This window comes from Corvus moneduloides, chromosome 2 (assembly GCF_009650955.1).
Source record: "Corvus moneduloides isolate bCorMon1 chromosome 2, bCorMon1.pri, whole genome shotgun sequence".
NCBI lineage: Eukaryota > Metazoa > Chordata > Aves > Passeriformes > Corvidae > Corvus > Corvus moneduloides.
This window is the reverse complement of record NC_045477.1, coordinates 30672742-30903965: the sequence shown is the minus strand read 5'-3', so window position 1 is coordinate 30903965 and position 231224 is coordinate 30672742. Positions and strand designations below refer to the sequence as shown.

Below are 231224 nucleotides of genomic sequence, written 5' to 3'. Positions count from 1 at the left end.
TGCACTGTGATGGGCAATGTTATACCACAAAGGGAAATGGGGTTTTTAGAACACTTGGTCTGCAGCAGGAGGATCAATAGCTCTGGTAATTATTACCCTTGCAAGTGGCAGTAGAATATCTTACTTATAGCTCTAATGCAAACTCCAAAGCATGGAGATCTATGTTAGAGGATGTAAATCATAGTCTTCAGATTAAAAAGTGTGCAGGATAACATGATTTTCTGTCTGTCCTACCCTTCTCCTACTATAATCATCAAAACTTTGGTAAGCTCAGGAACTCCAGAGTTAAGATATCCAAGTGCAGTGCAATAATAAACCTTCATTACAGACCTCATTCTGCCCTGCAGTGACCTGCATAGGAAAAAGGAGGATAGTAGTGCATGTGCAATTTCCTTGGGGACTGCACAAAAGACAGCCCAGATTCGTGCTCTTCCTTCTGCATCTGATACCTAAAGATGGCTTTGCTTGCCCAGAAGTGTAACCCAGGAAAGTCTGCCTCACACACAGAGAAGAAAATTTGTACAGGAGCTGGTCATAGCCCTTTTGAAGGTGACAATTTACAATTTGCATAGATGGTAAAGGTCAGGAGCTGGACTGATGGAACACAAACCCAACAGGAACAAGATGCAGAACTGTACATGGCAGTTCTAGATCTACCCTTTTTGTCAAATAGCCAAACAGCTCCCAAGCCAGCTCCTGATCATTAGGACCTTGGTCAAAAATGTGCTCTGTAGCCAAAAACTGAAGAGAAATGGTTTTAATCCATTCAGGCAAGGTAAACTAGGTAAGCTCAGAGACATGCTCATCTCACCTACCTATCATGATAATATGACAAGCTGTTTCTTCAGTGGTATCCTCTGGTAAGGTATCTGGTAAGTTCCCCTCTACACATGCTACCACCATTTTGACAAAGCAAGCAAAGTGTCCAGCGTTATTTCATAGTGTCTGGCAACTTTCTAGGAGTCAGGAACAACCATCTTTTGATAGCTGAATGGACTCTGGCACAGATAAAATGACTCACCCAAAGTAACCCAGACAATCCAAGATGAAAACTCAAAGTTTTGACCTCCTACTATACTGCAATTTCCCCAGGTCTGCCTGTTGCAGGCATGGTTATAGGAAAGCAGACCCACCCTTACTGTAAAACATTCTCGCCTGAGACCCTCATCTCAGTGAACTCTGTATGAGGCTCAGCAGACATCCACTTAACTAAGTATGCTAAGATCTGGGATTTTGTCTTTATCTGCCTTGACACCTTCGTGTGTAGCATCCTTTTAAGCAGATGGAAGATAATGCCACTGGCAGCTGGCAAGGATTTCCTGCAATTATAATAAAAATATGAAGCAAATATATGTAGTCTGAATTGAAATGCTAAAGTTGGTTATTGTGCTTCTATGATTGCAGGAATAAGATCTCTCTTCAGCCTTCTCTGTTTTAAACCATCCCAGCTGTCTCAGTCTCTCCTCATAGGGGAGATGTTCCTTTCATCATCTTTGTGGCCCTGTGTTGGACTCCCCAGTATGCCCATGCCTCTCTTGTATTAAGAAGCCCAGACCTAAACACAGTGCTCCCAAATATTCACTTTGTTATTCATACTGTGTTTTTATGGTGTTCAAACTCTGAGACTGTCTCTGCTCTACTTGAGCTGAAAGATCATTGTATTAAGGGTTTGTCCACTGCTTCCTCTATCTGCAGTATAAAAAAGCAGAGGTAGGGAGGAAGACAGGATCTTGGTGGATTAAATAATTACACAGAATTAGCTGTATTCCTTTGACACCTGAAGTCCAGTCTCTTGACTAGCTTGGTTAAACCTGCCTAATTCCTCCAACAGAGAGAAGAAAGAGCACAGGTACACACTTTTGGTCCAGTGCAGTCCTGGAGATTTATTTTCACTGCTGGATTTACAGAAGCTATAGTTTCATTTCACCCTCTTCTCTCCCACTCATACCCCCGAGATGCAAAAGCAGAGGCTGCCACTGGGAGCAGCCATATCTATTTATATGTTTCTGTCAGTGAACAGCAGGCTTCATTTTCCCAGTCCTTCTGATACCAGACAATGGAAATGCAGGGAATGGAAATGAAATCTGATGCTCAAAATTCAAGGAAAATTACTAGGTCCCCCTCAGAGATCTGAAGACACCCCTTGTGACAAAGCTTTTGTTTGCCCTTATAGGACAAATAAGGGAAAGACTAGGCCAGGGAATATGTCCCAGGTCTCGTCTGGTCCCAAACAGCAGTAATCCAACACTTGTGGACTGAGAATAGATCTACTGCTGAGTGTAATTCACCCTCATGGGAACAAACCTGTCCTTGTAAAACACTTTGCTCTTGTGTGAAGCTTCAGTTTGCAGGATAATGATCAACTCATACCACTGATGAGGTCGTTGTGAGATGAAAAAGCACATGGGATTTATCTAAGCAATTTCTCACAGATCCATGGAGTAGGAACTTCACAGCTGGAGGCATGAAACTGATCTTTCATCAGGACAGCACAGTTTTGCACAGGGCTGTTAGAGAGGACCCTGTAAGAGACATGGAACAGCAGTGAGAATGAAAGAAAATACTGATGTTGTCTCCTGGAGACAAGAAATTAAAAACATCTGATTTTGAAGGGTGTAGCCCAGAGGAAGAGAAACAACCTGACCTCCAAAAGACAGCTGTTAGAAAATAAAATGTATACCAAAGAACCTATCTACCTGCTACAACTAAATAATTTTGCCATCATAGAACCCAAATCAGAACCAAACATAGACACAATACCCTGCAGTGGCAGTGATATCCACCAGCATGTAAGTGGCAGTGGTGAAAGTTTCATGGAATGATCATTGCCTTCAAGGAGTTTGTAAGAACAGAAAGCTGGATTTATTCAGGGAATTAAGCCAAGTGTACTGACCTGTTGACAGTGAGATCTTGGGCAAGTTTTCCTTGCTGGAGAGGCTTTAGAAACTAACTCATTGCCTTAACTGCCATAAAAAGAAAAGGGCCAGGCAAAGTCACTGGATAAAAACATGTTTTCCCTCTTGCAAAACACTGAGTTTTGTCCAAGTAAAGACTGAGATGAAATTAAGGTTCTGACTTAGGTTGGCACTAGTAGGGCAGCAAAGGGCTGGGTCCTTGCACCCGTGACACCAGCATTCAACAGAGTGGGTGCAAGGTGGCTAAACCCAGTAAAGCCATATGCCTTTCTGACCAAGCATCTGTGCTGGTGCAGGTAAATAAAGTCCTTGGTCTGAGCAGCTGGAGGGAAGTAGAGAGAGAGAGATACTAACACTTGACCTGCTTTTCACAGGTATATGCCCTTACAAGTTGCAGGGCAGTAAAAAGTAAACTGTGCTGAGCTTAGTGCAGTACAGGTGACAGGAAGAAGAAAATCTGCCCAGAAAGAAAGCTCCTGACATCTGGAGGAGGAACTCTGGGTGTTCTGGAACACCAGGCAATCTGAATAAGCAGTATTGTTTTTAAAACAGAATGAAACTCACTTGACACTGAACATAGAGCCATCCTCCCAAATCCATCCAGTGCCTGTACTGTTCCTCAGTCCAACCCAGAAACATTCTGCTTGAATACGCTTGAACAGATCCTAGAAATGATGATGAATTACAAAGTGACTAATGAAAGCAAGCCTGAAAATGGAAGTAAGGATAAGTAAAGAAAACAGAGGGCAAGATACACCCCCTCACCTCACTGTTCTTTAAGTGACTGTCAATACTACTTCCCCACACCTTGTAATGACAAAGCCAGGAGTTGGACTCGATGATCCTGATGGGTCCCTTCCAATTCTGCATATTCTATGATTTTATGATTCTATGACTGATTCTATGATTCTATGAACTGCATCCCAGTCTCCTGGAGTTTCCTGCATAGAGCTTTCTTTAGGAAGATATGCTATTAATATTAATATTAACACTCTACTAATACAGCTAACTAGCAAGCTAATATGAAGTATTAACAATTAAAGGTAAAATCAGGGAAGGGAAGGGCAGGACAGGGTAGGGTAGGGCAGGAAGTGCAGGCACTGACAGATCTGTGTAACAAACACAGTATGAAGGCTCTTTAAATTGTATACACATTTTCCTCCTATATGCTTTTAATGTTCATTTCCTTTTAGCTAACTTTTAACTTCTGAGTATTATTAAAAGGTGAAGCCTGCAACAGAAACTCGGTCCTGAAGTAAATTCCCCATCCCCAACCCTCCTCCCCACAAAAAAGACAAAGCCAGGAGAGGTAAGTTTGTCCACCTTTGCAACCAAAGAACAGCAAGCTTTCAGGAGTATGGCTGTGCTCCATCCTTATCTCCTGCTGCCATAAACAAAGCTTCAGAGAAGACATCTTCACAGAGAAATACTAACAAAGCTGGCTTGGTAGAGTTGTGGGAATAGGAGCAGCTTGAGGAATCACTGGAGTGTTGCTGGTGGTTTGAAGGTGACTGGGCTTCTCTGGCACTTGGAAGTCGAGCAATCACAGCCTTTGCAGTACAAGGCATGGATAGCTAGGAAAGTCTTGTTTAGATGGGTGAGTCTGAGCAGGGATAATGGGTAACACTCTAGTAGCAGAGATGATAGTAAGAAAGCAGCAGGAGCAGGAAGGCTTTTGTCATGCAGAGAAACAGGTAATCTGGGGAAGATGCCTATTTCTTAAGGAGTCAGGATTTGTCAAAACAAATGTGAGAGCCTGGTACATACTCCCAATCAAGCAGAGACCTGGCTTTGTAATCCCCCAGAGAACATCATACAATGCAACTTCTGTCCAGGGACTGGAAGCTGTCCACGTTCATTGGACCTGAGCTAATAAGCCCTGGCTTGAGCAAAACCGGATCAAGGTTTCTGCTCTACTTAAGCAGATGTGCCTCAGCGCCCCAGTAACCAGCACTGCCCATTTCTCTAGTGACCATACATGCCCCTGCCCCCAGAGAGCACCTGCGGTGGAACACATGGTTCCTTATTTCACCAGCACAGCTGAGGTACTTTGACAGACAGAGGAAGTAAGCATTGAAAAGAGACTGAGAATGAAATACCTAAGCATGAACACAGGGAATGGCATGGGTCACTGAGCAGGAGGAGCAGGAGGAGCTGGAGCAGTCACAGGGAGGAGAAGCATCGCTTTTGCAAAGAAAGAATTCCTTGAGAGTAGGGAGGTATCGGTTTGCAGGCAATGAGTACAATGACTGCTCAGTGGCACGGTCGTTTCCTGTAATCATTCATATCAGCCTTATTGGGAATAGGAGGGGAGGTGGAGAGGAGCAGTGGAGAAGGCTGTCTCCTACCACCCTTCACAGGATGATTCTGAGTACCTGACAGTGACCCTCATCTCTCCCTTCTCCCCTTTGCTTCTCTGCTTCCTGCAAACTTTGTGATGTATAACATCACAGTTGTAAATCCTTCCTCTCCTTTAAAACCAAAATATTGCTGAAGGGACAGCACTGCTTGTATGTCAGTCACTTAGCTATCTGCAAGGAAATGGGAGATCCTCAAAGCCAAAGAAAACCATTACCATTTCCCAGGTATCACTGATCACCAGGAGGTGAGCTCCTTGTGCCCTGCAGGATTCCTGGCTGGAATTCCAGTCCTTCTTCGCAGTGGAGAAGGAGTAGCAGCTCCCTCTGTAGGCCACCCACTGTTGAGGGCAGTGTGGGTGGCAGTCACCTGTAAAGAAGTCAAAGTACTCGTACTCTTCACTACCATTAACCAACAGAAACACTTGTCAGCAAGGACTTCCTGAGAACCAACTCTTTTGGACAGCTAAAATGCAGGAAGCTCAAGTCAGGACAAGATTCTGAAAAAAACCAGTGTAATTTCGAAATCTTACAATAGTCACGTGCACTCTGATGCTGGTGCAAGCATGCACACACCTACCCTGCCCCCCAGGTTTCCACTGAACCACTCAGATACCCAATAACTAAAACTGTCTATCTGAAAACAGATCACACTCTGTGGGTATGGTGTGATCACATCCCACCTTAGGTGAATGGATTTTAAGCAGCTAACAGTAAGCTCCTCCACATGGTCTTAGCACCTTCTGCATGCATGCAAATATATTACAGACCTGTTTGTTCTACAGTTTACCACAATCTTTACCAGGCAAGTCTAAAAAGGCTTTTCAATGTGTTTAACTGTTCTTTGCTACAGGATCTGAAATGGGTTGCCTGGAGCCTGCATGAGGAATATATTCTTCAAAATATTCTGGATAGGCAGTGGGTACATAAGGCTGGTAGAAACCTAGAATAGCTTCTGGTTTTAACTCCATGTAATGGAGTTCCTGGGGTTAGATGTGTCGCTAGTCCTTTGCTGTTGGTTGCTCATTCTCAGCAGCCCTTTGTGCACTTACTCATCTTCCAAATCAAAGCAATCGCCAGGGAGATGCTCAGTGTCCCAAAGCCTATGGCCAAGCCCTTCAGAACTGCTGACCACAGATGGGGAGCTGTAAAAGAGAAAAGAAACCATAGTGAACAGAAGGCACATGAAAACTGACTGTGGTTTTACGTGGTTTGCTTGTGTCCTTGGCATTTCCACAAGGAACTGCACTAGTTAGAATATCGTGTCTGTCTATACTCTGCACGTGGCTGACATCACTGTCCCTGCCCAGCCAAACTGGGGCCTCCCCATGCCCCTGCCCTTTAGCCCAGGGCCCCATTTCAGCTGGGTTTGGGGCCATCGGTCCCTGCCTGAGCTTCCCAGGGGGTACCTGTCTTCACATCAGCCACAGCTCTGCCCCTGCCTGGCCACAGAGCCTGCTGGTCCAGCCTCTGTGGTGGCTGACCCCAGCAGAGGAAGCACCTGCCACAGGTCAGCTGGAGCCACCTAGGCACCATGTGGCACCTTGTGCTGGCAGGAGCCTCCCAACAAATCCACTCCTGCCTCAGCACTGAAGCTTGGGGTGGAAATTCAGAGCTGCATTGCTACAGCCACCATGTTCCAGCTTACATGTAAAAATAAATCCAAAGCTTTTCCCCTAGCTCTCCCAGCAACAACAATAGGTTTAATCTCAGCATCCTGTTCACAGGCTGTTCAGGTTCACATGACCTGTTCACACATGGTCATGCTACATCTTCCCAGGATAATCCCAAATCAGTCCTACATCTTCATCTTTCATGGTCTGGTGGCAGGATGGGAAAGCCAGCCTTGAAGACCTTGGGACATCTGTCCCTTCACACTTTCACCACCATTGTTTGCTGTTCACTGGCTGCCAGTGGCAGAGGGTTAGTCCTTGGGGCAACTTCCACTGTAGCCCAGCACAGCTCCCTTTCAAAGGGCTGGTCAGGACTGGCCTGTAGAGATCTGCTTATGTACAGCACAACATGTTAACCTCCAGGTTACATGTTGCTTTTCAATTGTCATCTCCTGGAGCTGTGTTTCACCTGAGAGGCATTCACTTTGCATAAAACATTTGAAATCTCAGCACTAAAATCTCCTCTTTCACAGACAGAGGAGAGAATGACACTTACTGGCACGGATGAGCTCCAGGGGAGTTTGGTTTTCTTGTTTTATTAATCTCAGTACAATAGCTGCACAGACAACAGCACTTTCTAAGAAGCAGTAAATGTGCAGCTAACTTATGTACCACATCCTGCTCTTGTGATGTTCCAGAGCCTTCTACCCAAATCTAGCAGCAAAGTCCCCATGGACCTCATGAAATTTGAGGTGCTTCTCTCTTGATCATGTCACGGGACCCAAAGAAACACATTTAATCTCTTGGTGGAGGTTGAAAGCAAATCATATATGAAGAATATTGTGAGAAAGACAAAGAAAGCCAGTGCTAAAACAGAAGGGGAAGGGACTTAAAAACAAGAATGCATCCTTTAAACAATAGAAGCTTTGTCCAAACGCAGAAAGTAGACCAGATCAGTAAATTAATAAAAATTAATTTCTTTTTACCTTGAGCAGTTTGCAGGCTCACTAATGTTAAGGTCATTTTCTCATTTATAGCAACACATTTAGGCCTGCAGTTTTAGCTAGAAGTTTCTAAGGTAACAAGGGAGATCATGAGTGAGCTTTGTTGTAAGCATCATTCTTCTGGTACAAAGATCTTTTCTAAGATAGAGGTTTTCTCACGTTTCCTGAGGCTTGTAGGATCTTCTAGCTGTCCCAAACATAGTTTAAAAAGTAACATTTCTTATTTTTTTTAATCATTACTCAATAACAAAACCCCATCATTTTTCAGAGACAAAATACAGAAAGACTTTTCAGTTACAACCTACTCCTTAGCTTCACACAAAGGGGCAACAGGAGAACTGAAGGACTTGGACTGGGTCTGGAACTTAAACTTGACTCTGCTCTCTATTCCTCTTGTTTGTATCCCTGGCAGCTTGGGTTTTGTCATCAGATTAGGCCTCAAGAGAATGAAGTCAGCCCGAGGTTAAGGAGTAGGGTGGAGATTTTTCTCTTCAGATTACAACTGAAAACTTGGCAAAAGGGGATAAACATCTGATGGAACATAAATCCTGGTTTGAGATCGCATTTATGCTTTTGTTTTCCTTCCTCTCTTGACTCTCTGAAGAAGCTGTCTCCTGCATCCTTCAGATCAGCGTTACATTTTAGGAAAAACTACTGCCAGGACAAGGCAACCGGGATGGCAGTCTGTGAAACAGTTAATCCTTAAATGTCAGCACCGGGCACGGAGCTGGTCCCCCCTGGCAATGAATAGAGCAGTTCACTCTCTATTGTTTCAAACCAACTGCAGAAAAAAGGGAGTGACTCATCATCAAAACAAAATCCAGGGCACCTCCACAACCCCAGCAGTGGGAGAGTCACTGAAGTTCGTAAAAATGAAAAAAATATGGTATTAGATAATTTTGGAAGGAAAAAAATAACAAAGTGAAGTGGGAAAACAGAGAAGTGGAATAAAGTATTTCACAAATCAGGAGTTTTACCTGCTGCAAAAGGAGTCCCTGCAGTTCACACTTTTTAAAACAGGCTCAACAGCCCCCGAACTACACGTGAAGCTCTTGTAGGAGTGGATGGGAGAAGTATCTAAGTTGAGTTTGAAACAGGAGGAAAATCTGACTGGAGCATCCAGAAATATTTCCATGTAGTTGTCTGAGGAACTGTGGAAGAGTCTATCCAAGGGGGGAAGAGGACTGGTGGACATTTAATGTAAATATCCAGTGTTACCACTTGCTGTGTACAAAACACCCATTAGGTCTCTCAGTGCTCTGGGGAAATTACTCTGATACTCTCCATTCATTTGCAAGCAACAAGACCAAATATTTTTAGGTTTGTGAATCCATATTCAGTTCAAAAACTGAAAGCTGTTAGCATTTTACAATTCAACTCATCTAGGACAATCTGAAGAATGTCATGGCACTGTCCCAAATAGCTCCCCTCAGCTCCTGCCTACCTCAGTGTGGAAGCAGCACGACTACCTAGAGCCAAGGAGGAGAATTTGAGAAACAAGGATTCTGTTCTTGGCTGTGGCACAGACCTGGTTATTGCTGTTACTCTAAGCACACTACACAGGCTAACACTGTCTTAAAGTTACTGCTGTACTGGCATTCTGGTAGTGCAGCACATCTAAGGCTCTCTGGAAGCCAAACAGAAGAAACAACCAGGGCAACTCTGTTTTCAAGGAGTCCATAAGCACCAAAACCTGTTGGTTTGACCAGAGGACTGATCTACACACCCATGATACTGTGCCTACAAAGTCAGCAAGTGTCGCGATAGAGGGGAAACCCAGACGCTCAGTATGAGTGATCAACAGGAATCCGATTTATTGATTGCACCAGAACTCCTTATATACTAACAATAATAGGCTTTGTGCATATTCGTAACGGTGCATTCTAAGTGGTTCACGTCGACTAAGCTGATTCTAAACCCCTCCTTAGACCCCCTTTCGTGGTCAGCAGTTCTGCCTTTTTCCCTGGCCTTCTAACCACAGATGTCTATTGTTTATACTGCCAAAACCTAACCTTGCTGGCTCTGCAAATAAACCCATAGTTCAGCAGTAAGACTCAATGGTGGTTCAGTTACTGAGCAAGATACATGTAATATTCTGTAACTTCAGTTGTTACACAGGATGTGTGGTGCATTGTCTTATGAGACCTTGCTCAGCTAGCTGCAAGGGTCTATGTGCCTGTTCTCACGTAGCCAGCTTCTCAGATCAGTAAGCTGCAAAGAATCTGTATATCCCAAATCTATATGTCCCTTTTCACGTAACCAATCTCTCACAAGCAAGGGTGTGCATTTGAACAGAGGAGAAATACCTGAGAGCACATTTCTCAGAAGTGATGGAGGAAGGGAGAGAGTTGAACATAAAGATCTTCAAAAGACCAAAAGAACTGAGAAATAAATAATATGCACAAAAAGTGTGTTCAAATTTCAGCTTCCTTATTTTAGGCTCTCTGACCATAGCTCAAAAAGATGAGGGTCCATAAAAGAATGTGGAGAGATGTTAAAAAGAAAAATGCAAACATCTTAAGAGGGCATAGGGTAATCCCCTTTCAATAGGATGGGGGTGAACAGGAATGGCAGGAATGAAAGGATGTCACTGTGTTTTCTGATGTGACAGAAAACATAATTTCTGATGAAAATATGTGCAAAAGCAAGACTGCCATCCAAACAGATTGAGTGTAAGTACCAGATAGGAACTTGGGGGTTTCTGTGCTGGCTTTGTTTCCATAGTGAAGCAAGTGACCAGGCAGCAGGAAACACCACAGGTATAAGAAATTATTCTGATCAGGGCATAGAAATCTCATATCCCACAATGAGAGTCCCCTTTTCTGTAACAGCTCAGAAAATTTAAGGGCAACCATTAGTGTTGCAGCCAATGCAACACAACTCATCTAAAGCACACTGACATTTCATAGAATCATAGAATCATAGAATGGTTTGGGTTGGAAAGGACCCTAAGATCATCTAGTTCCAACCCCTCCACCATTTTGCATGAAGGAAATATTTACAAAGATTGATCACCAATGCAAAGTTTTACTCTTTGAAGGTGGTGTTTCTCAACTAAGCAGCCAGAGGAATTGTTCCATGTGACATTTGCAGGCCTAATCAAGGGTAACGAAGATGAAATAAGGAAAGAAAAAAATTAAGGAAAGCACTAATAAAATCTTCCTGATACTAAAGTGCTCTGAAGAACTGTTTCGCAGCAAAAGCTGAAAATTTGCTCACTGGGAGGTATGTAACACTAGAACACAGAAAACAGGAAAAAATGTATCACAAAAGAATCCTGCATAGCCCCATGGGAGAAAGGCTGGATGATCTCATATGCTTTCTCTGTCTCTGATCTCTGATTAGCATACGCCTCTAATTTATCTGTATTCGCATCTTGCGTGCCCTTCAAAGAACTATTGCTCACAACTTCTTACTGCTGACAAGCAGACAACTTTAAATCTGTTTTGAAGAAAAGGATGCCTGGGTTGAGTGCCCAGGAGTAGACACTGAAGGAGGTCGGTGAGACGGAGGGGAAAAATGCTGGGTCTCTAACTCATCAGCTTTCATCACATTAAAATATTCACGATAATTTTAGAACCAAAGCAACAGCTCTCAAAGCTGGCACTCAGAATCAGTGGCCAGTTCAGAGTGTTTCTGTTAGATCTTGCTTCCACTCAAAGTAAAAATTTCTGTTGACCTACCTCATCCATCTTTGCTCACCTCTTTTTCCCTGTGCAGCTTTGGCCCTTGGCGGAGGCGTCTGAGAGAATTTGACAGAAGTATATGTTACTTCCTCGCTCTCATCAGCTGCAGAAACTTCTGATCTGCTTCCCTCCATGCCAAAGCAAGGAGTGTGCACCACAAGATGTTTCGATCAGGCTGTTGAACAACAGGGCTCAACGCCTGTGAAACAGGAAACCTGACGCTATATTCAGAAGACAAGAAATGTGAAGCTGCAACCTCTATCTCCAGCTGCTGAAGATAACCAAATTCACAACAGAATGGAGCAGTGGAACTGCAGCAGCTTTCATTTTCTAACCTGATGGAGGATGTCTGAAGAACTGGTGCTAACGGAAAAGGTGATTAATAACAAAATTCAGGGGTATTCTAATTGTTGCCAATGCAAGAGGGTGTGGTTAGACTGATGCAGTAACTTGCAGGATTCATGATGCTCTGAGGAGCTCCCTTCAGGGCAGAAGCAGTGGGACAGTGACAGCACAAGGTAGAAAAGGTGAATAGTGAGAGTACAAGGTGAAACATGGGACAAGCAATGGCTACAGCAAACTGGCAGCCCAACTGCTGTCAAAATGGAAGTAGAGGTGGACAGCACAGGTTTGAAAAGGAAATCTTGTGAGCTTCGGACACTTCCACTTTGGACTGGGAACTCTGTCTACACCCAATACTGGTGTGAATGTGCTTAAGACACAAGGCAGGCATGGAGAGCTGGCATGCCTCGAGTCCCTCTGACTCAACATCTCAACAGCATCAAGAGGGCAAGGGAGACATGGACATACTGAGGAGAATCTACCAAAGGGGTACAAAGAGGATAAAGGGACCAGACCTTCTGTCCTGGGGGGAAAGATTGAGAGATCTGGGACTGTTTGGCCTGGAGAAAAGACTTGTGGGTTAGGATCCAATTAATGTATATAAATACCTGAAGGGATGGTACAAGAAGAGTCAAACACTTCAGTGGTGCCCCAGTGACAGGACAAGAGGCCATGGGCACAAACTGAAAGACAGAAGGTGTTGCCTCTGAACATCAGGAAACACCTTTTTACTGTGGGAGTGACTGAACACTGACAGAGGTTGGCCAGAGAGGTTGTGGGGTGTCCCTCAATGGAGAGTTGCCTGGACACAGTCCATGGCTGTAGGTGGGCCAGGCTATAGGTAGCCTGGTATCCCTGGCTTGAGCAGGGGATTGGACCAGATGACCTTGAAAGGTCCCTCCCCAACTCAATCATTTAGTGATTCCATGGTCAGCAACAGCAGGAAAGACTACTTTTCTTTTGAAGTACTGACCATTGATAAGAATAGTTCAAGTTGTACCAGGGGAGGTTTAGATTGGAAATTGGCAAAAATTTCTTCACCAAAAGGGTTATCAAGCACTGGGACAGGTTGCACAGGGAAGTGGTTGAGTCACCATCCCTGAAAGTATTTTAAAAATATGCAGATGTGGAGCTTAGGGATGTGGCTCAGTGCTGGGCTTGGCAGGGTCAGGTTAATAATTGAACTCAAGGATCTTAAGGATCTTTTACAATTTAAAAGATTCTGTGACTTTATGGTGGGGAGTACTGATGCTTCCAGCACCCCAAGAAACCTCTTAGCTGCATGGTTGGCTGGTTTTTGTTTTAATCCACATTCTGATCCCTTCCATTTTATGGGGATGTTTGTCAGGCTCAGGTTGACACCTGACCATACAGTACAGTTAATTTCCAGTAATTGTTTGGGCATGCTGGACAAAGGAGTTAGGATGATTGCTACCTCCAACACGGATGATTGTTCCCCCTTCTGGTAACGTGTTCTAAATTTGAGAAATGATTGCATGGGAGGATGCTTATCTGACACAGAGTGGCCAATTTGTTACAGTGCACATGTCTGGGAAGGGATTGGGTATTTCTGCAAATTTCTTCATTTGCCTTTAAGTGCAGCATATTGCATCCACAAGATTCCTTCCAGTCCTGGGTAGGGCCTGGTAGGACAGCAACATAGGGAGTATGTGCTTGAAAGGAAGGGGAAGGCAGAAAACAGCAGAGCAAGACAAGAGGAAGAAAACCTCTCCTAAATGCTTTGAATGAATAATAGAGAAGCCTAAAGAGCAGTCTCAAACTCAGAGAGAGAGAATTGCTACACTCACAAGGAGAGTTTAGCTGGGAATATAATCTGTATAGCTGAAAAGTAATTTAACAGGATTCAGACACAGCGTAAGTGTCCAGATCTTATTTTGTCCCCACTTTGCACCTCTTTGGTAGATTCTCTCCAGTATGTCCTGTCATATTTTGGAATAAAGGTGTCTTTCCCATCTCCTGCCAATTTTACCACTTTTTAAGTGCCCAGGCTGCCTGCCGGCCCAGAGTGACCACAAAGACAGCACTGTTTGCGAGGAACTGGAGAAGTGAAAGCAAGTGAGAAAGAATGAAGAGCTCTGTTTTAATGGGGTTTACCACTTCTTTTTTTCTAATACCGGCAATAATTTGAGTTCTTTGGACAGTAAGTAGAGAGGGAGGGATCTCACTGTAGAAGGTGTGAGGGCAACTCTCAGTTATTAGCTAAGTGTGAATAAATAAATTTGACTTCTGCAGCTGTGCCATACTGTCAGTATGGAATCACAGCAGGACTAAACTAATCAGTTTTCCAGGAGCCAGCAGCACTTTTTCCCCAGTTCTTCACTACTGAAGCAGCGTACCATGAGGAAACCTCCCAGATTTCTCTCAAACAACTGCCTTCTCCAGCATGTTGGTAAACTCACTAAATACAACATTTCTTTCTTAACTAGAGGATGCAAAAGCCTCAGAACTCTGGCAAACAACATCTGTCCCTTCCAGTAACAGACCTCTGGAAAGTGGACTCTCTGGGAGCACATCATAAGGAGAGAGATGTCCTTTGAACAGGCCACTCAAATAATTTACAGCTTTATTAATGACATCCAAGATGCTGAAGCACACCAACCTGTATGCTGGACCTGAAATTCCTCAAGTGGCAAAACTTGCAGGAGCTGGTGGAGGCACCTTTATTTCAAAGCATAACAAAACACGGGGAAAATCCACTAAAGAGACACAAAGTGGGGACAAAATCCGAAGGATCAAGGCCACAAAGCAGTTTTGTGAAGTGCTCGAGACCCCTTGCTCGTTCAACACAAGCCACTCTGGAGGCACCTGGTGGGGACGGCAAAGCCCAACGACACTGAGGGGCTGCTACCGCCTCTGGCAGCGGGAGCGAGGGGAAGGGCGATACCGGGAAGCTTCTCGTTCCTGCTGATGCGGCCACCTGCCCACGGCTGCTCCGAACTTGTGCGGGGCACAGGAGAGGGGAGAGCGCGACTTCAGAGGGCGAAAATCACAGAGCTCGTGGGTGAGTTGATTTCCAGCCGGCAGCGCGGGGATCCCCACCCCGCGGGGCTCCTTCCCACCGTGTCCCACTGCCTCCCGCCGCCGCCATTGCAGGTGCGGCTCCCTCGGGCACCGCGCCCCGCGGCGCCCCCGCGCTCTGAGGGTTCCGCCTCCCTGCCCGCCCTCGTCGTTCATTGGCAGGAATGCCCGTGGGGGCGGGGCCTCCGCGCAGAGTTTCACCGCCCATTGGCTGGCGGAGAGGAAGTGGGCGTGGCCCGCGGCTCCCCCGGCCCGGCCCGCCTTTCCTCGCCGCCTGTCATTGGCTGCCGAAGCGCTCCTGGGCGGGCGATCCCGGCTGCTCCCGCGTTCCCATTGGCGCCGGGCGCCAGTTCCGCCACGCTCTTCCCGGCTTCCGGCTTGCGGGGCGGGTGAGAGAGCCGGTCGGGACGCGGAGGAGGCCGGTGCTGCCCGTGCCTGTGGTTCTCCGAGCCGCCCAGCATGGGATGCGCGTGAGCCGCGGGTCTCTCTTCCTATGGGCGGCGGCGCCTGTGCCCGGGGCGGCCGCAGGTGCGTGCGCGGGGCTGGGGAGGGGTGGAACTGGGCACAGCGAGGCCGCGGCGTGAAGCCGCGCTCCCTCCCGGGCGGGTCTGGGGCAGCGGCCGCCGGCTGGGCAGCTCCCAGCGCCACGCGGCAAGTTCCCGGGAGAAGCCGTGTCTAGGGCTGAGGGCAGGTCCTGCTTTTGGCCTCGGGAGAGAGGAGTCACGAGCCCTCGTGTCACGGGCTTCCTCATTTCTGTGACCGCGCACTGGAACAGATTGCCGGGGGAGGTTGTCGAGTCTCCCTCACTGGAGCTATTCCAGAACCGTCTGGACACAACCCTGTGCCGTGTGCTCTAGGATGACCCTGCTTGGGCAGGGAAGCTGGACCAGGTGACCCACTGTGGTCCCATTCAGCCTTACCCATTCTGTGATTTCTGCGTTTCTAACCTTGTTTTGGTGCCCCGTGGCGAGCAGAGCCCCAGCTTAGCAGCTGTGAGCTGTCGGGGTGGACTCTGCAGGGCTGTGGGGAAATCATTAGGTTGAGTCAAATGGGCTCTGTGTCCGCTCTGCAGGCAGGTGCTTATTTAATGGAGGGTCTGCCTTCCACCGGCGTCTGGAGCTTTACAAAATCTGCAGCGCAAGAAGGCAGAGGGAAATTGTTGCACTGCTCTATTTGGCTAGTTTCATATGTGATTTTAGCATGAACCTGAAAGCCAGATCTTATAGATTATTATTGTTGTTGTTATTATTATCATCTTCATTACTGCCTCGTTGGTTGGATCTTACATAGGATGCCTCACTTTCCTCCTTCCCTCATGTAAAGGAAAGGAAGAAAGAAACTGTTCTCTGAAGTTGTGGTTTAGCATTATTAATGTCTTTCAGATTTTCAGCTAAAGGAGTACTGGAAAGATTATTATTAAGATTAAGGCGCTTGAACAAAGAGAGCCTGACTAATCACAGTGCCTCTTTCCTGCGAGCTCTTTGCACGAGAGCTGCAAAGATGATTGATTAGAGGCCTGATAAATAATTTTCTGCTGACTGGCTTCTCAGTGCAATGCAATAACAAACAGTGGATTATGTCTGAAGTTTACTCCAGCATTCAGCTCTCGCAACTAATTAATGTGCTCAGCAGCAAAACTTTTTGTGGTCTCAAGGTAAATTCAAAAAAGAGCCCCAAATTGGCCCAGTGAATGGTCTTTGGCTGTGCAAGAAATTCAGATTTAGTGTGTCTCTTGTGAACTGTGAGTTGTTTCTAGATTTCGACTTCTCCTTTTTGCAGTCAGGACTGAGGAAGTGGCTAATCATTGACTCCATGACCCTGAAGTTAGTTTGCAGGGGGCTGAAACAGTTAATCCTCCATGTTCTCTGTGGCATGTGTCCAGGATGTCACCACCTTGCCATACATCTGCCTTGCTGCTGGTCTTTATGGCCCTGGCTGTATCGGGAGCTGAGCAGTCAGAAGAGAGGAGCTGTGATGTGATTGGTGATGAGAGCACTGAGTCACAGATGGAGAGAGCCCTGCTGAAGAAACTGGAGCCCCTGAGCCACATGAGGTACAGCACAACACCCTGCAGGCCTCGGGGCTGCACAGTGGGCCAAGGGGAGGGAAGGATTTGGGTCAGACTGCAGAATGGGCTCCCCTTTTAGTATTGTCTCTGACTGGCTTCCAGGTCTGAAGTGCTCACTGCTCTGGGTGTTCTTTGTAATCCACTGGGCTGTCTCTTCTGTCCTCTCCCTGCTGCAGGTTTAACGTGACTGTGGAGAAAGGCAAAACGGAAAACTACATCTACCATTTCAGGGTGTGCAGGGAGGTCAACAGCACCTCGCACGATTTTGGTGGCCTGGTGCAAACAGATAGACAGAATGGAAAGACCACAGTGATAGGAAGAATCAATGAAACCCAAGTCTTCAATGGAAGTATGATTCCACTCAATACTTTGCTTACTCAGTAGCTGCCTTTCGCCTCCTGATCTGGATTTGTAGCCTATATTGCTTCTCTCCTGGCAGGTGACTGGATCATGCTGATTTATAAAGGAGGTGATTCATATGGCAGGCACTGCAGTGGTGAGAAGAGGCGAGCTGTGATAATGATTTCTTGCAAGCGGGGAGTTACAGCGGTGAGTGACACCTGGGGTGAGAGAGCGTCATCAGGAGGCTGCCAGACCGATGGTTGGTTGTGAGCAGTTTGAGGGGGCAGCAAGCTGGCTTCCAGTGTCTGGTGCCCAGCTGCACCAACAGTGATAAAGCTGTCTCCTGGTCAAGTTCAGTGCATGTGGGCATGTTTTCACATGACTTCACTTTTCCAAAATTGCAGAGTTCATTCAGCATTATTTCTGAAGAGCGGGAAAAGGAGCAGGAGTGTTTCTACCTCTTTGAAATGGACAGTAGTGTGGCTTGTCCAGCTGAGAATTCCCACCTCAGTGTTGGCTCCATTCTACTGATCACGTGAGTCATTGGAAGAGCTGTTTGTGCCTGAGTCATAATCTCCAGTGCTATTTAGAAACATAGCAAATGCTATAGTAAGACTAAATAACCGCAGTATACTTTCCCATAGCCACCATTAGATGTTACTGTGCCTCTGAGCTTTTTGGACAAAAGCTCTTGCTCAAGGCATGATGCAGGGCTGGTCTGTTCCCAGAAAACGTTTTCCTTCATAGCTTACAGACAAGTGCACTGAAACATGGGGGATTTGACTTCCTAAAATTGTGTGATGGCTCTTTGCCAGAGCTGGGAACTCAGACCAGGAGTCTTGACTCATTTTCTGTGTTTGTGCTTAGAGGCACTACTTCACATAATGCTGCTAAAAGATTTATACAAGCAGATTGATAACTTGGGGACCTTTTATGGTCTGGTTTCTGTTTATAGCTCTGTTCTTGAGTGGTGTTCAGCTACTTGTTCCGATGCTAATATGAGGCAGGTAGCTGGCTCAGAAAAGACTAGCTATAGGATTTCCTCAGCTTTGATTTTCCTTTTTGTTTTTTTTTTTTTTAAATTCTGCCTTCTAGGTTTGTGTCACTGATTGCAGTCTACATCATTGGTGGGTTCCTCTACCAGCGCCTTGTCGTGGGAGCAAAGGGCATGGAGCAGATTCCTCACTTTGCCTTCTGGCAAGATCTGGGCAATTTGGTGGCAGTGAGTGAAAATCCTTATATATTCTCAGCCTGGCCCATGTTAGGAGAAAATGGCATTGACTCTGTGTTTTGGGTAGACCTACCACCAGGGTGGAGTACCTTGAAGCAGAAGAAGAGGGTATCTGTTTCATTTTTCTTGAGTATTCCATTTTTGAATCCTTGCTGAGACCAATTCCCGACCTCTGTCCTGCAACTGCTACATAACAAACTAGAACATGTGCTCCTCAGGAGTTAGCACTTTCCAGGTAGAAATGTTCACCTGGGGACTGTGAAATGCTTATGTCTGACTCTGAAATCTTTCCTTGGTCAGTGCAGGCAATGCTATTTATCCTTCATACTTGCCTTGGCCTGATGTTGCTCCATACTGTTAATCAGTATGCCCAGAGCTTTCAGGACTGAGTAGGATGTTTTTATGCCAAGTTTTGGGGAGATGTTTCAGGTAGCACAGGGATAGGCATAATCCCTTAGCAAAAGAGAAATCGCAGGAGCTGCTTTGCTTTGGATGCTGAGTCAACTGCAAACTGTTTGATGCTGGTGCCTGTGTCCTGTGCTCGTAGGATGGCTGTGACTTTGTGTGCCGATCCAAGCCTCGGAACGCACCAGCCGCGTACCGCGGCGTGGGGGATGACCAGCTGGGAGAAGAGTCAGAAGAACGGGATGACCACTTGCTGCCCATGTGATAGGCTTTCCACACCGAGATCTTTTCTCCCCGTCTCCCCAGTGCTTCTTTAGCCGGGTGCCTCCCAGCCAGTTCTCCTTCTCTCACTTCTGATTTTCTTTACACTGTTTGCTTCCGCTGTCTCCGGTGTGTCAAGTCCCATGGATGCCTCTGGATGTGAACAGCACTGGTTCCTAATGGCATGTCTTAGAAATATAATGCTGGCTTAGGTTTTAAAACTGCAGCAGAGCTGAGGGGAGAAGTGTTGACAGTTGAGCAGAAAACAGCAATATGAATGTTCAGCACTGAGCAGGAATTGGAGATGAATCACTAAGAGGAAAAAAGGGGCATGGATGGGTGCAGAAAGGGAAAAAGGCTATGGGTTAAAACATCTGACACTGTAAAAGGGATATTTTGTGTCTTTTTTTTTTTTTTTTCCTAGGGTTTACAGAATCTGTAAGACACTGGAATATTTTTTCTTTGAATACATTTTCAGCTTTTCTAGTTTCTGCACTGCTATACAATTTCTGCCAGCATAACTGGCACAGAATGCTCTATGCCAGACTCTGGTGGTGAAGAGGCATTAGCACCTTTGCAGCCTTTTGTTTCCCTAATGGCAGGGCGGTGTGTATTTCTCAACAGTTTCCTTCAACAGCTGTAAAGGGATGCATGCCATCCTCTCAGACTGGAGAGGGGCAATGCTAAAAATCTATAGGAGTTAAATGGAGTCTCATGATTTCAGTCAAAATATTGACTCAGTCTTCTCAATCAGTGAGAAGCAAAAGGAAACTATTTTGCTGCTAAGGAAAAGGAACATTTGCTGAAACTGAAAGTGACATCAAGACAAAATGAGACAGGTAGCTGCCACTTGAGTTCTGACACAAGCTTCCAGCGGTGACTGCCCACACACCTCAGTCACTGTCAGCATTGTGATTTCATGCTCCAGAAGTTCCTTGTTTTGCAGAGGGTTTTCCTATGAAGTCGTCAGAATTTATTTTTGTATCAAAGGAACCATGGAAGCCCGGGTTAAGAATGCTAACACATTAAGAACTGCATAAGGGACTCTTCCATGGTCAGCTTTCATAGATAACTGTCCCCTTAAGCATGGTGCAGGCCAGTCTTAAAGACACTTGCCCTGTGCAGATGGTACTTAACATACTGCCACTGGCTGGGAGTGAGAAAGACCTTCTCTTTGGGCCCTGGTGAAAAGCAGGTACAGTTGAGTTGTAGACTTAATGGGAACCTTCAGGAACTTGGCACCGTGATTCTAAATTGCTTATTTGAGAGGCTAGACTGAGCAATCCCATTCTACCCTACTGTAAACCGGCAGAGAACTGCCCTCAGCCTGGGGGGCAGAGACTGTGAATAAGCAAGCCACTACTGTGTTAACAGCAGAGTACAGACAAGGTTCATGTATTCTTAAAACAGTGAGAGAAAAGGGGTGGCCCTGCTTTCTTTCTGGGTTTGGAGTGGGCAAGCAATTCCTGCTTTCTTTGACTTTTGTTACAGTCTCAAGCTTTCTCATAACATGGGAAAAGTAGGAAGTAAGTCTGTTTTTCATGGTGGTGTCTAAGGTAATTTTTTTTTGTACAAAATACAACTTTCAAAAATAAAGTGACCAAAAAAACTGGTGAAGTGTTGTGCTGATGTAACAAGAGCTTGCTTTGGAACCAGAGCATCTTTCTTACCCAAAAGTAAAACGTTCTTAATGTGTGGTGCCTTGTGCCTGAACTCTTGCCAGTGATGAACATGCTATTATTAGTTTATGGGTTTTGCTGCTACCTTGTTTCACTCCAGGTCCTCTAGGGCGTACAAGGGAAGGCTATCCACATCTTTCAAAACTGAAACTTCAGAAGCTCAGGTAGTTAGGGATGGATGGATTATACTCTAATTTTTGGAGCAGTGACAGTCAAAAGTAGCTTCGTGGTGAAGTTTGTACTTTCCAAACACTTGGTTGAAGTTTGGGTTCAGGACAGGGGTTAAAAAGCAGCCAGACCTGCAAAGCCTGATCAAGCATTTTTTTATTAAGAACACTGAACATGAAACGAAGAAGTGAAACCTTCCAATTTGACTGAAATAAAATCCAGTCCTCAGGAGTAACTGGTAACAGTGGCAGGCTACCTGCCTGCCTACCCTGCCAAGGGTCAAACTAAACAGGAGTTTTATCACACCCAGCCTGCTAAGGATAAAATGGTTTAAGGGCAGCCTTCCTCTGCTCATTTTTGATTCTAACCTCCTCCTTCCCTGCCCCCAGATTACATCAGACCAAACCGTGGTACCAGGGTACAAACGAGCATGGGCAGCTTCCTTTGGGCCTATTTGCATTCACAAAGCCTCAGAAGTCTTCTCACATGAACAAGGATGTCACAAAAGTGAGATTCAACAGTGCCCTTAAGACTAGGAAGCTGCTGCCGCATTTTATCCATCAACTAAGCACTTTCCTTCCTCTTTTTCTAACATGGGTCAATAAAGAGCCCATTTCAAAGATCTCTAATGTTTTCCTACCTATGCTATTAGGCTTTCTCCCATGCCACTACAGCTTTTCTGCAACAGTATGTGCTTAACACACAGAACCGTCTTATGTTTCACTCAAATATTCATGTGAAACTTCTGAAAACAGAAAAGCTGAGATACATGGTTTATAACACCATCTTGCTTTCAGGTATTTGGCTCTACAGGGCACTTACCTCTTCACAGTTTGTGTAACTCCTTCAGGTATTTTGCCTGTTTGTTTGAAGCAGAGCTGCTTCTGGAAGAGAATAATTCTGCCCAGGTTTTCACCTTTGGCAATTTGGCTACAAAACTTCAGAATACCACATTTGGTCCTTAAAATAAAAAAAAACAAAAACCAACCAAAGAACCCCCAACCAAACCTGGAGGGGCTGAGTAGGAGAAACTCAGCCTGTAACATAAATTCTACGCTTTAGAAATGAGAAGTCACATTAAAAGATCAGTATTGAGTTGTTCTAGGGTGTGTGTTTGGTTCCTTGTAACTGAGAAAGAGAAATACTCGTTTTACAACACAACACAAAAAAAAAGCCTGAGGCAAGCAGTACAATCCTGCCAGCCTAAATTTTGTCCCATAAGCTCTCCTGAGGATAATGAAGACAGACACAAAAAGAAAATACAAACTGGTAAGAAAACACACAAAACAAAACCCCAGCCCCTTTCATGAAGAGCCTTGGTGCTTCTGGAGACTGCTTTGGATCTGTAAATTATGCTCTAGCACAATGGGAAGACAAACCTAGTGCTGCAAGGTTCCCTAATGTAAGACAATCCCCCTCCCCTTTGAGTTTCCCATCACTTTGTCATAAGTACTCAGGAAAAATCCTCTGACTGGTTCTGAGAGGAGCACCTGGAGTGAATAGCTGCCACAACACTTTAGCTTTGCTGTCTCCTGTAGACATGCAGAGTGAAGACAAGACAGCTCCTATTGCCACAGGCCTTCAAGTTTGGTATGCATGCTGGAATGGCTATTAAACCAAGTTCATGAGCAGCCTAGGTACTTTTAAAAGTGGAAAAGCAGCAGCCCCTTTTGCTCAAATTCTTGTTTGTCACCTCTGTCACTTGTAATTTGCTAGTTCCCCTTCATAAATGCCCCAAGCACAGGTGCTCCCAATGTCTACGTGGGGCCAGCTCTTCCTATGCCTTGAATTCTGGCAATGATATTCAAAGCTAAGATCTAGCAGACCTGCTGTGGCAAAAAGGGGTGAGGGCAGTTCCCTTTCAGCAGTCTTTTAAGACAGAAAGAGATCCCCTTAATATCTTTATGTGGTATATAGGGGAGGCATATTCAAAATCAGGAAGAAGGAAAGTTGTTTAAAGGCCCCAGGTGGCAGTTTTCCTCAACCTTACTGTAGCACCATTAAGAGACCAAGAGATGGGCTTGTGCGTGGCAGTTTCAATCAGTTAAATTCCTTCTCATTCTTCTTGAATGCAAGACCACAGGGGACTGTCCCATTCTTCCCTACCCCAACAGGATGCTCCAAAACTGGCAGCTGCCCTGGGGTCAGAGCAAAAGTGAGACCTCTGGCTTCAGAGTTCTTAGGTCTCCTTGAGAACATTGATCTTGGCACAGATCTTGAGAGCTGGTCCCAGCTTGATGTTCATGGCACTCATGAGATGTTCCTCCTTCAGAAGCAACAGGGCCTGACCATCAATTTCCTGTGACCGAAATTCCTCAGCAATTTCCTGGCACCCTGTGAAGAAAACAAAAAAAAAAGCAGTGAGAAACACATATGCATTGGGCACTCCCCTCATTCCTAATCTTTGCACCTCTGGCAGGTACAGAAAAGCAAGCTAGGACTCTAACCAACCCCTTTCCCCACTCTGGTCCACAGTCTCCTTGAGCACACAGGCTACTTGAGAATCCATCTCTATGATCTACCCCAATTCAGAAACATGTTCAAAAGCAGTAGGCACCACTGACACCATTTTCTTCCCAGTCTCCCCATGCTACTGGATCACAGGAGTGCAGGAGAGGATCTTAACTTCACCTTGCAATGATGCAATGAACTCATACACTTCCTCCACACTCCAACGACTAGGATTGCTGGACAGGAAGACTGGGTTGATGCCATGTAGATCAGGGGTAGGTGGGGCCATATTAGAGTTAGCCAGGTCCCTCTCTCCATGACTGGCCCTTACTGACAGGGGTCCGGGAGATGTAGGGGACAAAGCTTCATCATAGCTGGAGTTATCAGAGCCTCGACTTGAGTCTTCCTGGCCCTACAAGCCCAAAAGAAAGAAAGAAAACAAAAGGGGTTTTGTCAGAAAGTCACAATTACAAGCTGCAAAACAAGACACTGGGAGCAGCAGAAGTTGTCCCAACAGTCTGAAACAACTGTCTTGGCTGTTGGTTCAGGGGCAGCTGACACAAGAGCTCCCTCTCTTCCTCACATCAGAACCACAGCTCATTCAGTTCTTCCATAACCCAATTCAAGTCATTCCTGTGGAAGACTGCTAATCAAATGGGAAAAGTGGATTGTTTCCTGCCAAGGCTGTCAGTTGATCTCACTCACTGAGACCTTCAGGATGCACACAGGAGCGAACACAGAGTGCACAGAACAAGTACAAACGTGAATACACTTCCTGCACTCCAGGAGCGATGAGAACAGCTCCCTGTGCCTTGCGTATCAAGTGTGTCAGTGCGCACTTGGCACATCCTGCACGACTGCATCCACTGTGACAAAGTGGTACAGCCAGCAGGGACAAATTCTGCACAGACCTGCCTTGACAGGTCTGTGTCCTTACCCTGTGGCGCTTGCCCTGGATCTTTGTTCGAGCGATTTCGGAGCTGCTGCGCCGTGGTCCCCGCCGGCGCACACGGGCGTAGTTGGCTTCCTGGAATTCCTTCATCTTCTTTCTCTGCAGCCGAAACTGATGGCTGCAGCTGACATTGTACCTCAAGTAAGCAGAAGCAGAGCAGCAGTTAGAAAGTGGCAACTATCTAAACCTACTACTTCTCCTTGCTCTAGATGGGGGTAAGACTCCTTTTTACCATCAGGTTCTGTTCCTCCTCCTTCTAAGACTTCCCCTTGGAAGGAACCAGTCCAGACTTCTGACACAAGCAATATTTGGACATCAGAGTCTTGATCTAACATCTGAAGGGTCAATTAAGTCATTCCCCTGAGGGAAAAGAGACCCATAACAAGCACTCTGCTATCAACAGGAGGCAGCAATGACTAGCCTAACTTCTCCCCAGTTTTTTCCCCAATGCTCCCATGTGTCTTTGTCTAGTATGAATGCATCAGACAGCTACCAGTATGCATTTATTTAGTCAGTCAAATGTACATTTCTCTGAAGAGAGGTTCTTTACAGCCCCAGAATTTCCCCCTCCACACTTCATTTTCTGAGCAAGCCAGAAATCCTGTTTATACTCAGCATCACATCCACCTCTCCAGACCTAGAAGCATTTACAGATCATTTAGAGTGCTAAAGGATCTTTGTGGCCAGTACATGCCACAGAGGGAGGATCAGATGCACTGAAGTGTGGTACACTACTTGGAAAAGGGGCACATGCCCAGTTCCAGCAAATGTGTAGTCAGAGATAAGGAATATTACATCTTGCTGTTATTACCTTTTAGCACAGGTCATGGAACAAAACCTCTTGGAGCCACGGAACTGGGTTGCCGGGGCGTACTTCCCACAATATTCACACTTCAACAAGTTTGCCTTCTTGTCAAGCTCTAGTGAGATACAGAGACACACACCATTTGATGATCTGAACTGAAGCAGATCACACACCCCGTGATTCCCCATTGCACTGCTCTTCCTCTGAGCAGACAGATTCCAAGCACTATTTTCTACTGAATCTAGTAAGTAGTTAGCTTGGGGAAGAAACTGGGAAAAGCAAAGCACAAGCTCTGCTAATTAGGACCCCAGGATATTAAACAGAGCAGGTTTTTTTCCTGGTCAGTACCACTTCATGGAACAAGCAAAACATAGTGTATTCCTCACATTCTACAAGGCTGTGGGGGAAACCTCCACCACTGCACTCTCTGCTCTGTCCACACAGCCTTCGCAGCCTTCAGTCATTACAGACAGGTACAGTTCAGAATCTCCTGCTTACTACTGATACAGGATGTGTTAGATGACATTTACAACAACAAAAAAAGCATTGTCGGTCTGCTGGCGCTCAAAAAAAGCCAGACCCTCGTTCCGCAGCTTGAGTCTCCAAGGAATTAGCAGGAAGAGATACAAGTCCATAATGTATAAAGTAAGTAATACAGAGCAGAAACTTTCAGTAACACTAGCTAGTCCTCCTGGTGCTGAAACTCACCCACGGAAGCACTATCCTCTCCCAGAGAATTGCTAGACAGGTTTTCATTCTGGCCAGAAGGAGCCTCTCCCTGCAGTGGTTTTTCAGATTCTTTCAGCAGCTGAGAACAACCCACCTGGATAGAGAGAGAATGAGTTGGACCCACTAGTAAAGGATTCCCTGCGTCCACCACCCTCTGCCAAGGAATGTGCAGCTCAAAATACAGCTCAGAAGAATCTTTCTGCCTAATAGGGAAGGAGAGATACTGAAAAAAGTCATTACAGCTTCCTGACTCACAGGCTTGGTGGTTCATTTAAAGATCCCCAAGCAGTATCTGCCCTGAATAACATCCAATTCCATGTGACTCCATTTCCCCTTATTTACTTCAACTTCACTTGCTGCCTGTTCAAAATGCATCTTTCCCTCAGAGAGAGGAGAGCCTCCTTACAATTCCTGCATTAATTATTGCTTTGGTGACTACTGGAGTAAGCAGTTGCTGCAACACTTGTTTTACTCCTTCAAACCCCTTCTCTTTAATGACACCTCTTAATGTCTTGCTTCATTCATGACACCTCCCTCCCCTCCCTTCCTCTTCACTGTCTGTGTCTCAGGCTAAAAATGCTGAATTGGAATATGGGGAAAGATACTCCTATGCAAAGATGGAAGTACACCACCCTCCCAAGAAAGTGCTACACCACCTTCCCCAACAACAAAAAAATCCCTACTGGAAAGGGCTCTGCTCCCTCCTGGATGACAAAGCCTTCAATGATGTGTGTGAGGATCTGGGGCTTGACAATGGCTTGAGGAGGTTTGGAGTCTCCCATCTGACGTGACACCATTGCCAGGTTTGGGGTGGAAGCAGAGGTGGGGGTGACTGAGGCTCCTTCATTTGATGAGGCATTGGGAGTTGCAACGGCAGCAGTATCAGAATTATCTGGAAAGTTAACAGCACAGGAGTCAGTTACCTTTGCTCTGCCTACTCCAAATGAAATTCAAGATCAGGTCAATAGCACACACAATCAGAGCTCTCCTTTGTACCTCACCTCCAAGGCCACTCTTCTCCTCCATGTTTTTGGGGCTGTCTGTTACGGGAGAGGACCTGGCAGGCAGGAGTGCAGTGACACTGGGCGACTCCTCCTTCTCCTCCTCTGACTCTGCCTTGCGCTTTACTGCCAACGTCTGAGATTTGCCCTGCATGAATAAAGAGTAACACGTAAGCAGATAGAAAGCTCCAAAGCAAAGAACAAGCCAGATCAAAAACAAAAAAAAAAAAGATGCATCCTGCTCCATCATACTTGATTTCCAGCCTGGTTTCTTCTGGAGATGCCTCTAGCTCCTTCAGTACATACCTCAACTTGGGAGCATTTGCCTAGCAAGGAACAAAGCTTGAGAAGACTCACTACCACGCCACGGACTAGGATCTGGTGTCCCAAGCCATGTTGATACATTGGCATAATATAAGGACACCGTGTAAACCTCAATGGATTATTGCAGGAAGAAATGGAATAGCATTCACCCAGCAGTTTCCAGGCTTTTGGATAAATCAGATCAGTTTCAATGGAGAGTTGATAGAGTAGGGCACACACATTCACCAAGAGCAGAATTGTCCTCCCGCTCTAAAAATCAGACAAATCCTGTGACACCTTCCTGAAGAAGCAGAGAGAATTTAGAAAGAGTCTCAGCAGCTGGCTAAGGAGGTGTTCAAGGCAAGGCTGGATGGTGCAACCCAGTCTACTGAAAAGGTGTTCCTGCCCATGGCAGGCATGTTGGAATTATATGATCTTTAAGGTTCTTTTTAATTCCAATTATTTATGACTCCATGATCTGAGCTGGCGAAGTGCTCTCCTCCCAGGGATTTAGGCCCTAGCTGGACAATTCATAACAGCATGGACAAGGCCTATAGAACATGAATTTCCTCTGCATAGCCTGTTGCTAGGGGATCCTCTGAGGCCTAGAGTCAGTGGCTGGTACAACACACCAAGGGATCTGTAACCCAGAAGTACCCACACTGCAGCAGTTCATGAAAAACTGCAGCCTGTGGGAAAGACCCACACTGAAGAAAGACTTTATGAAGGACTGTATTCTTTGTGAAGGACTGTATCCCATGGGAGGGATTCCCCCATGCTAAAGCAAGGGAAATGCATGAGAGAGACACAAACCCTTATGAGCTGACCACAAATCCCATTTCCTGTCCTCCTGAACCATTCAGAGGGAGGAGGCAGAAGAGTCAGAAGTGAAACTGAGCCTGTGAAAAAGGGGGGAGGTGTTTTTTGGATTTGTTCTTATTTCCAATTATCCTACACTAAATTGGCAGCAAATTAAATTAATTTCCATAACTGAGTTTGTTTTGCCCATGATGGTAATTGGCAAGCAATCACCACATCTTTATCTCAACCCACAAGCTTTTCACTGTATTTTTCTCCTCCTGTTGTGTTGTAAAGGGGGAGTAATAGAGCAGCAACTTGGTGGTCACCCAGCAGCCAGCCAAGGTCAACCCAACCCCACTGTTAAATGTGATACTCATGAGTATGTGATGTGGACACCTACTCCATTTGGGGCAGGCTCTGAGTCTCACCTATTAACTTCATGCAAGCCTTTGAATGATAATGTGTAAAAGAAATGCTTGTAGTCAGTAACCCCAGGGGTTGGACTGGAATTAGTGGTTTTGAGAGTAAAAAAGTCTCCACATCCCTTTCCCCAAACCCCTTACCCATCCCATCCCACTGACCTGGGCCTGGACTGCGATTGGTGTCCTAGGAATGAACAAAGAGAATCCATATGCTATTCTCCTTCTCAATGGTATCACTTACTGGCAACTGGACAGACTGCATGTAGAATGCTGCTGGCATCTGAGCCACAACTGGAGAGGAAGCTGGGCTCTTCACCATGTGGGCTGTGCCTTGAACTTGTGCCAAATTCACCCCTGTGGTGAGAGGGGGAGCTTCCTGTGAGGATGCTGGAGCTGAAGATGATGATGGGGAAGCAGCATGGGTTTGGGAAACAGGCTGGACTACAGCCGGCATTCCACGGGATGTGGGCACTGCTGCAGCGATCTGAGCCAAGCCCAGTGCTTGGGCCTGGCCTGAGCCCTGCTGCCGAGTGCCCACTACCTGCACAGGGATGTGTGGCGGAGGCTGCTGTGCTGCTGACATTTTGGCAGGCCCAAGCTGAGGGGGTTTGATGGGGGTGACCAGAGATTTTGACTGAATAGGAACAGGTGACTTGGTGGCTGGCTGGCACGGACTGTCCTGCTGGAGCTGTAAATGCTGTGGCTGGGACTGCAACATAGGTTGCACCACAAGGGTCTGTGCCTGCTGCTGGTTTTGGGGGGGAGCCTGCTGCTGTGGAGGCTGAGCTTGCTGCTGCTGCTGGGTCAGAGATGCTGCTTGCTGCTGTTGCTGCTGTTGAGCCAGCTGGAGATGGGTGGCTGTGTGGAGCAGCTGGGACTGGCGGTGCTGGAACTGCTGCTGGTGATGAATGGCTATCTGCTGCTGGATCACCACCTGCTTCTGCAGATGGATCTGCTGCTGCTGTTGGATCAGTGAGTGTGGCTGGATCTGCGTATACGTTGCTATACAAACACAGAGTAAGAAAAAACAGAGCACAAAAGTTAGCAACAGTGCAGCTGAGAACAACAACAAAAATAAGGCAGCCACTGCACTGGTTTGAGACATTAAACTACAAAATGACTGACAGCTTACTGGCAGAGGACATGAGGGACTAAATCAACTTCTTGTGCTAATAGAAAGGGATAACCCCTTGAGACAAGTGTCTGGGAGGACAGAAGCTGGGAGATGTGCTGGAAAACCTTTTACCACCAGGCTTTCAGATATCATTCTTGTGAAAGCCCAATGGTTTTGAAGAGAAAAAAACCAGATGAGTGCTTACCTGAGCTGATCAGCGTCTGGCTGGGTGCTGGGGTAGCAGTCCTGGTGAGGTTCATGCCCACCGTTTGCTGTCCACCACTGTCCGTGTCACCCTTCTTTGCGGCTGCATTCTCTGTCTCTGTCTGGCTCCCCTGGCTGACAGTCACAGCCTGGGCAGCCGCCACTGGCAATGGCTGAACCACCCCTGTGCCTTTCCTCTGGCAACTGCCAGCGGCACCTGCCACGGAGCTCTGGCTCAATCCCATGGAGGGCTGGCTCCCACCACTGGCCACCACACCCCCAGAGACACCATTGCTGCCTGCTGCTCCCTGGCTCAGGTTGAGGGACTGGCCCGGCCCGCTGGAGGAGGCCTGGGCCACGGCCATGGTCTGGCCCGTGCTGGTGGCCTGCGGTAGGCCCGAAGCCTGGGAGCTTCCTGGCAGGGCTGTCTTCTGAGCAGAGCCTTGGAGCTGGGCGTTAGTGGCAGAGGTCTGCTGGCTCCTCACAGCCAAGTTCTGCACCTAGAGACACACACACCAAACAGAATCCACTCGCTTTGTACACGGTACTTGCTGGGAGTGTGACCAAGTACGCGTAAGCAACACACTGCTGGGATGCAGGCTGAGTTGATGCCTCAAGTCTCATGTGAGGAGCTGCTAACACTACAGAGAAAAGCTCAGGCACAGCCCTCCTCAGGAAGCACATTATCCTGAACTCTCTCCTGCCTAATCTCAGATGGAAATTAAAGATCTCACGGCACTTGGTAAACAGGATTTGGGGACACAGTCTTTCTCCAAGGCATGAGACAGCCTCCAGACCCAGGCATTAATAGGACCCATCTTAGCATGGCTCTAAAAGCACTGAGATACCCCTTTAAAGACTAGTCATTCCTTTCCAATTTGTGTGCACCTGCCTCCCCCAGGCCCATGGATCTACCCCTTCCAACTTCACCAGTTCCTCTGCGTTTTGGTGCTGCCATCCTCTGTATTTACTTCACAACAATGAACCAACTGGATGAAGGAATACTACCTCTGGCAAAGACTCTTAATTGCAGAGTGACTGAAAACTACATAGAACAAGAGTTCTTTTCACACAAGCACAACCAAGAAACTGTGAAGGTGGGACTGATCCAGCCTGTGCCCACCTCCGAAATTTCAAGCAGAAATTAATCTCATCTCTGGAGGCAAAAAACAAGCATGAAAACATGGTGGCAAAATCTCCTCCCTGCACAGGGACACAGGCTGGGGATAAAATAGCTCTAATCTGCTATACAGGGACAGTTTGAGACAAAGACAAGAGTGTGGTGTGGCAGAAGCAGGGGAAAGGAAGGACTCTGGGAGGGGAATCACTCACCTGGTCTGTGTCTGCATGGACCCCAGGAGACTGAGTGGGTGGCACCTCCTGCTGGACAGCAGCCACAGCCCCATTGGGCATCAGGATGAGTTGGGAGGCAAGAGGCACATTGCGGCCCAAGGTCCGGTTCACCTGCAACAGGTTCCCCAGCTGTGGCTGTTGAGGATAAGGTGATGTGGAATGAAAGGAATGGAGGTAGAAGAGAAAAAGAAAGACAAAAAAAACCACAAGCAAAGAGATTACAAAGGAACATTGGGCTGCAATGTCACACACTGCAAAGCCATCAACCCTCCCTGTACTGTAACACTGAACATAACCCTCCGAAGCAGGAAACAAGCACTCTTCTATCAAACATAGGCCTGGGCTAACTCTCACAGACTGCCCAAGGCTGTATAACCAGAACTGGCTGAAAAACAGTGATAAAAGAACGTACATCCAAGATTAGTGCTGCTTAAAAAGAAGGGTATTAAAATCTGTATCTGAAGTCAACTGAAAAACAGAAAATATTTTGCAAGTAGGTAACCAAACCCCAGACTAACTCCATTGTCAAGCTTAACGCCTTCTACCTAGGTGCACTTCAAAGCAATTAAAAGGGTGACATTTGTTCACATTGACTTATTTCTCTAGGCTTACTTGAATTCTGATTTACACCGCTGAGCTCAGCAAGCAGTAGGAGAGTAACTTACCACATATTTGTTCCAGCACTGAACCAGAAGAGTAGCTTTATTTCTGTGAGCTACATTCAAGTCTAGGACATATATTTCACATTTACACTCTAGTGAGAAGTGCTATGGAACCTTTAACATCTATGCAGAGCAGAGACACACATGGTTGTTAACATTCTCACCTGAGCCACACAATACAACGCTCATCTACCTCAAAAGCTGAGCCCAGAGTCAAACTTGTGGTTTCAGGAATGAGAGCTTCCCCATCCCATTTTAAAATATACTGCAACATCCTTAATGCTAGGTTAGTCCATAAGTGTTGGTAATCCCAAGCAGTGAAATTTGGTAGTGGCTGGTAAGTGGGGCCCATAGTCAGGACACGTTTTGAGGCACATGGCTTACCCGAAGGTACATCTGTGCCTGTGACTGGTTGAGAGGCGGTGAGGTGGTGTTCCCGAGGAGCACAGACTGCGTCAGCGTGGTGGCGCTGGGGGAGCTCACGCTCTGGGACCGACTGATCAGCTGAGCAGCTGAGGTGGTGGCAAGGTTGATCTTAGAAGAGAAAAAAGCTTCAAATCACATATAAAGAGATGGAGGCCAAGAAATAAGTACAAATACACTTAGCGGGGTACAGTCAGAACAGACATTTTAGTTTTTTCCTGTATCCCACAGGGGACCAAGAAGAAGAAAGTTCTTCTCTTAGACGGCTTGTCCTAAAGGCTACACAATCTAAATTAGCCAAAGCCCTGGATACTGACCTCATTTGTATGCTGAGCTTGAGAATCACTGTTAGCATGCAACTGCAATAAGAGATCCAAAAAAATACATCATTTTCTCCAGCCTCCCAAGTAAAGGTAAAAAAACCCACAAAACCTTCTCTACCAACTCACCTACTCTCTGACCAAATCCAAGCTCCTCAACACTCACTACAAAACCAGACATCCTCTCAATCAACAAACTACTACTCTGCCTAAGACAAAAAGAACATTCCTTTTTGTCTCAAACCAGGACACTTTTCAAGCTGCTCACGACTCCTTCTTAGAAGTCCTGATCTTTTTCTAATCCATGACAACGTATCCCCAAAAGCCTCAGCAAACAGAGATCCATGTCTTCCTTTCCAGCTAAGAGGCCTCTCGCACCCAAAAACCTTATCTGGTAATGACAGCACCCCAAATCCTCAAAGTTGTCTGCATCTTGTTGTTTCCCAGCATTCTTAGAAGCCGTGTGCATCTTAAAAAGACAAGCAGGAGACAGAACAAAGTGGGGAGTGGGAGGGAGGCTTCGATATGTGTGTGAGGGAGCAGTTTTACTTACAGAAGCCTGGGTGGTGGTGGTCTGTTGCGAGGTGCTAGTGTTGGGGGAGCTGGCCTGTCTACTGGCCGCAATCGTAGCCTGCAAGAGAGATTGACAGGAAAATGAGTGCCTGAACAAACTTTTCAATCCAGCTCAATTATTTGGCTCTGTCAGAACACCTAGTCCCTTACCATCAGAGTGTATGATCTCCAGTCCTTCCACCCATGGGTACATGCACTACTCTTGCCCAGCTTATCATACTACACACTACAACCCTCACCCTGATGCCAAAATTCACTGTTAACACCCAGACGTTCCCTGCAATATTAGTAATTTGTTGGGCTAATTAGGCAGTTTAGTAGCAATGCAATGATAGCACTCCAAGTAACAAAATTCAGATTACAGAGCATATGGTTTGTGGAAGAACATAAATATTGAAAATTTCTTTATTTCCCCCTCTCTGCTGCCATGGGAATTCCCCTGCATGAGTTTAGTTGGTTTTGTAGCTAAGATTTGTGCAAAACCGATGAGAGGATTCTATTCCTTCTATACTATAAGACTGCAGTCAGGGATTTAGAGAACGATCACAATGCTAAGGAGTACAGCTACTGAGATATTGCTACACAAACAGAATGTATTCATGTCAAACATAATCCATTTTAAACTGATAATTAAGTCTAGTAGGTGAGCAAAGTTGACAAAGAAAAATAAATCACTCAACAATTATAGATCATAAAATACATTGATTTATATTGATCTGTATATGTCTCAATTAGAGACAACCTCCTGGTTGGACAGGTTTACCCTCTTGCTGGTGAAGAAAACATGAGCTACTAAGTTCCAAGTCAGAAATTTCAGAGAATGCTGCCTGAAATTTCATGCAAACACAGCCATTTATTCTCAGAGAAGTAACAACTCACTGTTCCCTTTAATCTAGTTTTTAAACACTACTGCATCCACTGCTGATTTAATCACACATCTTTTATTTAAAGAAGGTGCAGGGGGCAGTCACAGGCCCTGAAGTGCAAGTTCCTTGATGGGGATGCCAAATTTTATGTTCCCCTGCTCTGCACCTGAAAAACAAATGAATCTTCGCTTCAGGCTTCCAGCTGAGTAGCTGTTGGTATTAACTCTGAACAATGTGTTTAGGGACTCATTGTCTCATCTGGGATCAGGATGACTTGGTGCACAAGGCACTGTATAGAAAGAGAACCTCTGGATCTTCCCCAGAGAATGATCCAACTCCTCTCCTTCTGCCTCTTGGCAACTCACCTGCTGGACAGCAGCCAGGCTGTGAAGTTGGGCACTGTTAAACTGCTGCTGGAGCATAAACTGATGGAAGTACTGGGCTGCATTGGGCTGTCTCTGGAGTGCCTGCAGGGCCTAGATAAAGAAGAAAACCCAATTGTCAAAAATTGCATACCGTTGAAATGTGATTGAAGAGAGCAATGAAGAAACAAGTAACAGCCATGAGAACATCCCCAGACCACATGAAAAAGCAGGCAGCAGATTAGCACATCCAAATCCGTAGTACAGTTACAAATTTGGCAACATACTGAATAACAGGTGTATTCCAGGACAGTGGGAATCACACTTGCAAGACTTTAATAAACTTCAGGAATCTGGGGATGGGCATGCTCACACAGGCAGACAAGTGCTCCCGTGTAGTTTGTGTATGGAGGGCATAGAGGAACTGGGATGGCAAACTGACTTACTCTACAACAGCAGGCTAAAACCAGTCTATTGGATCACAGTACAGATTAAATCTAGGAGGCTGGACGCTGAAAGAGTAACATATAAAACATGAAGCCTCAGCCTACAAGAACTAAACATCAGGTCTAGCGTGAGAATTTCTAAATCTGAAAACATAACAATCTTCTGAGCACGATCCCATCTTGACACACAACAACTCACAGGAACAGAAAAGGGCTCACCACCACCTTCCAGTGATGCACTGCCATCCCAGAGCATACCCGTGTCTCACCTGTACTGCCTGTCGCTCATAGAGAGACATCTGTGAGATCTGAGGACGGGTGCTTCCTCCAGAACTGGAGCTCCCGCTGGTGGAGTTGGAGTTCTGCTCACTTTCGGTCTCCATGGCGACACGATCCCAGGAGCTCAGGCTGAGATGGACTCCAGATCCACACTGAAAGAATTGGAAACTAAGTCAGGCTACAGAAAGAACCGAACTGTATTTCACTACATTACACAGCTTTTGTACTAGAATATCTCAATACCAGGCTCCCTACACAGCTTTGCTACATGGCAGGGACCAGGGAAGCCAGGATTCTGAAATCACCCAGAAATCATACTCACAGTTTACATCTTTTATTACCACCATCAGGAATGTAATGCACATGGTCTCGTATTTTTATTGCTATGCGATAGTTGGAAGCTACAGCATCCTGAACTCTTAAAAAGGTAGTGGAGTGAAGGACCAGCTGCAGCTCATTGAAACAATTCTGGTTACAGACCTGACTGCCACTCCTTTCAAGAGAGACTAGTGAATTGAGGCAAATTGCACTGTGCTTCCAGTCCTCCAATGCACTTTGGCAATTTCTGATCCTCTCTTCCTCCAGTCGTTCAGCTCCAATGCCCTACTGATACCACCTCGGTCCCTCTTCCTCCCAGTTTAGCCCCCAGCCCTCAACTCTTTCTTCTTCTGATCACACAAACCTTCCAGCTACTTGTTGCTCCCGACAGATCTTAACTTGAATATTAGACTAGAAACTGGCATCTGTGGTGGCAAGTTCCTTTCAGGAGGAACAGAATCAGAAGCAGAGCGGATGAAGTGTTCACTGGCAACAGTTGTGAGGCAAAAGCTGCTGAAGAGGTCATGCAGAACCAGGGAGATCTTCCAGCAGCAGAAAGATGAGTTGCAGGACTGAGAAAGGACTGGAGAAGGCTTTCATCAGCCAAGAGGAAGAGAAGTGAGACTGAAGAGAGTGCTTAGCAGAAGAGTAACACATTGAGATGATCAGGGAGTTTCCTGCAGCAACATGAGCTACACAGAGAGTAGCAGCAGGAGGGGCTAGAGTCAGAAAAGGGAGCAAAAGTGATTATTCAACAGAATTCCACTGGAAAAAAACCCAAACAACCTGATCTTTTTAGAAGATTAAAACTCCATGTAAGATTTAAAAAAAAAATATTTCTGATAATCTTACTACCACTGACAGCCTATTTGTTTCCAAAGTACCGGCTGGTTCCCCTGTAGTGTATCTGAGACCTCTAAATGATACCCCTCTAACTGAGCTTCCAGGAGCTTGAGCGCCAGCACAGCCCCTTTATCTAGCCTAGCCCTTTTTAAATCCAGAGATTCTGAGCTTCATAGCCTTCACCAAACATTTTCCTGGCATATAAGTAAACAGACCAGTGCAGCAGAAAAGGAGGTGCAACAATAGGCTCAGCCAGACTACTTTATACATTCTGAAATGGTGTTAAGGGCAGCAGATGACTTTAAAGTAGGGCAAAGCATTAACACTGCAGAGAATGGGCTGCTAAATGAGGAACTGCTGCTTCAAACCTACTCCTCAAACTCTGGAAAACTCTTTAACTGGCAAGCAGAGTGCTGCTGCTCCAGTCTGGTCTTCCACATCCATCTGCCCTCAAGTCCTGCCCAGGCATCTCCCTGCTGATCCAAAACTGGCTTCCTGCACTGCTTCAGCAGTGGCCACCTTCTCCTCAACTGAGACACACCTCCTCCTAACTGGCCACTGCTGTCTTCAGGTACAACTCTATTTCAGCTAGAAACAGCTAGTCAATAAACCTACCTAGAATATAAAGCTCTTGGAAAAGCAACTGCCTCAAGGATCTTACCCCAGAGGGGAAAAATTAAATGAAGCCTGAAAATACACAAACTGAGAAGGGAGAGAATATAGACTTTTTGAGAGAAGGAAACTCTGGTGGATAAATAAAGCAGTTCGGGTGGGGTTAAAATGCATGTGATGCTCCACACATTACACCAAGTTCTCTACTAGCTCAGATGCCATCAGGTGACAATTTCCCTTGTCGACCCTCAACCTCCCCACACAGATCCTCCTCCTTCACCTCGCTTCTGGTGCTCATTAGATCAACTTGCTAACCGCAGAAAAGGTACCCTAAAACCCCATCTTCTCCCAGATCAGTGAGGTGAATTACCTTACTTCTAATGCCACAAGTGCCAGTGAGAGAGGGAAGGATATAACTAATGTTCACCTTAGCTACAGCAAATACCCTTACCCTCAACAGCTTCACCAGGAGAAACCAGGCTTCTGCCTTGGTGCTCTGCTCCACAACCAATCTGTGTTTCCTCAGCACCACCGATTCCTAAGATTTCCAGCATTTTTGAAAGCTCCATATTGAGCTAGATCTTGTTAAAATCAGGTCCTAGCACAAAGGGAATCTTACTGAAACACCTCAGGCATGAAGCATCGAAAAATTTTGGTCTCTGTGTAGGCAGAAAACCTTTTGGAGACACGGATAGAGAAGCGTACACTCCCTTTGCAGAAGGGCAGTAAGAATTTTAAGTCACTCACAGCAAGGAGAGTTATCCAGCAAAACCCTTTCCAAACACAAAAGCGAAAAAGGCACAGCATTTCCCCAAGCAAGTTCATCTAAGGATCTAAGTTCCATGTTAGTGTAATCCGATCCAAACACAGGCCATTTCCACACCAAATAGCAGAATTATACCCTTTCCCCTCCTCCAACTGCATCTCCAAGCACCTTCCTCTTACAAAAATCTAGTGATCACTGGGCTATCACATCACTTGACTCAGCTCGCTGCTCCATGAGATGGATAACCTACTAAAAATTATTAAACCATGGATTTTCCAAACAAAAAAAAAAAACCAACCCAGAGTTACAACATGGCCATTACGGGAAATTAACCTTCGAACAACAGTTAGAACTGCACCCCTAAAAGGCAGACACAGAAGGATACAAAAGCTTTTTAGCACCATGGCAGGAATGACCACACAGCAGAAAGGACGGGAAGGAGAAGGGAGAAAACTGGCTCAGGCAGCAGTACAAGCATGAGAACGTGGGCCAGTCCAGAGCCTAACCCACACTGCTGATCTCAGCACACACCGAGAACACCACAGGTGCCCCATCTACAAGCTCCTGACCTTTCTCAAGCACAAGGACAGACAAGAGTCAAGCCAAACATTACTCTAATCACTGAGCACTAGGTAGGAGGTAGAAAAGTTTTACTCGCTCACCCCATCCATTCCCTCCGGGACACGACTGCTGCCTGCAGAACATTTCCTAACTTTTTAAGTGGTTTTGTCACTTCATCCTTGAGAAACTAAGTTAGGCAACACGTAAGATTTGCACGGGTTTACGTCACAGGTTTGGGGGAGAAAAATTAGCACCCGGGACTACAGCATACTCGCTGCTGTTACTATATGTTTCTATAACAGTTTCCAAGCCACACAAGCAGAGGTGTGGAACTGCCGGGACACGCTGACTCTGCTCTGGGATGCTCTGGAAGCAGCAGTGGGTGCGACGCTGGAGCACTGCAGGACCCGCGCACCACCTGGTCCCCACCCCTCGGTGCCCAGCCCGCCTTTCCCCGCCAAGCGCCTCGCCCGGCCGCCGGCGGGAGAGACGGAGGGAAGGATGGAAGAAGGGAAGGATGGAAGCGGACACCACGGCGGCAGCCACCCAGGCCGCCGGCAACTCCGGCAGCAAAGTTCATCCGACACGGCGTGCGGGCGCCCTGCCCGCCCGTGCCGTGCCGTGCCCGCAGCCCCGCCGCGGCGGGAGGCGGGATGCGCCGCAGGATGCCTGAAGCCGGGCGGCGGCTGCCCGGGCGCGGGAGCGGGGCTGCGCGGGGGAGCTGCCCGGGGCCGGGCCGGGCCGGGCAGACAATGGCTGCTCCGCCGCCGCTGTCAACTTCCATCCCGCGCCGGCTCCGGAGAACTCTCCCCGCCGCGGCCGCCCGCGCCCCGGGCCCCGCCTCACCTGCAGCCGCCACGGCTCTGCCCCGCTCCGCTCCGCTCCGCCGCCCCCCGCCCGCCCGCGGGACCCGCGCTGCCGCCGCACCGGAGCCCCCGCGCCGCCGCCGCCGCCGCCACCGCGCCCGACACGCCCCCCGCGCGCGGGCAGCCGGGCCCGGCCGAGCGGGCGGGGCGGGGCGGCAGCTCCGGTGTCGGGGCGGGCGGGGCCGGGGGCGGGACCTGGCGGCGGCTCCGGCGGGGCCGCGGTCTGGCGGGGCGGCCCCGGGGGGCGGGACTCGCGCCCGCTCCGCCCGCCCCCTCCGTATCCCTCTTTTTGGTCCCTTTTTTCCTTTTTTTGTTTTGATTTTTTTGTTGTTGGTTTTTTTTTTGGTTTTCTTTTTTAAATCTCGGCCTCCGGGGCTCCCCCGGCGCTCCGTCACTTCCTCCCTCGAGGCGCTTCCGGGCACGTGGTGCCTTCCCTGGGCGCCGCTTGCCCGTTGCCCTGGTGACGGGAGCGGGAGCCTGGCGGGACGCGGTCCGGAGCGGCGGGAACAGCGGGAGCGGCCGCCCCGCCCTGCTGGGCCTGCGGGGCGGGCACCGAGGCATCGCGGTGCTGATGAGAATCGCAGCCCGGGTGTTCGGCGGCCGCAGAGCGCTCTTCGCCAGCCTGAGCGTGTGTCCCCGGTGCCGGGGCTCGCTTCACCGTCCGTCCTTCTGGTGACTGATTAACCTTGTTAAACGTTAGTCGTTTTATGTATCACAGAATCAGTTAGGTTGGAAAAGACCTCTAAGATCATCGAGTCCAAGCTGTGACCGAACACCATCATGGCAACTAGACCATGGCACCGAGTGCCACATCCAGTCTTAAACACGTCCAGGGACGGTGACTCCACCACCTCCGAGGGCAGCCCATTCCAATGTCTAATCACCCTTTCTATGAAGAAATTCCTCCTGTTGTCCAGCTTACACCTCCCCTGGCACAGCTAAAGACTATTATCTTCTTGTCCTGTTCTAGTTGCCGGGGAGAAGAATGTAGGTTGTAAACTGTTTGTGTTGGTACCTGGAACAAGCTTTGATGAACAAACAGGACACAGCAGGAGGTTTTTCTGCCTTCATCGTGTAGAGAACATGTAGAGGTGCACAGTGGAAACCTTCATGAACAGGGTAAAGAAACCACAGTGCTAGAGCTTGCTGGCAACTGTTAGAAGAGAATCTGTGCTGTGTAGGCACTTGGACCTTGCTTCTCTTGATTACTCTCAAAGAGCATCCCTTTGTTGCCTGTCAGTTGCCTGGCTTAGGGTAAGAGTGGTTGATTATGGTAAACTTACGAATTTTTAACTGTAATGTCATTGTTAGATGTTAAGTGGAAAGGAACTATGTATGCACATAGTGACAGGACAAGGGGCAATGGCTCCAAAATGAAAAAGAGCACGTTTATATGAGGTATTAGAAAGAAATTCTTTACTGTGAGGGTGGTGAGGCACTGGCACAGGTTGCCCAGAGAAGCTACAGATGTCCCATCCCTGGAGGTGTTCAAGTGCAGGTTGGATGGGGCTTTGATCCATCTGGTCTAGTGGAAGGCGTCCCTGTCCATGAGCTTAGGGTTTGGGACTAGATCATCTTTAATGTTCCTTCCAACCCAAAGCATTCTGTAATTTTATGATCAACGTATTTGTTTCTAAGAAAATGAGAAATGCCCATCGGGTCAGACCAGTGGCTCATCTTGCTGAGAGCAGGTGAGTTTCCTTTCAGAATGCCATCACGTGCATCAAGGACCAGCGGGATGAAGCAAAAGACAAACAGGAATGAGTCACACTCCATCTGCATGTACAGGGTGCAGAAGCTCAAGCACCACTGAGGCTATGAGCAGCATCAATACTCCTGCAAATGGCATTTTTGAGCTTCATGTTGCGAGAACGTTGCGTTCTGGCTCTGTAAGGACAGTGCTGGGCTATCAGTTCGCAGGAGAAAATTCCCATTATGAATTGCGGTCAATTCCCATTGACTTAGAATCACAGAATAATATTTGTTGCTGCCTGAAAAGCAGCAAAACACACCCAGGAGGGCATTTGGGCTGTTACCAAACATACTTGCTCTAAATACTGAGGGTTCTTTTTCAATTCAGATGGAAAACTGTCTGGCTGATTTTCAAGGAGATATTTAAGGTTATTCAAAACAAAAGGTCAGACAGGGAACAAAGAAACAATGACAAGGCAGGAAACCCAGCAAACAGTAATCCCTGTGAATCAACCACGCCTAAAAGCCACAACAACTGGATGAACAACTAAGCCATTTGTCCCTATTGCAAAACCCGCTGAAGTGGATTCAAAGGAGGAAACTCTCTGGAATGTATGCAAACGAAGGGTAGTTACTGCAATAGGACTAGGGGAAAATACTGCAATAAAGAGGCTTTACAGGGGAGTACTTAGCAGCTATAGGGGGATGTTGGAACCGATAAAGAGAATTTTAGGGTTTTCAAAACTGCACTGGTATGCTTGGGATAAAAATCACAGGAGGGGAAATGGAGGGATCAAGGCGGATAAAACGGAGAGAAGGTAGGGATAAACAAAGCCAGTCAAATGCAATCAGTATGTTTGCACAAGTTTTGTATCTGATCATCACAGCCTGCATGACATTTTTAATAAATTATTTTAATTGTTTCCCGAGTTAGTATGCTCTTTGTTGTGTCCATGTGGTCTGTCTAGTCAGCAAGCAGGATGAAAGGTTTATAGGGCCAAAAACCCGAGACCTATGAAAGTGCATTTCTCTGAGTGCTGACCCTTAGGAACAGGGATCCTTAGACTCAGGCCACTGACACTGTGATTGTTGGCTATCTCCAAAGAATTGTCTCCTGTCAGCATCAACCTGTGCATGCATCTCCGCTGTGGACTCTCACACCACTCTGCTACTGCTGGGATGTGAAACAAGAAAGCTCTCATTCATCTCCATCTCATTCATGACCCAGGAAGAAAGGAAGCCACTGGACCTTTCAGTCCACCAGATTTATCCACCCTTAATACTTTTCAGGGAAAGCAGGTGCACCTGGCCAATATCTAAAGTCCATTCCCCTTGTTCTAATCCCACATCCAAGCACAGTAGTAGAAATGGTGGAGAATACCCCACAACCTGTTCCCTTTGGTATAGATTGGCTTTCCATTAGTTTGTCTATGAGCTTTTTGAACCTGATGACATTTTCGGCTTCCATAACTCGTGTAGCAGTAGGTTCTTATAGTATAAGGTACCTTTTTTATTTGTTTTAAATTGATTGCCAACTAGTTTTATCCCATGTGCCCGGTCTGCCATGGAAGGATTTGCTGAAGAGCAGTTTTCCATTCACTTTATCCATCACCTTTATTATTTTGGTAAATATGAGTATTTCATCTTCTCAACAAATTCTGCTCATCCTCACACCAAATGATGGGATTCCAGCCTTTTTAGTGTCTCCTGGTAAAGCACTTGTTCAATCCCATAATTGTTGCCACTGAGGATCATGCTGTGAATTGTAAGACTGGCTTAGAGGGTCTGGCTGGAAACCTGACAAATGCTTTGCCTATATATAAGGCAGAATTCATTTCATAGATGGCTCACACTTTAGGTGCAGATCTTCCACGCTCTGGGAAGAAGCAAGAAGCAGCCCATTTTCAATCCAATGATTTTTTTTTTTTCCCCCTATTCAAGCCCCTTTTAGAAAAGGTTAATTCCCTGGAGAAACGGCGTCTTGCAGAGCAAGCCACGGAGCGATGGTGACACTCAGTGGCCCTGCCGGAAAAATGCACCTTCCGAGTTCACGGGTTTTTTTCCAATTTTCGGGAAGACAGTGGTAGTAAATGAACCTTTTACACAGGTGAATAAACAGCACGTGGCATAAGCATGAGCCTGCATACTGTGCCGTACAGATTCACATAGTACAGGCATATAAACAGACATCTAGCCTATGTAACTGCACTTTCCTTCTTTCCCTTTCCCACACTCATTTATTTACTCGCTTCAGTCTGGAAGTGAGACCATCACCTTCAGGTACCTCAGAAGGAAAACCCCATCTCTTGTGGTGGACTGTTCATTGTACAGACTACCTTTTTCATATATGGGTTTAAAATATGCCATTTATTTTTTATAAGAGTGCCCTAATAAGGTCAGAATCCATTTGGGGCCATCTTGTATGCTTACAGTCGTCCTCCTTTTAAAGGGGCCTACTTCCCACTCCTTTTAGGAGTTTCTCTTTGCAGAAGAATCCCTTTCTGTCTGAGATGCTGGTTACCAGATTGCCTGTTAGCTGTCTCCTGTACAATGCTCTTCTGGACTTTCTTTTTTTACAGGCTGAAGCAGCAAAACTTTGCAGGAAATTTCCCAGTTGCCTCCAGACCATTTGGGCAACCAAGACCCACACAGCAATTGTGGTGAGGTGGTGGAAGGAAGTCTCCTGGCCACCAGCCCTACCTTTCCTTACACATTGCAAAGGTTCCTTTCTTGCACTGGAAGGTATTTCTTATGGATGTCACCAAGAACAGGGAGCACTTTTCGACAGCCAGCAGAACTGAGCAAGCATCAGATTGCCCATCCAGCACAGACTAGCCACTTAATGCATTCCCTAATACTTAATTCAAGAGGCAAAGACCTCACTGACTTCTATTGTACATTTCTATCTTAAGGGAGCTTGCCACTCAGCAGCTTTTTTTCAGCTCTCTGCTTTGCCAGCTTCCTCAGTCCCTCTCATCTGCATTTGAATAACATCAATCTGATTTGAAACCACAGCCTGGAAATATCTGTTTGTATTCATATTTCACACACTTGTTTTTCTCACTTATTTACCCCACACAGGTACAAGGTGCTGAGACTTCCTATCATCAGAAGCAGAGGAATCTTGGTGGGCCTGCTTCTATTGAGATCTAATTTCATGGCAATCTGATCCTATAAACTGTAAAGCAGACCCTTGGCACACATCCATTTAGATTTGGGAGAGCCCGGCTTACGGGCACAATGAGCACGCTGGGTTATAGGCGTCAGGTTTTATTTACAGCCTCCCTATCTGAAGTTCAATAGATCAGAGGGCTTTGACCCAAAAGCTCTTTCAGTCCAGCCCAAATATCCAGAGGAAGAGACTTGTCAGGAAAGCAACCAGGACAGGCAACAGCTCCCACTTTGCTCCCTTCGCAGAGCACCATCGAACAATCTCTTTTGACTCCTAAAACACCTTGGGAAGGGGCAATGCTAGGGGAACAATCCTTGGAGGCCTGCTCAGTCCCTTCTTATTTTTGCTTCCTTTAATTCAACCCTGTCCTCCTTTCTGTATCTGTTGCCCACAGAATGTATCACTTGGTTCCTCAGGTTTTCTACCTTCCCTAAATGCTTGTTAAGCACTGCTGGGAGACTTTTATTTTCCTTTTTTCCCTGTGTGGAAGAGCTGATTCTGCCCACTTTATGGACCAATTGTTCTGAATGGTCAGAGAAAAAATATATTTACTGTCTTTTTGCAAGCTGTGTTGATCAAGCAAAGGGCTACTACACAGGGATAACCCAAGCAATCCTTGTCACATGACCTGCTTCAATTTGTTCCTTTTTCCCCTTTTTTTCTTCCAAAGTACTTCCTCTTTAGAAGCATCATCATTGCTTCCCAAATTCCCAGCTCATCTTGTTCACTTTTTTTCCATAGCCCCTGGGCTTGACTTCATACCTTACTTCATATTTTTGGCATGACTGTCCTGGTAATTTCTCTTTTGGCAATCAGCTCTGCAAAACTAGTACCCATTTTTTCTTATCTAGTATCCCCCTTTTCACAAGCGCTATCTTCCTAATGGCACTGCATATCCCGCTGAGCCATCTGCATACACTCTGTTGTCTTGTTGCATGTGTTGCATCCTGAAATTCCTCAGATTGTTGTCTTTTTTCAGTAGTGCCACAGGTAAGGATTAGTCATTTGGGTTAATGCCTTGACAGGATGGGGCTGGGTGTTGTTAAAGTCTAAATATGCAGTGAATTTGGAGGGACTGTGTCTTGGGGTGACCTTATGATGTGTATCCCATATCGCTGCCTATGCCCAGAAATTAATTATTGGCCTTTCTATGCCTCTGAACTGAGCCTGAGAGGGGGAAGAAAAAACTGAGCAAAACTTTCTCAAAGCAGTTTGAAACTTGTTCAAGGTCACATAAAGATAGCAGGTTTTTTTTTCCAGCTGGGGCAGGGGGGGGAGCGAGGAAGCACCCGGCTGGCAGTTTTTTTTTTCCAGTCAGCTTTTGGCCAGTTTTGTTCCAGTTCCTTGTTCTCTGGAGAGAGGCTGAGAGCTGAACTTTTCCTTCTCTGGAATTTCGGATTTTCTCCCTTTTCTACTGGACTGCCTGATTGCTGTAACATCAGAGCACATCGGGAGGACTTTCCACCGGGCACAGAGGGCCTGGCCCTGGGCCAAGCCCCAGCTCCGAGGAGACCAAAGGGAGGACTCGAACACTTTCCCAGGTTTTTCCTCTACAGCGAAAGATTTTACCATTTAACATTATTTTCCTTTCCCGTGTGCTTGTTAAATAAATAGTTTTATCTTCTTCACTTTCCTTCGAGGAAAATTTATTTTTTTTTCCCGAACCTGGTGGGGGGAGGGGTGGTTGTGCCTTCTCTCAGAGTATATATACATTTCTAAATTTGGCCAAACCGGAACAAATTTAGTGGCGCCCAACTGTGTGGCTCGAAGGAAAGTGAAAAACTTGTGCTAATTACATTTTGGGTTGAATTTACTTATTCTGTGTTGGAGTAAAGTAGTCACCATGCTGGTTGAGTTCATAATGTCTCTCTGGCTCGATGTACTCATGTCTTTCTGGTCCTTAGGCTTCATTGAGGTACTGGTGCTTTTTTGGTCCCTAGGGTTGTTTGCCTATCCACAACTTGCTCCAATCTTGTCCTTGATATGTAAATTTTACAGAGAAGGGAGACGAATCAGGATTTCTATTTTGCTGTGCTCAGTGATAATGATTTATAAGAAGCTGATAGAGGTACAGGCAGCTGTTCGACGTGTGTATGATAAGTGGTTTCTCCGTCCTAACCCCAGTCCTAGCTTCAGTAGCCTGTTTTGGGAATTTATTAGTAATTGCACCCAGATTGTTAGAGGAGGAGGAGATGGGGTTTCCCTTCCCTTTAAATTTGATAGGTTATCTTTTGAGAATGTTCAGTATCCCCTGGATGTTAAAGAGACCACCCTCCTGGTATTTAATCTGGTAATCTTCCTCTATATGATTCACAGCTTCTCTAGAATAAGAGCTCAGATTTCCAGGGTGACTGCTGAGACACCTGACCCAGAGGTGGAAAATCCTGAGTGGTGTGGGGAATGGGAGGACATCGGCCAAACCCTAAAGAAATTCTCTGACCCGATAGTTTGGGATTTCCCATCTGAACAAATTCAGAAACCAGCTGAGGTGGGAAAATATCTGAAAGAGAGATACAATGACAATTCTAATGAGAACAAGCTCCTTGCAATATGTTGGGCTTTGGCATATGCCTATCGCACACTGCAGCAGCAAGTAAAGGTAGAGAGGCAGGAAGATCAATCAGCAAAGCCTGCAGACACCCCAGTCACTCAGGCTGCAGATAAACCAGAGAGCCAGCCCAAAACAGATGGAGAGTCTAAGCCACTGACAGTGGCTCCTGTCACGAGGAAAAAGCACACAACCAAAACTGATCGCCCAGTGAAAGATGATGATGATGCAGGGGAAGGAACCTCAAAAGATGCAGGGGAAGGAACCTCAAAACCACCAGCGGACTCAGGCACAGAAACCATTACTGAGTCCATGTCCATAAAGGACCTTCACAGCCTAAGAAAGGATTACACCCGACGGTCCGATGAATCCATAATAAGTTGGATGGTCCGTATTTGGGATGCGGCAGGTGATGATGTGATGCTGGACGGTGCTGAAGCGAGGCATTTGGGATCCCTGTCACAAGATCCAGTGATCGACCAAGAGATGAAAAGGGAGGCTAACTCTACCAGTCTCTGGAGACGAGTTTTGACAGGCGTGATGGAAAGATATATGTGTGGAGATGATCTCTACATGCAGCAAACCCCGTGGAAGACCATAGAACAAGGGATCCAACGCCTGAGAGAACTAGGGGTGGTGGAGGTTGTCTTCACACATGACCCAGGATTGAGGAGTCCAGACCGGGCCAGAGTTATTCCATACATGTGGCGAAAACTCATACAGCTTGGGCCACCAGAATACGCTTCTGCTTTAGCAATAATGAAACCAGACTACGGTGCAAATGAGACTGTGAAAGATATGGCAGTGAAGCTCCGAGCATATGCAGACTCTGTGCATGGCCCAACACATGCAAGAATTGCAGCTGTGGAAACACGTATGCAGAAAATGGAAGATAAGATAGAAAAGAATCTCCAGGAGATTAAAGAGTGCCTTCTCCGCGGACGTTCCCCAGAGAGAAGGTACATCCCACGAAGTGAGCTGTGGAATTTCCTGTGTGACAGTGGGGAAAACATGAGGAAGTGGGGTGGACAACCCACTTCTGCTCTGGCAGCACGAGTGAGTGAATTGAAGGAGCGCAAGTCTCAGAAAGGAGGATCTACCAAAAAGGAAGTAGCTCCAGTTGCCTGTAGCCAAATTGCCGGAAATGATGGAAAAGACGACGGCATGTCCAATTCCCATGAAGGAACCTCTAAGATACAGGCCCAGGGAAAGAAGGATAACCAGGCATAGAGGGGCCCTGCCTCTAGCCAGGTAGAGGTCAGGGAAAACCGTGTTTTTTGGACTGTGTGGATTCGTTGGCCTGGTACATCAGAACCACAAAAATATGATGCCTTGGTTGACACTGGTGCGCAGTGTACAATAATTCCATCGCAGCATGTGGGGGTAGAATCTGTTTCTATCTCTGGTGTAACAGGTGGATCACAAAATTTGACCTTGGTGGAAGCTGAGGTGAGCCTGACTGGAAATGAGTGGAAGAGACATCTCATTGTGACTGGCCCAGAGGCCCCGTGCATTTTGGGCATAGACTTTCTCCGGAACGGGTATTTTAGAGACCCAAAGGGACTCAGGTGGGCTTTTGGAATAGCTGCTGTGGAGGCAGAGGGCATTAAGCAATTGAACGCTTTGCCTGGGCTATCAGAGAACCCGTCTGCAGTCGGCCTTCTGAAGGTGGAAGAACAAAGAGTACCAATTGCTACCTCGACAGTGCATCGCCGACAGTACCGGACAACTCGAGATGCTGTGATTCCCATCCACAAGATGATCCGTGAGCTGGAGACCCAAGGGGTGGTCAGCAAGACCCACTCACCCTTCAACAGCCCCATCTGGCCTGTGCGCAAATCGGAAGGAGAATGGAGATTGACTGTGGACTATCGTGCCCTGAATGAAGTGACTCCACCGCTGAGCGCTGCTGTGCCGGACATGTTGGAGCTCCAGTATGAGCTGGAGTCCAAAGCAGCGAAGTGGTACGCCACTATTGACATTGCCAATGCATTTTTCTCCATTCCTCTGGCAGCAGAGTGCAGGCCTCAGTTTGCCTTCACCTGGAGGGGCGTGCAGTACACCTGGAACCGACTGCCCCAGGGGTGGAAGCACAGTCCCACCATCTGTCATGGACTGATCCAGACTGCACTAGAAAAGGGTGAGGCTCCAGAACATTTGCAGTACATTGATGACATCATTGTGTGGGGGAACACTGCAACAGAAGTGTTTGAAAAAGGAGAGAAAGTTATCCGGATTCTCCTGGAAGCTGGTTTCGCCATTAAGAAGAGCAAAGTCAAGGGACCTGCCCGAGAGATCCAGTTCCTGGGAGTGAAATGGCAAGATGGACGGCGTCAGATTCCCACTGAGGTCATCAATAAGATCACAGTAATGTCTCCACCAACCAACAAGAAGGAAACACAAGCTTTCCTAGGCGCTATAGGTTTCTGGAGGATGCACATTCCCGAGTACAGCCAGATTGTGAGTCCTCTTTACCTGGTTACCCGCAAGAAGAACGATTTCCATTGGGGCCCTGAACAGCAACAAGCTTTTGCCCAAATCAAGCAGGAAATCGCTCATGCGGTAGCCCTTGGCCCAGTCAGGACAGGACCAGAAGTGAAGAACGTGCTCTATTCTGCAGCCGGAAGCCATGGCCTGTCCTGGAGCCTCTGGCAGAAGGTGCCTGGTGAGACTCGAGGTCGACCACTGGGATTCTGGAGCCGAAGCTACAGAGGGTCTGAGGCCAACTACACCCCAACAGAAAAGGAGATCTTGGCAGCCTATGAAGGAATCCAAGCCGTCTCAGAGGTAATTGGCACTGAGGCACAACTCCTCCTGGCACCACGACTACCGGTGCTGGGGTGGATGTTCAAAGCAGAGGTTCCCTCTACCCACCATGCCACCAATGCCACATGGAGCAAATGGATTGCTCTCATCACACAGCGCGCCCGAATCGGAAAACTGAATCGCCCTGGGATTTTGGAAATAATTACCAACTGGCCTGAAGGTGAAAACTTTGGTCTTGCTGATGAAGAACAAGTGACACGCGCTGAAGAAGCTCCACCGTACAACCAACTGCCATCAGAAGACACACGCTACGCTCTTTTCACCGATGGTTCTTGTCGCATCGTAGGGATGAAACGAAAGTGGAAAGCAGCCGTATGGAGCCCCACACGACGGGTTGCAGAAGCTACTGAAGGAGAAGGTGGATCAAGCCAACTCGCTGAACTCAAAGCTGTTCAACTAGCCCTGGACATTGCTGAAAGGGAGAAGTGGCCAAAGCTCTACCTCTACACTGATTCATGGATGGTAGCCAATGCTCTGTGGGGATGGTTAGAAAAGTGGGAAAAAGCTAATTGGCAGCGTAGGGGAAAACCAATCTGGGCTGCTGCAGAGTGGAAAAACATCGCTGCCCGAGTAAGAAAGCTGGTTGTGAGAGTCCGCCATGTAGATGCTCACGTCCCCAAGAGTAGGGCTAATGAGGAGCACCAAAACAACAAGCAGGTAGATCAGGCTGCAAAGATAGAAGTGTCACAGGTAGACTTGGACTGGAAACACAAGGGAGAGTTGTTCCTAGCTCGATGGGCCCATGATGCCTCAGGTCATCAGGGCAGAGATGCCACCTATAAGTGGGCACGAGACCGAGGGGTGGATCTAACCATGGACAGTATCTCCCAGGTTATCCATGACTGTGAGACATGCGCTGCGATCAAGCAGGCCAAGCGGGTGAAGCCTCTGTGGTATGGTGGGCGATGGTCCAAATACAAGTATGGAGAGGCCTGGCAGATTGATTACATCACACTGCCTCAAACCCGCCAAGGCAAGCGCTATGTGCTCACAATGGTAGAAGCCACCACTGGATGGCTGGAGACCTACCCTGTGCCTCACGCTACTGCCCGGAACACCATCCTGGGCCTTGAAAAGCAAGTCCTTTGGAGGCATGGCACCCCTGAGAGAATCGAGTCTGACAATGGGACTCATTTTAAGAATAGCCTTATTAATACCTGGGCTAGAGAACATGGCATAGAGTGGGTGTACCACATCCCTTATCATGCACCAGCTGCAGGCAAAGTGGAACGGTGCAATGGATTGTTGAAAACCACTTTGAAGGCACTGGGTGGGGGAACTTTCAAAAATTGGGAACAGAATCTAGCAAAGGCCACCTGGTTAGTTAACACCCGAGGTTCTACCAATAGAGCTGGTCCAGCCCAATCTGAATCCCTGCATACAACAGATGGAGATAAGGTCCCAGTAGTGCATGTCAGAGGTCTGTTAGGAAAGACTGTGTGGATAAATTCTGCCCCGAGTACAGACAAACCCATCCGTGGGGTTGTCTTTGCTCAGGGACCTGGTTGCACATGGTGGGTAATGCAGAAAGATGGCACAACACGTTGTGTACCACAGGGAGATCTGATTGTTATGTGAAAACCACCTGTAGTGTGAAATGCCAGTATACCCCTGCTTGCTGATTGTCACTGTCACTGTTTGTACATAGCTATATATATATATTTACATATGTATTAATGTGTGTGGAGAATTAGAATATCTTAGTTTGGGCATTGAGCCAACAATATGGGATAAGGGGTGGAATGTCTTGGGGTGACCTTATGATGTGTATCCCATATCGCTGCCTATGCCCAGAAATTAATTATTGGCCTTTCTATGCCTCTGAACTGAGCCTGAGAGGGGGAAGAAAAAACTGAGCAAAACTTTCTCAAAGCAGTTTGAAACTTGTTCAAGGTCACATAAAGATAGCAGGTTTTTTTTTCCAGCTGGGGCAGGGGGGGAGCGAGGAAGCACCCGGCTGGCAGTTTTTTTTTTCCAGTCAGCTTTTGGCCAGTTTTGTTCCAGTTCCTTGTTCTCTGGAGAGAGGCTGAGAGCTGAACTTTTCCTTCTCTGGAATTTCGGATTTTCTCCCTTTTCTACTGGACTGCCTGATTGCTGTAACATCAGAGCACATCGGGAGGACTTTCCACCGGGCACAGAGGGCCTGGCCCTGGGCCAAGCCCCAGCTCCGAGGAGACCAAAGGGAGGACTCGAACACTTTCCCAGGTTTTTCCTCTACAGCGAAAGATTTTACCATTTAACATTATTTTCCTTTCCCGTGTGCTTGTTAAATAAATAGTTTTATCTTCTTCACTTTCCTTCGAGGAAAATTTATTTTTTTTTCCCGAACCTGGTGGGGGGAGGGGTGGTTGTGCCTTCTCTCAGAGTATATATACATTTCTAAATTTGGCCAAACCGGAACAAACTGTTATATCGGTTTCATGCCCTCCCTTCAGAAGACTTTGCTGTACAGTCCCTTTCTGTCTGAATGAACTGGTCAAGTATTTCTTCTTTAGCATTCTCTTGCCTGTCCCTACTCTTTGGTTGTGACAGAAAAATGATTCACAGGCTCAGGTAGTAAACCAGATCAGGGTTAAAAGAGAGGGGGGTTTTTTGTGTGGAGATTGGTTGCAGATCAACTATTGTGTTAATTTAATTGAAAAGGGAGCTCAGAGATGGGACTTGGGGAAGAGAGAGAGTTAAACCACTATGGTGACCAAATGCAAAGTATGTAACCGTGATGTGCGCAATGTTTCCCTCTTTTTCATGCACTGAAATCTTCATCGACTGTCAAGTCACTGCCTTCTTTCCAGGCTCCACATACTTTATTTCACTTGCTCCCAAACTAATGTGTATTAAGCCAGTTTTCACATAGAAACGTAGGGCAAAGGAAATAGGGTGTTTCCAACACAGCAGGGAAGAGGAGAGCTGGAGCAGTGAAGTTTTCCCTATGGAGGCAGAAAATTCAGGTTGCAGAGGCAGAGCATACTAGGAGGAAACCTTCTTTGAGGCATCTGTGGTAAGAAAGAGGAAAGAAAAGGCAAAGTGCCTGATGAATTTTTAGGAAGGTGTCTATGGACTAAGAGATCTTACGTGATGAGTTGCAACATCTTTTTATCATTGACACAGCCATTTCCAGTTGTACTTAGGTTTGGGATGCTGCAAGGACTGTATGGAAATGAAATAAAAGTAGATCATTTTAACCTTCCATGGTATGCTCAAGGCTTAGCCTACCTTGAGATTAACACCTGGGCTAGAAACTGTGCTTACAAGTAGTAAGTAGATCCCAATTCAACCTGCAGTCCAAGAAGGCTCTACATCACATGACAGGATTAAATGCAGAGCAGAGGTAGGATGCTTTGCCTGCTTACCACCAGTCCTCTGCTCTGTTCCAGCTGGAAGCCTGTTAACACTAACCTGAACTGCAAGGGAAAGCATATTCTCTTGCTGTGCGGTCATCTGTAGAAACAAAAGAGAAGGTGGTGAGCTGTAGGGCTGCATGGTGGGGTAGTGCCAAACTTCTTTCTCTGTAGCACAGCCATCCCACTACCTTAATGTTTCACTCTTCAGACTGTGAATGCAGGAACAAAGAAAGGTCTGTAGTGAGTCAGGCCAGCAATCTACCTCCCCAGCATGTATCCCATACAGCTATAAAAGACCACCTTATGCATTGTGATACCTTCTAAGGCAAGCACACTTTTTGTAAATAAAAAACCTTTCAGGAGCGTGCCCTGATAGCCTTGCCTATTTAGTGATAATCAGTATGTTCATGTCAGATAACATGTATGTACTAAGCACAAAAATTCTTGTACAGGATGAAATAGCAGAGAAAGAGCATATTAGGTGACAATATTTAGCTCTGTAATAGCTGGATTGAAAAGTGTCCTCCTCTTCTTGCTATGGTGTGGAAGGGGCAACAAGAACAGAATTTAGTATACAACATGTAGTGCTGCTTTCTAAATCGCCAGCAGCAGTTTTTCCATTTTGTTCTCAAATTTTAAAAATAAGTAATTCTTAATGTTCCATCTGCTGTTTTGTCTCATACTGAGCACAGAATAATAAGAGAGGCTCAAAATATCATCAAGATCTCTCTTCTTTGTGCTGATAATTCACTTAGAGCTTTAAAGTGTAACAAATTATTTTCCTATTATTCTCTGAGACATGGCAGGACACAATGGATGGTAGGATTATTACACTATACATGAAATGCATACAACTAAATTCTGCCTTCTAGTGGCTCAGGGTAGCACTATGTAATACTGATTTCAAATAAATTCCTAACTATTCTCAAGAGAGCTAAAAAGCTGGAGAGAGCATGGCAAATTATCAGAGAATTCTTCTAGCTTGAAGCTAGAGGAAGAAAACAAACACAGTCGTTTGGAACACATAACACCCCACAACATAATCATAGTGCCAGGCAGCCTTGTCTCAAAAACTTTTCTAAACTGGTGGCTATTTGAATGTTGAACTTTTGAAGAGGAAACCCAAGCTTGAAGTGGCTGGAGGAAGTGCACTGGAATAAGGGAGTTAAGGGAATTAGGGTTACAGAATTATATCTGAGTAGGGGGTAAAATAGTTATTTTATGTCAATGTCAGTGAAATCTCACCTGGCTTATAGTAGTCATAGACATGCACTGTTGCAGCTTTCAGATTCTGCACTTCAATATCTTGTTCCACTGAGATGTTAAGCTTCAAAGAACTCTCACCCAGCTGGAGAGAAGAATGGAAGTGAGCAGAAATGCACTGATCATCTCAAAATCACCTGTATACTAACTTTACTCTTTCTGCATCAGAGGGTTTTTTTCCTATGTTTCTAGGTTCTTCCACCCTCTTCTTCTGTGAAAAGTTTAGCCTGCTTGACCAGCCTAGAGATTTGTATTTCTGGTCTGCGAAAGTCCCCATGCAAAACACTTCAGTTGCTACTACTTAAATGGGCAGTTCCCTCTGGTCTTCCTCTTACCTCCTCCAAGTAGATTGTGATTTTGTCTGGTTTTATCTCTGTCTTTTTCACGAGGGGTGCCTTCTCCAGCTGTATAGGAAGGCAAGAGATGAGCTTGGTTAACACCAGCTTATTTGCCTTCCCTGTTTCACAGCAGGTTTGGTATTTGTCAGTGAGCTACTGTTGTCAAAAGCACTTAGCCTAGTCTGGGGACTAGTCAGGTCTGCCTTCCTCAGCACTGAGATTGTTGGGAGCACATCAAACCTTAGAAAATATTTTTCAGTTTTGTTACAAGTGTCCTTGGGCTGTGTTCCTACTTCCATCACTTGTAGGAAAGGGAAAACTTGTTGGTAGGAGGCTATGCTGGATCTTTCCAGCTATTGCGTGGAACACTGGAGCATGTCATTGTACAACTCCATGGGATTCAACACCACTTTATGGAATATCCCTAAAAATGGCACTGGTAACTGCAAAGGGGCCCAGTGCACCCCAGGTGATTCTAACTCGGTGCTTTTTCATCTTCTCTCTAATGTCTTACTGTGTATGCAATCCTCACTATGAACATGAAAAACTGCACAACCACTTGTGCAAGTGGAAAGTTGCCTTGTGAAATAGCCTGTTATATCTGCACTTGTAGTTACCATTCTCCATTCTCCAACCGTTCTTAAATGTTTGGATATTTCTGAGTGAGCTACATCTGGAAAATAGATTTTGATATCCTTAAGGAAAGCTGAAGGAAAAGTCTTACCTCTTTCACAGAGCTCTGCACAGGAATGAACCCTGACAGCATTTCAACCTCCACCAGGGCCATGTTACTCGTCCCACGGTCCCCTACATAACTGAAGGGGGTCAGGAGAGAAGCACATTAGATGTAGAAGGCAGCACAGCATTTCTAGGAGATACTAATGGACACTTCCAAACTTTGCCCTGCCCTACAGTGATAAGAAAGCTCAGCAGCATGCCTAATTGGTAGGACAAAGGGACAAAAAATGGTCCCCATCTACTCACTCAGTATGGAGACAGATTGTGCAGCAAATGTGTTACGGTTAATGTGGAAATAATATGCCTTCATGTTGCCCTCTGCTGTTGAAATTACCTTTGCTGTTACAGGCTGAGTTGGCAACGTTGGTATTGTTCTCTTTCAGTAAGGACAGTAAGTCATGCAGAATATGGATCGAGACTCCCATCCTAGACAAATGCAGGCAAGTGAAATATGGATAGGGACTGGAGTTTCTGCTGTCTAGTTCCAGCAGAGGTTCACACTACAGAGGATGCATCTCAGGGCTGGTTTAGCCCATGATGCAAAGAGTCTCCCAACAAGGGAGCTCAGGTGCTGGTGCTCTGGGGACTGCTGAGCTTTTCTGTGCTGCCTGAGATAGTTGCTGTGGTTCTGCAAGACACTGCCAGCACATTGCCATGCTTCTCCAGGCCTTAATTTTCAGTTAACAATCTCCTTGGGATGTATAGAGAAGAAGAGAGTCATCCCTGTGTCTCTGATTCTACAGACAGGAGGCTTTCATGGGGTTCTAGTCATACAACTGGGTTCACACTTTTTTCCACTGAAGAAAGAGCCTCAAGGGATCCCATACCTGACAGACACATGGATATCAAACTCTTTCCTGACACCATCACATTCTCTTGGTACAGTTTCCACATCCAGGACAAAGACCTCTTCTGTTTTTGGTGGTGGGATGTTATAATACAAAGTGGTCTGGTGAGGGAGAAAACATCTCTGTGAAGTGCGCCAGAGTTCCCCTGAGTAAAGGACTACCTGTGCCTCCAGCTTTTAACAGATTGGTATCCAGTGCCTAACACAGTTGGACCCAAATGCACTTTCTGTTCAGAGATGTGCTGTTTAGCACATTGCATCAGATACACCTGCCAAATGCAACCCAAAACCTGGAGACTTAGCTATCTGTGATTCAAGGCCTCACTCAGTCTCATAAAAAAAAAGTTACTGTTAAGGTTCAAGGAAGCACATTAGCTAAAACACTACCCCACAAGGAGAAAGAAGTCTAACTGTTATCCCTTGACATGCTAATAGTCAGTAGTTCTATGTGTCAAGGGGAAAATACTGGTAAAACAATTACAAACCCCTTAAGAATAAAAAATTAGAAGAAGACAAGTCAGCAGGAGGGATGATCACACTCATCCAAAGAGCAGCGTAGGCCAATCTTCCTCCACCTGCCTGGTGACTGACTGCCTCCCCAGTGTGTGTTCATCAGATATCTTATGCTCTTTGACTACATGCAAGTGTAGCCAAGCAATATGGTTCTAGTTACCTCCTACATGCATTAAAAATTAATAATTGTTGTGTCCCCTTTACTAGACACTGCTTGCAGATTCTCTGAACAGAAGTGATCCAGCAAAAGAGGTTTTCATAGGGAGTAATTTGAGTTCTTTGCTGCATGGATGGCTTACAAGTAGACCACTACCAAAACTGCCAGAAAAATAAGATGTATCCTCCTGACGGACCAGTTGTGTTGGTGTACTGGAATAAGAAGACCTTCTAATCTCTGCATGGGGTAACAACCCCAAGAATGTTGTGTCAGAAGATGTGCAGTGTCCAGCTGCTGTAGCAGTGACATCAACAACACACATTCAAAATAGAAGCATGTACTCCTGTGTCTCATTACTCCTGACTTCAGATCTACTTGTCTCTTAATAATGACAAGACTCTGTAGGATGGGACAGCAAAGCTGAGACATTTCTGAGAAGATACCAGAGATGGTTGCATGAAACCAAGTCAACAAAGTACACCTGAGTACCTTCAAGTTTGACATGATTCTGCCTAGAAGGCAAAATCCTGCTCAGAACTTGAGGCTATATTGCGTGCTTAAAGCCAAACCTCACTTCAGTAGTCGGAGGCAAAACCTGAGAGGTCTGTTCCTTACCCATACACACCTGGACATAAACGCAGCCACTGCCCGTCGCTTGCACTGTGTAGGTCCCTGTGTCTGCAGGGAGAGATGCCTGGTGCAGGACCAACTTGTTGTTCCTGTGCACATGGAACTCCAGTGGAGAAGCCCCCTTGCCTTTCACTGCCACCTTGACGTCTCTGATCTCCTGAGGAATCAGGGCTGCATACTGAGCGAGGGCCTGCAGGCTGACAACTGTGTCCTGAAGGGAGAGAGAGAGCCACTTTGCTGTGGGGCCATGCAGGACAAGACCCAGCACGCTTGTTCAGGGCCTGCAGAGAGAGCCACACTCCTCATGGCCCTGGTTCACCCTCTGACACAGGCAGGCTCTATCCCACTAAGTGCATAGGTAGGGTTTATGCCACAGGCAGCAGGATGATTTCTGTTCTTGCGAGGGCTGGGCTTAGCAGTGCCAGACAACCCTGGGTAACCCCAATTACACTACACTGACAAGAGTTTCTCCTGTTTTCCCAGAGCTCATATACCTTTGTCTGCAAAGGATGGGTCTAGAGTGACATGCACATGAGAGATGTGCACATCACACCAGGTACAACATCCTTCTCTTTCCCCCATGATTTTCCCTGGTTTGTTACCTGTGTGGAAGCAAATCCTCCAAAGGCATTTCTTTGTCCACTGAGCCAGCGCACAAGCTTGCTCACTGAGGCTTCATTGAGTGACAAGTCTGGTTTGGAGACATGAGCCAGGATGATGTAGGCTACTGTCTCAATCATGGAAGAAGACTTTTCATCAGCAGATTGTGATGTCAGTAGCTGTGCTGATGGGAGAAGAAATATGTGGAAGAGAAGAACTGTAGATCCCTGTGTATATTCAAAGTTATATGTCCAAGATTCAGCATTTTTGCTGTTTCTGCATTTGCCTAGCATAGAGTTTTCTGTATTTGCCTAGCATAGAATACCAGCCCCCTATGCTGAAAAGCTCTAGGACTCATTTCCAGTCACTTGTACCTATTGTACGAGAACTGCTCAGTCTTCAAGGGAGAATTGCAGTCAGGCTACTGGAGGAGAAAGACTACCCAACTTACTTTGCTGGCATCCTCACTGTGCAGTGCATAGTGAAGGGCAATTTAAGCAAGACCTGGGCTCCTACCTCAGGTCCAAGCTCACAAGCACTGAATACATCTGAGTCCAGCTGAATATTTTGCTGCACTGGTAGCAGAGGACTAACAAAAATTCAGCTAAGAATTTAGCTTAATTGTGCCAGGCTTAATTGTGTAGGCATCGTCTGCAATGGTACAAATGTGAAAACCTGAAATGCTTTTAAATTCAAAGTCAGTTTTCAGAACCTTCACTTTTGAAAGAAGAACCACCAATTCACTTGTTTGCATAATACCAGCCTCAAGACTTCAGAATTTAGCTAAGGTCCTCTACGGAGAACCTTCACTATGTTTATCACAGTGGAAAGTTTTTTCCTTGTTCCATGTGTATTATCATAGAGGCAGCTCTGAACAAGTACTGCACTCAATGTGTGCAATTCTACTCCTTCCAGTTTGCCCACTGGCTGTCCTGTGAAGCCAGCTAGCAGCTTGAGTGGCTATGCAGTGAGCAGCACTCAGCACTGGTAGCTGGTCAGGCTGGAAAATCCTCTCTCCCTTTGGTTTTTTTTTGTTATTTTTCAGCCCCCAGTGTAGTTCACCATACTGCCAGAGAAGCAAATGTGGGGAAGAACTTACTTAAACCAACTTAGGTAATATTACCAACTGTTTAACCATAGGCTTAGGTGCTTTGAACACCCAGCCCAGCACCCTCACTCAGGACAGAAGTCCATTTTTTTCCCCAAGCTAATGAGACAAAAGGAAAAACCAAGCTCAGCAACACAGCAGTAAAAGTCCACCCACCCAAGGGCCCTGAGCTGAGTAGAGCAGCAATGGGGAAGCAGTCAAAAGGTTTGAATATTTCAAGTAAATGTCCTGACCAGCAGCTGAACAGACACGGTGAAACAAGTTTCCTCTGCAAGATCTGTTGTACTATGTACAGAATGCTGAAGAATTACAGGAACACCATGACACAAATAAGCATTTTAGCTGCACAAATTAAGCATGGATCACCTCTGCTGCTTTTGGTTAGAAATTGTTTCCTGGGTCTGAGAAAACTAGAGATTCTCAGAGCTGCAATAAATTATGATTTTCTGACACAAAAGCATATTTGAGAATAGCTAGATTTCCCAGAATACTGCAATTAAGTGCTATAGATATCAGACCTTGAACACAGTCACTATCTCTAGGACCCCAAAGCAACAACCTACCAGTTTCCTTCTCTACCATATCCAGGAGCTGCTTTCTCATCTCCATGTCCTTACTTAGTGTGAAGACATAAGCCATCAAGGCCTTGACATAAAGGCTTGTCTCATCAAGTGTTACATTCCTAAGGCAATGTAAGGCATTATCCAACATGGTGTCCTGAAAAAGGAATCCAAACCAAGTGAATTTCCTCTGACCAAACAACATGTTGTTGTGAGCATCTGTCCCAGACACACCCTTGATGTATTTTAGTGCTAGCATCTCTCCCAGGGCTGTGGAGCGCGAAGTAGAGTGATCAAAGCATCACTGACTGTGGGTTGAAAGCAAAGGTGTGCTGGACATATCATTGGGATAGGGGATTGCTAATACACTGGAGAATCCAGCTGTAGGAAGTGTCTGGTAACACACTGGCTCAGAACTGTCAGACCCGCGTGCTGTAGGTCTCGGATCCTGAAGGGTATGATGCTGGTTTTAGAACTGTACCATTAAGCCTGGAATATCAGTTCTCCTTTGCTAGAACAGTCTACACGTGTCTTGAAGATCATTGCTTTTATCTGGGGGGAGGGGGAGGCAGGACGATGCATACCTGAAAAGTAGTCTTTTTTTCCTCCTTTAGCTCTGTTTATCAGTTTAATGAAAACTATTGCCTCTCCCTGCAAGCCCTTTGTTATTTTCAGAGACAGTTGTTTCTCCTGAGATCGGCTGGGAAAAGCTAGTGCTCTGCTTTGCTGTAAATCAGGCCATTTATATTAAGAACTCCTCGCCGAGTTAAAAATTACCGATTGAGCTTATTGTGTACCAAGGTGGGAATGACAGAATCCTTCACCAGCTCAAGCTGGGTACTCCCTGAAGCCCCCAGCCAGGGAAGAAATGAATGGTGGAGCATGCTCCCAAGCCCTGCAGGAGTTCAGGTGTGACTTACATTTCTCTCCAGATGGAGTTCCAGCAGTGCAGCAGCAATATAGGCTGTTAATGAGATGGTATCATCCACACCGCCCTGCAGGCACACAGACCAGTCATCAGAAAAGGGCAAACCCAACCACTGCTTGCCTGTCATTGTACAGCCACTAAAACTGCATCTGAGAGAGTACAGCAACATGCTTCTAGGCATTCTTGGATAGGAAAGCACTCCAGGCTCACTTGCTGAATATCATGAAAGTTTGGAGTTGAGGGCAGCCTCAGCCGTGTTGTTCATACAGCCTAGACATCCCTTCTCATAGAAAGGCATGAAGCAAACTTTTAAGCAGTTTATTTTATTAAATATGTTACAACTGTACTCTTGAATAAAGTTTTTATGATGCAGGATTTGCATACAAGAAGTTATGCAAGTTTACATGTAATTCATCTGATTTTGAGAAACTACAGGTTGATATGTGTTAAACAGGCTTTCAGGAGCCTCTTTTCACCTCACCACATTCTTGGGGAAGTTCTGCTTACATCCTCAGATATGAGACAAGAATACATCTAAAATGAGAGGGGGAAATTGGGCTAAGATGCTAAGAAGCATCGTTCACACTGAATAGAGGAACCTTTGTAAGTGTGAGGCAGGTGGAGGTGCAAAACCTATTCCAAAAAGTTCTGTTCAGATAGAAAGCTTGAGCTGGGAAATCAGTGAGTCAGACAAGGATGAACAGTCCACATGTACACTCTGGTTTTATTTTGTACTGCATCCAAATTTTAGGAAAAAGATGTGTAACCCTTTGCTTTACTAATGTAGTAGCCTGGTTTTTTCATAAATCTGCCTTGTATTTAATGTGGGCAATTTTGCAATCTGACCAGTGTGGATTACTTGTACCTTTACAAAGGCAATGAACCCAAGTACGGCCATACTGCACACGCACTGCTCAGTACCTAGGGCATGTTCACCAAGAGTTTGGTGCATTTCCAGCTACACTGCAGGGATCATTTGGGGAATGCCAAGCTCCAGGAGAAGTCATTTTTGGGGCAGGGGAGGGACAACTGTGTCTTCAGACAATCCTATATTAGAGCACATAGAGTATTTTGCAGTGTAAAGAGAAAAGGGAGAATCCAGACAGGGTATTCTAGACAAGCACTAAAATATAAAAGTATTTCTCATTTCCCTGTGCCCTTGTAGAGCCTTGGCACAATTAGCTGTGTTGTCTTTTGTCTAGAGTAAAAATTAAGAAAGCCCAGCAGTGTCTAAAACCTCACACAGAGGAAATGACCGCTGGTTTAGGCCATGTTCTTCATTCTGCTCTGGGAAGATGCCTTAGCTGTGCTAGGCCATGGGGACATTGCTTTGTGCAGTGGAAAAGCCTGAGGAAGCAACCCTATGCCTCACATTGTATTCCTCCTGCCCTCACTCCCATGTCTGGCAGCCATACCTTCAGGTCATTGTTGAAGAGCTTCCCCACACTCTGGAAGCAGCCACTGGGCAGCTGGTGCTTCTGCAGCCAGAGCAGAGCACTGCGCACGTGGTCCTTATCGATGTAAATGTGAGAGCTGGCTTGTCCAAAGGACCTGGCTACAAAAGCTGTCAGCCTGTGAGCAGAGCACAGAGGAATCCCATGTTACAGCCAGGAGATGGACCAGCAAGGATGACAGGTTTAGGATGGCAATAGCAATTCTGGTCACTCACCACGTGTTGCCCTGCTCATCACCTTTCCCAAAGGCGCTGTAGGAGCCATCGTCGTGTTTGTAGAGCAGCTGACGCTGGTAACCTGTGGCAACAGGATGTGGCTGACTGTGAGGACCTGTAGCATCTCAAACTGTATCCTTGCCATGGGAAGATGACTTCACAGCAAGAGGCTTTGCCAGGTCCTACAGTCAGAGCTGCTGAGACAAGCACACCACCCCCAGTTCCCCCTGCATCCCACAGCATCAGTGTGACAAGAAGCAGTTGAACAGCACCGCTGAAGTGTCCATGTGGCTGCTCTGCATTACTGGAGCTGTTTGGAGCAAGTGCTGTGGCTACCTGCCCTGCTGTTTGGCACAATGGCTACGTGCTCAGCCACCTCATGGCTCCCCATGTGCCAGGGAGCCCTCAGGGGTCTTGCCGGGAATAAAAAGAGCTGTAGGAGTGAGGAGCAAGGCTTTTCCTAGAGGGAACACAAATGAAACCCTGTTTGCTTTTCAGCTCTTCTCCTAGCCCTGTTGAGACTAAACAAAGCACTTTTTATGGGATGTACAGGAAGCAACAAGGACATGCCTTTGAACTCTGAGGGCAGAATGCTGTTAGCTCTCCCTCACCCCCCTCACGGCCTTACTGTTTACCCTTTGTCTTTCCTCTCTGCCACCACCATTCTCTTGGGTAGGCACCCCTCTTTCCAGATACATGTATCTGTTCTCAGTATATGCTTGCAGTACCAGAGAAAAAGTGGGAAAGAAAAGCAGTCAAATCCTGTCCAGGCAAGGAGGCTAGAAGGCTGAAATATGAGGCACATTGCAACATGAGACACAGACACTGGCACTATATTAAATTCAGATTACACTGGAGAGAACTGACATGCCCCCAAAATATGTTTTCTAAAACATGGGGAAACACTAAGTTACTGAACTCCTATCTATTCCCAAAGGCCACTCTTTATTCCATGTAACAGCAGCTGACGCCCTCTTTTCACAAGGTGCTTCTGTCAGCCTTGGACTGATAAGGGAACAAACAGGCATCACATAACGATGGAAATCACTAATTATCTACGCCTTTCTCAGAAAAGCAGACTTAGTACCTCAATTACTGGCAGAGACAGAGGTCGTGCTTTCTTCAGAAACACACTTTTCTTTCCATGAGAAATTTCCCTTTCCTCTGTGATACCTTCCTTTGTCACAGCTCTGACAGTTGCTCCCACTCCTGCCCTTCAGCTCCCCACCAGACCCATGCCCCACACTCTTGATTTATAGCAGCTTCATTTAGCAGCAGAAGGAAGAAGGACAATGCTTACCTGTTGTCAGAAATTTCACTGCTTTATTCTTAATTTCTGGGTTCAGTTGTTTAGTCTTATTCAGGTACTGGAGTATGAAGATGTTTGGTGCAAACTGGACCATGTTCTGTTCACCACAGCCAAAGGGCAATCTTAGCAGCTGGTCTAAATTTTGAAGTGCTGGACCCATGATGTCACCTTATATTTGAGAGGAGAGATGGGAGAAAGGAAAAGCACAGATGCCAAGCAGTGTGAAACAAAAGGACTGTTGCCTTCTCTAGACTCTACTGGGATCCTAAAAAAGAGCTAGTCCCTGACTGAACAGACATGACTGAGATTTCTGGTGACCCCTCCTACATTAGGCCAGCACAGAAAGGGAAGCCATCATGGTTTTGGGAGGAGAAAGGGGAGCTTGAGGGGGTCTGAAGAAAGGTAAAGAGAGCTGTCATTCCTGAGTGGGTACTAAGGTGGGAAAGGAATTGCAGAAGCAAAGTAGGTGGAAATCTGCAGGGATGGTTTTGGTTCACTTAGGCAGATGGCAGTGACAGAAGTCAGAGAGGATAATATGTTTTGTGCCTTTTCCTCCAGGCACTTGGGGATCACCTGGAATCATTCCTTATGCAAGGAATAAATATTGGAAAAGATTACTTGATCTACATTCCTGAGGCAAACATCACACCCCTTAGAGATGATCTCATGAGGAGCTGGGTCAATGCATCAGTAAGGCCGAAGTTTTGTGCAAGTTGTTTTCACTACAGACTCAAGAGCAGGGAAAGCCTTTCTCACCAATCACAGAGAACGTGACTCGGGCAGATCCCTCCAGCACTTCTGCAGGCAGAGTCAGGGAGAACTCCTCAGAGATGGTGTTATCTGAGGAAGGCAGAACCCAGGCATTTATCCCATGGAAGAAGCCATTCATACAAGTGTAACATCCAAGACGACCCAGGCGAACCATAATGTGACATCAAATCACAGGAGCCACGACTTGCAAACAAATGCTTCAATACAGGAAATTTTGCCAGGTAAAACATTGACATGGACAAATTATAATGGTTGTTCTCCCAGACAGGGAGGGTACCACCAGTGCTTGCTCTCTGATTAATTCCCCCCCACTTCTGGGTATTTGCAGTAACCCTGTCCCTTCCATCCTGGTCTCATGATCAATGGCAGTCAGGAACTTTTGTCCCCTACCTGCAGGACAGAGAAAGATATTTTGGGTCTTCTCTTGTAAGACACCTCCTGGCTGCAGACAAGAGAAAGAGTAGTTCAGATAGGGACGACAGGAAAGGAAGTCACCCTGCCTTAGCAAGTTTGTCTGATGTCCAAGAAGGGGCTAAGCTTCCACTTAGCATCTTGCTGACTGCCCCAGGGGACAAACCTCTGTCCCCAGGGGTTCTCTACCCTGAGATGTGACCAACCTTCACGAGCAGAGGTTTTATCACGGCGTCTCTCCCTCCTTGCAAAGGTGTCACAGCAATCCTGTTACCACACAGAATGTGTGATTCTTCCGCCACGCTGCTCACGGTGACGTTCACTCTGCCTGCAGGGAGCACAAGGGCACATTGCTGAGCACTTGCAGCAGACAGCTGTATGTACGAGCATTAGGTCCAGACATGCAGACGCAGGCAGATTCCACCCCTCTTCCCACGAGCTGCCACACATCCCTCTGCCCAGCCTCACCCAGCCTGGTCGCAGTCACGTTCCATACAAAGGTTTTTGCTTCATTGGCACAGAGGCAGCTGGTGAACTGGCAGCTTGGACAGGCATCCACCTTTAGTTCTGGGGTCTCTGTGAGGGTGATGTGGACCTGAGTGTGGTTGGATGTACAAGCACACATTGGGTTCGTGTTAGTAACAGGCACTGCACCAAGCAGCAAATACCCTGGGTCATAAAATGCAAGAGGTTGTGCTTTAAGGCCCAGATGCCAGAATCTAGGGCTGCTGAGGAGCTCAGAGCTTGCCTTTGGGCTCAAGTTTTTGTTCTGACAGAGGCCATGTAACTGCGGGAACTCACTGGGGGGACCTCACCTGGATACAGTCCTTGAGGTAGTTGAAGACAGTGGCTTTTAGGCCGAAAGTCTCTCCTTGGATCACAGAGTATGGCAGAGATACATCCACAAAGAAAGGCTGGAAGACCCTAAGAGAGGTCAGAGGTGAGAAACCAAAGCCAGTATTGGCAACACAGAAGGTGTTGGCATTCCATTCTGTGATGGTGTCAGGTACAGCAACTTGGAGAGACGCTTGCCCATCGCCCCTACAGCAGGAAGAAGAAGAGGAGAACTTGCTTAGGAGCAGTCAGAATACTCCAGGAGTGTCCCTGGGGAAGGAAGGCAGAGGCTGTTACCAACCCGACAGAGACCAAATCCCAAATCCAGGTCTCTGGGAAAAGTGTCCGTGGTTTCGGCTTCTCCTTGTCAGCAGAGTGAGGTTCAGAATCGGCATGGATAGCACGGCCGCCTGGTAGAAATCAAATGATACCTCAGAAAACAGCTTGTATAGCTACAGGTGAAACAAGCTCTTCATTCACAGGCAATCTAACACAAACTACAAATGTTTTGTGACACAGAACAAGAGTGGACAGGGCTGGTGCTTCAATGAGAATCAGTGTGGGTATCTTTGGGGAACACAGATTTAGGGAGACAGAGTTGGATAGAGTTTAGCCCCAGGCTCAGTCTGATGGATCCAAATTTGTTCTGGATCCAGGGGAGAGAGCATGCTAAAATGGAGTCACACTCCTTTAAATAATCTGTGAAAGTGCTAGCAGAGAGCACACTACATTTTCTATGAAAAACACTGAACACAGGGACACCAAGAAAACATGGAGATTTGAGCTTCTATCTGGGATTCATAAATCAGGTCCACTGAAATGGACACAAGCTTAGTTGTGTCCATACACTGACAAGAAATGCAGCAGGATGGGGGTCAGTTGTCTCAGCTGCATGCTGGCCAGAACTGGGAGAGGGGAGCCCCTTCACTCAAGGAGATGGGCATGTCTGTTCCTTACCAACCAAATTGTCTTTTCTTAGATATATCTTTTTCTCAAAGTCTGGACGCACACAGGAAACAGGTTTCTTGATTCTAGTGTTGGTAAATATTTTCATGAGTAGTTTCTGGGAAAATAGTACAGACAGCAAATCATTGATAAATAAAAGGGAATGAGGAATGCTGAAACTATCTCATGATCATGGGTATCAAATGGGGGCTGGTGGCCAGTGGCAAAACACTTTTAAATGCTGCTTGTTTATATCTATATCCATAAACTTACAGACTCAGACTCTGACCAGTGCATAAGGAATGGAAACCAGATTCTGAGGAATACTGGGACCAACTATTACTTCTCATACAAGTAGATTTCAACTAGATCTGCACTTCATAAGTCTGACCCTAGCAATGAGACATAATCTAAGGAATAACCATCAAGGAGACAGCACAGTAACATGCCTTTTGAAGGGAATCAGGGCCTGTATCTGTATGGTAGAGTTCCATCAACTTAAGAAACCCACGCAATTCAGATTACACATTGGGTTGTTTTCAGTGTGTTGTTACTCTCTTCTCCTATTTTGAGGTGCTTCTACTTCCATATATTTTTTTAGAGAGCATTCTGCCAGAAGCAGCACTTCTTGCATTTCAGTTAGCAGACATGTTAACACTTTGCTGGCTATTGTGTTTGTTAGCACATTAGTTTATTTTGTTGTTTCTCTTGACAGTTAGCTATAAAGTCAAACTGTGAAAGACTTCCTTTTATTAAAACTGCTTTGAGGATGAGTAAGAAGACATTCAATGAAACACAGAGTAAAGTAGTTTGTAAATACAATAACAGCCAAGTGGTGATTGGTCAGAATACGGTGAGGTGCTCAGGTATTACTGCTATATTCTTGCCACTCCCCCTTTGTAGTTACGGTAGCCTAAAGTAAATGTGTTCATTTTTACACTGTCTATCTTTGTCACATCAGGCGGTTTGTACTGTGCTTACTCAGCTTTCCCCATAGTCCCCAAATGAGCGTGGCTACACTGAACAACAAGGAACAGATGACTTCTTGTAGGCATTCAGGACGGCACATTGGAACTCACTAGCTCAGGAAAAGTTTAGAGGAGGTGTAGGCACTCACCTTAAACAGATTATAGACATCAGCCTCGCTTTGGTACCATGGTGCACCCATCCGAGCCTTTTTGTGGAGGCTGGGCTGCTGGGGCAGACAGGGATATGCCTCAAAGTCCTCCAAGCGGTAAGGCAAGCCTCGTCCTCCAACCGTGAAGCTGTCTTCAAAGACTTCCATATACAACTGCAATGGAGAAACAGAGGTCTTCAAAAGGAGCTGGCCAACAAGCATGTGTGGGGATCAAACTTGGGTTGTAGCCCTCTATTACATATTGTAGAACTTTGCAGCTGAGGGAGTTGGCAGTGGCACAGCTTATACTAAAGGACATAACATAAAGGACAAATACAGGCTAATATATACTAAAGGACATATATCCAAGGAGTGGATGCAGACAAGCAGCTTTTAGTCTCCAAGACAGTTCAAGCCTTTCAACACTAGGGTGCAAAATTAGGATAAAATTGCGTTGGCACATCTGACCCACATATTTAAGGATTACTACTTTAAATACCTGTCAGTAGATGATGCAAGTGCTCTGCACTAGGACAGCATCCCTATGAAAGGGAACACCAGATCACACTGTGGGCATTATCAACAGGTGTAGTGTGTCCCCCTGGATTTGGTGAAGCTTCTTTGTAACATGCTGGACTGCTATAATTTAGCTTACAGCTTTGCAGGGGCCATATACCTGTTTTATTATCTCTGGTACACATTGTGGATTTATGTTAGGATTTTCAATTTTTGCAGTATTTTTGCTCCAAGGTTTTAATTCATTCCTCTGAAACATACAGCTGCTTTAAGGTAAGTGCCTCCAACCCTTCTGATTCTCAGAATCCCCTTGGGTGCTGACAAAATACTGACCACTTTTCACCAGCCACTGTGTGCTCTGAGTGCTCTTCTCTAGCTACTGTTTTCTAAAGAACTTCTCAGAACCATTGATTGTGGTTATAATTCAGCAGTGGTTGGGGCAGAGGGATAGGAGGACCCTGCCAGGGCAAAATTCCATTTTAAAGGCTTAACCTCGCTGGTTGGTGGAAGATGGTAGAGCAGAGATGTGGATGTGAGGAAAGCTGCTAAGCACCCTCCCTCCAAGCAGAAAGCACCAGCATCTCTTTGAAGCAGCTCTCCCTGCCTACCCCTGCAGTGCCGTGTAGCATCCACCACCCTTCAGGCAGAGGCTCACAGCACAGAGCCGATGATGAGGAGCATGACCACCCCGTAACTGCTCAGAAGAGGCTGAGGAAGGGGAATGGCAGGGCAGCCACCTAACACTGCAGCTGTCCTGGCATGTACTGTGGGCTTTCTCCCACCCATGCATGGAGGCAGAAGGCAGGCAGACATTAGGGGGTTGGACATGGCAGGCTGCACTGACTCTGTCTGCTGTTAGGGTTTGGTTGTTCTCCAGGAGGATGCTCTTGTCAACAGCTTGCACAGAGCACAGGGACCCTGGAGCAGCCTTGAGGTTGAGTCTGACTTTGGATCCCGGGACTTCCTCCTTGTGTGAGAATTCCAGCACCACCTGCAAAAGAAGACAGGATCTGGGGGCTTAGCCTTGGAAAGTGGGACCCTGAGACTCTTATATGTCTGGGTAGCAGAGGGAAAGACTTTGAATAAGGTAGGGAAGGGGGATGAGGTGCTGAATCAGGCCATCCTGGAAATCTCTTGGGAAGGTTGAAGAGGCTGCAGTGCACACAGCCCTAGTCAGAATTCCTCTACCATCACACATCCACCACCCTCTGATCCAGAACTACCACGGGGAGCTAAGCAGACAGGCTTCTCTTCTGTGTTAGGGAGTGTATGAGGGACAGTGTGTTCCCACGTCAGTAATGGAGAATGGGGGGAGGAAAGAGTTCAAATGGGACGTGGTTTAGTCCTTGAGCAAAGCTTGCCAGTTGGTGATGTGCAGAGCAGGACTAGGAATTCAAGGAGAAGGAGGTTATCTCTCTTGTTTCCCAGCCAAAAATACTGGGCATCTGGTTTTGCCAGCTGACACCATTTGGATGAGGATAAAACAGGACCAGGAACCACAGCAGACCATAGCATATCAATGATGCTATCACATTCCTTGTGTGATTTCTGCTCACCTTATGTCTAAAGCACTTTTCTACTTCAAACTGCTCCACATCAGCCACCACCTCTCCATCCGAGAAGATCGCATACACCAGAAGCTTGATGTCAGGCAGGAAGTCATTGCCAACAGGCAGAGTCAATGAGAAGGAGCCCTGCAGATCTGCACAAGGTAGCAGCAAGGAAGAGAGAGACAACATCCGAACAAATCAGCTCCTTGGAATGGGACACATGTTAAGAATCAAAAGAGGAGACTTAAAAATTTCTACCTGCAGGTAAGAACACCCCACACAGACAATGTCACAAATTAACAATAAAGCAAGCATACCACCCATTTCTTTCTCCAAAGGTACAAGTTAGCAGCAAAGTCCTAAGATTGGATATTAGATCAATTAGACAAGACAGAAGGAGGACAGTTGCCTAGAAAGACACTGAATTGAGAGGAGATTGTGTTGGTCTTAGGAGAAGGATCACCACTAAGAACTCAGTTCAACATTTCTCACCTGTGGATAAGAGTAACACCTGTAGACAGAGTCACTGGAGAGCGGTCAGTTTTCTGGGGTGTGTTATGGGGCACTTAATTTCTCATGTTTTTACTCACTCTCATGGTGGGTAATTGGCACCTTCTTCTCTCTGCTGAAAAGGATCTTGCCTTTTGCTATCACCTGAAGAGCAAAGAGAAACCCCATTCAAGGGTCTGAATTCTGAGAGCATGAGAAGAGTGTGAAAAGAATACAAGAAGAGAGAATGATGTCTGACAAACGTTGCCCCAGAAGTTCCTCCATCAGAGCATGATTTCCAGAGCTCTGCAGCAGAGATGGTGATGGTATAGCTGGGTAGGACTTGAGACGTGTTGGCTAGGCCATGAGAAGGTGTGGCTGCTTGGAAAGCCAGAGGTACATCTGAAGCTACAGGCAGCTGCTCTTAAGACCCAGCGAACTCAGATCTTTGCATTACTAGGATAGAGAACTTTTTGATTGTATGAGTGAATACAGTTCAGTAACCAAGATAGTCATAATCTCTTGGCTAGGCTGTAGTCCCACCCTTGCTATGACTCACTTTCTTGAAAGTGGACTTCATCAAAACACTATTACATAGCTCTGGTGTGCATCAAGGCCCTGTGCAAGGGCCTTTCAAGCTTTTCCCTGCAAAGATACAGGTGGGGGGATGTCAGCTGCCCCAGAGATTGCCTCTTAGTTCTTAGACAGATTGCCCCAGACAGAGATGGACATCTGGGTCACACCTTCTGGGCAGAGTTCAGGCTAGCCCTCCACTGTCATCCACGTGAACATAAAGTAGGGCAAATGGCAGCCATCTATCGCCCAAGCTTAGGTCAAGACATGGATAACAAAGCAACACAGCTGGGGGCTACAAGCAGGTCCTGGAACTGGAAAGCAGGTGAAGGTTTAGGCAGAACAGAAGTCATAAACTGACTGTCTAGGAGTAGCTTTGCCCTTCCTTTGAGTATCTCTGTGCTCTGAGAAAAGGGTAAAATGCCAGTAAGCATAACCTTGCCCTGAGAATCAGCTCTTTTCTGTGCTCACCAAGTAGTAGAAATCAATGTGGTCTTCTCCAGGGCGGAGTTTATTCTGGGAAAGGATATAATCCACATGCACTTCCTGCTCTTGATCACAGGACATCACATCATTCTTGGCCTTGATCTCAAGGAAGCTGTTGCTCTCAGAGTAAAAAGGTTTCAGCCAGTGGAAGCTGTCCTCTATTTTACTTTCAGGAGAAAATGGACTATCTTCAGTTGGAGGGGTGTAGGTACCCTTCAAGCACATAAACACAAGGTGGCAATAAAATTAGTATCAAGTGATGCAAGGGAACTTGTACACCTGCTGAAACCCTGTTATCACCTGAGCTGATGGCAGACTGCACACCTGTAGGCTAAAAGTCTCTTACAAGATTTTCTCTTACGAAGCTTTAGCAAAAATCTAAGCCTAGTAGATTTGACCACAATCTCATTTTTCCTCTTTTATCTTTTCATGGGACACACCCCACACCAGACAAAAGATTTTCAGTGGCTGATACTCACCCTCAGAGAAACCATCGTGCTGTTCCAGCTAGTGGTATCCAGTGTGAAGTGAGCTTCCCCCTTCTCATCTGTGAGGAGTGACAGACATGTCTCCTCATCATTGACGTCAATTATTAGATGGACTGTTTCATTTCTGAGGGGAGAATTTGCACTGTGGCAGAACATCTGTAAGGAAGAGGAGGAAGTAAATACCCTGTTGTGCCAGACTGAGGCACTGCCAGTGCTTAATATTAATTGCTTCTATCACTGGGTTCCCTCAGCCTTTCTAGCTTTCAGACCAGTTGGAAGGATCCAAATAAAAGTCCAATAAATACACAAAACCAACAATTTGAAGCTGTTCAGGACTTGAACAAAATGGTAATAGAGGCAAATGAGACACCTCTGTTGGGGGAAAAGGTGAATTCCTCAGATGCTGAGCTGCTTCTTGGACAATGCTGCAGGATCTTTGATGATCAGAAAGAGATTTTTCCCCAACAACTTAACACTTGCTGTTCCTTGTCCTCCATGCTGGGGTCAGTACTGGCCCAGGTGAAAGTGTTTCTAGCCCCAGGACAGCAGTCCTAGCATCACCCAGGGGACCTGAGTCAGAAATGACTGCCAGTGAACTGATATGCAAGTCTTTCGAGATTTCTGCCAAGTTACCATGAGCACTTATCCAAAGGGAATGTTACGTGCCTGCTGACGCCACCCCCGTCCCATATGCACAGACTAGATCCAGAAGCTGCTCCTGGGGAAGCCTCCAGAAACTGCAGCTGGCCCCAGAATTCCAGCCCAGGAAATACACTATGATAGGATGGGGAGAAAAAAATTTCTTCTACAGGAGGCTTCACTCCTAGTTTCTGGGTGCCAGCAGAGCAGCATTTACTTTCCTGGAGACTGTTGCTTTCTGCCTGCGAAAGGTTATATCTATGATGTATTCTCAGCAGAGAAGGGATCCATGAGTGTTACCTTCCCTGTGTATGGTATCCCACGTTTGTAGAATGGATGGAGGTTGATAAACTCTATAGATTTCATTATTGTTGCAACAGGAATTAGAACATTCTCCACAGAATGTGCTCCTGGGTGGGGAGATGAAAAATCTGTTGAATCCTAAGTAGTACTCTTAGGGAAGCAGAAGACAAAAAGGCACTTCAACACTACCTACAACATCTACAAGCTCTAAAATTAGGAGAGAAAATACATTCTTCTAGGATACGATTCCCTCAAGCTTTCTGGGCTTCCTCCTTCATGACATGACGCATTGTAGCCTATAAGTATTTATTTATATGTTTATTTGTTTATGTTTTTTGAAGATAAGGGGAAACTAGATGACTGTTTAGTTATAAACAGTCTGGCACCCTGGTGTCCAGGCAATCACTGAAAAGTTATACTCATGCTAAGGGAGGTGAACGGTGGAGAGGATTAGGAAATCTGGTGAAAGCAGATGGAAGAGGTACTAGAATAGAGATTATTACCGTGACAGATTTGGGAACCTTCGAATTACTTTTTCAAAAGAAATTCCACTGCCACAGAAAGACCAAAACCAAAAATGTTGCCTGTGAAGAAGAGAATGCTCCACATATTATCCAGTACCTGTTCCATTTTCCACCAGTTTTCCTACTGCAATTACATGGCTGTCAGCTTCATTTATTTCCAGAGCTTCTGTCTTCACTGTGAAAGTAGCGCAGCCATCCTTATTTGTCTGCAGAGAGAGAGGAGAACAGAGAGAAAGAGCATGGTGTGGAGGAAGAGAAACTATTCCATAGATGCCAGGCAATCCTAAAGAAGTATTTCCAGATATTTTCGGAACAGCGGAAAGCTTACAAATCCTAACTGCAGAAACCCACCATGGATAGCTTAGGCAGAAAAGAAAATCAATATGCTTGGATTAAACAGTCACCAAAAAAAGTGGCAAAAAAAAAAAAAAAGTACTTAAGGCAAATCACATAAGGGTTAATTATGTCACAGACAAACTCAGGGGACTGGATTCAGCCCAAATCCCATAGCTGAGAGAGCATGAATTTCATTATGTGAGCTAAAGATCTCCCTGAAATACTATGGCCCTGATGAATAAAGCCTGACAGTGTGGCTTTCCAGACATGACCATTCCTGTGACATGGCCATATTAAACACGGGCATCCTGCCAGGTACAGATGGTAAGAGCTTTGCCAAGCATTGAGGCAGAGCCCGGGTACGGGCAGTGCTTCTAGCCAGGCCTGTGAAGTGCTCCTCAGAACCTTCCAGGGCCTCTTACATGCCATGTGGAGCTGGCATTCGGCTGGTGTTTTGCACAGCTAAGACTGTACAGCATTCCAGCTGGAGTGCATTTTAAAAGATGTGGAGATCCAGCTAGATTTTTATATTCTGGCTCATTGCTGGCTGGTCTGACATTTAGAAATATTTTCCTGTGGCTCCCAGGCCAAAAGAGCTGCATCTGAAACCCGTGGGAAAAAAACAAATGTGAAGCTTAACCACAAATATATAATGGACACAGATGGGAAGAAAGTGTAACCAGCAGTGGACATAATTTCAGACCAGACACTAGCAAGCTTAAGGTGACCCATTGTGCAGGGATACAGCAAGAAACAGGGCATGGATCCACAGCCCATGTGATGCTCTGGTAGCCTGCTTATTGGTGGGAGTGGTCACAGGGCTGAATAGGCCAGTGATCTGAATAGCCCTCACCTGATGGAGTGATCTGAGTGCATCCAATATGATACAGACCCTTGGAAAAGGTGCCAGGCACCACTGCTTCCCATAGCTTACACCTTGTCCCAAAGTACAGAGTCAGGTATGCGCAGCTAGAGCAGTAAATCAAGCAACAGGGTTCCGGGAGGAGGAATCAATGGATCATGTCCAGCAACTGGGAAGACACCAGACTAAACAGGCTGGTGCCCATCTGAGGTGTATTGAGGCAGGTTAAGGGGGCAGAAACAATCCCAGCACATGGTACTCATTACTCTCCTATTTGTTCACCTACCCAGCTGTTTTGCTTCTGAATCGCAGAACTTGTAGCACTGTCTTCCATGGCCTGGGAGAATGTCATAACAGTAATTTCTACTTTCCCTTCAACAGGCTTCCCATAAGTATACCTATGTCAAAAGAGAGAAACATTCACCAAAAGACAGTCTGCTGATTGTCAGCAGAAATAGTGATCTAGGACACCTCCTATCCTCATCAGGGGAAGTGGAGCCTGGAGAGCTTTGAATTGTACCTTGTTTGCTCATGCTTTAAAATCATTTTGCATCCCTCTCCATCCACTATACCCAGCATCCTTAGTGTCCTTGAGTCTCACAGTAAGTGACCAGGTGTGAGAAGGAGCCCATTCCAGAGAGTGATCTGCCTCCCCAAGACACAGGATAATGCAAAAAGATCATACTGATGAGTGGAAGACCACTTCTAGTTTATGAGCACTCTGGAGGTGACGGTGGAGTCAAAGGGCAGAGATCACAACAGTATCATGTACTCACTTGCCACAGACCTCCAGCTGAAATTCCTCATCTGCTGTAGTGATATGTGGAGGGTGCTCAATCTTCATCTCAAATTTTTTCAGCACTGTATGGAAGAGAGTAAGATAAGGATGGAGGGAAAAAAGAATGGATGGTATAGATGAGTACGGACACTGACAGAAGTTGTGTTACAGCTGCAGTCCAGATGAGGGAAAGACAGTGATGTCCCCAGTTCTTCATCACCATGCTGCAGTAGGGTTCCTCCCCCCAGCCACACCAGGCTGTGTGTGCTGCTACAACTGCACGTGGGACTGCTTTCTACTCCAGCTCAGTTAAGATTAAACACTTAAATGGCACACGGTTTTGTCTTTACCAATGCTAGTTAATGGGACCAATACATGATCCCACTTCCCATTATAGCAGCTGACTGGAATGGATGGCAAACCTGGCCTAGAAAAGGGTGACACAGACCCATCCATCCTTGTCCCCACTCTGTTGTTCTCCCAAGGCAAAAGGTGGGATGAACACGGCTGCATCACCCTGCTCTCTCCTCCAGCTACCCACACTGCTTTTCCCTCCCCTCTGATGTTCAAGCCTCACCGTATTCCTTAACAAAAAAGGTTTTTTGAGCCATGTGCTGCTGCACTGAGATGGTGTACTTCCCAAGGGATGCTTCGGAGGCCAGGGGGAAGGATAGATCCACAATGCCATGATTTGACTTTACATTCAGCCACTCAGCAATACGGTTGTATTCAGGATCCTGTTTGGGAAAGGACACGCAGAGCCACCAAGTCACGTTGGGAGCACATGTACCTGGCAGGTCCAGCCATACTCAGGCACAAGGAGGCACTACAAGGGCTTTACCTTGACCCAGTAGAGAGGACTCCAGATCACCAGGAGAGATACCTTCACTTCCCTCCAGTATTATTTTAGTAAGCTTTGGAATTACAAAGGCTGCCAACAACAGTAAAGCTACTGGGAAGTGACAACATCATAACAACCATGGGAAGGAGAAGCAGCTGTGCTGCATCTATTGAGTGCTTGTCCCTGTCTTCTGTGCTCTGTGCAGACAGGGCATTGGGCAAAGGTTCAGTACTGCCCTGTCTTTTGCTGAGCTACGTGTACCACAGAGCTACTGGTTTGAATGAAGAACCCAGGCTGACCATGTAGAAAAACGTTTGGCTGAACCTGAACTATAATCATATCCTTATGAATTTGCAGCACAACTCTGGGAGTGAAAGATCACGGTAGAAGAGACAGACATATCCCTTTGGTCACTTCTTTGTCACTTACCTGCAGCCATATCTGGGAATACTGTAAAAACAAGAAAAACACAACCTTAGTTTTGTAAAACACCATCCATGTGAACCAGTATAAAGAACTCTGCCTGACATGGGTCCCTGACCAGAAATGTCTGCCCCATCCAGACCCCACAGTATGTCTCCTTCTCCCTCTGTGCCAGCTTACACTGGTCTTTCTCCAAATGACCAGTGATTAAGTGGTTTCCTCCAAAGCTAATTTGTTCTTATGGTTTAACAGGCATGAAGGGAGATGTCTCTTTCGTGAGCCTCTCAATGTGTCTCATGTTGAAGTTCCTACTTCCAGAAAGGCACAAGGTGATACTCACCTCATTTTTAATGACCTTAAGGTTCTCATTAAGGTTCACAATTCGAAATTTCACTGTAGATATGAAGAAAAACATAGTAAAGTATTCTGGCTGCAGCATGTCCTTCCACAAACCTCTTTCTCCTTTTCTGTGCTCCAGTATTCATGTCTCTCTGTTTACCTCAGAGATAGTCAGGTCTTTTCCCAAACAGCCTTCCCCAGCATCTCCCACCCCAGAGGGCTTTGTTTGGGAGGCTTATATGCAGCTGTGTGCTACAGAAACCCACTGCCTGTACGAGGAAAGATTACAAAGTTGGGGTAGACAGTGGGGTTGTCTGTAGTGGGGTCTGTCTGCAGTCCATTATATTGTGAAGACTGTGGGGTAATTCTCTGTAATTTTACAGCTTAGAACTGTCACTCTAGGTTTTACTCAAATATGAATGACAATCTTCAAAAAACAACTTGTCCAGTGTCCTGGAGAGTCCTGGCTTTCCCTTTAGGAGTCATTAGAGATATGACACCAAAACAACACCCAGGAGCAGGGGGCTGGGAATTTGGTGTAGCACAGCTTGGAGGGGAACATCCTGATTCAGACTGTTCCTAGAAACATTGGATAATAGAGATCTGCTTTCTTCCATGTCCAACAACCTTAGCTTTCTGCACTCGGTGAAATCTTCCCACCAGGTGTGGCTGCTACCCTGGCCCTTCCCTCCCCATTTCCATATGCTGCCTTCTTGCCTTACCTGTTTCTCCAGGTTTGTATAAGCCCTTGTCTGTCTCTATCAGAATTATATTCTTCTGAGGCTTGACCAGAACTTTCTTGTGACCCTCAAAGAGCACATTGTCTCCACTGTGGATCAGGACATGCAGAAAAACCACCTCCTCTGACTGTCAGGTTAAAAAAAACCAACAAATTACCTCAGACTACAAAGAGCTTGAAAGAGAACCAGAGGCACTTGTCCTTCCAAAACCTCCAGTGTCCCCCTCCTCCTTTCATCTCCTGTGATTTAAGTCTCCCATTTCACTAGTCATAGTCTTCTTTTTGTTGTCCAGCTTCTTCATTCTTTTTTCTCTGCCTTTCTGCTTGTCGTATTTGCCTCTTTGTACATTTCTTTTTCCTCTCTACTATCTTTCCCACCCTGCATCTCCAATATTAACATGGCTCAGGCACAGGAGAGGCTGAAGCCCTCTAATCTGTAAGAGGAGAGGCAGACAAGAGACATATCCTACCTGTGTCTTGGAATCATCTGTTTTCTTGGGAATTAACATGAGGTCTGGCACCTAGGTTGATTGACACAAGGAAATGGAAAAAAATTCATCAGAGACTTTGCATCTTATCCCAGATATAAGACATCATCTCACTGTTAAAAAATCCCCAAACTTCAGAGTCCAAATTCTTCTGTATGATGCTGTAACCCACTTGTGATTCTAGGGAGAAGCAGCCACTGCCTTGTTCATGAACTTAGGAGTGAACTGACTGACATGTAATTCTCCCAGGTAACATAAATGTGAGAGTTTTATGGAACCAGGTAAAACCATAGGAAACTCAGATCTGGAGTAATGGGAGGTAGGATACTGATCAGGCAAACACAAGACATCTCAGCATCAGAAACACTGAGCTCAGCAGGAGAAGGATTTTTGGGTGGTTTTTATTTTTTGCCAACAGCAGACTTCCTTGGCTTTCCAGAATCAGGACTTGCTCTCTCCTAAGGGCTGGCACCAAACTCTTGGTTAATCATTGTCATGCTGATGTAAAACCCAAAAGTTCCTACAGCCCCTCCTTGAATCCTGCTGAGTCTGCAGGACAGTCAGGGCATAGGCACAGTGACTTTGTGCAGTGCTGAGGAAGACAGGGGCAGTTTGTAGAGCCTCAGCACCACACACATCTCCATGGCTCTCCAGAAATGTAGCTGAGGGTTCTGTAGTCAGTGTGTCCAGATAAGCTAACTAGAGCCGTTAGCAATGCAGGAACTCAAGCCACTCCAGAAATACCCAGACTGTCTCAGTGAAATTCGGTTCATTGTGGGTTCAGCGCCGTCACAGCTAAATTCAAGCAAGCTCAATGTCTATGCAGACTGCAACTACATCTGGCAATGTAGATGCAGCTTTAGAGCAGAATGGTCCTCTTGGAGCCGAAGGGGAAAGCTCCTGAGGAAACAAGGATGAAAAGAAGGTACTCCCAATGCACTGACTTTTGCTGTGATATACAAGCATCTTTGGGGACAAAAAACTGAGTAAACTGAAAGTAAATGTTCAGCACCATGCTTTAAATAGGATGAAATGCGCTGATACAGATCAAAAGAAGAGATTTTTTTCTACACAGGAAAGATTCCCTACTTTCCTAGACTCCAGGACACTGTTGTATTTTGCCTGGCACTGGTAGGGAAATATACTTTACCTGCTTGGAACCTATGGCAAGGAAAAGGACAATGTACCCAGAGAAGTGCTGTGCTCTTGTATGAAGTGAAGGTGAAAGCATCCACTGTCAAATCAGTAGCCACATCTACACTCACCTGGAAAGTGATGCTCTGAAAAGTGCCTGGCTTCTCCACATCCTGCTCCACCAGTGTGTGATTCCGGGTTTCTGTCTGCAAGGTGACAGCCAGGTGGATGGCCTCAGTTAGGGAGCTGAAGTGAATGTAGAGCTTCTCCTCGTGGGATTGCTGAATGATAGCAGGGAACACCACCATATAGTGACTAGAAGAGAGCAGTACATGCTCAAAAACAAGTCAGAGGGCTGAGGTGGACAGGCCAGAATCCATCTCTGCTGCTTTCATGAAGAGGCAGACCAAGGACCTGAAGTGTCTGGAGGACTGCATTGAAGGAAGTTTAGCACTTTTAAGCTGCTTTCCAAACCAGAAAGGAGGAATATGCCCAGTGTGAACTCCCAATTTCTCTGTGTCACCACCTTGCCACCAGCCAGGACACAGCTGCCCATGCACAATGCTCCAGTTGCAAGTACACAGAGCAAGGCTGTGTGAGGAATGAAGCCAAAGACTCAGTGGCTGAGGCATAAGGCTTCAGCCCTCACACCAGATTTCACCCCCACCAGCACCAGATGAACAGAGGCAAAACTCCTGTGGCCTCTGTAGCTCTGGGGTGTGTGCAGTGCAGTGCCTGCACAAGTCAGCACCAGGGGCTGCCCCTGCAGCGGTGCTCGATGCCCAGGACTCTGCAGGAGCTGCTTCTGCTCAGCCTCCCTGGGAACCAGGCCCCCACCATCCAGCTCTGTGATGCCAAAGAGTGCAGCCCATCAGCACCACCCTTCAATGACAGACCCTTCCACCAAGCCCCCCAAAATCAAAAGGAGAGAGCCTCACGGTTCCAGGCTTGCTGCAGCTGCCACTGGGAATAGGGCCAGGGCTAAGAGGAGCACTGGTGCTCCCATTGCTTGGGCTGGGACAGACAACTGACGAGATCACACTGGAGGAGAGGACCGCATGTACTGATGGGTTGGAGCAGTCCTAAATACCCCCCTCAGATACTCCTAGGTTCAAAGAGTAGGGGAGTTAACATCTGGAGAGAATATCTTTTCTAGGCTAATGACATTAGCTAATATTTACTTGCTCCCACCAGCAGCAGAGTGAAGGCCACATAGCACAGTTTTCCACCCACATTTACATTCAGGTGGTATTCCAGGTGCCAGGACACTGAGAAGGAATATATGGGAATACTTATCTCTAACTCAGGCTGAAGGGGACTTGGGAGAGTCTCATCTCATCTGTGGCTGGTCTAGACCCTGGCTGTAGTATCTGATGAGAGCCAAATCTGCACATGAGCTATTGTTCTCAGCTTGTAAAAAGCAGCATTAGTGATCTTCCCCTCATCCAGTTGTTACTCAGAGCTTGGATTAAAAACCTTTCAAATCACCTCCATTCCATGCATCACTACCTCTGTCCACCCACCCATCCCAGCCATGTCTGGTCCTCCTGGGTACAGAATCTTTTCCAGGGCAGTTCCTGCTACTTACGCCAACTCTCCTCATAGTTCCACTGTAAGGCCTTTCCAAAGAAAGCATGACATTTTCAGTCCACACATATTTTATCAAATCTCTACTTTACATGTGCCCAAGCTGGATGCCCAGGTGATTCTACACTGATTCTACACTGACATCAGGTGATTCTACACTGACATCACCCCCCCATCTCCTCCAGACTCTTCCTGGGCACTGCACCCTTGTGTTTCCATCTCCTGAGGGGCAGCAGTGAAGTGCACAGGGCTTGGATGAATTTGCCCTCTAGTTACAACCTCACTTGAAGGTGGATGTCCTCATTCTGTCCTGGCCCCAGCTGTGTTTTAGCAGAGCACAACCAAACGTACACAGCATAGAGAGAATTTGCCATCCACCCATGCCCTGCTCCCAGCTGAAGCAATCCCCTGGATTTACTTTGGCACAGTCTCCATGTGTGTGCTTAGCACCCACTCTCTCAGAGCACAGTCCGATGGAACAGGGGCACACCAGCCTTTAACCTAGCACTGACATTGCAGATAAACCTCAGGTTTAAAGCACTGCATGTCACTGATCTGGGAGCACATTTGATTCTCCAAAATTAAAATGGGGTTTAAGTTCAAGTCTAAACTAGTGAGACAAAAACCAGAAAGACAACTAAAAGATAATAAAATGCTAGGGAGGAATTCCAGGGAGGAATGGAGACACTGGCAGAGCTGCACGTGAAGCCCTGGACTGGTCCAGATGGAGGCTGCAGGTCAGGAGTGAAATATCAGTAAGAAGCAAATACCTAAGAAGATGTTCTGCAGAAGAAGAACCATGGACAAAAATCCACTGACGTCACAACGAATTAATTTGTATCCAGAAGCTTCTGATGACATCCCAGTAAAGACACTTTTAAAAAAAATCGGGCCCCTGCACCAAATACAGTAACTAAGCACTCCTGCTCCCAGGGGTGCTGCATAGGGCAGACAAGCCCTCTCCCAGAGAAACACCAACAAGCCTTACAAAGTCTCGAGGCAGCTGCCTCTGGTTTGTAGGCAGTAAACACTGTCGCCACCCCTTTCTCCCGCCCACATTCCAGCCACGAGCAGCCTGATTTCCACCTTGGATTTGAAGCCAAGGGAGGAACGGGAGTCCAGTCACGGCAGGAGCTGCGTGCTCCTTCAGCTCCGGATGAGGGGAAGAAGGAAGACAGCAGAAGCAGGGGCGAATGGAGTACTGAGGAGTGGCTAAGCTTTCCTTGGAGGAATTCAGCCTGCAATCAGCTATGTGGAGGATCATTTTCCTGTGGGGCAGCATCCTTCTCCTGCCTAGCACGGCTGGAATGCCTGCAACGCTGTAAGAACTTCACTGCTTTGCAAATGTGCTCTGGTCTATAAAGGGATCCTGGTGGGGGGGCAGGTGGCAATATGACAGAAATGGGACAGAATCTTAAGGTGGGGCATGTTTTTCCAGAGGGGCATAATTTCTCATGTTCCCGAGGTTTCACTTGGTTTCCATGTGCCCTTTCCCCACATTGTCCCTGCTAACTGGCTCTTCCTTTAGTGCCTTTGATGTAGACCATGTACTTCAGCAAGGACTCAGGCGGAACAACTCTGCCAGCTTTCTGCATCAGCTTAATTCTGACCTGCCAATATCTCGTGTCTCCTACTGTGTTGCAGAATATGCTTCCTTTGGGCTAAGCTTTTCTTCCCAGAGTCATAGGTCACCATTTGATAGTTTAGCCAGCAAAGCTGAGTGCCTTTACAAACTGAGCAAGCATGAGCCCAAGTATCTGATAAGGATGCTTTTGGTAGAGCAGTGTGTTCGTTCAGGCTTGGCTGGCCATCTGCTCCCACCATGCCTTTTCTCAGACCTCTGGCACGGACAATTCCCAGCACAGCTTCTCTTCATATACTTTGTCAGGAATGCAGCTCCTGTTCCAGCAGGCACTGCTGTGATATCCTGGCTTGTGAACTTGTTCTTGCTTTTCTGAAGGCGTTTGCTTTTGCAGCCATGGCACAAGTGCAAACAGAAGCATGACTGTGCTTGAACAGTAGATGTTACAGTGAGAAATATGTCAGTGGGTTGTAGCTGGGTTCCCTCCTGCTGCATGTGGTGTGGCATGCACAAGCCTAGTTTTACAAAACTTATCCAGTGGGAGTATTTCCTCTAGGACATATTCCCGAGGCTGACAAGCTCCCACGCAAAGGATGCGCTTTGCTGCTGCCTGATTGCCACTTTTACCTTCAGCGTGAAGCTTTGCTTTATGGAAATACCACTTGCTTCAAAAGGTTGTCTGCTGTATTCCAATGTTTTTGTAGATTCATGATCCAGCCTGCATCTTGGGACCCTTGGATGACAGCCTCAGAGATGCTCTTTATTACTTTTATAGCTCAGAAGGCAAGGGCAAGGGATGAATTGTTAAAGGGGTGTAAGAAAATGTTCCAGAGTAAAGGATCATTAGGAGCAAGGGAGGTATGGGAGGTTCAAGCAGTGAGTTTTTAGTGCTCATCCCATCCTTTGGCGCAAGTGGCTGAGATAGGAGGGAGGTGTCATGAGTCAGCTCAAATAGGAAAAACAAAATGTTGTTCGTACGTGTTTTGAGATCCTCAAGGCAGCTTGGCAGCACTCAAGTGTGACAGCACCCAGAGGCTCCTGGCCAGCAGGACTTTGGCTCCCTCTCGCCAGGGTGCTGAACTCCAGCTGAGAACTGCCAGCAGGTCACCTCCCTTCCTCCTGCTGTTCTCATCTTTCCAGGCCCTGTCCTCTGCTTCCGGCAAAACATGCTGCTGGCTGAGCCTGTCCAGAGGCAGTGAGTGGGAGGAGTCACTGATAAGAGTTTTGAAATGTGCTTGAATGTTGGCTTTTTGTTGGTCCTAGATGCTGCACTGCAGTAAAAGATGAAAACCACCAAACTGTGAACAGCTTTTCGGTGTTATGGACACAGCTCAGAGTAGATGCAGAGATGGGAGAGCAAAGAGGACAAGAGTGTGAGCAGCTGAAGTGAAGGTGCTCACAAGTCTCTGTGTCTGGAAGATGAAGCTGGGACAGTGGGTCTCTCACATAGGGCATTGCTTCTGAGCCCAAGAGTAGGAGGAAAACCAGCCAACAAAACTGATGGTGATACATAGTGTTGTTCAGCGAAAATGCTGAAGACTCGGTGTAGTGGTTTGGTCCAAAATACTCATTACTGTTTATCTGCTGTGAGATAAGAATTAGGAGATATGCAAAGCAGGCACCAAACTTGAAAGAATATAAAGAAGTTTATTAACAAACCTAAAAGAGGGAAAAAAAAAAAAAAAATACCACCTTCAGAACTCTCCTCCTCCTCCCCCCACCTTCCTCCCTTCTCCCACTGGCAATGTAAAAAGACAACCCTTAAGATGTTCAGTCTGTTTACCACTTCCATAATAACCTTGTTCAGTCCATTTAGAAAGAGAAGTCTCTTCTTGCTCATGCTATGAAAACGTTATCACAACGAGACAGCCGCCCACTTCCAAATATCGTTCAGTCCATTTAGGAAGAGGAGTCTCTCTGCCTGCGTGTGAGTCCTTTCCCCCGACTTGCAGCTTTTCCCGCAACTGCTTTCGAGGGTCCACTCTTGAAGTTTTTTGGGGTACAATTTTAAGGTTGAGCCGTTCAGAAACAAAAACAGAGGCCCTTCTCCTTCCCTGGGAGCAAAGGGTCTTCATCATCTTCATCTTTAGGACTATCTCTGGGAGCATCTCTAGGGACTGAGGGTTTTCTCCTTTCCCATTTGGAGCAAAAGTCCTCATCTGGTTCATCTCTCCCTGTCCAAACTTCTCATGAAATTACAGCTGCGTCAGCATCTGCCTATCTCAGCGCAGGTGCTTTTGCTTACGAGTTGAACACTCCACCCCCCATATCTTCATGAAATTACAAGGGGATACTCTGATATATCATAGCTTCACAACAGAATTTCAGCTTTAAGCATCTCCTCTCTCTCTTCCCTCAGGTTTTCAGCTCTTCACAGCAATAAAAGGGTTAATCTCACCTCGGCCTTGCAGCTTTGCAGCTGGAATGTTGAATGTTTCTTATCGCAGTGGAGAGGGGGGAGAGCCGAGCCGCTCCGGCTGCCCACGGCAAGGCAGTGGGGGGGGGTTCCACGGCTGGAACAGGTCCATCGGCTCCAGGATGGCCGTGGCCCGGCCCGGCCTGGCCCAAGCAGGGCCTGGCCGGGCCCGCTGGCCCCCACTCGGGGCCCGCGGCCACCTGTGCCAGCACCAGAAACGAGAGAGAGCTTGGAGGGGGAGTTTGCCTATTCTTAAATGTGGATCACAGAGGTGGTCACAACTTTAAGTGGCTTAGAGAATTGTCCATATTCAAACTGGCCAGCTGATAGGTTCTATCAGGTCCCAGAGGAAACTGTAAGCACCCCTTAGCAAGGACATCCCTTCCAGGACTATGCTTGCTAACCTATGACACTCGGGAAACCTGCAAGAGAGCCAAGCTGTTGCTGATCCCTTGGGTGATGTGGGGAGATCCCTTCACCTTATTTTCACTTTCAGTTTGTAAGGCAGTGACTTTATCTTTTCATATGTTCATGCAGCATACAGTGCCACCTCAGTGTTAATGTCTGCAGTACCCATAGATGAGAATGGTGTCACATCCCACTGGTGTCATGACAGTGGAATGAAGAGACCAGAAGTCTCCTAGGAAGTACCTAAATACAGGTGAAAACCTGTCCTCTTAGAAAGTCAGTTTAACCTGATCTTTTTCTTTCTTTCTTTCTTTCTTTTTCAACAGAAACTATGTCGTGGCAATACCATCTCAGCTCTACTACCCCTTCTCAGAGACAGTGTGTCTCCAGCTCAGCAGAGAGCAAGCAGTCCCGATCCATGTGTCGGTCACCTTGCAAAGCAGAGCTGGGAATGAGACTCTGATCACTCAGTCCATCTCTCAGCTCCCCTTCTTTCATTGCACAAGCTTCCAGGTGAGGAAGATGCTTTCAAGGGTTCTCACTAGGGTGGATATTGCATGAGTTCTGTTCTTGCTGGTCAGGAATGCAAAGGATTGTGTCTTCCCACGAGGATATCTTAATTAGCCAGTGAATCTTCTGCTTCAGCCTGCATAGGTCTGCCAGTGTCTTTCCTGCTGTGTAGCCCCACTAATATTTTACTCTTCTAGAAAACTTTTTGAAATGTTCTGTGAAGTCTTTCAGGGCAAGAAGAACTGGAGCAACGCAAAAGTAATAACCTAATTGTTATTACAAAAACCCTGGGAATGAGATCCACCCTGAATGATGGTTGTAACTATACCTGCAGGTCCCTCCTCCTGTTGGAAACCCTGATGAAGTGGCTTTTGTTGTTATCACAGTTGTGGAAGGCAACTCAGAGTTCCAGAAGAAACAGAAAGTCCTAATCAAGCATGCAGACAAGAAGACTTTTATCCAGACAGACAAACCAGTGTACAAACCTGGACAGATTGGTATGGACAGAATGCCATGTCTTGTGAGAGAGAGTGGTCCTCAGGCCACAAAATGTGGGGTACTCTCCAGTCCTCTGAGCAGGACCTGCTCAGGGAGGGAGATGGGCCACAGGCTTCATCTTCCTTTTAGGCTTTGAGAGGTTTGCGAATATCTCTCTCCTATGTCAGCATGGTGCATGCCACTGTGAACAGGGGTTGTGTGTTTTCCTTGATGTGTGAGAAAAGGTTTAGAAGCCACAGTGTTATACTCATGATTGCTCCAGTCAAAGCCATGACTCTCTGTCAGGGCCCTAAATCCCTCCCTTCCCCACAGACTTCCTCAGGTGAGGACTACAGTCCTACAGGTCCCACCACTGCCCTAGCACAGCTCAGATCACCACAGGGTACATCTGTTTGCCCCATGCCTCTCCACATTTTCCCCTAGGATGACCTTCACTGCAGGCAAGACTGAGGGGCCCACCACAGGTCCACTGTCCAGAAAAATGCTGTTTCTCACCAGCACAGCCAGCCTTCCCGGAAAGCACCACACTGCCTCTCCTAACACTTTTTCTCTAGCAGGCTGCCAGCTCCTAGCAGGGCTTTGGGCATAGCCTAGGAGTGGATGGCTCTATCTGCTGCCCAAATCCTCTCAGTGAAGCACGTGTGCACATCTTTCTTAGCTATCTGTTCTTGTTATTTACTATAGAGAGACTTGATCTCATTTCAGCCAGTCCTGTTTTTCTTTTGCTTTATAGTCAAGCTGCGGATTGTGACCTTGGATCAGAACTTTATTGCCAGCAGTGAAACAGTAAGTCAAGAGGGAAGACACCTGAAGTCTGGAAATGTTATGGGCTGCCTGCATGTCTTCTAGATCAGTGCTTGGCCCAGCCAGGTTATGTGTACAGCTGGTCTCAGTGTTGCTTTTGGTGCTTACAAACAGAGCTCGGCACCACCTGCAACACAGGAGCTGCTCGTGATGTTGGGTTATGGGCAGTCCTGGGAATTGCTTAGAGAAGACTGATGGATGGTTGGGGGAAATAAAGAATACCAAGGAGGTGGATGGTAACTTACCTGAAAGCATCCCACCAGTAACTGTTGTTTCCTCCCCACAGCAGCGCCTGGTGGAACTGAAGGTAAAGCTCCTACTTTATTGAAAGTGGTGAATTCTTCTCACCTTGGGGAAGACACAGGTTTGGAGATGGTGGTGGGGAAATATGGATGCAGAAAGTCAGTTACCTCAGAATGAATAGGAACAGTCCTTGGCTGCTTGCCTTTCCTTCCATGTCCAGAAAAGTTTGGCAGAGCAGTGTCACAACACTGATCACACAGGGATCCCTGCAGTAAATGATGGGTGCCACTGAAAACCAGTAAACCTTCCTAGACTGGTCGTTGGACTTATAGTCCCTGTAGCCTATGAATTGAAGACTTGTGAAGATCCTGAAGTTTCCTTAAGGAGACTTTTATATTTAGCATACAAAAAACAAAAGTTTGACCAGTTAGTGTTATGACTGTACAGCTAGAAACACTTCCTAAAGCAGCTTTCAGGCTGTTATTCTTAAAATCTGTTTGTCCAGTGTAATCACTGTGCTGAGGAAAGACACCTGATAGTGATGGTGGGGTTTGTAGTACCCATGCAGAGAAGTCAGAGTCCCAGCTAGCAATGGGCAGTAGTTAATGTATGGTATGCATGCCATACCCAGCAAGGGATCATTATGTAAACACACGGTTTGTGAGACAGCTATGCAATACTTTGTGCCAACTTATGCAAACATAGCACTCTGATCCAGCTTCACCTTTTCAAACAGCAGTGCCCACTTGTCCCACATGAAGCACCCATCAACCCATGACAAAGCCCTTACTGGGCAGTGTGGCTGTACCCAGAGTTTTGCATCCTGCCCTCCCCAGAGCCAGCAGTGGGAGAACACTTTCCTTCATGACTGGGCCTTGGTGGTTCCCCTGCATGGAGTCCTGGCCTCATTTCCCCAGTTTTCCCTGGGGATTCAAGATATCAGTCCCTAGAAATCACTCCCCAGTAGCTTGTCCCTTAGGCAGAGTGTCTCCACAGTGACCTTGGAGGCTGTGCCAGCTTAGGTGACAACAGAGGTCTCTAAGAAGGACCACTTCTCTGTCTTAGTGAGACAGGCAGGCAGTAAACTACAGTTTTGCAGCAGTCAGAGATGGCAATGCCACCAGAGAACAATAATATGATAGATTTACTTTGTCAGTGAGACCAGGAGGAAAGTCCTTTCCTCATTGAGCTTGGACTCACCTGAGCACTGTAGCTGTGCCATAGACCCAGGCTCTCAGGACAAGAGAATATGTGGTCAGACCACACCCTGGTATCTTGGACATCCTTCAAAAGAGTGTTTTTGCACTGGAAAATAACTGCTCTCTACTCCCCCTGTGCAGGACCCCAAAGGGAACCGAATTGCACAGTGGCTGGATGTCACACCTGTGGGAGGCATTGTGGATCTGTCCTTCCCACTGGCTGCAGAAGCACCGGTTGGAGAGTACACCATCAAAATGCCTGACCTCACACGCACCTTCAGGGTAGAGGAGTATGGTAAGAGCCTCAGGAAGCTGATGGCAGCAGAGAAAGGTGTATTTCCAGCCTCCAGGCCCCCCCTCACACAGAGCTGAGTGGGCCATGCAGCTGTGCTGATTGTGCTATCTCCTGGGAAGTGCAAGTGCCTGCCCATAGGTGTAACCATCGACCTTCACCCAGGCCCACCAGCTTTCTCCTCCCCCATGTCCTGAGGATGGACTGAGGCAGTGTCCCACAGCTGTGTTCTGGGGAGGACACTCAAGCTGCTTACTCCCCTCCCATTCTCCTGGCTGGGCTGCTGGTGTGTTCCTACCAGGCCCTGTGCTGGTAGTCATGGAACAAAAGCAGAGATTTTTTCTTTCTGCAAAAAACCACTTAGGAAGGATTGGAACAAATGAACTCTTTCTATTCTCACTGAATTATATTTCTCTTGCTTTCACACAGCGCTGCCCAAGTTCAGTGTTTCCATCCAGATGCCTCGGGTCATCACTATCCTAGAGGAAAACTTCCGTCTCCACGTCTGTGGCATGTGAGCTGACTTATCGTGGCAGAAGGTGCATTTTTACTGGTTTGGAAAATGCACAGCCATCAATAACTGAGCTCAAAATGGTCTCTGCCAACCCTATCTCCACCCCAAGAGCTGGTACCCTGGCATCCATTGCTAAGTAATTCTCCTGGACTCTCACCTTTGTCCGTATTCTCTCTCCCTACTGTCTCTGTGAGTCTGAAAGTGTGGTGGTGCATGTTCTCTACAGTACAGCACCTCTGCTGCATTTATTAGCGGCAGTGTTGTAGGAATCATGGCTCAGCTTGTGGCCAACACAATGTCCCCTAGCCCTGCCTGGTGGGACTAGTGTTGACTTGAAGAGAACTCGCCCACCGCTGCCCTCTGTCTCAATCTGATGAGGTCACTTGTATTTCTTGGCCTCCTCTTCTGCGCTGATGATCCATGGATAGTCTGCAGGCTGCTGGGCTGTACAGCTGCATACCACAGGCTAAAGCTGACCTTAGTCACTCTTGAGCCAGTGTTTTTGTGTGTGAGTCCTCTGTGCTCCCTCTGCCAGGTACACCTATGGGAAAGCAGTCCAGGGTAGCGTGAAGGCTGTGGTGTGCCGGAAGCATATCCGCTATAGCCAGAAGTCTTCCAAAGCCAAGCGCAGTATTTGTAAGGATTACACTGGAGAGGTGAGCACGGGAGACACCCACTCCTCTTGCCAAAGGGAGGAACGAGGGCAAAGAGACTGTTTTGCCTTCACGGTTGCTTAACAAACACAATTTCACATTCCCAGACAGATGAGGATGGCTGCTTTTCCACTGAAGTGAATACTAAGATTTTCCACCGGAAGCATGGTGATAACTATGATTTCAACCTGGAGGCTGAGGCTTTCCTGAAAGAAAGTGGAACAGGTAGAAAAAACCTGATTCTATGCTTTGTGGAAAATCTTTTATTTTACACTCATAAAATGTACTTGTCTTTGGGTTTTTAGCTATAAGATCCCTTATGGATCTTTGTGTCTTCCCATCAAACCGCTGGAGCTTTCAGCACTGGCTCCCATGAGGCCTAATGTTTGGAGGGCTGTGTCTTCCCTGGGAGCACCATGACAACATGAATGTTTTTAAGTATCATAACATGGGACATGTGAGTTCTCCCAGTTGCAGGATGGGCTTTACCAGTGTGCTTGCTCCTCTACAAGTTGCTGTGGACAGTCCAGCTCTGGCAGTCACTTTGTTTTGACAGAGATGGGCAAGAGCTGCTTTTTTTTGTGTTCTCATCACATTAAAAATGTGTACAGAGGTGGGCCATGCCAGGTTCTCTTGTTCTTAAACCATATTTTAGGACAGTCCATTGGAATGAGGAGTTTCTCAGAGCAAGTAGGGATAACCAAGGTCCTGACTGTGTACTGTTATTAGCTCCTCATTAGTTTTATCTCCACATCCCAGATAGGGAGATAAAGTTTCCTGTAAGGTTCCCTCTCTCACAAAATTCTGCAAAGCCTTCCTCACAAGAAAATGTTTTGCAGCCCCTTGCCAGAAGCAGTGACACACATTCTCTTAACAAGCAACTGCAGTGATTTCAGATGGGCACACAGGACAAGACAGCAGACTGCAAACTGACAGGGGAAAGGCAAGGAAAAATGTTGCCTTCTAGTGACTGCTGTGAGGAGGGAAGAAGACAAGAAGAGGACAATTACGAGTAGGACCATCTTAAAGTGGAAAAGTGTGTTTGAGAACTGTCTGACAGAGACCTCCTGACAGACTGCTGTCATTCTCTCATGTCAGAATGTAGGAGGCCCTATAGCTGAGTGTGTGTGTGTTAAATGACTCCTGAAGTTGCATGGAGAAACTACAATCCCCTGTGAGTGATAGTCCATCCCCTAACTGAGTTCATCCAATCTTGATGCCTGCTTGGACACATGGTACTCACCTGCATGTGCCTCCTCTCTTTCCCAGGGGTGGTGTTCAACACCACCGAAAACTGCAAGGTCACTTTTGATGTCACAACTCTCCAGTTCTGGGGGACAAGCTACTACTATCAGCAAGGAGCTCCCTATTATGGAAATGTGAGTGAAAAGGAAAGAAACATGGAAAGCCCAGCAGCTGGGCCTAAGCAGGTTGTAGGCACAGAAGTGCCCAGCGGTCCCCTTGTTCTGAGCTGCCCAAAGCTGCCAGCACAATCCTCTGTCTCAGTCCCTCCTTTGACTTGTTTACCAAGAGGTTATCCAGATGAGATGGCTGCCGCATAAATGGGGAAGGGTTGGGGAAGTTAAAATTCACACTGAGAGTCCCTTTGTGGAGAGGGGGACTGGGACTCCTCCTGGGAGGTAGATTTTCAATCCTGTGGCCTCCAATTCTCAGACTGTTCTCTGCATCATTACAGCTGGAACTCAAAAGTGCCAATGGGACACACCTGAAGGGCAAGAAGGTGATTCTTACAGTGTCCTATGGGAGCAGGAAGCAGACCAAGACCTACCTCACAGATGACACTGGGATGGCCTCCTTTGTCTTAGAGACATCAGCATGGGACAACAGCAGTAAAGTTATACTGCAGGTTAGGAGCTGGTTACTGCAAACCAATCTGGAGCTAAGCAGGTAACTAGAATGTAAGGAGCTAAATAGGAATGTCACAGAGAGGGAATTGACAGAGAAAATTTGCCTCTGCTTTCCCATGAACAAAGAAGACTCTCTTGTCTGATTGTAGTGCTAGGTTTCTAATGCCTGTCCTGTCTAACTTGGAGGTCAAAGCACTTTGAGGCAAGCCCTGTCTCTGATATTACCAGAGGTATCTTGGATGATGGATTTTGACCTTGCTGTAAGTTCAAAAGATGTTAATGTTATACTCTAAGTACAGATAGGTCATATGTCAAAGTTGAGTAAGGCTACTGATCTTCAGTTGTCCCCTGCCACCTCTACGCTATGGATCAGGGAAAGTGCTGAAAGAAATACAGAACAGCATTGATGAGTGAAATACATTATCAGGGCAGATCCATTCTAATACTTTATCCACATATTCCATACAGAAGCAGAGTTGAAAGGTTTGATCCAGGGGCTAATAAGCCACTCTACACAGTCTAATGACCTGGCTTGCTCCCAGGGTAGCAGCAGCATTGCAGAATTTCAGACTTCAGCCAAAGCCCTAGTAGTATACAGCTCCCTGCTCCTGTTTAGACACCAGTTATCCCAGAGGGTGGTACAGCAGGCAGTGCCAAGCTCCACAGAAAGAGACTGAACTTGGCATAGGTGGAAATAGACACTTTACCCTGAGACAGTTCAGAGCCCACTGCTCAGTCAGTCTTGGTTTTGGCATAGGGAGAGCTGCAAGAAATCCTCAGGCATTTTTTTCTGTGCCACAGGCAAAGTCCCAGCCGGAGGACTCGAGCGGTCGAAACGTGAAGGTGTCTTACGGCACTGCATCGCTCCCACTGAGGGCCTTCTACTCCTCCAGCCGCAGCTCTGTGAGGATCCAGCCGGTGCAGGCAGTGCCAGCCTGTGGGGATGTGCAGCAGGTCACCGTGCACTACCATGTACTCGCCACAGAGCTGGCCCACGGGGCTACCAGAGCACGCTTCTACCACCTGGTGAGTGCAGGGCAGCGCCAGCGAAGTCAGCTCTGCGCCGGGTCTGTGTCAGTACAACGCCCTTTGCTGGCCCACAAACATGGAGCAGAAGCACTCTCAACTCTTTGTTCTGTTCATTACCCTGTAGGTTATGGCCAGAGGGTCCCTTGTGCATCATGGCCAAACAACAGTGCTTCTTGATCCACCATCAGGTAAGAGCATCTAACTACCAGGAACAAATTAAGCACCTAACAAGAAAGTCCTTCCAGCCTAGATGGAGAATGAGAGAAAAGACATCTGAGACCAACAGAAAACCACAGAGCTGGCACAAAAACCCTATAGGAGATATGCTATCTTTTTTGTCTCTTAATTTCCTTTGGTTTTTTCCCTTCTGATCAAATGATGAAACTGTCAGAGTTTATCTGCCAAGCAGGAAATTATCAGAGACCTCCAAGGTAACTTACGGAATCTTTTTTTCTGGGCTCAAGCGGAAAGTCATTTCTCTTCCAAGCGCTCACTTTTGCCAAGACCCATTATGATGTCAAGTCACTGCTATAAAATGGTACTAACCTACATCCTGGTCTAGCTGTGGCCTCCCCAGAAGCAAGGCAGAATAGTTTTATCCAAGAAACTGTACAGAAGTATTACAGAGGAAGAGCACGTTCCTGCTGTAATCCTTGGATTGCAGACTTCCTCACATCTTCCTATATTTCTTCAATTTTTCCTTCTTCCTTCAGGTCAGTACAGTGGGGCTTTCAACATCACTCTGCCCATTGACCTCATTTCATCCATGGCTACCCTCTTTGTTTACATTGCCTTCCCTGAGGGACAAGTGGCAGCTGACACCTTTCGCCTGAAAGTCTCCAGCTGCTTCAGGAACCATGTAAGCAGTGCACAAAACTTAAAGGGGCAGGTTGGCTGGAGGGTGGCTAATTATCTGCAAACTGGCAATAGATATCCAGCAGAATCCAATAACCACAGTTTCCCCTTTCCTTCATCTGTCAGTGCCTTCAGTTCCTCTTTTTTCTGCTGTTGCAGGTGAAGCTTGGCTTCTCAGATGCAGTGGCTCTCCCAGGATCGACTGTCCGTCTCCATTTGCAGGCTGCTCCAGGCTCCCTGTGCAGCATCCGTGCAGTAGATGAAAGTGTCCTGCTCCTGAGGCCAGAGGCTGAGCTGTCCAGGGATAGTGTGAGTCATTTCAGTGCTGACCCTTGCTGATTAATAAGGCATGGTGGATATACCAACAGGTACTCAAATGGGGACACAGCACAGCTTAATGAGAAAAAATGAAGGCCAACATCAAACACCAGCCAAAATTTCCGGTGTCTACAGAGGGATCTAATAGAATAAACCACTGTCATCCCCAGCTACAGCCCAAAGTCACATCCTTGTTAAACTTACAGTGCTTTGCCACAGTGGCAAGCAGAAGGCAAGAGACATCCACCTCCTGAACTGATTCATGGTAGTGCTCTAAAAAAAGTCGTGTTAAAAAAAATGCCGAATGTGGGATAGGCTCCTCTTTGTTCCAGACTTTGTTCCAGCTCACGTGAACCAGACAGTCCTTCCATTCACAGAGTGGACTCTAAGTGGTGTATTGGCAGTGGAAGGGTCCCATTTGTCCTCTAGACCTGGGTCTATGGACACCTGAATTGCTTCTTGAGACTGTCTTGGTGGATCCAGGATGTGCCTTCAGTGAGACAAGGAGCTGTCCAATGACTCATGCAGGGAAGGTGTCCTTAGTGTGTGCATTGAGTTCACAGGTACAGTTATTAAGCTAGAAGTGCCACAGCTCTGCAGCCATACCCCAGAGTGGCTCATGTTCTTCTCTGGTGCTACACATCCAAAATTTGGAGAGGCTCTCCATAAAACTCAAAACCCCTTGGGGCTGGGTTTTTGTGACAGGCGGGATCCAAACTTGGCCTCTGAGGTCATAGGAAACCTCTGGATAGAAATTAAAATCTCTCCACCTCTCATACTGACCTGTACTGTTTTCATTCTCTGTCTACAGGTGTATAATATGTTCAGCTATGCTCAGGAGCAGCTCAGCACCCTCACAGATATCTACAGTGACTACTGCACTATCCACAAGGGCCCAGGAATCATTGATGCCTCTCAGACCACCCTTTCACCAGGAGCAAAGTCACCATTCATGTACAACAGATACTCTTATGCAGTGTCCCAGCCAGATGTTTATGAACTTCTGAAGGTAAATCTAATTTCCAGAAGGCCTGAAATACCAGAGCCGAGCCCTTTTATATCCCAGGTTAGCACTGGGTAGCTTCACAGATTGTCTTTCCTATAAACTTCATGATCTGAATTTGCCAAACTTCTGAACTAAGAGGTCAATGACACTCTATGCTCCCAGCATGATAAATTCCCACTGATCAGGGAGATTCCTAGAACCCAGCTCCCCATTAGTGCCCTTTAGACTTTCTAGGGATTGGAAGCAGAGTGGATTATCAGCCTGTGTCAGAGAAGATTGGAGGTTGGAAAAGCAAAGCACCTGAGAGAAAAGGGGACCTAGGGAAATGAGGGAAAGAATAGTAGAAAGGAATGGCAGTGAAGGATGAGAAAAGTCTGGGTCAGGGTGGGCATCAAACTGTGGTGCCAAAATAATGACTTTGTGTACAGGCATGCACATGCAAGTGGTCACCCCCACAGTCCTTTGGAACGAGGACCAGGCTCTGGGAGCAGGACAGTTCTGCATTCTCTCCCTGTATAAATTTGCAGGTTATGCTGAGGTGCAACAACACCCATGGCTGATTTGGCAGAAGAGACAGACACACCACCCCCTCCACAAAATATACCTTCATTTCTTTCCCTTCTTTCCTCCAGAATGCAGGTCTAACATTTTTAACCAGCCTTAAAATCAAGTCTCCAATTGAGTGCCACACCCAGACCACTTTTGACTTCGACTACATGTGTACATCTTGATTTTTCCTGTTTCTTTGGAGATCACGGGTAACATATAGGCTGCACATGGGCAGCTGAACATGCAGCGTACTTAGGAGCTGGGGATGGCTTACAGACATGAGTGGGAGGTTGCACAGATGTGCTCCACAGGGAGAGGGGAGAGGCCCTGGCATGTGTGTGTGTCCAGTGCACTGGAGGGACAGAGGGGTGGCTGCAGGGAAACAACCTGCTTGGAAGCTTCAGCTGGTGAGCAGGAATATGGTTAAGGGGGGAAATGGGGCATCTGTCTCAGAAAAGAAAATCCGTTTGTAAGACTAGGAAAGGTCTTTCTGGAAACCAGAGAGTGAGCCAAGATTGGCATTGGGCAGTATCTAGGCTTTCCTGCAGGGAGTGAGAGCAAAACTGTGAGCAGGTAAAATGTCTCATGGGGGAGAACACACATGCTGGAATCCCCCTGGTCTCCTGGGTTGTCTTGTGGAAGACAATAGTGAAGTGAGTTGAGGGCATCTGGGAGAGGATGAGGGGGTTTGGGGCGGGAGTGGGAGGGATGGAGAACTGGGCTTTTCCTGGCTGAACTCCTTTCTGGTTTCACAGTTGCTCTGCTTTGAATGAATGCTTGTATTCCCAATAGCTTTCGATGAGCTGGCAGTCTCAGAGAGCTTGTACCCAGAACTAGATGCTGCTGTTGAAGCTGCTGAGGCTGAGCACACTGAGCTGGGCAGCGAGTCAGCACCAGCACGTACCTGGTTCCCAGAGACATTCATCTGGACTCTGGTTCCCATCAAGTGAGTAATCATGGGCTGTGGCTCCACAGGCATACTGACTTTCTACCAGACACGGCAGAGGGAATGGGCAGGAGCAGAGACAGAGCATTATTGCCTTCTGTGCGTGAAAGAAAAGAGGGAGCTATGAAGAAGTGGATAAGGACAACAGAGTTTTGGTACAGTTCCTGTCTCTGCTTGAGATTTTCCAAATGCTTCTAGGAATTTAGCATCACAGACTCTTGCAGGATGTGAGAGGCCTCCACAGATCCATAGCTCAGCATTCTACACACGGCAGGTCTGGTTAGATCAAGTTGTAGTCAAGCACTCTGTATCCCCAAGGATGGAGATTCCTCAAACTGTGTTTCAGTGTTTGACCATCCTCGTGGTATTTTCTTAGGCCAGGTCAGAATCTCCCATGTTCCTACTGTATGTTACCTTTTATCCTATCAATATGCACCTCAGAAGAGACATGTTCCGTTGTCCCCACACCTTCCCAATAGGAAATGTCACACTATGCTCCATGGCACAGACTGGGTGTATAACACAGACCCCTGTGAGCCCTGTATGCTCACACAAAAGAAAAATTTCAGGTGCAACACTGCTCAGAAGCAAATTTTGGGTCGCATTTTCCTCTCAGTCATTCCTTGTCCACCTATTTGCTATCCTTCCCATACCTCTGTCCTACTTGCCAGGAATCCCCACACCTTCACACGCACTTCCATTTCATAGTCTGAATTTCTGCATTTTTCTTCCCAAGGGAAATCTTCCCAGGGTGTGAAAAAATTCTACTCTGTTTTCTCCTCAGTGATTCAGGGGCTGCTGAGCTAGCTGTCACAGTACCTGACAGTATCACAGACTGGAGAGCCATGACCTTCTGCACCTCGGAGAGCCATGGGTTGGGAATCTCAGAGCCCACCAGCCTGCGGAGCTTCAAGCCCTTCTTCGTGGAACCCACTTTGCCCTACTCTGTTTTCCGTGGAGAGTCATTTCCCCTGAAAGTCAAAGTCTTCAGCTACCTGAAGCAGTGCATGGCGGTGAGTGACTCCCTCCAGGATGGTTTGGAACAGAGGAATGTGTGGAAACTACTTTACTAATAGAGCTCCAAACGAAGGGGCTGCCTTCTTAGGTATTGGAAAAGACACCAAAGAAGCTGTTCAATTTAATTCCACACAGAGCCATCACTGGCCAGTTTATCCCTCCCCAGAAGCTAAACCTTACATGATTGCATGTCCATGGGACACTGCTGGTGTCCCACAGATACTGCAAGAGGCCATCATCATACTCACCCCTGGCTTCTGGGATTGATTGTTATTTGAATCAAGGACCTGAATGGAAAAACGCAGCAGCAGCAGCTCTGTAACCTGAACCCCCTTTTGTTTCACCTCTAGCTCCAGCTTAGCCTAATGGACTCCAGGGATTTTGAATTTCTGCATGAAAATGTCAGATTCACTCTTTGCCTGTGCCCTGATTCAGCAAAAACATTTTCCTGGGATGTGAAGGCTACAAAATTAGGTAAGGGGTCAAGGGAGGAGCAGGAGTGGGAGGCACTGGCAGAGCTACTTGAGGAAGCTAGAGCTGGGCTGGAAGGGAGATGGCCTACTCTGCAAAACATGAGTGAGCAGCCCTAGGCTGAGCAAACTCAAACGTAGGCATAGATGTGCCAACCGGCCCCTTGATGCTTTGTTTTTTAGGGAAGGTGAATTTCACTGTCACTGCTGAGGTGATGGAGCGGGAAGATGTTTGCATGGAGCGTACAGCTGTTGTGCCAGAGTCTGGAGGGAAGGACACAGTGGTTAAACACCTGCTGGTGAAGGTCAGGCTGCACTGCAGGGTTCTGCTGAGGTTGGAGCTGGGTCAGGCTCAAAACTGGGTGGCTCTGGAAAGGAAGAATCAGCTGGGGAGGTGGGCACAATTCTCAGCAAGGCTGGTCAAGGAGTGATTCTAAGGGTAGATTGGACTGGAGCATGATCTCCTCCACTGGATGGGACAGAAATGTCAGAACTGCTTGCTCTCAGGGCAATGGGGTCAAAAGCCATCTAGCAGCCTAGAAACCTGCTTCCCAGTACAACTTCACTGTTGGCACAGATACCTCTGCTGTCTGTGTGAAGCCCTTTGCCATGGCCCACGAGGATGGGAAAGGTGCTTGCAGGAAGGTGGGGTGCTGCACAGCTGCTCTCTGATTTTACTGCTCTCCCTTCTAAGCTGACCAGCCTTTTCCCCACCAGGCAGAGGGGCAGATGGAGGAAAAGACCCACACCTCACTCCTGTGCCCTGAAGGTAGGTGCAGAGACTCCAGATACTGTCGTACTACCGGGGCCGTGCTTGTGCACAGAACGAGGAGATCAGATGGAAGCAGTGTGGTGTCTGAACAACTCTAGGACTATCTGGAGGAGTGTAGGGAGCAGAAAGTCAGGGATTTTGGAGCTTTTATGGGTAGGTAAAGCCATTCAGCCCTACCCAGTACTAAAAGCTCCTAGCTACATCAAGCCACAGTCTAACCGCATCACAGATCCTCATCAGTGGGTGGCTAGATGTCCATGTCATCCTCTCTTCTGAATGCTGATTCCACCCACTGATGAGGTGATCCCAGCCTTGTTTACACCACCTCCTGGCCTGTGACTCTGCCATCTCCCTTATGCCTGTTGTTCTGATGTTTTTGCCGTTTGCAGGAACTTCAGCTTCAGAGACAATCTCTTTCACTATGCCAGAGAACATCGTCCTTGGGTCAGAGAGAGCCCACATCTCTTTCTTAGGTGAGTTTTTAGAAGAGTCTTGGGAAGTAATACTTTTCCCTGCAGGACACATCTCTTCTGGTGCCACTGTGTCTTCTTTAGCAAACGGAGTAATAAGAGGGAATATGTACAGCAATACTGTCTTCCAGAGCAGTATCCCATCTCTCCTATACAAGTGGCACTGGATGGATGTATAATTTCACCAAGCCAAGGGAAAGACAGCCACGTACCATATCACTGTTCCTAGAGTCTGTAGACATCATATGAGCAGTGGTGAACTGAGATCAGTCTTAGGAGGTTATCCAGAGAATCTGTGAGACCAGAATTGTTTTACATGCAAGAATATGTATGGCTCCCAAAGCCATGGTTCTGTCTTACAGGTGACATTATGGGAACAGCACTGGACAACATAGATGAGCTTCTCCAGATGTCCAGTGGCTGTGGTGAGCAGAATATGGTTCATTTTGCCCCAAACGTCTTTATCACACGGTACCTTGAAGAAACAGGACAGCTGACTCCAGAAATCAAACAGAAGGCAATTGGCTATCTGGAAAGCGGTGAGTGGATTTCTACTCGTTAAGCTGGTGATGTCCATGACAGTACTTGTGTGGTAGGAGCCTCAGCAGAGGCCTGGTGCTGAGCAGGATTTGTGCAGCATCACTTGCCTGACACCATGGTGATTACAGCAGTGTAAATCAGGCTACTGCGTGTCAGAGGAACAAGTGGTACATGGCACCCCTCTGCTAAATTCCTCAGAGATAATGCTCTCTGTAATGATCAGCAGGATTGGTGGGGCAGGTTGGCACCTGGAGAACATGACAGGCACACAGTATCTTCACTACCCCCAGCCTCTTCCCGCAGGATATCAGCGACAGCTCCTGTACAAGCACACGGATGGCTCATACAGTGCCTTTGGGGAAGGAAGTGAGCCAGGAAACACTTGGTAAGCAACAATATCCAGACATGACTGGGGAACAACAGTGTGACTTGGTAAGGCTTGAGCTGGCTTGGATTTTGGTCTGGGGAAACTGAGGCGGTCTGAAGCTGTGGAGTTTTGAGCAGAAATTGCTCCTGAGACCTTTTGGAAAGTGTCGTGGTTTAAGCCCAGGTGGAAATTAAGCACCACACAGCTGCTTGCTCAACACCATTCTCATTCCAAATCCAAAACATGGCACTGGAACAGCTACTGGGAAGAAATTAACTCCACCCTAGCTGAAACCAGAGCAATATCCACCTCTTTTTCCATAACATTTATGTCATGCCAGGTTTCACACTCCCCAATATGCCGTCACTTTCCCTATTTATCTGTTTCGATATGTATACATATCCTCTTAGTCTATGGAACACCTCTGTCAAATGTGACAATGAACTAACTTGAAGTACCCCTGTTGGATTGTTTGTGCTTGAGCACCCCAAACAAGATTGATTCTGAAAACTCAGCAGCAAAAGCACCTTCTTTACAGGTTTTTCAGAATGCTTTATGCCTGAACAGGGTGGGGAATGGGTCTGAGTGATCTCACTAAATGTCAACCCTCCAGGGCAACAAAGCATCCTGTTGAAATTAGCAGAGCTCTGAGGGGCTGGAGAATTGAATTTTTTCTCTCCTGCTGCAGATGGCTCTGAGCTCAAGCTTCATGAGCATCTAACTCATGCGCATTGCTTCCAGTTCTCCATCTGCACAGGGGCTTTGGCCTGCTGGTATTTCTACATGGATGATGTAGGAGAAGACACAGAGACTCCTGTCTCCTCTGGGAAACGTGCATCAAGCGGCAGTTCAGTTCTATTTCCTTCTTCCTTCCTTGGCTCTAGGCTTACGGCTCTTGTCCTGAAGACCTTCAGCCAAGCCCAGCACTTCATCCACATAGATGAACAAAATATAAAGGATGCTGCCAGTGCCCTGATTAAAAGTCAGACTCCATCTGGCTGCTTCAAGAGTGTGGGGAAACTCTTCAACAATGGTCTGATGGTATGACATGTCCTGGTGGTTCATTAGGTACCTCAGAGCTCCGTCGCTTTCTGGTCCAGCTTGGGTGCCAAGAACAAATGAACTCTGCTGCAGGAGGAAGGCTCTGAAGAGCCTTGGTGACACTCAGGGTTGCCTAGTCGTGGTGGCACTTTTACAAGTTATGAATGATGAAGGTTTGCATTTGACGATGTGCACATGGGAACTGAAGCAGTGCCTGCCCTACCTCAATCTCAAAAGCTAACACATGCCACCTTGCAGTGGGGTTGTGGGAACATCACTTTCTTCTGGCATTGAAATCCGCTACTGAAAATCTTACATTTGGGAGGGGAAAGGGGAATGTGCTCAGCAGAGGGAAGCAATCAGCTACCCAGAGGAGATTGGGAAACCCCGGCAGAGAAGTGCTCTGGTAAGCAGGACCTTTAAAAGTGGATACCAGTCCTGTCACTTCCTTAGGAGAAGGAATAGGACCAGCACTGTTGCCTGTGCTGGCTTTTACTAGGGGAGCAGAAGGCACTGGAAGATTTTCCCCTCTTCCTTCTCACAGCAGCCCTCTTCTGTGTTTTGTGGTGGCTGCAGGGTGCAGTGGAGGAAGGCCTGGGGCTGAGCTCTGTGATCGTGACAGCTCTCATACACTCAGGGATGCCTCACTCCGTGAGTATTGGCAGCAGGAGCGGGCTGTGTGCGCAGCCTCTCGCAGACAGTGCCTCCTGGGCTCTGCCTTTGTGCACATGGGGGTTGTTATCCGTCATGTCCCTTTGTGTGCTGTCCCTCTTCCCACCCTCCTCTGCACGTGTGAAATCTGCATTCCCTTCCCAAACACCCTCTCCATAACAAGTGTGCTTTCAATTTTATCCTAGGACCCAGTTGTGGGGAAAGCTCTGAAATGTATAAGGGACCTGGTCAATGCTGATACTGGCAGTCCCAACCTCTACAGCCTGGCACTGGCTGCAAATGCCTTTGCAGTGGCAGGTGACAAGGCGCTCAGGCAGAAAATCCTCAAAAGATTGGATAAGGCTGCCATAATATCAGGTACCAAAGACTCTGGGGCAGGAGGGAGGGCCACGGCAGAACTTTGTGGAAATCCCTGGGTTGAACAACCATGGGAATGGAGGGCAGGAGTTGGGGGGGTACTGCCAGAGCTTTGTGGGGAGTCCAAGGCTTGGCTGTCCAAGCCTCAGTTTGCCAAGGTGTCCCAGGTTATATCCACACTATGAGACTGTCTCTATGGATGATCTCACAGTCCTGGTGTCTGGCCTCACAGTCATCCAAACCACGGATTGGATATTTCATGGATATTATGGAGCTCCTCCCCAGCAGGCCTAGGGCTTTACTGGGAAAAGCAGGGTGTGGGGAGCAAATAGGGAGCTATGCACCCATGTATCATCCAACTGTATTGTGTCCAATGTACATGTTCATTTAGTACCTATATACAGGGGCTAAGTAGAACTCCAGGGTCACTAGATACAGCTACATGCTCCATAAATGTTCCCACTCCACCTCTAGATGACCAAATATTCTGGAGTCAACAGTCCAAACAGGAAGAAGATTCCCTATCTTGGTATCGAGCTCCATCCGTTGATGTGGAATTGACATCTAGTATCCTCATGGCTCACCTTACAAAGTCAAGTTTGTCATCAGATGAAATCAAAAAGGCATCCCAGATTGTGTCTTGGCTCACTAAGCAGCAAAACCCATATGGAGGCTTTGCTTCAACGCAGGTAACCCCCTCGAGCCATCATCATCTTCAAATTTGATGCTAGTTTTTTGAGAGCAATGGGTTCTAACAGCCCATAGTAAAAAAAGAGTAAATTAGAAGAGGATGTATGGATTTACATGTCCTGGGAGTTATGGATAAGCCCATGCTAAAAGCCAAAGGGAAAAGCTCAACCCTTATTGTGCTATAGCTACAGTATGAGGGAGGGAAAGGCTAAGGACTGGGCATGCATAGGAAGCAGGAATCCTACTTTTCCTGATGTTTTTTCTCTTTCCTCAGGACACAGTTGTTGCTCTGGAAGCCCTAGCCCTGTATGCAACCACCATCTTCAGCAAGGATAGCCCTGATCTTCAGGTTTCTCTCACTTCCAAGGGGTTCAGCCAAAACTTCAGAGTAGACAAAAGCAATCGCCTCCTGCTACAGACAGTGGAGCTGCCAGCCATTGCCCAAGATTATACCCTGCGTGTGCAGGGCCACGGGTGTCTTTTCCTGCAGGTAAGTCCAGCCAGGAAGAAAAAGTGTGTCTGGTGAAAAGCCTTGAAAGCCAGTGGACATCTTACCTTGCTACTTAGCCAACAGTGAAAACAACCTGCTGCAATAACATGCAAGAATCTGGGCTTCAAAGCTGGTGGGGGTAATTGTGATCCAACAGGAAGGTAACAGCTATTCCCCAAATGAAGTCTGGGTCATCTCTACCTAGCCACAGCAGCTCCTCTCCTCCAAGAAATCCATCAGGAGCAGTGCACTCCTAGCAGAACCTCTGCTTCTGCTGCATAGTTTTCTCTTACACCAATACAAGACAGCAAACAGCAGCTTAGTCTAGATGAGGATACTCTCCAGCAAAAAAACCCTGCTATTCTCTGCCATCCAGCCTCTTTCTGTCCTAGCAGGCCGCCCTGAGGTACCACATCCCTCCCGTGAGGAGTGAGGCCACCTTTGCCATATCTGTGCAGACGGAGTGCACCGCACCCGACGCCACTCGGTTCCCTGTCACCATTCGTGCTCGGTAGGAGACACTCAGTTGCCCCTTTCCTCCCCTGTGCTGAGAGGCTTCTGGCACCACCAATCTCTTGATGGCAGGATTCCCCTTCACATGTGGGGTCCAAGTGCTGAGGTGACCCCACTCATTTTACTGTGCTCTCCCCAGCTGGGTGAGAGGCACAAGGCCCCAGAGGGGTGGCTCAGGCTGCAGTCCTGTCTTGTACCATGCCACTCACCACAAGTTCTCCCAAGGTCTGTGGGTCTCACCCCCTTCTAGGGTAAGGTCTCAAAACACTAATGATGTGAAGGTCCTGTGGGATGGACACATATTCCTAAGTGTTCCCTCCTCTGCTCCTGGTTGACTGTCACACCACTCTCCTGTGCTGTACTCCTGCCTGGCTTGGGACAGAACTGCCAAGAGAACAGGCATAGGATGTGATATTCCCTGCCATGCCTAAAGAAGGTAACACCAGGAGGCTTCCAAGGAACTTACTCTCCTTGGCTCAGCACAATTAAAAGCGAGATCAAGGGAAGCACAAAGATTTATTACTGTACAGAAACAGGTATGCTTGCAGGAGAAACACTGGAAAGAAAGGCACGTTCCTCCACCTGAGTACCAAAGCTGGGCTGGAGTATCTGGAGATCATGGCTCAGAAAGTAACATTAGTGCTGTCCCCTGGGTTCCTGCTGCAGCTACACAGGGAACCGTGTGTCCACCAACATGGTCCTGATCCAAGTGGAGCTGCTGTCTGGATACAGCCCCGTGGCAGGTTCACTGGAAGAGGTGAGACCGTGAATTTGTGTCCAGCTGGGATGGGAACAGTGATGGATGTCCATCATGCAGGACTGTATGCTGCAATGTGATCATTCCTGTGGGCAGAGAAACAGGGTTATTTTCCTCCTAAGAAACCTTTATACCCAAAGTCTCTTCCAAGCTGCACCTTGCCTTTCCCTACATCAACAGATTCCCTGGCCATGTAAATATTTTGCCCATACTCTCACAAGGACAAATGCCTCTGAATATTTCTGCTTTGTATTAAAGCCTTTCTGATCTTTCCCCCCTGTTTTCAGCTAAAGAAAATGCCTTTAGTGAAGAAAGTTGAAAGCAAAGTTGACCAAGTTGTTCTCTACCTGGAGGAAGTGAGTGTAATTTGGGCTAACATCGTCATTAAAGGGGCTATGGACTGACAGATAGCTTTTATTCTTGTTTACTGGTTTCATTACTATTTTAACTATCCAGAGCTGTTGTTCCTGCATACCAGCCACATTTGCTGATCTGGAGAAGTGTCAGTCTGCAGTTGTTCATCTGTAGAGCCACTTACCGGGCCACTTAACTTGAGTGAAACAAGACAAACTCTGATGTTAAGCCTACATCTGTTGGCACTGTTCAGAGACTATTGAAAGTCCATATATATGGTGCCTGATCAGGACTGGGGAGTAGTAATAAGATCCATCTAGTAAATCCAAGCAAGTCTGAAATCTTAGAAAGCTCTTAAGCAACCTGAATGCAGCAGGGGGCATACAAGATTGCTCCTGGATTTTGCTAAGATCATTTGAAACGAAACCAGATGGTTGTGTGAACAGAAGTGCTCACTCCACAGCCTCACAAATCAACAGATTAACGATCAGCTTTTTTTTGGTTCCCTGAATAGCTAAACAGCACCAGAAATGAGACCTGGAGTGTATTTAAAACTTCAGCATTTCTAAGGAGCATTCCTGTGATTGTTCACCCTCAGTTTCTGTCAGCAAGCTGAGCTAACCTGGCCCCATAGGGAGTGGGTTAGTGTCACGTGGATGCATTAGGCTAGCAGAGATGCTGCTTTCTCTATGTCTACAGCACAGAGCAGAAAGGCAATACAGAGAAATATTTCAGCTCAGGCTGCCAGGTAGCACAAGGTGCACCCCAGTCAACAGCAGGTCATGTAACTACTCCCCTGCAGCAGATGTTCATCCACAGCTTGTATTTGTCTGGTTCATGATGAGGGTTATGTGAGACTGGACAATAAGAGCTGATGTCACTGTGAATAAGAAAGAAGCCACTGAGGCAAGATGCATGAAGGAGCTCAGAGCAGATCGGGATGGGAAGGTGGGACTGGTGGGGAACACTAGCGCTCCTTTTAGGTACTTAATGCACACTGACTCTGTAGGTTTGAAGTTCCTCATGAGCAGAGTTAAATTTGGTGACCAAAAAGAGGAGATAGTCACATAATGGGAAGTAAAAGATATTTCTGAGATGTTCTAGAAAGCAGAACAGATCTGTTGCAGTGGTGAGGTCTCCAAAGAGCCTGAGTGCAATCAGGTGAAAGGGGTTGACTTACAGGACTTTATTTCTGTTTCTAATCTTTGCATTTCTTGGTCTTAGCTGACTAGACAGCCTCAAACCTACACTTTCCTGGTGGAGCAGGACATGCAAGTGAAGGATCATAAACCAGCTAATATCAAGATCTATGATTACTACATGCCAGGTGAGCTCAGATGCTGTACTGTAAAAACTACCCAAATGTACTTCTGGAAAGAAAATTTCTTTATTTCATTGAGTCTAAGACAATACCATCCCTGACATGGTTATCTGACTGTTCCTTAGAAGCTCTGTAGGCATGAACTTAACCTGTTGGTTTTCAAAATGGTGGGTCCTTCTCTCTGAAGCTGGCATGTAGAACCACTCAAGGTCTGGCTCTCCCAATAAGAGTGGAGCAAGGAGCTGTCCTTTTGAACACTTACCTTGTGGGAGACAGCAAAGGCAGAAGAACCATAGCGAGGGGATGACTCAGAAGAGTAAGGGCCCCCTCAGAAGAATGACACCAAAACCAACTTGTCCTCTCTTCTGTGGGGTCCCAAGTGGGAAGAAAGGCTAGACACGTGTCAGGGATTGCTATTCCTTCAGAAAGTGAGGAATTCATAACCGTGATGGAGCTTTTTGGGACTTATGGCCTCCTGCCTTGGGTGAATCCTGACAAGCTGCAGAGTCATGGGCACACACCAGTGGTTTCATGTGTCAAGCAGGGGGGAGTTGTAGCCTGTAAACTTTGGGAACACCTCTCCTAGGAACAGTGGCACAATGCTGGATTGCTTTAGTGGGTTTTCATCAACGTATCTCACTAGCACTTTTTTTCTTGTCTTCCAGAAGAAACTGCAGTGATGAGCTACAGTGTCCCGTGTGAGTGAGGTGAGGGCCCAACACCGCTTTTGTTATCACAGACATGGTCCTGAAGAATATAGAAAGGGAGGGAGATGCAGGCAAAGGCCCTTGGTCAAGAAACTTGCCAGACTGCAGGTCCAGGGTAGAAAGCAATTTGCAATGCCAAGCAAGGGTGAGTTCCTGTATCCTAGTGGTTAAACTGAGGGAGAGAGAACTGAAGTAGAAGATTTGATGTGACAAGATCATGACAGAGTTGGAGATACGTTCCAGAAAACAAGGGCTGCATATACCAAGCGCTATCACCAGACAGTGCTGGCACTTTGCATCAAATACACTTTATTCACATCACCACAGTTCCTTTTCCTGGCACTTTCCCTGTCGTTTCACATCCCTGCAGCCCTGTGCACACAACATGCCATGCTCACCCTTACTGCAGGGCCTGACTCCCTTTCAGTGCCAAGCCTTTGTCCATCTCAGCCTGGCTTCTGATCCACACTACGGAATGGACACCTGCCCATCCTCTTTCCAGGCTGAGCAAAGGCAAAGCTTAAGCTTGGCCAGTGCCTGCCCCTGCTCTAAACTTTCCTTGCACCTGTGTGCTTTCCTGCCCACAGCCCACAAGACTGAGGAAAGCACCTGCTCCATTAATCACCTGTAGGGAGGCACACAGCCCTGTCTTCAGATGCCTGCCACAAGCCCCCACCTCAGTGGAGGTTCTGACATGGGCTTTGTATAGGTAAAGTGAGAGAGAACCTTAGGATCATAAAATATTCTGAGTTGGAAGGGACCTACAAGGATCATGGAGTCCAGCTCCTGTGCCTGCACAGGACACCTCAGAGTCACACCATGTGCCTGAGAGCATTGTCCAAATGCTTCTTGAACTCCATCAGGCTTGGTGCTGGGACCACTTCCTGGGGAAACCTGTTCCAGTGCCCAGCAACCCTCTGGGTGATAAGAGGTCTGACAGTACCATTTGGTCACAAGGTGCACAAAATGCCCCTGAGTTCCCAGTGGTTACTTTTAATACTTCAAAGATTTTTTTTTTTTTTTTTATCCTTTATTGTCTTCACAGGAACAGGGATAGATCCCTCCTCTGCAGTCTCTGTCCATCAGTCCTTTGTTACCCCTGCCAGCTGTCACCACATGGAGATATGAAGACAAGAGAAAATGCTTGGAATTTCCTGTTAGTTTCTGGAAGGCTCAGACTGTGCGTGGCATCTTATTAAAAGTAGGAGACTAGAACTGTCTGACTGAATGACTATTCAGGTTTACTGTTTTTCTCCTAAACCAGGAAAATTGCTTTTAAGAGCAGCTGGGAAAAATAAGTTCTCCACCTCTGCTCATGTGCAAATCTCTGCCCCTCCAGTTGCAGACGTGCACAGGAGGAGGTAGAGCATCCACCAGTGCTTCAAAAGAGATCTGCTCCATAGACCTAGACACAGATACTTCCTGTTTCTAGCTGGGCATGTGCTCCCCACTGCTTACCATTCCCCTTCCTGTCTTTGCTTATATTCTGTATTTCCCACCCAAGACCCACCATTTCCTGATGCCATTGTTGGTATCACACAGGAACTTGCTGCCTACCTCAATTACAGACGGCTCTGTATTCAGCCAAGGCTCGCTCCTCTGCAAAAAGAAATGAGGAAGGTGATTGCACATCGATGCTCACAGAGAAGACCGCATGTCTTTTCACAGCCAGAGAACCAGGAACTCGGCTCCCAACACCAGAGTAGCAGGAAATCTGCAACCCACCTGGCTGGTAGTAATCATAGATTTTGATGCTGGCTGGTTTCAGGTTCTTCACCCGAATTACTTGTTCCAGTTGCAGAATGAAAGTCTGAGATTCATCATTGAGCTAGTGGAGATGGAAGGAAATTAGCAAGGAAGGGGAGAAAGAAGTCATAGCATCTTCATCTTCCCAGATTTGAATGTTTTCCTGAACTACATTTCTCTAATCCATTAGAGATTCTGGACTTTAAAATGGAGTATTGTGTGAGAAATAGCACTACTCTAATCCAATAACAATGAAACTGGGCAAGCTTCCTCTGCCCCCAATTCTACCAGTGCTCTTTTCTTACCTAGACCAGCCTCAGGCTTCTCACACAGCTCCTTGTCCTCTGATCTCTTGCTCTCACTGTGCCACACCAAATGCTTTTGTTCTCACTTACCTTCTCCAGATAAATGTAGACCACATTAGCTTTCACTTCTATTTTCTTAACAATGGTTCTGTTCTCCAGCTAGGATAGGAAAGAATGATAGAAGGAAATTTGTGAGGATTTTCTGTAAGGTTTCCTGACCTGAGGGACCCACTGTTTTAGTGAAAGGAAGGTGTAGAGCTGGACTCCATGTGGAACTGTGCCTTTCTCATGCCTAAGGGCTTGAGTGGTTATGTCTTTGCTAGCCCCTCTTGGACATCCCTTGTGAGCATCTCAGGTGTGAACCACACTGACTCTGCCCAGGGCAGAGGAATCTCCCCCTCTGGGGACCAGAGGCAGTGTGGGTAGTACATATGACTGATACGTTGGTCAGCAAATGGGTGCAGGCACCAGTAGAGATTCTTGTTATTTCATCTCACTGAGTGTTCGACTGCTTTTAAACACCTGCATTGGGGCTGTGCAAATAATTAATCTTTCTGGTTTATGGTTTAATTGAAAAACAAAAAGAATCTTTTTAGCTAGAGCTAGAGTGTCTCTGAGAAATCCTGTCTGAGAATTTCTGACAAAGAAATCCTGGTGTTAGCACACCCAGCAGTACACTTTGTTTCTAGCTCAAGTCCAAATACTGTCAGTGGGAGAAGCTGAACCACCTCTGATCTCCTTTGTGGTGGCTGTAGGAAAACAACGAGTTTTGGTGCAATTGCAACAACAAAGGTCCCCTGCAAATTTAGCTCCTCCCAGCCTGAAATGAACAATTCCCAACAGGAGTAAGCAGGCAGGATCCATTTACCTGGGTAGTGCTGGGTTTTTTTATTCCAAAGTCCTTACCAGTATTCTGGATCTGGAAGTCATGACAAATCCAGACAGCAGGGAGACCTCTATGATCACCATGTTGGATGTGACTCTGCTCCCGATGTAGCTGGAAAAGAAAAAACAGACAGAGACTCGCTGAGGATAATGCCCTCTGAGCACCCCTTCCCTCCCCCACCACACCCTGAGCCAGGTACCCATCTGGGACTGAGGACACAGCAGCCACTGCTCCCTCTCGCAGGAGTTAGCCAGCACCTTCCCCCTCCAAGCCTTCCACCTGTCTGATTCACCCTCTGTCCTGTTCACCCCAAGGGTCAGGTCCCTCCATCAGAGCCCTGACACTCTTCTGGCTGCTGTCCCCAAGCTCACTCCATCTTGCTGGAGGAGGAAACAGCCCTTGGGGTCACCTGGCGAGGATGCGGACGGTGAGGACGCGCGGATTCGCCCGGCTACAATTGGTCAGCTCTGTGCTGACACGCAGTGTGAAGATCAGAGCAGTCCGTGGGGAAGGCTCGTGGTACCTCAGCACTGCCTGCAGGATAAGGGCCAGGAGCAGAACAGACAGGCCAGGCATGATCTCATGCAGGAGAAAAGAGGCAGAGTCCTCCTCTCTCTGCACTCATCCCCCCTGCTCACCTGAGCCAAGACACAGCTGCTGCCGTGGGCCTGCACCAGGAACTGTCCCGGGATCTCCACCAGCGCTGCCTGCTGCACCAGCAGCCGCTTCTGGCGGCTCACCTGGAAAGCCTTCCCAAAGGCCCTCTGGGACCTCACCCTCACGACTGCCTGGCCTGATGTGCTGAACGTCCTTGCTGCGTATTTCGCTAAGGCTTGCAAGGCAACAACTGTGTCCTAGAGAGGGAGAGACAGTCACTCCTCTGAAAGCATCAGCTGTAATGAACTGGCTTGGAACTGGAAGACCTCAAGAGGACTTGTGCTGCCAACCTAGGGTACAAAAGGATCCACTGCTTACCTGGGTGGAGGCAAAACCCCCGTAGGCATTTTGCTGCCGTATCAGCCACGCCACAATGGCAGCTGAAGTTGTCATGTCACCTGCGTGCACCCGTGGCTTGGAGAGGTATGCCAGGAGCACGTAGGCTGTCAGTTCTATGTCCACTGACTGAGTACCAGGCCAGAAGTCTGTTGAAGCTGGAGAGCTTGGCTTGGGACTCCAGTGGATTTGTCCTCCTGCAGAAGGAAAAGGAGCATGAAGGCTATTTAAGGAGGATGTCATTTGGGTTTCAGAGGAAACAAACCCCACAGTGCTTTCAGGGCTCTTTCAGTTCATTCCCTGTGCTCAGGCCAGGATTGCTTTCTTGAACTTATTCTCCAGGGCTTCAACTTGTTTTAGCTCACAGATTCCTACCTACTCTCTCAAAGGGATCTTGAAATCCTCCAGTCTGAGAAAACTATTTCTGATAAGCCATCCTCACACCTTGTGAAATAATTTATTGTATTTTCAGTCACATAATGCAGTTACTGCACAAATACAAGGACTATGTATGAATACATATATCATTTTTGACTGCTGTGGCTGGGCATACATTAGTCCAGAATCCCAGCAGGCAGCACCTGATTTGATGGCTTGTTCCTCCAGTTTGTACAGCAGCTCCTGGGTTGTCTCATAGTCCCCAGCCAGGGCAAAGGCATAGGCCAGCAAAGCTTCTGTGTAGATGTTGGTGATGTTGTGAACCACCTTCTGCAGGCAGCGGAGAGTAGTCTGCATCAGCTTGCTCTGTGTTGGGAGGAGACACATGCCAGACTCTGACAGGGGTGAAATAGGGGGCTGGGGAACTCATTCCAGGGAGCCACACTATGCCTTCCTGGTGTAGCTCCAGAGGAACCCCTTAAATTACAGACTGTTTTCAGAAAACAGGCAGTGCAGCCCCGGTGTGCACAGGGAGCCATTGCCACCAAGCACTACTGCACCAGGCCACTTTCACAGCACTCGCTCTTGCGAGGAATGACTTCATCATTTGGCCAAACATTGGCTCATTCCCAGAAGTTCCCTCCCTGTTTGTGGCCTGGAGAACACCAGAAACACAAGCTGGTGTGTCCCCATGGTGGTGCCCAGGAGAGCAGGAGGGAGCAGGAGGGAGCTGAGCATGCTCACCTGCAGTGGCAGACCCATCTCGAGCAGTGCTGCAGCGACGTAGGCCCCCAGAGAGATTTCATCATCCGTGCTGCCCTGTGAAGGGAACGCATCTTTCACTTTTAAGGGGTGCTAGGAGGGCATACTCCTCAGAAGGAGAAGCATTCCTCTCATGTTTTCCCTCTCTTCAGGGCTGCAGAATGCAGTTGCACAGGTTGCAGAATGACTTTCTAGGATCCTTTGGGATCCCACAATCTTTTGCTGTCACAAATCTGTCCAGTCATTTCCCAGCAGCGCCACCTGCCCTGGCCCACCTTTACCTTTAGGGAGGAGTGAAAAAAGTTCCCTTTGGTGGCAAAGCAGCCACTGGGGAGCTGGTTTTGCTCTAGCCAGCGTAGGGCATCCCGGATGTTCTTGTGATCTACATAGATGTATTTTCTGGCTTGGCCAAAATTCTTGAGTACAAAAGCTGTCAACCTAGGAATAAAATGAGTTGTGAGAAAAAGAGGCAAACAAAAAAAAAGAGAAAGTCAGAAGTCTCCTGGTACTTGTCCCTGAAGTAGTGACATAGTGGGGGTGCAAAAAAGAGTAATTTTCATAAAGAAAGTCAATCTAAAAGTGGAAATGGCTCCTCTCCCTACCCCTGTCTCCACAGATATACTACTTATATACAACTTATGTACCTTACCCCATCATCTCACAGGTGAAAAACCTCCTACTCCTTCTATTTTTACCTGTTCCACTCCATCTCCCCCAAATAACTAGAAGTAATCTGTAATTCCCCATTTTCTTCCTCCCTTCCTTTCTCCATTCATCTCAGCCAGGCACCACAGGTACAAGCTGTGCCAAGGCAGCTCCTCTCTACTCACTGAGGAGAGGATTTTTTATTGCTCTCACCTGATTTTTTTCCAGCCATGTGTACCCCTCTTGGCTGCCAGGTTACCAGCAGTGCAACCCGGTGTTGTCTGTGGGCCAACAGCAAGGGCATAGAGACAAACAAAAGACTTTTCATCCCCTGGGACCACATCTTTGCAGTTCCACTTTCCCAGAAACTCTGCTGCCCTGCCTGACTGCTTTTTCAAGTGGCTCAAGTACCTGAGATTCTCCCTGTTAGAGAGTTCCTGCTGTCTCAATCCAAAAGAGGGAACAAACATCCTGTCAGCTTTCTCAGGCAGTTTAGGTGCTCTGACCCAGACAGGAAAAATCAGAAATGAGGAATGTTTGCAGTGCTTACCAAGTGTTTCCTTCTCCATCCTTCTGCCCAAAGAAACTGTAGGAGCCATCTCTGTGCCTATAAAGAAGCTGTGTCTGATACCCTGGGAGATGGGAACAGTGATTAATATGGCACAGGAACACAGAGGGGACAGTGCTGATGGAGTGAGTGCAAGGGCAAGAGTTACTGGTGTGTTGGACACAGAGGAAGGCAGAGGGGCAAGGTGGGTCTGTGGTACTCACCACTGCGCAGGAATCCTGTAGCCCTGTCCTTGATCTCAGGGCTCAGCTGCCTCGTCTTCTCCAGGTACTGCAGCACATAGACAACGGGGGCAAACAGCACCATGTTCTGCTCCCCACAGCCGTGGGGCATCTGCACCAGGTGGCCCAGGTTCTGCAGTGCCATCCCCATGAGGTCCCCTGTGCAAAGGTGTAAGAAACAAAGTCTGAGTATGATTTGAGGTGCCTTTTCAGCCAGGCAGGGGATAATAGTGCTTCATCTCAGCACAGGAGGAAGGCACTGGAGAAAGGAGGAAAGAGGACTAAACAACAGAGTGCAAGATGGAGAGTGGTGACTGTTTTGCCTCTTCCCAGCTTGGCATCATGACTTCGCTATGGAGTCTCTGCAGAACTTCCCCTTATCAGCTTTTGCATTCTAAAGAGCTCTAACTATAGCAAATACTGTTTGTAAAAGACTATGAGCAGAACTGCACCGGCTCAGTCTGTGTGATATAGACAAGCAAATATAACAGCACTCAGGGAAAGGTTGAAATGCTTCCGGTCTTTAGCCAGGCCTGTTCTACCTGGCCATATGTCAAGCATCAAAATGTGAGGAAGCCAGCAGAGGTGCTAGTCAGACAGTGTGAAGGTGTCCATATGTCCTCCAGCCAGTCAGAAAAGCCTTGTATTGTTTCCTCTGCTGGGGTTCTGTTGCACAATATTCATGGCTACTTGTGCCAGGCCTGGCTTCATACCAGCGCTGGCCTGCAATGCCAATAGGTTTATTTAATGGTAGGTATGGCCAGTCCCAGTCCCCTCTCCAAAGTGTTCTTTTGCAACTTTATAATGCTGGGAAAGATTTCTTCTCTCCAGGAGCTTCTGCTGTAGCAGTGAAACTTAACAGGGAGGCAAGATGGTTTTGAGCTTTACTGTTGGTATCTACACAGAAATAGCCAAGGTCCTAAAGTCCCAGTAAAAGTAAAGGCCTAGAGTCTTGGCTCCAAAGTCCAGGCTAGAAAAAGAAGGATTATCTCCTCAGCAGATTACTTTTACCATGAAAGCCTAAGTGCTAATCCAAAGTTCTGAAAGCTTGGTGTTTGCAGAGAACAGAAACACAGCATCCTCTCTTTTAGGCAGTTCCATGTCAAGTGGATCCTCTGACACCAGGTTAAGCCTTGCTCTTTGGTAACAGCAGTCTGTGAGCCCAGAGTAGAAGTCACTTACCTGTGATGGAAATGGAAGCCCTGGCAGATCTCTTTACTACATTGTCAGGGAGGCGAAGGGACAGGGGTTCTTCAGCCATGTTTCCTGGTAACAGTAGGATAAAAGGCGTAGCGTGAAAAACCAAGCCAAAAGCTTCTAACTGGAGGGACAAGACTGGCCCAGGTACAGGGGACCCTGCCTACGTCCTGCTCACACCCACTGTCCTGGTCATTGCACCAAGCTGCATTGCCTGGAAACTTTTCCAATTAGGACATACATGAGAGCTGCTGGTAGGGCCGAGGGCTCACCAAGCTTCACTTCAGCTCAATTCACTACCCTTCACAAGGCTCACAAGAATCAACAGGGGAACATCCTGGAGACACTTGCAATGCTGCAGGGACAGGATGGGAGGGCTGGAGCAGCTCTCACTGGTGCCTACCAAGCCCCAGGAACATCCAGGGACTGCAGTGTGGGAAGGAGGCTACAGAGCAGGATTTTGCCACCGATACTCAGTGACAAATTCAGTAGGACAGCACATGTGGGAGTAATATTTCTTGTTCTTTCCTGTCTAATAGGAAGTGAAATTTCCTATGTGAAAAATAATTTCAAAACATTCTTTCATCAGACTTCCCACAGTTTAGTTCTACTCTCAGGTGTAGTTATTTCAGGCTGCAGAACCCATTCAGGCTGTGCACATACCTTGTCTCGGGCACATACCTCCTCTTGGGCACAGACGGGAGCTGTGAGACTTCTCCACTAACATACCCTCTGGCTGCCAGGGCAGAAACATGAACGTGGGACAGGAGAAACAAGAACACACATAAAATTCCCAAATGACAGCAACGTTTCAGAGCAAGTTCAAGTGTGAATTCAGAGGTCAGGGACTCCACCCTCCTCATTTTTGGCAGATCTGCCTGCTTCACTGCTCAAAGGATCAAGAGTAAGCCTGAGGTACAGGGCTCTCTGGCCAGTGAGCACATACAAAAGCTCAGGTACAGCATGAAAAGCAGGGAAAGGTACAGGGAGAAACACAGACGTGGGAATGCAGCTCTGAAAAAGAGTACTGCAAGAAAGGAACTGGCTTGGCTAGCTCCTGGGAGAAACAAAGTGAACTAAGCCACAGCTTTGGTATGCTATTTCTGGCCAAAATCTGAAGTGATAAAACCATTTAGCCCACCCCAGTCTGCCTTCCCCCTGGAGCAGGGATATCATAGACAGAGGTGAGCCTGTTCTCATACTGACCTGGACCAGCAAGCGTTTGGTCAGCGTGTGCCTCCCCCTCACAGCAGCTGGCAAGGGCTTCCTGCCCCCACACCGTGATGTGCTGTCCAGTACCTCGGTCCTCACTGTGATACTCAGAGTCCCTAGCAAATAAATTCCTTTTAGAATAGAGTCCTTTTCTGAAACCTGTGGCCAAACGGAGTAAACTTGCTTTAACCAACAGTGGTCTGAGATGCTTTGGGTTGTTGGTCTTCATGGCCTCGGTGGTTTGGCCAGTAAAGGTGAGCCAGCCAGTGCTGACTGCTTGTTCAGGCACCCTGAGCATGAAGGAACTTGGTACTGCCTCACCTGCAGTGACTTCACTGCACTGCAACATGACTGGAACAACAGAGGGTCCAGCAGCCCTCGGACCCAGCATACCCTTCCCATTGCATATGAAGCACAGGACCAGCAATACAAAGTTCCCCCACCCACATCCATGCAGCTTCTTCCTCCCCAGCTGACCCCACAGCCCTCTCTTCAGGAGTCCCCCATGCCACCCTTTCAGTTCCTGCCCCCTCTGATGAGTCTGTCTAAGAAGAGAGAAACAAAGCAAACATGATGGATTGCATGTTTGAACCATTAAGGTCAAACTTCAGGATTCAGAGGAGACACGGCTCTGCCAGCTTCTCTGGACCTCTCACTCTCTTTCACCTCAGTTTTAGGGTTCCCCATCACCAGTCCCTTTTTGCTGCCATACCCAGCTGGACTGCTGTCACATTCCACATGAAGGTCTTGGACTCCTCTGCACACAGACACTCCTTGTCCCTGCAAGTCTGACATGGCTCCACCTGGAAGTCTGAGGATTTAGCCAGGGCCACATGGATCTGAGGGAATGATAGATGCAGGTGAGTGACTGGGCAACTCAGGTGAGATGGCTTGGCACAACAAGCTCTAAAATTGGAGGGCACGGCGGGCCTGTCCCACACACAGAGACACACACCTGTATGCACTGCTGCAGGTAGCTGAAGACAGTGGCCTTCATCAGGAAGGTCTCTCCAGGGATGACGGAATATGGCAGCATCACATCCACAAAGAAGGGCTGAACTGTTCTGAGGCTCATGGTCGGGGCAAGGCCAAAGCCCCTCCCAGCCAAGCAGAACATCTTGACTTTCCACTCTGCAGCAGCAGCAGGCGCTGTGACCAAGACATTCCTGCTGCCATTGGAGCTGAGAGGAAGAAAGAACTTGCATGAAGAGATTCATCTGCTAGTGGAGAGGGAAGGAGATGCAATGAGGAGTGCTCATGGCCCTGCTGAGGGAGGTGACACAGGTCCTCATGCTTGGATCAACCTCTGCTGTACTACCAAAGACTTTTGCTCCAGTGGCTCACAGCAAGGCAGCTCTCAGCAATTTCTTCCCTAGAGCCATAAACCCTCTTTAAATGCCATCAGTAATGGCTTTATGTCCTTCTCCTGAGCAAGACACTAGCCAAGCATTCCAGCTCTGTAAATTCACTCAATGCTCTGGAAAAGCAGCAGCACCATATCCCCCTGCATGCTGATTCATCAGTCTTAACCCAAGCACTGTGGCAACAAGGGCTACAGGTTTAGCTGGTGCACCCACCAAAATGAGAAGTTGGTAGGGTATACTCCAATGTGTGGTGGCTTGGTCTGGAAGTGTACAGCTGTTCTCTAAATCTGTGTACACTTCAGTTCCGCACCTCAAAGTCCTTCAGTGTGACATACTACAGATGCAGGGAAGAGCCACAGAATTCCCATGCAGAGGTCTCTTTACACCTATTTTACACAAACTCAAGTCAGCCAAGACTATATAACAAAGGGTCAGCCTTCTGTCCATTTGTAAAGTCAGGAATCACTTACCCAACAGAGTACACATTCCAGATCCAAGTTTCAGGGAAATAGTGGTGAAATCTTCTGTGAGTTGTGAATTGGGGTTGTTCCTCAGTGATTCTTTGGTCTTCTATCGAAGGCACCCCTGAAAGAAAGAATAAGGAGTCTCACCAGAGTGGGAGAGGTGAACCTTGCCAACCACAGACAGCCTAGCACTGGGACTGGAGGAAAAGCAAGCAGTGAGGGAGACATGAGAAGATTCTGGCAGAGGAAAGCACAAAGGAGTGGACTGATTCCACGGGAGAGATTAAAAATGAAGGGAAAAGAGAGTTGCAGCAGGAGAAGCAGCTTGCAGCGAGCCAATTGCAAGGTTTCCAAGATTTGGTTAGACACAGCCCCTTCCTGACCTGACCCAGAGTTGTTGCTTAAGAGATTAAGGACCTTCATAGAGCTGTTTCAACCAACACTTCTATAATTCTGTGAGTAATCATACTGTTTGCTTGCTGCACAAAACTCCCATTCCACTGCAAGCAATGGTTTCAATACAGGCTGGCGTGTGAGCCAGCTTAGTATTGGTTATCGAGTGCAAACTGAGACATAGAGGAAGAACATGGCTGTCTCTGTGGCCACAAGTGGGGATAGAAGCTGGGTCTCAGCACAGCCTGGGGAATGGGAATAGACACCGGGAGACAGATCCTGGCCCGCACTTGGATTTGTCCATGAGAAAAGGGAGGGCCATCCTTTAATGTCAGGGAACATCCAGGTAGTGACATTCTTCATAGTGCTTTTTTACAGGGACTGGGTCACTCCTACTGTGTCTGGTGGACTGGGCAGATAGACTGTGACAGCAGCATCTTAAACTCCTAAGAGAGACAATATCCACCACCAGCAAACCCCAAAGATCAGAGGGCTCTGCCACCTGATGTGATCTCATGTCCCAGGTAGGCTCAAAGTGCAGCTCACCCATGATTGGTTTCCTATCCGCCCGACGAGAGCACTGAGAAGGCTTCTTGATTACAAGGTTTGAGAAGACTTTCAGTCCCATGTTCTGTTAGGAAAAGAGGGAGAGCAGGGAAGGCACAAGAGTGTCTGTGAGTGGGGAAGATTGACAACTGCTCTTCAAAATTACTCTGAAAACCATTGGGTTCAGGACAACCCAGTGCCCAGGCAGCCCAGAGCAGCACTGGCCCACACAGACACGGTGCTGAGGGAAGCATGGAGGAGATCTGCCCTAAAGACACCAAGGGGTCTGCCTGGGAACTGCCCAAAACAGAGGCAAAGAGCAGGCTAACAACTAAGCCATGTCAAAGATCTGTGGTCTAATGTTTGGGATCATTCCCACATCTTTTCTCTAATACTGTAGACAGTACACAGCCCAGGACCTCATTCCTTGTCCCCATTCAAGTCTGAAAGAATGGAGCTTGATGGTCCAGGATTTCATCACCTTGCTTTGTGCATATGTGGAGGGAAATACACATATTCCTACTCATAATGGGATTGTACATCTCTTGAAACAACCCAGCTCAGTTCAGGGCAGACAGCAGGGTCTGTCAGGAGGAGGCAAGGCCTTCTCAGACTGGAGAGAAAATATCTCAGATGCTCATAATTGCAACAGCTCTGGGAAACTTCATTAAGTGATTACCCGGAAGAGGTTAAAGATGTCAGGCTGGAAGGAATTCTGTGGCCTCCCTCGTAGCAGAGATGATGAGGACTGGGGCTGCACGCAGTGATCTGAATGCTCTTCTACTTGGGCAGGGTATCCACGTTGGTAGGCAGCAGGGAACAAACCATAGACCTAGGGAAACTCACAGGCAGGGAGGGATTGGGCAAGGAGCAGATACCTCCAGATGCTTCACTCCATCCTCTCCTAGCACACACATCAGTTCCTGTCCTTCTCCCTAGGCAGGCCCTGCTTTCTCCTTCACACACAGACCTCCTCATTCATTGGCCTCCAGCTCCCCTTGCGACAGCCCCTGCCTGCCTCGCCCGGCTCACCCATCACTCCTGAGGCTTTGCCTTGTTGCACAGACACTTACCATTTGGCTGGTCAGCTCACTGTCTGGTCTGGTGAAGAATATGTTTTCATCCACTGCCAGGACTGCACACAGGGATCCAGGCACTGCCTGCAGCTGGAGCTGCACTGCTGACCCTGCATGGGCTTCTTTATCTGGGAATCCTACCTTGACCTTCAGCAACACACCAGGAAAGGAATATGAAAGAGGTGTGAGGAGGCTGACAGACAGGTAACAGACAGAAAGAAGGAGGCCAGCTGGGGTCTCCCCTGCTCAGCCACTGCTATGAACAGAAGTCCCTGCTGAAGCTTTCCTGGTCCCTGGGCACTGTGCCGCAGATATCTCTTTCATCTCTTCTACCCAGTTCTCTCTTGGAAGGATCTGAGGGTCTCCTTCCCCCAGGCCTCCTGACTCCTGCTCATCAGCTCTCCCTCAGCCACAGAGGTGTCTCACCTGGTTTTGGAAGCACAAGGCAACATCAAAACGGATGCTGTCAGCTGTGACCCCTCCGTTGGGGAAGATGGCATACACCACTAAGGAAGGCGATGGAGACAAGTCAGCAGTGAAGGTCAAAGGGATGGAGAACGAGCCCTTCAGCACTGGGGAAGGAAAGGCAAAGTGTTTTCATCATAGGCCCACCGAGACCTCCTGCCCTTCTTCTTTTTGTGCTGTATAATCGCACAATGTCAAACCAACTGCTGCTGCTGCACTGTCTGCCCTCTCTCTCCATTCTCTGATCCTATGTACTCCATCTTCCCCTACATCCTCCCCATCTCTCTTTCCATCATTGTTTCATTCTGTTCTTTTGCCCTCTTCCAGCTGACAATTGCTTCCTCAGCCTCCCTCCGTCCTGTTTGCTGACTGGTCTGGACCTATAGATTGAGGAAACTTTGGAGAAACTCCAGCAACTCTCATATTCAACCTAGAACCCAACTGGGTGCAACTTCTCTGCTAGGTTTCCCCTTCTCTGCTACGACTTACTGTTCAGTTTCCCGATCTGGATATTCCTCTGGCCCCTGACAACAATTCCAGACTTGCCAGTGACCTGCAGGAGGAGGGACATGGGATGAGCAGACTGCTGTTTGGCACCAGAGTGCATCCACACTTACCAATGTGCATCTTGCTCTCAAAAACAAAATAAAACCCCTGAAATTGACTGTGGCCTCAATCCAACCACAGACTTCAGGAGATTTGCAGACACCACAGCTGGGAGGAGAAGCTTTAACACAGGAGATTCTGGTCTAGTCTGTTCATGAGGGCAATGGATGGGTAGTGGGTTCACTACAGATTTGTGAGTGACAGCTAAAATGTTTCTCATCTAGTAGGCTGGCCTCCAGACCAGACCAAAATCCATTTCCACTGAGCAGCTCTTTGATAACCAGAGTGAAAAAGGGATACCCCACCCAGTTTTAAAGAGAGAAGACATTTCCAGCTGCAGCCTTGGCAGAGGCTAAGGGGGTGATGGGCTACGAAGACAGAAACCTCCTCCCATCCTTGGAGGTGACTGGACCCCCAGCACCAGCATCATGGTGTGGCTAGGCTGAGCCTTAGTGGGTGTAGCATCCACCCAGTTCCCTGAGAACAAGGTTTAGCTGTCAGCCCTCCAGGGATGACCTAAATTATATCCTCAAATTTTCATTGGGGTCTGGTCCTGTCAGTACAGCCCTTCCCCGCAGGTTATCTACTACCCTCACTCACATAATATGCAAAACTTATACGGCTGGTGTCTTCTCCCAGGTCATCCCTGCTGAGTGTGAAGGTCACCTGGACATTCTGCTTGAGCCCACAAGGCAGTGTTTCCATGGGTGGGTGTATGTCCAGGAAGCTCTTGGTTGTGACATGGAAGGGCTGCAGGTGATGGTAAGCAGGTGAGTAACTGAAGTCAGTCCTTCGAGCAGTGCGCATGAGCTCCTCCAGTGTGAACCTCCCCTGAAAGGGCACCAGAGACACACAGAAATGAAGAGTTTCATGCTTCAGTGCTTTGTTAGGCTGTCATCAGCTTGGTTTGGGAAAGGCTGTTGGCTTGGTGCCTTCCAGCTGGCTCTGCGCAGGGCTGTGTGGTGAGCCCAGGCCTGTGCTGGCAGGGGGCTGCAGGGCAGGACCAGGGAGCAGAGGTAGAGCTCAAGGACTCGCACTTTCCCATATGCAGAGGTGGTGTTTACCTCCAAAGAGACTGATGAGCTGTTCCAGGCAGTTGTGTCGAGGTTGAATGATGCTATTCCACTGTCATCTGTGATGTACGTTTTGATAAACCGACGCCTCATGACCCTTATCACAAGAAAAACCTTCCTGTTTTTCATACCAGTTCCATAGTGATCCTGAACCTTAATCTGGTGACAACAGGGTGAGGCAGGAAAGCCAAAATCAGATATTTCTTCCAATGTCATACCCAAAACCTTCCTTTCTGACCAACATAGACCTTCCTGTGTAGGTCACCTACAGACTTCCGTCTGGCCCCAAGAAGACAGGAGAACTGTACAACTCCCCCATCTCTGAAGTGAAGCTGAGCATGGTTAAAATCTGTCTGCTCCAAAAGGTGTGTGTGACTAGAACACAAGGAGCTTCTCTCCTAGCCAACAGCTGAGGCATCCTTGCATCCCAGCACCCCTGCTGAGACACCACTCACTGCTCTCAGCAGATGCTGGAGCTGTAAACACAACAGGGAATCTGAAATGCAGCCACTGTAGCCACACTGTCAAGCAATGTGACACAGTGCAAGGAAAAGTACTCTGAGGAGCAGGAAATGCTTTGGGTCAGCTAGATTTACCAGATGCTATATTCCTTGGCAAATGATGGGGAGCAAAAAAGCAAGGGAAGAAAATCACCTTCCCCCTGTATGGTACTCCAGGGATGTAATATTCATTGGGTGTCTCAAATACTGCCCTTGCAGCTGTCCTGGAGATGAGGATTTGGCTGGAGGTGTTGATCTGCACCCCTGTTGGAATGCAGAGTGCAAGGGAAGCAGGATCAGTACCAGAGGTGAATACTGCGCTCTAGTTTAATCTCACTTTGTTATTCCCAGCCCCTTTTAGCAGAGTGTCTGAAACTTCCTTCCTAACACCAGCATTCTTCAAGGTTTGGAGGCTGCTCCTGTGGCAGCTCCTTCTTTAGTTAAGCTGTCTGCCAGCCTCTTTGTAGCCTCCTGGACCCAACACCACTCATCCAGCTCCCAGCCACTCCTCATCCTCCTGCTGCTGGCAGAGTAGCTCTCCATGCCCTGTGATGATCCCAGCAGCAGGAAGGAGGAGAGGGGGTGGTGTGCCCTCTCTGATCCTCAAACCCCTAGAACAGTTCCTCTTGCCCTTGTACCTTCCCTGCTGAGCCCCTGAGTACCTGTGCCCATCTCCAGGAGAGAGGCTTCTGCCTGAAGCTTGTTGTCTTCCTCGCTGGGAGTCAGATTGAAGACTGATGTGCTGACAGAAGGGGTGAAACATCCGTTGCTCGCTGTCTGCAGTAGGGAGTATAAGGTATTATTTGGGGCTCAGGAGAAGGGAAGGGCCAGAAGCATAAGGAATTAGTCATTCTCTCATAACTATCAGCTACAAATAATAATGCAGAACTCATAAAACACTGGAACATGTTCCCCAGGGAGGTGGTGGATGCTTCATCCCCAGAAACATTCAAGGTCAGACCGGACAGGGCTCTGAGCAGTTCATTCTGTTCACTCAGCCCCTGACACTCCACCCTGTGTGGTGCTTCTTTACTGCCCATATACCTTCCAGGATTTTACTCACAGGACCGCTGTATTCCCTACAGATGTCCTTGCTGGCATTCTGGGGCCACCTCCTTGCTTTCTGGCACACAGTGACACGCACGCTTCCTCGCACGGCTTTCCCATAGCTGTATCTGCAGGGAGAACACCAGGGGAGTCCCTGGACAGAAGCACTGTGTGCTTTGTCCAGCACATTGCTCCACACAGGTGCCTTTCATGATGAAGGTCTTAATGCAGCTGGCAAGCAGGCAGGCACAAATTAAAATACAGCACTTTGAGTGCTTGGGGAGTGCAATAGCGTGGTCTGACATCGAACAGATGCAGAAACAAAGCACAGACAGGAACAGACCCACACCCTCTGGACCTCTCCCACTTCTGGACACTTGCTGTCCTGGAACTGTGAGCAGACTCAGAGAGTGGACATGATTTATCCACTCAGTGAAGATATTAGTTCAGGGGGAAAGCAGCAGAAACGTGTGTCCCTGCAGACAGCAACAGCAAATTGCAGTAACAGAGCCACAGAGTGACCTCAGACGTGCCTCACTATGGGCTTATCTCATGATCAGGGCTCTTGTTTCCATCATCAGACCTGATCTGCTGATTTTTAGGTATTTCCTCTGCCTGCTTTGCTGCCTTTCCTTGCTTTGACTCCTCTCTGACTTGCCCTTTGAAGCAATGCTCTTGATGATATCAGTAAAAAGATAACATCTATGACCCATCCTGGTGATTCAGAGTGGTGTACTATTTGCTACTACAACCTCATATGATGTAATTGTCACTGCCCCAATTAATGAGAAATTATGTCAGACCAATCCGTGGCAAAAGAGACACCAAAAGTCTCCACAGAATTCAGCCCCAAATACAAATGAGCTCACATGCTTTTGAGTGCTTTTGAGCTCATTGTCCTCCCTTCGCTGTGTTTACACTGTCAGAGGTCCTGCCCTCCTTCCCACCCTTATCTGCCCATTTTTTTGCTGATAACCACATAAGTAGAGAAATCTGTCTACTGCTTCTTAGAAGGCAGTAAGTTCAGTAGCATGTAAGTGAGAAGGAAAGGCATAAACTCCTAAAGAAATTCCAGCTCCTGTTCCTTTACCTCAGCAGATCTGTCCCATATCTGGTGTTTTTCCCCACATAAGATCTTTCAATGCTAGATAGACACAGCTTCCAAAGGAGGGTATCTCTTGCCTAGGACAAGTCTCCCTATAGCTGGATGTTCTCTCTCATGTGTGGCTCATGTACCTTTTCCCCAAGGAGGAACCTATCAGTTTGACTCTTGAACTATTTGGGATTCTTCTAAAGGAACGGCCCTGTTTGACCCTTCTTGAGCCATCTCTCTTTGATAGAATGAAGACATATGGAAGGAGAGACACAGTTTCAATGAGATCCTTCCTTTCCCCTGGACATTCTCCTTACCTGCCACACACTCGCAGGGGGAAGGTTTTGTCTGAAGCATAAATCTGAGCCGGTCCCTCGAAGAAAACGTCAAACTTTTGCAACACTGGAACAAAAACCTCAGAGTTATTCCATCAAGGGCAAAAGGCCACCTGGACACAGAAACACGAAAGGGAAGAGTGTGTTCCCATGAAGAAACACGTGAAACCAAAGAAAGAATTCCCCTTTTTTTTTCCCCCAATAGTCTTGCAGAGGTCTTTAGTGTATTCTAACTCTGTGCCAGAAGACACCCTCTCCAGGAATCTCCAGCATAACCTCCCTTGTGCTCATTTCTGATATTGCCCATAGATTTGTATTCAGTCGTAGCTCTCAGGCAGTAAATCCTATTTTACAGTATTTGACTGTACATTGTTATACAGACAGGCAAGCAACAAACAAGCAACTTCTTCCATCCCTTTCTTCATTCTCCTTACCACGTTCCTCCACCTTAAAGGTACTGGACTGGACTGAACCGGACTTAGAGGACTGGGCACTGATGGTGTAAGTCCCCAGGGAGAGCTCGTCAGCCAACTGGAATGAGAGATCTGCAATGCCCTGTTTTGGTCTCACATCCAGCCACTGGCCAATGCGGTTTTGGTTTGGGTCCTGCAGTGCAAGGGAAGGAAAGAAGAGGCAGTCATCAGCAATGCCTGCTATTGTCTACCCAGAGCCCACTGGATTCAAAGGCATTTCAGAGATTTCAGAGGCTTTCACAGGCTCCTGCTGGTTTTAACCCAGATGGTGATGCTGGAGCACCAACAGAGGTGAACCCAACCCACCCAGGTTTACTCTGCTCTGTACAGCCATGGAAAAAGAAGGTATGGAAGGTCCTGACATTTAGACTCTCCAGTCTCCAGTAAAGATGAACTGTAAGAATTAGCTAAAGCCTGGCTGGCATTCCTGAATGTAGAAATGGATGAAGTTGAACCATTTGTATCGCCAAGACTTGTTAACAAGAAGCATTTGGACAGAGAATGTGCATGCATAGAGCCTAAGAAAAGTAACTTGAACCAGTAAGGCAGCATCCTAGGTACTATCCATACTGAAATACCTTTCCTCATAACATCTGAGGAGTCTGGAACACCCACCTGGATTTCCACCATGGAGTACTGCAAAGCAAACAGACGGCAGTGTCAAAAACTGGCATGACGTAGCAACCTGCAGGTAAACTTCTCCTACCCACCCAACCCCTCTACTGTGACAAACATTATGGTACAAGAGGCTTGATCCTACTGAAAGGAGGACAATTGCTTTGAGATAGTAAGGGAAATGAGTAGCACAGAAATCTATGTTGTTTTGATTTGTTTTTTGATCCCTGAATTTTTAAGACGCGCTTTGATAGGTATCCTTTGATAGGTATTCTACAACCATGAAAGCTAGAATTTGCTATAACAAAATGGGCAAGAGTAGGAAGACTCTCAAATACCACCATCCCAAGTTCAGAAACATTAAATGGCCTCAGTTTTGTAACATATATCCCAATAATTAGCAAAACTGCATCACCTATAGGAAGAATACTCCCCACACATTCTTTTAAAATCCCTGGCGTAGGAGGTAAGGCTGGGAGTTATGAATTAATGCTGACTGCAGCTGACAGTGACAGGGAGGGACAAGGAGGACACACTTCAGCCCTTCTAGGCCCATTAGTTCTCTGTTTGCTCTTATATCACTGCACATACCATCCAGGAGGCAGTACTGGTGAAGAACCCCTAATTTGGGAGCACAAAGCATAAGGAGACAGGAGCAAGGCTTGGGAGAGTAACCAGACTGTAAACATGCAATTGACATGTAATTTACATTATTCATCATTCTAAGCTTTCATACAAGTTATCAGAAGCAACTGTTTTCATTGAAATAAAAAAAAAAAAAAAGAGTGCAGGTTAACCTGCTGGTGAACAGCATCAATATTAAATTCAACTCATCTAATTTACAAACTAGATATTATAGCTTTAATGCTGCAGTGCACTCAAGCCTTTATAATAGCTTTGGCTAAACATGACCTCTTTGAATTTTCATGACAGCATAATTAACAGTTACAATGTTGATTTGCTTATACTTACACACAGACATCAAGTATTTATGGTCAAATATGTACATGAACCAATTGTGTGGCAAGAAAGTAAATGTATGGTTTATACTCTATTATCTAATTAATATATTTGTATATTAATATACATATTCTTCCCTCGGGAGAGAAGAAGGGAGTGTTTGATCCTAGGACCTCACCAATAGCCCAAAAAAGAGGAAATTAAGTCAGCAATAAAGAAGCTGGAAGGATCTCTCCCTTTATTTTAGTCTAGAAGGATTTGATCCAACTCCCCTCATGCATGCCCCTCAGTATTTAATTGTCATGGCATGAGTTCCTGTTGGCTCTCCTTAAATTGCTTGAGGACTGAGGAGTGAAATAGCTATAGCTGCTGGCTGCAGATATAATTGCTTACTGGAGAATGGCACTAGCCTTGCAGTTTCCTGGCCACCACATATGCAAGTCTCTGGCAACTTCTCCCTCCCTTGACATGGGGACAACGAGCTGCTGCCAGCAGCAAGTCAGTATAATTTGGTCATACTGTTTTCTCTCTTTTTTGTATGATCACTTCCTGTGTATATTTCCCCACACTAATTAATTTTTCTCAAAATTTTGCAGCTCGCTTCAGGTTCTCCTGCCACCCTCAGGTGCCACACATTGCACAAGTCGCTGAGCTTTCCAGGGCTGCGGAAGGGGATCTTTGAGTCCGGCGAGGTCTATACACAACTTTGTCTGATAATTATGCCCATGGCCAGCAACCCACAGACTGCTCCCCAGAAGCCCTGCCTGCTTTTTTGGCAAGGGCAGGAGCACTCAGCTAACTCAGCTAGCTGGGAATGCTGGCACACTCCCCAAATAGTGTCCAACCCTCCCATCAGCCAGAAGCCATCCTATGAGAGCGACAGCAGAGCCATCAGCCAACAGGAATTGTTGTTCAAATTTGGTGCACTCGAGGGTTGGCATTGGCCACCCTGGGTGCTGGGAGACTGTCCCAGCCTCCCTGGCATGGGGCTGGTAGAGGAAGCAGAACCATCTGAAGCCTGGAGATTTCCTTGCCTCCACTTAGACAGGCTTTACCTTGCTGTTAACAGGAACAAAATCTTCAGTCAATGTCACAATCCTGAATTTCACTGGAGGGAGAAAATGGAGTAAAGCACATTACAGACAGAGCGCATTTGGGAACGGACTTGCTCCGCGCTTGTCTCACCCCAGAATCACAGCTCCACACCCAGCCCTAGTGGCAGCAGCCCCATGCCTGCTCTGCAGCCCCTCTTACCCTTTGCTCAGCCCTGCTCACCTCTGCTTGCCCCAAACGTGTGACAGCAGCACAGCTGCTTCACAATTTAGGGGTTTTCCCATGGGCTACACCCAGGGTTACCCTTACATTTCCTTGTCTGCAGTGTAGGCAGACCAGTCCTACCTGGCCCCGGCCTGGAAGGCCATGTTCAGGTCTGCTCTCTCTTCCAAGCCAGCTCTGCTCCTAAACCATGGGAGAGCTCCCCTCCCAGTCCTCTCCTGCTGCTAAACCATGGGTCATGGATACCTCACTGCAGAAGGCAGAACTCCCCCACTGTCCCCAAGGAGGCCACATAGCACAGAGCACCCAGCACAGCACAGGAAAGTGGGAACAAAGTCTGGGAGGGTCAAGGCAGGGCCACTGTCAGGGTGCTCCATGCTTTGCTCACCTGTCTGTCCTGGATTATAGATGGGTTTATCCACCTGAATGAAGGTGCCAGTTCCAGCCCTGCGGATAAGGACTTTCTTCTCTTCACTTGCACTGAAGTAGTGGCCATTGGAGATGTGCAGGTGCACAGTGGCCACCTCCTGGCTGCCTGCAGGTCGGGGCACCTAGGACACAAAAGAGGAGAGCCACTAGGTTAGCAGGCATCAGAGCAGTGCTGTCCTCGCTTTGACTGCCCTGCAAGGCCAGGCTCTTTGCCGTCTTACTCTGGAGGCCAGCACAGGGTGTCCCCTCAGTGGCTGAAGGCTGTGTCTGTGGAAGTGCAGGGAACAACACTTAGCAATTGGGATAGATCTTGGACAAGAGAAAAAAATGAGTCTGTTCTGACACTGAAATTGTGCTTACTCCTTCATGGGACCACTGTCAGAATCTGCATGGAGCAAGATGGAGAAGACTTAACTCAATGGAAGAAAAGGTCCATGGTGATGAGAAATCTGTTTCCTAGAGTGTGTGGGTCACAGAGACTTTGAAATCCCCTCTTATTCATCAGTGCAAACTAAGAAAATAAGGATCATGAGTTTGGCAAATCAGAAAGATTTGTGCTAAGCTTCTGTGCACACCCACCCATGTCTTTCTTAGTCCTCCAGCACATTTTCAAGCCCTTAAAGAAAATCTTGGAAAGAAGCAGACATGAGGGAAGCTGTCTGAGATGGGAGGTCTGACTCTTTCTGCATCACAGATCCACAAACAACATGCTGTGACAGTGCATCCTCCCCAGGGGAGAGAAAGAGCTGCACAACTGCCATTTGGGTGCTTCCAAGCTATCCATCCTCCTCAGATCTTTGGTGCCTGGCCAGGCAGCCTTCCCTCAGTGTGCCACCAAAATATCCCACAGGAAGAGTACCATGTGGACAGAAAAAGACAAGGAGCAAAGACACTGGGCTGCCACTAAACACTCCTCACTGATTTTGCATTCACTCCTTCCCATGCCCTCTTATCTTCTGTCTTCCTCATTCTCTATTTCTTTGGTGAGAGGCAAATGAGCACTCTGGGAGCTGCCAGCTAGGGGTCCCTGCCAAGAATGACTCTGACCTGAAATCTGGTGCACTCGAAGATCCAGTTGTTCCGGACGACCTTGCGGTAGAGGCTGAGGTTGCCAGATGGGTGCACAAGAGTTAAGCCCACACGAATTGGCTTTTCAACCCCACGGAGGTCCAAGCACACCCTCTGGGATGAGGGGTAGGGCAGGGCAGCTGGAATGATGATCAAGTACCTCCTGCAGTGGGGAAAAAAGATATCATCACATCCTGGGAGCCACCTCATCCACTCTGGGCACTAAAAGGCTGGCCTGAGAAAACAGGAGAGTTTGCCATCTCTCTGGGGCTAGGAGGTGCTGCTCTTCTTGAGTGACAGGGACAGATTACCAGAGTGAGAACCTTGCACAGGGGCGATGGAAGGCATAGAGTTCATTTCAGATAAATACAAAAGGAATACTTTCAGGTAGCAGAACAGGATTTGCCCTTCTTGCTTTGACATGGCTCCTCAACTGCCTTGACAGCAGACTGGTTCCTGCTCAACCACCCCTAGCCCTGCAGCCCTTTTCATTTGCCCTTCACTTTATCCTACACCTTTCCCTTCATGCTGCCTCATACTGCAGTCCCTCACTCTTCTTGTTCCCACCACCAGTGCTCACCTAATTCTTGTACTGCAGTGAGATCCATGAGAGAGGTTCCCATCTTCAGGAGGGCCCTGCATTCACAACAAGGCTTTGCACCCCACCCCATGTCCAGCCTTTCCAGGACGTGACTCACAGGGTCCCACACTCTCTCCCTGCTATCTTGGCCCCTCTCTCAGCATTCACAACTATCAATCACTAGGTTTTTAAATGGCACTTACGGTTGTGCCACTATCGCCAGGGTGTAGAGCAGGCAGCTCAGGAGGAAGGGAGTCCACATTTTCATGGGAGAACTCCAAAGGGGTGGATTCCTCTAGAGGGCTGGTCAGGAGAGAATGTAGGGTGCTGCTTCTCTCCTTCCAAAGTCTCCAGGACTCCTGCTGTTGTTGCTGTTTCTCCTAGGAAGCAGACAAGAAGCCCCAAGGTTTCCTTCCCTCCACTTCATTCCTACATTTATAGTGCCACAGGCACAGGGTTGTACCACCTAGGATATTCCCCAGCCAATCCAAGTCCTTTTGGACTCCAGCCTCACTGCTCTCCTGCTCCCCTGTGGATGGACCAGCATCATTCAGACAAATGTGCCTTTTATTTTGCTAACCAGCTGCCTGTTTCCTGTTCACTGCACTGCCCCTGCTCCTTGTGCCAGCTGCAGCCCAAGTCCCATTGTTTTGCCTCTGGCTGGATTGTCCCATGACCCCTTGGCGTACGCACCCAGCTGGAGCTCACTGTGAACTCTTGTGGTCATACTGTCCCCAGGCTTTCTGAGCCTGCAGCACCCAAGGCAGGCCTCAGTCCTGAAATGGAGACTAGGCTTTGTACAAATTCAGTGTGTATGCATAGTTCTCTGCTCCTTTGCAGAAGAGGAAAGCACAAGGAGCAGACAGAGCTAAAGTCCTCACCTTGCCTCTGCCCTACAGGTATTTCAGTTTGAAGAGAAAATTGAACAGCTGCAACTCACCCCAGCTGTATCACATTGCTCTGTGCTCCAGTTCAAGGCCAACCTGCTCACCCCCTCGCCAATGGAGGAAATGAGGGCTGAACATGGGTCAGGCAGGTCAAAATCTGCATGGCTGAAGTCCTACAGGATCTTCTCTAGCTACCAAAAGGCTGTGCTCGAGCCCTGGGTAATGGGAACATACACGATCTGGCTTGGGGTCTCCACGTGCTAATTTTATCCTTGTTAGTCCACTGATTGCACTGAACTATTCCCTGAGTATCTTACCATAACTGAAAAGAAAATCTGGTTCTTGAAACTACTTATTCTCAAAATAAGTTCCTCTATTTTAGTATCAAGGACATTTCATATCAAAATGTGCCACTAACTTATTCTTCAGTACCAAACTGAACTCTTAAACATTTAGGGCCTAGTAATATTTTCCTTTGCTTTAGTACAGACTGACCATAACAGGAAAGTAGGCTTTGGGGCTTTCTTTTACCCATTTATGCACACACATACGTAACAGGCAGATACAAATCCTCCCTGTCTTTTCCCTCTCCCTGGGTTTTGTTCAGCTCAGAGCTGCTGGTGCCAGCAGTTGGGAGAAATGTGTACGTGCACCTGGACAAACAAGCAAGCGGGAACCGGAGCAAGAATGTGAATCATTCTCTGGCACCAAGCTGCCCTTCTTTCTCTCCATAGGTCTCAAAAAGTACAGGCAGTGCCTGTTGAACAATCCCAGCTGACATTTGTTTGTTCACAGTATATCCACAGCAGTGCCAGGGGACAGCCAGATCCCTCACAACAGCACGGAGGCTCACAATGGCAAAGGTATTGAACATCTTGACTCCTACTGACTCCAGCAGCTGTTTTGTGAGAGCAGACATTTAAACACTTCTGAAGTTCTGGACTTAGCACTGATTGGAAAGCTACACCTTGAGCACTCAATCCAGTCTGACTCCCAGTGAAACAGAATTAAATAAATGTAGGAGCAACAGAAACACCGTGGCAGGCTTGGTGTGTGTGATTCATCTGCCTCAGTCCTATCTCCATCTCCCACTACCAGCACAGTGACCAGGAGGCACTGGGGAAGGGAGCACCTCTTAGTAGGGCTCTGCATCCCTTAGGGCTTGTGACAGGGCACACAGTACCTGGCTGCTGTCCTGTACTAAGATGTTCCCCAGCCCACACGCCCATTCATCACCTGGCCCAGAGACAGGCAGGAGGCACATCAGTAGTGGATTTGTGTCCCCAGAGCCTGGCAGTTCTCAGTGCTCAAGCAGTGAGCTGATCATGAGCTAAACGGAAGGATGCACTCCACCAAGCTCCAGGGTGAATCACCACAACCACTTGATTTTGTGAAGGATAAAAAATGACTGGGATGTTTGACATCTGCTGCTCGAAGCAGAGAAGGGGAAGTTTAGGCCAGAGAGAAATCAATGTGTTTTGTACAAAAATGTTTTTTTCCCCTGTCTTTAAATTCTCTTGGAAGACAGCCACCTCCTTCCAAATGCTCTCCAGTAGCCAGACATCACAGGTACTACCATTTAAATCTCATAAAGAACATTTTGAAGGACACAGAAGAGGTGTTAAGAAAGTGGAATAGAAATTACAATGGATATTGAGTCCAAAGTGACACTGTGTAATTTTTACACAGTGTGTGTGTACACATACGCATAGGAGAAGCGAGGAGTTGTGTGTGAACTCCTTCTGCAACAATGGGCTCATGCATAAGTTACCCCTCATGGTGTCAGTAAGGGGTAGGTTGGATTCCTGTGTGTGTATAACCACCACAGCAGTTGTTTTCCCAATAAACCTCTGTTCTGGGGATTTTTCTCAGACTTGTGCTTTGCTAAGCTCTGCAAAACAGATTATAATAACATGGTGGCATTGGCAGTGATAGGTGGAGTCCCTCCCTCTTTGCTAGACTCCAAGCTCTAGCCAGTGGTGTTCTCCAAGTACCAGTACCAGCTGCAGGCCTAACTGGCTCCAGTTCTGCTTTTTGATATCAGCAAAGACAGACTTCACCAGAGGTAAAGGCAAGGGAGAGAGAAGACATTTGCAAAGGAAGCAGAAATATTTGCAGAGTGTTTTTAAAAAGTTTCAAAGAAAGTAATAAATATTCTGTTCTGCAGAGTTGAGACCTGCATTGCTCATGGACTACTGAGGAAGTTGAATAAAGAGAAAGGGGAGAGCTCCTGTTTAAACAAAGATGCAAGAGGAGAAAGTGACACCTGCAACGTCAGCTCAGCCACTTCTGGTGCTGCACAAGGTATTGCTACCACCCAACTGCTGTGCTGAGCTCATGCTTTCATTCTGGCCCTGTTAAACTGCACATGAAGCACAGGGCAGGCTGTCAGCAGCCTGTCTTGCTGGCAGATCTCCTCGGTGTGTTCACTCCAAGCCAAAAGAACTTGAAATGCTCTTATCTTTGTCTCATGGACAGGACTTGTTGAGTCTTCAAGGTTACCCTGGAGCTTCATAGTTAGAATTTAAACACGTTTTCCAAATCCTTCCCTTTAAACCACCACAAATCCCACCCTTGTTGCAGGTTATGGAGAGCTTTCAGGGCTGTAACCAAACCCTGACCCTCAACCTTCACCTGTCTTCCACACCTTCCACTCTAAAGCCTGCCTTTGTGCTTAACCATTGCACGCTTACAGCCAGCTCTAAGTCTGTGGAGATCTACCTGTTTAGACAGAGGCATGTCACTGTCAAGCTAAAAGATCCATGATCACCACCACCTAAATCATGAGGTCTGATTTTAAAAAGCAATGATAGATGTTGAATTATCACATACCCTTTGATTGTTGAATTGCCTGTCCAGCTCCTTGTAATGTGACAAAGACCCTGCTCACTCGCTCATCAGCAGGTGATTCAACCCCAGGGCACCACCCCTTCCTGACAACTCATGTTTGAACTGTCCTGTGCAAGATCCAGCTCCACAGGAGGTGCAGAAACTAAAATCACTCCCTTTCTGCATTCTATGCCAGAAGGACAGAGCCAGTCTGTGAGATACACAGCAGGGTAGATTTACGTCCACATAAAGTGCACAGTCAGCCAAGACCTTATGGCTCAGCTACACCTGTGTGCAGTAGATGATGCTCAGAGGAATCAGTCTCCATGCAGGGCTCTGAGTCCTCACCCCATACTGGTGATGGCACAATGCTGCTGGAGGACAATCCAGTGCTGGAGGAAAGGAATGCCAGTGACACAGCTCAGATACAGAGTTTGCTTCTGCTCACTCCTCCCAGGTGAATGCTGTCACAGAGTCCAAACACACATCACAGTACCCAGATTTGTGATTTGTACTTTATTTTCATTCTTTTTACAAGCAAGAAAATACCTGGATTAAAACAATCAGAATTAATCAGACACCCCAAAGAATTCCCCAGGTAATGGCTGTCAGGATGAGAAGCAGAGGTTAAGCTGGAGTTAGTCCTGAAATCCAATCTGAGACATGTCCCAGCACCAGTATCCCGAGCACTGAGATGTGACTTTCCAGGTGACACATCTCATTACACCAGGAGCAATAATACAGCACTCCCCCTGTCCAAGGGCATCTTGCACTAGTGGGATCCCTGTGAGCTGAAGCAGTGGACAGGAAGGAAGCAGTCCAAGTTCCTGGAGAAATGAGAGCAGAAGAGAGAGTAACCCAGAGAGCAAATAATATGACCCAAATTAGTAACTTTGGTATGCTAACAGCTAGGGAGCACAGGCTCTCAGTAAGGGCTCTAAAGGAAAGGGTTTCTCTAGTTTGATCCAGTATCCTCATTTTACCTCAGCCCCTCCCCAGAAAGAGAAACTCTCCATTCCCAAACATAGTAAGCTGAAACTAGTACCATGAATTCTGCTTAGGGAGTTTCAGATACAGTCCTAGATGAAGGGAACATGCTGAATCAGAGATACATAGGGCTCCAGGGGGACAGAGAGAGGTGGCTGGGTTGCAGAGGAAGCACACAAGGCTGCTGTATGGGGTCTGTACAGGGGGCTGAAGCAGGGATTTGCACCTACCTCAGACGCAGAAGACATTATAGTCAGCCAGGGCCTGCTCCTCTGCAACAGAACAGGACAGATCTAAGTTATCCTTGCACAGAGCCAAGTGCAAACACCCAGGCAGCCCTGGCACCCCACGGCTCCACACTGACCTGGGTTGTAGTAGTCATAGACCCTGACATGGCCTGGCTTCAGGTTGGTCACCTCAATCTCCTGCTCCAGATGCAGGACATAAGTGTCAGAGATATGGCTCAGCTGGGAAAGAAAATAAATGACAGTTCACTTATGAGCTGTTCTTTTTATTCCCCACCTGAATTTGATCCTACTAAATGACAATAATAATTCTGTAGACTCAAACACTGGACTTCAAGATGAATCTTGAGTATCCTGCTCTGCTAGCTCTGGTCCTGGATTCTCCCAACAACTCTGGCAGTGACCTCCACTCCTGCAGCTTCTCTAGCAGCACAGACATTACCTTGTCCAAGTAGATGGCAACACCTCCTTGTGTTTTCTCAGTTCTTCTCACAGAGTGCCCATGCTGCAGCTAGGACAGGAGAGCAGAGGAAGCAATTTAGTTTTGTCTTTTGAAAGGTAAGTGTGAGACATCCTGACAAGGTTTATCTAAGTTTAAGTGAGCAGATTCTCCTTCACTCACTTCCAAATGCATTTTGGACTCTTATCCCTTCAGGCTGATTTCCCTGCAGGGCCACTCAGCTCCTGCAAACCCCAAGGACAGGAGCCTAGGCTACTTAGCTGACAGGGACATGCTGAGCAGATTGGGCCAGCAGTATCACCATCCTCAAGACCCAAAGAAAGAGCCAACAGTATGTGTTCAAGTTTGTTGTGTGGCAGAGGGGAAGGGATGGTGAGATTGCTCAAGAGAGAGACAGGCAACACCTTCCTATGCAACCTTCCCCTCTCCTGGGGCATGGATGGTCCCACTGACACTACACCCCCATCCTGATTCCACACTTCTTACAGACATCCCGGATCCCGGAGCCAGAGTAAATCCAGTCAGTAGGGACACCTCCAGAATCACCATGTTGGAAGTGGATTTCTTCCCATTGTACCTGGGGGAGAAGATTAAAAAAATAGTCTCTCCCAGCTTCCCCTTCCCTCCACCACCATCCCCCTCTGTGCAGTGCCCTGAGCCAGGCAGCCCAGCCAGGGGCCCAGGCAGTCACTGCTCCCTCTCACAGGGGCAGAGGATGGCTGCACTGCACTAAGCATCCCCAGTCTGAGCTGACTACTGCACTGCTCTCTCCAGCAGGAACTAAGGCTCTCCATCTGGCCCTCCTGCTGAAACTGCTGGTGCCTCCACTGCAGCCAAGAAGCACCCCGGGCTCTCCAGCCATGCCCAGCTTTCCTTCCCAAGTGGGACGAGATCTTTAGAGTCACCTGACATCAACATGCACAGTAACAGAGAGTGTATTGTCCTTGGTGCAATTGACTGGCTCAGTTTTCACTTGCAAGACAAAGGATGTTGAGTCTTGTGGGGAGGGTGTGTTGTACCTCAGCACCATCTGCAGGGAGAGACAAAAAGACAGACTAAGACAGGGATAATTAGTTCAATATAATCTATCACCGTTTTTTCCACTGGCTACTCTACTCCTCAAGATTGGAACGGACAAATGCACACTCATCCCAGTACCCCAAATAAAGGTCATTCAGATTGCAATCCTTCCATGGGCTCCTTCTCAAACTTTCAATTGTGACTGTGCAAGTCAGGCACACAGCAGTAAGGCCACTACAAAACATCTTCATCTTCCAGGACTCTTGAGAGCCGTGGAAGCATCATTGTCCTCATATTTGGACAGGTTCTGTCTCTGTTTCCTCCCACACACAGGGTTATTGCATTGGCACCAGGCTGAGATCAAAGCACACTTCCTTCCACAGAGGTGCAACAGAGAGTTTTGGTTTTTCCAAGATGAGGAGAGGAGGGTGGTCACAGCAGAGTGTGTGGGAACCTACCCGAGTAAAGACACAACAGCTGCCGTGGGCCTGCACCAAGAACTTGCCCGGAACCTCTGTCAGTGCCGCCTCCTGTACCAGCAGCCGGTTCCGGTAGGAGACTTGGAACTTCTTCCCAAAGCCTCCATGGGACCTCACCCTCACTTCTGCATCCCCTTGCGTGCTGTATGTCAGTGCTGCATACTTAGCCAATGCCTGCAAGGCCACTACTGTGTCCTGAAAAGGAAAACGCAATTACACGTGCAGCTCTGACATCCAAAGACACCTGAAATCGGCGTCCTGAGGACCTCCATATCCAAGGGCTCCTCTCCCCAAAGCATTTACACTCTCATACATTGTGTGCAGATCTCGCAGAGGTTCTTCCTCAAGAAACATCCCCTTCCCTGGCCATGAGTTACCTGTGTTGAGGCAAAGCCTCCATAGGCATTCTGCTGCCTGGTGAGCCAGGCCACGATGCCAGAGGCCGTGGTGAGGTCAGACTCTGTGACATTTGGCTTGGAGAGCAGGGCCAGGAGGATGTAGGCTGTCAGCTCCACATCCACAGACACTGGCTGTGACCAAGGGCTGGTGCTGGTTCTGGGCTTGGATGAGGTCTGACTCCAGTGAATCTGCCCATCTGGGAAAGGAAGGTAGTAGAGGGAATCTTGAGGGATATCAGGAAAGAAATCCTGTGGCCTAGCCACCTAGACACAGTGGCTTGTATCTGCAGAGCCCATTGGGTAAACACCTTTTGGCTGGGTCATCACATCACTGGGTCAGCTGAAAACCGATGTATTTTGCAATACCCAGCACTCCATATTCCACACCAAGGTGACATACAAAAACTAATACGCCAATAATCTGCATATGCATTACCTCCCAGTTGTCCAAATTCTGCATTGTCCTGTTTGCCAGGTCCACTTAACTACCTGATACTAGCTAGCTGTCCACTGGCCAGCCCTGAGGGTCAGAGACATGGGGCAGCTTGCTTTCCTCTCTGACATTTTACAGTCCCGCGCAGGAAAGCCCAGGTCTCCCAAACCCCAACCTCCACTTCAGGTACTGGAAAAGGGTAAGAGATTTGAAGGAAATCAGCACCCACCCCACAGTGCTGCCAGCACACGCCATGAGCTCATACACTGGATGTCTAAAAACTCTCTTTGGTGAAAGGCCTAGAGGGTAAGGCTCTGCTCCTCCCAAGCTGCAGGCAACAAAGCGCTCAGAAAGGTCACCAGTCCCTCCTCTGATGTTCCCCTGGCACTGAGGTCCCCGTACCTGCTCTGATCGCCTTTCGCTCAAGCACATCAAGGAGCTCTTGGGCGCGCTGAGAGTCCTTAGCCAGGGCGAAGGTGTAGGCCAGCAGGGCCTGGGTGTAAGTGCTGGCAGCCTTAGGGAGGGCAGGAGCGAGGCAGCCCAGAGCCCTGCGCACCACCGGGCTCTGCAGGAGAGAGGCACATGCTGCTGGTCACACACAAGCCCCTGCGAGGCAGGCAGACACTGCGACACCGAGAGAAGCATGCACTGGCGCGTGCCAGCACGGAGAGCACCCCGCTCATTCACTCAGGGGACTCTGTGCACAGAGCTGCACTCTCTGCGCCCATGCAGCACCAGCAGCAGCGTCTCCAGCCCTTGGTGCAAGGTGCTTGACAGACCTCCCCCCTGAGCTGGGTTTGGGCTTCAGCAAAGAGAGAGCATTTCAGTGCTCTCTCACTGAAATGAACACCTTTGCTGCTGGAATAGCATCGCCACGTCTTACTTTCCCAGTCCAAACACAACAGCGAAACCACACAACTGCAAGTGCGTACACACAGCCTGCTGAGCAGGGTGACTGTGTTTAATTCACCTTCACGGTGAATAATTGCACTAATGGTGAAAAAAAGGTGACCTGAAGGACAGCTATTGCCAGAAAGAAGGTTAATTTCCACCTGTCTTCCTTTTCTTGCCTAAGCGCACTGCTTTCAGTTCCACTGAAAAGCACTGCTTTTTCACTTTTCTGATTTCCAGAGAACTTCACTTCTTAGTGTCTACAACTGTGTTTCTCCATCAAGTTAATTGGTGTTTTACTTGCCAGTACCACAGCCTAGTAACTAGCTACAATCCTTAGCACTTGTAAGAGCTCCTTCTTGTTATTACCTAAGCTTGCAGATCCAGCTGCCCTACAGCACTGCTTTCCCAGACTTCTGCTTTTTTTGTGAAGCTAAACCCTCTTAGGAGTTACATTATGTCTATTTACTTGACGATTTACATGGGAGCAGCTCCACCCACCTCACAATCAGCCTTCAGCTGTGCGGGGCCGGCAAGGGGATGGGAGGTGAGGGGAGCAGGAATGGACAGCTAATTCCTGGGAAATGGCCAACACAGTATCGAGCCGTGAAGTCCAATGGTCCCCAGCAGTTTAACCTCACCTTCTCCCCGGCAGCAATGTCCTCCTCAAGGGAGTGTTCTTCCTGAGAAGTTGTAAAATCTTCCTCACCCACTCTATTACTTTGCCCACAAGTCCCTCCAAGGTGCTCTGTTGCCTCCCCCAGTGTTACCACCAAGCTCTTTAGGATTCCGATCTTAAGGCAAGAGCATGGCAAAGAATCCCAGTATTTACCTCTGGTGTTTCTCCTGCCTCCAAGTATGCAGCAGTGATGTAGGCAGCCAAGGGGACTTCTCCATCTATGCCTCCCTAAAAAAAGCATAGACATCCAAAAAGCTGGGAAAGTTAAATAGGCAAATACTGAAGCTTTTTAGGAGAGGTCTCACCTATCCCAGGCTTGCTCCCTCACAAGAAAGCACAACAACATAGGAAAGTGAATTTAAACAATTACCAGCACATTTGGAAAGAACTGCTTGGTGTTGTCCTCCAAGGTGCACTGGCTCCTACCTTCATGAATGTGTGGAAAAGTTGGCCCACATTTTTGAAGCAGCCACTGGGCAGCTGGTGGAATTCCAGCCAGGTGAGAGCAGCTTGGATAATCCGGTTGTCCAGATAAATGTATGGCTTAGCTTGGACAAAGCATTTAACCACAAATGCAGTCAGCCTGATTGAGAACAGAAAAAAAAAGCATGAAAGAAGGAAGAGAGAATCAGAGAGAGATCATGAAAGAGCAGGAAGAACGAGTGGAAAGAAAGAATCTAAGCAGAAGTTGAGGAAAAAGAAAAAAAGTGGGAGTTTGAAGCTGGTGGGTCTCTCTTTACCTATTGTGCTGTTTCTAATGTGCTGGTCCAAGGTCAGTTCATCCCAAGGACAGCTGCCTACCCATGGGATGCCCTAGTCCACAAAGCTTCTGGAACACTTTGGATCCAATAGGACAGCAAGGGTTTAATGCTGGAAGCAGAAAGCTGCCCACCTCCTGGCTGTCAGAGAGCAGGTAGACAGCAGGGAGAGAGCCCACAGCTTACCAAGTATTGCCATACTCATCCTTGATACCAAATTCACTATAGGAGCCATCAGGGTGCTGATACTGCAGCTGTATCTGGTACCCTGGGAAGTGGGATAGGACATGAGTGCTCACAGTGGTATTTGCAATGAAATCACTGTGAAGGAATGGGGTGGTTGAGTGCTCCAGGTGGAAGGGGAGTAGGCACCTGGGACTGTTGGACACAGAGGAAGGCAGAGGGGCAAGGTGGGTCTGTGGTACTCACCACTGCGCAGGAATCCTGTAGCCCTGTCCTTGATCTCAGGGCTCAGCTGCCTCGTCTTCTCCAGGTACTGCAGCACATAGACAACGGGGGCAAACAGCACCATGTTCTGCTCCCCACAGCCGTGGGGCATCTGCACCAGGTGGCCCAGGTTCTGCAGTGCCGTCCCCATGAGGTCTCCTGAGACAAAACATAAGCACCCTGACCACCTCCTGGGCAGTAGGATTCACCTCCTCCTACCTGTGACCAGTTCCCAGCAGTGCACCAAGTTAGGTAGGCCCCAGCACAGCAGTGTGGGGACACCTCTGTCCAGCCACCTTACCAGTTCCACTGTGCCTCTCATATGAACTGTACCCATTCCCACCCTGGCAGGGAAGCTCATTAACACAACACTCTCTCCCTTGCTGAATGTTTTAGGTTGTCAGTAATCAGGAAACACAGCCACACGCATGGGAAGAGCATGGCAGTGGAGCCTTGGAAATCTCAGCAGGGGTGTGGGGGAGTTTGGGTTTGGGCTTTCCTAGGGCTAAACTCAGAGATATGGGATTTGCAAAGGTACTACCATAGCTTCATTCCTTACCGGTGACCGAGACGGTGGCTCTGACTGAACCTTCAACCACATTTACAGGCAGCACCAGGGACACAGACTCCTGTGCTGGACTCCCTGACACCAGTTGGATAAGATGTGGAGAGGACAAAAAGAAAGAGATTCTGATTAAAACAGCTTTCAAAATCCCCAGAAACTGTTCAAGGCTTCTGTGATAACTTCCCATTTTCCCGTCACAGAGGCTGTACATCACTTCAAAATCCATGTCCCGTTCCACCCTTAGCTTCCTCCATCCACCTCACGGTGACTGTGCTGTCCTAACAGCCTTCTTTATAAAGAAGATTTTCTCCTGGAAACCCTCAGGGATCAAAGCCACCTGTTCTTCTCTACAGAAGTTACTCCATCTCGTTTTAGATTTCAGTTGCAGGCTTGTGTTCTCAATGCACCTCATGCTCTCAAAATCAGCTGATGGCCCCATCATACACCATGAAATTCAAGACAGGAGCAGCAATCCTAAGCCATGTCCTCCAGCCTCACCATGTTCAGTAGTGTGGTTTTATTTCCACAGGTGAAAAAGGCCTCAAGCTGTCACATTAGCGCCAGGGATGTTGATGGAAAAAGACCAGACCTCCCCCCATCTTTGCCTAGGGAAAAGCCCTAGCTGGTACCACAATTGGAGTATGCTTCTGTAGCTTCATCATGTGGACAGAGAAAATAGTTCAACAAGTGGAAATACCCAGAAGGTGGTTAGGCAGGAAGAGGGGGATGAACAGGGTGAAAGAAGAAAACAATCCATCTACCTTTTTCAGGACACAGGATGGAGCTGTGAGCCTTTTCTACCAACACTCCTTCTGGCTGTTGGAGCACATAAAAGTAGCATTTTAATGAGCACCCAGGAGAGAAACGGGATTACAAGTGGATTAGAAGAAGATATGTTCAGAATCCTGGTTTGGGGTGGACAGTCAACTGGAGTATCATCATTATCACACAAAAATGCAAATCATTTTCACTTCAGATCAGAAACCAGCATGCATTTTCAGAATATCCTAACTTCTGAATGCCTGTGAAAATGGTGCTGTAAGATTCATCAGAGAACTCAGGAGGCAAGGACATAAAAGAGTGTTTAAAGTTTTCTACGGTATGAAGTGGAGGACACCCCTCTACCTCTTATGTCCATCAGCTCTCACGGTCTGGCCCAGCTCAGGCCCTGAGATGATAATTACACATTTTGAATAGCAAGGGGTAACTCCCAAAATTAACATGCACAAAATTTGGGCTTTGCACAAAGCCTACTTTGAGGCTTAAGTAACAGAACAGCTTGACTGACCCGGACTTGAATGAGTTTGATGATTGTGTCTTTCTGTCCTTGTTTTGGGACGAATGGTATCTCTTCACCACAGAGCTCTTTGGTGGCCACAGCCTCTGTGCTAAGGCTGATGTTCATGAGCCCTGAAAATAACACACATTTAGGTGCATGACACCCTCTGAGGAAACACTTCCCATTAATACAACAGACATCACCTGCTGACAAGAAAAAATTGGATCACAGCCTTATACGTTCCTGTGCCTCCTAGCACAGGCTTGTGAGTAACCATGACCACAGGAAAAGTGCAAAGAAGTACTCTCTGGGTAACAGAGCTAACAGCTCCTCACTCTATGTCAGCCCTTACAAAACATCCCCACCTTGGTCCCACCCCTTCCCAGTTCCACCACCCCACCTTCCTGTGCTTCTCACCCAGTTGCTCAGCTGTGATATTCCACTGGAAGGTCTTGGCTTCCCCAGCACACAAGCAGCTGTTGTAGACACAGTCTTTGCATGGCTCCAGCTGGAAGTGTGCAAACTCCTCCAGGGTCACTTGGATCTGAAGGGGCAGCAGGGATGGCAATAAATAAACATGAACAACACAAAAAGGAAGCCTACTGAGGGTGGAAGCAGGGGCACAGCTTGAGGGGAATACACACAGATTGTTTGAACAGACAGGGATCAGGCTGGAAAAGCCAAAGCCCTGGCAACCTGGCCAGGATTATCAAGAGCAACAAGTGTGTCTGTGTTTGTGCTTGGGATTGCCCCAACCCAGGTGCAGGACCTTGCACTTGGCCTTGCTGAACTTCATGGGGTTTGCACAGGCCCAGCTGTCAAGCCTGCCAAAGGTGCTTCCTTATTTCCCTTTTTAAAAATGGGGGTTATGTTTTCCCTTTTCCAGTCAGTGGGAATGTCACTGGACTGCCATGACTTCTGAAAGGGGATTTGGAACTGGATGATCTTTAAGGCCCCTTCCCCTGTAATTCTATGATCACAGGCCACAGGTGTCAGCCATGTCCCACTCTTCTTGCAGAGGCCATCAGGGCTCACCTACCTTCATGCATTGCTGCAGGTTGTTGAAGACTGTGGCCTTCAAGTTGAAGGTCTCACCCTGGACCACAGAAGATGGCAGTGGGAGCTCCACAAGAAAGGGCTTGGAAACAATCAGCCGGGAGGCTGGAGCAAATCCAAAGCCATTATGTCCTGTGCAGAACATTCCTGCTTTCCATTCTGTGATGGTGTCAGGCACAGTGACAGTGACACTCTTGTTCCCACTGGGACTGCAGAGAAGTAGATGGCGACAGAAGCGTTTAACTGAATGATGCTGTTCCACACCGGGTGACCTGCTCTGTGTCCTTCTCTGCAGAGCACCCCATCCCCTCGCCTCAGCCTAACCCCTACTGAACTTACAGCCCTTTAGGGTTGCCAGAAAGTCCTTGTGGGGTGGGGACCCCTGCCTCAGGTGCTCATATCGACAGAACACTTGGGTCAATAGGTCACATGGCTGCAAGATGCCATCAATCACAGACAGCACTTGCCCTTTGCACGTCTAAAAATGGCTTACAGGTATCAGCAGTTTTATTCCTCTTGGCCTAGAGATGGAGAACCAGAAACCAGAAGAGCAACAGGACTAGCAGCAGTAGGGCTTAACAGATGAGGCTGATCCAGCCATTCACTGTCCTGTGAGACACTGACAGCTTAAAGCCCAACATGAGGGCAGGGCAGAGACTTGTCCTGTGCACATGTCACAGCTTTTGAGTGGAGCAGACTGTTCTGCAGCTGCCACCACACCAGACATAAGAAGCAGCCATAGCTAAAGATACTGGTACTATTTGGCTTATTTTGTCATGCATGTACAGGAAGGCAATATACACAACACAGAAACCTTTTGGTGGCTCAGATCAGCCTGGTGAACAAGTCACAGAGGAAATAGCTGCTGCTGGGGATGAAGAGATGGATGTATTTGTGAGGACAGTGGAGGTGGGAGAGGGCAGATGTGGGAGGATCTGGCCTGAGCATTTCAGTCTTCAGAGAACAGACAAGAAAATCTTGAAGTCTCAGATGAAAAATCTCCAAAAGCTCTCTCAGCAGACCCTGTGTACACACTGAGCCTTTCTCACAGGACACAATTTTCAGTCCTATGAAGGACTTCTATGGACATCAGCTTCCCCTGGATACCATGATACATCTGTGAGCGCATTTGGGGAAATGCAAGCCCACAGGGCTACCAAAACCAGAGTGTAGGCAGTAAACTAAGCTGTTTTGCTGCACCTCACCAGCTTTCCTATCTTTCTATGCCAGACACCTCTCATGGACGGCCACCACTTCTAGTAGAAGCAAATGCCTTAAATGCATACATCAGCTCCAGTAATGAACAGCCTGACAGGTGTGAGCCCATGACATATGTCCTTAAGTTTCTTGCACAGATGCCTATGATCTAAACTCAGTTGCCCCTGCTGCCACTCCTAGCCACACAAAATGACCCAGACTAAAGCCCCACTGCTCAGTTTACTCACCCCACAGAATACAAATCCCATAGCCAAGTTTGGGGGAAATGCTTGTGTACTTTCTCTTCAGCTGAAGAAAAAGGTGGAAACATAGTGGGCTGAAAGGTTGATGTCAGGTGCTCTGTTGGAAACAGCAAAGACCTAGTCACCACAGTGTCCTCGGGTCCTGGTTAAGAGCAGAGGAGCTCCAGCACAGCTCAGGCTGCAGCAAATTGAGTCAGCTCTTGGGAAGCATGGCAACAGAACAAAGGGTGCTGTCCCAAATTTTAAAATCTCTTGCCTCATTTCAAATGTCAGAGGTGCTTTGGGCTTTACTTGCATGTGGAGGCACCATGGGACAGGCAACCTTTCCCTCACTTCAGAGATAAAACCTGGGATCCAGACATCCCACTAACAGCCCTCACATCAGCCCAACAGGTTTAGGGACAGGAAACCTTCTTTCTCCTACATTTGCACTTACAGCAAGCGCTGCCTCTTGGCTCAAACCCAGGACTGCTTTCACATGAAAGACTAAGCCTCCCATGTAAGAAGAAACAGCTGGCAAATGCTTACTGTTATACACTTTATGGGGCTGGGCAAACATCAACATGGGCCTGGAAATAAACATTCCTGTTTCCCGCAGCACAGTTGTCAGTGCAGTGGTTGGACACACTCTGGGTTTCTTGATATTGGTGTTGGACATAATTTTCAACCCCATTTCCTGTAGGAAAAAATTAATCACCAGAAGATTGTCCTCTCCTCTCTGCCCTCTGCCCTTGTGCCTTCCTGTCCCCTCACACAGTGGGGGCTTGGCTGTCCTCTGTGTTCTCTTGCTTCATTTTAAGAGGGAATAATTCAGATCCCCAGCAATGGGCAAACAAGGTCTTCTAAGGTAACTCATCTGGTCTGAGTCAGCCAAATATAGTCCTTTTCAAACACATGGTCATTTGGGTACTATGCCTTCTCAGCCTGCAGGGTGCAATTGCTCATGCTATGAAGATTAAACAATTTGTGTGAAATCCAATTAAAGTAATGAATAATCCTTGGCATCCTGAGTCATGCAACCCAAGTGTGGCAACCACACAAAGATTTTTCCTTATACATTTCAAGTCACTTATTCAAATAACAAGTGAGTTACAAGAGCCTAAACTGCACCTGTTCGCTATCCTGTCTGCAGTGGCATCCCTTGGATATTGGTAAAGTCAGGGGCCACACTTCCCTCATGAATTATCTCAACCCACCCAATCAACCATTTTTACCCGGAATGCCGTAAACACATCAGGCTCATCAGAATTTGGGAACCTGCATGAACGATCATCTTCAGACACTTGGTGAGGATACCTGGAGTTATAAACAGATGAGAACAGCCCATAGATCTGGGAAAGCAAGAAAAAGAAAAAAAAAAAAATCAGTGCAAATTAAACCTGGCATTCCCTTCCTCTCACACATCCAAGGGCTGTTTGAGTTGCCTCTGGCTACTGTGTATGAACATGTGCCAGAAAGCCCAGGATCACTGTCAGTCTTCCCAGGCCCTCCTCTGATAGTGCCAGCACAGAAGCTGTTTTACCACTGAGTGATGCTCAACCTCTTCCTCAGTCCCTAATCCCTGCCCATCCACACTGGGAGCGCTGCTGATCCCTCCGGGCCAGCCGTGCTTTGAGTTTCCTGGAGGTAAGCTCTGCACAGGTGCAGTGGCCTCCTTCCTGCCTCATTTTCAGTAGTGGAGGGAAGAATTCAGAGCAAGCTCACTCACCGAGTGGCTGCTCAGTTCTCTTCCTGGCTTCACCCAAAAGGCGCTTGGATCCGCAGCCCAGACAGCACACGTGGACCCAGGAGCTGCCTGCAGGCGGAGGCCGACCTGTGAGCCAGGAAGAGTCTCCAGCGCTGAGAAGCCGAGCTCCACCTGCATGGGAAGAATGCAGGCAATGCCTGAGTGACATTTCTGAGGGTGGCCCCCCTACCACTTCCCGAGCAGGGAAGGGACCTACATGAAGAGAGTTTCCAAAGACCTGCCTTGGACAGAGACCCAAGGAACCTCCCAAGGACCCCGAGAAGGTATTTTAAAACCACACAGAGGTTCTAACAGGAAAGATGGCAGAGGGGGAGCCATCAGTGTGCACATGGAGACATTCTCATGTCAGAGCGCTGTTCTCTCTTCTTTACCAGCAAACCAGCCAGCCATGGTCACACACCTCACACTTATGGAGCCCCTTCTTCCAGAGCCCCAGATCAAAAATAAGCCTAGTTCTTATCTCCAGGCTCTTTGTGGGATTGAACCCAGTTTCCTGAAACTCTTCCTGTTCTTGCTTGAATCTGACTGTCTGTGGCAGACGAACAGCTGTGGAGCTGTGGAACAGGGGTAATGCCCTCTCTGAAGTTCAACTTTGGAGTGCAAGACACAGCCAAGAAAGCAGATTCCCAGGGATGCCACAATGACCAGATGCACTCAGCCCTTTTTGGATGGCAGGTAAAATCCACTTCTTACATCATCCACTTCCAGATGTCATCCCAACACCACATACTAACAATTCTAAGTGTCTGCTGCAGCACAACTGCAGCCCTGAGCTCTCCTGGGAACCACACAAATGACCTGTGCTGGGCTGGATTATCTCTGATCCTACCGGGCTGCGGTTGCCTATGGAGACAGACAGCAATTCTCTGCCTTTCCCAAACATTGCAGCAGCCCCCACAATGCTGAGCACACACTTGCTCCAAACAGCCCAGCACAGCTCACCAATCACAAACTGCAGCTCATGTGACAGAATCCCACACAGGATCAGCTGCACACAGCTACACAGCTCTCCTTGTGTTGCAGCAGACACATTCAGGCACAGCCTCAGACACAAACCCTACCTTGTTTCTGAAACACTCCGAGATGCTGAAGATGGCAGAATCAGCAATGATTTTTCCGTTGCGGAAGATAACATAAACAACAAGTCTTGGAGCTGGGGCATAGGTCAAGCTGAACGTAAGAGGGATGGAGAAGAAGCCCTCCAGCACTAGATGGAGAAGAGAGGGAATAAGAGGAAGTAGATTTGGTAGTGAAAATAGAGTCTGATCAGCTTTGCCATTCTGCATGTGCCTGTTGAAATCCTTTCCTCCTTTACTGAAGTCTTTCAAGACCAAAGAGATTTCTGGAGACTACTGAAACAATCAATATATCTCTGGATCTGGATCCAAGACCAGCAAAAGAATTTTCCGTTTATTGCCTTGAGGACACAAAACAGTACTTTGGAGCTCAAGCTTGGCTCCACAAAGAGTGAGAGTGTCAGATATCTTTCAAAGCCTCCTCTCACCCAACATCTCCCATCCCATCACCAGCAAAGAGGTGACCTTGTGCCAAAACACTTATAATTCAGGTTTTAAAAAACAAGAGCTGGAGAATTAGGCAACAGTGGGTGAACAGACATCAAAATTACAAGCTGTGGCATCCTAATGACCCAGATTATTTGTAGACACAGCTGCATGGAAGGTAAGGCTACAGTTTCATGCTGCTTGCAGGAGCAGAAACAAAAGGAGACTTTGAAGACAACAGAGGATGAGTCTATGGGCTAGGAAATGCTGAATATTCTTCTCTTGGTACAGAGCAGGAGGGCAAAGGGAGCATAAAATCTGGAAAGGCACAGTGCTCTGAGGCAGCACACAAGTGGTGAGCCACCCCTATGTTGCAGGGAGGCTTATGCCACTTATCCAAGTAAGAGTGGATGCCACAGACCACTGAGTTCTTGCTAGACATGGCACTGGGGAGTGCACTTACGCTGTGGCGGCCCAGCCCAAACAGTCTGCTGACCTGCGTGGACTATCCCTCTTTTCCCTGTGACCTAGGGAAGAGCACAGAAAGGGATAGTCACATAGCCTTTGAGAACCCTATGATGATCAAAGTAACCCTGAACTTAAATGGGGAGATTAAATGGGGATGGGGCAAGGGATATTGGCTTTATTTGCTCTCAGCTAGTAAGGAGAGCACAGGGATGCAGTGATGTGGGGGAGGACAGGTAAGGCCAATACCTGCCCTGCACTTGTGCAGAGCCTAAAAGAAAGGTTCTGCCTTCCTTGCTATTACTGCAGTCCCAGAATTGAAATTGGGATCCAGCCCCATGGTGACTGGATGAACTCCCCATCCTGGCCTGAGCCGAATCTATTAAATATCAGGCTTGAACCTCTAAGAGATGCCGATTTGGGCCTTCAGCTGTCACCCACTAGCACTTCCCCAGAAACTCACAAAGTAGGAGAATATGACACGCTTGGGCCCATGTTCCAGGTCTTCCTCATAAATTCTGAAGTCCACCTGGACAGACTGCTTTTTGCCACAGGGCATCGTTTCTGGCACACGGGCGATAGAGAGGAAGCTCCTGCTGGTGCTGTAGAATGGACGTATGAAAAAAGAGGCTCTCTGGTAACTTAAATCAACTGTCCCAGGCTCTCTATCCGAATCTTGATGTAGGACACTTGCCTGGTGAGACAAAAAAACCAAACCAGTTAATTTCTCTAGTTAAGCAAGTCAGCTGCAAATCACCTTGGTACGATGATGTGAACAACACGGAGGGCTCATGAGGAAAGCAACTGGGACCTGGAGAATGAGCTCTCAGAGGGAGACAAGATCCAGGACATGCTGAGGTGTTTTAGGTTTGAGTTACTGTCCCTCAGGAAGGAACAAGGAAGATGTCTGTGGGACAGTAGATGGCTCTGACACGCACGCGTACCCTTGCCACAAGACACACCCTTCCTCACTTACCTCCAGAGAGGCCAAGGTTCTATTCCAGGCAGATGTGTCCAGGCTAAATGAAGCTGTCCCAGAGTCCCCAGTGATGTACTTCTGCCTAAATTGGTGCTCACCACAGTTTACTAAGAGGAGGACTTCTTTGTTCTTCAGTGCCTTGCCTTGGTAATCAATTACTTTTATCTGAGAACATCATGAGGAGCAAGAGAGGTACAGAAGAGTCCAATCAGCACACAGAATTTCTGGCTTCCCCAAGTCAGGGGCAGTGTTTCCAAGGACAGCAAGATCACTCTTTCAGTCACTAACAATTTTATCAGCACTGCTGCTGGTCCTGCCATATTACCACTTGCACTGCCATGTTCATTCACAGAATCACAGAACCACAGAATGGGTAAGGTTGGAAGGGTCACAGTGGGTCATGTGGTCCACTCCACAGCAGGAGGCGTCCTGGCTGCTGAAATTCCAAATATTTGGGTTTGTGCCCCACATATTAATGCCTATAGCTGCTCCCCCTCATGGGTTATTTGGTAAATGGCAGTCTTGGGTGTTAATCTCACATCTTGCAATTCAAGAGTTTTGTGTCTGGGAGTCATTTGTGCCCTCCCAAGCCTCTGGCTAGAGATGAGGTCAGAAAAGACAGTAGGTAGCAATCACCGTGAAAGTACTGCTTACGCTCTCCCCTTCAAAGGACTGAAACTGGGAATTACCTTTCCTCTGTACATCTGTCCAGGGTGGTAGTAAGAATTCACATCATCAAACAAGGCCATCCCACCAATCCTGGAGATGAGTAATTTGTGGGAAGCATTGACCTGTATCTCTGAATGAAAGCAGCGAGACAGAAACATGAGAGAGGGAGCAAGAAAACCAAGCAGTCCTCAGCAATTTCCCTGCAGAGTGACCCCCTGGTAATACTGATGGACATGTTCAGCTGCACACACATTTCACATCACAATGGTGACCTGCCCAAGACTCTGGGTATCTGGTTTTCCTCCCACTTAACTTCTGGCTTTTAGAGAGCTTCATCATCTGACACCGCAGGCACTCTGAGTGAGTGTGTCATGCCATCAGGAACTTCTGGCTCTGTCTCTATCTGTGAAGTTAGATAGCAGGCCCCAATGGGCTCAGATCCCTTGCTAGCCTGAAAGTCTCCAGTGCTTTTGGTAAGATTAGCACATCTTCACATGCCTCTTTCCAGGCACCAGAAATTCCAGAGTTACCTGTGGCATCCTCCACCAGCGAGGCCTCTGCAACTATGCTGTCCCGATAGTACCGAAAGTCTTGGCTGAAGGAGGACAGGCTCACGTTTGTGAAGAAGCAGCCTGCCTCATCTGTCTGAAAGTACATAGGGAAGAAACAAGGTGAGGCACCTGGGTTAGAAGTTACAGAAGTAGCACAGGAACAGTGGTGCAAAACCCCTGCTCTCAGGGAGCTTTGCCTTTTGGCATCGCAGCTCAGGATGTGGAGCAGGCACAGGATGAGAGGCCCAGTCACAATCCTCAGACACAGCTGCTGAGAGGCAGCACCAGTAGCAGTGGCCAAGCAGCCAAATCAATGGGTTAACATCGCTATTACTTCAGCTAAAGCACCCAGCAGCCTTGTCTTACCCTGAGGCTGAGCACAAATATCTCTGAATACGGTTCAGCTCTTCCTAAGCACCTCACCTGGTTGCTGAATTTGTGACAGAGATCGGGTTTGGAAGCACTGGGCAGGAACGGGGCTATCTTCTGACAAAGGCTCACGTGAACCATCCCCTGGATGCTTTTCCCACGGGTGTATCTGTTTGGGGGAGCAGAGATAGGCAGAGACAGTCACACACAGTAGGAGAACTCATGGATTGTTTTGCACAGCCCCAGAGACCACTCACTGCCAGATAGTCACAGTATAGCACAAGAGTGGCAGCCATACAGCAGGCCCAGGAGTCCTGACCCAGTAAGCAGGGTCAAGCCAGGGCTCTGCAGTGATGGGAGATGATGGGAGATCTGATATCATTAGCACCAAACTAAATTACTTGAGGTAACTAGAGTGTTGTAGGTTCTGACTGCACTATACATCAGCATCACCTGCAATACACCCAGGATGTGCTGGAGGCATTCATCATCTTATTAGCAGAAACATGGGTGATTAAGAAAGTACCTTTTATTAAGAAATCACCTTTACATGGGGCTGCCTCTAGTGTTGTCCTTGGACTACACCTGAGGCAATTCCTTTTTGCCTCCCTCTAGTTTCCATTTGAGCATAATCAGGAAAAGCTTCCCTTCATTTCCCATGAGCTTGTTCTTCAGGGAGATGAACACCAATTATCTGCCATGTCCTGTCCCACAAATGGGTGCTTGTCAAAGGGTAGGCTGTTCCCCCAGGTTTTGTGTGTAGAGGTTTGTGGAGTGTTTTTAGAAAAGAGTAGAGTATCAGAATGATAGTTACAGGAATGTTTTGTGTTGCCCCAGGGTGCAGACAGCTGCCATGGAAGATTCTGCCTTCCTGTACTGAAGTGTAGCAAACTTGCCCTTAGCTTCTCATGGTTACCCAGCCAGCTTGTGCACTTCAGGCCAGAAATTAGCACATGGCCGTCCCTCCAGTCAGAGTCCTCACCTGCCACATACCCGGAGCGGGAAGGTTGTATCTAGTGCATAAATCTGATTTGGTGCCTCAAAGATCACTTCAAATTTTGGCAGCACTGGAAGAGAAAAACAGAGAACTGTAGGAAACACAGGCCAGGGACAGCCTTCACAGAGAATTAACATGAAGGCAGACTATGGTGGAATAAGGCGCAGGAAATAGAGAAGGAAGGTGGTGAGAAGGGGAAAGGGAAAATTTTCCATGTATCTTTAACAGATTTGTGTGTAGGCCGTGGATGATTTGCTCCTTCCCAAACTAAAACCAAACATGCCCATGTCCCTGCACTTTTGACAGCTGTTTTCAGAAGACTGGCCTCCCAACACAGTTGATTAGGTAATAAAATTGAGGTGAGAGGGCACCAGACTTCATATTCTCTGGAAAAGTCCATCCTAAATTGCCTTGTTTTATCTGACTCCGAGATCCATAGGAATCAGCTGTGTCAAAGGTCTGGGGCCATGAACAACACTCTTCCCACACACTGAGCCCAGGTCTCAAAATGGTCTCCTCTCCAGAGCTCAGCTCAGACTCTTTTCTATGACAGATGCTACTACTTTTCCCATTTGCTCCTAGGATGGCTAGCAAGGAATAAACACCCTGCTTCCTGGACCAGGAGTGCAAGGTCCTCTCTGCAGCTCAGACAAACCCCCACGTGCTCATACCATGCTCCTTAACGGAGAAGCTGCCGTAGGCTCTGGCACTGGTCACGTTGATGACGTACATTCCCAGCAGGGGCTCGTCACTCAGCTGGAAAGACAGGTCTGCAATGCCATCCTGAGGCACCACATTCTGCCACCGCTCTATCTGGTTGTTCTTAGGGTCCTGCACCCACAAGAAAGAAAGGGTTGCTCCAGAATCTCACTGATCCACATCCCATGGAAACTGAGCTTCAGGATTTCAGTGTTGTAGGCTACCAGGTTCTACAGCAAAGGAGTGAGGTTTGCTATAGACTGATCAGGAAATTTTGAAGACATGATAGTGCTCGGATTCTGCTCCCGGCATCTGAGCCTTCTTCTGCACTTATTTAAATTCTGATCTTAAGGAAAGGTTCTTCACAGTTCTAACTTTCTTTCATAAGTGTCTAAGTTATCTATTTATACTCTTGCAAGTCTAGAACAACAGATTTCTACTGAAATACCTGGGAGCATAACCTTAAGTAAGTGCATAAAAAAGAAGCTGAAAGCAGTATGTTAGTTTAAGAATCTAACATCTAACAACAAAAAAAGAAGGGCTACTATTCCTCTCAGAGGTCTGTAAAATCTACTGGAAATTGAATATGAACAGCTCAGTGAAGTGACTGCCATCACCATTACTCTAACATGAGATTTCAGCATCACTCACCTGGAGAAAAAGGGAAATCTGGGGAGGAAAAAGAAAAAAAACATTAGAAGAGAGAAACACATGCCAGCACCACACACAAGGTTCTTCAGACTCAGAGCCCTCTCTGAAGGGTGCGCAACTGGTGACTTGGAAACTTAAGAGCACTGACAACAATACAAAGTAAAACAAATGCCACCAAAAAGGAGAAATACCTGATGAGTTCATTACAGTAAGGTCTGAAGAAAGGGAAAGGAAAAACCAGTCTGGAGGTCACACAGCACTTGCTAATGACTTCCTGACAGAAAAACTCAGAAGTCACCACCCAAACACACCTAGCTCTGGTTCAGCTGCAGTCTTAAAGGGGTTACAGAGGTATAGGATCCCTTAATTTGGAAAGAACCTCTGAATCCAACATTCTGCTGAAATATGTCTTCCTGACCAGATTGCTCATAGCCTTCTCCAGCAGGATTCTGAACATCTCCAATGATGAAAATGCCTTCTCTGGACATGTTCCCATATTTTTGCAATGAACAGGTTAGTCCTAATGTCTAAGCAGCATTCCAGCTTGTTGGGGGCAGGTTAAAAGCACCCTTCCCCACAAGAAGGAAAACCCAATTTACAAACTATTCACTCCCCCCATGACACCATCACATCAGGAATCAATATGTCTCCCACTTGCAGCTGCGTGACCGTTCTACCAGGATGAGCAAGAGACATGCACACTTCTGCCACCGTCCTGAGCTGCCAGCTTTTACTGGAGTTACTGCTCCCCTCTGCATACTCATAAAGCCTACCAGGGATGAATGTGAAAAACTTGGAGCTTTGGCAGATGAGCAGGGTAGAAAGGAGGTAGGATCCGCGCATGGTCCAAGGCAGCCTCTTGCACAGCCCCCCAGGACTCGCTTACCGAATCATTGAGTGCGAGGAATTCCTCATCCAGAGTCACAATGCGAAATCTCACTGAAGGCAAGGAAATCAGGGAATATATTATCAGATCTCAGTTTTTCCCTACAGACCCCTTCTCGTCTGTTTCCCCAGCTCCTGTCTCCATCCTAGACACTCTTGTGGTAACATCTGACACGAACAATCCCACATGTAAGGTACCGTGGACATGGTTATCATTGCCTACTGCCTCCTGCAACTCCACAGCCATCACAAGCCAGACATTACACACACTGAAAACACCACTCAGCAAGAGACATGGTCTCAAAGCCTTCCACTAGGACTGTTCATGCATTTCAGGGTATCACAGTCTTTCCATACAGTGCAGAAAGCCTGGGACCCACAGTGGCTCCCATTTGCATCTCACCTGTCTGCCCTGGTTCATAGATGGGCTTGTCTGTTTGGATGATGGTGCCATTCCTGGCCTTGCAGATCAGGACCTTTTTCTGCTCCTCGACATTGACCCCATCTCCTGTGATGGTCAGCTTGACAGTGGCAATCTCCTCTGTGCCATCAGCTGGAGGGGCAACCTGTACAGACAGAGAGAGCACACAGGCCCCAGGTAATCTTCTGAGAGTAAAGTGGAAGAGTTAACTAGTTCCTTCCTGCTGTGCCAGAATGCTCCCAACAATCTCTGAAACCAGATCATACCCAGATCTCACACAGTCCTACATGAACAGCAGGAGGCCCTGCATGTCATGGAATCTGTCCTTTTTCCCACTGGTGACAAGCAAGCGCCTGACACTATTGAGTCTTCAGACTTGTTCAGGAAAATGGGCAGATGACAGGAAGGTGGGAGATGGTAGAGAGAATCAAAAGAGAGAGACTGAGCAGGAGACAGCCTCAAATGCTAGGCCTTCACAACGACCCAGCACTTAGAAGCAAGAAATCCAAAGTAGAAAACGCAACCAGAAAGACTCTGGAAGCCAGAGACCCCAGCAGCCTCAGCACAGAATATACAGTATAACAGATGGGATACTGCTTAGACATGTCTGCCTTATCCCAGATCTTTGCTAAGTTCTCACCAGCAATAAATAACCTCTAAGATGCTGTTTATGAACAACAAGCACATCCATTTCCATCCAAGTAGTCTTCAGTAGCTCCCAAGAGCTGAGTTGCTGCCTGACTTCAGGTACTACAGAAACTGCAGTATGTCCTGCAAGACACCATTTCCCCAAGCTTTAGCTGTGAACCTGCAAAAGTCCTTCAGGAAGAGCTAAATCTGTTTCATCTGGTCTATAATGGAGGAGAAGGACACAGGTGGTATCCAGAACTCTGGTAGATTTTAACGAATGTAAATTCCATTTAAAAATTAGATTCAGAAAGGAAATTCAGTGCTAACCAACAGATACTGTGCTGGGCTATGCATCCCTAGGCACCACCCATTCCCCTTCCTGAAAGGCTCACACCAAGACAAAGTAGACACTATCCATGTCAGCCCTGGCTAGGGAGGAACACAAGCGTTTTCCTGAAGGGAAAATCAGCGATGGCATTAGCCTGGGGTGGCTCACCCAGAACTTAGTGCACAGGAAAGTCTTCTTCTTCTGGATGGTTTCTTGCATTAAGAGCTCCCATCCTGCAGAGCGCTGCAAGGCCAGATTCACTTGAATCTTTACGTCATGGCAGGTGATATGGAGGCAGGCAACCTGGGTGGATGGGTACCGGAGAGCTGCAGGGATCACCACCAAGTAATGTCTGTGGCACGGGATGACAGCAAAGGTGGTGTCAGTTTGAGGTCTCAAGAGGTGCAAGAAAGCTTCCCTGCTGTGGCCCACTACTGCAGAAGCCCTCAGCAATGTGCCATGGCTTCCACCAACATTCAAAAGCAACAGTGAGCCCAGAAAAGTGGTTGCTTCGCTGAAACCTGAGAAGCAGTTTCTACTTGATTAGGTTAAATATAGCCCTATAATCTTTTTCAAACCCCTTACTCCAGTAATCTCCTGAACTCTCCAAAAACATCCCGTGCAGCCTTCAGAAGTGGTTTCATAACCTGGCAGTCTAGACACCAGTGATCTAATTTGGCATAGCAAGTGCTGAGCAAACACCTCTGGGCCTAAAAAGTCTCTTCTCTGACCTGGCAGTCCCCCAAAAAGCTGACTTGTATTGACCTGCAGGAGTCAAACTAAGGCACGGGAGGCAAAGTATATGACTCAGCTACTCCTTGGGGTGACCTGATAGAGCAGGAAGCATGAGAGCTGATGGCATGGGATGTGGTCCATCTAGCTAGTCTGATGCCTTCATGAAAGAGACTGAAACAGGAGTTCAGCATCACTCACAGTTGGTGAGAAGCAGCTGCAGCATGGAACAGAAGGCTCAGGAGGATGGCTATCCTCATCCTGGGGATTCTTGCTGCCCAGTCTCAAATGGCTCTCTTCCTCTGAAACATCTGAGGCTGTTTATGGGGGAGTAATTTCTTTCTAGAACAGCCTAAATGAAGAGGTGGGATGTGGGGAGGAACCAGCCTGTCCCCACCTCTCCCTCTCTCCTGAGATTCCACACAGGCAGCTGTAAGGATAAATATACTATGCCAAGTGCCCCTTAGCCAATAGCAGCCACTTTGGCTGCCATCCACCAGTTCAGGACATCCCCTCCTGCAAGGCTGCCATGGAGACACCTGACCAAATGGACTTCTCATGGCAAAAAAAACAGTGAGAACTTTGCTGATCAGTGACCCAGGCCAGGTCCTGATCACTTGTCACTTGCATCCCTTTGTTTCAGCTGGAGATGGATTGCTGCTGTGCAGCCTGCAGCAAGAGCTGCCCCCTGCACAGAGCAGTGTCCTCATTCGGGACAGAGCTCAGGAGCTCTGGATCAGATTAGGGGGATGTGGATCTCCTTAGGCTGCTTGGCTTGAGAATGGAGCGAATCCTTCCGAGTGTGTAAGGAAGTGCTGTAGCAACACAGCCACCAACCACTAATGAGCTGATGACTTTGCCTTGTGCTTCCCTGCATACAGTGAGAAAAATGGAAACAAATACTGGCCCACAGAGGTCTCCACCAGTGCCCCACAACACCCATTAGCCACAGCACCATCTTCAAGGAGGAGGCCTCAGGAATTGCTTCCAGTTCTTCATTATTCACATCTGGGTGTAAAAGGTCTGGCATACGGGGATACGGCCTTTTGGTTCTGCTTTTGAACCTGAGGGTTGGGTTAAAACTTGCAAATTAAATATGTGGGACATTTTCTAAGCACTGATGGCAGCCTGTACAGTGGGTAGACAATTGTCCTGTTTAACCAGTTTGGCCTTCAGAAAAGCACAGTCACCACATAAACTGCCTGCTGTGAGCAGTCCACGCACTACGTCTGAGTCTTGCATGAGACAGCATTAGTTAGCCTGGGCTGAAAGGTACGAGGGACTGTCCTAATAATACAGACAGCTACAGTTCTGTGCCTGGAAATATTTCCCAGTGCTGTTTAATAGTGCCAATGCAGCCTAAGCTTTCCATACCTGGGTCCCAACATGGTGTTACTCAAGCAGGCAGCTGGGATCTCTTAATCTGGCAAAAACAGCAGGATGCACAGAAATGTTCAGGTAATTCAGGATCCCTGTTCCCAGAGCTCTCCATAGTCTGTTCCCAGATGGAGTTGGGAAGACTGACATGCATCATGGGGGCTGCACATTATGTACAGGATGTTAGTGCTAGCTAGGACTGCCTTTGTCTCAAGCGAACATCTCACTGCTCAGCTAATTGAGATAACTGTCTGGAGGCTGATAGAAATCAGTTCTGAGTTGGTCTAAATCACTGTTAGGCTCCCAGGCAAGGGAAACTAGACACTTTTTATTTCGATGAACACATTCTCCCCGTTCTTGTCTCTTTGCGTCCTTCTCAAAGAAAGAGGTCAGGTTACTGAGAATGACGCTCACAGAACCACAGAATGGGTCAGACTGGAAGGGACCACAGTGGATCATCTGGTCCAACCTCCCTGCTGAAGCTGATTCATCCCAGAGCACATGGCACAGGATTGTCTCCAGACAGTTCTCAAATACCTCCAGTGAGGGAGAATCCACAACTTCTCTGGGCAGCCTGTTCCAGTGCTCGGTCACCTGCACAGCGAAGAAGTTATTCCTCATATTCAGGTGGAACTTCCTGTGCATCAGTTTCTGCCCATTGCCTCGTGTCTTATTGCTCAGCACCACTGAAAAGACTCTGCCAGGCCAACTTACAATTTTTTTGTATAAAACCAGATTTCCCTGCAAAAAGCGTGAGCCAGATCTATCAGAAATCACAGCCAGAGAGGTCCAGATGCTGGCAGATTTCTGGCAGGAGCTGCACCTACTGGGCCAGCACCGGGGAGATCTCCCTGACCCTGTCCCACCATGCCCTCCTACCGTGTTTGCCCAGGTGTGCTCCCTATTCCTTGTTTAGCTTTGGCAAACCTGGCTTTTGGTCACATGAACATACATTTGAAGGATCTGCATCGAAGGAAGTGACTGACAGCTGCACAGGTGTCACAAACCCAGACAAAATCTCTGCAACAGAGAAAGCAAAGCAAGGTTGTGCAGCATTTCTAGCTCTTCATTTTCTTTGTCTAAATAGACTCCAAGAAGGCCTTTGTGACAGTGTTGAACCAAGAGACCCGTGGGGAGTAAGGGATTTGCTCCTCCTGAAAACACACTTCAGCTGGAGCAAAGGACATAGTGCATGCTGGCAAGGCAAAACCATACAGATACCTCTTCTCCACAGTTAAAACCTGAACCAAAAACTGAAAAGGAAGCAGAGAAGTCTTAGTAAAGGTCACACATACGATGAATGGATGACATTGTCTGTGATTCAGAATGAGGACAAGGACCGTGGAAATCACTCCTGTGTTTTAATATCTTTGAAGAAAATAAAAAGGCAGTAGTCTCAAAGAACTTCATGAGAACAGTACCGGAGAAGTACCGATGTCTGCAGAGCACTTTGACAGGAACAGAGAGGAGGAAGTCCTCACTTTCTTTGAAGAATCACATCTGTTAGAGAGCCTGAAGTGCAGAGTAATTCATCAAAGCAACTGAATCACTCTTCATTCTCCTCTAGACACTCATCATGAACTTCATACAGGCCTTGGGCCTCGTCTGTTGTTGCCTTCTTTCCTTTCCAATCACAAACTTCATGCTCCTAATCACTGACACTTCCAGCTTGCCTCTTACACACACCTACACCCACTCTGTAGCTGCTGTGTAGCATTTTCAAACACAGTGAGATTTGTTATCCTTGTGTTCTGAAGTAAACCTTTACATTAGCAATATCTCATAGTCCATGTAAGGTTCATTAAAAAATCTGTCAGGCCCTAGTGATTCTGCAACCTGACTAGCATCCATAACATAATGGAATCCCTTTAAAGAATCTCTCCACAATGGCAAAGTAGACTGCTGCACCCTCTTTCTGCTGCCTTGACAGCAGATTTGTCCATTGCACCAAAACCAAGCAAGGAGTTGAGAACACACCTGGACAAACACAGCAGAAGGAGCAGGAACTGACTGGGTCAGAAAGTTTGAAGGAAACATAGTGTAAACTGTTCTATGCCTCTCTCAATGCTTGGCCCCTACACCAAGATCATTCAAAGAGCTGCAAATCTTACTAATTTTTTTTCCCAGCCTTTAGACTGTAGGCTTTAATTTCTTTAGCTGGAATTCAGATTGGGCAAACTTCAAAATGATGCCCAAGGAAGTTTGGAAACTGTCATAAGAAGGTGCTCAAACCACAGGCAAGCCATGGATCTCTCTTCAAAGGACACATGTGAACCCTGAGACCCGTAACTTTGCACACTTCTCACAAAAGGGCTCAATAACTAGTGCACCAGCTAACACTCAGAAAATCCTCACATGCCATTGGAAGAGTCTATCCTCTTCTGAGCCTTCTCGGCCCAATACCAAACCCCTGGCTCTCACTTCACCTCTCTTACTCACCCCACCAAACAGAGGAAATCTCAGCAGCACTCCGGGCATAGTGACTTCTCTTAACCATAACATCCTGACTTGTAAATTCAAATCTCATCATCAAGTAGATAAGCACTCATAGAAGTTGAAAACTGTTTACAAATTGATAAACTGCCTCAACCAAAACCACAAAGATTTCCAGATCTGAACACAGTGGCTTAAGAATAATCTCAAACGTTAACAAAGAATCAAAACCCAAACCAGAGCCAAGTGGTAAAGTTTGGGGTCCTGCACAAAGCCAGTTCCACCTTGAATAACTGTGGTGATGCTTTACCTGTAGTGTATTTGTGGGCACATTTGTCAAGTCTTAGGCTAGATTCTTAATTTTGACCAAGCCATTTACTTTCGCAGTTAAGTGGCAACTTTGATTACAACCAAGGAACTCCTTCTCAGTGGAAGAACCAAACAAAACTCATTTTCTGTGGGAACAGTTCTAGCAATCTGACCTGAGACATTGCACAGAAGAAACCAGAACCCCAGGATAAAGGTCTGCAGGACTAAAGATTAAATGCAATTAAATGCAACTAAAAATGCAATTTTACAAGCTCAGATTCAGACCTTAGAACCAGTTTTCCATGTTCACTTGCATTATTCACTACCCTGGTGACACCTAGTGACACCCCACCTGGAGTGCTGCATCCAGTTCTGGGGCCACTGGTACAGGAATGCCATTCATCTCTTGGTGTGAGTCCAGAGGAGGCCACCTGGTTGTCCAGAGGACTGGAGCACCTCTCCTGTGCAGACAGGCTGAGAGAGTTGGGGTTGTTCAGCCTGGAGAAGAGAAGGCTCCAGAGAGACCTTAGAGCAGCCTCCCAGTACGTAACTGGAGCTTATAAGAAAGGTGGAGAGAGACTTTCTAGCAGGGCCTGGAGTGGCAGCCTGTCATGGATTAGCTACACAGCCCTAGGGGCAAAGTTTTAAACTGAAAGACGGTAGATTTAGTTTGGATATAAGGAATAAATTATTTACCATGAGGGTGGTGAGACACTGTTTCCTTTTAGAATACAGTCAAGTAATTACAGTAAAAAGGTTAATAAAGCCCTACATGTTTACTACAAGGTCTTAAATATAGACTAGTGAGCAAGTAAAAGTCAGTGGTGAATGTCCAGAAGTTACAAAAGTGTTCAGCCAGTTTTTAACAAGAGAGGTCTGTACATGCCTCCACAGAATATTTCCTTTTTTTTCCTGTCTATTCACCTGGTTCGAAGTACTGACTAGCTTATTCAGACTGAAAAAGCCTTTGGGGACTGCAAAAGCATGGAAATTGCTTTTGCGCTCCATATCTGCAAATAGGAACTGGTTGTGAGGAGCTAAGCTCTATGATTTCTGAAACACTGAGGAACACATTGACCAGAAAAAGAGAGAGAAAAAAATCAATCAGTTAATTATTTTTTGAGAGATAAATCTTGCCTTGTTTAAATTGAATCCATGTAAATGTCAAATATGTTTAGACAAGCTTACTTTCAGTGAATCCAAAACATCCAAGGTAGCTTTACTTAATGACAAATTTTAGGTGCTGGGGGATTTGTGCAGTAATTGAAGTCTAGATTCCATTAAGCTGTACAGGAATGAATTGTGGAATGAAGAAACAATTATATTTATCTCATTATATTCTTGTCATGAAAAACTACAAAAAGTGAATACTCTAAAACATTAACCTGGCAGGGTTGATCAAACATGCACAGCCACAGCACACACTTCTGGATAGCAAAAATAGGTTTAAAAAGCAACGTTGACAATATTTGCTCAGTGTATACTGGTTACCAGCTCAAAAGAAGATGGAATTGATTAAATAAAGGCTTCTTTTTGTTCATTGAAATCTATTTAATCAAATAATTTATAGCACTTCAATTGGCATCAGTTAACCTCGGAAACATTGCAGTTGTGACTCCAGCTCTTTTCCCAGCACTGAGACCTGCTGTCTGTTGGTGAGGGACTTGGAACAGAGTAAGAAGAGGAAAGAGGGATGGAGAGAAAGAACTTCAGGGCTAGGGCAAAGAGAGGAGGAAGTCAGAGGCTAATCAGCCAGATCTAACACTATTCCCTCCTAGAGTCCTTCCCCAGATTCCTCAGTTATGCCCTCTAATTTGGAGGCATTCCTGCATTCAAAAGGATGCAGTGTCCTTTACTTTAGAAGCAACTTTCCATACTTCCAACATCCTTCTCAAGGTCAGCGAGTTTCTGAAGATCTACAACAAGCTTGTCATTCCCACTACCTGGAAAAGAAGTGCAGTACGTGTTCAGTTGAAAACTCCCCTCATTGAAAATCTTTCACATTCCTTCATCTTCTATTAATGCCATGAAAAATACAACGAGATCAGACAGCAAGAAGTGAAGTAGCAGAGAAATGCGCCTGGGGATGAGTGCAAAGGTCACAGCTAGTTACTATGCCTGGAAGAAAAGGAGAACCAACAGCACAAAGGGGTGGAGAGATGCTGTGGAACAGGAGGACAGTTGCCTATATCCAATGACCACCTCCAGGGCTGTCTGAACTAATCACAGAGCACAAAAGCTGCAGTCAAGACCAGTTTTGCCATTGCCCACAGCATCTTGGCTTTGGCCACCACTGCCTCATGCACAAGTCCCCCACACACTTCTCACAAAGAAGTGATCCACAGGGTCAGTGTTATGATCCATCCACACCCCCTTCTCTGGCACAGGCCAGCACCCAATGCAGGCCCCTGGCTTTGAGGTATCTCCTGGGGTGCTGCTCTATGTCTGTTGGTGTAAATAGCCCCTCTGGTAGTAGGGACTGATTGTCCCCAGCTCATACACATGATCCTTATGTGCAAACTCCTCTTGAAAAGTAAATAGAGGAAAAGAAATAAAGACAGATACACCACTACGCAGAGAGAGCTTGACTTACTCAGCATGAGATTCATCTTGGCCATCTTTAAACATGTAATTCTGAACTAATTCTTTAGGTTCCCTTTTCAGTTAGTGGGGAGAGACACACAGAGTCCATTTCTAGAGTGAGATGACTCAACTCTGAAGATAACTTTCCAGGTCCACAGGCTGGCTTCTCATCCAAACCTTGGATTTGCCTTCTCAGGTGTCAAAGGGACCCAGCAAGGTTTGTGGGCTCCAGCATTAGCATTTGGGAATACAGAGGAAATGGCCCAGGAAAGTGCAGAGACTGAGGCAGTAAGCGCTTGGGGATGTGCCCTGCACAGGGTAGGAGGAACAGACACTCAGTACCCCACCTGTCAGTCAGAAGAGCCCCTTAGCTGCTCCCCGTGACATCGGGATTGTTTCTCTGCCACCCAGTAGCAATGCCATGGAAACAACGTCTCCACTGAGGTACCACACCTGTGTCACCTTTCTGCCTGGGCCACCATCCTTCATCACCACTGTGCCTCTGAGCAGGGAGGCCTGGAAAGAGACAGAGAGGTGAGAGGGGGGAACCATCCCCCCGGGGCACCTGTCTACACATGCTCCGGTCCTTGGCCTTCTGTGACACTACGGCAGTGACTAGCTATTCCTTGTGGGCAAAAACCCATGGCAAATGGAATGAGAGGAGGAGGCTTTTGCTTCCCCTCTCCTCTGTTTCTACCTTACGAAGAACAGGAAAGAGAGGGTGAAACTGGAGAGGGAAAAGCGTATCTACTGGAGTAGTTCTATCAAAAGGTTCTCAGCACAAGACTGGTTGTGGCTTTCCAAAACCCCTGCTACAGTCTCCCCCCAAAAGTCATACTAAATCAAAAAAATGTCCAGCTTTTCTCTCCGTTAGTCCCTTTGGCTACAGTACCCATGGAGGGAAAGCCCATGGTTTTTGTGGTTCCCATATCACATTATAACCACATACCTACACCCACAGGGCACCCACTGTATCCTCAGCCGCTGAACTGAAGAACAATACGTGATCACTCAAACCAAGCTGCCAGCCTCCTTCCCTGCCTCCTCCCGCTGTATTCCCTATGCCTTTGCTACACTTTTGCCATCAGACCTTTCATCCAACATCTATCCAAAGCTGTAAAGTACTTGAGGTAGGAAAAATTCCTGAATCTGACCAGGTAGGTGCTCTCAGCAGACCAAGCTCTGTCTAAAACTCACCAGCGCAGTAGAACAGCTCCTGTGCTGTGGCTGCTGTCCCCACTGAGCCTGAAGCAGCAGAAGAGCACAGGTGTCAGGTTTGATAGTTCATTTACTCGAGATTTAACAGACAGCTCAAAGGTACTGATTGCCTCACCTAGGAAACATGGTTGCAAGATCCCTCACAGCACAATGCCCTGGGATCTCTCCCAGGTACCTGGATTTGAGGGAAAGCAGATTATCACCAGGAATCAATTCGATCTGGCCTTACAGCTCCAACTTTGCAAGTATGCCAGTTTGATCGTGGAGAAGCCAGGGCACAGTTTGCACAGTTTTTTGTCACTTTTAGGCCCCGCGTGGGGCAGGAGTGAGACAGACTGAAGCCTTTTCAGATGCTAATCGCTCCCACAAAGGCAGCAAGATAACAGGGGAAGAAAACAGTAAACAGTGAAGCAGCTGGATGAACAGCTCTTTTAGCCAGAGGAAAGCAGTTATGGGAATGAGGCTGTTCAAAGGGGAGGCTGCAAAAAGTTGAGAGGGAACAGAGGAAACAATTCTCCACTGCTCACAAAGAGCCTTTGCTGAAGATTATCTACAGATTTAAATTTTGAAAGGTCTACTGCTTGCTGAGATTCAGATAGTAAAAGTAAAATTCTGTTTTATCGGTGCATGAAGGTTATTTTCTATTCATCTGCATTATGGTAGGTGTTACAGTAGCCTGGAAGCTCCAGGAGTCCAGCAAAAGTTGTTTATGTCCCTCTTTTGGCATGCTGAATGTATACATATGCTTAGACCTAAGATTTCCTTTGTGGCTTTTTTTAAGTCTTCTTGCATATTTGCACAGCACTGTAACCTTAAACTACCACTACTTCAATTTTCCAGTTGCAAATATTTGGAAATCAAGATGTTGGAGTTAATAACAGGGAAGCTCCTCTTTCAACACACTTTGCCCACAGCGAATGAACCAAGGAACACAAGTTTCAGGAATGTTATATTTCTATGTATTGATAAGCCCATACCAACATACTTTGCTTTTCCTGACCTTGCATATAGGTAGAGTGATTTCTGGGAAGTAGCTCAAGAACCAGTTTTTAGTCCCACTGCAAGGCTGACAGACACAGTCCCCACCAGCTGTTGGATGTTGGGGGTTTGTATTAAAAAAAAAGCTTACAAATAGTTATATGAGACTTTCTCTTTACTTTTTAGCTACTCCTACTAGATTCTCTCAGCCAAACAAACCTCTGAAAATGGTTGTACTCTCCTCACTGGCATCCTAATTCCATACTGTGTTCCCAGTGTGTCTCCAGGCATCTTGTAAAATACCAAGAATGTCTGTCTAGCCTAAATGATCTCTTTTGTTTCAACTCGGTGTACAGGGACGTGGCATTCAGGCCCTTAGGACATTAGAGTTGCCATGAAACCACATTTCACAATATAATTTATTTTAACATGCAAGCAGCTCTGGCAGAGCTGCCTGAGGATTTCCAGTTTAAAGTGAGGAAGGACAGTGAGGAGCACAGATAAAAATCAGAAAGGCTAGAGAGGGAAAGATGAAGATTATACCTATTTACAACACATTTGTCTTTTGTTTGCCTTGACATGATTATACCTTCATAAAAAGAACATGAATTTCAAGGACAGGGAAGCAGAATCACAACCTAGAAAATGTATGAAAGTTGTTAAAATCAAGGCAGCAGAAAAATGTTTAGAGTAAAGCTGAACAGGCAGAGTAGGTAAAGCTGAAGGATGATGGCAAGTTCAGGCAGAACAAGAAGAAGTCCTATTTAAGGATAGGACTTCTTAGCAATACTGGTAAGAGCAATAAAAGCCATTAAGAAAACTGCCCCTTCATTATCTGAGAAGCAGACCCTATCCTGAAGTTTTTGAAAAACATTTGAGTCGAAGTGTGGTCCACTCAAAGAACCTCATGTGGTTTATGACAGGTCCCCAAGCTCACATACCAGGAGCAGTAGATGGGATGTTTTGCTTACAGCATAACCCATACACTCTGCTCTTTGCACATCTTCTTCCCTGATCTGCCTTTTCTCGTTCTCTAATGTTTTACCCTTTGCCTTCTCTGTCTCCAGATCTCCTTAGGAGACAAATCTGGCAGGCAACAGGTAGAATAAAGTTTCTGACAAACTGGGATTCCAAGAACCTCCACTGAGGACTTAATCTCATATTTTAAGGCAAGAGTCCCACAATGACTGCAAATAAACTCTGGGACCTTCATATCAATTTCCCAGGGCTTTTCCAGCATATGCAGGGAACTGTGGCTCAGTGACAGATATCTTGTCTTACATGTTCAGTCCCCAGCATCTCCAGGTGGTCTTTGCTCTGAAGCTCTGTTCACAGCAATTGTAATGGCCACAGGAGAGAGCTGAAAGTGCTTAAACTCTTGGCTATTTGCATTTAACACCTTGTCTCCACAAAGTAAAACACCCAAAAAGGGGAGGGAAAAAGGCCACACTGACCCTTCTAAGAGAACTTTCATATACACTTACCTGCCTTCAGTCATAGGTAAAAGACAGAGTTTCGTTACTGCCATGGTACTTGTAACTGGCATCACTGTCCTCCCTTGTGATGTCTAAAAGCTGAATATTCCTAAGGACAGGTAATTTCTTGAGTAGTTTTCCTTAATTCAGAGAACCTAAGTTCATTGCTTTTCATTCAAAACTTTGTCTGGAACTAACTATTGCTCATTTTACAGTTTAATTTCAGTTGGGACTTAGAATTTACAAAGGCGTGCTCAGAAATTGCAGACAACAGATTTGGAAGACAGACAACTCTGAAGGCAGAGCACTTCTCTGCCTCAAAGCAAAATGAGATCAGCTGCAGACAAATAATGAGATGTTGAATCAATTAACAAGAACAAAAGATGTTTTTGAAGTCAGACAACAACATCAGATAATAAAAAGCAAGGGAGCATTTTACTATAGAAATCTTTACTAGGCTTTTAGAATCCTCTTTCTCCTCGTCTATGGCCTAAGCAAAATACCTGGCACTTGGGATTTCTGCCCAGAGCTGGCTCCACTCAAATTCTGAAATGTGGATAACCTGGAACTGTTGGGCAGTTTGCTCCCTAGGAAACATCTGCTTTCCAGAGCAAAGGAATGTCACTAATATAGTTATGCCTTACAGGCAAACATGCCCTCTTTCTCAAGGGCTGAGCAGTTACTTCTTCAGAAGGGATTACCTAAGCAGGCCATGATTGTGGCTGCAATGTTTGCTTCTGGGTAAACTTGGGGTTCATTCCACATGTGCAATAACCATAAAGTGTGTTTGCACACATGCAGGCCATGCAAAACCTGTTTCTTACACAGGCCAGAAATGACTTGAGAATCCAGGTTAACTCTAAGCAAAACTGTAGCACCTCATTAAGGGTCATTCTCTTCACTGTAACCAGCTGGTTTCAGCTGCAGTTACTGGTCCTGGGTTACATTCTCCAGGGCTGAGTATTCCTTCCACCAAATACTTTGAATGCTTCTGCCACAAAGTGCACACTTTCCCAAGTAGGAATGTAGGGAACTGTAATGTTGAATTTCAGCATCAAAATTTTCTGGTGATCCTTCTTTATACCTGGCTCCCATTGGAACTGCAGCTTGGAAACAAGCACAGGCTCACTCAGAACGTGCTGGAGTTTAAGAGGTTGCTGAAGCCCCTCTGCTAGTGCTGACTAACCCACCACATGTACCATCCCCACACAGCAACTTGGCAAATTCCTTCCTAGCGCTCCAAAAGTGAGGACAGATGTAGCTTCAACAACAAGAAGCAAATGCTTGTGCCGAGACAGGTATTGGCCTTGTCTGCTCACAACATTCACTTCCTTCCCTGTGTTACCATTCAGTAAGTGAAAGGCAAATGATGCCTAGCTGCAGAAGTGCCAAAAGCAGCACCCAGCGGCACACAGAAGGGATGGATGACTGCAGGACGGCCTGCAAGCAGTGACTGTGAATGGCCAGACTTGGCCACAGAACTCTCTAAGAACCAGAACCAGCAGGAGTGAGACTGCAGGGAAAGCAGGGAAATAAATTATTGGGAAGTTCATATATACAGCCAGAAGCCAAGAAAGAGAAAACCATTCGAAGGTGGGGGACAAGGTGGAATATGGCAGAGCTCTCAGACCAGAAACCAGTGAGAATAGGGAAATAATCACTCAGAACCACCTCTATGTTCAGCTACAAGTTCTCAAGCATCTGCAGATACACAGGAGCTGCACACACAGCAGCTTAGAAATATTTCTGCATTAAGGATAATGTGTACCCAACATACTTTTGTGTCCCACTCCCAAGCAGTAAGGAGCAGAATAACCCCTTCACTTAATTTCTTATTTTTCTAGAATATTAAAGTCACAGGCAAAGTATAAGAAGATGTGTCAAGGGATTTTCACTTGCCAAAAACCAGTAACAGATCAGTAAGTCTTGGAATTCAAAACAAAACTTTTTTTTTTTTTTTTTTTTTTTTTTTTTTTTTTTTGTGGATCCCACTTACAGTAATGAGCTAGAGCCTGGGTTTGGCAGTGCACTGAGTTGGGAGATCACCTGAATACCACTCTCCCTACAACTAGTAGGTAAATGCTTGCAGCAGCTGTGGAAACTGCTTAGGGGGCCATGCTGTGGAAAATTCAGCTTGCTTATAGCATAAGCTATTCCAACTGAATCTGTCTGTTGGCCTTTGATCCAAATTTTCTGTGCTGTCAAAAGAAGGTATAATCAAAGAACCTGCTAAGGGATCTCATTTTGTTTGAGTCTGTGGGCTTAGAATGTCAATTTACAACGGTGTGACAGTTTTGCTTAATTTCAGGATAATTAAGCTCATTGGAAAAAAACTCAACTAAACAAAACAAACTCAAAAGCAAAGGCATTCCTAAGTCTTGATCATCATAAACGTCTGGCACCATTTTTTTTAGATAAATGTGGGTTTATGTTTCATAGCTCTGAATGGAATACTTCGGAAACTTTGATTTTGACATACAGTTTGTAACTTTGCAAGCTGAAATAATAGTCACTAAAAAGTCATATTCATTAATAAATAATAGACTGAAGAAGAAAATAGCAGTTTGAACAATGGTTTTGTGAAGGGTTGAAAGACCTGAAGTGCTACAGGGATGAAATTTTCCTGGCTTGGTCTGAGACACTGGATTCATATTGCACTGGTAAGCAGCAGGCAGATATTGCTATCAAATGCAACTCTCTCCTACTGTAAAATGGGTTCTAACAATGACAAACACTCTGAAGCAACTGAATGTGAAGATTGTCTAAAGCACTTTCTTTTTCAGCTTTGAAAAATATTTCCACTTAACAGTTCTGGCAGAGAAGAGCTCTGCTGTTTACGTTCTCTAAGTATCTGTAAAACAATCTTGTTTTCATAGATGGCACTCAGGAATACTCCACACTGCCAGCTGAGGAATACCAGTCTTGATGGAACAGTAATTCTAAATTCTGCAACACATCATCATTTTGAGTAGCAGTAATGACTCCTGGTGATTATGTGGACAGAGAACACAGGGTGGTGTGGACAGGCTCTCAAGGTAAAACTGAAATTGATACCACTGAGCACTGTCTTCTCTACTCTTTCCCTGAACCTCACTTATACTGAGAGATGCTGTGTATCAGCTAAGGAAACCTCTGAAGTATTGCTATTGAGCTATTCTGTTAAGGAGAACAAAAGGAAGGCAATCTGCGTTGTCTTTGGTCACACGGAGGCCCCCCTTGGAGGAGGTAAGTATTTATGGAATACTCAGGATATTATAGGTGCTTTAGGATCCACTTCGAAAACCATCTCAAATTAATCTCAGGTTGTACTGTTGCTGAATTTGTAGAATTAACCTTTTCAGCAAGGGCATGATCTTAGATAACCTAAAGCTGATGATCAAAATACACCTGCAGAGATGATTGGTGGAATACGCAGGCTGTCTTGCTTAGATGGTCTGCCAACAGCCTGCCCGCCCTGCAGAGATGCACAGCCAGTGAATTTCCTGGATCTATGATATTCAGATCTCAAAACACATTAGCTCCCTAACTTAGATAGTTTCATTCCCTGTGCTTGCTTGATGCTGTCAGATAGTCCAGGCTCTTACACACAGTGGGGTTTGTTTTTTCAGAAAGCCATCTGTATTCTGGGCTGCACTGCAAAAGCAGTGTGGGCAGCAGGTCGAGTGAGTAGATTCTCCCCCTCTACTCCACTCTTATGAAACCCCACCTGGAGTGCTGCATCCATCTCTGGTACCCCCAGCATAAGAAGGATGTGCACCTCCTAGAACAGAGTCCAAAGAAGGCCACAAAGCTGATCGGGGGTCTTGAGAACCTCTGCTATGAAGACAAGCCAAGAGAGTTTGGATTGTTCAGCCTGGAGAATAAAAGGCTCCAAAGAGACCTTAGAGCCCCCTCCAGTACCTAGTGGTGCCACAAGAGAGCTAGAGAGGAACTTTTTACAAGTGATAGTATACAGTGACAGCACAAGAGGGAATGGCTTTAAACCAAAAGAGATCAGGTTTAGATTAAATATTAGGAAGAAATTATTTACTGTGAGTATGGTGAGACACTGGAAGAGGACAAGGGTCAAAGTTTTAAACTGAAAGAGGGTAGATTTAAATTGGATATAAGGAATAAAATCTTCATGATGAGGACAAGTCTAAATGTTTCTTGGGATTATGAGGAAGCAGCAGCTTCAGAAGCTTGGTTTTGAGGAAAAAAACTATCAGCAGTATTAACTCCACACCAGCAGAGGGAAACACAGCCTCAAGAAAACTAACTCACCCTCTTGGGAGATGTTTTCCACCCATCACATCCACTGAAATGGACTGATTTAGCGAGGGATAAATTAGACCCGTTGTAACGTGGTAGATATGCCATCTTGTTTCCTGTATTTACTATGTACACCAACAGAAATAAGTAAAACAGATCTCTGCTTTGAGATGTATCTGTTAATGTGTGATTCAGTCATCTTAGGCTTGGTTTTTTCCATGTTCGTGTTTCCTACTCTCCGTTAAGTTAATGGGTCCAAAGCGCACTTGGCAAAATAAGATCGAAGTCCAGCCCGGTTAGAAGTGACTTAGGGATGTTGGAATTCACCTCTTTCACCTTGGCAGATGTCATTCGAACACCAGTCATTGGTAGGTGCCTGTGACAAAACCACATCTGGAAACGGACACGATTGGCAGCTCTTCTGACACACCAGTGAGAAAAACAAACCCTTGCGGCCCACACCCTCTCTATGCCAAAGACAAGTGCAGGGTTAGGATAGGTTTTATCAGAAGTTCAGTGACAGGGGAGCATTGCTGTCCTGAGGAGGTGTATCCAAAACTCTGGGAGGGTTTCCAAAACTAATGGGGAAGATACGAATTGTAGAAAAAGCTTCCAAGAGTAGGATTGCATATGAGCATGAATTTCACCTCTCTGAAAGCGCTTCACCATTCTGGGCTCACAACATCTGCTTCCAAATCCCTCCAAACCAGCTTGCTTCTCATAATCACTGTTCCAGCTCCTAAGGGTTACATCTGTTAAAGGACACTTCCAAAAACATGTAATTAAAAGATGCTGAACTCCTCCAGGCAACCAAAGCAACACATTATTACCTACTTGCCAACTCTATACAAACAAAACAAGGCACCACAGTGTGTTCTGCTCCAAGGGACACTGAATGCAGTGACATTAAACACCGACCATGTGGGCTAAAGGAAAGAGATGGAAATTTAATCAAAAGTTGATGGCTGTGACTAGTAATTCTGCAAGATTTGGATGCCTTAAGAACATGTTCAAAAATGGGTCTGCACAGTGTCCTCAATGCTAAATTCCTGTGGCTGCATCCTTGCTTTTGTTGCTGGCATCTTCAGCTGCACACAGCTCACTGGGGGCTCCCTATGTGACAAACAAAACTGCACCTAAGCCTGGGCAGGTGGGTCCCTGCTGCCCTTCCTGTCAGTGCACAGTTGTTCGAGAACAAACATTTCTACCTGCAAATGTGGTGTGACACTGGCAGTAATTCCCAACAAGAAGGTGAAAAACAGGATGCATGCAAAGAATAGTGGCCAGCCAACAGACAGAACCTTGGTTGTTTTTCATCTCTTTCCATCCAATGGACTCTGCAGCATAATGGACAGCTGTCACTGCACCACAGATGAGTTACAACTAGTAGCTACTGACATGCTCTTTTCCTGTGTCCTGTCACCTTGTCATTTCCTTTGGCTATTTGCCTTCCAGAGTTGGCTCATCTTTTGGTACAGTCTACAGCGACACATGTTCAATGCCACCTTCATCTCAATGAGTAACTAAACTTCCAACGAAACACAGCTAACTCAGATGGTGTAAAAATCAGCAGGGGCTCCACATCAGTGATGCCAAACTGCCTTGCACAAAGGGACATTAATCACAGCCCATGAAACTGAGCAGAAAAATGCAATTCTGTGCCCCCTCCCCATCGTTCCAGGCAACGTAACAGACACACAGATATCTTAAAAACAATGGCCAATCTCAAGACCCCAATTTGGTTGCAGGAGAGAAATCTGCAACAGTTAAAAGTGGTCGACCTTGGAAATAAAAGCAAAAAAGCCACATACCAAATCACAATGCAAAAGGGTGTATCCGTAGAGCAATGGGAAGAATAGGAATAGAGTTTAGAGAGGAAAGCATCATTAGGAACCCCTCTTATCCTTTTGCTACTACACCAAACAGTCACCTGTATCTAACCAAGGCTGTTAGACTCCTTTAACATCTCCCACCCAAAGTGACTCCATGTGACAACTGATGATATCAGAACCAGTGGTGTTATAACACAAAGTTACACACACAACCCTAACTAAATCTGGAAATTTAGATATTGAAAACGCTTTTCTTTCCCTCCCTCTACTGGGCCTCCTCTCCTGTTGCAGGGGTTGCTTGTTCCAGAGTGAAGTCTCACAACTGGGCTGCAATTCTTCATTTCCACTCACTGCTCACAAACTAAGCTGTTTTCAAAATACATGAGCTGTTAATAAGACTGGGCTAAGACGAGAGATCCCCAATCCAAGCCACAGAAATATTCAAGCTGCAGAGAGCACTTTGAACGATTTTGAGAGGACGTCTTCCCTCAATCTTACCTTGCATATAGGACCACAGAAAGCTGTGCAGAGGCATGTTACCAGGAAGATTAAGCACATATTCTCCCCTGGAACACAGCACTGTCCACAGGGCTGGAAAGAAGGACTAGAAAACCGTGGAGGTTGGTTTTTCATTTCTCCAAAAGCCCAACTTCTTCACACTGCCTCATCCCCATGGAGATGTCACCTCTGGTCCATTAGTGACATCACAGCTGTAAGGAATACTGTCCCTTCCTTCCCTGCTTCCTCCTGCTTCATACTGTTAGAGACAAGTGCTATTACTGCTAAGCTGCTGAACATGGATGGTTATCAGAGATGCTAGAGAGCAATCCCAATCTTTTCCCTTGGAAGATCACTATCTCTTTCTTTTTCTCCTGAATCTTGAGGGCTGTAGGGAAGAAGCAGCAGGTATATTACAGACAGCTGTGGCAGCTGCTATATATGTTCTCTAGGAAGAAAAAGATGGGCAGAACTAGAAGGAAGACTTTTGCCTTCATTAGAAATCATCAGAAGTGTGGTTATAAAAAATACAAATCATTTTTTAAATTAAAATGCTGAGAAAAATATGGAGGCGTACTTCATTTCTGACAGAAACTCTTCCTAATGTGTTTAACAGGATTTTGGACCCCAGTACTACTTACTCAACTCCCTTCCACCAACTGGGATAGTAGATGCAAAGCAGATCAGGGCAAACATTCAGGAGACCAAGGAGTTTGCCTGAATCTCAGCACCAGGCATGTAAAAAGCACAGAAGAGCACAGCAGCAGTGACCCAGTGATCGTCAATCTCCCCGACTGGCCCATGTCTAGGCTGCAGTGCTCAAGCCAGGAAGCAGTGTAGGGCTGAGCTTATCAGCCTGTGCTCTGCTGACTGGCCTGGGCACCACCAGCTAAACTAAGGGGGTCAGTGCAGGAGAAAGAAGCCCACAGTGACAGCCTCTCTCCCAAGGATTCCACCCTTGAGGCTTTTGAAGTGACCTGGCTGTTGCACTGCATGCTCTCCCTTCTCAACATTACTATGGCAGCAGGGCAGCCTCCAAAGCACTGTGTCTGGAAAAATACTGAAGCGATGACAACACGGGATGAGAGAATCACAGAGATGATGATGTGATGTCTGGTTCCAAACCTAGATTTTGCAGAACACCTAGAGGTAAATGCACAGTGATAAACCAAGTTGTCTAGACAGGGAAAGAGTGGATTGGAGAAGCAACCAAGGTGATACGGCGAAATATAAGGAAAATGACCCAGGAAAATAAAAAGACAGTGGTCAAGACATAGCTCTCTGTTTACATCATGCACAACTGGGAATGCAGGCCAGACAAGTTACAGAGGTTTTCCAGATCTAATGCTGAACAAAATTACAACCTCTCTCCAAGTTTGGCCTCAATACAAATATACCCCACCCCAAGATCTCATCACACTAAGCAAAGCAGAGTTTCAAGTACTGTTTCTGTAGCTGGCACAACAGTGCAATTCCAATTAATAGGAAATGCAGGCATGCAAAAGGAACTGTTTATACTCTGTAATCATCACAGCACAGGTCAGTATTATCACCGCAAAACTATTATTACTCTGTTTTCACTATACTGTACAATACCAAAATTGTGTATGAATATCCAATTACTATTTAATTGTTGATACCCACTATTTAAATTCAAAAGAAGATAAGAAAGACAAAGGAAAGCAAAACTTAACATGACACCAACAGATTCTTGACCACAGCTCTTGAATTTAAGTGAGGTACATGAAGAGATGGATTGCAGAACCAATCCCTCTCAACAAAGACAGTTAAATGAGTGCAAAAGCCAGGAACTGCCTCCTCAGTATTGCAATTTGCTAACTTTCACTCACTACAAAGATGTTACACAGTGACAAACTTCTTTTAATTTCTATTTTACTTCTAACACATTTAGGGCCGAGAAATACCAAAAAGAAACATGTAGCAACAGAACGTTTCTCACTCTGAAAAAAGGAAAACACACTTTTAGAGTAATACAAAGAATGGTTATCTTTAATAGACACTGAGTAAGAAATATTCTTAGGGTACCATATGCGTGTGTGCTTGGGACAAGGACAAGTAGGGCCTGTTAAGAGCAAAAACAAGACCAGGGAAAAAAAAAAGAAAAGAGACTATGAAGGCATGAGGAGCAAACCTGAGGAAGCAGAACAGAGAACACTGCTGAACACCCACAGAAAAAAAAAGAGAACTGAAATACAGACAGGGCCTGGAAGCAGCTTAGCACGATGGGATATATGAAACTAAGGAATTTAGAAAGTTCTCAGCTATTCTACTTTTTAAACATGAAATATTAAGGCAGAGAAGCACTTAGGGAAGCATCAGCATATGCATCAGCGCACGAACAAGCACTGAACCACAAGAGATGAAATGGCCACTACTGTGTGGTGACAGCCTGCTTACAGAGGTACCAGAGGCACCGTGTGACACACAGATCTGCAAAAAAACCAACCATAAACTGCAGCTATGGGAGCAAAGGCATAGCTGCAGACAGGCTACCAGCCACATTCCTCAGTTACATTCACATGTAAATTACTAGAACAAGCACAAAGAAAACAGGAATCAAAATTTACATGAAATTAATATCCATGAAATGAACAGGAAGAATGACAAGGATAAGAGGTGTTTAGTGATAATATACCAACTCAGCATCTTGCTTCTCTTTTTTGCTTCACTTTTGTAAATTTGTACAAATTTCAAGTAGGTACATTATGGAAATACCATCAGTATGTGTCTAATTCTTTACAGTGCTTCACTAACAACAAACCAAGAGAGCCATGTGCAAGATCTATAACCTAGGTTTTAAAGACTAGCTCTCTTCAGAAAAAACAGACAGGAAGAATGCACATCCCCATGTCTGTAACAAGTCTTGCCACTGTGGCTTCAAAATCCAAAGGCACATTATCTCTGATAGGTCAACCAAGTTGCATCTCTTTCTCTAGCAGTCACCAAAGTGACTATGAAGTATAGCATGATCAGTATGGTGATTTCACTTTTAAAACTCAGGAGACTTGTATCGTCAGTGACTCAGATGAACTCATAACATGACTGATAAAACCAAAGGCCTGATGCTAAAGTTTACAAGGAATTTGGGAAGATTATTCATGTCAATATAAAGCATTTAGAACTCTTACGAATTAAATTCCTGGAGGGAAAAAACAGGTTAACAAAGTGAAAAATATCCAGCAGGTTTTACTCTTCTGGTTTAGCTGCAGCTTTGACACAAGATCAACAGGCTTCTGAAGTTCACCAGCCCCTCAAGAAAGGGGAGATGGTGCAAAAGGTACCAAAAAGAATCTCACACTCTCATGAATAACAATTCAACTCTTTTATTCAATTCTCCAAGTTAGTAGGACAGGGATCATGACTATTAAGGCCACGTGTGGACATCACTCCATTGCACATCATTGCTGATCCATCCTTTCTTCCCTTCATTGCGAAGGAGGCATTATCAAAACGCTAAGTGTTCCCATGAGAAGCAAGAGAAGACCTCCTGCTGCTGTAGAAAAACCTAAAGAAATAAACCATTGAAGAAGTTAGTCTTTGCTCTAAAACACGAACATCAGAAATGCAAGCAGGTATCATAAAAAAAGATCTCTGTATCCACCACCTATCTGGCTTCCTTGATAGCTGCATCACAGACACACCAAGGACTGAGCCATGAGTACCAAACTCCTCTTCTGACCTTGGAAAAGGCCTTTCCAGGTCAAGGAGTGAGATGCAGTGAAGGTTGTGTTCTAAAAATAAAATCTAATTCCTGTTACCTTTCCAGTGGATAGAGTCAATCTCTGCACCTGGTGATCCAGCATCTTTCACACGCATTAGATTCCTGTGGAAATATTTCATGTGGAGGAAAAATTGTGTAAAAGTTTAGCAAAGTCAAACTGCAGACTTTTCCTGCCTAGTTCTCCCACTGACAAAGCTTCAGTATTTGCCATCCAGTAAGACAAGCACTCCTAAATCACATTCCAACTGCACTACCCCTCCCATATAATGTTGTAAAGATGGGTGGGCAGGGTAACCATAACATTTGTGGTGTTTCTCTTGCCTTGTGTTTGTCAGATGCATGGGAAAATATATACACAAGCACACCAAGCTTCCCCCTAAAACTCACGAAATACAAGTTTCAGGCATAATGCACAATACCACTGAACAGAAAGAATCCAGAGAATAAAGACTACCAGGCAGTGCTTTGCACAGTAGCAGTGAGGAGGGAAAACTGCCCACACCCTCTTGGACAAACCACGCTTCTTATAAATGAAATATTTAGAGATATGAAATATATACAGTTGCACAGTCAGTGTGACATTCCCATTCTTCATCAAGGTACACTGAAACATTCATCTGGACTCCTGGCCTCCCACTACATTGGTATGACAGAACCGAAAGGATACCTGTGCATACAGCTACTGCTTAGTCTTCTTTCTCTGCTTCAGAGCACCTTCCTGTTCAGTCCATGTAACACCACGGACAGTTTTCACCTCTCCAGTTCCTCTCTCCCCAAAATGTAAGTATTTTATGACACAGATAAACTAAGCACCACAGAAGCTCAGCAGTGTCACTGCTTCCAGGAAATCTGCATAGAAGAAATGCATGACTGGCAAAAGAGGTAGCAACAACTGGGTTACTGGCTTATGTAAGATGGATCTTTCCACCCTCTCTATCAAGAAATGCTAATTTGAACAAGAGGGACTGTCCTGATAAATTCTAGAAATTAGCATGTATGCCTGGAAATTTACAAATATGATAAATTGTTTATTATTTAATTTTATATATTACAACAATGAATAAGATTCAGGTTGGACATGAGGAATTTCTTCACAGAAGGGTTGTCAAGCATTGGAACGGGCCACCCACAGAGGTGGTGGAGTCACCATCCCTGGAGATGTTTAAGGGAAGACTGGATGTGGCTCTCAGTGCCATGGTCTACCTGACAAGATGGTGTTCCTTCAAAGGTTGGGACCTGATGATCTCAGAGGTCTGTTCCAACCTAAATGATACTGATTCTGTCAAATTAGGTTTTTGCTGTTAGAACACTTCATTGAAAAAAAATTCCAATGGCCTCTAGTAAAACATTTCTTTTTCATTCCTGTATTAAAAACCTCAATTATATTGCAATTTGTCTAACACAAAAATGCTTTCTTAGCTATTGTACTTCCTACAGAAATGGATAACACAATGATACATTTAACTGCCCAAACACACTTCCCTCCTTCCAAATAAACAAAAAATATCTATTACCCTAAGACAGAATACTGTACATAGATGCATACAGCAACCTGCCTCCAAATAAAAAAGCAGACACACAGAAATTCACATAAATGTTTTATATGCCCTCCATGCACAGACTTGGCAGAGCTTAATACACTGACATATTACTATGCAGACTCTGTATATTCTAGTAACACTTGTACTGTTTCTAAAGGGAACAAAAGAGGGATGCAGAAATACCTTGAAAATGCCTTGCATGGGTGCAATGTGAATGTTAACTTTTTTATCAGCCTAATCCATCACCTACTATTCACTCAGCATGAGGAACCTGTCCATTCCCTCCTTTCATAAACACATCACCCCTTGCCTGCCCATGGAAGTCTATGACAAGAATCGAAAATAATCTGCCTTCTTCAAATCTCTACCACATCAAAGTTGCAGAAAACAGGATGCTTTGGTATGTCACATCTAAAAGAAAAAAAAACAAAACCAAAACTCTTTTGTACTGACAGCCACATGGAGAACCATGGAGGATCTGAAAGTGTTCTAAATGCCTTCTTGTCCGTAACAAAGAAAAATAAAATTCTTTCCTGACCAGTTGACTAAGTCACCTTGGTCTCTAGTTGTTAAAAAAAGCTCACATACATTTATATGCCTCTATCTCCTACCATGCTGAGAAGCAGCAGTTAGAGGTGTATTGGGGCAAACAAGCCCATGCTCAGGGCCAGAGGAACACTCTTCCTCCCAAATGTTACTGTCATGTAAACTCAGTGCAGTAACTCTTTTAATCCACATGACCACCCGTTCAAGTAGGCAGGTGCTACAGTTAGTGTATCAGTGGAACTTACAGGTCTCCTCCCCGAGATCCAGTTTGCAAAGGCATATATTATGTGCAGAAAGTCTGCTGAGATTCCTCCTTACAGCAACAGCTGGGAATGCTCAAGATCAGCAGAAGCTGTTTTCCTGTCTCATCTCTGTCTCTGATGACAGACTGACATAGGCTTCAGACTCCTTTGCCTCTACTATCAGAAATTATTTCTCTTCATTACATCTCCAGCCTGACTGGATTGAAAACCCTTTCTCTGTGAGCTTCATCTCACATACAGGTTTTGCTCATTATTATATTTAACAAGATTCTAACCAATTCTCCATCCAAAATATTTTCCACTTTGCACATGCAATCTCCTTTCAGTTTGTAAAAATTCAGTTCTGGGATTTCCAGCCTGTGGTCCACAGAATACTTTCAAAGGCTGTATGATAACTAAGAAGCTAATGAGAAAAGCACACCAGTTGTCCACAGGCCTAAGTGGTACCTGATGCGCACTGGAGACTATTTAGTTGCCTGGATATCAAAATTCAGATCCAGCTTAGTTCCTGTATGTAAGTGTTGTTCCTGATTTCAATTTGGAATTTATCAACTAATACCTAGCTGTAAATGAAGTAGAAACATTTGTGAAAATACAAAAGCTACCACTGTATTCTTCATATCGGTATATATTCTGACACAATTTCTTCTTCCCAATTCACTTGGACATGTTTCTCCCTATTTTCAGCTGATCCAGATTCAAACTTCTCCTATGTCAAACAGTTTGTCAGTGCTTCCATATCCTGCTGTTCTCTCCTCTTATTTTCTTTTCAGAAGGAGAAGTCATCCTACTAGAGAGTCAGCATTTTCATCTCTAGTAGAATTACTTAGAATGGAGGTTTTGTTACGGTGGAACATCCTGATGACATCTGCAAGAATAAGTATTTATGGTGTCTACATCTGTGGTCTCCAAAGGGGAGCCCACGTTCCCCAGGGAACATTGCAACACAATCCATAAGGCTGCAGGGTGAAAATGGTTTTTTCACTGTTAATAAATACAGTTAAGTAAGTGTTTCAAAAATAGTCTTCATTTCATCTTTTTCTGATCCTTTTTTAACTTCTTGAGTTTATGTAACTTTTACAATGTATGTAGTAATACACATATGTAACTTGTAAAAAATATTTATTGGGGTGTACGCTCAAAATGTTTTTTTCGGATAGGGATGTGCAATCAAAGAAGTTTTAGAGTCATTTGTCTAGAGAACTGAAGAGGTGGCTAAAACTACCAACTCTTAACCACTAAGTCAGAAACATATAATTTGTATTTCCCACTTCCAAATATTATTTTAACTGTGGTGATTTGCATGTTTTTTCCTACCTTGAGATTTAGGAAATCTCCATAAATAACACTGTTCTTTATCATCATGGCATTTCTAAGGCATATATATATATATGTTTCTCTTGAAGTAGAAAAAAAAGCAGTTGGGCTCTCAGCCTATAAGGCTGATCACTGGCTGACAGTAAGGATGCTTTTTACCTTCATAAAATAAAATTCCATAGGACTGCAGAATCTTCCTCATTTATTTCTTGGTTTTTAAGTTAGGTGACAATAAACATTTCACCAATGGCACAACTATGATCAGTCTTCCTGTGGAGCAGAGAATGATTGGGCTAGATAAATTCCTTTCAGCCTTATTTCCCAGTACTCTCAGTATGTGGCAATTTTGGTGAACTCTAATTTTTAAGATACGTACTGTGCCTTATAAAGGCAGAGGGGAAACTGGAATGTTGAATTAATGATAAGAATTAGGACATCAGGCAACCAAACACCAACTGAGATAGATCAATGTGCCTCTTGTATTAAAGGCTGTCTTTCGATGGTCAGAATTCTGTAAATCAGACTCACCATTCAAAGGGACAGTTCAGGGACTCTGCCTCTCTTCTCCGTTCCCCTTACTCCAGTTAGTATTTTGCAATCCATTTCTCCCCGTACTGGAGGTTTCTCAGGTCACAGTCATGAGTTTCTTCTGCTGCTGCTGCTGCTGCTGCCACCTACCAGTTTAATTACTCTGTTGCAGCAGAAGGGCATATAGAAGAAGTTCTTGTTCAGCATGCACATAATCATCATCCCTTGTCTAAGAAGTCATGGCCTATTCAAGTTCTACATTTCCCCATACACTAGGCAAAGCACTGGGCACAACCAAGATCAATACAAGGCTTTGAAAGCCATTCCATAAAGAGGAAAGACCATGATCTGTAAAACCACCTTTCAAGCAACACTAAATATTAAAACATCAACTACTGCAGAATGCAGTAAATTTTGGTCAACTCTCCCCACCAAAGATCAATTGCAGACTCTGCAAAGAACTAGTACTGTATTTCTTTCAAGAAAATCTTAATAGAATATGTATCTAAAATCAGGTTAGAAATGCAAAACTGTGATCCAACACAAATTAATTAATAAATCTGAGGAAAAGAAATTCTTATTTTTGGACATTATTACAAACCCCAAAGACACCCAACCACATGCCTGAAAGTGTAACACCCGTGTCCTATAGCAGCTGATGCACAAAAATATACACAAATAAAGGAATAGGCCTGCCCAATGCTGAGACGCAAGAAGTGGGTGTGTCTGAAAGGAAAAAGCATTGGAAACATAAGTATAACAGGTTTGTAAAATTACCTTGCAAGTAAAATTTAAGACACAAATTATACACTCAATTATACCAGTGAAATCGGATATCACTCCACTGACTTTCACAGAGTGATTCCAGGTTTATCTCAGTGTAATTGAGAGCAAAATTTGGCTCTATAATTATTCCCTCCCACCTTAATTTGAGCTGCAATTTATTATATTGCTGGTAATATCTGGTAATATAAACTGAGACTATGAAAATAGACTATTTTATGATGATATAGAGGAGTAATTCACGTACACAGAGAAATAATCTGAAACAAGTGCTAATTCTTTACAGATGTCATGGGAAATATAATACTGCATCAGGAAACTTGGAAGCCTGTTTGCAGGCTCACATTCTTCAACTTGGAATGGTATTCCAATTGTCTGATATTTTACCTCTGAGTAAAATACAAGATTCTCCCCCTTAAATTAAGTAAAAAAATATTAAGTACCCAGTACTTTCACATTGTTTGAGATTAAGGGAGAGAGTTACCAGAGAAGGATAAAATGTACAAGTGCTTTGATATAGTAGTAAGGGCAAGATAAAATGTGTCACCCCATCCTCCGCCAACAGAAATAATCAGCCCAACAGTCTTTTTCTTCAGCACACTTATTCGTCCATCTGTCCTCTTTACAAGATCCTGCTCTATTGAATTTTAATAGATTTAACATTCTTAGTACTAGTTTTTCACTCCTATCAACTACTTGCTTCTGCAGTTATATTTTATGTTCACTTAGCAAATGGAAAGCAACATATCTTTCAAAAATCTAAGCTAAAATAGTACACTTGAAGACAAACTATCTAGAATTGATAGAGGAAGTGGAATTAATGTATTACAAATCTATCCCTCATACAGTTGCACGGGGGACTCACTCACTTTTCTCTCACCTGAGTAAAGCAAAGCACAATGACAGTTTTCTTAAAGTCAACAAGTATAAAGAAGGGAAATAAGGAAGTAAAGCAGGATTTTCTCTAAATCCGGTTAAAGAAATCATTCAACAAGTATCACCAAAATGAACTGATGGGAAGAAAGGAAGGCAGACAAGTTAGCAAACTTACAAAGGTTAGAGTAAGAGCAGAAAAGTGTCAATTTACCTGACAACAGGTCGGGTTTGGATGTCACCAAACTGCTGCGTTTACCATTTTACCCGCTTGCATTACTGGGGGGAAAAGTTTAGGAAGGAACATTCGCAAGGATTTTTCATAAGCTCTCACTCGTGCCATCGGAAAGGGGAGAAGGGGTTTTCTCTGCATTGTTTGACTTTTTTGGCTCCTGAAAAGTTTTGCAAAGAACAGTAACAAAGTGTGAACTGTTAGAACACATTTCTGTAAAAAAAGGGAGAATAAGTCACCCAAAATAGCGCAACAACAAATCCCACCCGAAATCCGCGCATCTAATTTGTGTCATTGTTTTAAACAAATAAACAAAACAAAAGCTTTTCAACTCAAATTAGAAACATGAAAGGCTTGGAGACTTCCAACAGCAGGCCAAGATCCACCATCAGAATGCTCCAAAAGTCACCCTCAAAGGTTAAGAAAGATTTAAAGAAATAAAACAAAGGAAAAGGCAGCAAACACCTGGTTATAAATCCTGCAGTGTTCAGTTTAAAACAATTCCTAGAACAGTGAAAAACTTAAAAATTAAAAAAGACAGTAGCAACAGAAGTTACCTGTCCGAGCACCTACTATTCCATAGAGAGAACAGGAGTGGGTCGTGTGTCTCACACCAGCCATAAAGCCCATAAACCTTCTCAAAAAGAGTGAGCCATGAGAAAGATACTGTACATGCGATCTGTTTTCAAAGTCTCTCTAAGCCCTTACGGTCCCTTATGTATTTAACTGACAGATTTTTGCAATGAGGGAATTTAGCAAGCGTCACTGGTTTCATTTGTTGGATTCTGTAGGCCGGTATAACATCTGAAGAAGTATCTCCTTTGCGTCTGACATACCCAGATGTTCCAGAGGTTATTTCCTGAGTAAATATCACATGGCAAAGATAGCACACAATGTGGGAGAAAATACTTCAAGAGTGACCGTCAGCTCAGAACAAAAAACATAACAGTCAATGTAAGCATCAAGCATTGACACTGTTTTACAGATGAGGTGTTGTAACATTAAAAGAAAAGATTTTATAAAACACATTAAAGCATTAAATACAAGGATTAAGATACAATCCATACATTGACAGCAAGACATCAATTACAAACACAGTAAGTTGAACAGAAGAAAATCTCCAGTGTTACAAAGAACAAAATTTCATCAGGTGTAGCTTAAGAAACTTATTCTTGCAAACAAGAGTTTCTAACTGGCTCTTTCAAACTTTAAAATACACAAAAATAGTTGTATCACCATCAGCTGTACTGGCACTACTGTAATCCACCACTATGTTGACCATTTTTCCAGCACATGCTTCCAAACCCACATATGGAGGTAGTGTTAGTGAAACTGTATGGAAGTTTAGCATGTGATTTTCAGCAGAAGGAACTGAAGAAAATAAAGTGTATACAGCTGACATCTGCGGAGTTCACCTTCAATGGGAAACACTACCATGGGCTAGCTTTGTTGGTGTTTTTCCCTTTAAGTAAAAACAAGACACCTCCTTTGCATCCCCAGGCCATTCTTTGCATTTCACTCTTCCAGGAGCAATGGGTAAGTAGGGAGTAAATAAAATGAGACAAGTGTGCCCGTTTGTACAAATGAACCCTCAAGCAAGGTTTTCATGCAGCATCAGTACCCAATGTCCAAACAAACGTACATGATGTTTCAAATCCTATCTCCCTCTGTCACCACTATGCATAGACTTATCTCCAAACTAGTAATGGAAGCACCAAGCAGAGGAGCAACTTATCAGAAGGGAGTCAAACTGCAAATCTCTCAATCCACTTCATCTTTTAAAAAAATCTTATGTTTACTTCACAAATTTTTCAACTGTGAGGTGTTACCTAGACATTCTCAAAGGGTGCTAGAAATGTAAGATTCCTGTGAGCTACAAGATACTATGGGGACTCAAAAAACAATCCAGAACATTCAGTTAACAACTCTTTCCTCTAAAAGATGTTTCCTGTGATAGAAACGCAAAGGTCCCAGTACGCCAACCAGCACATGTTTACTCCCTGCTGTTATTCCACATGTGCTCAATGTATGTCACAGCTAAAAAGGGAAGGATTGATCCTATCAGCCTCTCAAGGAGTGCAGGCACCTACCAGTAAACAGGAAGAGACAAAAAAAGAATAAACAAAAAAAAAAAAAAAAGAGCCACCCTCCACCCCAAATTCCCCTTGGATAAACAAGCAAGGGAATTAGAGCTCTTAGAAGATACAGTTTACTGCTCAGTGACTAGAGAATTAGGTTACTTTCATGTTCTGTTGTTCTGTAACTCTTCATGGAAGTTGAAGACCTTTATATTCTTCAGGTATAACCTGTGCGCTTGAAGGCTCAGTAAGAAGGATTTGAAAATACCTTTACTGCTGAAGATCCTTTTTTTGCTGGACCAGCTGGTCCACTCTCCTGCTTAACACCAACAGTCAACCTTTCACTTGATTTTAATAATAATATTTAATTCTACAAAAAAAAAAAAAAGCCATTTTATTACATTCCTTTTAAAATAAAAAAACCAAACTGTACAAAGAAGCATGATCAAACCTCCATAAAGCAGGTTAATACTGTTCTGTTTATTGCCTCTTGAAGACTCTCTGCATAGTGTCCGTGAGTTGTGTTTAAGGTCCAAGTGAAGGTAAAACAGCAGAGCAGCAGAGAGGTGAGGAAGGGCCACAGAGGTGGGCAGTGCAGAACCTCAGAGGGTACATGGGACATGCTCCATTAAAGTATCCAGAAAACAGCAGCATTGCACACACACAACCCCCCTCCAAACAAACCTATTTTCACAAGATGATTTTTCAGTTGTAAACGTTTTACTTTTTGTTTTTAAAAAAGAGGCTTATCTTTATATATATATTTATATATATATATAGTTCCAGGGCTTTATGAACCCCGAGAATAAGAGGGGAATGAAAAGGGAGAAGGAGGAGGAAAAGGAGGAGGAAGACAGGAACTGAAAAATGGACTCAGTATCTGTTTTGGTTATCTGTTTTCCAAACCAGCTCAAGTCTAATGAGAAAATGCACAGCCAGAAGGATTAAGGAAAATGAGGAAGTCTGGAAAAAAATTAGGAGCTAAACAGCCAACACCCTCAAAAAAATAAAGCAAAATAATTGCGCACACACAAACACACACGAGTGTGTGCACTCACACCAAAAACATGTAAGGGTCCAGGATCAATCCCTTAATTGTTTGTGGAGCTAGGTTATTTTTTTTTCTTCTTCTTTTTTTTTGACTCTGGCTGAGCTTTTTTTTTTTTTCCTTCTTTTTTTCTTTTTTTTTGTCTTTTTTAAATCTGCCACATGTTTCCCAAAGCTAAGAACCGAGTATTTCTCCCCAGTTGTACTCTTTGGATTTATGCCAACATCGGTTTTTATGTTCAGTGGGGAAAAAGTAAGCCTGGTAAGTATTGTATGAACTGCAGCTTTATTCTAAAGTTCCTCTGGATGACTAATCACTTTTAACCAGCTCTTCCCTCCTCCACACCTTACCACATTCCTCCCTCCAAAAAAGGCAAAAAATAAAAACAAACAAACAACCCCCCCACCAATGTACAGGCTATAACTCAGTGTTTTCTTAACAAACAGTCTGCAGTGTTTTCACTTTGGCCACTGTTAAAGATGCAGGCATAGAGAAGGGAGTGTTGGACTAGCATGTATTAAAGAAAAAGGAACATTAACATTGCAGATCTCTCTCAGAAAGACTAAAACACTAACAAATACAAGTCGATGCACGTTTGCTTTAAACTAGTGTAATTCTTTTTCACATTAGATTAAACATCATTTTGTATACCAAACATTACAGTGCTGTTTATCTCCTCCAACCATGCAAAAAATAGTTAAAAACGTGCCACTTCTGCCCACAAATAGAGTATGACCAATTCCCCTACATACCCTCCAAAAGCAGGATTTGAAATGAGAACAACAGAAGTACTAATATCCTCCTTTAAAAGCTTGATAAAGAAATTTAGACAAAGCTGCCACTTAATACAAAGGTGGTACAATTTACAGATTTTTACAGAAAGTCCACATTAAGTCAACTGACAGTTCTCTCAGCCTCATCATTTGAAAGGCCGTATCCTGCAAGGTCAGAAAGTGATGACTTTAAAAGGATCCTGAACTTACAGCTCCCATCTACAAGAGCAGGAACAGTAGGTGTCCAGGAATTTTGAAATACTTGGTATTTAACACCTTCAACTCACATAAAGAATTTGAGGCACTCAGCAATTTACAGGATCAAGCCTTACAGAGGTAGAAGAGACTTAACTGGTGCAGTAATTCACAGAAGTTTCTAGAGAGCTGCCAGACAACTTTCTGAAAATCTTCAAGTGTGAATCACGTTTCAATGCTTGCCTGTGAAGACACATGAACTGCAGTATATCTGGGGACCAAAGCAGCATCCAAATAAAATTGCCGCTTGGTTGTGAACTTGTGAGCATCTCCACTGTAAAACTGATGAAGAATGAAGACAATTTAACATTCCGCAAAAGATTAGGGACAGCAATCACAGCAGGTGTGCCTTTTACTTTTGCTCTCTTGACTGACACACTCACCCCCCTTTCCTCATTCCTCTGAGCGTCTCTGATAAACAGCATTGCAAGTTGGTTTAAAAAAAAAATTTACAAGAGAGAGTTCTGTTGGTCACCTATTTACACGTGGCATCACTCCACAAGGAGCTTGATCTCATTGGCTAATAGCTGGTTCATGTTGAAGAGAGCCCCCGGGAGCTTGGTGAGCAACTCTCTCTCCGTGGTCTCAGGGTCGCTGTCGACAGAGCTGGAGCTAGCACTCATGTTGTCGACAGCGGCCCCAGCTGGAGGGCCCAGCTCTGGCTCACTAGTCTCGCTGGCCGTGGACACCACGGAGAGCAAGGACATGCGCCGCGTCAAGCGGCCGGGGGCCAGCAGGGAAGCGGCATAGTCCGCTATGATACCAGCTACGTCTAAATTACAAGCCTTGTCAAAGGCAATGAAACCTACATTTGCATTGGCCTCGCAGACGTAGAATGAACCGTCGTCCTTCATCAGCAGGTCAATGCCGCACACGTCCATCCCCAGGATGTTTGACACTTGGACTGCCAACTGCTTGCCTTGTTCGCTCAGCGAGCACATCATTCCTACACCACCTGGAAAAAGTGAAAACAACTTGCTGTCTGCACTCAGGTCACAGGTGACTGACATCCTTCTCCATTGGTCAGTGCTTTTCAGTTAGGAAGCTTCAAAGTCAGCCTGCGAGCACACTGCTGATGACTTAGACAGCAGCCTCCTTTCCACAGTGACTACTAATGAACTCGATGCCACACCAGGATTTCAAAAGATTCTGACCTGCTTTTGGCAGGTCAAGATTATGACTTGTTTAAAAACAGTTAAGCAATGACTTTTTAGTCAAGAAAAAATACACATTTTTATGATCCCAGGATATTAAAAAAATAAACTAACAAACCACCCTTGCTCCTTCTCAGGTAGAGGCTTTCCTTACATGCTTGTAGGTGATCACAAGAAATATTTCAGCAAAACTAAACCTAGAGCTCTTGATAAGATTACAGCTCTAACTGTAGATATAATTGAGGGGGATGGGGATTAAGACATCATCTGCTCACATCCCTCTCAACTTGCTATCACAGGTTACTGTCTCTAAAGCAAGAATTAGGGAACACTTGTGTCTGAACCTCATCAGGTCAGGTTCACAGTTCATCATCTAGGTATTAACAGGCTCACACTTCATCTATCACAATACTTAAGTTTAAAAATAACCCATGCAATAACAAACAAAAAAAAAACCATTTAGCAGAAAAATCTTTCAGGCTGTATTTCCTCTGCATCAAGTAGTAACTAAAACCTCTTAGGCATTTTGACTAACCAAAACTGCATTACACATGAACACTTTTATCCCATCCCTGCTCAGGTTCAGTGTAGTTTCAGCCAGGCACCCTCAAGCGTCCTTCCTCCTTTTACCCTCAGAAACCCTCATGTCCAACACCCAAAGCTACGCAGGATCTCAGTTCTCAGTAACCTCCTCTTTCTCCCAGATATGGGCTTTGGGGGAAGAGGTAGCAGGGAGGAACCTGACACACTTAAGGCAGCACAGAAGATGCACAGTGCAATGCAACCATTTACTGCCTTCAACAGTTTCCTCTCTTAACATTTTTTCTACCCTCTTGCCAACTGACTGCCTCCTCCACCTCCCGTAAGTCTTGCTTTCTGTCTTCCTTCATTTTCTGTTCCTCTTAACAGGATGAAACAAACGATAACATGGCATTAGCATCAAACTGCCATTACCACATCAGATGCTCCATTTGTGTTCTAGAACTTTCCCCTGCTTGTCATCCATCCTATCCACCTAACACTGTGAACAGAGATTGCCTCTCCTGTGTTTGCTCAACATGCTTCTTACTTAATCCTTATTCTCGTGTTTCCCCTTTAAACCCCTAGCAGTAAGCACAACTAACACAAAGTAACACCTGCAGCTTATTTCATTTGGCTTTGTGATTTTTCAACTGGATTGAAAAATTCTGGTCAGAACTATGAGCAATGCTTTTCCTACCAAGTGAGCAGTTACTCTGCATCCTCCCATCTGTCGAGCAGCGGAGCATGGTGCCCACCACACGGCCTCCCACTACGATGACGCGCACATCCTTGCCATGGGACTCCTTAACGTATTTTTGAAATAAGTAAGGGGCATCATGACGGATCAAATGGCTTAGGTCTGCCAAATGGTGTTTGTCTCGTGCCAGGAACACAGCTTTACCTGTATGGAGGAAAGAACATCGGCATATTGAAAGCAGCAACCCATCTGAGCTGCATCAATGATTCAGCACATGAAAGTAAAACCTCTGACCAGCACGCTGCCCATTCTCACAGGCCCCATCTGCAGTTTATACCCATTTACAAATTCTTCCATGGACAACAGTGTTCCACTGATTCAGTGCTTTTAAGTGTTCAAGTACTGACAGAGCTGAGGAGATGTGAGTTGAAAAAAAAAAGAAAAAGAAAGAAGCAAGGAGAAAGAGAAAATCTTTAGATAAAGGAGGTGGTCTTGCAGTTTCAACTTCTTTTGGTACAAGCCCTTAGTGAGAGAAAAAAAGGAAGAAATACTTAAAGAGCAGCAGACATTTAATTAAAAGCAATTTTGTTCATTCAAGAGGACAGGACCCACAGCCTACAGCTTTGACACACAGGAACAAACAACATGAAACTGTTAAACACTGGGCAACTAAGAACTCTGAAGTCTCTCGTGTGTCACTGCAGAAGCACCCACTTCTCCGTTAGGAAGTTCCTGAGAGCTGCTCTTCCCAATACTTAAAAGGACTCACAATTCAAGAATGAGGCTTGCAGTGGAACAACTACACTCAGAGGAAAACGTTCCACTCCACAGTATCCAAGACAATTTAGCAGAAGATTCCACAAGACATTAAATGAATGGAATATCCTACAACTGAAAAAAAACTTCTTTATAAATCACTAGCTTTTCTGCAAGCAAACATCTCTAGGACTTGGATTTTTTAACCTAAAGTAAGTCATTTTATTCCACTTCATTTCTAGACCACACCAAAGACTTCTTTGTTCTTTTCCAATTGTATTAATACTGGTTAAAGTCATTCCTGAAACAGACTCTACCACTTTCTATCTAATTTTTAGTCTCACAAGACTGCATCCCTTTCCGTCTTGATGTATCTACATTTCCCAACTCTTTTTCCCCTTTCTTAAGGGCTCTATGTCATATTAGATTTATGTTTTGCAATAAAGCTGCACACTTTCTCTTGGGGCAGAACTGTCATTCAATTATGTTATGATGTTAACAGAGTACAAAAATAAATTGATAAACTGCCCTCCTTAAGTAAGGGAACAGAAATGCAGCAGAAGCAGAACTAGGATAAATAATGTGTAAAAAATTTCAACAACTGCTCCTAAGCCCAACTACAGCAGCATCTGCTTAGAGAGGATTTAAGGTCTCCACAACACAACACACTGCTTGAGGAACATGGAATTTCTCATTACAGAGAAATGAGAATGTAAGCTTAAAATTCATGACAAGAAAAAAAACTCCATGTCCTTTCTCCCACTCCAAACTTCATCTCTCCTACAGGCAATTAATCCTACTGTATTCCTGAAATGGAATAGGAAGAATGATGCCTTGGAGGGGAACTACTTAGTTCTTGGGAATTATGCAACATCATGACATCTTGGCAAAACCAGGATTGGCCCATTTGCTGCAGCAGCAAACTGCGCAGAAAATGGGCCTAGAAAAGTATGACTTTTATTCATCAGCTAGTACCTATGACCATGTTTGCAAATTTATTTTAAATATAATCTTCCAATGGCTGCTCTTCAATTAATTTGAAAAAGTTTCCCCAACTCTCTTGATGCAAAAAGATATGTACTTTGCATAAATGTGCATTAAAATGCCTGGAATTTAAAGTGCTCTAAAGCAAACCTTGTACACAGATTTACAGGAATCCTGGCTAAAAAAGGGAGAAGGAAGCCAATAGCTGTAACTCTAAAATTATTCAGTAGATCTTCACAAGAGGCAGTGTCAAGTCAAATCTACTGTCTCAAATATTCCACAGCTGTCACATTCATCTTGCTGCAACATCAAACTCCACCTTGGCTTTAGAGCTCCACCCACACTTTAAAACCACACTAACAGGTATTGCCGCCAACAGAAGCAGGTCTGATCTTCCTTAGCCCCAGCATTTTGCTCTCTTCCATTATATCACCACAAGCACTTGTGCAAGTAAGTGCTGAGTCATGTCAGGAATTAATCTGAGTAAAAATAATTTATCTCGATCCACTCAACATCAGTTCCTGAATCCATTTACTGCATGGGTACAGAAGTACTCATGCCAGCAGAACAGAAGCACCAGAGCAGTACAGAATGGGAGCAAACCAATGGACAGAAAGAAGGAAGAAGTGGTGTCTTTTAGCTATGATTTTGTTTAAAGTAACTCCTGGTTTTGTACTTTAACTTCATTTTTAGTCTCTGTATTTCTAGTATTTATTGAATCAGTTTTAAAGCAGATTAAAACCAGAGCAACTTCCTCTGCAAATAACCTCTGAAATTGATTTAAACCTGGTTTCCTTTAGTAACCACTATCTAACAATAAATGAAGTTGATGTTTGTTTCATATTCAACACCTAAAACAAAAGACTAATAACAGAACAATTTAATGTGTAGCTGTGGTAATACCACTGACACTGTCAGAGGTATTTTTCTGAAAAACAGAGACCCAGTTTGACAAACAATACATAAAATTTTATTTAAATCAGAATCCTAATTATAGACAAAGTAGAGTAGGAAAAAGGTCACTGAATGAACTGAGATTTCATTTCTTACGCCTATTTAGAAACATCCCTAAAATCCATGTAGGCTTCTTTCAACTTCACGAAGGCCAGCCCATTATTCCAGTTCAAAGCTTTCCTCATATAAGTCACCAAAGCACCATAATTTTGAACTCTTTCCCCCCTACCTTTGCAAGACTGGGCTCTATTAAAACTGTTTCCCAGTGCTGCAGTCTATTCAACGTTCAGAATTCAAAGGGTGGCAGAATTTAGATGTATTGGAAAGAAGTCCAACACCCAACAGAAGACCTTCTTAACTATCAGTCCTTGGTGAGACAAAATCTTGGGAGTGCTGCTCAGAATACTCCTTGCCCTTGCCCCTGACCTCACACCCACCTCGATGACCCCGCGTGTTCTTCACCACCATAGGGAACTCCAGCACTTCCGCCTCATCAATCATTTTGGAAAAATTCTCATGACCACCTGGCAAAAAGAAAACCAACAACATTATGTGCCACCAGTCTGGTGTGGCCAAATTGGGGATGTAATTGCCATACATTCCTCCCACCCTTAGAGCTTAGATAATGCAGAAAAAACTATCAGTTAAGAGGACCTTGGTCATGGAGCATGATCAGACTTTGAAGGTGTTTGTGATGTATGGGATACTAACTCCTACTTCCTTTGGAATTGAAGACACAAGTTGACAAAGGCCTCTTGATCACAACCCGAGAAGGCTCAGTCTAATCTTCCAAATCCAAATGCCCCAATTCTACCATCTTGTTCCAGTTTATCCGTTTTACTTTATCAACTCCCATCTTTTCAAATGCCCAACAGGAAAATAGCAGACACGTAACACTAGTAACAGCTCCATCCAAACTACTAACCAGGAAAGCAACATAGAATACAATTACAAGGCATAATCCAGAGAGCAGCAACAGACCTTGTCAGTCCACCTCCCCCCTTTTGAAGGCTTAAGTCTCCTGTATCTCATTCTCCCTATACCCTGAAGTAGTACTTCAACCTTTTAATCTCATTGCATCTGTAAGGACCTTAGAGAGTAGCTTTTAATGGCCATTCACACAATTATGGTTGATACTTCAAGGTTACTTGAGTTCAATTCAAAGAAGGCTGACCACAGCACAAGAAATACAGAAGAGAAAAGTCAGCAGACAAAGGAACGAGCCCCCTCTAACACATCGTGCAGTAAAGTGCAGAAGTCAAGCCAGAACTCTGGTCACAAAGCCAGCAGCAGCCATCACGACCCTGCCATGGAGTTTAATGCATGTCATGGAGTAACATGTCATTCAGCACATCCGGCTTTACTTGGCAAAGTCAGCTCTCACCGACAACTTGATACTAGTGGTTTAAAATAAACAAAAAGAAAAAAGAAAAAAAGAAAAGAAACTCATGTTTCTGTCAAATTCCAAAGGCAGGCACTAACAGAAGTGGGAGGGAGTTATAATCAAACAGGTATGTTCTGCAATTATTCAGCATCATTCATGGTCTCCCCTTCCCCCAAAAAATTAAAAACTCATTCCTTACCCAACGAGTTAGAGCAACCACATGTATAAAGAAAGGGTATGTTTCTTCTCAAATGCGTTTTCACGGTAACTGATAGTAATAGTAATTCATAGTAATTGATAGAAAGCCATGTTTTTGTTTTTGTCTATTTTTTTCTCATTTTGTCAAGTTCCCATTACGAAAGCCTATTGATGCAATCACACGAAGGGGAGAAAAGCACTGGTATTTTCCCAGAAGGAAAGGAAGGTTGAGAGGTATCTTCAGTTCTTTAATAGATTGTAATTAAAAGCAGAAATAGCATCAGGTTAGAAATACCATCAGACAAATGGTTCCTCTAATCTAGCACTCTGTCAGGAACCAGTGATACCAGAGATTCCAGAGGCAAGCACAATAAGCAATAATTAACTGTTTTGGTGGGAAACAAAGCCCAAACTATTGTCAAAAGGTGAACACAAGGGCTTGTACTCTTTGCTACTCTTGTCTTTTCACAGAAACTAATGTATTTGTAGACCCTTTTATTCATATAAGAGTTTAATCTACTTTCAGGTTGTACCAAAGTCTAGTTCTCTGTAATACCCACAACATTTAGTACCCCAAGCTCTTGTCTGTTGATTTGGGCAATTGGAAAAGAACAGAAAGTATTATAGCACTAATTGCCAAAGTCAGTTGCTTGGAAGGCTGGGGTACAGTTCAAGTACTCTTTTCAAAGCATCACAAGCTGATCGACAAAGACAAAACCAGAATCTGGGTGTCACAACTTTAACTTCCTTTTCTGGTTACCCAACACTTAGCTGTGGAACTGGCCTCATGCTACTTAAATTTCTATGGATTTCCAAAACTTGACTCATATCTTTCGCACTGCAAAAGCATAAGCTGTCTAGGCAGCTATGCTATCCTTTTGATCCAACAGCCTTACCATATGAAAAAGTGTCTGGAAGAGGCACACCATGGCCAGCAAGTTCTTGAAACGTCCAGAACTTGTTGACACAGTTGAGGATGGCTTGAGGACGATTCATCAATCGACAGCCCATCTTCTCTAGGTGGCGAAGGACTGTGATGTCGCTGTCACTCTGGACCCAAGGTGTTGGGACACGCACAACCACCACTTGTGGGTAAGCAGTAATGAGCTCCCCTTTCACCCGGAGACCTAAAGAAGGAAGAGAAAAACATCCCAGTCTTAAGTCATAAGGTCTCCAGGAGAAGGTAAACAGGCAAAGAAATACTGCACTATCTGTGATCACAGAGATACCAGACTTCAACAGTGAGTGTTAAAGCAGCACAACTCTCCCTAGCATGCATCTTGTCAGCTGTAATGTTTCATACATGTCACTCTTAACTCACCTAAAGGACTAAGGAAAAACCAGACTTAATCAGGGCACATCAGTCTTGGGCTCCTTCCCAGGGTGAAGGACATTTTTTTATAGATTGACACACCTTCCTTTCTACGGGTGTAAGATGCACACTACACTCACATCAGCTGTATCAATAGCTCAGGAGGTTCCTGCCTCCCACCGCTGGTTCTTGCCTACAGGATGCAGTTCATACCTTTCCCAGTCCCAGCGGTATTGATCCCTCTGTTTGTGGTATCACGTTACACAACATATTGCCAAAGTAACAGAGACTAGATACGATCCTTAAAAAAACACAAAAAACCAGCAGTATTTTTAACAGGTAATTTCAACAATCTGATTTATATTAAATAACTACTCAGAAATAACTTTATCAGCTAACAGGGAAGCACCCTGTGACAAAGGCAGGAACTAGAAGAAAGCCAGCTTTGTCACCAAGATCAATATATTACTTAATCATGACCTATAGTTTTACAGGCTAATTCTCTGAAAAAGAAACACTGAAAGACAAGCTGCAGGAATAGGAATATGACAGGATTGGACGGGAAGGCATCAAGCTCAATGGAGACAGTCTGGCATCTGAGGATGGGAAAAGACAAACAAGATTTGATATTCACTTTATTTGCCTTATGTTCAAAGCAAAACTTTATGACTTCAGCATAAAATTCTCAGCTCACACTGCTGTCAGCACCTTAAGGGTTACAAAACAAAAGGTGAGCTGAGAAATCACAGTGCATCTGCATTTTGTGCCTACCAAAGGCCAGTTGTAACTATTGAGATCTATCCAAATTTTATTACCTGATAACTCTATTTCAAAGACGTTACTTTACAAATACAGACTTGTATCTACTCTACCTAGAGGCACAGACTGCCAGGCAATATATGTCATTTCAAGGTGCATTAGAATTAATTGGGGGGGAGCTGGAGAGGAAGGGGGTGAGAAGAAGGGGTGGTTTCCCCTCTCTGTACTTCCTTTTTTTCTTTTTTTCTCCCAACCTGTTCAAGTACTTCAAAATACAAGGATATATTTTAGAGCTTGCATTAAGTATAATGAAGCAACCACCTAACTCCCAAAATGGAAGTTGAAATGTGCTGCCCAGTCCTCAGGAGAACACAGAACCACGCTCTGGAAAGGCCAAAACAGAGCCACATCCAATACAAATCCCTTTTTCCAATCCCCACAGCCATAATTGCACAGAGATGAGCAAACATAAGCAGACGGGTGCTCTGGCTGCTCACCTCATTAGCACCAAGCACTGCCGCATTGCAGCTGACATGACTCGCGTGTTTAAGCAAGCAGGCTTCAGACACACACACACACCCCATTTTAGAGAGGCATCTCAAGCAAGATTAAAAACAAGACACTGCTACAAACCTAAGCAGACTGTGAACAGCACAAAATGGACTACCATCTCCTTTAGCCAAAAAAGGAGTACAGATTCAGCAAGCAAAAGATTTTTTACTCATTAGTCAGATTCCACCTTACACATGTATTTTTCCATTTAGGTGCATGCCCAATTACACCCACTTTTTGCCAATGTAATTGCATGCATGTCCTGATCCACGTGCAAGCTGTGCAACAATCATTTTAAAAAGGACTGCATTTTCTACACAGCCCCAAAATTGCCACCGTTATCTGTGTTGTGAACCAAAACGACACAGTTTTCCAATTCATAATCTCTCAGTCTATTCTGTTGTTTTGCTTTAAAGTCACGCCACATGCTGAAGTTTTGCACCATGGAGTCTGAAAAAGAAAAACAGCAGTTTGAGGAGATGTGTTTGCCTCACCTGGAATTCTCCTGAATACCTGTGCTAGACTTGACTATCAGACTGGTGTAAATTTAGTCAGGCCACCATCCCCCTTGAAGTGACTTTGGAAGTACAATGATTTATCAACAGAACAGTCTGAGCTTTTGTTCCAGATTCAGTCATATTCTCTGGTCTGGATACTGTTTTCCCCAGAACAAAAAAATATTCTCTCCCCTTACAGAAGGCAGTTTACAAACAAAAAGAAGAGCTACTCAATGAAATGTATAATTTGAACCACTACTACTGACATGCGCCATAAAAATTAGCTGCAGTCTCCCAGCAACACAGTGCTGCAAACAGAAGCAGCTTTATTACAGTAAAAAGGAGAGGCAGATTCTGCCATTTTGGAACAAGCATGCATTCAGCATTCCATCTGAGACCCATCAGTTAACAATCAGGTTAATGGTCACTACTGCCAAGTGGGCTGATAAAATAATATTTATTCACTATCATGCACTGAAAGCAGTAACACAGAAGATATTAATGCATATGGTTAATTTTTTTCCAAAGAACCGATTCATGAATGCAAAGAGGAATAAGGGGAAAAAAGACTATGGAGATGTCACTTAAAGAGTGGTTAAGAGGTAATCCTTTTTTTTTTTTTAACCATAGATAGCGCTAAGTTGAAAGAGACCCACAAGGCTCATCATGTCCAACTCCTAGCGCTGCACAGAACACCCCAATAATCACACCATGTATCCAAGAGCATTGTCCAAATACTTTCTGAACTCTGTCAGGCTTGGTGATGTGACCACTTTCTTGGGGAGCTTGTTCCAGTGACCAACCATCCTCTGGGTGAAGAACCTTCTTCTAATATCCAACCTAAACCTCCCCTGACTCAGCTTCAGGCCATTTCCTCAGGTCCTGTCACTGGTCACAAGAGAGAAGAGAGCCTGGCCCTCTGCTTCCCCTCATGAGGAAGCTACAGACCACTCAAGGTCTTCCCTCAGCCTCCTCTTCTCCAGGCTGAACAAACCAAGTGACCTTTTTCACAGTATGGCACACAAAACTGCAGACAGCTGAGATGAACCCTCTTTTCTTTGCAGTAATAGAGCCTGATCCCAAAACAGTAATAGCAGGTTATACTCACTATTACGCCCGTGGACAATGAACCGACCTCACAAACACACAGCAGGCAGACGCTCAGATCATACACAAATACCCTGACAAATTACAAGCTGGTCCATTTGTTGGCTTTTTCAGTGGATACCCACGACATTGCAGACACAGCAAAGAGACAGCTAAACAGTCCTTTGAAGTATCAATACTATAAGCCAGGAAAGGGACATTTCAAGCTTATCCAATACTAACAACTTTCTCATCATGTAACAACCATTTTACCAGTGCCTGAGGAACAATTTCTTAAGTTAGCATAAAATATTTGGGTATTCTTTGGTTCTATGATGTAAAGACTCCTGAGTTGGAACATCACACAATAAAAACAGATGTAAACCCTGCTCTTGAACAAGACCTATTCTTTCACTCCGTTCCAGCTGTCTTTGTTCTTCCTCTGCAAGACAAAATTCTCCAAAATGGAACACGGTACATCTGTAACATTATACACCAATCATCCCAGTATTCAGACAAAGTACAAATGGAATTTTTGCAACGTGAATTGTAATCACCTGGGAATTAACTTGACCAGTTACGCCATATCCGTCAAAGTCAAGTTTCTCCCAAAAACAGCTCAAAGTAGCACATGATAGAACTGAGTGGGTACATGCATGATTATTCATCAGTTGGCCCAACCAGTCCTCCTGCTTTTCACTCCCAAAGAACAGCAGGCAAGCTTAAAATGCAAAGCAGCTGGTCTCTGCTAAAAAGGGTTATTTTGATCCAAACAGGTAGAAGCCATCACACAGACCTGTGAAAACCACAGAAAACAGACAGAGGATTAAACTGCACTGAAGACAGAAGAAAGAGGCAGAGATGATTTACTGCTGTTACCTGTAAGATCAGAAGATACATATCTATACCCTTATAAAGTTCCTGAGACACTAACCTCCAACATGGAAGAGCCTATTTTCATAGTAAGGCACTAAGGATGACAGCTGCCTCTCAGAAACCTGATTTAGTACAAATTTAGGGTGGACGCACATACTTTGGAAAAAAACCCACAATGATGCCATTATGGATGGCTAAAAAGGATCAAGATTTCAAGCAACTGTGTGTGGCTTCTGAACATTTTAATTCACATTCAAGCAGTATTTTAAATTGCTTACATTTTTGAAACTCATTATATTCAGTTTTCAGCCTACACAAATCCCTTCCAATCTCTAGAAGAATCATTCATCAGCAGATTAGTAACTACTGCAAAGCAATATCTCATGTCCAGTTTGCATGTTACGAACAACTGTACTTTTAGCTGAAACAACGCAAATGTTTTCACAGAAAGAACGTAGTTTCAGAAGGTAAGTCTAAAAACTCAAAGACTGCAAGGACTTAAAAAATAATTTCAGATGCTTTATATATCTTGATTTAGCAAACATCAGACACTTTTAACAAAAGATTAAACCTTAGTAATATTAAATAAGTTTGTAAAAGACCAAGCTTTTCACTGTGCCTGAAGACAGCTGGTAAACTGCCTTGCTACTCATGGAAGCTCACGACCTATCAAGCAACATTTCTGATCAAACAGATCAAAAAAGCAGGAATGATGCACAAAAGGTGGGTTTGCCAAAACTCCCTATGCAGTGCTGCCATGCATTCAGTAACCTAAAACATTCCAGTCATTGCCTTCTTTCAAATTGACTTCCAAATGTATACATTTCACAGAATTTGTCTCAGAACCGTGTGACTATGAGAAGTGCCCAAATACGACAACAAAGTTAATTATTCCAGGTACAACATGGGTAACTATGCAAAGAATCCTCACTGTGTGGCCTCAGCTGCCACAGGCTGCCATTTCATCTTCAGTGACTACCTCTGTCTTTAGCGAAACGCCTAATAAATACCAGCTCTCTGAAATACATAAGTAAAACAAAGCAGGAAAAAAGTGTTTCAGTATTCAGCCAGATCCTGTATGTGGAGCACTTTTTCTAACAGGCATTCCAACATATAAGTGGAGTAACAGTTGGTCATTGTGCATGCAGCATTACAAAAAATAAAATCTGAATCAAATTTCACAAGCACAAAATATACACCAGCTCCCACCACATTCCCAACAGGAGCTAGCAGGGTCTGGGAACTTCTAGATATATTTCTAGATATATTACCCAGATTTTTCCTCAGAGATCTGTATGCTACCCTGAAAGTCTCCAGCTCTCAGAACTTTGTTACACAAATTTATTCATCCACCCATCCATGGAGTTGCTAACGTTTCCCAAATGAACAGTCACTCAGCAAGCAGGCTATAATGAATTCAACTCAGTCAGCTGGGAAAAGCAGGCAAGACTTCTATCACACAAACCTTTCCTCGTATTTTGACGACATTACATCCTGCTACTTGCTCTTCACAATTCATCAGTTGTTCTCACAGGCATCACTGAATTTTGATACAAGCCTGGACTCACTCCTGGTCTCAAATCAGTGCATTCCTATTTCTGGTTCATTTGTCCTTCCAATATCTGTCACCCACAAGACACTGCATAATATTTGCATTAAATCATTATTAAGTGTTTAATAATTACTTACAGTTTACTTGCAGGGAATTAAATGTGTTTCGCCCTAATTGCCATGTAAAAGCAAGCTTACAGCTCAAAAGGGAGGTATCCCAAACTTTAATAGCAGATTACTGCAGTAACAAGTTATATATTCTCTCACCAAACTCAACCACAACTAAATCTCTAAAATTTTTAAAACTCAGCATACTTCAAACATACATTCTGCCAAGACTGTGGCAGAATTTAGGAATAATTAACAGAAGTAGAATTAACATTAACCAAATACTACTCTATACCTCAAAAGCTTGCTCCTATATTGATTTATGTATCTATCTTATAACCCAACTCTAAATAACATAAAATTCCCTGAAACTGGGTGATAAACATTTTTTTTTCAACTTCCTTTTTCAAACCTTGTTTGCAAAATGTAACTTCATTGAAATATGTAAGTATTTTGGAGCAATTGGCAGTTCCTGGGGGTTTTGCCAAAGACAGAGGTAGTTACTAAAGTTAAATTCCTCTTCTGAGAAGTGGCTTCTTGTGGCAGCTGTATGCTAGATAAAGTATCACACTTTAAATGCAATTTTATTTGAACCAGAACTTAACCTCTGAAAAGCAGCTAAGCACTGAAATTTTAGAGAACCACCAATTTATTAACACAAAACTGAACTTCCCCCTTTGAAGTTGCCCAGGAATTTTCTCTGTACCACTTATCACCTGACAGCCACAGTTTATTAGTCTGAACATTAAGTTGTCAAAATTCTCAAAAATTTCACTGCCATGTAAAAGTCTCTTTGATATCTAGTATTACCAAGCTATTTTTTTACTCTAGTGCCCACAGAAACAGACTGCTACAATAGTTCTTGCTGGGTGTTTTAAGTTCGTATTCTCTCCCTTCCTATCCTACTCACTAGTTTTTTCAAATCCAATTAAGAAGTGCTAACATTCAACTCCTTGTGCTTAATATGACCTCACTCCCCCCTACAGAAACTTAACCAGAAAGGCTTTCCCACCAAAATACACTTCCATAGCTCAGCAATTCCAAGGAAATCGCACAGAGCAGAGACAAAACTGATCTCTCTAGAACAGTACTATGCCACCATATTCTGAAAAAAAAGTATTTTGGAAACCAGGAGCTGTATATTTAGCAAGGCCTTATGATGAACCTTTATCTAAACCCACTGCTCAGCACAGACCACACTTCAAAAGCAGACATCTGTTTATAATCCAGACATCATATTTTTGTTTCTATGTGGTTTAGGTGAGGCCTGTTGTATCTCATTAGGATTTTTGTACAATAGTTCCACCAGGTGATCTCAGAACATTCCTGGGTCAACTAAGTATGCCTGACAGTGTTTTAGAAGTCTAAAGCATCCTCAACTGAGAAAACACCCACTTGTAGCAGGTATCTGTCCTGCATCATCTATCCAGAGCTCACCAACACTGAGAGCCTTAGAAATAACAAGTTCTGGAATCTCCTTCCCAACTCAAATGCCGAAAGTCATAAACAATCCCATCCTAAAAAGCAACTCTTCAGTGTTACAGAACAAGAACAGAATCATAAAATCATTAAGGCTGTAAACATCCTCTAAGATCAAGTCCAACCATTAACCTAACATTGCTAAATATATGTAAACAAACCTTACTGTAAACTTACTCCACTCTTAACACTCAGTCTTTCCCATGTTTTACATGCGCTGTTTCTGCTCATTTTTAATAGCAGGTGAAGAAAAAAAGTTAAGGATACACCTGAAAAACAAAAGCGTGATTGGAAAGATCTTTCCAAAAGTAGAAAGAAATCCCAAGGAAGATTTCAAGCAACACAAAACGGGTTCTCCTCCCATCTGAGAAGAATCTACATTTTTTCATGTACTATCAAAAAACTACTAAATACCTTTAAAATGCCTAACATAAAGCACCTCATCTCTCTCTGCTACCAAACAATACCTTCTTACATCAGGAGATGCCCTTTTTTTACTTAAGCAAAGTGCTGAAGCAAAGTGGACAAGTATCCAACATGAGTTTTCAATTTGTAATGAAGGCACAGATTATTCATAGCTGTCTCCCATAACAGAAAAGACACCTAGAAGAATATCTTCACTGTCAGAAACTTTTAATAAATTATATCAAACTCCCTGTCCTTTCCAATTTTTCCTAAATATGTTTAGCTGAGCCTGAATTCTGGGGAATGGAAAGATCCTCTCAGTTTATTGTTTTGACCTGTCACTGCAGTCTAAGGCCTTCCTAGTCAAAACTGCATCAAATTTATGAATTGGAAGCACTTATTTTGGAAACAAATGCATCCTTCTTAAAGGAAGGAATTTAGCTGTAGTATTTTGGGAAAAAAATTGCATTAAAACCGACTCTAAAGGTTGCAGAGATAACATCAATTCCTGCCAACTGGGAGAGTCTGTTTCTGTGGGAGTTTTTTAGTGTGTCAGAGAAAAACTTGTACTTGACTTGGACATGTAGTATACAACAGTGTCAAGTGTTATCATGAGTACAGTATTTTCCTACACAAACATCTTCACCCCCCTAAAAAAGTTGTTCTAGACCAAAAGCTATAACCCAAAATGTCTTAGTTTTGACAGACATTAACACAAAACCATACACAAATCAAAGCTAGAGAAGAAAGAATTCCATTTTTCCCACACTTCTGTAAGCACACTCACTGAGTATGTCTCCTCTTTCTGGCTTTAGAGGGTTAAAACTGCGCTGCAGTAGCTGTACACATGCTTCATGACCACATTGTTATGAAAATACAGATATAACACCACAGTATTATTTCTCACCTGATCTGGATGGACAAGCTTCCACCTAGTCACAAAAACATGTCAACTAATTAAGATACTTACCTAGTATCCCTAATTAATACACTCCATACAATCTATAACTTCCTTCTTAAAAGAAAATGTTCCTCACTATTACACAGGTACACAGTCCTTCCAACCAGTCCAGTCAAATAAAAATATCATGTAGTGGTAGTACTGTACTCACAGACAGCTGGCTAAAGCAAGTAGAACGGACATCCCCCCCTGTCAGCTTGTTCTGACCTTTGAAGGCAACACATTTAAGAGATCAGACAATCTAGATCTAGACTGCAAGGGTAATTCTGAGTTTACCAATCCTGCAAGCTTTCTTTATAAAGTATCTTTATAAACACTTACTCTACACTACAAATTCTAAAGCTCTCTTGCCTTTCCTGAAATAATCACCCGCCCAATTTACAAAGAAACAAAAATCACTAAAGGGCTACAGTTCTCATCACAAACAAGTCAATGGCAGAGAAGAGAAACAAAAGCTTTTTTACTGCTTCGGGTATGAAAAGTCTCCTTAGCTCATTTATCTCTTCCACAGCTTCCTCGAAGAATCCCCTTTAAATATTTGCAGATTACATTTTTCTTCAAGTTCTTCCACTTTACAGCAACGCAATCACAGAATTTCATTACCAAATGCTACTCTTGATCTGTTCTTAGTAACTGAATTGCAATTTACATTCATTCCTAGACTCTGCCTCTAACAACTTAAAAAGATTAAAAACTATGAAAGGAAAAGGTTTAACAGCATGATATGAACCTTGGAAGACTCAAGCAAGAAAGAGGAAGAAGACATGAGTGCCTCTTTAGAAATTCCTGTGCTGGAGAAAGCACTCGCATAAGGTTGTGATTCTAAGGCAATTTAAGTCACTGTTGCTGCCAACAGTTTTACTCTCCAGCTCCATGCAATCCTATGGCGGCATGCAGGGCCACCCACTCCCTATCACTCATACACAGACCCACTGGTGAGCTGGTAAGCTTCCTACACCAGCAGGAAACTCTTCTGTTCTGTTGTGGAATTCAATTTCTGCAGGTATTGCAAGCTGAACAAGCTCACTGTAGGATCTGATCAATCCAGGTGTCAACTGCAACAGAGAAACCTGGATCACAGCAATGACAGCAAGGATCTGAACAGTTTAAATTGTCAGGATAGTGATGTTTTGAGACTGTAGAATTCTCTATAGTGAGGTGGGTGTGTTTCTGCATTTACAACTCGATGGTCACTATGCTAGCCCAGCCTCCAACTTTGTAAAAACAAACCAATCAGACCGATTTCTGTTTCTCCAACTCGGGTCCTCCTGACCTATGCAGATAATACATTCTCCAGGGGCTTCCACTCTCTCAGGCTAAGAAAAATTTGCAGCAAAACTGCTACAAAGGCCCAGCTGCCAGAGATGTTCAAGCAGGACTAACAATTACAAGCAATAAGACATGCAGTTTACATGTACAGTACCCTTTTTGCCTGCAACCACTGAACTTACTCAACTCAAAGCATCCACAAAGGGCATGCACTTTCAGAATCCTGCCTCACCTTTAGTCCCAAGTATGTAAGGAGGAGTGCACAAAGAACCATTTCAGTCTTAGGCCAGAATGATCCTGGGAAGATTGACAGAAAAATCAAAAGGAAGCAAGATATGAACACACACATCTCAAAAATTTCCAGTCAATACTAAGATATTTCTACCTTTTTACCTGCACTTACACCATGACTTCAATGCATAATCTCTCCTCAGTTGGCAGCTGGATAGTTTGCACGCCTGAGGTACTGTGGTGAATGGATAAAGGCTCCTTTAGAAGGATAGGCTGTGAATATGAGAAGGGTTTGTGCTCCACACAAGGGAGCAGATCACAGGCATACAGCTCTGCTTTGGAGCGCACAGAGCAAGACAAGAGCCCAGGAACTGATACAGCATGCTAACACATTGTGACCATGTATTTGGACCACCCACTCCATGAGGGTGGTCTAACTTTGTGTCAGACTGCCCTGAGAGGCTGTGGAAGCTTCATCCTTGGAGATATTCAAAACCTGACTTGATATACCCCAAGCAACCTGATCTAACTTCAGAGCTGGATCCAGCTTTCAAGTTGGCCGCGTGACTAGAAGGTTGGTCCAGATGGCTTTTAAAGATCCCTTTGAAACTCAATTATCCCTGTGATTCTCTGGGGCCTTCTCCTGCAGTATGCCTGGCTTCTTAAATTATTTATTGTTATGCCTGGCTGTAACAATAGGTTGCTTGCTCCACAATGTCCTGTTTCACAGCTCAGACTAGATCTGTGGGTTCACTGGGCAATATCCTTCCTTTTTTTCACATTATCAAGATCATCTGACAAGTTCTTACAGTCATCAAAAATTAAAAATCAAGTTCTTCATGACGGAAGTGGAAAGTGCTTTTATAGGTTTGACGGTTGCAGCAGGGAGACAGGATCCAAGGCCTGATTCCCTGACCACAAGGAAACTTGGGAAGAGATCAAAGAAGAAATTTAATATATGGTAAAGGCAAACCCTGTCTGGAAAGCAAAGTAACAAAGGGGGAAAAGAAATTGTGAAGCTTTTAATGTTAAGCTCTAAAGAAACAACTGAAAAGAGCCATCGCACACCATCATTTCATTTTCTTGGTGGAAGTAGTCATCCAACAAGACAGGGCTTCACAGAAAGATGTAGGTGCAGAAAATCATCAGGGGCACAAAGGGTAGTCCCCTTTAGGTCCTGAGTTAAGTTTGAATCTAGTTTTGTGGAACAAAAGCTACTTCAAACCTTTAAATGATTTTTAAGGTACTTACCAAAAGTCTGTCACACTGGGAATAAGCAGAGATGGACTGCACTCCAAACAAAAGAGAGTTAAACCTTTAATCTGAACCTACACGATATTCCTGAATGTTGTCTGAGTCAAGGAAACAAAGACACATAGTAACACTAGCAGAACATGGTAGGGCCTCTTCTGTTATTAACAACAACCTTCACTCCGAAGAAAAAGGCATGATATAGGAAAGAAAGCTGCCCCACAACATGGAGAGACAAGATTTGCATGGTTCTGCTTTCTAGAACAGTGTGGTTGGTACAGGGAATCCTGAAGCTCCCAAAAAATAATTTGATGATCATAACAAGCAGCTGCCTCTGCCGTGGCAGGCTCAGCCAGGCTCACTAGTGCTCCCTTCATACTTCCTATTAAGAAAAGTCTCAACTCAAAGCAGGGCATCCTGCCTGACCACAGAACTAAGAATGTAGCTCACCCTGGGACGTCTGTTCTTCATCCAGGAACAGAAAGCCCAACACTTCATGTTGATATCCAAAAGTAATATATTACTTTTTTAATATATATTAATATATCCTTAACCATGAAAAACAGCCTGCAAGGCACCTCATAAAATATGAAATATAAACACTGAAAGCAGTGCTGTCAAAAGAACCCAAACTGAATTCCAAGAATGGAATAAGCCAATTTCCAAAGTAGCTGAGAAGTACAATAACAATGGGGACACGCCAATTTACATATACATGAAACAAGTATGAGGGAGAACAAGGTACAAGAGCAAACCCCTCAGGTACTTAGACAGGTAAAATTCCTCAGTCTCAACTGACAGAATACATATGATCTTGAATATAAATGTATCCATGGACTACTACTCAAAGACGAGTATTAGATTACCCAAGTAATTAGTTATCATTCCAGCACTCCTGTTTTCCCCTACATCCACATTTTTCAAAACCTGGATTGTAAACAGAGTTGATACATCCAGCACAATCCCTATGCGCATATACTTTATTTACAAAGAATGTAGGCATTCAATATTACATTCAAAAGCTACATTAAGAGGAAACTATTGCAGCCACAAAGTCAAGCACATAAAGGTTAGAAAAAGCCACAACTAAGGATGTCTATAGCACTGATCTACTACCCCACACATATACTGTCTTCAATTACACAAACATGTATTTTTCCCCACAGCAGATACCTAATGTGTACAGAAGGTACAGCACCCATTAAACATGCAGCTACTGAGGACTGTATTTTCTTTTACATTGCTTAGTGTGTAATCCATGGACTGGTATACTGAAATGCTTGCTTGAAACACACCACTATTAATTTCTCCTTGAGTTTTATTTATTGTGCTTATTGCAGTAATATCGAAGTTCTTCACAATCATAATTAATTTTGTTAACACCACAGGATATCAGTGAATATTCTACTGATCTCCCATATGTGGGAGGGAAACCCAGAGGTAAGTGTTGATGAAGGAATTCTAGATGCCACATTTGGGAGACCATGATTTCTCAGTTGCTTATGCTGTTCTGATTGACTTTATTTGTGGATCTAAGTATTCAGCACTTTCACAAAGCTGATCCTAGTATCCAAAGTCTGGGCACTCAGAAAATGCAAAAACATGCAATTAAAGGCAATTTCTGAGCAGTTTAATTTAAATCACTAGACTAACATTTTTCTTCCAGCTATGTTCTGCTTCAATTGTCACAATTTCTTGCAATCACAAAAAAGGCATCCTACAAATTGTTCTCTCCACCATACTGCAAGTTACATTTCCAGAGCAGAACAAACACCCTGTACTTAGAAGGAGGCTGATGAAAAAGTAGTAAGTAATTAAGTAATTTAAAATGTAGTAGCTGAAAACAAATACACAACAAAGAAGACAAAATTCCAAAATTTTCCAATTTCTAAGTTTTGGTCATTTGCTGTTGCTACTCATAACAATATTTTATCTTCATATTTGCAGATAATCAAAAGCAAACTTAATCCCTTGGCATCTAAGTAACATCTGACACTGCGGAAGAGCACCTGAGGGCGAGCCCAGTTTCACCTCCCACAGAAGCTCTGAGACCCAAGCTGGCAGCTAAGTGCCAGCAGCCTCTCTGTGGCCCAGCACTTCAGATGAACGGGCTCCCACCTCAGTAAGTAATTATGTAACCAACCGGCAGAGGAATGTTTCCCTGCAGGAGAGAAAGTCTCCAAAAGGTCTGATCCCACTCCAGGCACTGGAAGTCAGCAACTACTGCAAGCAGCTGGCTTTGCCCCACATTCTCACTCCCCACTCAGCCCCCCATAGCATTCCCCCTAGACGTAACACCTGTGCTTCCACTGCCTTGCTGTCCCACTTTGATTCTGTACTCCTTATTTTTCCAGGTAATTTCCAAACCATGGATTTCTCCTACTGTCATGCAGTTTCTTTGCCTGTAATTTTGAATACCACTGTAACCACTCAATTGCCTGCCTTGCCTTCAGACTAGTTTTCCATTTGAGGCTCCTTATTCGGTTTGCAAGTTTCAACACACAACCCATGCTCCCACCAGTTTCAATCTCCAATTTCCTTCATGAGGGAAGCAGCTCCTTATCTAGCACAGGTTTCTCTGCAATCACTTCCTGTTACCGTTTCTTTTTCCAGCACGTTTGCCAAGTACACTGCCTTCACACCAGATTTTTCTCCACTGGCACCTTAGTCCCCAGTCCCTTACCACTTTCAATCATCTTGTCTCCACTGCATTTGAATGGACCATTCAGGTCTTTGTGTCAGTGAGAAGAGGTATAACCAATACGAAAGAAGATCTCTATTTTAAATTGTGTGCTCAGACCAAACCATATGTCCCATCCCACAGCAGACAGAAGGCCACAACACCAGAGGTCCTTTCTTTTGCATAATACAGGACTATGTTTCAAGTGTTTTAGCTGTGAAGCTTAAAACAAGTCTCTAAGATGCTTAACAGATTATTTTTTGAAATGGCAGTAATTTGGGACAAATTTTTGTCTACTTTCACTAGCAAAAGCCACTTCAGTCAAATGGAGTTCCCGTTCCAAGCTAGTCCTTCCAAAAACATCCTTACAGACTTGGGGAAAAACATTCCTTTTTCCTTGAAGTGCCCTACTTCCACTGAATGACTTGGCAAAAAATTTGCAAACTCCCTCAAAGAGACATTTAAGAGTCAGATGTATATTAATAAGGAAGGACAAATTCTAAGCAATAGAAATCTGATGCAAAGGTTTAGCCCACTGTAATGTTAAGATGGGTGATGTGAGATCCATCTGCAATGTCAAAAAAACCCTCATTCAATGTTTTATCAGATATAAATACATCACTTAAAACAGAATCAGTACTAAAACTCGAAATTTCCTTACCCGAACTAAGCAAAGTAGCAGTTTTGTACCAGTGTCACTTGTCTGGCCAACAGATGAAACCATGTTTTTATTTTGTTTCATACATAAGACAGAAAGCAAAACAATATGCTCTTCTTACTGGAAAGCAAGGAAGAAGGCATTACAAATTAGGACATCTCATCCATTTGCCATCTTGAGTGTCTCAAATTATACTTTTAAATAAATCCTGACTTTACCAGGAAGTAAGCATAATGTCAGGACATCAGCAATTTCAGCAGTTAGGTCAACCATTCAGATGTCAAAGCAAGTAACTTTTATTGGGGGTAGGGAAAACAAAAGAATCTCTTCATTAATTCAAGACCTTCACAGTACTGTCTGGAGCGTAACAAGAAACTTGGAAGAAGCAGCTTGACTTTTCACACTAGGTTCACAAAGGGATTCTGGCACTTTTCACAGTAAGCATTTTGTGGTGGTGAAGATACCCTTTTACCTCATGATTCAAGGACAGTTACTTGGACATGGAACCCAAATATTGACACAGTCATCAGAACACAGAGTCTTCCTAAGTTGGTGTCTCTCTGTATCATATCAATCTGTTTGTGTTACATAAGCATACATCTACCAGGTCAAAGATGAAAATATTCCATCTCTAAGGTCAGGGCATGAACCTGGGAAGAATTACACTCCATTACTATCTCAACCAAAGACAGATGTTAGACAAGACTCTTAACAAGTCCCTTACATCCACGCAAATGCCCCAAACTCCGGATTCTATGCACTCACAGCTCTTTTTTCCATGTGATGGATCAGTAAACTCCTGAGAAGGCTCAGCAGAGATGAGCAAATATGATGTGCCCATGAAGCTCTGGGAAAATATGGGAAGTGACTGACCACAGTTGTGGCTAGGAAAGTTGACCTTATCATATGACAAGGTGACTAGAGGGGCAGAGTACCCCTTCCACAAGGAAAGGCTGAGAGAATTGGGAATGTTCAGCCCAGAGAAGACGTTGGGGTGACCTAATTGCCTCCTTTTAGTACCTGAAAGGGACTAAAAGAAAGATGTTGAGTATTTACAAGGCACATAGCAACAGGACAAGGGGGAAGGGCTTTAAGCTGAAAGAGGGTGGGTTTAGATTAGGTATTAGGAAGAAATTCTTGACTGTGAGGTGCTGAAGCATTGGCACGGGTTGCCCAAGGAAGTTGTGGCTGCCCCTCGATCCCTGGCAGTGTCCCAGGCCAGGCTGGACAGGGCTTTGAGCAGCCTGGTCAAGCAGAAGGTGTCCCTGCCCATGGCAAGGAGGGTGAGACTAGATGATCTTTAATGTCCCTTCCAACTCAAACCATTCTATGACAAAAGAGACCGCAAGGTGGCTTTTAAGATAAAGGTTTGTAAGTTAGGAGATTGTCTGACTCTCAGCTGAGTGAATCAATTGTATGTGTAAATGTTTGTCCACAAGAGCAGTAAGGGCCTGAATGTCTTCCCAAGGTAACTAGACCAGCATGGGGGAGCGTATCCAGGGCTCAGCCCAACCTAGAGGATAAAAACAGAATGATTAGCCAAAAGAGTTTTGAAGAGAGCAATGGGCTTGAGTTGACTTAAACCCCCTTATGCCTTCCCAGGGACTGCCTGTTGTGATGGTGAGTATATCAATGGGACCCATAATGAGAATCACCTCTGTGTTGTGCTCCAACAGCTCTGTCTATGCTCTATTTCTAAATTGCTTGTCAAACAATTAATAGCTGTATATTTTGAACACCTAAAGAGAACATTTACACAGCTTTTTACAAAAGACTTCTTCTTCCGTCCTTGCAAAAATTTAAAACTTAAATTAAAAGGAAATCATCCCCCTCAAATTTCCCCAGTGTTGTACCAACACAACAAGACAACTGACATGATACCTAGAGGATACTTTCAAATCAAGTTCTTAGAACTCAAGGGAAATATTTATTGATCTTCTGACTGCTGTGTTTCCTTACCAGATCTAATTATTCTTTAGACAGAAACTGCCAAGAAACAGGATTTGATAGCATGGATTTTGAGCATATTATTTCATGGGTGTTACATTACAACTGTTATAGTGAACAAAATCTTTTGCCCTAATAACTGTGTCAGTGCAGTCCAATCTCCTTCTCAGCTAAAAAATCAAGAGCATTGGCATACCTAGTCTTTTTACTTCACACCTTGACAAAATGCATCAAATCACTAGTGTGTCTCTTCCAGTATCTGCTCTTCTATGTTTTACTCACAGATGTGTCAAGATGAGTAACAAGCACAGCAAGACAGTCCCCAGCTCAATACCTGCCCTATATGGAAGTACAGAGCAAGAAAGCCTTTCTGTATAATAGGAAAGGTTTTCTACAAGTTAACGCAGTTAATTAATTAATTAGTGTAATTCTAGCACAGTTTCTCTGACAACATAAGCAGAATACCTTTGTTGTCAGATATTCTGCTCAAGTTGTCAGAGCACATGTAACACATTCTGCTTCAACTTGCTTAAACTTTTGACAAATAAAAAAGCATTTTATCACACTTTTAATCCTAAAATGGACTAGACCTTTAGAGAGATATGGAAATCATGTAAGCTCTACCATTCAAAGAACAATCATTATAAGGACACCAGTACAGATTTTTGTGACATTGTAAATGATAATTATTTACAATATAAGGAAATAAAAAATAATTGATTGTTTCAGTAGTGGCATTCTTTTTGTTGTTGTTCTGCTCTTCGTCCCACTCTTTCCATGCAGCAAAGGGAAAGATAGAAGATAGAAAAGGAAACTGTAATTCTTAAAACACCACATTTTACATGTAAGAGTTTATAAAAATAAGAAAATAAAGGGACTTGCCCATGGACACTGGTACTCCTAAAAGACCATATCAATCTAAACACAGGTCTGCACACTGGAAGACCATCTCAATACTGGTCAAACTTCAGCAGTACCAGTCTCTCTCATATTCCCAGTCACTGAGAATCAACTGCCCATCATTCACAAATGGAGAATCACCAGACTTGAAAAAAGGTGGACAAAGCCAAAGCTACTGTCATTGCTCAAAAAGCAGGTGATAGAGTACTTCTCTGATCACAAATCTGGGAAAGTAAGCACTGCCATCAGTTCCATAAGATCAAGTTTTTCACATCAATACTTGTACTATCTTCTAATCTCTCACACTCCAACACACAATTTGCCCTTCTGATTTAAGTGCTGAAGGACTGTTTGTGCAGCCATGCTGTTCCCTGACTCAGAGGACTGATGAAGTCTAAAAAAAACACCTGCCACCAAGAACAGACTGGCTTAAAACTACATCAGTATGCAGACCCGGTTCACAATACAACTGCTCAGACAAATGTGCCAGCAAAACTTGCTTAGGTGACACAGCACTGCAACAGGGACTGTTGGAAACGCAACACAGAAACCCCCAGCCAGTTAAAGACTGTCTTGTGAAATGTTAGGCTAATTTTCATTTCTTGACTAGGATGTATGGAAACACTTCTTTCATCTTGCTTTTGTCCTTTTTTACCTTGTTTATTATCCAGATGGCCACTCCTGAGAATTCTTACAACAATTAAAAATCTGGCAATGCTTTCTGGCATTTTCAGATACGATGACATGCACGTATGTTCAAGATGATGTGCCCTACAAGTCTGATTTTCCTGGCTGCCTGTTCTAGAACACATGCAAATGAAAAACTTCAGACCTTAACACAGCCCTCTGAAATTAACATAATAATGTATTCCCATGCAGAAACATTTCTACCCCTCCACCTTGCCAAGGTGGCTTTGGACTGAGCCCATATCTACCACTGATGACATACTGAAGAAACAGAACAATTTTGAGAAGATCAAATTCATTGTTAGCCTTTGTTATTTTAGAATCAGTTTAAGATGACAATCAGTCACATAAGAATAGAAATTCTGGATAGGAAGGAAGAAAACTACAAGAACACCCAGGATGGTTACAGAGTATAAATCCTTTCTTTCTATATGCATTAAAAGAAAGTTGTCTTCGGTATCACAGTTCTGAAAAAAAAGAAACCAATTCTTCTTAAAATATGTGGCAGCTGTTGAAATGCACTGTTATTAAAATACGATAATAAAGCAAATGTTGGACAGTTTTTTATTAGAGACGCATTTGTCTTGGGTATCTAATATTGGGGTGTCACATAGTGGATCACACCCACCTCTAAATGCAGCTACCATTCCAAAATCCCCTCTATATAGTCCATAGCTGCCTAGTAGTAACGCTTATGGCTTTAACATCAATCAGACTGGAAAATGATCAATTTCCACAGTGAAAGAACTTCAGAAACAGTTTCAAGTGATTCTGAGCCCAGCACTTTCCACAGCACAAAATCCACTTCATGTCTAACCACCTTCCAGTCCTTTGCACACAATGCAGTTCCTTCTCCAGCTCTCACTTGAGTCACAAACCAATTTCCCAACTCTGCAGAGGAAGCAATGGCTGCTCTGGCTGCAGTTAATAGCAGGAAACAGGCCAACTCTGCAGTGCTCAAAAAGGCACCTTGCCAAGGCCGCTTGCCTCTGTTCCATCACTCCCAAAGCCACTGCTGCACACTGCAGGAAAAACTCTTACATTAAGGTACACCGCTGGACTAACAAGTGTCAGGGGACTACTGAAACAGCCAGAAGGGAGGCGACTATGTTCCCTGTTGTGTGATAGAAGACAGTCTTTAGGTGACTTACAGATGATTCAAAAATGTTAAGAGTTTTGGTATTTTGATATGGAAACCATGCCATATATGGAAAAGACCTCCCTTACCATGAATCCAGCTCATTCAAAGTGTTTTTCTTACTATTACATGAAAACACAGGAATTTTTAATCCACCCTTACCTTTTTTCCCCAGCTTTCTATACTTTACAGAAATCTTTCAACTATGCCAATTCTTCCATGTTTATTTCCAGTGATGTCTAATCCAGTGTGAGAAAAAAAATCAAAGATCACAACTACTCATGACTATTTCAAACTAAGTAAGAAATGAAGGACAGATCATACGAAACAAAATCACATCTTGCAAGATGAAAGACTTAAACAAAACATCAGCTTCTACTGCAAAATTCAGGACCACACTGGAAACCCAGATGCCTAAATCAGCACACCCATCTCTACCAAATTAAAATAATCTATCTTCTAAATACTTCCTCTGCAGAAAAAATGAAGGTAAGAGATCTGTTTCCAGATGCTGCCCATCTGACTCAAGAAAAGCCAGCTGACTGTGCACAATGTATTACTGTTTTAGAATACATGACTATTATGCCCTTTTTATTCCTCACCTAAGCTGATCACCTGGTTTCACACTCCCAAAGGAAAAGCCAAGAAAGTCTTACAAAAAGTTAATACTTTGTTTTATAATTTGGCCACTCCAGCATCTTTAACAGTTCAAAGTTCATGAAAGCAACTTTCCTTAAAACTATTTTCCTTCACAGGACAGTATTAAAAAATATGGAGATTCCAAAAATCTACAATAAAGGTATTGGTAAGTTGCTGACTCAGTGAATTCCAATTTCTGCTGTTCTGGTAGCAAAGAATTTTAATGAAGATACTATTGTATATCATTTTAATTAAGGAAGGATCCAAATTTCCCTAACGTGTTCTTCACCAAAGTATAGCTCTTGAACTGTGTGGCCCTACAGGTAACGTGTGCAGCCTGTGGGGAAAGGTACTCCTCAGTCCTAGACATAGGGAAGAAGAAAGAATATTCAGAATGAGGAGACAACCCATGGGTATGTTTTGTCTCTTGTCCACAAAGTGCCCCCTACAGGGTAGGATTTTCCTACCAGCTTCCTCCATTTCCACCTCATCCCACACCACACACCCTGCTCACAAGCTTTAATTTGTTTAGCTGCAAATTCCTCAAGCCTGTTACATCACTGCATTAGCAAACTTAGACATATAGTTTAAAAGCACACATTTTGACAGGACTCACTGCTAAGACTTCAGAAAAATGTCTAAAAAATGTCCTGCAGAGTTTTGTTACATTACTTGCTATGTATTTCAAATGAGAATAGGAATTGCCAAACTAGATTAGAAAACTAGATATTCCAGTTTGTAATCCTTCCAGCAGTAAATACCAGATGCCATACACAAACAAAATAATCCTAAAGCTGACACTATCAGACATCCCAACCACAAGAAAACTCCTGCTTTGAAGTATTTTTGGAGCTATAACTAAAACAACATAAATACAAGCCATTCCCTGAAAGAACAACCCCATTCTTCCTCGCCTGTGTGTACCAGCGCCAGGAACTCTGTGACCACAAAATAGGTTGGTGCAGCAATCTACTCCAACAGAAAACTTATTTATTTGGTGGAGTTAGCCTTCCACTGGGTTGGCCAACTCAACTCACACAAATGCCAGATCCTACGAAGCAGCAGATAATTTGGTAAGCCTTTTTTTTTTTTTAATTAGCTTAGGTACAACATAAAAGCAAGCCAAGAGAGACATGAAGTAAGTCCTTTACAAGACAAGCAGCAATAGCAATGCTGGAAAGGGACAAGAGGAACACGGCTGTTCCACTCAGCAGCAAATTGTACTAGACTGGTTTAGCTTGAAGAATTTAGCTCTTAAGAAACTTAGGCTACAGCTACACTGAGCCAGTTTAAATCAAAACAGCCCAGGATCACCCTCCGCTTTTTTCCAAACATGCATTCTTGTCCATTCCTGTGCAACAATGTTCTGCATGTCTGATTCAGTAACCATCTCACCAAGTTCAGTCCACCATAGAAGCAGAAAAAACCTATTGATACACCTCTTTTTTTTTTTTATCTCAGCTTTTGCCTTGGAAATCTACAGAGTAGTACTGCCACTGTGCAAAAGAAAAAGGAGTGCATGGCTTGGGTAAGCAGACACCTATTTAAGTAAGGCACAGTTGATTTCAAAATATAGTTAATAGTTAATTTCAAAAAATATTTGTTGAACTTATTTCCAAAACTGTTTAAGCATAGATCAGTTTAAGAATTTCCTTTTAGACTAAAAAGGAAAAACTTTAATTCTACATCTCTTAACTTGCTTTTACAATCACTTTTGGACTCATGCTGTGTTGAGGTATCTAATATGGATCTTGAGCTGCTTGCAGGTTCATCATCTGGCCAGTGATACTGGAGCTGAGTGGGATGCTTAGGATTTTGGGTCATCCTGAGTTTCAGCTGCGAAAGAAAAGGAACCAGCAGGGACTGCTGGGCCTACACTGTTGGTTTGCCTTGGGAATCCAGCCACACTTCCCATCCAGCCCTGCAGTACAGCAGAATCCTGCCCCAAGGACTGGCTGCTGCTGAGTCCACTGAGTGAAACAACCCCACCTCCTCCCTCTCTTTCCCTTTGGCCATGGCAAATCTTACCATTTCTGACAGACCCGAATTTTGTACATCTCAGCATCACAAAAGCTTTACACATCTGTCTTTGGCCAGGGCATCAGCGATACTTGCATCAGTGTGCTCTACTGTCAAGGTACAAGCCATGTGGTTTGTGGAAGGGACAACTTTCACTTGTATCCCACCATTCTGCTCAATTTTCCTAAGTTTAGAAGTGTCTTTTCCACTCTATCCCTGTGAAGTAAATAATTTTAAGCTTTTTAATATCCTATGCTGAATTTTTGGTCTCTGAAGTCTCCAGCCATATTCCTGACAGTTAGTAAGTCCGCAAGAAGGATTACTGACTCCATCATCTACAGAAATACCACATTTTTGAGGTTTTAAATAGCATCCTGTAATATTCAACTTGACTGTGTAAATTTAACATTCTTCTAACAATCTACTTAAGAAATTGCCTTGGTTTTAAAGGACAAAAAAAGCTCTAATCAAAGTGTGAATACGTGAAAAAAAAACCCAACTATTACTTCCTTCAATATCATGTATTACCTTCAGGGTTTGAGCCTTGAATTGCTAAGCTTTCAAGACAAATAATGATAGAAAAGGGAGTAAAAGCACATTATTATCCACTGAAGATACCCTCTCTTCATCACCTCCTCTATGTCGTAGAAAATCTTCCTCAACCTGGATCACTCACACAGCAGTAGATAACAAAAAGGGTACAGAATGCACTACCTCCTGGATTTTGTTCCAGGACACCTTTTCCTAGGCCAACTGAGGATCTTAACAAGGAAAATGAAACACAAAGCTTTTGATTGTGTCCTCCAACAGAAATCTTTATCAAAGCATGTGCAAAGCTCTAGAAAAAACAGAACTGGAAAATTAAGAGGGAAGATTTTTCATCTCTCTCCACGAGAAAGAATTGTTTGACACAAGACAATTCCCACCCCTCAGAAAAAAAATGAAACAAACCCACAATTAGACAGTCCAGACTGTTTATAACAAAATTTCTATCCACAATCTTTCAGCATTTTTATCTCACTCCTTTTCAAATGGTCAGTTATTTACATCATATTGAATGAACACTTTGTATGAGAATAATTTCCCTTTTCTTGCATTTTTTTCTAGTAATTTTCTTGATTTTTCTCATCCTTGTACTATAATTTCCTCAATATTAGTTTTCCAACTTGCACTACTTGTATCTTTTTCCTTGCAATAGACACAGTGCTAGAAGACATTAGACAGAAGAGACCAGAAAGGTCCACAATTTACACTTGCCCTATTTAATTCCCCAAAAATAGACAGAAGACAGGAAAGAAGAAATCACCAAGAAATAAAAACAGTACTGAAATGCTGAAGGACTAATTATGCATCTCAGAGACTGCAGCTACAGTCCAGGATGGCTGCGTTCCCATGACACGCTGTCCAAAGGAAAGCACGCTCAGAGCTCAGATTTTCTGACAAGAAGTCACCTTGATTTGAAGACATCCAACAGAATTTCAATCTGTGATAAAAATCATAAGACTCCTCAAATTAAAAGACAAAATAGTTAAACAGAAGTTCAGTAATACCAGAATAAAAAATACAGGGTTTACCATTCATATGTTTTATACTTGATTGATTCATGCAAAAGAGGGTATAAATTCTGACCAAAGTACTTCCCCAGAGTCAGTTTTATGATTCCCTTCCTACGTATGATTTCCCAAAGATGAACAAGGTACACATAGCAGCCTCTTCTTCACAGCTGAAGGTACTTTTGTATTTTCTTCCCACAGAGAATTACTCTAACACAACTTTCAGAAATGTAATTCTGCCCTGGGTCTCCAGTGATACATTTTTTGGCTGATAAATGGGAAAGAGGAATGAAAGAGTTAAAGGTAAAGAAATAACACTGCAGTCTCCCTACTTTAGGAAATCCAAACTAAAAAATGCTGAAACAAAAATAAATTGTGTTACACAGCTTGACATTGGTGGTATTAGTATCTTCCTATCACATAAGCTTACTAGCTATGGAATCCTTTTACTTAACATTTCTAATGCAACTTAACATCTTGGTTTTCCTTTTTAATCACCACAGGGGGAAAAAAAAAGCTTATAGGAAAATAGAACAGAAATCTTACCATTTAGTTTTAAACACTGTAAATTGTAGTAACAGTTCAAATTACGTGATGCACATACTTTGTTTATCAGCACTGTTCCTTTTTGGAATTCACATAACTCCACATCTGTACAGCAGCGTGCTTTAGTTACATCACATTATAACCTCTAGTTCCATTACACTTTGTACTGTTCATTGAAAATTCCTTTTAGATTATTTCCAGTGTTTTCTATTTTGGAGCCAGAACACAAACAGAAGAAAAAAGTCCCTCTGAAACTCTTAAATGTGACCCACAACGTTCAAGTAGTGAAGCAAAAATTAAGCTCCATGATTTCTTATTCATTCAGAGGTCCTATAGTCCCTATCTTGGACTCACCAAAATGAAACAACCCTCCTCTCTTTTCTGCAGAGGGAAGGCAAAAATGGTTCTAATGCAAATGAGCAAATCGAACAATTATATTAGATTAACATAATAAATTCTTTTAAAAATGGTATGATGTACATCTACATGACTTAGACGATGAATGGTAGGTAGTCTGGAATACATGGAATTCATTATTAAATAGTACAGATGCTTCATTTTACAACCTTTTTCCAAGTACCCTTTCAGCACACTCCCAGCCTTAGCTCATTCTTACCAAGATTTCCATCCTCAATGGTCAGCACCACTTCATCCATCACCAAGGCCCGGAAATCCAGCTCCTCTTCGCAGCACTTGGCCTTCAGTGCTCTCAGGATCTCCTGCTGAGGGTAATCTTCTCTGATGCGACGGTCTGTTAAGAACCACAGCCTGGGAGCAACTGAACTGCACATCTTGGACTTGTCTTGCAACCTTCAAGGTCTCCTTCCAATGGAACTGCTGGACAGTGGAGAAGATGAGACTCTGTTAGAGTACATAGGCTCTTATCTTCATGATCCCAGCTGTACTAAGTCCCACTTCCTCTGCACAAGTCAGTCCATTTCAACAGACTGCAACTTCCAACCTCCAAGAAGCAAAATAATGTCTACACACATTCTGCAACCAAAAGTACCAACAACAGAAACAAAACCATTTACATTCCATGGAATGTTAAATGCTGGAAATTAGGTCTTGGTCCTCATCCCAAGTTTCTCCTCGAGAAGTACACAAAGATATAACTACTGGTACTGGCAGCAGCATTCTTCTTTCTTGACAGTACTAAGAAGCATGCAAAGAACAGAAAACAATCTGAATGGCCATGTCTGAAGGCCAGAATTTCAACTTCATGATTGGCATAATTCCTTCAACTGAAATAACTCCGCCCTTCTCCTAAAACACCCAGTGACAGACTTGATTTGTCTCTTTCCACCACATATGGGAGAGAATAGAGTGTGACAAACTCTTTATGATAAAAAGCAGACCAGAAGAACAGAAATTAATTACCACAGAATCTTCCAGATAACTATTTAGGTCTGATTCGGTCTTACAAATATTTCACATCTCCTGTAAGATATACCTAGAAATATATCTAGTAGTATCCAGAACACATAATAATGGAAAAACCAATGGAACAAGGAGCACCAACAAAATGTCAGGAATACAGAACATTAACACATGTAAAATACAGCAAAATCAAGGCCAGAATTTCAGTGCTAGCCCTTTCTCGGTTCAAATAATTTTTTTTTATATCGCCTTTATTCATAAACAGCACTAATCAATTCAGGACTAAGAAGAGAAAACACGGTTCAAACTGAAAAAGTTCAGTGGGGTTACAACTAATAACAGCACGGTACTGCTCCTTTTTGCTTTGAATACAGAGGACTTGGGCTATCTTTGACTGAATACATTTTTACTGAAATATTTTAAAAGCTGTAAAACAATCACAGGTACATTAATGGACTACTCCTTTACATTCAAGAAAGACAAGCATGGTGTAAGGAGTAAGAATTCTGGAGAAAACCAGAACGGTTTTCTGTGTCACCTTTAAACTTTCCTATTAAAATAAAGAGACAGAAATCATCATTTTCACCAATATAACTGACATGAGTTCCTAGTAGAACTGAACTCTGAGATAGAAACAGGAGTTTTGCCTGGTAGTCCTAATGACTGCTGCCAGCAGGCAACGTAAATAAAAAAACGACCTTTAGTATATAATTGCTATGGCTTGATATTACAAAGAATTTTAGTTTCTGCAGCAGGTCTTGGGACAAAAGGATTGTTTAGTTACAACCATAAAAACCAGCTAGGTTTCTCTAGAATTAAAAAACATTTTTCTTTTCTACTAGTACAGCTTTTTCTTAACAAGAAGACAAAATTTTAAGTGCACATTTTTATTCCTGGTACTGAGAACCATAGTAACAACAAGCAGAGACTGTGACTTTTTCTCCATTGATTTGGTAAGTGAGGTGCAACAATAAAGCCACGGACTACAGTTCTTCATACTAACAGACTGAAAAAAAGCAGAAGCTAGGGAAAGACAATCACAGATCCAAACCAGTCCTTGACAGCAGTCAATATGTTCAAGGTAAAGCAGGAAAAAGAGTGTTTGCTCCGTGCAGAAAAATGGGTGTGGGAGGTTATAAGGAGTATCTTTTGATCTCTCAAAGAACCTCTTTGTTCTTCAAAGCAGCTCGAAGTGAAAAGGGTAAGATGAGGCTTGGGCTGGCAATGGCTGACATCTATCAGATCCTGCCCCACTTCTGTCTCCCTCAACAATGGATTCCTGGACGCGGTAGTTTACACGGAACTTCCTGGAACAACATCCTGGGCTAGGCAGCGGGACAGGCTGCGTTTGGCAGGAATGCCCCCGCTGCACGCCCATTCCAGAGGCCGCGGGCACTGCCCCTCGAGAGGGGCCGGCGAGGCCGAGCAGCGCCACCTGCCGCCCCTCCCGGGCAGCGCCGCTCTGCCCCGGCCCCGACGGGCGCATCCCAGAGAACAGCCGGAGAACGCCGAGGGCATGGAAAAACACACCACACACACTTCCTCGGCGATAAAAAAAAAAAACATAAATCAGAAACCATCACGTCTTTCCAGCCTGCTTGGAGTTTTACTTCGGCTTTTTGTGGTTTGAGGCTTTTTCCCCCTCAGTACTGGTTCGAACGCGGATATAAGAACCAAGTACTTTCTCCCCATTTTTGCTTTTTTTGCCAATCTGCTTCAATTTTCCTCAAACCTGTTCTCTACGTGACCCCACCTTCACCCCCCTAAATACACCATCATGTCTCCCTGTCATTTCAGCACTTAATTTCTTAAAAATCAGCAAAGGGTCAAAGAAGAAAGAAAAAAAGGTATATCCTTCTCTTTCCTCCATCTTCTACTTTTCAAAGAAGTTACAACATCGTCAAGAAGGGCCATCCATATATATCAATGGGCACATTAGACCAGCATGTGTACAAAAATGCCTTGGTTATGACTATTCATCTCCCTCCTAATACTGCATCTTGTTTGCTCAAAATCTTAATGGTTTTATAAATCTATATCCAAAAGCTCCCATCTTACCATAAGAAAGGCAGGTAACAATCTGAAGTCTGGAAGTAAAGACTAAGAAGCTCACTTTAGAACAAGCTACAAGCCAGCAGCAGAGGCAGAAACCAGCAATCCTAACTCTCGGATCCTTTGCCTCCAACCCAATACCATACTTTTCTTCCGCCCAAAAGAATTTCTTTTCCACACTAACATTCTGCTCCCAAAACCAGAATATATTCATCAGTTTCAGCCTCACCTTATAATCTACTTTGATTGTGTAAGAAGTCTCACATAACAGAACTTGCAATTTACCCTATTAAACTAAACATCTTAAAAATCCCTCCCATATTCTCAAGAAAATGGTTTCTAGGAGGAAAGCTGGCCTTGCAGTCAGATGCACAAAAGCATTAAGCTCTGAAGTTGAATATTATTGCCAGAACTCTTCCCTGAAAACCAACTCCACCCATCTCAATCTAAAAGACACAGCCTCAGACAATGCTGGGTGTGCATAGAATACTTCCTAACCCGTGAGAGCATCTCTTGCAAAGTAACTATGGTATATATAAGGGGAAGAGCAGATGTTTAAATAACTTCAAGATGGCCACTTCAAGTGCAGTTTTCACTCAAAGTCACTACAATCAAAGTAAGTACAATCTTTCAATAACTACTTCACAGATTTATGGAATTAGACAGCAAAAACTAACCATAAACTTAACTGCATGTAACAGGCTGGGAGAGGGAAAAAGGGTGGTATCAAAGGAAAAGGTCTGTGGTAAAAATCAAACTGCGTGTCATGCTGGCCGAGCAGACACTGCCACAACTGCTTCAGGAAGACACTGCGTGGAACAGATTCCAGAGGGAATGAACTCTCACCTCAACTTTCAGCTGTGGCACCCTCGTAATTGCTTAAGCCAGGCCTTACTCCAGCAATCACACAGCAGCTTCCTTCCCTCCCCAGCACATGCAAACCTATTTCCTCCCACATTCCTTCAATTTGCAGTACACCTCTAGCAGCTGTTCTAACAAAAGCACTCACTGTGCTCCTTTTTGACTTTACATCATACATGAATATGTTTTATTGAAATAACAGGGAATTCAGCCAACCAGATCAGCTGCCTAGAGAGATCTGGAAATCTTCTCTGAAGACCACTTTTTGCCTTGAAGGAGGTGTTTTCTTCAGAGAGAAGATTAGACACCTCACTCAGCCTCCAGGAATGGGAGATTGGTCTCCATGGCTCATTTACTCATTCTCCCCATTTCAACACCCAAAAGTAGAAGAAAAATAGACTAGTTTCTTTTTCTTTTTCATCATGATGCATTTACCTTAAGATGAAACAAGAAACCCACTATCAGGATATACTAATCAATTTATGTATTTTGATAAATGTGTAAGATAAAAGGTATCTAGTATGCAAAAAAAAAAAGCCCAGTATTCTTTTTATTCAGAATGCAACTACTCAATGCTTTTGTAAACTAAAAAGTCTAGGTCGTGTCTTTCCTATAGGAATGATGAATGGAATCCCAGATGTTTCATAGCACCAAGGATCAACGTGATCTAGCTATTTCACCTGCTTGACCTGTGTTCTGATGTTGCAGCACACACCCACTGACTACAGCGGGATCTGGGAAACAAGTTAGTGGAACAGTTATTACCAGCAGCCCCTCCCAGAATCACCCCTTTTTTAGAGCTTGGCTGAGACTCTCAGTTACAGCACTGTTCAGATAACACAAACTCCACAGACTGCAGTGGTTAACAGAGACGTAAAACCTAATCTTAGTTTTAGCATATCTCTAGGCATGTTTAATCCCTACAGCTGAGATACTGACAATAAAAATCTCAGGGAAGGGAGAAGAAATGAGCAAGAGACTGACAGTCACAACCGCCACGGGAAATGGAGAACTAGGAAAAACAGTGCTCCAAGCACTTGCCTCACTATGAGTAACACCAACAACATCATTAATGCTTATCCCTTAATACTTATTTTCAGAACAGTGCTATTCAAGCTGGAAAAGGTATTTTGACTTCCTTTTCATCACTAATTAGCTAAGGCTTGAAACTGAGTAAATATTTCCAACAAACCAATCGTCTCTACCACTACAGCAGTTTCTAGAATGGCAGGCAGGCCACATTTCTAGACAGCGAAGACCTAAGAATGGTTGGCAGATGTTTGCAAGTTATATCCTTCAGGAGACACCTCAAGGCAGATCTGAATTATAAAGTCAATTTCAGATAGCAGACCAGTTACACAGCTAATGAACAGTCATCCAGCACATGACCCAGCATGTAATCCATCATACACTGCCATGGAAGTCTCTGTCTCACCTTAATGAGAAGAAAGCAGTATTTGAAACATCCCAGAAATAGGACTTTCTATGTCATAGGGAGACCAGGTCTGCACACAGCTGTTTCGAGCATAAAGCACAAGTGATTCTTTTTTCCACACAAAGATACCAGAATGATAATCATCTAAAGAAAATGTTAAGGAAATATGTATGGATGATGAATGTATCACATGGTGATAGAGAAAAGAACTGACATCTTTAGAAAAATAAATCCAAGATAAATCAACTCGTTCCTGACAATGCTGCTTCATGGTGATGCTTAAGGCCAACATCAAGAAAAATTCCTCTTTTACGTACCAGAAACTAGTTTTCCTAAGACTGTCACATAACTGTTTGAGAATCTTTGGAAAGAACACATTTTTAAAAGCTGAAGAATCTGAAAAATTAAAATATTTATTTAAATGCATTTTATATAATATATTGAAAAGCTGCAGCGCAATCTGTCCACTGCTGCTGCATTATCATCCACCCCCTACACATGCATCGGAGAATTGAAAGTCTCTGCGGGCAGGTGAACCCCAAGCACACCTCTTTGAAAGCACATCACAGTATTCACCTCCTTTTCCCTTTGAGATTCATAGACTGCAACAGCCAAAGGATATGGGAATACATTAATTGTTCCCATTCATTCCCACCCCTGCAGATGGGCAACTACACTCCCCATGATGGCTTTCATCTCCTTGTCTCCACCTTAGCACCGAGTGATGTTCAAGATGCTAGCAGCAATCCTCCCAGGCACAGCTGCCTCTGAAAGGCGGACATCCACACCCCCCATCCTTCCTTCTCTGTGTTCATGCTTGCAGGTAGAAGGCAAGATTCCTCATTCACACACCCCACTTCATCGCCACCAAATAATCCATTCTCTTTCCTCCCTGCAACATGAGCCCAATACTGGTCAGCATCAGCCACCCTTCTACTTCGGTCTTGGTATTTTTTCCAACAACAGGCTCTCAGCTTTTTCACGCCCCTCCACTGTCCCTGTGTGCGCACGCACAGCCGCGTGCAAATAAAACACACCATTTCCTCCCACATCGGCTGCTTTTCCACCTGTGCCAGGTTCCCCCGCAGTGTGGTACAATACCCCCCCTCCTCCCCGATCCGTGTGTACACAGCCAGTTTTCCCTCCTCCCTTCCCCCACCCCACAGTCTCTGTGCATGCCTCTCCCAGCGCATGGAGTGGGGGAAGGGAAACATGCATTGCGTGAATGAATGGGCTGAAGAGGCTTACCAGAAATTTGGTGAGGAAGGAGTGGAAGACGAAAAAGACACTAAAGATGGGTGTTTCCTTCAGCGTGCCAAGTGCTGCTTCAGTTCTGGCTCCCTTAAGGAGGTCACGTGTCTTGCTAGGTACCCCTTTTCCTGGATCCTCTACTAACCAAAAAGGGTGGCCAGGAAATCTTCTGGATGCCTCTCTGCACTACACCCCAAAGGAGGGAAGGGTACTACTGCAGCTCCCAAAGCAAGCAAGCGATGATAACGTTCTCCTGGTCCTGTCAGGCACTGTCTAGCGAATGCCTTTGGGACCAGGGTAGATTTCTGAGGGAGGGAAGGGGGAGTAAATGAATGTTTAAAATAATTCCCAAATTGTTCTCCCCTACGGAGCAGGGAAGGATGGGAAGGAGTAAAAAGAGTACTGGTGAACAGCTGTAGCTTTCTATGTAAAAGAAACTCAATCCTTGTGTCTCTGCTTCCTCAGAACTAAACCCCTAAATGACTGAAGTCACCAACACCTAGAGGAAAAAGAAAAAAGAAGAAACATCCCTATTAGATATAAACATACAAAGGTATGAAATAAAGATAAATTAAATCCCAAAGGAAGAAAAGGTGCTATTCAAAACAGTAAGCAAAGTCAAAAGAAAATGATGGCATGAACATAATTAGGGGAAATGTGCAACTTTAAATATTTTACACAAATACACTATCACAGAAACCAATTTTAAGGGGAAGAAACCCATAAGGCTAAGCAGTTTGTTCTTTTACTTAAGAATGTGCGTTCGGTGCATAGATAAATCCGTACCTACACGGGAACATATGAGGAAATTAAGTTTCTAAACCTAGAAAAACTATTCCTATTTATTTGTGAGTCTTTAAACCTTTAAACCTCTCCCCCAGAATAACCCTTAGGATTCAGATGAGACTGGAGAAAAGTACGTTTCAGTTCAGAAGCGCGTATTTCTATGCATTAGGAGCATGTATTCCTATGCATTAGAACCCACTCCACCACGGAAAATAAACAGCGGTTTATAAACGGCGACCAGAAAAAGAAAAAACAAAAAAACCCAAACCGAAATAACATGTCTAGAGGATGCTTGCTTAAATGATGGAATCAATCCAAGATTAACAGTGGCACACTTGGAAAACGGAGCCTCTGGTAAGATCCCAGGCAGTAAAGTCACCGATGTGCCACCAGCTCTTTTTTAAACACCGGAAAACAAAAGGGGAGAGGAAACCTAGTTGAGAAGATCTTGCTGCCAGACCCAACGCCAGCCACACACACCCCTGGCTCCATCACGTGAAGATCAGCCCCCACAGCCACCGCCGATCACCACGGACCTGTGCGGGGACGCGGCCGCCGTGCGAGCCCGCGGGGCGGCGGCCCCCTCCCCGCGCTCGCAGCGCGACCGACCTGTCCGCGGAACGCGGGTCCCGGACCGGGGCCGCGCCCCCCCCGCCCCTCCCGCCCCTCTCCCCGCGCACAACGAGCGGCCGCCGCAGCCGCTCCCCCTCCGCCACCCACCTGGGCGCCCCGGCGGGGAGGCGCGGGCAGCTCGCCCCGCTCCGCGCGCGGGGGATGCAGCACAATCACCATGGGCGCAGCGCGGCGGGGCGGGACGGCTGTGAGGGGACGGTCCCAACCACCCCCCCGCCCGCCCCCTCCCCGGGCACGGCGGACCCCACCCCCGCGGGCTCGCGCCCGCTCAGCCCGACATCTCACCCGCCCCGGGCACCGCCGAGCCTGAGGGGACCCGCGGGGCGCCCACCCCCACCCCCTCCGGCACCGGGCCTGGGAAGAGAGGGCGCGGGGCGACGAAGGCTCCGGGGAGACGCGCCCCTTCCTCCCCGCCGGCGGCGCGGTCCTAGAGGGAAGCGAGCGACGCGACGCGACGCTCTGCTCGTCCCCCCCACCACCACCCCGCCTTCCCCCTCCTCGGTGTCCCTCCTCCCCGCGGCTGAGGCGAGGAGGCCGCGGCTGTTCCCTGCACCGAGCCCCCCGCCCGCCGCCGCCTCCCGCGCTCGCTCCCGCCGCCTCACAGCGAAGCGGCGGCGGTGCTGTAACGGCCGGGCCCGGCCTGGCACGCGCGGGGCGGGCGCGGGGGAGCGCGAGGGCGGCGGCGCTGGCATGCGTCGGACCGGACCGGGCCGGGCTGAACTGGACCGAGCCGAACCGGACCGGGCCGAGCCGAACTGGACCGGGCCGAGCCGAACCGGACCGGGCCGAGCCGAACCGGATCGGACGGGACCGAACTGAACTGGACCGAACCGAACTGCTGCTCGTGAGCGGCGGCACCACCCGCGGGCTGAGGCCAGTCCTGTCTAACGGCTGAGGCCTCCCACAGAATGGGTCAGGCTGGAAGGGACCACAGTCGGTCATCTGGTCCAACCTCCCGACTCCAGCCGGCCATCCCAGAGCACATGGCACAGGATTGCCTCCAGACAGTTCTCAGATATCTCCAGTGAGGGAGACTCCACAACCTCTATGGGCAATCTGTTCCAGTGCTCGGTCACCCACACAGCAAAGAAGTTATTCCTCATATTCAGGTGGAACTTCCTGTGCATCAGTTTCTGCCCATTGCCTCATATCCTGATGGCTGGCACCATCAAGCAGAGCCTAGCTCCATCCTCTTGGCATCCCCCCTTCCACTGCTTAAAGATATTGCCGAGGCCCCCTCTCTTCTTGAGGCTGAACAGGCCCAGCTCCCTCAGCCTTTCCTTGTAAGAGAGATGCTCTAGTCCCCCAGTCATCCTCATTCCCCTCCGCTGGACCCACTGCAGGAGCTTCATGTCTCTCCTTACTGAGGAACCCAGACTGGACACTGCACTGCAGATGCAGCCTCACTAAGGCTGAGTAGAGGGGCAGGATCACATCCTACAACCTGCTGACAGTGCTCTTCCTCATGCCCACTCCCACCCTTCTCCCCTGCCCCAGACCAGGCTTCGGTCCAGCCCCCACTGCCATGGTGGACACCAACCCAGGTCCTGCCATGCCTAACCAGTTTCTCCTGTAGCCCCACCTTCCACCCCTGACTGCCCTCTCCAGGGTGCAGACACCAGGCCAGTGCCACAGGTGACCAGTCCCAGCACGGCCCAGGTAGCTGCGCTGTTTGGTAGTGCAGCAAAACGTACAACACTTGTTGTGCTTGTCTCTGCTGCTGCTGTTGGCACATGGTGTGCAAAGCCAGAACCCTTGTACTTCGTGTGACAGAACCACAGAATCAGTTAGGTTGGAAAAGACCTCTGAGATCACCAAGTCCAACCTATGATTGAAAACCACCATGTCAATTGACCATGTCACTGAGTGCCACATCCAGCCTTTCCTTAAACACCTCCAGGGACGGTGACTCCACCATCTCCCTGGGCAGCTCTTTCCAAAAACTAATCACGCTTTCAGTGAAGAAATTCTTCCTAATGTCCAACCTAAACCTCCCCTGGCACAGCTTAAGCCTATGTCCTGTCTCCCTATGTCCTGTCACATGTCCCACATGCCACACACCATATACCATCATGTGCCTGACGTACCCAGCGTGCAGCCAGGGCTGCACCATCCCTCGCTGCACTCACTTCTCCAAAATAATAACTGCTGGCAGCAAACAAATATGACACATCCCCTTTATCAACTGACACACCTTGTTGATCAGTTTCTGTGGTACACCTACTCAGTTTCCTCAGTACCACACCCTTTTCATTCACTGTATTGTGTCAGCTGTGTATTTCACATTTTCCTGTGTGAATTTCTCCTCCCAACTTTCAGAACCTCTAGACACAACACACATGCTGCACACCAGGGGAACAACATGTGTGTTCATCAATAACCTGTGTTGCACTCCCAGCTTTGCAAATATGGGATACAGCCACTGGTCATTCCCAAACACCCATCCTACCATGAATGTTTCCATTCAACCTGCTTTCTTCTGCCTCTTCAGCATGTAGCAATGCTGTCCTACCCATCTTCATTCTCTAACCTATAGGGCAGTTTGTTCATTTTGTTCTGCAAACATCTAGGTCCTAATCCCCAAACCTCAGGTGTGATTCAGGTAGCTCTTCTGAAAACTATTTGCTTAATGAGTTTGAGGCAAGGCTACCTCACAGATTATGTCAGAGGCCAAAATCCCTACTTACCAGACATCATCCAATGCTCTCCTGTCTGCTTGGGTTGCTTGCCAAGACTTCTGGCTTCTCATGGCTGCAAGCCAGAGACCACTTCCAAATTCCAGGTTCCCCTCCTTCTGACTCTGCACAGCAGTATAGGGAAAAATACACTATCACTCACTTAAAAGCCAACTTGAAAGTACAGCTTGAGAGCAGGAGGCAATTGCAGGCAAGTACCAGCAGGGTAAACTAGTAATAGATAATAGATACAGATAAAGAACAGCAAAATGCTCAATAGTATTTTTGTTGTTTTGACAGTAGCAAAATACTACTTTCTTTGACAGAATTGCTACACTCTGAAGCTTTCTAGAATAGAGTTCCCATGTGCATGAAGTTCACACTTTCAAAAGTTGCAGTTTCAGGCTGTGAGGTGCACAGGGATTGTTGACACAGAGAATTTGCTAACAAAGAGCTACTGTGGTATCACTGCTCTGCTGAAGATTGTGCAACAACTGCACATTGCCCAGCATGCACACATATTTCAGAATAAGAATTCTTCTGGATTCATGCATGCTGCTTTTAAGACAGCATAAAGCAAAGAGAAAAGAAAAATGTCTGCATTAGGATTTATAAAACTACAGTGACACAATAACAGAAGAATATTTTTGTTTTATATTTCAATAAGCAGACAATTGGTAAGACAGGTGCCTCTGCTGCTCAAACACGGTTAGCAGTTTGTGGTAAGAGGAGAATTGCACAGCTGGGGAATTCAGGAATGTAGATTTTTGGCCATACAAATGCATGTTTGGTTATAAGACATCTGAGAGGAAGTCATTCTACAAGTACAGGAAAAACACTCGTCATGGTAACAGCAAGATATTTGATCTCAAACCATTTGGGATATTTCAGCTGGGTCTTATGATTATCA

The 231224-nt window shown here is 45.6% G+C and overlaps 8 protein-coding genes across 26 annotated transcripts; 2 read left to right on the top strand and 6 right to left on the bottom strand.

Annotated features, from left to right (window-relative positions):
• Positions 1-1863: 1863 nt before the first annotated feature.
• Positions 1864-12220, bottom strand: KLRG1 (killer cell lectin like receptor G1). Its single transcript, XM_032098950.1, has 5 exons — positions 11592-12220; positions 6325-6417; positions 5491-5642; positions 3480-3580; positions 1864-2522 (listed from the first exon to the last, which is right to left on the bottom strand). The coding sequence occupies exons 1-5, from the start codon at positions 11707-11709 to the stop codon at positions 2411-2413; spliced, it is 576 nt and encodes a 191-aa protein (XP_031954841.1). The 5' UTR covers positions 11710-12220; the 3' UTR covers positions 1864-2410.
• Positions 12221-15312: 3092 nt separating this feature from the next.
• On the top strand, positions 15313-20963 carry M6PR (mannose-6-phosphate receptor, cation dependent). Its single transcript, XM_032098949.1, is given in 8 exon segments — positions 15313-15442; positions 15445-15484; positions 16839-17009; positions 17201-17373; positions 17464-17573; positions 17771-17901; positions 18462-18588; positions 19145-20963. Coding segments are annotated over 8 exon segments (897 nt in total). The 5' UTR covers positions 15313-15420; the 3' UTR covers positions 19268-20963.
• A 285-nt stretch (positions 20964-21248) lies between these two features.
• PHC1 (polyhomeotic homolog 1) lies at positions 21249-39201 on the bottom strand. 4 transcript variants are annotated; one of them, XM_032098945.1, is made up of 16 exons: positions 39123-39201; positions 35167-35328; positions 34455-34565; positions 33204-33281; positions 32648-32689; positions 32292-32441; positions 31225-31380; positions 29894-30392; positions 28816-29576; positions 27049-27196; positions 26731-26939; positions 26027-26141; positions 25325-25433; positions 24499-24649; positions 23742-23973; positions 21249-23444 (listed from the first exon to the last, which is right to left on the bottom strand). In XM_032098945.1, exons 2-16 carry the CDS (start codon positions 35278-35280, stop codon positions 23290-23292), a joined length of 3030 nt encoding a protein of 1009 aa, XP_031954836.1. In that variant the 5' UTR covers positions 35281-35328; positions 39123-39201; the 3' UTR covers positions 21249-23289. The 4 variants fall into 4 exon arrangements, with proteins under 4 accessions (XP_031954836.1, XP_031954837.1, XP_031954838.1 ...); XM_032098946.1 differs by lacking the exon at positions 39123-39201 and adding an exon at positions 35859-38686; XM_032098947.1 differs by lacking the exon at positions 32648-32689 and having other exon boundaries at positions 23132-23444.
• A 12948-nt stretch (positions 39202-52149) lies between these two features.
• On the bottom strand, positions 52150-80049 carry LOC116439429 (alpha-2-macroglobulin-like protein 1). Of its 2 annotated transcripts, none has more exons than XM_032098942.1 (37): positions 79906-80049; positions 79099-79282; positions 77816-77866; positions 77329-77473; positions 76608-76660; positions 76274-76294; positions 75581-75740; positions 75002-75086; positions 74512-74623; positions 73125-73233; positions 72501-72610; positions 71553-71717; positions 71059-71286; positions 70116-70179; positions 69532-69677; positions 68820-68966; positions 67460-67633; positions 66355-66460; positions 65699-65807; positions 65379-65604; positions 65032-65158; positions 64770-64891; positions 64543-64594; positions 64138-64221; positions 63373-63549; positions 62073-62154; positions 61819-61975; positions 60396-60470; positions 59479-59632; positions 57810-57991; positions 57203-57418; positions 55888-56009; positions 55047-55137; positions 54320-54388; positions 53967-54069; positions 52777-52818; positions 52150-52527 (listed from the first exon to the last, which is right to left on the bottom strand). In XM_032098942.1, the coding sequence occupies exons 1-37, from the start codon at positions 79971-79973 to the stop codon at positions 52505-52507; spliced, it is 4341 nt and encodes a 1446-aa protein (XP_031954833.1). In that variant the 5' UTR covers positions 79974-80049; the 3' UTR covers positions 52150-52504. The 2 variants fall into 2 exon arrangements, with proteins under 2 accessions (XP_031954833.1, XP_031954832.1); XM_032098941.1 differs by having other exon boundaries at positions 52150-52373; positions 79906-80048.
• Positions 80050-81629: 1580 nt separating this feature from the next.
• On the top strand, positions 81630-108451 carry LOC116439427 (alpha-2-macroglobulin-like protein 1). 3 transcript variants are annotated; one of them, XR_004238158.1, is made up of 37 exons: positions 81631-81875; positions 85287-85473; positions 85805-85967; positions 86702-86754; positions 87059-87079; positions 88356-88509; positions 88936-89020; positions 89556-89676; positions 89781-89898; positions 90943-91052; positions 91370-91540; positions 92343-92567; positions 92695-92758; positions 93284-93429; positions 93585-93734; positions 94555-94752; positions 95382-95469; positions 96091-96244; positions 97029-97257; positions 97612-97735; positions 97915-98036; positions 98449-98500; positions 98893-98976; positions 99336-99512; positions 99817-99898; positions 100765-100921; positions 101498-101572; positions 101779-101950; positions 102425-102639; positions 102915-103130; positions 103526-103641; positions 104310-104400; positions 104688-104756; positions 105979-106081; positions 106741-106782; positions 107828-107983; positions 108325-108451. XR_004238158.1 is itself a non-coding variant. In XM_032098938.1 (36 exons), exons 1-35 carry the CDS (start codon positions 81805-81807, stop codon positions 106779-106781), a joined length of 4401 nt encoding a protein of 1466 aa, XP_031954829.1. In that variant the 5' UTR covers positions 81630-81804; the 3' UTR covers position 106782; positions 107828-108010. The 3 variants fall into 3 exon arrangements, 2 of the variants coding, with proteins under 2 accessions (XP_031954829.1, XP_031954828.1); XM_032098938.1 differs by lacking the exon at positions 108325-108451 and having other exon boundaries at positions 81630-81875; positions 87062-87079; positions 107828-108010; XM_032098937.1 differs by lacking the exon at positions 108325-108451 and having other exon boundaries at positions 107828-108010.
• LOC116439437 (alpha-2-macroglobulin-like protein 1) lies at positions 104400-130722 on the bottom strand. The gene is made up of 36 exons (XM_032098951.1): positions 130261-130722; positions 129457-129640; positions 128369-128531; positions 127761-127813; positions 125746-125766; positions 125092-125263; positions 124640-124724; positions 123246-123357; positions 122845-122959; positions 122337-122446; positions 121674-121841; positions 121210-121440; positions 120493-120556; positions 119965-120110; positions 119536-119685; positions 119142-119294; positions 118463-118547; positions 117530-117644; positions 116651-116876; positions 116408-116534; positions 115690-115811; positions 115165-115219; positions 114469-114552; positions 113269-113445; positions 113048-113129; positions 112134-112290; positions 111835-111909; positions 111294-111456; positions 110695-110909; positions 110358-110573; positions 110129-110253; positions 109740-109830; positions 108924-108992; positions 108508-108610; positions 108340-108381; positions 104400-104486 (listed from the first exon to the last, which is right to left on the bottom strand). Exons 1-35 carry the CDS (start codon positions 130323-130325, stop codon positions 108341-108343), a joined length of 4320 nt encoding a protein of 1439 aa, XP_031954842.1. The 5' UTR covers positions 130326-130722; the 3' UTR covers positions 104400-104486; position 108340.
• A 3547-nt stretch (positions 130723-134269) lies between these two features.
• LOC116439431 (alpha-2-macroglobulin-like protein 1) lies at positions 134270-160025 on the bottom strand. The gene is made up of 35 exons (XM_032098943.1): positions 155992-160025; positions 154848-155010; positions 154446-154498; positions 153560-153577; positions 152881-153040; positions 152195-152279; positions 151267-151381; positions 150823-150937; positions 150313-150422; positions 149621-149788; positions 149108-149338; positions 148643-148706; positions 147739-147884; positions 146639-146788; positions 146145-146261; positions 145459-145606; positions 144916-145027; positions 143454-143679; positions 142832-142958; positions 142424-142545; positions 141897-141951; positions 141130-141213; positions 140553-140729; positions 140310-140391; positions 139792-139948; positions 139519-139593; positions 138198-138360; positions 137342-137559; positions 136944-137159; positions 136371-136495; positions 135952-136042; positions 135448-135516; positions 135125-135227; positions 134991-135032; positions 134270-134600 (listed from the first exon to the last, which is right to left on the bottom strand). Exons 1-34 carry the CDS (start codon positions 156040-156042, stop codon positions 134992-134994), a joined length of 4137 nt encoding a protein of 1378 aa, XP_031954834.1. The 5' UTR covers positions 156043-160025; the 3' UTR covers positions 134270-134600; position 134991.
• Positions 160026-176833: 16808 nt separating this feature from the next.
• RIMKLB (ribosomal modification protein rimK like family member B) lies at positions 176834-228098 on the bottom strand. Of its 13 annotated transcripts, none has more exons than XR_004238154.1 (13): positions 227727-227856; positions 226218-226719; positions 219858-220078; positions 197097-197210; positions 195034-195264; positions 192993-193079; positions 189862-190065; positions 188298-188443; positions 181447-183494; positions 181078-181188; positions 177919-178100; positions 177289-177353; positions 176834-177035 (listed from the first exon to the last, which is right to left on the bottom strand). XR_004238154.1 is itself a non-coding variant. In XM_032098925.1 (8 exons), the coding sequence occupies exons 3-8, from the start codon at positions 220030-220032 to the stop codon at positions 187980-187982; spliced, it is 1275 nt and encodes a 424-aa protein (XP_031954816.1). In that variant the 5' UTR covers positions 220033-220078; positions 226218-226719; positions 227925-228096; the 3' UTR covers positions 185869-187979. The 13 variants fall into 13 exon arrangements, 6 of the variants coding, with proteins under 6 accessions (XP_031954816.1, XP_031954817.1, XP_031954815.1 ...); XR_004238152.1 differs by lacking the exon at positions 181078-181188 and having other exon boundaries at positions 181447-181609; positions 183317-183494; XR_004238151.1 differs by having other exon boundaries at positions 181078-183494.
• Between the last annotated feature and the right edge of the window lie 3126 nt (positions 228099-231224).

Excerpts from the sequence above, each read along its gene's own strand:
- LOC116439427 (XM_032098937.1), top strand. The coding sequence starts at position 81,805 with ATGTGGAGGATCATTTTCCTGTGGGGCAGCATCCTTCTCCTGCCTAGC. Across the intron at positions 88,510-88,935 it reads CTTCAGGGTAGAGGAGTATG|CGCTGCCCAAGTTCAGTGTT; the intron begins GTAAGAGCCTCA and ends GCTTTCACACAG. Across the intron at positions 97,736-97,914 it reads TGTGAAGGCTACAAAATTAG|GGAAGGTGAATTTCACTGTC; the intron begins GTAAGGGGTCAA and ends TTTGTTTTTTAG.
- LOC116439437 (XM_032098951.1), bottom strand. The coding sequence starts at position 130,325 with ATGAAAATGTGGACTCCCTTCCTCCTGAGCTGCCTGCTCTACACCCTG. Across the intron at positions 128,532-129,456 it reads TCGAGTGCACCAGATTTCAG|GTGCCCCGACCTGCAGGCAG; the intron begins GTCAGAGTCATT and ends TTTGTGTCCTAG. Across the intron at positions 124,725-125,091 it reads CTTTAAGGTGGAGGAACGTG|TGTTGCAAAAGTTTGACGTT; the intron begins GTAAGGAGAATG and ends TTTTTGTTCCAG.
- LOC116439429 (XM_032098941.1), bottom strand. The coding sequence starts at position 79,973 with ATGGGAGCACCAGTGCTCCTCTTAGCCCTGGCCCTATTCCCAGTGGCA. Across the intron at positions 70,180-71,058 it reads ACATTGATTTCTACTACTTG|GTGATAGCAAAAGGCAAGAT; the intron begins GTGAGCACAGAA and ends TTTGCTCTTCAG. Across the intron at positions 65,159-65,378 it reads ACCTCAAGGACTGTATCCAG|GTCCACATCACCCTCACAGA; the intron begins GTGAGGTCCCCC and ends AACCACACTCAG.
- KLRG1 (XM_032098950.1), bottom strand. The coding sequence starts at position 11,709 with ATGGAGGGAAGCAGATCAGAAGTTTCTGCAGCTGATGAGAGCGAGGAA. Across the intron at positions 3,581-5,490 it reads TCAGTGATACCTGGGAAATG|GATCTGTTCAAGCGTATTCA; the intron begins GTAATGGTTTTC and ends CATCATTTCTAG. Across the intron at positions 2,523-3,479 it reads GGCTCTATGTTCAGTGTCAA|GGTCCTCTCTAACAGCCCTG; the intron begins GTGAGTTTCATT and ends TGTCTCTTACAG.
- PHC1 (XM_032098945.1), bottom strand. The coding sequence starts at position 35,280 with ATGGAGACCGAAAGTGAGCAGAACTCCAACTCCACCAGCGGGAGCTCC. Across the intron at positions 33,282-34,454 it reads GCCTGGCTGCTGTCCAGCAG|GCTACGATTGCGGCCAGTAG; the intron begins GTGAGTTGCCAA and ends TCTCTCTTGCAG. Across the intron at positions 32,690-33,203 it reads CCACCACCACCCAGGCTTCT|TTGCATGCTAACAGTGATTC; the intron begins GTAAGTAAAACT and ends CTCTTATTGCAG.
- LOC116439431 (XM_032098943.1), bottom strand. The coding sequence starts at position 156,042 with ATGCAAGAAACCATCCAGAAGAAGAAGACTTTCCTGTGCACTAAGTTC. Across the intron at positions 146,789-147,738 it reads CGGAGTGTTTCAGAAACAAG|GTGGAGCTCGGCTTCTCAGC; the intron begins GTAGGGTTTGTG and ends CTTCCCATGCAG. Across the intron at positions 135,517-135,951 it reads CTCCGGGATCCGGGATGTCT|CTGCAGCATGGGCACTCTGT; the intron begins GTAAGAAGTGTG and ends CTCCTGTCCTAG.
- RIMKLB (XM_032098928.1), bottom strand. The coding sequence starts at position 220,032 with ATGTGCAGTTCAGTTGCTCCCAGGCTGTGGTTCTTAACAGACCGTCGC. Across the intron at positions 197,211-219,857 it reads CATTGAGGATGGAAATCTTG|ACTCCATGGTGCAAAACTTC; the intron begins GTAAGAATGAGC and ends TTTCTTTTTCAG. Across the intron at positions 193,080-195,033 it reads TCCAGACACTTTTTCATATG|GTGGTCATGAGAATTTTTCC; the intron begins GTAAGGCTGTTG and ends TCTTTTTGCCAG.